This window comes from Anthonomus grandis, chromosome 11 (assembly GCF_022605725.1).
Source record: "Anthonomus grandis grandis chromosome 11, icAntGran1.3, whole genome shotgun sequence".
NCBI lineage: Eukaryota > Metazoa > Arthropoda > Insecta > Coleoptera > Curculionidae > Anthonomus > Anthonomus grandis.
This window is the reverse complement of record NC_065556.1, coordinates 27,340,412-27,612,460: the sequence shown is the minus strand read 5'-3', so window position 1 is coordinate 27,612,460 and position 272,049 is coordinate 27,340,412. Positions and strand designations below refer to the sequence as shown.

At 30.5% G+C, this 272,049-nt stretch overlaps 3 protein-coding genes across 6 annotated transcripts; 2 read left to right on the top strand and 1 right to left on the bottom strand.

Annotated features, from left to right (window-relative positions):
• The first annotated feature begins 31,484 nt into the window (after positions 1-31,484).
• LOC126742177 (5-hydroxytryptamine receptor 1-like) lies at positions 31,485-236,535 on the top strand. 4 transcript variants are annotated; one of them, XM_050448752.1, is made up of 9 exons: positions 31,485-31,803; positions 88,006-88,085; positions 170,587-170,722; positions 181,484-181,774; positions 183,380-183,558; positions 195,084-195,605; positions 232,297-232,612; positions 235,938-236,284; positions 236,346-236,535. In XM_050448752.1, exons 4-8 carry the CDS (start codon positions 181,630-181,632, stop codon positions 236,255-236,257), a joined length of 1,482 nt encoding a protein of 493 aa, XP_050304709.1. In that variant the 5' UTR covers positions 31,485-31,803; positions 88,006-88,085; positions 170,587-170,722; positions 181,484-181,629; the 3' UTR covers positions 236,258-236,284; positions 236,346-236,535. The 4 variants fall into 4 exon arrangements, with proteins under 4 accessions (XP_050304709.1, XP_050304710.1, XP_050304711.1 ...); XM_050448754.1 differs by lacking the exons at positions 31,485-31,803; positions 88,006-88,085; positions 170,587-170,722 and adding exons at positions 178,539-178,602; positions 180,805-180,939; XM_050448753.1 differs by lacking the exons at positions 31,485-31,803; positions 88,006-88,085; positions 170,587-170,722 and adding an exon at positions 178,483-178,602.
• Positions 236,536-241,097: 4,562 nt separating this feature from the next.
• Positions 241,098-242,866, bottom strand: LOC126742087 (vesicular integral-membrane protein VIP36). The gene is made up of 5 exons (XM_050448623.1): positions 242,624-242,866; positions 242,383-242,498; positions 241,855-242,052; positions 241,631-241,793; positions 241,098-241,572 (listed from the first exon to the last, which is right to left on the bottom strand). Exons 1-5 carry the CDS (start codon positions 242,736-242,738, stop codon positions 241,196-241,198), a joined length of 969 nt encoding a protein of 322 aa, XP_050304580.1. The 5' UTR covers positions 242,739-242,866; the 3' UTR covers positions 241,098-241,195.
• A 344-nt stretch (positions 242,867-243,210) lies between these two features.
• On the top strand, positions 243,211-267,962 carry LOC126742206 (G protein-coupled receptor kinase 2). Its single transcript, XM_050448798.1, has 10 exons — positions 243,211-243,591; positions 243,732-243,827; positions 243,887-244,062; positions 248,340-248,630; positions 253,735-254,040; positions 254,190-254,331; positions 261,349-261,511; positions 261,592-261,781; positions 267,464-267,727; positions 267,788-267,962. Exons 1-10 carry the CDS (start codon positions 243,540-243,542, stop codon positions 267,851-267,853), a joined length of 1,746 nt encoding a protein of 581 aa, XP_050304755.1. The 5' UTR covers positions 243,211-243,539; the 3' UTR covers positions 267,854-267,962.
• The last annotated feature ends 4,087 nt before the right edge of the window (positions 267,963-272,049 follow it).

Sequence of the window (272,049 nt, the reverse complement as noted above, 5' to 3'; positions counted from 1 at the left end):
GGAGAGGAAAAATCTAGTGTTTTTTTAAGGATTTATTTGTTTTTGTCCTATAAATTAAATTTTACGTAAGCAAAGTCCTGCCTTTTTAGTTTTAAGAGGTGAAAATCACCTCTGTGGTCTAAGGACGAAAAATATATAATTTTTCCTATTTTTGCAAAATTTTAATATAAAATCAGCAAAACTTAATTGAAGTTGAATTTAATTTAACCCTTTAAATAACCACCTCTAATGGAATTCTTCTTGCGAACTAAAATTTTTAAAGTATAATTTTTCAGCCCCTAAAAATTACCCTTCAAGACAAAAAAAAAATTATGACAAAAAAAGTAACTTATGTGAAAATGGAAGTTTTCGAAGAGCTCCTGGACAAGGCAGGTCACTAGCAAATCCTAACTTGGAAAACGTCTTCAACTATTTCGAAGATAATCCTGGAACAAGCATCAGAACAGTGTCGCAAGCCACACATATCCCCCGCTCAATAGCAATTATTAAAAAAAATTCACAGATCTTGCAACTCGCGCAAGTATCATGGGCGTATTGAAAATAACCAAATCATTTTATGACCTCCGATAAGATAACTCCTAGATACAACCTGACAAACTTTGACAAAAGTAGGCGTACCCATACCCTTTCACAGTAATTCTTTCGGATTTTAACGCTTGGTACACTCCGGCCAACAATTTCTTAATTATTGTACCTGGCACTGTAACGGCCTCTTAAGCTTAATTTTTTACTCGGAATGGACTTACTATAGACTTGTGTCCTTTTTAATTCATATTTTAACAACAGTTACGAGGCATACCGTAACCGTATGATTTGCGGTTGTCAAATAAGTTACAAATAAGTAAAAAGTTTAATAACAATAATCATTAATTTTTAATAGATAGAAAGTGCGATCGGGGTCACAATATTTATTAATTACAATATTAGGCAATAAGTATCTTTTAGATCTGTTAGCCCTATACCTATTTTATTCGCCCAATGTAGGTACCATATTAAGTAAATTACTTGATTGCCATACTGAGTTTGTTTTTATTGGTCCGTTTTTTGGAAATGGGCAATAGGCTGTAAAAGTGATGCCAGTATGCCAGTAATTACCCATAATTTACATTTACACAGCCTATTTCAGAAGGTGATTATATAAAAAAAGGGACACAATTTTTATTACGTTTTCGATAAGCACGGCAACGTTCGGCGTTTAATTTACGTTTTTTAGCTCTTATTTTCTCTTCTCTGGAGGCAGCTATTATTAAAGAAGGATGAACCGTTTTACATTTCCGCCTTTTATTTACAGGTACTTTATTCGCAACATCGCGTGAATTATTTAATTTTTGGTCCTGAACAAGTTGTGTTTTTATTTTTTTTTGCTTGTTTTCCATAATTCTAAAATTAGAACAATAATATAATAAAATATTTACAATAATTTATTGGCCTACCTGCTGGACAAACTGTTGGATACAATTTTAATACATAAATTGGAATGAATATTATTATAGACACTTTTAAACACGCATACACACTTTAAACACTCAAAAAGCTTTGACCCGTAGCCCGTACTTTGCAAAGTTGGTTGGTACATAATATAACAAGCTCAAAGCCCAATAAACAAAACCGGAGCGTTAATGTCACATTGTCGGTTCCGAAGACTAATTACTCATGAATTTTCGAGAACATTAAATTTTTTAGAAAATTCGATATAAAATCAAAGCCCAAACCCAAGCGTTCAAATTAAACTGCGGCCTTAGCCTCTAACTCACGAATGAAAGGGTATGTTTTCTTTTGCTTTAGTTTCAGTCGTCCACTTGTTCTCATAGGTGTCAATATTAACCCCCATGATTATTAACACATGGCATCGTAACGTAGGTATTCATAAAGTGTAATACTAAACTGTCCCGATAACGGGGAAGTCTATCTTAACTAAAATACCTATACTTGAAACTGAGATAAACCTCATTAACACCCCGTTTAACTATCAAAAAAGTCCTTTTTGATTTACATCTGTTCAACCTTTTGCTTTCGTTTCGAAGCGAAAACATGATACTTTTTGCTTAGTTGTAGAAAAATAAAATTAAATAATATTGTAAAAGTGTGTTTTTGTACGACCAGCCTATTTTTTGATAGTTTACCATCGTTTTGATTACATCGGTTTGATACACCAAATGTACATAAATTTTAAAGACTGTTAATTTTTAAGATTGCCGATTTTATGAATGATTTTTAAAATGATCCGGTTCTTATAAAGAGTGTTCCAAAGAACAAGAATACAATAGGTGCGCATAAATTACTTTAGGGATTCGCTATGCTTAAGTTTTTCGATTTTATGGTTGATTCTTCTTATTTATATGTATCTCTGTATATAGGTAAAATCAATTACATACCACTTTTGATAATACGAAAAATTTAATTTGAATATGATCTGTTTCAAAATTAAAATTTTATCAAGGCTCGTGAGCGTAATTATGATAATGATCATTCTTGCCATGTACTAAAATAATAATATGAACAATTATTAGGTACTAAAATAGATATTTTTTAGATATATTACTTCGTGCGTTATGGAAGATTTTACTCTTTTCCTTATTAAGATAACAAGAGATAACAATACTAGGAATACTCATAAATAGTCAAACTTTGTATTTTTTAAGAAGGCCTTGACCCCGTACTTATATTGCCTAATGCAAGCAGCGAACCGACTCGACTCGACTATACGCTGGTCTAGCTCTACGGTGACGGTCGGAGCGGCGCGGCGCACGCCCAATGTCGCTTAGCATGTCGCTCGAATCTGTCGCATCCCGTGGACGATTTCTCGGATTAGGATCCCAATAGTATTTTCAATACTAAAAATACTGCCTACATTAAAAAATATTTTTTTAGATGGGAAGAATGGTAAGAATCCAAGGCTTACTTCCCTATCATTACCAGAGAATTCAAGAGTTGGTACCAGACGATTTTGCGCTGAGGGTCCAATTTTGTAAATGGATAATTAACAACCCAAACTTAGTCCCTTTTATTTTATGGACTGACGAAGCTACCTTCACTAGAAATGGTTCGCATAATATTCATGTTTCGGCAGATGGTAATATAAGAGCGATACGACATACCAACTTTAATCGACATTAATCGGGGACCAACTTATTACACGGCCCGATAGAGTTACCCAACCGTCTTACCTCTGAAAACTATTTAATCATGCTGGAACATAATCTTGGGCAGCTTTTGGAAGACGTTCTTCTTCACATACGACAGAATTTAATATTTCAGCACGACGCGATGGAGCGCCTGCTCATTTTGGACGTAATGCTCGTCAGTGGATGGATATCCATTTTGCTAAAAGTTGAATTGGTCGAGGTGGTCCTATAAATTGGCCTTCTGGATCTCCAGATCTAACTTCAGTAGATTACTATTTTAAAAATATAGCCTTAAATCATAGTTTTACAGGAGTAATTTTTTTTTCAAATTAAATGGAGAATCACAAACAGTTGACTTCTTATAAAAAATATGTTATCACCTCGCAGATTTGTGACAAAAAAGGAGCAAATCCCTCCATATGTTACGCCACTGGCAATTTTTTTTTTAAATTGATAGTTCACTACAATAACCTGCATGCGAAATTTAATTAAAATTGAGCTGGTAGTTTAAAAGTTATGATAAATAAACAATTAGTTATTCTTAACTTTAACATCCTGTACCTTTGTTATTAAATATTTCTGAGAAAAAATTTATAATGAAAGTCTATTTCTTTTTAAATTATCTATCACGTATTAAAATTAATGACGTTTAAAATGGACCACCCTGTATATCATGTTTCATGCATTGATAAAATGATTACCATTTTATAATAATAATAATAAATTCCCGGTGAAATACGAAGAAAAACAAAATATTTCTATTAAAATTAAATTAATGAGAGGCTGAATCGTATCATCAGCAAAAAATCTCTTAAGGTAATTTTGTTCATCACGCAGTTGCCCTCTGTCTACTTTTTTATAAAATTATTTCTTTAGTTGTAATTAATTCACTCCCTCGATAAAGAATCTTAATTGTTTTTTATTTACTTAATGGCTTCTGTTCCAGGCATTTGAGGGAAAATAATCGGATTTCGGTAATTAATAGTTTCAGTAATGAGTGGAATATTATTAAATTTATTATCATTCTTGGCACTGTTTGCTTTTAAGGGTAAAATTAATTAAACCTATTCATGTTGAATAAAAACAGACTTATGAGCAAAATAGTGCGTTAGTAAGAACATTTTATTACCAAGAATGAGAGAACAAAACAGTCAAATTTTAAGCAGGCGGGAGCTTCGAATTTATCCCAAGCAGCTTTAAAAGGAAATTGATAATATTTAAACTTTATATTGGCGATGCAACCCGCGACTTTTGCCTCGAAAACTTTAATTAACTGCTAGACCCAGACGAATACTAGGGAAGTAACTAATAAGCATTATTATAAAGGCATGTTTCTAAGCGATCCCATTTTACTCCTCGCTGATGCTGAATTATTTACAACTCCGAACGGTTCTCTCTTAACTACGAAAACGTTGTTGAAACTTCCGCGGTCATATTAATTTCCAGTTGAATTTCGAGCAAACGTAAATATTTTAACAACTACTCTCGACATGGAAAGTGGGAATATTTCAGAGCCTCATTTCCATTGTAAAGACTCGGATATTGTATTATTCGTTATTATGAGGGGGGGTTCTTTTTTTAAATAAAATTAAATTAAAAATGTCATTTTTATTAAATTTTTTAACATTTACTGGGGACAAATAGGGAAGATAATTTGCGTCCTTATTTAAAATTCAAAGCTTTAGTGTCGAACAGGAAACAATTCCTAATAAGAATTTATATCTGTTTTATAAATATGTTTTAAAACAATTATAAAGCAACTAAATAGCAAATTTTACTGAACACAATATTTTTATGTTGTTAGGTTGTTTATAAGACCGACTTTTTTTAATTGAAGGCGTTAAATAATATTTTAGTTCTCAATACGCTCTTAATATAACTAATGCAAAATAATTTTGTTTCGTAGTAGACTTTGTGTGCTGCTTGGGTATGAACTCTTTCTTAGTAAAATTGATGCCACAAGTGTTAAGATAAAATACATGGTGTGTTCTTGTACGGACACAAGACACAACAAAATTCAAAGGGATCTGAAGCATCAATTTCAAATAAAAACACTAAACTCCGGAAAAGCAGCAGATTGATGAAGTCCATTAAAGCTTGAATACCTCCTGACTAAATCCCCTGTCAGGGTGTATTCCATCCATCGTTAAATTGATTCAAACTTGCTAACTTGGACTGCATAATAAGGAAACCATGAAACATGCATACAGTAGGCATGATTTGACTAGGGAGTTAAACGAAGTTGTTCTGCTTGATCCTCAGATGCCAATTTGGAATTGTTGTATTATTTATTATGTAACCAAAGTCAATCTCATCAGCCGAGCGAAAAAATAAAGAAATTGACATCTTCTTACATTTTTGAAGGTTATGGGAGTCTGTTAATTTCACATCATTTATAATCTCTATCAAGATCTTCTTTTAAAATCCCATATTGATCCTACGTTTCTTCCCAAGAACTTCATCTTAGGAATATGCTTTTGAGTTCACCATGTTTAAAATTCTATAATGGAATTTTATAGAATTTTATTATTATTTGAATATTTTGGGGCAAAGTAAACATTGTTGAAGAACCATTTTTTTACTAATAATTTATTTTCTCTTGCTCTCTTTGCGAAAAATGAATGAGGTTTCTGCATTAGAATGTGTCCATAACCGATTGCATCCCTGTAAAACCTAATGAATGACTTCATAAGAAAAAGTCACATTATATTTTCTCTTCCCCCCCCCTCGACACCCTTAAACCCTCATTTCCATAAAATGTGCTCTTTATATACCGTTATTTGGGTCTCCCTTTACGCAAGTCAACGTCGCGTCGCCCCAATTTCGCCAACCTTTCCTCTTTCAAATTTACGGCCTGAGGGATGATTGAAAAAATACCGGCAGGACTTAAATTAAAAAGTTTTTATTTTTCCAACGTAAAAACGCAAGCGTATATAATAATAAAAAAACGTCAATAAAAAACCGATTAGGGTGTAAAGTGAAAAATACGGATAACGACCCGGTTCACTGAAAAATATTTGTGGTTTTCGGGTGATGATTTTTCTTGTATTGATCCGCTATGCTCTGTTATGTAAGGTGTTTATTATGTCAAACACAAACAAAAGTACCATGTTGTATACAGACATACTTTTCCGTAAAATGTGTATGAAGGGAAGCTAAATGGCATTGTATATAGATTTAGTAATTATTATGCGGTCGTGATGTGAATAGTGTTGGAATGAAGGGCCTCGAATGCAAAATTGTGTATTGGGTGGGTTTGTTGTGGAAAATCAACGTAGGGTTTTCGATAAAAAGCTGGAAAATGGTTAAAATAAGATGAAGTTTTCATCAAGAGGTCGGAGGGTTGTCAATGTCCAAAATAATACATTTTATTCAAATTTTCATCGTAATTTGTATGGCCATCAATCTATTATTAATACGATGATGATACATACAAATGTAACAAAACTTGACGTCTTTAATTAAATTAGATTTAAATTTGGGCTTAATCAATATAAGTTGAAGTTTAATGCATTGCATGTCTCTTTTAATTCTTTAACTTGACTTTTTATTTAATATTTATACTAATGTTACTTTTGTTGTTAAATTGGGCGCTAGCCGATTGACTTATTAAATAAATAAATTATTTTTTCCATATAAACTGGAGCACTGGAGGACTGGAGCACTTGACGTAAAAACACATATGCACAATTTTTCAAAAATTGAAGAATTTGATCCTAAATAAACCTATATAATAATAGGATAAAGTTTTGATAGTCACGTGACCTGAAAACTTAATATTTCGAATATTTGCCAAAAAATTATAATTATACCCTAGGTCAACTCCAAATACCAAATTTCACTCAATTCGGGCAAACAACAAAAAAGTTTGAAAAAAAAATTTCAAATAAAATAATAATACATATTAAATCCCGATTAGATTTTTTATAATAATGACGACCCACTGTGTTGTAATTTTTGTCTAGCATAATGCCTTGTATAGACCTTTGTAAGCATGAATATTATAAAAATACAGGGTAAATTCTAAAACGTCAAAACTTTGCCGAATTATCACGGCTATAAGAACCCGATTTGGTAAAAGATATGCATATATTCGGATTGCCCAGGGTCTCTTGAATAATTCCGTACCAATTTCAGGAACTTCTGAGCTATTTTAAGCATTTTATCAATGAAATTAGGAAGCAAGTCCATCCGAGCCGATTCATCCACGTTGACGCCATGTTGTCAAAATCGACCATTTTCAGACAATGTTTTCGGGTATAAAAAAAGGTTTTTACCTTATGACTTGTACATGGAAAAATAGTATAAAGCCTTAGCAACAGATTAACATCAATTCCGGACCGATTCCAATCGGTTTTAGTAGTTAAATTTCGATTATAAAAAATTTTTCTGATTTTAAGCGATTTTTCTTGCTTTTTTTGAAAACAAATTACTTTTGGGGTACTTGTAAAAATAGTGAAAAAGTGAAATTTTAGTATGTTATAGTAAAATGAATGCAGCATCTGCTTGATTAGTTTTGGTTTATCTATCACATACAGGGTGCGCACAATTAATTTCCAAAGTCAAAAAATGTTAAAAAATTCATAACTCAAAAACGGTTTTAATTAGAATTATGCGTGATACTGCAAAACATTTCCTTGTCAAGCTGAAAAAAAAAAGTGTGAAAAAGGGTATTTTCGACTGAGCACTGCTCACCCTGTATAAATTATAGCGTTAAACTTAATACGTCGTTTTATTCGGAAAGAATGCAGGTTTAATTAATCCAAATGGCATTTTTAAAAATTTTGCACCAGAAAAATTTCACACAAAAAAAACTTTTTTTAAATTTTTATCCCAAAAATAACATTTTTCAAAAAAAGTCCTTTGTAAAATTTGTAGTTCTTGATGAGGTACACATATCTTCTGTAAGTCATTATTTCCGGAAAGATACCGTTAAACCCTCAGAGAAGCTAGAATATCACACATGTCTGAAACTCTAATCGATAAATAGAGTTTTATAATATCCAAAGAACCGTTGCGACCTGTATCGAATCAAAACTGGAAAAATTGGACGAATTTTTTTTTTCATTTTGCAACTATCTTTGTCCTACACAAAAAAATTAATGAAAATTTGCAATCAATCGGGTTGTAGCTTCATATTTCTAGATTATAAAAAGGTAAACATCTTTTCTTTACCCCAAATACAACCAAAGTTACTACTTATAAGCACTTTTGTCCGACCGGTCCGAGAGCGCTTCCATTAGAGCTTCGCTCTAATAATAATGTTATTCCAGTTTTAAACAAAATCATAAAATATTTTTACCGGGTACAATGCCCGTCCGCTAACCAAACCGGTAAAATAGTAACAGTTATCCGGTCCTTTTGTCGGTAATAAAAACACAAAGTTGCACTACCCCGCTTTCGAACATTTTGTGAAACTAAGCAGCTGCTACTGGGTCGGAAATATAAAACACACGGGAAATTTTACCTGCTCCGGACCAAATTAAATTACATTTAATGTTTAAACAAAATACCGCCGATAACTGAAAAGTTTTAACAACGTTTTTGGGGGGGATGTTTCATAATTTAGCAGCCAAAATGATGCGTAAAAGCCTTTCAACTACCTGGAAAATTGTTGAACGAGCGAGTGCTGTCGTATCGGTATGGGCTCCTGGTTATTGTTTATTCATGGGATCCATTCATGTTTTGATTCTTAAAAAAGAAAATTTGTGAATAATTAATATATTTTTTTTGTGAGGGAAAATAGGGAATTATTCTTCTGAGTGTGGTCACGGATAAGTCAATAAGGAAACTCCTTTTCAAAAGAAGAAAACACATCTACAATCCATCATATTTTGACTAAGTTGGGCTTCTAGATAAATAAGCTTAATACATATTTCTTCATAAGCCGCATAGTTTTTGAGATATTTGCAATAATAGCCGAGGAAACCGTAAGATCATTCTCCTGGAAAAAATGATTATTCAACTTTGACGGTCCATATTTCGTGAACGGTTGCTCTAACAAAAAATCTTATTCTAATCATTTTGATGAAAAATCTTCTCGGCTACAAGCAAGCTTATAGTACATTTCTTTATAAACCGCATAGTTTTTGAGATAATTGCAATAATAGCCAAGGAAACCGTAAGATCATTCTCCTGGAAAAAAATTAATATTCAACTTTGACGGTCCATATTTCGTGAACGGTTGCTCTAACAGAAAAATTAATTCTTATCATTCTTATTGAAAATCTTTTGGGCTACAAGTAAGTTTCTGACACATTTCTTTATAAACCGCATAGTTTTTGAGATATTTGCAATAATAGTCGAGGCTATCGTAAAATTATTCTTCAACTTTGACGATCCATACCTTGTGAACGGTTGCTCTAACAGAAAAAGTTATTCTTGTCATTCTTATTGAAAATCTTCTGAGCTACAAGTAGGCTTATGACACGTTTCTATATAAACCGCATAGTTTTTGAAATATTTGCAATAATAGCCGAGGCAACCGTAAGATCATTCCCCTGGAAAAAAATATTATTCAACTTTGACGGTCCATATCTCGTGAACGGTTGCTCTAACGGAAAAATTAATTCTTATCATTCTTATTGAAAATCTTTTGGGCTACAAGTAAGTTTCTGACACATTTCTTTATAAACCGCATAGTTTTTGAGATATTTGCAATAATAGTCGAGGCAATCGTAAGATTAGTCTTCAACTTTGACGGTCTATATCTCGTGAACAATTGCTCTGACAGACAAAGTTATTCTTGCCATTCTTATTGAAAATCTTCTGGGCTATAAGTAGGCTTATGACACATTTCTATATAAACCGCATAGTTTTTGAGATATTTGCAATAATAGCCAAGGAAACCGTAAGATCATTCTCCTGGAAAAAAATTAATATTCAACTTTGACGGTCCATATTTCGTGAACGGTTGCTCAAACAAAAAATTTTATTCTTATCTTTTTGATGGAAAATCTTCTCGGCTACAAGCAAGCTTTATACATACTTCTTCATAAACCGCATAGTTTTTGAGATAATTGCAATAATAGTCGAGGCAATCGTAAAATTATTCTTCAACTTTGACGGTCTATATCTCGTGAACGGTTGCTCTAACAGAAAAATTTATTCTTATTATTCTTATTAAAAATCTTCTTGGCTACAAGCAAGCTTATGACACATTTCTTTATAAACCGCATAGTTTTTGAGATATTTGCAATAATAGCCGAGGAAACCGTAAGATTATTCCCCTGGAAAAAAATTATTATTCAACTTTGACGGTCCATATTTCGTGAACGGTTGCTCTAACAGAAAATTTTATTCTTATCTTTTTAATGAAAAATCTTCTCGGCCACAAGTAAGCTTAATACATACTTCTTCATAACCCGCATAGTTTTTGAGATAATTGCAATAATAGCCGAGGGAATCGTAAAATTATTCTTCACCTTTGACGATCTATATCTCGTGAACGGTTGCTCTAACAGAAAATTTTATTCTTATCATTCCTATTGAAAATCTTTCGGGCTATAAGTAAGCTCATGACACATTTATATGTAAACCGCATAATTTTTGAGATATTTGCAATAATAGCCGAGGAAACCGTAAGATCATTCTCCTGATGAAAAAAAAATTTTTTTGAACTTTGACGGTCCATATTTCGTGAACGGTTGCTCTAACAGAAAAATTTATTCTTCTCATTTTGATGAAACATCTTCTCGGCTACAAGCAAGCTTATAGCACATTTCTTCATAAACCGCATAGTTTTTGAGATAATTTCAATAATAGTCGAGGCAATCGTAAATTTATTCTTCAACTTTGACGGTCTATATCTCGTGAACGGTTGCTCTAATAGAAAAAGTTATTCTTATCATTCCTATTGAAAATCTTCTGGGCCATAAGTAAGCTCATAACACATTTATATGTATACCGCACAGTTTTTGAGATATTTGCAATAATAGCCGAGGAAACCGTAAGATCATTCATTCTCCTAGAAAAAAATTATTTTTCAAATTTGACGGTCCATATTTCGTGAACGGTTGCTCTAACAGAAAATTTTATTCTTATCTTTTTGATGAAAAATCTTCTCGGCTACAAGTAAGCTTAATACATACTTCTTCATAACCCGCATAGTTTTTGAGATAATTGCAATAATAGCCGAGGGAATCGTAAAATTATTCTTCAACTTTGACGGTCTATATCTCGTGAACGGTTGCTCTAACTGAAAAAGTTATTCTTATTATTCTTATTGAAAATCTTCTGAGCTACAAGTAGGCTTATGACACATTTCTTTAGAAACGGCATAGTTTTTGAGATAAGTGCAATAATAGCCGCGGAAGATCATTCTCCTGAAAAAAAAACATTATTCAACTTTGACGGTTCATATTTTGTGAACGGTTGCTCTAACAGAAAATTTTATTCTTATCATTTTGATAAAAAATCTTCTCGGCTACAAACAAGCTTATGATACATTTCTTTATAAACCGCATAATTTTTGAGATATTTGCAATAATAGCCGAGGAAACCGTAAGATCATTCTCCTGGAAAAAAAATTATTATTCAAATTTGACGGTCCATATTTCGTGAACGGTTGCTCTAACAGAAAAATTTATTCTTCTCATTTTGATGAAACATCTTCTCGGCTACAAGCAAGCTTATAGCACATTTCTTTATAAACCGCATAGTTTTTGAGATAATTGCAATAATAGCCGAGGGAATCGTAAAATTATTCTTCAACTTTGACGGTCTATATCTCGTGAACGGTTGCTCTAACAGAAAAATTTATTCTTATCATTCTTATTGAAAATCTTCTGAGCTACAAGTAAGCTTATAACACATTTCTTTATAAACCGCATAGTTTTTGAGATAATTGCAATAATAGCCGGGGAAACCGTAAGATCATTCTCCTGGAAAAAAATTATTATTCAACTTTGACGGTCCATATTTCGTGAACAGTTGCTCTAACAGAAAAATTTATTCTAATCATTTTGATGAAAAATCTTCTCGGCTACAAGTAAGCTTAATACATATTTCTTTATAAACCGCATAGTTTTTAAGAGATTTGCAATAATAGCCAAACATACTTGCAAACGTTTTCTCTTGCGTTTTTACAATATTTGGGACCTTTCGAATTGTTTGGTACCACTGGAACAGGCGTATGTCTTACAGTTTCTAAGCTACGGGCTCTCAAAATTTTTGATCAAATTATGGATATTTTTTTGCAGTCAGAAAATGGCCAATTTTGAAACTTTTTCCTGCAAAAACTAATAACTTTCAAATGGTTTTTTTAACGCCATTAAAGTATTTGAAGCCTTCTGAATCGTTTGGTACTGCTGACACAGTCGTCGCGCTTATATTTTCCAAACTATAGGCTCTCAAAATGTCTTTTAAATTATGCATATTTGTCTTACAGTCCGAAAATTGTCAACTTTGAAATTTTTTCCTGGAAAAACTAATAATTTTCAAACGTTTTCTCTGACGTTTTTAAAATATTTACAATCATCTGAATCGTTTGATATCATCGGAACAATTGTACCTTTTACACTTTCCAACCTAGAGGCTCTCAAAGTTTTTTACCCAATTTATCTTGTCAATATTTATTACAATTGACATTCTAAGTTGCTGTTTCTATTAGTAGAAATGGCGGAATTTTCAACTTTCTTCCAGGCAACTGAAGAAGAAATAACTAATTATCTTAAATGCCTGGAAGTAACTTGACAATTATTCATACATTTTGCTTGTCATTCTTATCAATTGTCATTAGTATTGACACTCAAATGTTGCTGTTTCTTTGGTCGAAATGGCGGGATTTTTGAATTTTTTAAAAGCGCCTGGAAGTAATTTGCTATTTCTCCTTCAATTGCCTGGACCTGATCTTGATAACTGTGCATATATTTTATGTATCATTCTTGTCATTATAATTTTGCTGTTTCTTTGACAGAAATAAGGAATACTTGAATTTCTTTCATGCAATTAAGGGATAAAAGGCGAATTACTATCATTGCCTCAAATAAATTTGATAATAAAAGATGATGATAATATTCAATTTATTCCATAAAACCAATGATATATAAAAAATTTAAATTCCATCATTATATATTTCCAAACTGGTATAACGTTTAAATTTTGATGTTACCATTGTAAAAACAAAATCCGTGTCCATTTTACTCCGTAAGCGTAAATTTTTAAAATAAATGTTTCATGCATAACCCAGTACCTTTATCGATAAAATGTTTATCGTGTCATTATAATCGGATCCAGAAATTTCGAAATTCGGCTAATTTTTTGTTGTAGTTTTATTCAGTTCGGGATAAAACGGAAAAGGTCTCGAGTTAATCCCGGACGCTCGGTTCTTTAAGGGGGTGACATAATGGCGATCCGATGTTACGGAAAGTTAAATCCTTATCCCTATTTATCCCGGTGAAATACGAGGAAAAACAAAATATTTTTAACCGGATTAATTTTCGGAATCCGTAACTTTATAAGTCCCGAGACGAGATTACGACACGTATTTGGTGTCTGTCTTGTGCTGGATGGGAAATTGCGTGTTCCTTTTACGTGCCAAATATTTTCAAATTCCATTATTAATTCATTATATTATCAGCTTGTATTAATTAAAGATTGAATGGGGTATCCAGAAAAACCTCTTTAGACAAATTTTCTTCGCAATCACTCAGCTGTCACTCCCTTGATAAAGAATCTTAATTATTTCTTATTTATTTAATGGCTCCTGTTCAAGGGAATTAAGGGAAAATAATCGGATTTCGGTAATTAATATAATTTCAGTAATGAACGAAATATTAATAAATTTATTATAATTCTTGGTCCTATTTGCCTTTACGAGAATAATTAATATTCATGTTGAATACAGACGGACTTATAAACAGAATGGCGTGTTAGAAAGAGATTAATGAGCTCTCAATGTGATTTTTATTACCAAGAATAAGAGATCAAAAGAGGCAAAGAATGGGGATTTTTGAAAATCTTCCAAGCAGTTTTAAGAAAAAGTGACAATATTTAAACTCTATATTTATCTAATTTATTTTATATTTCTATATTTCTCTATTTTAATTAACTGCTAGACTCAGACGAATACTAGAGAAGTAAATAGGCATTATTAAAGGTATTACTTCCACGTAATTGAAGCTTTCCTAAATTTAATAATTAAAGAGGAAATACCTTCCTTGCCTGGAAGAAATTTAAAAATCCCGCCATTTCTACTAAAAGAAACAGCAACTTAGAATGTCAATTGAAATAAAAATTGACAAAATAAATTTGGTAAAAAACTTTGAGAGCCTCTAACTTGACAACTGTAAAAGGTACAATTGTTCCAGTGGTATCAAACGATTCAGAAGATTCCAAATATTTTAAGAACGTTAGAGAAAACGTTTAAAAATTATTAGTTTTTCCAGGAAAAAATGTCAAAGTTGACAATTTTCGGACTGTAAGACAAATAGGCATAATTTAAAAGAAAGTTTGAGAGCCTGTAGTTTGGAACCTATACGTGGTACGACTGTGTCAGAAGTACCAAACGTTTTAGAAGGTTTCAAATAATTTAATGACGTTAAAGAAACTATTTGAAAATTATTAGTTTTTGTAGGAAAAAGTTTCAAAGTGGACCATTTTTTGACTGTAAAAAATATCCATAATTTGATAAGAAATTATGAGAGCCAATAGCTTGGAAACTATAAGAGATATGACTCTTCCAGTGGTACCTAACGATTGAGAAGATGCCAAATATTTTAAAAACCTTTGAAAGTTCAGGAAAAAAATCAAAATTGACCATTTTTGGCCTATAAAAGTTTGAAAGACCGGAACTCTGAAGGGGTATAGCTTCGGAACTATAAGACGTACGACTGTCCAAAGTGGTCAAGTTTATTCTAGTCAATTGAATTAATCCGCCAACTCTCTTGAATTAAAAATTTAAAATTATTAAAAATTCTACCATCATCTGCTAAGCAAATACCAACATTACATCGTCAAATATATAACAAAAGTAAAAAGAAACATGTACAAATTGACAAGAATGACACTTACACTTGACCTATTTGAGAATTATGACGTTGACTTATTTGACATACGACAGTTGTCAAATTTTAAAATAAGATCTCTCGTTAAATGAGTCCCTAAAACGGAGAAAATGGAGGCGGAATGTCGCATTTTAAAAGTATTTATTTATTTCTACTACTGAAATTCTAATGAAACTATTTTAGCAAATAAAGCCACGCGCCGATAAAAATAAACCCTCGTATTTTGAAATTTATCGATTCGAGTCGTTAGGAAATAGAGCGAAAACTCCCGAATAGATTTGCCGCTATCTAAACACCGAAAATGCCGTTTTCGAGAGAAGCATATTTGACCGAACTGCCCAAATAAAAACTGAGAAAGCAAAACTTTTAACAGCGGAAAAGAACTGAGGGGATAAAGTGACGATTTAGTTCGGTCACGAACTCTATCGCTGACCATGTATAAAACAAAATAGGTTTGTTTATACGTACATTATATTTTTATTGTATTAAGGTGAAGTATCAATTCACTGGTGTCTTTTTATCATAATTTTGTTATAACAAAAATTAAAACCTAAAAGTTTAAAGTTTCGTAAGCAGGACAAATTAAAACATCGCCACAGTCAGCAACTCTCGTATTTGGCAGATTACAAAAGTTTCTAACCGAATTTAAAAACAAGTCATGTTTTATTATGCACCCCACCGAACTTTCCTAAATTTAATAACAAAGTTGCTGGTGTATGCGTCTATTTTATATATGTACCTGAGGCAGGGCGCGGCTTTGTCTTATATGTTTTCTTTACTTTGGCAATGAGTAGAGCTGCTAAATGAAAAATTATAAAAATATGCATAAATCTAATGAACACGAGTGTAGTTTTATTAAATTCATAAGTATTTTCACTAAAAATTGATTTTTTCGATTTCGATCTAACTATACCAGCGTCTTATTCCCATCAGCTACATCACGAAAACATCGGGTTATAATGGGATTCGAGCAGTACTACCTGAATGAGAACACTTTGAAAATTCGGAAAAAGTCACTTTTCGACCTTGTTTTTGAGGCCAAAAATAGGCTCCAAAAATGCGATATCTCGGCTATTATAAAAGCTACGATCTTGCAGATGGTCTCGTTGGATTCAAAAGGACAAAACTAAGACAAAATCGTTGGAATTTTCCCGATAGCTCCTATAGAAGCCGAGATATCAGCCTTCAAAGTTTGGGTTTTTTCGTTTTTCGGGTATATTAGTAATCGATACGGGCCGTATCGATTTTTTTCAGAAATTTTTTTTTTCGAATTCGAACTAACTATACCAGCAGATTGTTCTTATCAAGTAGATCACGAAAATACCGGGTTATAAGGGAATCCTCGTTTTTGAGGCAAAAAATGGGCATCAAAAATGTCATATCTCGGCTATTATAAAAGCTACCACCTTGCGGATAGTCTCGTTAAATTCAAAATGAGGCAACTAAGACAAACCGTTGGAATTTTCCCGATAGCTCCTATAGAAGCCGAGATATCGACTTCTAGAATTTATGATTTTTCATTTTAATTGTACTCATTATTTTTGATTTTAAACTTACTATACGAGGGTTTTATTTCCATCACCATAAACCAATCGGGCTCTAAAACTAAAGAACAATATTTAAATATCTCCTTATATTCACCAAAGAAGTGAAAAGAATGACACTTAGTTTCCCCCAAATGAATTACATTATTGCTTAACCGAAATCTCATACGCGTCTCGCGGAAATGCATCGTTCCATTTCTCTGATCAGAATTTGCAAGGGCACATTAGCACGTTTTACTTATAAAGTGTATTTTGGTGTAGTAGCTCCGGGATAGACATAATTCCCTTTCTTCCCTTTTAACAGTAAATCCGAAATAACTGGAGGGTTCTCTTGTGTATAAAGAGGAGCGTTTACTCACTTAGACATGCTCCGCTAGACCACATTATTCATTGCTAAAAATGTTTATAGAGGAATACGGAACCGTTAATTTACGCAAAAACAAATTAAAATCTCTTCTCCGTGTTTGAAGTTTCTCTCTCCCTTTTTCAAACGTTCAAGGGAGAGATAACGTAAATCTTGTAAAGGTAAAATCTAAGCTAAAGCCTTTATATGTATATAACCGAGAGGGTGGAAGAGAGGGTGCGTACCTTATTTATATAAATATACCGAGGTAGATGAGGTGATTTTGCGACATTAGCGAAAAAGGGAAAATTAATTATAGGGATCTCTAATTACTCCCTGGATATTTTGATCTTGACTAAATCTAGGGTTTGACTGGGGTGTACCGGGGTCTATTTAATGGAAAATGGGTCTGCGAGCCCGTTTAGTTTACCTAAAGGATTTTCTCAAAGGGGTTATGGAAAATCTTGTCGATTTCCATAGGGAGTACGATAATATATTTAAGCATGTTGTTCAGATGGGAATGTTTTATTTAGATAGGATTTGGAAATTGGATAAACATCTCGAGGCCATTAGCATGTTATGGTCTGAAGGTGAGGTTCAAAAAATATTCAGTTTTTTTACGCAATTTTTTCTTAAAGTAAATAAACAACCTACTCCTTTTAAAGTGCCACTAAATTAACCCTTTTATAAATCATTCGCTTTGCATGTTAAAACTCAATTAGTTCACTTCAAATAAAAAACTCAATTTTCTTTCCATTAAATGACAACATCGCCTTGCTTTTATACACGTACAGAGGCAGAAAATATCAAAGAGCTCACGTGCCAAGGCGCACAATACAAATAAACACGTTGAAAAATTTAATTTAAATTTATGAAATTAAAAATACGTTCGTGGAGGAGTAAAAAGTCCCTAAAGTCCATTATCGCGTGCGTGGGTCGATGTAGCCTTTTGTAAATTTAGTCGTTAGGGTAAGTGGTAGCAACCCTATAAGGAAGATAAAGTACCTCCGCGATGTTATTCGGTTTTTCAGTAATAATTTAAATAAGAATTGTAACTTCTGAATTTTCCTTTTTCTCGTCGTTATTACACTTCAGATCCAAAATGGATCATTTAATATCTCTTTATGACTAACTAATGTACTTTTTACATATATCCCTCATATTTTTCCATACCTCAAATAAATCAAAAAGTTTCCACATTCAACTCAATGTCTAATATATTATTTATGTAAACGCGGTAATATGAATAAAACATTAAATTTCTTTCCTATTGACTTTGACCTACTTGAGCTGATGTTTATGCTGCTGGTGCAGTAAACACTGTCGAGCTAAATGGCGCTGGATCTTATGCATTCAAGGACCAAAGTTACGGTTTTTTTTTTTGGAGGAAATTACGAGAAGATACATGAACTTTGGCAAAAGATTTATTAGTTTAAGGATTTTTTAATGTAATTTATATAGAATTTTTATTATTAATATAATGGGTCTAGTTCTGGCGTTCTAAAGCTTTCGTTGTTTTTGCTTTAGCAAGTGTAAAACTCAAAAATAATTAAAACGATTTCTAAATAACACACGGATTTTATTACAATGAAATCAGATTAAGACAGGAGAGAATAAAAGAATAAAAATATTAATATAAACGCAAACGACTAAATTAAGCTAAAATAGGGTTCTGTATCCGACAAGTGCATCCTTTTCAGGCCAAAACCCAAGTCCCTCATTTGGGTTCAAGTTGCCCTAGATCTATTTGTGTAACCCGATACCCAAAGAAATAGTCATCTTATTTATGGGTTCCTAATAGTTTTAAAGATTTTGCCTGGTTCTTGTCGTCAAGTGGTGATAACACAAGAATGTTAGAGAAACTCTATTGACCAGTTTTACTTTTGAAATGAGTTGAAAAATTCTTAAAAAAAGGGAAATGTAAGGAATTTTAAGGAAAAATATTTTTTTGGTTTTTTTTCATTTTTTCCATTATTTCCTGGAAATATATATTGTTTTTCGCCAAATTGCTTCAAATGCCTGGAAACAAGGAGAAATGTTGGTGTTTTTCATTTTTTCGAGGTAGTAAGAATACGAACATTTCTCATTTTTTCCAGGCACTTCGTAAAAAAATATGAATTTCACTATTTTGACTCAAATGCCTGGAATAAAAGAGGGATTGAATTTTTTTTATTACTCACTAAAATAATTAATAATTTATGAATTTTGTCCAGGAATCTATAAACTGGAAGAATTTTTAAAATTATTTTTGGCATTTTCTTCATCAAAAATGTCAAATAATTTTAAATACCTGAAAGAAATAAGAGTTTTTTAAATTTTTTAATCCTTAAATCCTTGATTTTTTTTAAAATTTTCAATTTTCTTATGAATAAAAGTGACTCAAATTCCTTGAAAATACCCTTAGTTAACCCTTAAATGCCTGAAAGAAGAGTATCAATTATAGGATTATTTAGAAGAAAGTTCCAGGCACTGAAACTCCTGGAATTGACTCTCAATAATCTTTAGTACCTAAAAGATATTTACAGGTAGTAAAAATGATTTAAGTGATCATAATTTAAGTGCTTGGAGAAGCTTTAAGGATACTTAGAAGATATTTCCAGGCACTTAAATTTTTAAAAAAACTCTGCGATTACCTTTAATTTGCTAGAAGAGGCTTACAAGCAGAAAAAATGACTTAATTTCCTGAAATAGATTATCAAACTAACACCAAGTACCTGGAAAGGCATTAAAAATACCTATAAGATACTTCCAGGTACTCGAATGCTTAGAACAGACTCTCCAACAACCATTTAGTGTCTGGAAGAGGCTTAAGAATACTTAGGAAATTCTTCCAGGCAGTCAAATTTCTAGAATAGACTCTCCAATAATCTTTATATACCTAGAACAGGCTTAAGAGTATCTAAAAGACACTTATCGGTCGCTGTGACATCAATGTCCTGGCCAGAGACGAGCTGGATTTAAAGAAGTATACTATTGCCATTCATAGTTCCTTTAAGAAGGTAGTATGCCAATTTGAAGGCACTTAAAGGTGATATTTATATTAATCATCTCTATTTATCGATTTTCAGTGTAATTCTAAGAAGTTGGATGGGCTACATGCCATATTTTTGAATAGCCATTTCAGAGATATTGCCTTTATTCTATTGAGTATTTTATCAATCAGTGCTGGTTTTCTAACAACTAGTGTAAATTAATTTTCGTATAAAAAAACATATTTTAGATGTTTTTGGACTGTGCTTATTTTTTATTAGCAAACCTTCTCAATAAGGAAGCATCTTCTTGTTAATGAAGAAAAAACATATTTACGATTCTCTTTAAATTTACTACCTGTTATAAAATGATCTCTCTCTGTAAATATCTAGATTACATTAGAAAATTTAAGTTCAAGACGATCCTAGACGTTAGCGAATAGTGAAAACTTAACTTCATTGAATACCTAGATTTTCAAATTACTATTATTAAGACTAGTAATAATTACTACTATTATTATTATTATTATTTGATTATTTTAGAGTTATTTCCAGGCACGTATAATTATCTTGGTTGTAGCATTTTTTTAAAATATCTGGCAAAAATCATAATTTTTTATTATTTAAATTTTTAATGCTTGATAAAAAAATAAATATTTTGAACTTCTTCCCTAAATGCCTAGAAAAAAAGTCAAAAAAGTTCAATAATTTAATTTTTTTCAAATAGCTTTAGCGTGAAGAATTTCGAATTTTCTCGCAGTTTTTGTGTATAATTACAAATTCTTAATGAAATAATTGATTGTTTTTGATTTTTTTTCAGGTATTTGTATTCTAAAAAAATATAAAACTTTTAATTTTTTTATACTAGTACTCACTAAAATAATTGATAATTTTTGAATTTTATCCAGGAATCTATTATCCGGAAGGAATGTGGAATTTTTTTATTATTTTTGGCATTTTTTTAAGGTATTTAAAAGAAATAAGGGTTTCTTAATTTTTTTAATCCTTGATTTTTTAAAATTTTTCTACCAACTGGAAAAAATTAAAAACTATTCCAGGCATTTGTAGCCTGAAATTTTTTGAATTTTCTCATGTTTTTAGTATATACTTGCTAAAATAATTGATTATTTTAGAATTATTTCCAGGCATCTTTAATCTGGAAAAAATATGAAATTTTTATTGGTTGTAGCATTTTATTTAAGTACCTGGCAAAAATCATAATTTTTTATTATTTAATCTTTAAAAGCTTGACAAAAATTAAATTTTTTGAACCACCCCATATGCTTAGACAAAAAAAGTTCAATAATTTAATTTTTTTCAGATTGTTTTAGCGTGAAGACGTTCGAATTTTCTCGCAGTTTTATGTATAATTACAAATCCTTAATAAAATTATTGATTGTTTTTGAATTTTTTTTCAGGTACAGTGTAATCTCCCATTAGCGGACATTGACGGTACCAAGTTTATTGTCGGCTAATAGGAAGTGTCCGCTAATAAGAAAACTGTAAATATATGTACATAATTTTTATTAACTAACATGTATTGATGAAAATTACAAGTATAAACAAACATAGGTACATTGCTACCTTAAATACCAGAAAAAGAAAACTGAAATTTAAAATCCCTAAAAATTTGTTGCAAATTTCAGATCTTATACCTTAAAAAAGTCAGATATTTTTGCCTGCTTCTTCTTTTTCATTACTTCCTGAAAAAGGCAGGTTTGTGTGCAGGTGTTCAAAAGCGACAAAATCATTTTTTGTAAATTTTTTTAGATCATCAACACATTTTAATGCATCAGCATAAGAATTCACAGTACTCAAAGCTTCTTCCCTTTCTTCCTTTTCTTCACTATCACTTTCCAGCAAACTTGTATTTTGTACCTCATCAGCAATGGTTTCTAGACCTTCTTCAAATGTTTCCTTCGTATGAAGTTCTTGGTCCAATAAATAAAGTCATTATCTAATGCCTTAGAAATTTGGCCAACTTCCTGACAGTTTTTCCAGAATTCCGCTAAAGTTGCTAAAGGTAAGTCATCTTCTGGATCGTAGTCTTCTGCTCGAGTATCTCCTTGAGGTGATTTTTGGAAACCAGCTTTGACAAAACAATTTTGTATAGTGCGTGGGGTAACCTTATTCCGGGCGTTCTTAATGAAATATAATGCCTCCAAATAATGATCTGAAGCAAACGATACATCATCCATTTTTGATAGGATGTGCTTTAAAATCTGACTTCTATAAAATAATTTAAAATTTTTTATTATACCTTGGTCCATGGGCTGACATACAGAAGTTGTGTTGGGAGGTAAAAAAAGTATTTTAATATTTTTAAGGTTAAGTTCTCTTGGGTGTGAACCGGCATTATCAAGAAAAAGTAAAATTTTTCGTTTTTGACAACCCATTCTTTTATCGATATCCAAAAGCTAGTCTGTCATGATAATTCTTGTCATCCAAGCTTTTTTATTTGATGTCCATGTAGCCGGCAAACTTTTAAGTGGTAAATTTTTTAAGGCTCGTGGGTGCGCAGCTTTTCCAATAACCAAAAGCTTTTCTTTGTCACCAGCCATATTGGCGCAAAATAGTATTGTTAATCGTTCTTTTGACATTTTGGCCCCCGTGCACTTTAAACATTAAAGTTTTATCTGGCAAAGCTCTAAAAAATAAACCGCTCTCACCTGCGTTATAGATGTCCTCTGGCCTATATGTCCTAGCAACATTCCTGGTAGCCTCTCTAAGAACTGATTCACATCTTCTTGGTTTACATTTGCCGACTCCCCTGAGATGCACTTTTAAAGCTTATATTATGCCTTCTTCTCCACTTATTCAGCCAACGATCAGATGGGCTGAAATTGCGATGCCCCAAAATTCAATTGCTACTTCTTTCGCCTTCGTTTTTATTAGGGGCCCTGAGATGGGAGTTTTTTGATTTCTTGCGCGGGCAAACCACTCAAAACAAACTCGGTCTATTTGGGCAGCTTCACCTTTCAATTTTGCTGATTTCTGATCTAAATTTTCTCCCGATTGCCATTGTCTTCGAATAATTTCTTTATTTTTTACAATCTCCGCCCCTTGACTTTTACTTATATTAAACCTAGAATAATATGTACATTGTGATCACAAAATTAAAATCCTACACCCATAGCTTTCTTCCAGTTTACGGACATTAAACTTTCCTGCTCTGCAATATTTACAACCTCCATTTTTTGCCTCATGTCACCTGCTTCAATTACAAGACGGTACTAAAACAATACATACGTGGATACTAAAGTGGCGTGATTTTTTTCCTGGAGTAACGTAACGGTCATTTTTGTCCGTGAGATCCGTGTCCGTTGTTGGGAAATTTTGCCCGTTTTGGGGTTGAAAATGTTTGTCCTTGTCCGTCCGACAGAGCGTCCGCTAATAAGAATTTATTTTATAGGAAATTGTTCTTTAAAATCTCGTGACAAAAAAAACATGTCCAGTATTAAGAGCTGTCCGCTAAGAGGAATTTCACTGTATTTGTATTCTAGACAAATGATAATGAAATATGAAACTTTTTTTTTCGCATTTAATTGATTTAATCTGAAAATGCTTGAAAAAAATAATTTTTTATTATTATGAAACTTTCATCCCAAATGCTTAGAAAACATTGAAATTTTATTGACTTTCCAATTTTTCCAAGCATTTAGAGCCTGCGCGTTTTTTAATTTTTTTTAGTAAAAAACCAAATAGGAAAAACATTATTTTTTTATTTTTTTCAGGCATTTCTAATTTGAAAAAAAATATAATTTCTTATTCTTAGTATTTTGTTTAAATATCTAAAAAAAATACTTAATTTTATATTTCCAATCTTCCACCTGGCATATGCCTGGAAAAAATAAAAACATGATCTTAAAAAAATTAAGTTTCTCATGTTTATAATTTTTTTTCCCTTTAAGGCCCTTATAACCTGGAAAAATGCAGTTTCTCCTCTTTTCAGCATTTTTATTTAAATACACGTAAACCACTCTAAGAAAAACCAAAGAAAAGCCCCCCAAAAAATAGAAAGTATGAGTTTAGTTTTTCACTTTTAGGATTTTTGGGTTCGACAAATATTGAACTCAATCTATGAATCATCAACCAAATATAATGAATATAAAAGAAATTGGAAACCTCTATTTAGGGAAAATAAGGTGAAAACTCCCAGTTTTACTAGAAACTTCCCTAAAACCATTCGATTTTCTTGGATTTGATACTTTTTTTACGTGCTATTAAAAAAATAATTTAAAATATAACAACCCAACATAATTTACGGTAAAACCAAAAGACAAAAATAACATTTTTTAAAGATTGTATGGAACAAAATGGAATTATTCCCTATTCTACAAGGGGTAAAATATTAAAGTTCCTTTTGTCCATGATCCAATCATTATAACTTTCATGGTTGCTAACTGTGTGTAACCAAGCCATTTTTCAATTAAAAATTATTTCCATGTAGCATAAGCTAAAAATAACAAACTCCTCGCTAAAATATCCTCACCTTTTTACCTTCAAGGCATATAATATGAAGGTAATTTTTAGAATATTTAGGAAAATATTTTCGAGGCAAAATTTGCATTTACGAAATTTCTTTAAAAACATCGTCACATTGTTTCGTACACTCAACTTGAGAATTAACGATTATTTGTAATAGTAACTAAGTGGTAGGGAATGAATTAAAGGATTCAGAATTTGTGATGAATTCTGGAGGGTCTCCTTTTCTTTCTCACTCTTTTTCTTTCTTTTGATCTCTTATTATCTTTTACAGCTTAGAATCCAAGAATCTAAAAGTTGAAGAATTATCTATAAGGCATCTACATTAACCAGTAGGAAATCTTATGCAATTTTAACTGTCAAAAATTATTCCAGACCCTGGACAGAGATTCCTTGGACGTCAATATTCCTTACATAATACAATTTCTAAACAAAATTCAATTCACATATACTGAAACTGGATAATATGAGTTCCAGCTGTTCCTGACAACCGAATGACAGGCTTACCACTAAAATACGAAATAGAAACCGGACGCAGCTGAATGGAATTTCCAATGGGCAATATGAGAAAATCAAATTTATCCCGTTAACCTTAAGCTGATTTTTGTTTTTCTTTATTTAAGCAATCTCAGTGTTGTTTTAGTTTTAATTGGACACAAAAAGCAACCGAGAGAGCGGGAACACTAACGAAAAAAGCCCACTACTGGAAGGAAAATTTATACAGAGATAATAGAGCCGTTAGGGAAGTTTCCTGTGGGATTGTTAAGGAAGTTGGGGTCGCCCCATTTACCACGTGAACGTAGACGAAACACATTGTTAAAAGGAAAACGGGTTGGGACCGGTCGACCCGGATCCGTCCGAAGATTTAGGCCGAACGTCTGCTCGGAATATTAAAATGGCCAAAACTTTCTTGATCATACCATATGGAGAAATTGCAAACTGGCAGGCACTTGAGCATTTTTTTAGTTGCATTTTTAACTGCCTGACAGAAGTTAAAGGTTGAGTCTTAAAGTAATATCCAATAAAATAAGTAAATAATTTTAAATACATAATTGAATTTTTTTTGGCTGTAAGAGTGAGGTTTTAATAATTATATTATAAATTGCCATATCCAGGCATAATTTTTAGTAGTCATTTGAAATTCAATTAATTTTTTAACCCTCATATCCTCGCATCAGCATAGGCCGGTCCTGAAATATCCTAAATTAATCAAATCGAAAAGTAGTAGTATTAAGTAGAAGAAAAATTCCTGTGAAGTAATTTCCAATAAATAAACCTTGAGGGCACATGAAAAGTACAATGTTTTTACATCTTCTACATTCTTTAAATCTGTAGTGTTTTTTTTAAATAAAACTTTAAGATCCAGATATACAGATCGTGTTTTCGTTCGTTACTTATAGGAAACCGCATAGAGGCGAAATTTCGCAACGTCGCGCGTGTACGAGTGCCTGCGATAGAGCACCGCCTTGGCCGGCCCGAGGACGGGATTAGTAAACATCTGACTTTTGTGGGAGTTGTGTCGTTTGGCGACAAAATGTCCCAAAATATTACGCGAAAATCGAGAGTAGTAAAACCAGTGATTGACTCTTTTTCTTCTATTGCTTCTTCCTCGTGTCTTTCTCTCTTTTGCCTTCCTTTTAATTCCCATATGATTTGTCTTCATTTTATTCTTCTTAGTGTAAAGAATTTAGACTTGAAATCTAACACCTGGAAATTTGTTAATGCTTTTCAATTTTAATAAATAAAATCCCATAAGTACTTGCTATTTTATTTAAGGTGACACATTAGTACTATTATGCATGTATCATAATATAATTTAAGGAACCTGAGAAATACAACAGAAATTGCATTATTGCTAACTCAGAATTTTATAATTATTGAATTAAAATATATTATAACACGGGACTATTTACTACCTATTTAATATACCTAATTTAATAGTGTAATACGTATTAACATCAAGCGAATTTAATAGTGATGCGTTTTCCTAGATAACAAAAAGGTTTTATTCAAAAATTGTACAAAAAACGATTTATGCCTTTGTCTACGCATTACTAAGGATACCTGCAATTATATGACTTAATGACTAAAATGATTTAATTTAAATGTAAAAAATGTGCATACGGGGAGTGGTGATACGTATCCTAGGATTATACGCTTAAGGTCTTTGTAGTACATTTCCCTTTACAAGCCTAGGAATTATTCAAAAATTGTACAATAACCATAAATTTATGACAGGCTAGGTATGTTTTAATACATTTGCCTTTAGACGCGGATTTTTTCTTACACAAATTGACTTATACGTGGCCAGAGATCATGCTTTACCAAGAATTCAGAAAATTAATTAATTTAAATGCAAAAAATGTAAACTTGAGTGCTGTTTCGTAGTCTCTGGCTATTCACAGGGCATCTTTAGTACAATTCGCCTTACAAGCTATACAGGAAGTCCCGAAAGTAATGGGTCAAAATAACGTCAAAATAACGTGATTGAGGTCAACTTGCCTTATTCTAACATTAATAGTAACTGAAATACAGGGTGTCAAAGTATTATTTGATTTATCGTTTTTTTTCTCATAGGTCCCGAACCTGACTATTTTTATATATTTTATACTCGCTTTATTGAAAAATTAATTAAAAGCTCACTCACTAACGTTGAAATTTAAGCATAAATAATATTATGCATACATCATAACACTTTTCTTCCTTTTTTCATCCATCTTCAGAATCTCTCCTAATCTACCATAAAAGAGACCAATTTGAACCATGATAAACAAACATTTAATAAACATCCAAAGCTATAATCCAAAAAAAAAATCCTAAATAATTAAGATTTCAGATATCCTGTCGCCTTCAGTTATCGATAAGGCTACAAGACAAAATCCAAGCCTATTGCGAGATTATCTTTGATCCCAACCTGCTAAGCCAGAAATCGAACCTTTATTTATGGCGACAGGGGCAATAAATGTCAATTTAAAAGCACCTAATAGTAAATTTTCCTCGATTACATCGTAAATATATCATTCTGCTGACCCCGGGTCAACCCAGGGGAAAGAAGAAGCCAACCGGACTAAGCTAACCGTTCTAATATTAAAAAGAGAACGGTCCGTATTTTCTTGTTCGCACCATGGGCGGAAATAATCTTTTTCTTCAAAAAATAATTTTTAAAAAGTGAGTCAAAGTACTCTCTCTCAAGCCTTTAACGATCCATTATCGCGGCCTAAGTATGAGGTAGGTGCACACTTACTGGAAAGCGCAATTTTTCCTTCGGCAGGGTAGTTGGAATCGTTAAATTTATCTTGCGACGGCTTAATAGGATCGGAGTGAGCGTGAGGAGATGTAAATCGGTTTAAGTGAAAAATCGGTTCCAGGCATATTTTTATTTATGAGGCTCCCAGAGACATGTTTGGAAAAAGAGCTTTAAGGTAATCGAATATGAGTTTTCCATTGTATAAGTGAGACTGTCTCACTTATTTATACTGATAAATTGAAAGATTCTATTACGGTGACGTTGTTACCAATTTTTTCTCATAAAAAGCCTGATGAGGTCCTTATATCCGTAATTTTTCAATAACCCTTATAAATTTTTTTAAAGCCAATCAATTCCTTGTTTGACTCTGAAACTGTAAAAAAAATACACATTTGGGATAGCGGTCGAATAAGCACCAACGTCCACATACATTGTGTCTTTATATCACTTTTTTACATTTTGAACCAGAACAAACAAAGATATTTTTTCTGATATTATATTATGAAGTTTTCGAAGATTAATAATTGATTAGTCGCGCTAAAACTATACTAAAAAAATGAATATTCTGATAGTTCTCGTCTGCAATGGTTTAACCACGTAATAAAAATTACATTTCATAGGCGATTCAGGCTATAATAAAATGGAATTTTCACACTCATTTTCACATAAAAACCCATCTGAATCCCAAAAATCTTTGATGATCCTATATAGTATAACCATACATTTAAAAAAGTCATTACTGTTCAGTAATGGTGGAAAGTCATTATTATCATAAAATGGTGGTATGGGTGCTGAGCCCAACCCAACTCAACTGTCTGTAAGAAATTAATAAATCCTTTCAGGCATTTTACGTTCCTGTAAAATTCCTGTAAGAGATCAATTATTTCTTTCAGACATTTCACTTAAAGAAGAAGATAGAGAAAAAAAAAAGAAATATTTGAAACGCTGAAATCAATCATTTCTTTTAGACATTTATTTTTTTTAGAAAAAATAAGAAGAGAAGAAACATTTGCCTCAACTTCCTGTAAGGGATCAATAATAATTTACTTCAGACATTTAACCTCCTTAGGGTTAATTTTATTGCCCTCAGAAATCAATAGTTCCTTTTTGGTATGTGATGGTTTTAAAAAGAAAAAGAAAAAGAAGAAGAAGAAGAAGGAAATAAACGTTTGGATCAATTAATTGCTTATCAGAAATCAATAATTTATTCTAGGTATGTGATATTCTTGGAAAGAAAAAGACAAAGAAGAAGAAGTAAAGAAACGTTTGGCTCAATTGCCTATAAGAAATCAATAATTTTTTCCAGGCATTTATTGTCCTTAGAAAAAATAAGAAGAGAAGAAACATTTGACTCAACTTCCTGTAAGTGATCAATCATTTTCTTCAGACATTTAACATCCTTAGGGTAACCTTTATTGCCTATCAGAAATCAATAATTTCTTCTAGGTATGTGATGTTCTTAGAAAGAAAAAGAAAAAGAAGAAGAAGACCAAGAAAAAGAAGAAGAAGAAAAGAAACGTCTGGCTCAAAGAAGAAGAAAAATAAGAAGAGGAAAAGAAACGTTTGGCTCAATTGCTTATAAAAAATTAATAATTTCTTATAGGCATTTATTGTCCTTAAACAAAAAAGAAGAGATGAAACATTTGACTCAACTTTCTGTAAGTGATCAATAATTTCTTTGAGGTAGGTGATGTGCTTAGAAAGAAAAAAAAAGAAGAAGAAAAAAGAAGAAGAAGAAGAAGAACAAGAAGTTTGCCTTAATTGCCTATAAGAAATCAACAATTTCATTAAAGCATTTATTGTCCTTAAAAAAAAAGAAGAGATGAAACATTTGACTCAACTTCCTGTAAGTGATCAATAATTTCTTCTAGGTAGGTGATGTGCTTAGGAAGAAAAAGAAGAAGAAAAAAGAAGAAGAAGAAAAAAGAAGAAGAAGAAGAAGAAGAAAAAGAAGAACAGAAACGTTTGCCTTAATTGCCTATAAGAAATCAACAATTTTATTAAGGCATTTATTGTCCTTAAAAAAAAAAGAAGAGAAGAAACATTTGGCTCAACTGCCTGTGATAAATCAATAATTTCTTTTCGGTATTTGTGGTTTGTGATTTCATTATATTTCAGCCAGTGCTTACTGAGACAGATTAAAACAGAATTAAGATGTAAACAGCCTTAAACCCTAGAATCTTATTTCGGATACGTTGGACATTTAAATGCATAACTGAAAAAAACATTTCAATATATATGAGTTAACATAGAATCATTATTTGAAAACGATTTATTTTGATTTATGCTAGTGAAATACCTGATAACTATAAAAAACCAAACGAACTTAATGATTACTTTACTCAACTCTCTAAGAATGCTTCTTTACCAAAACAAGAAAGAATTCAGTTTTAGCTTAATAATAAATTAACTTATGATCAATTTTCGTTTAACAATATTACAGAAGAGCAGGTTTCTAATCTAATACTGAAAATTAAATCAAAAGCTTTTAGAATGGATGATCTGAATATAACATTAATTTTGCTTTGCTCTCTTTTTATTATTCCATTCTTGACCCATATCGTGAACTACCAGATCATATTTTCCCAAGACTTGGAAGCTTGCAAATGTGCTTCTTTTCCTCAAGGTAGCTAATCCGACCGAATTTAGTCATTTTCGATCAATTTTAATTTTGCCTGTGCTTTCAAAAATATTAGAAAAAAATAATGGAATTTCAAACCAATTTATTTTTAAACAGAAATAGAATTCAAAACAATCTGGTATTAGATCGGCATTTAGGTGCAATACTGCTCTTTGTGACATAATAGATGATATAGTCAGTGCTCATGATCAAAACCAAGCAACTGCTTTGGTTCTATTACTAAAGCGTTCGATATGATAAATTACAAGTTGATAGTCGCGATTTTAAAATATGTTGGTTTTGAGGAAACCGCTTATAATATTTTTTTCTTATATTTAACTGATGGGTTTCAAAGGGTAGTTGTAGAGAAAGTATCTTCTGATTTAGAGCGGGTAACCATAGGCGTTCCTCAGGGTTCAATATTGGGACCATTGGTTTTATAGTATTTCTAGTTCAAATATAGTAATATCACTGCAATACTGTCAGTATCATCTATACGCTGATGACACGCAAATATATATAAGTCTTTTCCCATAAGTAACTCTATTAATGCAAATGCTGATATGAGTTATGATTTAAACAAATTACTAACTGTGTCAAATGATCATTTACTTAAAATAAATCCCAGCAAAAGCGTGGCTATATTATTTTGTCCTGCGAATTATCGAACGATTCTCATGGATTTACTGAGCATTAAATTAGGAGATCATTATTATATCTTTTCAGGTTTCTGCGAGGAACCTAGGACTCATCTTAAATAATAATAATAATAATAATAATAATAATAATAATAATAATAATAATAATAATAATATAATAATCTTTCTTTATTTAGCAAAGAGTGCTACATACAAAAAAAAATAAAAATATACAGAGATGTTTGATTAATAATTAAAAACTAAAAAAATCAATCTACGTATGTATGCCGAGACTACAAGTCGTCTTTAAGAAGAAGTTCCTTGTATGTCATACGCATTTATTAATAAGGAACTCCATACTGGATGATCTGAAAAATTAATTTCGGCCCCGACTACCTAGACCACCACCCCCCCCGAAATTTCCATCCCTTAGCCGTTTATATTGAATATACACCATATACATTTTGATTCGGGTATATAGAGTGCGCAAGGCGCGGGACCCCGCTAACCGAAACAGTTGACGAACGGAGCTCGCATAGCGAGCATTAATTTCGGGAAAACGCGCTCGCACACCATTTCACACCGTCAAATATCGGATTTTCTTGTTCCGCACATAGGGAAGACAATCCGGGGGAGGGGTGGAAAAGAAACAAAAGTCGTCGTCGATCTTTGTCTCGCTTGCATCGAGAGGGGGTGAAATTTTCAAAAAAAATTCATGAACTATAAAGTTGAGTGACCGTAAAAAAAAAGGGAAAAATATTTGTGGCTTTTTGGATATTAAAAAAAATATATAATTAATTAATTGTTGAAGAGCAACAGGGTGTCATGTAAGTTGTCTATTAAATCGTTTTATTTGTATTTCCTATGTGTGCTTTAGTACTTTATGTAGCGATTATGATGAGTGACACTGTTATTGCCCTGTCGTTAGCCATAATCATATGAGTAAATATTTGGTTATTTGTAATTATATTATGAATTTATCACACCGTTCAGTCGGTCGTTACCTATTGTTGTACTAAGGAAATCCTGCTAAAAGTTCGAGCTATAAATTAGAAATTTGTGTATATGTTAACGTTTCAATAAGGGGTTTTTGAATTTTTGAGACTAAGCAACAAAAACGTTGAATTAAAAAAGAATTTAGTTTTTTTGATCAGGATTTAAAAGTGAATAATTTCGATGTACGTTTTCCTCCATTTATTATTATATCGTTTTTACTAAAAGGGGCTATATAGGATCGCTATGGACAATCCTGACCCAAAATACGAAATTTCAATGGGTTAAATTGAACTCTATAGCTAAACGCACTTGAAATTTTTTCTGGAAGAAGAGTTCTTCTAATTTCAGGCTTTTAAAGGCGTTTCTTCTTTTGTATCAATTATTTAATGACTTCCATAAGTTGAAAAAAAAATCAATAATATTTAGACATTTGAGGTAATAATTTGTTGTCTTATTCCAGGCTTATGGAGTAGTGTGTTCTTCCAAGAATTCAATGTAATTTTTATCTCTTTTCCAGGAATTGGAAATGCTCATTCTTTTTCCTAAAATTCTAAAGTAATTTCCCATTTTATTCCAGGCATCCCTGGAGAATTTTGATTTAAAATTATTATGAGAAAACTTTATTAAACTTTACCTGAATTCAGGCCTGATTTTGACCAAATTGAAATTTATAGCTAAACATAATTCAGACATTTGAAGTTTAATCTGGAAATACACTAATTTTTATTTGAGGCTTTTAGAGAAATTTCTTCTTTCGTTTCAGGCTTCTAATGACTTCCATCAATGAAAAATGATTTTTCATCTCTTTAAGGCATTTAAAGTAATTATTTGCCTTATTCCAGGCCTATGGTGTATTTGTAGTAGTGTTTTTCTTCCAGGAATTCAATGTAATTGTTGTGTCTTTTCTAGGAATTCAGGGAATAATTATTCATTTTCCTGGACTTTTACAGTAATTTCACATTTTATTCCAGTCGTTTGTAAGGTATCCATGGACAATCTTGATCTAAAATACTAAATTACTTTTAAAGTTATCATGGAAAAACTTTCTAAAACGTTACCTGAATTTGGACCTGATTTCCGTCAACTTTAAATTTACAACTAACATAATTGAAGAGTTTATTCCAGGCATTTGAAATTACTTCTGGAAAAACAGTTTCTTTTTTATTCCAGGCATTTAAAAGGTATCCGTGGAGAATTTTGATTTAAAATACTAAATTACTTTTAAAGTTATTACGAGGAAACTTCATTAAACTTTACCTGAATTCAGGCCTGAATTTGACCAAATTGAAATTTATAGCTAAACATAATTCAGGCATTTGAAATTTCATCTAGAAATACACTAATTTTTATTTCAGGCTTTTAGAGACATTTCTTCTTTCGTTTCAGGCTTCTAATGACTTCCATCAATGAAAAATGATTTTTCATCTCTTTAAGGCATTTAAAGTAATTATTTGCCTTATTCCAGGCCTATGGAATATATATTCTGCTTGAAGGAGTGAGGATGGACGTTTTGCTTGATATCTCAGTTGGTGTTAATTAAATGATATTTTTTCTCTTTAGCAAAGTTAAAGACAGTTAAATTTCCTTTAAAAAACTCTTATGCAGCTTTTATATAATATTAACAGTAGTCCAGATATTTAAGATTAAAAACTAAATCCAATGAATTCTGCTTGAAGGAGTCAGGATGGACGTTTTGCTTGATATCTCAGTTGGTGTTAATTTAATGATATTTTTTCTCTTAAGCAAAGTTAAAGACAGTTAAATTTCCTTTAAAAAACTCTTATGCAACTTTTATATAATATTAACAGTAGTCCAGATATTTCAAATTAAAAACTAAATCCAATAAATTCTGCTTGAAGGAGTGAGGCTGGGCGTTTTGCTTGATATCTTAGTTGGTGTTAATTTAATGATATTTTTTCTCTTAAGCAAAGTTAAAGACAGTTAAATTTCCTTTAAAAAACTCTTATACAACTTCTATATAATATTAACAGTAGTCCAGATATTTCAAATTAAAAACTAAATCCAATAAATTCTGCTTGAAGTAGTGAGTATATACGTTTTGCTTGATATCTCAGTTGCTGTTAATTTAATGATATTTTTTCTTTTAAGCAAAGTTAAAGACTGTTAAATTTTCTTTAAAAAACTCCTATAGAACTTTTATATAATATTAACAGTAGTCCAGATATTTCAGATTAAAAACTGAATCCAATGAATTCTGCTTGAAGGAGTGAGGCTGGACGTTTTGCTTGATATCTCAGTTGGTGTTAATTTCATGATTTTTTTCTCTGGAGCAAAGTTCAAGACAGTTAAATTTCCTTTAAAAAACTCTTATACAACTTTTATATAATATTAACAGTAGTCCAGATATTTTAAATAAAAAACTAAATCCAATGAATTCTGCTTTAAGGAGTGAGGCTGGAAGTTTTGCTTGATATCTCAGTTGGTGTTAATTTAATGATATTTTTTCTCTTAAGCAAAGTTCAAGACAGTTAAATTTCCTTTAAAAAACTCTTATGCAACATTTATATAATATTAACAGTGATTAAGATATTTTAGATTAAAAACTAAATCCAATGAATTCTGCTTGAAGGAGTGAGGATGGAAGTTTTGCTTGATATCTCAGTTGGTGTTAATTTAATGATATTTTTTCTCTTATGAAAAGTTAAAGACAGTTAAATTTCCTTTAAAAAGCTCTTATGCAACTTTTATATAATATTAACAGTAGTCCAGATATTTTAGATTAAAAACTAAATCCAATGAATTCTGCTTTAAGGAGTGAAGCTGGACATACTGCTTGATATCTCACTCGCTGTTTCTTATACTATTTTTTCTTATAAGTAAAATTAAAGATAATTAAATTTCCTTTAAAGAACTCATTAGCTATTTACATTTTCCAGGCATTCTGAGTCACTTTTTACGTCTTTAAGGCCTTTTGGGTAATTTTTTACTTTATTCCAGGCATTTGGCATAGTTTTTTATTCCTCTTAAAAATTCCAAATAGCTCTTTAGATTTTCCAGACACTTGGAATAATTTTTCGCATTTTTCCTTTTATTCCAGGCATTTGGAATATTCTTGATTCCTCAGAAATTTCAAGCAATTTTCCAGATTTTTTAGGCTCTCGATGTAATTTTCCATGACTTTTAGGTATAATGTTTTATTCCTCTCATGCACGAATTCCAAATAACTCTTGGAATATTTTTTTCCTCATGAATTCCTAAAAAAATTATTCAGATTTTGGAGTGTTTTTTTACACCTTTTAGGCCTTTTGAGTAATTCTTAATTTATTCTAAGCATTTGGTTTATTCCTCTTAAGAGTTCCATATAACTCTTCGGAATTTTTAGGCTCCTACAGTAATTTTTTACGTTTTCCAAAAGTTTTAATTAAATTTTCATTTTATTCTAAGCATTATTCTTCAAGAATTCCAAATAATTATTCACTTTTTACAGGTTTTCGGAGTCATTTCCACGACTCTATCGTATCTTTGTATTTATAAATTTCTTGTCACTATTGATTTAACTCATAATAGCTCAGAAAATAATCATTTTAAATGATAATTTCCAACAAAATAACCATCTCTTGATTATTCATTTTCCTAGACGCCTTAAGTAATTTCCCATTTTATTCCAGACTTTTAAAAGGTATCAGTATACTAAAAGGCGCAACACGAAATTACGTTATCAAGAACATTACCTGAATTAACATTTTTTTATCAAATTGGTAAATATTTGCTGTAGTCATCTATTTTTTTAGTGCCAGACTATAAATATTGATATGAGCATATTGAAAAATTCAGTAAGCAATAATTAAAAACCACTAGAAATTTTAATGATCTTTTAATTAATCAGCAAAAGAAGGAAGACAAAACCTTTGATAGAGCACTCTCTAACCATAGTGGTAGTTATCAATAGGATCAATTTTGGATTTAAATGTAAAGTATTTCAAGACTCTCTGGCACTTGTTCCCTAAGAATAAAAGTTGCTGTCTGAAATTCTGACTGTAAATTGATAGTCAATTCAATTTGCATAAATTATTAAGGCGGTACTATATCAAAAAAAAACCCCAATGTCAACAAACGCATTGTAAGTAATAACATAATATTTAAAACAGGTATAGCGCCAATTAATATTGTCTCCGAAGGCATCATTAATATATTTGTTTGGGTTTATCACCCTAATAATATATATGTTTATAGTTTGCGTAATTCATGCATGCATTAATTTATTAAGTTACGTCAGTGTCGTGGTGTTAAAAACTAATTCCTTTTTTTAAGTTAAATGGATAAGTGTGTCGCTAAAGTAACTAACTAGGCACAATGAATATTAATGATGTATTCAAAGAAGTTCATTGAGGATCTGTATTAAAGTGTGTTTTACTGTTTTTTTAGGTTAGGTTAAAAAAAGGGTTTTTCTTATAGATAACGATCCTAATACTGCAACATCAATTTGTTGTTTAAACATTGAGTTAACTCTGACCCGACGACCGTCGTTTATCTAATTATCTATTCATGGTCAAGTTAATCATTTGTCGGGATGTTTGGTGTCAAAAAGTGGAATATTTTAAGGTTTTTCAAATTGATGGGATAATTGGCGCCCGTTTGATCATTTAACGATGGTGCCGCCGATCTTCTTTTGGAAAAATACCGAATTGTTTGATAATATTTGGGTAAAAATAGAACATACTTGAAGTAAAAATTATCTTAAATTTTTTTTTGGCTTTTATGACCCGATTAATGTTGACATAATAAAATGATTATGTTTATTAGGTTTAAGAGCCTAGGTGAGGTATACTGTTTTGTTGTATCTATGTTCAAGTTTGGATTTTCACTATATCGCAAAGTTTAATATGTCCAATCAAAGGTAATTCAACGTACAAATGATTCTTGACAAATGAAAACGTTAAATGCTATTAAGTAATTAGCAAAAAAAAAATGGAAAAAATTGTTTTTTTTTCGTAAATATAACAAGTATTCGCACAGCCCTGCAATTTGACATTTAAGCCCTAAGCAAATTTGCGCATGTCGTTGCAAATATATACCTTTCGACTAAGCTAATATTCCCGTTTCATGTTTAAATTACTATCTGGATATTCCGGAAATTGTGCTTTTCTTGTAATGTTTGTCTAATTACATCGAACAAACACCAATTCTGCGCTAAGTCTTTAAGATAAGTTGGACTGAGATGGTGTTAAAAAAAAGAGAATTGATATTTTTATCCCGGTTGTATTGTTAAATTATAGTCTGGATATTCTAGAAATAGTAGTTTTCTGGCAAGGTATATCTTACATAGAAAAAAACACTATTTCATGACCATTATTTTTTTTGATAATTTAGACTTGGATGGCGATATATAAAAAGAATAATTGATTTTTTTACTTTTTCTTTATCTCCGTTTTATTCATGTCCAATTACATAAAAAAAAACACTATTTTATGACCATTCTTTACGATCATTGAAACTGAGATGACTATTCTAAATTACTGTCTGGATTTTTTGGAAATTATGTTTTTCTGGCAAGGTATATTCAGTTCCATAGAAAAGACACTATTTCTTAGCTATTCTTTCTGATAAGTTAACCCTTTACCGCATCATGTGCCATATATGACCCAAACTACAAAAATATTGTCTAAAATTAAGTTATATTCCTTTACTGCATACTGTATCATATTTGGAACGTACCCGCTTACACAGCAAAATGTACACATCGATAGTATTGTTCAATTATGTTTATATGGTTGCTTTTATTTTCTAGTAAAGTATTTTCTAGTAATTGTAGCTAATATAGACTCCGATGAAAGTGATGATCCAGATTCAGAACCCGACTATTCATCTGATGACGATATGCCCCTATCAGAAATTCGAATATCGAAGAATATTGAATGGCACGAAGGTAATCTATTAAAAAACGATAACGAAATTCAATTTAGAGGTTGTCAGGATCTTCCGGATTCGATTCGTACGCTTGCAACTCCAGTAGAATACTTCAAATTCCTTTTCCCAAAAGAGCTCATAAGTTACATTATAGAGCAAAGTAATTTGTATAATATCCAGTGTCAGCCACACAGGCCTGTCCATACAAAAAGTCATGAGATTGAACAGTTCATCGGAATCTGCATTTTGACTTCTCTAATACAGTTGCCTTCTACAAGAAATTATTGGAATGGTTTATTAGGCCATCCTGCTGTTTTTGAGGTTATGTGCTGCAATAGATTCGAGACGATAAAACGCTTTATTCATTTCAATAACAATAGTCAAATGATCCAAAGAGGTCAACCAGGTCACGATAAGTTATTCAAAATTAGACCTTTTCTTACCCAAATAAGAGACTATTGATACCACGTGAGGAACACCTTGCTATAGACGAGCAAATCATTCCTATCAAAGCTAGAAGTCAACTAAAGCAATATAATCCTAAGAAACCTCACAAGTGGGGTTATAAGAACTTCGTTCTTAGCGGAATTTCCGGGTTCAGCTACGATTTCGACCTTTTTGCAGGATCCCAAAGCAACCAAGTTCCTAACGGGCGCCCCAATTTAGGAATGAGTAGTAATGTAATAAGGTTATCCGAGAGTGTTCCAGGGAATAATTTGGATTTCCTCTATTTTTGAATCGATTTTGTGTAAAAAGGACTGTAGAATTTTTTGATTCAGTTTCGACGCTAAAAAACTTTGTCAAGGCGTCTTAAGTTGTGTTAAATGTGCCTGCTTCCATTATCAACCTGGATCTTTCTGAGGTTGCATTCGATTTTAGGGCTTTAACTGCAATATTAGTTGTATAACCCTCTGCTACATTTACTGGTACACCTTCATTTATGTACGCTCTTTTTAAGCTTGTTACTAAAGCTTCTATGTCAGATGCATATTTTGATGTATCGCTGGATCCTTGTTTAAGAGCTAATAATTTTGCCGAAACTAACTGCGAACTTTCACCCTTAATATTGCTTGTTAGTTTTTGAATTATAATTGGTATGGTATCATTATCGCCAATAAGGTCTCTTGCTTTACCAACTAATTTAGTTTTAATAAGAGCCACGGCATATGCTTCGTGCCCTTCGCAATTTTCTTAGATTAAAGTTAGTGCGTCAATAAAAGATCGAAGTTTATCCGCTGAGCCATCAAAATCATTGCACAAAACCCTGCTGTTGAAATTAAAAAAATCCATTTTAGTCATCGCCATTTTGCCAGTTTCAATTTTAATTTCAGTGTTTGTATTTTCTTCGTCTGAACCCTCTGAAGAGTTTTCACTGTCAATAATATCCTCCTCAATCACTTTTGGATCAATTAGTTCAGTGCACGATGTAGGTATTTTATACGAAACATTTAATACTTGATATACCCTGACTACTTTATCTCTTGAGACGGAAAAAAGTTTTTTAATAGCAAAATACTGTTCTTGACTTAAATTTTTGTAATCATGTAATACAAGTTGCACAAAGTTATTATAGTATTTAAGTAAATTATCCCTAACTTCTTTTTTAATTTCCTCTGATTTAGGTATTTTTTTTTAAGACTCTTTTTGATTCGTTAGTAATTAATATTTTTAAATTTGATAACTTGGTATAAAGTTCTTCCCAAGCTGATGACATAAAAATAACTAAATTTAGCCTAAATTACGGTAAAAAAAATCTAACATAATAGTAGTACATGAAAAATGTAAACAAAAATCCAACATAAAAATTATTATTCAATTATATATATGTAATATGTAACTTTATAATATATTATTTAATATATTATAATATTATAACTTTCGATTACTTTATGAACTAATAACAAAAAAAAATAGTTTTACCCCCAAAAATATTTTAAAACTGCTAAATAGCCAAAAAATCTTATTCTAAATATACACAAATAAATAAAATTACATACCAACTATAATATAACATTTGTGTGGTCCATGTCCTGGGACGGATGCAAAATCTCCTTCTTCCATCTTCCAATAAACAGGTGGCGTTTAATCGCTCGTCCTTAATGTCACTGCTTTCAGGTTTTACTAAAATGTTTTTCTACACCAACACATTGTTTCTTCTTTCACTAACACGAACTCACAAACACAAACCACTATGTAATAGTCTTACTTAGACATCACCAACTGGAGCTTTCAGCATAAGACTTCTTGACAAGTCTCTTTTCATGTTTCTGCGGTAAGCCTTCCTAATTTTAAGTAACACCAAGGTTACAACAGCCACAGTGATTATATCCAGCAGAATACGGATATCCATAGGGACATTTATAGCTTGTTCTTCCACTATAAAATTGGAGTTTACAACACCTGTGTCCGTAACTTCAGCATGCTTGGTGTTAGTAGTACCCATATTGACTCACACTGTATGTTACTGTACATTAGCACACTTTACAGCAACTAGCTCCCATACTTTTACCACGGTTTTACTATAAACATTTTTCTTTTTGTACTATATACATATAGAACAATTACTACTCTTACAGAAAAATGCACTAAAAAATGGTGTTTGGCACTGGCAGGATCGCCATGTGAAGGTTCGATTTAGGAATTATAAATAAGAATGCCAAATGCGCTTACACCATTGTATATTACTCTCTTCGATGATATCTGGTATATTAGTAGTTATTTAAAAACAGTGTTCTACATAATTGTCGTGCATACGTGTGCAATAATATTGCATAAATATTTAATAATAATAATAATTCATTGTATAACAAATTAATATACAGTATGATACTTGAAAATAAATAACATATATCACTATTATATTATTGTACCACACAACTATAAACTATTTTTTGACAATTGGTTTACTAGCATACCTTTGATGATTTACTTACATAAAGAAGGGATATTGCCTTTAGGGACAGTGAGAGCCAATCGTATACCATGTACATTACCATCTGAAAAAGATATGAAAAAAACTGGTCGTGGCACAATAAAAGAAAAAATATCTCGCATAATGTGGATATTGCAACAGTGTCATGGTATGATAATAAAGTCGGGACCACCCTTTCTACCTATGTTGGTTTTGAACCTCGTGGTGAGAAAAAAAGATTTTTCAAAAAAGAAAACATAAAATGATTGAATGCCCTTGAAGTGTTTTTGTTTACAATAATTATATGGGAAGCGTCGACCTTCTGCATGCCATGTTGGGATTTTATAGGATTAAAATTCGATCAAAGAAATGGTATTTACGCATATTTTTTTACATGTAGGATTTGTGTTGCGTAAATGCTTGGTTATTGTGGAGACGCAGCAATAAAGAATTTGACCTACCCCTTAAGGACTTCAAGATGGCCATCGCAGATTCTTTATGCAATGCTAATAAAGAATATAAAAGAAGAGTAGGAAGACCTTCAGCAGAGGTTCAGACATTATATTGCTTGCTTTTTTTATAACATTGTTAAATATAAATGTCCTATTTATCTTAATAAGAAAGTAGTATACCGTACGGATATCCATAATCTTAATATACGAAGAAAACATATTTTTACAATCCCAAGACACAATAAAGAGTCTTTCAAAAAGGGATTTTCATATAACATAGCCTCCACCCTTAATAAATTCAAAATTAATACATTTAATTTTTCTGTTGTGTATTTAAAAACTAAAATCAGGCAGCAACTCCTTTAGCAAATTTAGATTTTTATCATTGAGTTTAGCAGATCTAGGGTAGATGTAGATAATAATATTATTATTCGTCCACATTGTTAGTTTGGTTTAATGTAAGTCTTTTTGCCTACTTTATATATAATTGGGTTACTGGCAAAAATTGAGGAATTATTGTGAAGGTTATTTGAGTGCTCTAATGAAAAGTGTATAGCAATGCATGGGCTTTAACAGCCCCTTCCTTGGGAGGAATGCTGAATAAAAAGCCTTTTGTTCCAGTATTATATGTATGTAAATATTATAAACTATGTAAATGTTATGGAACAATAAAATGATTTATTATTATTATTATTATTATTATTATTATTATTATATGCTATAAAAAAGAAGCGTGGACCTACCAAAGAAATTCCTCAACAAGAGGTGCGTCTTGATGGTATTGACCATTTACCAGAATAAAGTGAACAACAAAGATCAAGATGCAAGTTTCCATTGTGTGAATATAAATCTTTTGTGTCTTGTACGAAATGTAAAGTTTTCTTGTGTTTTAATAAAGACCGAAATTGTTTTTTGAGGTTCCACACTGAATAAATGATAATGTTGTTGCATAATGTTCCATATATGTCACTTTCCATTTTTTTATAAATAAATAAAGCAAATATTAAACAAAAATTTTTTTGGTATTTTTTACATAAATAAAGCGTATTCCTCCATCCCTGGGAATTTTTTCGAAAAAAACAAAAAATTCATGCAGTAAAGGGTTAAACGAATTGATTTTTCCACTTTTTTTTAATCCTCTTTTCACTTTTAAATTACCGCCTGGATATTCTGAAAATTGCGTTTTTCTGGCAAGGTATGATCAATTACATAACAAAAACACATTCATTTCATGACCATTTTTTATGATAAATTTGACCGAGATGGGATTATAAAAATGATAAATGATAATTGAAATGTTCCATTTTTTCTTATATATCCGCTTTATTACTGCCTGGATATTTTGGAAATTGTGTCTTTCTGGCATCGTTACATAGAAAAAACACCATTTTATCACTATTCTTTACGTTATCTTAAACTGAGTGAGGCAACACAATATGAATTATAAAAAATAGTTTTTTCCAAAAATATAGAAATTTGAACTCACTGAATTTATTTCATTTTACCATTTTGAAAGAAATATACAGAGTGTTCCAAAAAAGCCGAGTGATACAAAACATAACTGTATCAAAGAATAACGTCAAATAATATTTATAACTCAATTAGGTTTCACCGAATGCGCATTAACACTTTTACACCAAATACGTTCTCCCCTTCTCATTTCTCCGCACGTTTAATTGAATATATGGGAATGTCATGATCACGTGCCCAATTGACTTTAAATTGCAATAAATGGATTAGAAAACCGCGAAAATACGATTAATAGGACGTTCTATCCAGATTCCATATCGTCGAGATAAACGCGGTAATACCCTACTTAACAAACTTAACACATCTTTAATGTCAGAAAGTAAAGGGTCACGGATTGTTATTGAATTTATTACCACTTTATATTTAAATGAATGTTTTTATGGGCCTGCGGCACTTTACCCGGTCGTTTTTCACATCTCGTCGTTAAAATCGTAATAAATCTGTTGCTTAATTTTATATACTCTTCAATGACGAATATACTACAATATTTATTTATTTAAAATATTTAACGGAGAAACTCCAATAATAGAGTTGAAAAAATACATATATATGTCACACTGAACTCGTATAGAGCTGACAGACAAGGAGTGTGTTCAAATAACCCATTAATTAATTAATGTAAAAATTATAAATCTCCTGGATCTCTCCTTTCTTCCAAAAGTCCTAACTGCGGAAATCTTTTAAGCAAACGATCATGTGAAAAGCCGACTTCCATTACACTCTTGAATTCATTCAATATCAATATTGTCAAGTATTGATATTGTCAAAAATTTAACGGATAACTTTTGAACCAATGCAACTAAAAGGGTGATTTAAGTAATTTTAAAGAGTCCTTACAATTTTCTTTTAAAAAGTCTTATACAACTATTTTCTAGCTGTGACAGTTTTGGAGTTATAGCCCTGAGAATTTTGGGTGATGTTACTTGGGACGGCAGGCTGGGAAGTTTAATGCATAACTTTTGAACGGTTTTAGGTAAAATAATTCTCTTAAACCTAATGCTGAAAATTTGCCAGATTTTTCGATAGCCAGTATACAAGAATCTTTACTATTTCCTTAAAAATGGTTCAAATTGGTTTAAAATTACCTCAATTAGTTTGGAAAACTACGGTTTTTATTTTAAAAAAAATATTTAAGTCATTAATCTTAATGAAATATTTTTACAGGCTTTTAAAGGCGATGCTGAAAATTTTTCCAATTTTTTGGACATTCAATATAAAAACCTTCATAATTCCCTCAAAAATGGTTCAAATTTATTGAAAATTGCCGCAATTTATTTAGAAAACTTCAATATCTATTATAAAAAATATACCAAGTCAATATTTTTAATAAGGAGTTTTTTAGAGGCTAACAAAAATGATTGTCAACCCTTTACCAAATTTTATGACACCCAATACAGTAACCTTTACAATTCCGTTATAAATGGTCCAAATTTATTAGAAATTACCTCAATTTGTTTGAAAGATTAAGGTTTTATTTAGAAAAACACTTTAAGTCAGTATTTGTAATTAGGAATTTTTTACAGGCTGTCAAACATGATGGTGAAACTTTTCGCAATTTTTTAGACATCCAATATAAAAACCTTTACAATTCCTTGACCAATATTTTAAATTTGTTTGAAATTAAAATTAAATATTCTTAATAGGAACTTTTTACAGGCAGTCAAACACAGTTACAGTTTTGTCAAAAATGGTTCTTGAACTTCGGGATTCAATTCATTGAGTATGTAATTAAACAGCATAGAAGCAACTTCGTCTGCTCCTTTTTTTGCGGCGGTTTCTGTGTACGTATAAAAAAATGCCTCACCACTGGCTAAAACGTGAATATTAAAAAAATAGAACGATAACTGTCGTTTGTAGTATACGTCATTAGTGCTAATGTTTGGCAGTGGCAAGTTCTTTTGATAATCCATAGCAATAGCTTCAATATGGCGGTGTTGTTGAGCTCTTTTGCGTTCAGATCGTTTTCTTTGATAAAAAGCCTCTGCCTTCTTAAGGTGTTAATTTGTCACATGTAATGTAGCAAGGTTTGAAGCCTGTGAAGGATCTGCAATTTTTGCTTTATATTCATCGCAACTGCTGCATGTGTCACTGCGCGACATCATATAAAATTGATCTAGTCGGATGTAATTCCTTAAACATTTGGAACATTTTCTTAACGTTTAACTCCTCTGGTAGGTAGGTTTTTTTCGACTTGTAAAGGCTATAGTGTGACTGTCTACCTTTAAATGATCGAATATGAGCAAAGACAGCATTAGTAGTTTCTTGGTGTAACTTGTTTGGTCGATTGGAATGTCGACCACGACCATCTTCACCAACATGTCCGTCTTTAACAAGCTTTTGCTGGATGTTTTGAATGCGCTTCGCTGATATTCCATGTAACGACAGCATTGCCTTGTAGCAAACGGGAATCTCTTTGGCTCCATTATCTCGCATTACTCGAACCTTGAAAGAAATTAACTACTGTAAAACAAGTAATGAGCTAGAACAATAATACAACTTACCTTATATTTGTAGGAGAATGAGTGATAAACTACATCTTCATCGTTAGCTTTTCTTTGGCGCCGTCTTTTAACTGGCTTATGCGAAATGAGACCTGCCAAGTATAAGGTCTGCTCATTATAGAATTTTATTTCATTAAAGTTTGCAAGTTAATATTCTTAATTGGGATTTTTTTACACGCTTTCGAACATAATGGTGAACATTTATTTTTATAAAAATATTTTAATAGTACAGGCAATTTCCTTCAAGAAAGTCTTATATAAGTGTTTTGTAACTAATACAGCTTTTGAGTTATAGTACAAAAACCTTTATTATTTCCCTAAAAATGGTTCAAATTGGTTTAAAATTACTTCAATTAGTTTAAAAAAAAAATTCAATTTTTATTAAAAAAAATATATTTAAGTCATTAATCTTAATGAAATTTTTTTACAGGCTTTTAAAGGTGATGCTGAAAATTTTTCTAATTTTTTGGACATCCAATATAAAAACCTTCATAATTCCCTCAAAAATGGTTCAAATTTATTTAAAATTACTGCAATTTATTTAGAAAACTTCAATATTTATTACAAAAAATATACCAAGTCAATATTTTCAATAAGGAATTTTTAAGAGACTATCAAAAATGGTGGTCAACCCTTTCTCAAATTTTAAGACACCCAATACAGTAACCTTTACAATTCCTTTACAAATGGTCCAAATTTATTAGAAATTACCTCAATTTGTTTGAAAGATTAAGGTTTTATTTAGAAAAACACTTTAAGTCAGTATTTGTAATTAGGAATTTTTTACAGGCTGTCAAACATGATGGTGAAACTTTTTGCAATTTTTGAGACATCCAATACAAAAACCTTTACAATTTCTTTACCAATATTTTAAATTTGTTTGAAATTACTTCAAATTATTTATAAGACTCAACTTTCTATTTTAAAGGAGACTGCAAATCAATATTCTTAATAGGACATTTTTTACAGGCAGTCAAAAATAATGGTGGAAATACTCCTAATTTCTTGGACTGAATAACTTTCACACTTTTATCAAAAAAAGGTTAAAATGTATTCAAAATTCTCTTAATTCGTTTAAAAAACTTCAGTTTCTATTATGAATAACTTTGCAAGTTAATATTCTTGATTGGGATTTTTTTTAGAGGCTTTCAAACATAATGGTGTAAATTTCCCCCGATTTTTTGACACCTCAAAAAAAAAACCTTCATAATTTCCTCAAAAATAGTCCAAATTTATTGTTTGTTGCTCCAATTCGTTAAGAAACCATTAGTTTTTACTTAAAAATATATTCCAAGTTAATATTTTGAAAACGAATTTTTCTATAAATTGTCAAAGAATGATGATCCATTTATGTCCAAAAACACCAATTTTTTGTTTTATTTTTATGAAGCAGTCTTCAACAAATATTTTATAATTCCAGGTGTCTTGGTAGTTTTCTTATTCCAGGCAGTTGAGGTCATAAGTATTTTCCAATTTCAGGCAGTGTTTAATCGATTGTGTATTAATTTCTTCCATTTAGTGAGCTATCGCCAGGCAATTTATTCTAGTAATTTAAATTATTATTAGACGTGAACCGTTTACAAAATTCATTTCAAATTACTAATCCGAACTTCGAACTAATTATAAATAATTAGGATTTAAATAAACACGAGTGGCATATTTATTTTTAAACTCAAACACTCCAAAAAAAAATCTAAAAATAGCAGGACTAGAATACGTTCCATATCCACTTATAACTATAATTAATATCCCCATGGAGTTCCCGTTTATCTAATTCCCTTTACAATTACATCAAAATTCGAGAACTAACCACATCAAAAATGTATAAACCCCTTTTGTTTTATTAGGAATGGATAATGCGGGTGCAAACTCTACCTCGGCCAGGATTTATTCGGTCTGGCGGTCGAGGGCTCGCTAAACTTTGTTGGTGAATTTATTGCCGCACGTTCAACCCCCGGGGATACCCCCAATAATGTTTAACACATCCCCAGTTATAATTTGGTCGTGTTATATCAATTTTTCGTCGACGTACGAGACATTATGTGATTGTTTTATGCATAATGAGTATTATTTATATTTTCATGCCAAAAATTAGATTGTTTCTCACTTAAATTGAATTCCCTTTAGGTGGTAGATCATCCTCCATAGTAAATCAATACACGTAGGGAAATTCATTCAATTAGATCAGGCAGGAAATTTCGTTACGGGGCAATCGGTAATTGCCAGAGGGATATTGTTAATAGATCGTTCCATGATCAATGGTCGCACGAATGCACCCTAATCGTCCGGATATTCTTAGCTGGAAATTGTATTATTATTATTAAGCACGTTTCGTCATTAATATAAAAATTCACTTTATTAAAATCATTGTTGCACCGTTTATAATACAATATAAAGGCAATGCAGTGCCGAGTTTCCTTTTTACTTTACCCTGAAGAAAATACCTTAGGGACGTTGGAAGTTATTGGATATTGTATTGGAATAGCACCACTCATATATCGCCGCTATGAAAGTTTTATCAATTTTAAATTGCTTAGGCATGTGAGGATCAAAGTAATGATTTTGGGTTTATAGGAGTGTGTTGTTGCTTATACAGGGTGGTCCAGTTTAAAGGTCATCAATTTTAATACGTGATAGAGAACTTAAAAAGAAATAGAAGACTTTCATTATAACATTTTTCTCAGAAATGTTTAATATCAATTAAGAAAAATTATTTGTTTACTTTATGATAACTTTTAAACTACTAGCTCAATTTTAATTAAATTTCGCTTGCAGGTTATTATAGTAAATTGTCAATTATTGATGAAGCCAATTTAAAAAAAAAATTGCCAGTGGCGTAACATACGGAGGGACTTTGTTGCCTCAAATCTGCGAGGTAATAAAATATTTTTTTTATAATAAGTCAACTGTTAGACTCTACATTTAATTTGGATAAAAAAAGTAACTCCTGCAAAATTATGATTTAAGGCACTGTTTGCAAGTTAAGCACTGACATTTTTTGGCATGAAAAACCACCTGAAACCCAAGAGTTATTTACGATTGCAATGAAATAATATTTCTCGTTTGTAGATAGTTCGACCACATAAGAAGAATAGTTGCCTGGAAGAATACATTTTTTTGTTTCTTACAGGCAGTTGCACCCATTTTTATTGAGAAAATTGGCCTGAAAAATGTCTTCAAATCATTTGAAAGCAATAATTTTTTTATTCCTTCCAGGCACTTAACGAATTTTTGTTTTAAATATTGAAAAATTGACTACAAAAAAGTGGTGAAATATTTGATATGAAAAACTTATTCTTTGGTGGTTGAATTATCTACACACTATTTTCTTTGCAATCGTAAGTGGTTCGTGGATCTCAGGGGTTTTTCAGGCCAAAAAGTGGACAAATTTCCAGTTTTTACCTTATTATCCTTTCCACTTAGGCTCTAAATTATCTTAAATCATACAAACAAAAATACCGCATTTTCTTAAGCAACATAAACATTTCTTCGAGTTTTTTTTTGGAAAAATGACATTTTTTTCCTATATTGTTGACGGTATTTATTGAAAAATGGCTAAAAAAAAAATTATTCTTTCAGGCAGTTGAACGTATTTTAAGCCATGACTGAAGAGTGACATGCGGTAAAAACCCCAAAAATACACTTTTAAAAATCATTGACGATTGCCATGATCCATACTCCTTGTCTGTAGATGATTTAATCACATCATAAAAAATTAATTTTAAGGCAATTCATGCCTTGAATAAAGAGTTAAATGCGATTAAAATAAAATGATACTTCTCAAGTTTGAAAAGCATTCTTTAAAGGTAAAAAAAAGAAGTCAGTATCTTCTTATTATCAAGAAGAGACTGACTTTCTGAAGAACGAAATTCATTCTGTGTCGGCACGTATGCCTTCTTATGCTATTTTACGTATGGCAAATTAAAATCACCAAGAAAGCATTAGGATGCCTATTCTTATTTTTTTTTATTTATTGTATTTATAGCAGGGTAGAATCTTATGTAAGTTTTATAAATTTTGAATTGCTTAGGCATGTGAGAATCAAAGTAATGATTTTGGGCTTATGGGGCTGCGCTATTGCTTATAGAACCTGGTGGTAAATTATTTTTGTAAAAAAGTATGTTTTCAAGTAAAGAATCAAAATCTGTGAGGAATTGGTATAATTGGACCCCATCTCAGACTCAGAAATTATTTTTTTATGAAAGAGTGTATCTCATCTGTGATGAATGTAATTATCTAGGAAAAGTGATAATTGAAGATGACTTATTTTTTAAGTGGAGAGGAAAATGAGGACTTTTTACCCATTTTCTGGCATGAAAACCCATTAATAATTGCCTGGAAGAATAAATTTTTTTGTTTCTTATAGGCAGTTGTACCTATTTTTATTAGGAAAAATGGCCTGGAAAATGTCTTCAAATCATTTAAAAGCAATATTTTTTTAATTCCTTCCAGGCACTTAACGAATTTTTGTTTTAAATATTGAAAAATGGACTACAAAAAAGTGGTGAAATAATGGAAATGAAAAACTTATTCTTAGGTGGTTGAATTATCTACACACTATTTCCTTTTGCAATCGTAAGTGGTTCGTGGACCTCAGGGGGATTTTCAGGCCAAAAAGTGGGCAAAAGTCAGGATTTATCCAGTTTTTACTTTATTACCCTTTCCACTTAGGCTCTAAATTATCTTGAATCATACATACAAAAATACCATATTTTCTTAAATAACATAAACATTTCTTCGAGTTTTTTTTTGGAAAAATGACATTTTTTTCCTATATTGTTGACGGTATTTATTGAAAAATGGCTAAAAAAAAAAATTATTCTTTCAGGCAGTTGAACGTATTTTAAGCCATGACTGAAGAGTGACATGCGGTAAAAACTCCAAAAATACACTTTTAAAAATCATTGACGATTGCCATGATCCATACTCCTTGTCTGTAGATGATTTAATCACATCATAAAAAATTAATTTTAAGGCAATTCATGCCTTGAATAAAGAGTTAAATGCGATTAAAATAAAATGATACTTCTCAAGTTTGAAAAGCATTCTTTAAAGGTAAAAAGAAGAAGTCAGTATCTTCTTATTATCAAGAAGAGACTGACTTTCTGAAGAACGAAATTCATTCTGTGTCGGCACGTCCGCCTTCTTATGCTATTTTACGTATGGCAAATTAAAATCACCAAGAAAGCATTAGGATGCCTATTCTTATTTTTTTTAATTTATTGTATTTACAGAGGGTAGAATCTTATGAAAGTCTTATAAATTTTAAATTGCTTAGGCATGTGAGGATCAAAGTAATGATTTTGGGCTTATAAGGCTGCGCTGTTGCTTATAAAACCTGGTTGTAAATTATTTATGTAAAAAAAGTATGTTTTCAAGTAAAGAATCAAAATCTGTGAGGAATTGGTATAATTGGACCCCATCTCAGACTGAGGAATTATTTTTTTATGAAAGAGTGCATCTCATCTGTGGCGAATTTATTTATCTAAGAAAAGTGCTAATTGAAGATAATTTATTACTTAAGTGAAAAGGGAAATGAGGACTTTTTACCCATTTTTTGGCATGAAAACCCACTTGAAACCCAAGAATTATTTACGATTGCAATGAAATAATATTTCTCGTTTGTAGATAGTTCGACCACCTAAGAAAAATATATTTTTTTGTTTCTTACAGGTAGTTGCACCAATTTTTATTGGAAAACTTGGCCTGGAAAATGTCTTCAAATTATTTAAAAGCAATATTTTTTTAATTCCTTCCAGGCACTTAACGTATTTCTGTTTTAAATATTGAAAAATGGACTACAAAAAAGTGGTGAAATAATGGAAATGAAAAACTTATTCTTAGGTGGTTGAATTATCTACACACTATTTCCTTCGCAATCGTAAGTGGTTATCAGGTGGATTTTCAGGCCAAAAATTGGGCAAAAGTCAGGATTTTTTCCAGTTTTTACCTTATTACCCTTTCCACTTAGGCTCTAAATTATCTTGAATCATACATACAAAATAACCACATTTTCTTAAACAACATAAACATTTCTTCGAGTTTTTTTTTTTAAAAAGGACATTTTTTTCCTATATTGTTGAAGGTATTTATTGAAAAATGGCTAAAAAAAATAAATAATTCTTCCAGGCAGTTGAACGTATTCTAAGCCATGACTGAGCCAAGAGTGACATGCGGTAAAAACTCCAAAAATACACTTTTAAGGATCATTGACGATTGCGATACTCCTTGTCTGTAGACGATTTAATCACATAATAAAAAATACATTTTAAGGCAAATCATGCCTTGAATAAAAAGTGAAATGCGATCAAAATAAAATGATACTTCACAAGTTTAAAAAGCATTCTTTAAAGGTAAAAAGAAGAAGTCAGTATGTTCTTATTATATTAAGAAAAGACTGACTTTCTGAACAATGAAATTCACCATGAAAACATTAAGATGTCCATTCTTATTATTTTTTTAATTTATTGTATCTACAACAGGGAAGGGCTTTATTATGGCTTAAAATTACAGTATTCCTGTTGCATTTATTCTAAAGAAAAAGGTTTGTATTTGTCATTAATTAAAATATAATAAATTGTTTTGTTGTTACATAATAGTCGCAATTTCAGAGTATAAAGAAACCAACAGAACCTAATATTATTAGAAACTTTTTATTTAAAGTAATCCTGGGTTATAACTTTCTTTAGTTGATATACTCGAACTTGAAACTACTATAAGAATACTAGAGAATAGTTCAAGCTGATTTATCTTATATTTTAATATTTTACTCATTTTGTGTAGTAAATCAGTGTCCGATGTCTGGCTAATAATCCTATGGTAATTTATTTCCTGCTGCTTCTATTTCCTTTTATTTTAGTTCCTATTCACAGCTATAATTTGTTTTTCAGACCAGTATTTTCTTAGGGAGTCTACAGTTTCATTGTTCGTTAATTCAAGGTACCTCGGCCTTTGTTTTTATTAAGAAGTTTTATAATAATCTTGAGGTAATTTTTATAAATGTTAGAGCTTATATTATGGATATCTGATGAAAAAGTCTAGTCACTTCTCCTATGTGTTGCTTACGCCCTAAATAAATGTAATTTTTAGGTAAAGACCACATTCGTAGTCCATATGTAGTGTGCAAACAAAAAATGCCATAAAAAAATCAACTTTTCACCCATTTTCCGACAAGAAAGAACCGCGATAAAATTAAATTGACATCAATAAAATATTCGACTGTTTGCTCAGGCCGGACCCTCCGATGTTATTCAAATACGACGTGTCGACATTGTTTAATGTGTGTCGTAACAGAAATTCCAATTAAAGCAGGTGTTGAACATTGTAGGCATTTATCCCCGTAATATATTACACGACGTCTTTGCGCTTCAGAAATTTTGGGGGAGACTTTTAAGGGCTCTCCTCATCCATTTCCTAATTGGGGATGTACATTTACGCGTTTATAAGTTGGCTGATTGGGGCTTTGTTATACGAACAATAATAAGAGGGAATAACAATCGTCGTAGAAAAGTAATAGGATTACGAGGATTTTATAAAAAAATACATGCATTATGATATAATATTGATTATTTAATGATTTGCTTCTCTCAATCTCCAGAGTCTGTTGCCTGTATATGTTGTCTTTTTCTTATGCCAAATATAAGGCTTAAACAGGAATTTTGAACCTTTGAATGCTATATGATTCCAAATTATCAAGATAAGGTACGTAAATCGTATCACAAAAGTTAAAGGTTATAACAAGCTGTCGTATAGCATTTTTTTAATATTCCAGTTAAAAAATGTCTGCCTAAGAAAATTGTTCTTAGCTCAGAATAGTCCTATGGTTGGAACCTTTGGTGTTCTACATTTCACCATTAACCACAATTCTTTATTTTACTTTCGACACTTGTGATGTGATTCACTAATGATGTTAGCATCTTCGTTAAAAATGAAGAACCTCTGTACAAAATTTCATGATCCTGACTGCCTTGGTTCTTTAGTTATAGACATTCTGAATTTTTTTTAGAAAAAAATTCCACCACCCTTAATTTTTTTAATTTCTAGTATATTTTCTAAAAAAATCCTGACACAGGTGTCTAATGAAATTAAATGAAGAACCTCTATACAAAATCTCATGATCTTAATTGCCTTGGTTCTCGAGTTACAGCCACTATGCAATTTTTTTAGAAAAAAAATAGCCACCCATAAATTTTTTTTTTAACTTCCAGTATATTTTCCAGAAAAATCCTGAAATACGTATCCAATAAAATTAAATGAAGAACCTCTGTACAAAATTTCATGATCCTGACTGCCTTGGTTCTCGAGTTATAGACACTTTGCAATTTTTTTTTTTAAATTAGCCACCTTTAAATTTTTTTTTCTAACTTTCAGTACATTTTCCAAAAAAATCATGAAATACGTGTCCAATAAAATTAAATGGAGAACCGCTGTACAAAATTTCATGATCCTGACTGCCTTGGTTCTCGAGTTATAGGCACCTTGCATTTTTTTTTTTAAATTAGCCACCCTTAATTTTTTTTTCTAACTTTCAGTATATTTTCCAGAAAAATCCTAAAATACGTGTTCAATAAAATTAAATGAAGAACCGCTGTGCAAAATTTTATAATCCTGACTGCCCTAGTTCTCAAGTTATAGCCACTAGGCAATTTAAAAAAAAAATAGCCACCCTTAAATTTTTGTCAACTTCCAGTATATTTTTTTTTTAAATCCTATAATTTGTATCTAATGAAATTAAATGAAGATTTAGAGAAATTAAGCTCTGTACAAAATCTGATGATCTTAACTGCCTTGGTTCTCGAGTTACAGCCACTATTCAATTTTTGTAGAAAAAAAAATAGCCACCCTTAAATTTTTTTTTTCAACTTTCAGTATATTTTCCAGAAAAATCCTGAAATACGTGTTCAATAAAATTAAATGGAGAACCGCTGTACAAAATTTCATGATCCTGACTGCCTTGGTTCTCGAGTTATAGACACTTTGCATTTTTTTTTTAAATTAGCTAACTTTAAATTTTTTTTCTAACTTTCAGTATATTTTCCAGAAAAATCCTGAAATACGTGTCCAATAAAATTAATTGAAGAACCGCTGTGCAAAATTTTATAATCCTGACTGCCCTAGTTCTCAAGTTATAGCCACTAGGCAATTAAAAAAAAAAATAGCCACCCTTAAATTTTTTTCAACTTCCAGTATATTTTTTTTAAAAATCCTATAATTTGTATCTAATGAAATTAAATGAAGATTTAGAGAAATTAAGCTCTGTACAAAATCTGATGATCTTAACTGCCTTGGTTCTCGAGTTATAGCTACTATTCAATTTTTGTAGAAAAAATAATAGCCACCCTTAAATTTTTTTTTCAACTTTCAGTATATTTTCCAGAAAAATTCTGAAATACGTGTCCAATAAAATTAAATGAAGAACCTCTGTACAAAATTTTATAATCCTGACTGCCTTGGTTCTCGAGTTATAGACACTTTGCATTTTTTTTTTAAATTAGCCACCCTTAAATTTTTTTTTCAACTTTCAGAATATTTTTCAGAAAAATCTTAAAATACGTATCCAATAAAATTAAATGAAGAACCGCTGTACAAAATTTCATGATCCTGACTGCCTTGGTTCTCGAGTTATAGACACTTTGCATTTTTTTTTTAAATTAGCCACCCTTAAATTTTTTTTTCTAACTTTCAGTATATTTTCCAGAAAAATCCTGAAATACGTGTCCAATTAAATTAAATGAAGAACCGCTGTGCAAAATTTTATGATCCTGACTGCCTGGTTTTCGAGTTATAGACACTGCAATTTTTTTTTGAAAAAAAATTAGCCACCTTTAAATTTTTTTTTTAACTTTCAGTATATTTTCTATATAAATCCTGAAACAGGTGTCCAATAAAATTAAATGAAGAACCTCTGTACAAAATTTCATGATTCTGACTGCCTTGGTTCTTTAGTTATAGACATATGAAATTTTTTTAGAAAAAAATTCCGCCACCCTTAAATTTTTTTTAAACTCTTAATTGTACTGTTAACTGTAAATAATAGATCTATTAAGGATATTGTTGCATTTGAGACTCTAGTTGGCTCAATAGTAATTTGTTGCAACCACCTTTACCTTGTCAATCCTGTCTTAAAAGTACACAGTTCAAGTGTATAGTTCCTTGTTACCATCTTGGTTCTATTTTCTTGTTGTGATAAAATCGCTTCTTCATTAGGTTTCCTTTTTCTTAATTCTCTAAGGCATAAATTCCTCCTTCTATAAATTAATGGGTTTTTGCTTCTGATCTAATTTTTTTAAAATTTGCATTAATTTTCATATTAAGTAATAAATCAAGTAACTCCTGACCGCTTGTCACTTGTCAGCGATAACAAATCACCGGACCAATCAGCGGGCGGAATAAATTTCCAGGCTTTGAAATGCATGGAAATGGAAATGGATGGGGCTCGCGTGATTTATACGGGGTGCGAGGCACCCTCCCCGCAGCAGCCTCCACTTTTGACAAAAATTTTCCCACTTTACCACGGTTTTATCACGCGTTCCTTTCTATGTTTAGGACCGAGAGCGGCATGTGTTACTCTTAAAATGAATTAGGAGCTTTTAAGCGTTTAGCGCTCTTAAAATGGAGGTAACGGCGAAATTAATTAAAAAAAAAAAGAGAGAGAGAAAGTCGCTGTTGAGTTGAACACGCTTTCATGAGAAAAGTCGGTTTAAGTACGTTAGAACAATAAGTTTTCCAGTAGATTTAAACTTGAACAATGGAGGAATAGGTCGGATGGAGGGCTGAACGTACTAAATTTATTTATATAAGAAAAACCTCATTATCATATTATATGTTCTACGACCCAAAGGAAAGCGAATAAATCACAGTTTTTAACAAATAATTCCCTCATTATCAGACTTTCAAGGACCGAGTTATAAATCGAGGCAACACGAGTTAACTAAAAATTATGACCGATCACAAAGTATATTAGCGAGGCGGGTTTTTTAAAAGTTGCAATCAATCCTTCAAAAGTGGCACCTAACCGGGGAGGGCTTCGATAATAAAAATTCCAAATAGCGAACCGCCGCTTCCCTTCTGTCGGTCGTACAAAAAAAAAAACCAGCGGAATTTTTGCGCTTTTGCCGCTGTTTTCGAAACCTTTCCATCATTTTCCATTAGGCGGGCTTCGTAATTTGTTCGACGGTTCTGATTTATACTTTGTTTACTTTTATAATCGATCAAGCATTTCAGAGACAACATCGGGGATGCCAAAAACTACCTAATAATATCCCACCCTCTTTTAGAAGGGAAGGAAAGAGACGCCGAACTTTGGTGAACGCGGAGAAAACTTAAATTATTTTCACCCCGAGTTGCACCCTTGTTCCATTCAAAACAAATACAAGAATTTCCTTCCTCCTTCCCCCCTCCTCGGTTTGCACAAGTAGTTTGCCGACACTCTCGGGGGAAGAAAACCGAATAAAGAGGGCGAATTTTGTTCCCGATTTCTGGAACACAATTAAATGGATTTGGTTTAGGGAGTAGTCGATTGGGTTTATGTTTCTTTAATTCTTGTACACTGGAAGAAAGGAAATTACGCTGAGCCTCTTAAAAAATTAACCATTTATTCCAGACAGTGAGTCAGAATTTTAATTTGGAATTTTAGGCACCTAAGTAATAGATTTCTATCACTTTCAACCAGTTAACTGGTTCTACAATGCGAGTCAGTTGAATAAGTTGAATAAGTCTTAAACAACAGATCACATCCCTGAAATAATAAATTTATTTAGAATTTTAATTCAAAATTCTAGGCAACTAAGTGATAAATTCTTCACTTTTAAGCAGTTGAGTGGTCTTAATATGTCCGTCAATGAAAATAGGTCTCGGACAAGAGATCAACTGCCTGGAATAATAAATTTATTTTAATTGAGTTTCCTGAAATAATTTGGAATAAATTCATGTGTAGGGGAAACTGGGTAACAGTGAGACACTTTTTTTTCTTTTTACTATAAGATCATTACTATTAAATGTAGAAACAATTTTTTTTAATGACTGTATTTTTACATCCTTTTATTAACACAATATGTATAGAATTTAGCAGTACCTGTTTTAAGATATTTAAATTTGACACATAAAATTCAATTGTCATTTGTCTCAGTAAGACACTATATGTAATTGCCCAAATATTAGTGATTAAAACAAAATAAAAACTCCAACTTAATTTACGAGTAATTACGAGTAATTTACTCGTATTTCAATTTTGATTTTAAACAGAACATCAAAGGAAGTTGTGGCTTTAAGCTTACTTTAATTTTTAAACCAAGAAAACATGTTTTAAAAGAAGATTAACGCATATTCATTAAATTAAAGTTTAATTCAAACGAAAAAAATGAATTTTGTCGCTTAGTCTGACCGTAATTAAGGGGTCTTGGTAAAATCATTTTAACGTCCTTAACTTATATTGTGGCAATGTCTGGGATAACGGGAAAGTAAAATTTTGAATCAGTCTTTTGGCTTTTCTATTTGTCTCAGTAACACAAAAAAGCACCTTTCCTATATAGTAAACAGGCTTTGATTTTGTGTTTTCTAGTTTAAATTCAACCAGAACATAATCCTCAACCTCTGGAAATTTTGACAGATCTTCAAATGCTGTGGGATCCACTTCAGGTTCAAGATATTCAGATGATGCATCAGAATGCCATTCTTCATCATCTTCATCACTGTCCTGAATCTTTCGCTTTACACTTTTCTTTTTCTGTACATCTATTGAGCTTGAAGGTATTGTTTTTTTAGCCTGCCTTTCTTCCAGCTCAAGTTTTTCGGGAGTATCGGTGGGTATCGTGCTTTTTCCCTTTCGTCTACCTTTGGAGGTCTCTTTTCTCGGCTCAGCTTTAGGAAACTGGTGAATTTCTTCCGGGGTTATAAATCTATTTGCGTTTAGTTTAGTTTGATCATCAATTGGTTTTTGAGGAGGAGTTTGATTACCCAGTTCTAGTTGAGGTCTATCATGGCAAAAAGTCAATATCTGTAAATATTTCTCTCTCAAAGGGAAATATTCTGCATTTTTTAAAAGTGGAAGTAATATTTGCTGAAGTCATTTCTTTTTGATATGCTTCCCCATACAACCTGTAACTTGATAAATGATAACTGGCTTTCCAGGATGATGCATCAGCCAGCTATCTATAGCAGCGTTATAAGCACGACTGAAAGGCTTAAAAATGCGAATGTCTAAAGGTTGCATCTTAATGGTCGAGTGTGGTGGAAATGTCACAATAGTGACGCAATTTTCTTTAGCAAGATTGATAACCTGGATGGATAGATGACTATCATGATTGTCATAAAGTAAAAGACTTTAATTTTCTTTCGAACTAGAGGTGTGCTTAACAAAGTGCTCCATTACTTTTAAAAACAAGTCGGAATTTATCCGCCAGAGCTAAAGTACCAGGCGGAGCACCAACAATCATGTGTTCTTTGAAGTGAACCCGTGGAAAAACCATAGCAGGAGGGAGATGATTTTCTGCAGCACTTACTATTGCACATGTTGTTACAAGAACGCCCTTTTCTACACTTGTAACTTTATTGACTTTACCGTTTTTTAGCCGTTTCATCAAGATTAAAAATACGCGTCCCATCACTAAATATTTCATTGCGTTTCATTGCTTTGCATAAGTTATTAAAAAACATATTAACGTTATGCCTATTAAAGGGTGTGGCCCGTAACAGACTACTTCTTTCTGGAGTTCTTAAAGAAACATTTGGATTTCTTCTTATGAAATTTCTCATCCACTCCTCTCCTGCCATTTTATTAACGGACCATTTCGGAGGCATCTTAAAATGGTTTGTGAATGCTAGCTCATAAGCCAATTTACGGCAATCACGAAGAGGGAGCTTATAAAACATCTGAGAGCATTTAATAATATAATCAGGCCAGCATTTTTTCTTGCTCGGTATTAAATTATTTACTGCATAATTAGGTGTATACCGAATCAATTCATCCTTACTGGATTTTCTCTTTTGCACATATCTAAAAATAGATATTGTATGTATTTAGTAAGTATGATTAAACTAACTTTTTTTACCTAGATAAGGTCTGGAAATTTAAATTTTCTTGTTTTGCAACAGATCTAGTGCCACGTCCGCTAAGCACAGCTTCAACTGCCCTTTTCATAGTTTCCTCGAAAAATGTTCCATAGTTTGTTTTTCTTGGTGGATTGCTCGGCATTCTGAATACTTTTTTTATAAAATTCTAAAAAAAGAAGCGAGTTCTATTTTTTTTAATAATATTTGGGTAACAATGAGACATGTCTCAATGTACCCCGTCTCACTGTTACCCATTGTCGCTAAAGCTAAAAAAAACATCATAACCCTAACCTCAAATTTCTTTTGCTCTATTAAACTGCCTCATTCTGTTAGCTTATCTACACATAACTTTATGGTAATACTAACAAACTGCTAAATATTCAACTTAATTTTACAAAAAAGTCTCAACTTACCTGTGGATATTTACTTTTTGCACACGAAAGGCACGTGAACGCAACAGAATTTAATTCAAACACGAATGAAAATCAAACAGATAGGAAATCGGTAACTGTCAATGTAGCTAAGATACACAAGTAGTAACATCTTTTGACTGGACAAAGAACCAGAGCAATTTCGAATGTCTTACTGTTCCCCAGGTTCCCCTACACTCTAATAAATCAATGATTTAACTGTCTGAAATTAAAAAAAATAGTCAAATATTACATTTGAGGCGATTGACAGTGATTGACCCTTATCACATTCAAGCAGCTGGCTAGTTTTGCTATTCCAGTTTGTTGAAATAGGGCTTAAAAAAGTGATCAACTGCCTGGAATGTTAAATTCATTTTGAATGAATTGCCTGAAATTACTTGGAATAAATTTCTTGTCTACACTCTTTGAAAAGTAGTGAATTAATGGTTTATTTATGTTGAAATGTTGAATTACTGATTGTTAGTTGTACTGTTCTAACTTCAGGCGAGAAATGGGTGGAACGGAGGACTGAACGGTAAGTCTTTAGTAGTTGATTATCTATATCGAGTAGACGGACGGAAAACTGAATGGAATGACCGAAAGATGACACATAAAATTCTGACTAAAAAAAGATGACCTTCGAACTGTTTTAATCAAGCTTGTACTGATTGTTCTGGCTCAACTTATTTGTTTGTATTGTTTTTTTACTTTTTATTTGTCTTTTTTACTTTTTGTGTTTCGTGAAGAGGTGAGGGGGGAAAATATTTTTTTTTTGTTAGGGAGAAAGAGATGTTGTCGCTACATTAAGGTTTTACGTTACTTCTTTATTTTGTTCACCTGAATAGGGATTTATAAAAGCCTACTACGCGCCGCATACTGAGGAAACATTTTTGCTTATTATATTAAATATCTTCTAATATTATTTTAAATTTTGCTTCTTAATTTCTTATTAATTGAGCTGAGGCAAGATCGTTATAGACATCTAATATTCTTAAAAACCAAGGATCATTTATAATTATTTTTAATACTTGTTTTATTTGCTTTTGCTAATAGAGTTGATACATTTAAGGATTTAGGTCTAAATACTTGTTTGTTTATAACCAGTTGGTTTTTTTGTTGATAGTTTACTTTTCCTTGATATAAAGAAATAGAGTGATGCCATTAACCTGTTAAATTGCTTAACTTGTTGCTTGGTATGAAGTAAAACATTGTTTTTGTTATCGAAATAAATACCGTATTTAAGTATTTAACTTTGCTCTTTCATGAAATTATGTCATTATTAATGTCCAAACTTTGCAGACTTTGCAAATCTCTGTTCCTTTTAGTATAATGGCCTGGCTTTTGATTTTTTCTTTTTGGAACGGAGGACTGAACGGCGGGCATACTTGGTCATATTTAATGGATCGGAGAGAGTACTGATCGGTATGGCTTTATTGAGAAAAATTGAAGTTTGACTTCTCTTAAAATAAATAAACTTACACTGTTGCGGCCCAAATCAATTACCTTAATATATATAAGCACTGTAATTGATTTAATCGGTCCTTTCAGACTTATATTTCGTTTTTCCGTTTAAAAGAAATACAAGAATTTATGCCTTCAGTTTGGACAACTAACGAATAAATATTATGACGATAATTAGTTGAAATTTTCTCATCATAAGGAAAAAAACTGTAATAAAATATTTAATCTAAAAAGTCAGCTCTAACATTTAAAATTTACTACTTTCTTCTCTTGATATTTTAATGAAAGAATATTTACAAATATCAAATTTTGGAGGTTTCAAATTTTTTATAAGAACATTCCTGAAACGTTTTTTCAGGAAAAAAAGACTTCCCCTACTAACTTTTCAATAAGTTATAATCTTTTCCCGAAGACGCTAACATCGTTAGCGAAACACGCGTCGAGAGTAAAAATAAAGAGTTTTGGTTAGTGGTAAAACCGTCTCATTGGACCAACTTTTCAATGTTACATTCAAAGTTCTCCACTTCAAAATGGACTTTTCGGATTTTTTTTCTTAATTCTTTGAGGCGATTGTATGTTGTACGTCGGGAGTGAAGAAAATTCGTTGGCATTCAGGACATTAGTTGTAGTGTCTTACGTTCATGAAGTAGATCGAACGGAGGACTGAACGGCAGGTTTTTACTACTTGATTATCTATATTGAGTGGACGGACGGAGAACTGAACGGCGGATATTTGCGACTTGTGCATATTTAATTGTCAGATGAAGGATTGAATAATATTCCTTTATTAAGGTTGAGGTTTGATTTCTCTTAAAATAAATGAACTGACACAATTACGACCCAGATCAATTAATAAGCACAGAATTAGGTTATCACCTCAAACACAGCCTTTAGAAATTGCATCCAGATATTTTAATTTCATTTTGGATATTTTTCACCCAATAGAAAAATATTCAAAAATTTTTTTTAATCATCCGACGTTTTCCAATTCGTTCCAATTGAAAATGCATTTTTAGTTTTCAATACTCGGATCTCCCTTTAGAAATCTTTCGCTGAAAGAATGCGTTTCAATAGAAGCGATTCGTAGAGAGGCACAAATTAAAATGCGATAGATCGTCAAGAAAGATTCTTTGGCGTATTTACTTGGTTCGAAGTAGTCTTGAGGAGGCAATCGCTTCACTGGGGGCTTACTTCCTTTTTAGTTGCTTCGAAGAAAAACTTTTCTCCCCTTTCAGTTCTATAAAACATTCATTAATAAACTTCAAACTTCAAAAGTCCGATATAGCGTTTCTGTTTAAATCGTTTTCAGTTCTTAATTCCGTAACTCAAATTATTAATAATTCAACTGGCACTTCGCCCTCCCCCCTTTTGTTCCGGGGCATCGTCTTATTACTCGGCTTTTTCACTCTTTTCTTGCCAGTTTCGCGAAATATCATGAACTCCGTATAGCAACAAGTCAGATTCAATTACGGGTCGGATTTAGGAAATCTGTTTTCGGATTTAATTTTCTGCCCGGGGCTGATTCTTGTTGAGATTTTTCACATTCAGGGGATTAAAGTATTATATTTGGAATTTTAAACGTGATTAATTCTGTTCTTTGGTTCTTCAAGGGCCAAAGTAATTTTTTTTAGATTTGGGCTTAAGTGCATTTTTGAAATCGGCACAGACCAGATTATTATGTGTAATAAGAACCAAAGTCTATCTTTCACAGGAAAAAAAATTACAAATCCGCTAAAGGCCAATGTCAACATTTCAAATTTATATTCTTTTTTTAATAAAAGGGCCAATGTGAACATAGGCCCCAGGAATCCAATATTATATAACTTCTTATAAGGCCAATATCGATATAAATAATGATGTACAGTGATTGTTGTCCTGGACAAAACAAAAACATTTTAATTTCTGCTATGCTGCTAACGATTATTGAAGAATATTTTAAACGAGAAGGAAGGCATGTCAGCATATATCACAAATTTCTTATTCCGGGACATACTCATATGGAAGCCGACCAAATTCATGCAGCCATTGAAAAGGCTAGAAAAAATACCACAGTAAAAATAGAAATTCCTAGAGACTGGGCCAATTTAATTCGTTTAGTGCCTAGGAAACCCCTAATTTTTGTGAATGAGATGGCTCAGGAAGAATTCTTGAATTTTAAGTCACTCCTTTCGGGAAAGTTTCAGCACAAAAAAGTTAATACTTTGGGAAACCCTGTTGTTTGGGCTAAAATAAGAGTCATTCACTATTCTACCGAAAATCTTGGTCTGCTGAAATACAAAACCACTTTTGCTGAAGACGAGCCATATCAAACTTTAAATTTATTAACAAAATCAACCCGTAATTCCGAAAATGCAATAAAACTTTTCCCTATTAATAAAAAACCGTTAGGCATTCCAAAAAATAAAGTACAACATTTGAGGGACTTATTACCATTTATTGATAAAAACAGTTAGCCATACTATCTGCAGTTTCTTAATGGACTAACTTCTTCTGAGACTGCAATTGATAATCTTGGTGAAAGTGAAGATGATGAAGATTCGCTTTAGGTGCCTATATTTTTATCAAAATGTATGTGCAACGACTTTTACGAAGTTTTTTCTTGTGTTTTTAGTTTCATTTTGATTTTTTTAAGTTAGGCCAAAGTGTTGTTAGTTTAATTTATTATTTATTAAAAAAGGCCAATGTCAATTTTTTTTGAAAAATAAATTTATTTTATACATTTTAAAAATTTTTTTTTAAAAACCAATATCCCCTATACCCAAATCAAGCTTAAGAAAAATATAGAAACCCATCTATGTTGTAAAAACCAAACCTAATGCGACCTCATTACCTTTAAAGTCAATTTGTCAAAAATTGCGATTTATGACTTTGGCCCTTTTAAAACCAAGCCCCAGAATTGTTTAAGGAAAAAAAATTTATGAATTATGAAATGTGATAGTTTAGAAACAATTTTATTGTTATGCGGAAAATCTCGATGAAAAGACTACATCGGACCAGATTGAGAAGCATGTGATGGATCATGGTATAAAAGTATTGTGATGTGAAAAGCTCACTTCATGCAATAAACTTGTAGCATCATTTAAGATGGAATAATAAGAAAATTTTCTGCAATACTAAATACTGAAATAATAATCCATAACATCCAATGCATGAATACCTAGAGGTCCCTCCATTGAAAACATCCTAAGCATCACATCATATATTATTATCGTTAAATATATATTTATTCAATGAGTTTTTAGTAAATTTTTGGTTTTGGTATATTTATTAAGCATATACAGTTTGGCCCAAATTGGGTGTACATGTATGGGTATCTTGGAATAAGAGATAGAAAATTGGTTAAATGGGGAAAGTTGTAGGGCATTTAGTTACCAATTTAGTGCCGCTTTCAGAACGATTTTATCTTTTTCCGATTTTGAAATATTTGGAAAAAATCAAAAAGTTGCATTATGGAAAAATTGCTGTATTTTTTTTATTTCAACGTATTTTTAAAATCTGTAAAAACATTATTAGGACAACTTTTTAAGGACAATGCATACCTGAATTCAGTTTTTGTTTTCGACGTTTCGGTTCTGAGTTTCCATCCTCAACCTTTTTTTTTCTTATGCTGGCCATTTTGTTTTTTTGCTGAATTAAAAAGATCTGAATTTAAAAGATGTATAACACTTATTTTGTCAAAAAAATTAGATAGTTTATTTTTCGCTGAGTTGGCCATGACTTTTATGGGCATTTTGTCATACACACAATTTTTATTAACTTACTAACTTGCTAACTTATACTTTTACGTAATTTCTAACTAAAACAATTAACTACTTGTAACAATAATAATAAATTAAACTATTCAAAATGACGGCTATTTTTGTTAAAACATTTTCACATTTCTTTAAAACACTTCTAACTACCTTGCGCAGGGTGTTTCTATTTATATTATTTAAGACATTCCGAACCCTATCCTCTAGTTGTTCGAGTGTCGCAGGAGGTTCAAATTCGTAAACTTCATTTTTAACATATCCCCAAAGATAAAAATTCAGGGGTGTAATATCTGAAGACCTAGCTGGCCAATTTACAGCACCGCGGTTCGCGATAAGTTTAATATTAAATGCTTGCGTTAACAAGTTTTGAAATTCCCGAGTATTATGTGCGGGACACCCGTCCTGTTGCACACATCACTCCGTATTTGCTAGTATAGCTCTCACGGCAGATAATATCTGCTCTTCCAAAAGATTTAAATATCTTTGACCCGTCAGTGTTTGGTTATAAATAAAGGGCCCAATAAGGTGATTATCTAAAAACAGTTATAACATTTTACTTGAAAATTATTTTGTGAAGTGGGTAATTAACTTACCATACTATACATTAAATCCAAATCTTACTTGTAGTCTACGTTCAGCTACTTCATGAGGATTCTCAGTAGCCCAAAAGTGACGATTATGCCTGTTAAATACTCCGCAGTTGCTAAAAAACGTTTCGTCGGTCCAAATAATTTTCCTGTTGAAATTAGGTATTTCTTGACATTGCCTTACAAACCAGTTTGAAAATTCTAATCGTCTTGGGTAGTCTGTATCCCTTAAACCTTGCACAATAGTAGGCTTATATGGATGATATTTATTTTTTTTAATGACTCTTTGAATGGTAGTCCTTGGTATGTTCGTATCAGTTGCAGCTTTTCGGGTTGGCATTAAAATGATCTAAAATGTTTTCATCGCGAGCTTAATTGTCCCTTTGATAATTTTCTGGCGTCGGTATTTCAAAACTTCCATGAGTTCTAAGGTTCATGACAAGCCTAGCGAATAGTCTTGGACCTGGCTGTTGTCTCTCAGGATACAGTTCCGAATATCTAGCGATTGCAAGATTTGCATTTCTATTACATGTAATATAACATTCCAATATGTCAAATTTTTCTTCACTGGTATATCGCATGGCTATTTTCGGAAATTAAAAATTTAAACAAAACTCACTAAAGACAAACGAAAACAACTAGATACGAAAAACCTATTTAACACTAATAAGAACAAGAACAAAAAATTAACAAGATAAGAACTACTAAACAAGATAAAGAGTTAAATCAAATAAATAATATTTTGCAAAACTGTCAGTAAATGACGCTAAATCATTAAGCAATAATAATTGTTTATACGACAAATAGCCTCCGTAGTCATGGCCTCTTTTTAAAAATACGTTGAAATAAAAAAAATACAGCCGTTTTTCAAAAATGCAACTTTTTGATTTTTTCCAAATATTTCAAAATCGGAAAAAGATAAAATTGTTCTGAAAGCGGCACTTAATTGGTAACTAAATGCCCTACAACTTTCCCCATTTAACCAATTTTCTATCTTTTATAGTTTCCAAGATACCCATACATGTACACCCAATTTGGGCCACACTGTATATGGCCAAGGAATATTTATTGAACTATAGTATATACGTATATCATAAACGATTCTGTTTACAAAAGAGAGAAAATTTCGGCATTTAAAAAAATTGATCCGGGATTTACATATCTAGTTTTTAAACTTGATTAATACACCTCAAATATTTTATGAGATTCTTCTGAAAAAATCACTGTTTTTCGTCCATGTTATCCAATCTAATCTACGCTGTTTTTATACTAAATATTAATATAGAAAATTGTTGCAAATTTAAATAAATAGCGTTATTAAATTAAATATTGAATATATATTTTCTGGAAAAATATTATTTTTTATTAACAAAACCCTTACACCCACCACCCACCCCAATTATTTAGCCAGTAAGAAATTCTTTTGAAAAATCACCGTTTTTCGTCAATAATATCCAATCTAATAGCACTGTTTTTTATGAAATATTTATTAATATACGTATATATAATTATATTAAATTTAAATAAACAAACTGTGTTATTAACAACAAAACCAGCTGTTATTCATGCATGTTATTTTGGAAAACAATGATTTTTGAAAATAATTTCTTACTGGTCAGTTAAGAGGGTGGGTGGGGGGTTAATAGTAGGGTTAATGAAAAACGTGTTTTTTGCACAAAATAATTGCCTGAGAGAAAAATACTTTTTATGAAAATTATAGATTATAAAAAAATGTATAGTTTTTATATCTATACTTTTCTCACATAACCTTAAGGTTTTCGAGTAAAACATGAAAAAACTCTGTTTTATTACTCGAAAGCTAGATTTATCGCTATGAAAATTGCAGTAGTTGAACTGCAAAATTGCAGTAGTAACTCAAATATTTTATGAAGTTCTTCTAAAATTTTATGAAATTTAAAAATTTTAAAAACATTTTATGAAAATCTTTGTTTTTCGTCTATGTTATCTAATCTAATAAGGCTGTTTTTATACTAAATATTTATATATAATTTTTTTTGTCATTTAAATAAACAGTGTTATTAAATTAAATATTGAATATATATTTTCTACAAAAATATCATTATTTATTAACAAAACCCTTACACCCACCACCCACCCTAATCATTTAACCAGTAAGAAATTCTTTTGAAAAAACACCGTTTTTCGTCAATATTAACCAATCTAATAGCACTGGTTTTGTATTAAATATTTATTAATATACGTATATATAATTATATTAAATTTAAATAAACAAACTGTGTTATTAGATTTGATATTAACAACAAAACGAGCTGTGTCTTATTTTGGAAAACAATGATTTTTGAAAATAATTTCTTACTGGTCAGTTATTAGGGGTGGGTGGGGGGTTAATAGTAGGGTTAATGAAAAACGTTTTTTTTTGCACAAAATAATTGCCTGAGAGAAAAACACTTTTTATGAAAATTATAGATTATAAAAAAATGTATAGTTTTTATATCTATACTTTTCTCACATAACCTTAAGGTTTTCTAGTAAAACGTGAAAAAACTCTATTTTATTACTCGAAAGCTAGATTTATCGCTATGAAAATTGCAGTAGTAACTCAAATATCTTATGAAATTCTTCTGAATTTTTATGAAATTTAAAAATTTTTAAAATATTTTATGAAAATCTTTGTTTTTCGTCTATGTTATCTAATCTAATAACGCTGTTTTTATACTAAATATTTATATATAAATTTTTTTTTTCATTTAAATAAACAGTGTTATTAAATTAAATATTGAATATATATTTTCTGCAAAAATATAATTTTTTAATAACAAAACCCTTACACCCACCACCCACCCTAATCATTTAGCCAGTAAGAAATTCTTTTGAAAAATCACCGTTTTTCGTCAATAATATCCAATCTAATAGCACTGTTTTTTATGAAATATTTATTAATATACGTATATATAATTATATTAAATTTAAATAAACAAACTGTGTTATTAACAACAAAACCAGCTGTTATTCATGCATGTTATTTTGGAAAACAATGATTTTTGAAAATAATTTCTTACTGGTCAGTTAAGAGTGTGGGTGGGGGGTTAATAGTAGGGTTAATGAAAAACATGTTTTTTGCACAAAATAATTGCCTGAGAGAAAAATACTTTTTATGAAAATTATAGATTATAAAAAAATGTATAGTTTTTATATCTATACTTTTCTCACATAACCTTAAGGTTTTCGAGTAAAACATGAAAAAACTCTGTTTTATTACTCGAAAGCTAGATTTATCGCTATGAAAATTGCAGTAGTTGAACTGCAAAATTGCAGTAGTAACTCAAATATTTTATGAAATTCTTCTGAATTTTTATGAAATTTAAAAAAAAATATTTTAAGAAAATCTTTGTTTTTCGTCTATGTTATCTAATCTAATAAGGCTGTTTTTATACTAAATATTTATATATAAATTTTTTTTTCATTTAAATAAACAGTGTTATTAAATTAAATATTGAATATATATTTTCTACAAAAATATCATTATTTATTAACAAAACCCTTACACCCACCACCCACCCTAATCATTTAACCAGTAAGAAATTCTTTTGAAAAATCACCGTTTTTCGTCAATATTATCCAATCTAATAGCACTGTTTTTGTATTAAATATTTATTAATATACGTATATATAATTATATTAAATTTAAATAAACAAACTGTGTTATTAGATTAAATATTAACAACAAAACGAGCTGTTATTCATGCGTCTTATTTTGGAAAACAATGATTTTTGAAAATAATTTCTTACTGGTCAGTTAAGAGGGTGGGTGGGGGGTTAATAGTAGGGTTAATGAAAAACGTGTTTTTTGCACAAAATAATTGCCTGAGAGAAAAATACTTTTTATGAAAATTATAGATTATAAAAAAATGTATAGTTTTTATATCTATACTTTTCTCACATAACCTTAAGGTTTTCGAGTAAAACATGAAAAAACTCTGTTTTATTACTCGAAAGCTAGATTTATCGCTATGAAAATTGCAGTAGTAACTCAAATATCTTATGAAATTCTTCTGAATTTTTATGAAATTTAAAAAAAAATATTTTAAGAAAATCTTTGTTTTTCGTCTATGTTATCTAATCTAATAAGGCTGTTTTTATACTAAATATTTATATATAAATTTTTTTTTTCATTTAAATAAACAGTGTTATTAAATTAAATATTGAATATATATTTTCTACAAAAATATCATTATTTATTAACAAAACCCTTACACCCACCACCCACCCTAATCATTTAACCAGTAAGAAATTCTTTTGAAAAATCACCGTTTTTCGTCAATATTATCCAATCTAATAGCACTGTTTTTGTATTAAATATTTATTAATATACGTATATATAATTATATTATATTTAAATAAACAAACTGTGTTATTAGATTTGATATTAACAACAAAACAAGCTGTTATTCATGTGTCTTATTTTGGAAAACAATGATTTGTGAAAATAATTTCTTACCGGTCAGTTAAGAGGGGTGGGTGGGGGGTTAATAGTAGGGTTAATGAAAAACGTTTTTTTTTGCACAAAATAATTGCCCGAGAGAAAAATACTTTTTATGAAAATTATAGATTATAAAAAAATTTATAGTTTTTATATCTATACTTTTCTCACATAACCTTAAGGTTTTCGAGTAAAACGTGAAACAACTCTATTTTATTTCTCGAAAGCAAGGCTTATTACTATAAAAATTTCAGTAGTTGGGCCATTTTTTATCCTAAATAAGTGGAAATTTACTTTTTTAAGATAAGTTATTAAGTTTTGAAAAAATTTAATTTAATTTTTGGTTCTAGCCAACTTTTCATTGTCTAGGTTCAAAAATACAGTTTTTAAGTTTAAATTTTTGGTATATTTATCAACCATATTATGTGATTTCAGAAAAACTTTCGATAGTGTTAATCTTGAGGTATTCGTTTCTTGAGGGATAAGGGGTATCGCACATATTTAAAAAATCGCAGACAGACAATAAAATTGTGCAATAAGAATGCTAAATCTGTTTTTTCAGAATAAAAGGGTACTACAAGTGTCAATCCTAGGACCGACTCTATTCCTCCTGTATATATTTATATTTATTCATGGGAGCTGCAGATGTCATTATGTTTGTAGATGACACATTTTTCCCTGTAAAACAAAATAGCAAACAAACACAGTGGATTCAGACATTAAGGGATTGTGTGTATATAATGAAATACAAATAAAGAGTCAGAAAATCTACTAAATATTAGAGCCCTACAGGAGTAAAAAATAATATAAAACTGTTACCAAAGGGCTAATTTTAGACAAGAAGCTAAACTGCAAAAATTATTGAGTAATAAAAAACTAGTTGGAGTATGTTACTGCTTTAGATTTCTTCGAATGAGATAAATACAAGCTGATATATTGAAAACTATGTACTATGCTTAAATATAGCATTCTGTTTTGGGGTACCTCAGCTGATTGGTAGAAAATATGCTATGCGACTCTTAGCAGAAGTACAAAGACAGGTATCTGCAAAGCTACTTTTTAAGCAGTTCAGACTTTTAATTGTAGTTTCATTATAATTAGATATACTAGAAAGTTTTATGTTCGTTTATAAAAACAGAGTCCAGAGTACATTTAATTTTATATCCTAGGCATCAATTTAAAAAAATAAAATGAAGACCCTGTTGATAGAAAAGGTTCCTGGATGATACATTAAATTAATATGGTAATTTTAATTGTTTTTAAAATTCCTAAATTTTTGTAACATAAATACTGATATTCCTCGTTTATAATTTTGTGTAAAGTATATTTAAATTAATGTTTATTTATGAGAAGATTCCATACAGCTTCTGTATCTTTTTTTTTAATTGTAACAAAATTGTGGAAATAAAAATAAATTGAAAAATCAAATAGTTAGTCTATATTATCATGGGTCCAATGGAGGACTTTTATTAATCGATCATATCGACTTAGTTTGACAAAGAACTGAACGAAAGATTCAATTATCCAAGTGAATTATATGCAGAATAAATTAATTTGGCAAATGCCTCATCAGATCGAATCGATGCGCGGTGGTGCGCTTTTGACAAAATTTAATCGTGGACACGTTATGGCAAATTACGAATTAATTTACCGGAACCGCTTTAATAGACCTGTAGCAAATTATAGTATAGAGATATTTCCGATAAGCATCGCTGTCTCTCACTGTTTCGCCTATTTGCACTGTTTCGACATCGTTTGACCATTATTACTAAGCTGTGACTGATATTTATCGACTCTGGTTATATGCTCGGGGTTAATTTCACATGCGGCACGTGTCTAGTGTAGAATTCTAGTATATTAATAATTATTATTACCGCAAAATTATTCGCCTTCGTTTGTTTTGAATGCCTAGTTTCGCGTTTCAATCATCCTTTGACATGTAAGCAAAATAGAAAATGGAGGAAATTGCGATCGACCTCGCTCTCCATTAGCGACGATTGTGCTCGACGTCTGTTGTTGCCTTGATGGAGAAATTGTTTCTTTGAAGTTTGATTTGCGGCCGTTTGTTCTGGGCAGTTGCGGATTATTTGCCGGATTACGGTCTTACCTTCGGGACACCGCAACCGTTTAATGGTAACATATTGAGAGTGGTGGGTTTCGGTTTCGTTATACTAGATTATAACACATTGAATACAACTGTTCAATAAAGGAATTATTTTGGTTTATATAGTGGTAATTAATTATCTCACTCATTCGATAGATGCTTTTAAGACGACTAAAGAAAAATTAACTTTCCTGCTGTAGCATCTTCACTTTTGCATCGTGAACTGAATAAAACACGAAAGACCATAAAAGATCAAAAGACCCTTTTCTCCCTCTGGTTATTTTCCATCATTTCCCATTATGGCTTAAGGTAATTCGATAGAGTTTTGATTTCCTTCGCTTTGCCCTTTTCGTACAATGAATTGATTTTATGCCCCGGACTTTTTAAGATATTGGGTTTATTCGATGTCGGCCAGGAAACTTTGTTAACTCTTTTTGATTATTGCCCTTATATTGACAAGGAAATGTTAATTTTATATTAGTCGTACTGTAAATTATTTACTTTACGTCCATTTGATTAACACATATCACCAACAAAAAAAATCAATTTTAAAATTTCTAGTTGCATAGATTTAGCATGGCAAGTGGGGCGTTGGCAAATAAGCCAGGATGAATATGCAAATTTGACCGTTAAAATCTGGGGCGATATTTAAGTTCATGTAAAGCTACGAATAATTGGAGCGAAATTGCTTTTTTTTTTAACCATTCGTGAATCGGTCTACTTTCATAAATAGTCAATAGAAGTCTGGTGTCATGATTAGTCAAGCAATATCTGCCTTTACTATTAGTCAAAACCGATTTGGTTTCATAAATTGTGATTCCAGTTCTAGGAGCGCTAACTAAACAATTTTGATTTTCTTTTATGTACTTTTATGGAACTTTAAAAATGCCAAAAAAATATGAAATTCGAGGATTTTTAAGTGTTATACTGACTAGTTTCATTATTAGTCACCCATCGATTAATAATCAATAAATAGTCAAAATAAGTTTGGTTTCATAAGGCCATGGTTTTTTATTATACAAGGTATCTAAATAGGGTATCATCACTTTATTTGTGCATCTAATCTTAAGTTAGATGTGAGTCAAAATGTAAACTAGTTCAAGGAATTTCAGTTGCAATGGAGCCGTTTACCGTAGAGCAACGCGCTTTTTGTGTACCTGCATTTTACCAAAACAATAATTCAATCGTGACAGCACGCCGTCTATATCGCGCTCATTACCAATTACATGATATTCAATTATCACCTAGCCCTGATGTTATTAGAAAATGGATCAGAAAGTTTGAAGCTACTGGATCCATAGTGAAAATTCATAATCCAGGCCGCCCACGAATCGTAAGAAGTCCAGAAAACATAGAACGAGTACGTCAATCAGTCAGAGAGAATCCATCCTTATCTGTACCGAAATGAAGTCAGACGACTACTCTCAAAAGATCATCTTTACATAACATTTTGACCAAAGACTTGCATCTGTATGCATATAAGGTACAGTTAGCGCAGGAATTAAAATCGAGGGATTACAATACACGGTTAGAATTTATCAATAAAATGATGGAACGATTCGTCGATTTCAATAACATTTTATTCAGTGATGAGGCTAATTTTCATGTAAATGGCCACGTAAATAAGCAAAATTGCAGGTCTGACGTTAAACCTCGCAGAAAACACGAACGTCCACTGCATAGCCCCAAAGTGGTCGTATGGGCTGCTATGTCTGCTGATGGCATAATTGGGCCGTATTTTTTTGAAAATCAAAATGGACGGGCACTTACGTACTGCGACATGCCATACGTTAAATCGGGCAATTGAAGCTATTCAACAATTATTCCCCAATAAAGTGATTTCAAGAAGAGGCAATATTAACTGTCCTCCTAGCAGCCCGGACCTGTCGCCACTTGACTATTTCTTATGGGGTTAGCTCAAAAGTAAGGTCTACGAGAATAATCCAGCTGATACAAATCAAATAAAGCAAAATATCTAGCAGCAAATAAGATTAATATCAAGGAAAATGTGTGGACTATTTATCAATAATCTTCGTTCTCGATTTGAAGAGTGCATACAGAGCAACGGACACCGTTTAGACAACATTGTTTTTGGTTCATAAATTTCCATTGACTGTACATTAAGTTGCCATAAATAAATGATCATAGAAATATGGTGTATTTGGTTTATGCAAACATCACATTGCCGATACCCTTTTTGGACACCTTGTATTACGTTCAAGGTTTTCGGTTTTAGGCACACCAACTATTATTCAACTAAATTGATTTAACTTTTACTAAATTTACACTAAAAGCCTTAACCTAAAATCTATAATATATGGAGAACATTTCATGGAATATTACAAAATATAACAAATTTTTGACTTTAAAGTGTGCGGTCACCTTGAGGGTCAACTATATTCATAGACATCACCCCAATAATATACAAATAACTCTGAAATGTTTGCTTGGACCTCTGGAAGCTTTATATAAAACTTCTAAAAAATACTTTACAGAATCATGTGCTTTTCATTTGAAGGGAATATTATAACCAGTTTTTGAGATACAAAGCGTTGAAGTGAGTAGTCTTTGAAAGTAAATTTGTTCACTTCACACCAACACCATTTTCCAGCATTTGAATCCTGTTTATCCAGACTTGGATAAGAATATTTAAATAAACTCTGCTTCTACCATAATGTCAAGCTTTAGAAACTTTCGATTTACCTCGTTTAGATATTTTTTTAATGAGAGTTTTATTATTCTATTGGTTCAAATAGAGGATATAATGCACTGATTTCCTTTATTAATAAGTCAGAGATCTATATCCATAATAAGCCAAAGAATGTTTGGTTTCATTATAATTAAATGAGGAGTTTTAATTTTAGGCATCATAATCAATTTTTTTAATAAAAGTCGGTTCACTGAAGTGTATTTGTATGAGGAATTTCAAATTTGCTAAATTTATACCGAAAACTTAGAATGAAAATTCTTTATGAGGGAACAGTTTGCACACGTCAACGGTCCATGCAGCGCATCTGTTTTTGTTTTTTATAGCGAGTGGGACAAGGATGGGTAGACTCGGTGGTATGCTAAAATATTGGGACGTCCGAACTGGTCTGCATTTTTTTGTGTTTCGGGAGTTAAGCAAAACTCAAATTTTATTAATTTTTTTTCTTAATTAAACTGGAAACATCGTAGTCTTAAGGATTAATATTTTTTTTCCTTACACCGAATTGCCTACAAACTGCCTTTACTTTAAACTCTTCTAAGTGTCTAAATTTTTTAATCAATTGGTGATCTACTCTCATAAATAGTCAAAAGTAGTCTGGTTTCAGAAATTGTGTTTTCAATTCCAGGCACACCAACTAAACATTTTTTTTTCTTATAGAACTTTACGAAAAATTCGAAATTTGTATGGTATTTTTGTGCAAAAATAGACTGGCTTCATTATTTATAAACCAGTGATCTGTTTTTATAATAAATCAAAAAAAGTATGGTTTCATTCAAACATGGTTCCATTATATTTAAATCAAGGGGTTTCAATTTTAGGCAACCCAATTAAAATTTAAAAAAAAAAACATTAATTTGAGTTATTTTCTTTAATTTCTTGGAATCAAAATTTAAATTTTCAATTCACTTCAAATTCCAAAGAAGGTTCATTTAACGTCAAAATTCTTTATGCGGGAACAGTTTGTACACGTCAACCGTCCATAGGTAACTATGCAGCGCATCTAATCTTCCTTTTTTATAGCGAGTGGGACAAGGATGGGTGGACTTAGTGGTATGTTAAAATATTGGGACGTCCGAACTAGTCTGCATTTCTTTGCATCTCGAGAGTTAAGCAAAACTCAAAATTTAATAATTTTTTTAATAACTGTATTTGACTAATGACATCGTAATCTTAAGGATCAATCTTCCTTTTCCTTACACCGAATTGCCTACAAACTGCCTTTACTTTAAACTCTTCTAAGTGTCTGGATTTTTTAATCAATTGGTGATCTACTCTCATAAATGGTCAAAAGTAGTCTGGTTTCATAAATAATGTTTCCAATTCCAGGCACACCAACTAAACAATTTTTTTTCTTACAGAACTTTACGGAAAATTCGAAATTTGTATTGTATTTTTGTGCAAAACTGGCCTGGCTTTATTATTTATAAACCAGTAATTTGGAATAAAAATTTAAATTTTCAATAAACACTCGAAATTCCAAAGAGGGTTCATTTAACATCAAAATTGTTTATGCAGGAACAGTTTGCACACGTCAACCGTCCATAGGTGCATCTGTTCTTGTTTTTTTTAGCGAGTGGGACAAGGATGGGTGGAATGCTAAAATATTGGGATGTCCGAACTGGTCTGCATTTCTTTGTATTTCGGGAATTAAGCAAAACTCAAAATTTAATAGTTTTTTTTTCTTTTTTTAATTACACTAGATTTTTTGACACTCCAAATCTCTTGGGTTCCTAATACAACATTACTTCAACTGCCTGGAAGAAATAAAGATATATTATTTTTAAAAAAAAACCCTTGCATAATACTGTAAAAAAAGTCAGGTTATGTGAAAATACATTATATAGCTGTATATAGCGAAGGGTTTCATTAGTAATCAATTAGCCATATAATTTCATAAATAGTCAAAATAATTCTGTTTTCATGATTAGTCAAGCAATATTTACTTTCATTATTAGTCAAAAAGGATCTGGTTTTATAAATTGACTACATAATTTTTCAACTTATGTACTTTTATTGAACTTATACGAAAAGTTAAATCAACAGCCTGGTTTCATAATAATAGAAACTTTTTTTTTAAATAAAACCTAATTTCATGTAATAAACATGCATTTTCAAGCTTACTACATACATATTGATTTTCATTGCGTATGGGGCATTATATACAACTTATTAAAATTAATTACATTATCTCCTACTAAATATTGTTTATATTATATTATATTAAATATTTTGTGTCCATAGGCAATCATTATAATTATGTTTTTGTAACGGGTGTCTCTTCACTCGATTATTTATTGTTCGCTTTATTAATTGGTTATCTGTTGGCCTAATATAAATTAACATATATAGCAGGGTGCATTTTCGTTATTATATTTTTTATGTACCTGCCTCAAAAAAATAATATTTTAACTCATTAAGTTTGAATACGCATATTCATGGAAACTGTAAAACCACCAAACGTGTACCGATCGAAATTTAATAAAAAGGCTTCTGTTTATTTTCCACAATCTGTTTGAAAAGGGATAAAGCGATTATCGTTTAATTTAACACAAAACGTGCTTATTATTGCAAAATTCGTTTTAAAAAAAGAGTTTCCCATTACTGGGTTCGATTGGGGCAATATCACTAATATAAAAATTACATTAAAAAGCTCAAGGAATAATGAAACAACTAAAACTCTATACATGTTTTAATACGAATAAATGCCACCCAATTGAATAATTGCTGTAAAAAAGGGTATATGCCAGAACACACAAACATGCTATTTATATTACTCAACCCTCCGGAATATAAATTTGAAAATTGAAATGACTTTCCGTTTATATTTGTAATAAAACATCCATGAAGTCCAATTTGCATTCGGACCGCAAATATTTCGATATAAATTTAGTTGGAAAAGAAGAAAATTTGATCACGTATATTTAATTTAAATTATTTATTTAATCGTGCAACCTAAAAAAACACTCTTTATTTACTTATTTGTTTTTTTAATTTGACCAAATACTTTTCTAAGTTCTATTGAATCAAGTAAATATTTATTTATTTTTTATGTGAAGGAAATTTGACTTTTGATTACGATGATCCAATAGATAATATAACATCATAAATTTAATTAATTCATTGAAATATTGTACTGAAATAGTAATATGACGCAGTGTATTATTACCGTTATATCAGAATAATTGAATAATAATTCAGAATAATTTAATAATTCACTGCATAATTAATAAAATCGTCGCAGCGGTCATAATATATTGATCTAGTAATAACTAACTGATCCTAAAGGGCTTAATACATTTTTATTATCTCACTTTATTCTAATTAAAAAGCCCTTTTTAAATAACTCATAATATGGTAAATGACATGAAAACCTGCGGTGCTAAGCTCACATTTTCTTTCACGTATATAGTCAAAGGGGTTTTACGTAAATCGAGAAAAACTTTTAAATGCATAATGGTAAAAGTTAAAACCCAGCAAGAGATAAAACAATAGAAATGTAAATTTCTCTTGTTTTCGGTTTAACTGGAAGCTGGTTCATTTGCCCTGCGGCGTTTCGCAATTGTTTTTTTTTTGATTTATATTCTTAGAGAAAAAATGCGAGGCAAAAAAACAGTAATTTCATTTAAAGCCCTGTTTGCCCTTAAATACGTCATAAAATAAAAGACAAAACCCTTTTTTAGCATCACAATGAAAACGAACGCCGTCGCAATATTTAAAAATAATTTGACGCTTTAAGTGAATTTTCAGTAAAAATTGAGAGAAACCTTTGAGGAAATTTATACCTTAATATTCTACACTAGAGCGGCATAATTATACTCTATTGAGAAGACCACCAAGGTCACTTAGGTACAAAATTATAAAAAAACCCTTACAAAGCTTCTTTTAGAGGGGGTTGGATATTAAATGAAAAAATAATTAGTGAACTGATTTATCGTATGTTTAATGTGCACATTTCAGCTCTAAACGGATCGCTGAATGTGACAAGCAAAACCGATTGTGATGAAAAACTGCCATCGTCGCGGTATAATGGCATTTGCATTATACGCCTATTTTTGGAATTTATGAGCGAAATTCGAGTTGAATTTTTTGAAATTAATAGGTCTAAAGCGTAACTGTTATAGTTGTTTAAGTGTGAGTTAGGTATGAGATGGGTGTTTAAAGTAGTTAAACCATCAACGTTTTACTTAGTTTTCCAGTTGGAAAATTCCAGGTGCCATAAGGATTTATCATACTTTCGTTGGTAGTGAGGTTTATTGCGTGAAAAATAGTTCTAAAGTTTTTAAATAAATAGTTTGCTTTATTGTTCAAAAAATTTAAATTAAATACCCTGTCCATTAATCCAACTTTCATTAAAATCGGTGGGAAATTAAGGGAATTATACCTGTTTTTCTACTTGGGAGTTTTACACATTTTTTCATATTTAATTTTTTACTCTGAAAATATCCAGTTTTTTAATTTTTTTATAGATACCCTTTTTATTTTAAATTAAATACCCTGTTCAATAATCGAACTTTCATAAAAATCGGTGGAAAATTAAGGGAATTATACCTGTTTTTCTACTTGGGTGTTTTAATAATTTTACACATTTTTTCATAATTAATTTTTTTTACTCTAAAAATATCTAGTTTATCAAATTTTTTATAGATATACTTTTTGTTTTGAATTAATACCTCATTTATCAATCTAATTTTCATGAAAATCAGTGGGAAATTAAGGGAATTATACCTGTTTTTCTACTTGGGTGTTTTAATAATTTTACACATTTTTTAATATTTAATTTTTTACTGTGAAAATATCTAGTTTTTCAAATTTTTTATAAATACACTTACTGACGTAAAGTAAATCCGAAGAGAAATATTTTATGAAACTGACGATACTAAAATACTTGCATGATGTAAAGTAAAAAGTAGTTGCTCTGCTCGTAAATAGGTTTGCGTTAGCTGACCTAGAGGAATTTTAATCAAAATTAACTCAAACCATATAAAACTGTCAAGGCTGACGTAAAGTGATTTAAAAAAAATGTGCAGATTATGAATTTAGAAAAATTGTCGACGTAAAGAAAAAAAAATTACATGCATTCCTCAAAATTATGGAGTAAATGAATGCGTTGGATGACGTAGAGAAAAACTATTTCTATGTCCATAAATGCCATGAGTTACCCTAACTGACGTAGAGAGGTTTTAATTATAATGAGCTGAAGAAGCAAAAAATAAAGACTTTAATACGATTTTTTTTTTGATTGAGTGTTGTGCGAGAAACGTTTAATTGTGTTATAATTGTCGCACTTTCATCGATAATTTAATACTTATTTAATAAAAATACACTTTAAAGGCCTCTTTGCCTTTAATAAATAGAGTCAATTTTTTCCGCCCTCGTTGGTCTCCTATATAGAGCAAATGTAAAGCGTACTGCCTAGATTAAGCTTCGGAGGACCTGTGACGTGACTATCGAGGGCTAAAAGCAAAGACTTTTTATTGTTTTATTATTTTAAAATTACTATTTCTCTCGAAAAACCTAAAAGTACGATTCGACATATAGAAGTGAGAAGCCCTATGCGTCAGCTGACGTAAAGGAAATAAAGAGAGAAATATTCAATAAAAATTAACTGAAATGCATTAAAACCACATGAAACGGTCAGGACAGTAAATTGACGTAAAGTAAATTAAAAAAAAAAGTTAAAATAGAAAAGTTGCTGACGTAAAGTAAATCCGAAGAGAAATATTTTATGAAACTGACGATACTGAAATTACTTGCATGACGTAAAGTAAAAAATAGTTGCTCTGCTCGTAAATAGGTTTGCGTTAGCTGACCTAGAGGAATTTTAATCAAAATTAACTCAAACCCAATAAAACCATATAAAACTGTCAAGGCTGACGTAAAGTGATTTAAAAAAAATATGCAGATTATGAATTTAGAAAAATTGTCGACGTAAAGAAAAAAAAATTACATGCATTCCTCAAAATTATGGAGTAAATGAATGCGTTGGTTGACGTAGAGAAAAACTATTTCTATGTCCATAAATGCAATGAGTTACCCTAACTGACGTAGAGAGGTTTTAATTATAATGAGCTGAAACGCATTAAATCCGTATAAAACTGACGTCAAGTAAAAATTAAAAATTAATATTTTGTGACGAGGATGCGACTAGAATACTGGCTTACGTGAAGAAACATTTTTTCTAATTACATTTCCCAAAATAATAAAATTGTCGACGTGAAGAAAAATATTTACATAGACATTCCCCTATAGAGTGAGTAAATGAGGACCTATGACGTGACTATTGAGGGCTAAAAGCAAAGACCTTGTTGTTTCATTATTTTAAAATGACTATGTCGCTTGAAAAACTTAATTTTAAAAGTCATATTAGATTGCCTCGTTTCATATTTTTTTGCATGCAGTTTTGAAATCAGGGGTTAAAATAAAATGTATTAGGCGTTTGTGATTGATTCAATCTATATAGACTTTACAAACGCTTTTGACAAACTGCACCCCCAGTACCTGGGTAAAATAATAGTTTATAGATTAGTACTTTTTGACCTAAAAATCCATCATAAATATTTCCAATAAAATTATGCTTCTATACATATATAAAAAAAAAACAATCAACATTTCAAGGCAACTCAGACAAATTTCCTATAAGTTAATTTAGTAAAATTAATCATCTTTTATAATTTATAGCTAAAAATTTTAATAAAAGTTCAAGGTTTTGTCAACGACACGATGTATGTATGTATACACACGATTATAATTTAACCGAAAACGATAATATCGCCCTGTTTAATCTTATGCATGTTTAAAATGACGCCAATTGGATTTGACAGAATAATCGGACTCATTCCCATTCAATTCAAACCGCAACAACGTAATTAACGCGCTAAATAATTAATTAAACCGGGAAAGATGTTTTTGGTCGATAATAATTATTACGGGACCCGTTATGTTACGATGTATTTTCAATTAAAACGCTTGCTCATGCCCGTTGTCGCTCGCCTCGCCATTAAAAATTCATATAATGGAGCGCATTTATAAATAATGGTCGTTCTTATTTATTAACTATTCCATTAATTTGTGTTTTTGACTGCCTAATGGATGTAAATTGTTATTTTCTATTTTTAAATTAGGCATTGATGTGCCTTTACTATATAATATATTAATACGTAATTAGGTTGGACGAGCAACATCAGCATAATATGGATATTTTTACTGTTTCAGTGATACTATTAAAACAAACTCAGTCCCTCTCAAATTAAAGGACTTCAGTCGTATGCATTTAATTAAAATTTTAATGCGGCGTACATAAGAACTTTTGACATAATTAAAAATGCACATAAAAGGATGCATTTCATTAAAACTTATCTGTTTGTATGGGTTATAAAAGTGGAATAATTCACAAAATAAAAAACATGAATCTGGTTAGTCGTATCCAATTAAGTTATGCCATATAAGCTATGCAAGCGGTTAAAATTATACAATATGACAAAATCAATCCTGGACGTAATGAAAAATCGCTTTTCTATATTTCCCAGTGCGATTTGCGGCATCGGTTCTGTCATTTTTTATATGCGGGTTTTTTAATTTATTTTTTTTTATGGATATTGACTTATGAACGGGTTTTATTGCGATTTTTTATAGACGTAAATATTTTTTCAATTTTTTTTTTTGAGAGATAAAAAGGGATTTTTTGAAGTTTAATTTAGCGTTCGCCATATAACAGTTTGCGAGCGGATATACTTTATTTTTTAAATTTAGAGATATTTATTTAAAGGTGAGTTTTTAATTAAAAATTTTTATTGTATGTGTTTTGCGCGTGTATATTTTTTTTAATGGTTTAAAATGTTTATTGTTAGATTTTACTCTATTCCGCCCTCGAGCGTTTCAAACTATAAAAATTAAAAAAAAAATAGAAATGATTATTTTTTAACAATTGAAAGAATATTGTAATAATCTCAACATAAGAATTCACCAGTAAGAATTTCTTTATTAATCTTGCATCGCGAATATTCTTTGATGCAAATTTGTAGGAAAAATTATTTTAAATATTCCTATATTATCCAATGTACATACATCTTATATTAGTAAAGGCATTTTTAACCAATACATATTCAGTATTTAAATAAATATCATATTTACTTAAATGATATTCTATAATATGAATAATATTTTGCCTAAATATACTTATTACTAAATCTACTTCAACGCCATCATGTTCTTTTAATTGTGTGTCTTACATTATTTCAAAGAATAATAATTTGTTTGAAAGAGACGCGTTAGGTCAATAATAATATACGAGTTAAAAAAGGATGTATGCTAACAATTTTACGTACCCACATATTCAATACATACCGTAGGATTTTATTTATATAAGGCGTATTGGCAACCTCGCCGATTTCATCTCCCGCGATCCCTGGAATGTTGGTATTTATTAGAATGATAAATGTGTATTAATTGTTATAGCTATTTTAAAAGATTTATACGTAAATGAGTGTAATAATAAGCAATAATATTGTGCGAAAAAGCAGATAATTTAAAGCCAGGTTTGCCATCTTTCCTTCCAGCACTGTAAGTAAATTAATGGTTCGATTTCGTTTAAAAAACGCCCTAAAACATTTTTTAATTAAAAATTGCTTTAAGCTATTATACACTTTTTTTATCATCAACCTTCTGTTTTTTTTTTAATTTAACACATAAGCCTTAAAAGCCGTATTTTGGTATAAAACATTTTTTCAGTGGTTTTTCAACAGGAGTGGCTTTTCTTTAAATAAAAAGAAAATCTTAAAAAGTTTCAGTGATGAGCAGTATTAGATATTTTATTGGAAAATTAATTTTCTATTTCCACCAGCGATGTGAGTATGCCACTAATTTTTTTATTTTATTTTTTTTGGGCATTCTTGTACAACATCGCGTTTTCTTAAGTTGCATTAAAGTTCACTTGATTTTTTTGTTTTTTTTTCCGAAGAGGCTTTTTTGTTCTTAAATCCCAAATACTTTATTAAACTAAAAAAAAAATCAGGAAAAGTAGAAATTTAATTTATATGCATATACAAATATTCTATTTTCCAGAAATTGTACGAAAACTTTTTGGAATCTCTGGAAAAATTAAAAATTAGATAAAATCCCTGGAATAAAGTGCAATTCCCTAAAAGCATGGAAATTCAACAAATTACTGGAAGACACAGAAAACTACTCCAGAAGCCTCAAAACAATTGGAAAATAAAAAAAAATAATTTTCTACTTCCAACATTAGGGTGAATAAATGGTATGCCACTGATTTTTTTATTTATTTTTTTTTGTGCTTTTTTTAAAACGTCGTACTAAAATATAAATCAGTGGCATACCAGTTTTTGCAGATATATTTTCTTTATTTAAATTCTGGATTTTTATTGTTTTAAATTAAAGAAAAGGCCTCTACACTCAATAAATAAACAACAACATCAACATGTTTTTCTCATGGATTTCTTGAGATGTATTGGCGAGGAATTAATTTTTCTGATCAATATAAACAAAAAAATCACAATGTTTCAAATTTCTCCAGAGGCAAATCAAAAAATGATTTTCCAAATGAAAATTCTAGGAGGAAATAAAATTTTTGTTAATTTTCTTAACATTTCTTTGGTTTTTTTAGACTACTGAACCGAACTACTAGAACCACTGTTTCTTTTTGATTTTTATAACATGGATTTTCCTTAAATTTTTAAAATTATATTTATTAAAAGACGCCATAAGTAGTAACTCACAGACGCTCCAGAAAAATGCAGACCAAGTAGAAAATTAATTTTAATACCAAAAGAAGAATTACTTCAGAGCTGTATACATCACTTATTATAATTAAGTCATAAGAAGTCATTTTGTTTAACTCTATGAAATTTTTCAATCCTAGATCCATTTACCAAAAATTTCACTAAAAGTGGCTTATAACTTCTACAAAAATTACTTAAAATCCCAGGAATTAAATTAAAATTTATTCCAATTAAAAAAATCATAGAAGACACAGAAAATTTGACTTTAGTGTGGCTCAATTCCACTTGAAGTGACTATTTTAGGCATTGACTACCTCAAAATTCATTATTCCAAATCATTCGCTTTGACCTATACTATAGAATTTTATTCTAGGAATTTGGATGGCTCTAAAAAGTTACTTCTAAATCATTTAAAGTCCTACAGCGATTCCACGCCATTTTCTATCAGTAGTGTGGGTAAAAATTGGTATTTTATTAGTAGTTTTTTAATTAGATTAAGACGGTATTTAAAAAAAAATTATACCTGAATAAAAAAAATAATAATTACAAAGCAAATTAGTGGCGCACCATTTGTAACACCGATTTCTTTTTATTATAATTTACTATTTCATTTTGTTGTTAATTATTATACCAAAGAATATCGTTTTAAATAAAAGTACACCGCTTTGTTTTTTTTTCTATTTATTTATTTCTATTAAATAATTTTTTTTAATTATTAAAGTTTACTTGATTTTTTTTTCGAAGTGACTTTTTGTTCTTAAATCCCAAGTACTTTATTAAACTAAACTCAAAAAAAAATCAGGTGAAGTAGAAAATTAATTTATATGCATATCAAAATATTCTATTTTCCAGAAATTGTACAAACACTTTTTGGAATCTCTGAAAAAATTAAAAATTAGATAAAATTCTTGGAATAAGTTTAAAAGTGTAGTTTTTAAAGTAAGGAAATTCAAGAAATTAATGGAAGACACAGAAAATTACTCCAAAAGCCTCAAAACAATTAGAAAATAAAAAAAATAATTTTCTACTTCCACCATTAGGGTGAATAAATGGCGTTGTACTAAAATATAAATCAGTGGCATACCAGTTTTTGCAGATGTATTTTCTTGCGATATTTTTTATTTAAGCTTTGGATTTTTATTGTTTTTAATTAAAAAAAAGGCCTCTACACTCAATAAATGAACAACAATATTTAGAAATGATAAAAAAAAGAATATTCTGCAATTGTTTAGTTTTTCTCAAAATATTATGTTCTTGTCATCGATTTATTGAGATGTATTGGCGAGGAATTAATTTTTCTGATTGATATAAACAAAAAAATTACAATGTTTCAAATGTCTCCAGAGGAAAATACAAAAAAAATAATTTTTCAAAGAAAAATCCTAAGAACAAATAATATTTTCGTTAATTTTTTTGAAATTTCAGTTTCTTCAGATTTTTGTAACATTTTTGGATTATGTTGAGTATCTTAAATATTATATCTTTATCTATTCATTTATTTACATTTATTAAAAAACACCAAGTAACTCACAGACGCTCCAGAAAAATGCAGACCAGGTACAAAATAATTTTTATCCCAAAAGAAGAATTACTTCAGAGCTTAATTAATAAGAAGTCATTTTATATAACTTACATTTTTTCAATCCAATATCCATTTGCCAAAATTACTTAAAATCCCAGAAATTAAATTAAAATTTATTCCAATTAAAAAAATCATAGAAGACTCACAAAACTACTCCGAAATTTGACTTTAGTATGGCTCAATTGCACTTAAAGTGACTCAAGTAGCTCAAAAATCAATGAAAGTTGTTGAGCTATTCTTCTCTTTGAACTATTCCAGGCATTGACTATCTCAAAATTCATTATTTCAAATTATTCGCTTTAGCATATAATATAGAATTTTATTCCAAGAATTTGGGTGGCTCTAAAAAGTTACTTTAAAGTCCTACAGAGATTCCACGAGTCACTGTCCACCAGTGATTTGGGTAAAAATTGGTATTTTATTAGTATTTTTTAATTAGATTAGGTCGGTATTTTTTAAAATTTATACCTGAGACTGTATCACTGATTTCTTTTTATTATAATTTACTATTTCTTTTTTTTAATAGTTATACCAAACAAAAATGTTTTAAATAAAGGTACGCCGCTTTAAGGTTAAGGCTTAAAGGTAAGACTAGTTTTTAAAGGTTATTTTCAAAGAGCTCTGGCTCCCTGAGGAAGCTTTTCCGGATCCATGTTTATAACTTTTGTTTTTCTTTTGACGTTTTCTATCTGACCTAGAAGTTTGTAACATGATCAACGCAACACCCTGTATAAATAAAAAATTAGTAAACTTATAAGATTTCCTGGATACACTTCTTTGAAATTTGTGCAGTTTTTTTTTAAACCAAAACAGGGGCCAAAGATCCTCTCAAAGAAATGCTTAAAAAAATTCAAAAACCCAGTTTTATAAAACTATAGTGTTTCTCTGGATTCAGTTATTTTAATTTAAAAATTAGATTTTTAGAGCAGTCTGTAGGTGATTCTGTAATCCTTTAAATATTTAATGAAAAATCCTAAATTCCTAGGAAATACAAATTATGACAACATTGTTGGCACACATAAAAATGACCAAACTTAAAAAAAAATTACGATAAATGCCTGGAAACCATGGCCCTTACTACAGTAACTTAAAGAGTCATTCCAGGCATTTGAGATATCTGGAATAGTACAGATTATAATATAACAAACTTCTTGGAATAAAATTTTTCCTTTTTGACTAATATAAACATTTGACTATAAACTTTATTTCAATTCCTATTATTAATTTTAAATGTAAATTCTTTTTTCATTATTTTCTATTTAAAGTTAACTAAATTAACATAAAACTATTATACCGGACCGGTGTTGGCAATTATAAGGCACAACCGCAAAATGCAAATTCATTTCTTTAATGGTCGGCTTCCTTTCTTTTCCTAATTGAACCCCCTTCCCGACCTTTCTGTAATTCCAACGATTTTTGCTCATTTCTATTTTTAGTCTGATTTATAACCCGATTCTTGCTGATAAATGCGGAATTATTAGCGATTTTTTTTTTGTACCAATTAGGCTTAGTTTTAGCAGTATGTGATGCAAATTAATAAGGATGGCGTGAATGAAACTTGGGTCACGCATATTAATTGAATAATTATTGTGATTTGGATCAAGAGTTGTGAAGAAGGGTTAAATTATTATTTAAAAAAGGAATAAGGCATAAATTATCCCTAAACGGGTTGGGGAAGACTAAAAAATGAAAAATTGCTTTATCAATATTTAAGGGATTTTTGTGTGCGTGTTTATTATTTTTTTAATGGAAAAAAGGTCTTTTTTTGTTGACCAGTTGCGCTATATTGGATTTTTTGTTTGTTCGAACTCTCGGCTGGAACAAGGAAAATTAGCAAAAAAAAATATTGTTTTTAAATTGTCCGCACTAAGGGAGAGAAACATTTGCAAAAAATAATGTGTATTTATTTTATTACAGGGGATAATTGAACCTGGATGGTAACTCTTACAACTGCGAGTGAACCAACAGAAACACGCGGTGGGCTAAACAAGTGAGGGGTAAGTTTTGAAAATTCTTACTAAAAAAAGATTTTGTTCCTCCAAAGTTAACTTAACCAAATCCAAACATTAGGTGTTAATTTATTAATCAAATTCTATCCTAATCTTGCATATAAAAAACACAGTTGTAACTATTATAATAGCAGCATTATTAACAAATGATCAAGCCTCTAAAATATAAACAAACACTTTTTTTGGGGTAAATTGCGTATAATTCCCTTCTTATTGAACCTCCTAATAAAACAATGTTCTCCTTCTACTTACTACCCTGAGCATCGTTGAAATAAGAGAACACTAACACCCAAAAACCAACACAAACAGTAATTCATCCCGGAAATCAATAGGGCCCTTGCCCGATTCCCTACTGCCTACCCATCTTTCCCGAATTCCCATGGATCGGCAAAGCATTTCTAAACAGACCCTCGGATTTTGCATCCCGTTTTAAATTTGTTGTTGCTGTTGCTGCTTTCGTCTGATGAAGATGCTTTCTTGCTTTTATTGTTTCCCTCGCATAGTTTATGTAGGATACATTTGCATTATTTGACCCAATTGCATTGCATCTATCGTTCTCTGGATGTAATAGATATATGGGTCAAGACCGTGGTTAAAAAAGTGGATAGTTATGAGTTTAATATCGAGCCCCAAAGTTTGGATTTTTTGGTTATCTACCAAACATCTCACTTTTTCAGACATATCCCTGTCTCAGTTCTTTAATATCATCGGTATCATTCTAAAATTGTGTTTTTCTAGTTAAGTTATTCTAATTACGTCCGAATACACTCATTTTATATCAATTCTTTTCTTATTTTTAAGCTGTGTCTAGGATATAATATGTCTTAGGAGAGCCAAAACCTCGACTTTTTTGGACATATCCCAATTATCCCTGTCTCAGTTCTTTATTATCCTCGGTATTATTTTAAAATTGTGTTTTTCTAGTTTAGTTATTCTAATTACGTCCGAATACACTCATTTTATAATAATTCTTTTCTTATTTTTAAGCTGTGTCTAGGATACATGTCTTAGGAGAGCCAAAACCTCGACTTTTTCGAACATATCCCAATTATCCCTGTCTCAATTCTTTAATATCCTCGGTATCATTTTAAAATTGTGTTTTTCTAGTTTAGTTATTCTAATTACGTCCGAATACACTCATTTTATAATAATTCTTTTCTTATTTTTAAGCTGTGTCTAGGATATATGTCTTAGGAGAGCCAAAACCTCGACTTTTTCGGACATATCCCAATTATCCCTGTCTCAGTTCTTTAATATCCTCGGTATCATTTTAAAATTGTGTTTTTCTAGTTTAGTTATTCTAATTACGTCCGAATACACTCATTTTATAATAATTCTTTTCTTATTTTTAAGCTGTGTCTAGGATACATGTCTTAGGAGAGCCAAAACCTCGACTTTTTCGAACATATCCCAATTATCCCTGTCTCAATTCTTTAATATCCTCGGTATCATTTTAAAATTGTGTTTTTCTAGTTTAGTTATTCTAATTACGTCCGAATACACTCATTTTATAATAATTCTTTTCTTATTTTTAAGCTGTGTCTAGGATATATGTCTTAGGAGAGCCAAAACCTCGACTTTTTCGGACATATCCCAATTATCCCTGTCTCAGTTCTTTAATATCCTCGGTATCATTTTAAAATTGTGTTTTTCTACTTTAGTTATTCTAATTACGTCCGAATACACTCATTTTATAATAATTCTTTTCTTATTTTTAAGCTGTGTCTAGGATATATGTCTTAGGAGAGCCAAAACCTCGACTTTTTCGGACATATCCCAATTATCCCTGTCTCAGTTCTTTAATATCCTCGGTATCATTTTAAAATTGTGTTTTTCTACTTTAGTTATTCTAATTACGTCCGAATAAACTCATTTTATAATAATTCTTTTCTTATTTTTAAGCTGTGTCTAGGATATATGTCTTAGGAGAGCCAAAACCTGGACTTTTTCGGACATATCCCAATTATCCCTGTCTCAGTTCTTTAATATCCTCGGTATCATTTTAAAATTGTGTTTTTCTACTTTAGTTATTCTAATTACGTCCGAATACACTCATTTTATAATAATTCTTTTCTTATTTTTAAGCTGTGTCTAGGATATATGTCTTAGGAGAGCCAAAACCTCGACTTTTTCGGACATATCCCAATTATCCCTGTCTCAGTTCTTTAATATCCTCGGTATCATTTTAAAATTGTGTTTTTCTACTTTAGTTATTCTAATTACGTCCGAATAAACTCATTTTATAATAATTCTTTTCTTATTTTTAAGCTGTGTCTAGGATATATGTCTTAGGAGAGCCAAAACCTGGACTTTTTCGGACATATCCCAATTATCCCTGTCTCAGTTCTTTAATATCCTCGGTATCATTTTAAAATTGTGTTTTTCTACTTTAGTTATTCTAATTACGTCCGAATACACTCATTTTATAATAATTCTTTTCTTATTTTTAAGCTGTGTCTAGGATATATGTCTTAGGAGAGCCAAAACCTGGACTTTTTCGGACATATCCCAATTATCCCTGTCTCAGTTCTTTAATATCCTCGGTATCATTTTAAAATTGTGTTTTTCTACTTTAGTTATTCTAATTACGTCCGAATACACTCATTTTATAATAATTCTTTTCTTATTTTTAAGCTGTGTCTAGGATATATGTCTTAGGAGAGCCAAAACCTGGACTTTTTCGGACATATCCCAATTATCCCTGTCTCAGTTCTTTAATATCCTCGGTATCATTTTAAAATTGTGTTTTTCTACTTTAGTTATTCTAATTACGTCCGAATACACTCATTTTATAATAATTCTTTTCTTATTTTTAAGCTGTGTCTAGGATATATGTCTTAGGAGAGCCAAAACCTCGACTTTTTCGGACATATCCCAATTATCCCTGTCTCAGTTCTTTAATATCCTCGGTATCATTTTAAAATTGTGTTTTTCTACTTTAGTTATTCTAATTACGTCCGAATAAACTCATTTTATAATAATTCTTTTCTTATTTTTAAGCTGTGTCTAGGATATATGTCTTAGGAGAGCCAAAACCTGGACTTTTTCGGACATATCCCAATTATCCCTGTCTCAGTTCTTTAATATCCTCGGTATCATTTTAAAATTGTGTTTTTCTACTTTAGTTATTCTAATTACGTCCGAATACACTCATTTTATAATAATTCTTTTCTTATTTTTAAGCTGTGTCTAGGATATATGTCTTAGGAGAGCCAAAACCTGGACTTTTTCGGACATATCCCAATTATCCCTGTCTCAGTTCTTTAATATCCTCGGTATCATTTTAAAATTGTGTTTTTCTACTTTAGTTATTCTAATTACGTCCGAATACACTCATTTTATAATAATTCTTTTCTTATTTTTAAGCTGTGTCTAGGATATATGTCTTAGGAGAGCCAAAACCTGGACTTTTTCGGACATATCCCAATTATCCCTGTCTCAGTTCTTTAATATCCTCGGTATCATTTTAAAATTGTGTTTTTCTAGTTTAGTTATTCTAATTACGTCCGAATACACTCATTTTATAATAATTCTTTTCTTATTTTTAAGCTGTGTCTAGGATACATGTCTTAGGAGAGCCAAAACCTCGACTTTTTCGAACATATCCCAATTATCCCTGTCTCAATTCTTTAATATCCTTGGTATCATTTTAAAATTGTGTTTTTCTAGTTTAGTTATTCTAATTACGTCCGAATACACTTATTTTATAATAATTCTTTTCTTATTTTTAAGCTGTGTCTAGGATATATGTCTTAGGAGAGCCAAAACCTCGACTTTTTCGGACATATCCCAATTATCCCTGTCTCAGTTCTTTAATATCCTCGGTATTATTTTAAAATTGTGTTTTTCTAGTTTAGTTATACTAATTACGTCTGAATACACTCATTTTATAACAATTCTTTTCTTGTTTTTAAGCTGTGTCTAGGATATAATATGTCTTAGGAGAGCCAAAACCTCGACTTTTTCGGACATATCCCAATTATCCCTGTCTCAGTTCTTTAATATCCTCGGTATCATTTTAAAATTGTGTTTTTCTAGTTTAGTTATACTAATTACGTCCGAATACACTCATTTTATAATAATTCTTTTCTTATTTTTGGGCTGTGTCTAGGATATATGTCTTAGGAGAGCCAAAACCTCGACTTTTTCGGACATATCCCAATTATCCCTGTCTCAGTTCTTTAATATCCTCGGTATCATTTTAAAATTGTGTTTTTCTACTTTAGTTATTCTAACTACGTCCGAATACACTCATTTTATAATAATTCTTTTCTTATTTTTAAGCTGTGTCTAGGATATATGTCTTAGGAGAGCCAAAACCTCGAATTTTTCGGACATATCCCAATTATCCCTGTCTCAGTTCTTTAATATCCTCGGTATCATTTTAAAATTGTGTTTTTCTAGTTTAGTTATTCTAATTACGTCCGAATACACTCATTTTATAATAATTCTTTTCTTATTTTTAAGCTGTGTCTAGGATATATGACTTAGGAGAGCCAAAACCTCGAATTTTTCGGACATATCTCAATTATCCCTGTCTCAGTTCTTTAATATCCTCGGTATCATTTTAAAATTGTATTTTTCTACTTTAGTTATTCTAATTACGTCCGAATACACTCATTTTATAATAATTCTTTTCTTACTTTTAAGCTGTGTCTAGGATATATGTCTTAGGAGAGCCAAAACCTCGACTTTTTCGGACATATCCCAATTATCCCTGTCTCAGTTCTTTAATATCCTCGGTATCATTTTAAAATTGTGTTTTTCTAGTTTACTTATTCTAATTACGTCCGAATACACTCATTTTATAATAATTCTTTTCTTATTTTTAAGCTGTGTCTAGGATATATGTCTTAGGAGAGCCAAAACCTCGACTTTTTCGGACATATCCCAATTATCCCTGTCTCAGTTCTTTAATATCCTCGGTATCATTTTAAAATTGTGTTTTTCTAGTTTAGTTATTCTAATTACGTCCGAATACACTCATTTTATAATAATTCTTTTCTTATTTTTAAGCTGTGTCTAGGATACATGTCTTAGGAGAGCCAAAACCTCGACTTTTTCGAACATATCCCAATTATCCCTGTCTCAATTCTTTAATATCCTCGGTATCATTTTAAAATTGTGTTTTTCTAGTTTAGTTATTCTAATTACGTCCGAATACACTCATTTTATAATAATTCTTTTCTTATTTTTAAGCTGTGTCTAGGATATATGTCTTAGGAGAGCCAAAACCTCGACTTTTTCGGACATATCCCAATTATCCCTGTCTCAGTTCTTTAATATCCTCGGTATCATTTTAAAATTGTGTTTTTCTAGTTTAGTTATTCTAATTACGTCCGAATACACTCATTTTATAATAATTCTTTTCTTATTTTTAAGCTGTGTCTAGGATATATGTCTTAGGAGAGCCAAAACCTCGACTTTTTCGGACATATCCCAATTATCCCTGTCTCAGTTCTTTATTATCCTCGGTATCATTTTAAAATTGTGTTTTTCTAGTTTAGTTATTCTAATTTCGTCCGAATACACTCATTTTATAATAATTCTTTTCTTATTTTTAAGCTGTGTCTAGGATATATGTCTTAGGAGAGCCAAAACCTCGACTTTTTCGGACATATCCCAATTATCCCTGTCTCAGTTCTTTATTATCCTCGGTATTATTTTAAAATTGTGTTTTTCTACTTTAGTTATTCTAATTACGTCCGAATACACCCATTTTATAATAATTCTTTTCTTATTTTTAAGCTGGGTCTAGGATATATGTCTTAGGAGAGCCAAAACCTCGACTTTTTCGGACATATCCCAATTATCCCTGTCTCAGTTCTTTAATATCCTCGGTATCATTTCAAAATTGTGTTTTTCTAGTTTAGTTATTCTAATTACGTCCGATTACACTCATTTTATAATAATTCTTTTCTTATTTTTAAGCTGTGTCTAGGATATATGTCTTAGGAGAGCCAAAACCTTGACTTTTTCGGACATATCCCAATTATCTCTGTCTCAGTTCTTTAATATCCTCGGTATCATTTTAAAATTGTGTTTTTCTGGTTTAGTTATTCTAATTACGTCCGAATACACTCATTTTATAATAATGCTCTTCTTATTTTTAAGCTGTGTCTAGGATATATGTCCTAGGAGAGCCAAAACCTCGACTTTTTCGGACATATCCCAATTATCCCTGTCTCAGTTCTTTAATATTCTCGGTATCATTTTAAAATTATGTTTTTCTAGTTTAGTTATTCTAATTACGTCCGAATACACTCATTTCATAATAATTCTTTTTTTATTTTTAAGCTGTGTCTAGGATATATGTCTTAGGAGAGCCAAAACCTCGACTTTTTCTGACATATCCCAATTATCCCTGTCTCAGTTCTTTATTATCCTCGGTATCATTTTAAAATTGTGTTTTTCTAGTTTAGTTATTCTAATTACGTCCGAATACACTCATTTTATAATAATTCTTTTCTTATTTTTAAGCTGTGTCTAGGATATATGTCTTAGGAGAGCCAAAACCTCGACTTTTTCGGACATATCCCAATTATCCCTGTCTCAGTTCTTTATTATCCTCGGTATTATTTTAAAATTGCGTTTTTCTAGTTTAGTTATTCTAATTACGTCCGAATACACTCATTTTATAATAATTCTTTTCTTATTTTTAAGCTGTGTCTAGGATATATGTCTTAGGAGAGCCAAAACCTCGACTTTTTCGGACATATCCCAATTATCCCTGTCTCAGTTCTTTATTATCCTCGGTATCATTTTAAAATTGTGTTTTTCTAGTTTAGTTATTCTAATTACGTCCGAATACACTCATTTTATAATAATTCTTTTCTTATTTTTAAGCTGTGTCTAGGATATATGTCTTAGGAGAGCCAAAACCTCGACTTTTTCGGACATATCCCAATTATCCTTGTCTCAGTTCTTTATTATCCTCGGTATCATTTTAAAATTGTGTTTTTCTAGTTTAGTTATTCTAATTACGTCCGAATACACTCATTTTATAATAATTCTTTTCTTATTTTTAAGCTGTGTCTAGGATATATGTCTTAGGAGAGCCAAAACCTCGACTTTTTCGGACATATCCCAATTATCCTTGTCTCAGTTCTTTATTATCCTCGGTATCATTTTAAAATTGTGTTTTTCTAGTTTAGTTATTCTAATTACGTCCGAATACACTCATTTTATAATAATTCTTTTCTTATTTTTAAGCTGTGTCTAGGATATATGTCTTAGGAGAGCCAAAACCTCGACTTTTTCGGACATATCCCAATTATCCTTGTCTCAGTTCTTTATTATCCTCGGTATCATTTTAAAATTGTGTTTTTCTAGTTTAGTTATTCTAATTACGTCCGAATACACTCATTTTATAATAATTCTTTTCTTATTTTTAAGCTGTGTCTAGGATATATGTCTTAGGAGAGCCAAAACCTCGACTTTTTCGGACATATCCCAATTATCCCTGTCTCAGTTCTTTATTATCCTCGGTATTATTTTAAAATTGTTGTTTTCTAGTTTAGTTATACTAATTACGTCCGAATACACTCATTTTATAATAATTCTTTTCTTATTTTTAAGCTGTGTCTAGGATATATGTCTTAGGAGAGCCAAAACCTCGACTTTTTTGGACATATCCCAATTATCCCTGTCTCAGTTCTTTAATATCCTCGGTATCATTTTAAAATTGTGTTTTTCTAGTTTACTTATTCTAATTACGTCCGAATACACTCATTTTATAATAATTCTTTTCTTATTTTTAAGCTGTGTCTAGGATATATGTCTTAGGAGAGCCAAAACCTCGACTTTTTTGGACATATCCCAATTATCCCTGTCTCAGTTCTTTAATATCCTCGGTATCATTTTAAAATTGTGTTTTTCTAGTTTACTTATTCTAATTACGTCCGAATACACTCATTTTATAATAATTCTTTTCTTATTTTTAAGCTGTGTCTAGGATATATGTCTTAGGAGAGCCAAAACCTCGACTTTTTCGGACATATCCCAATTATCCCTGTCTCAGTTCTTTAATATCCTCGGTATCATTCTAAAATTGTGTTTTTTTAGTTTAGTTATTCTAATTACGTCCGAATACACTCATTTTATAATAATTCTTTTCTTATTTTTAAGCTGTGTCTAGGATATATGTCTTAGGAGAGCCAAAACCTCGACTTTTTCGGACATATCCCAATTATCCCTGTCTCAGTTCTTTAATATCCTCGGTATCATTTTAAAATTGTGTTTTTCTACTTTAGTTATTCTAATTACGTCCGAATACACTCATTTTATAATAATTCTTTCCTTATTTTTAAGCTGTGTCTAGGATATATGTCTTAGGAGAGCCAAAACCTCGACTTTTTCGGACATATCCCAATTATCCCTGTCTCAGTTCTTTAATATCCTCGGTATCATTTTAAAATTGTGTTTTTCTAGTTAAGTTATTCTAATTACGTCCGAATACACTCATTTTATAATAATTCTTTTCTTATTTTTAAGCTGGGTCTAGGATATATGTCTTAGGAGAGCCAAAACCTCGACTTTTTCGGACATATCCCAATTATCCCTGTCTCAGTTCTTTAATATCCTCGGTATCATTTTAAAATTGTGTTTTTCTAGTTAAGTTATTCTAATTACGTCCGAATACACTCATTTTATAATAATTCTTTTCTTATTTTTAAGCTGGGTCTAGGATATATGTCTTAGGAGAGCCAAAACCTCGACTTTTTTGGACATATCCCAATTATCCCTGTCTCAGTTCTTTAATATCCTCGGTATCATTTTAAAATTGTATTTTTTTAGTTTAGTTATTCTAATTACGTCCGAATACACTCATTTTATAATAATTCTTTTCTTATTTTTAAGCTGGGTCTAGGATATATGTCTTAGGAGAGCCAAAACCTCGACTTTTTCGGACATATCCCAATTATCCCTGTCTCAGTTCTTTAATATCCTCGGTATCATTTTAAAATTGTATTTTTTTAGTTTAGTTATTCTAATTACGTCCGAATACACTCATTTTATAATAATTCTTTTCTTATTTTTAAGCTGGGTCCAGGATATATGTCTTAGGAGAGCCAAAACCTCGACTTTTTCGGACATATCCCAATTATTCCTGTCTCAGTTCTTTAATATCCTCGGTATTATTTTAAAATTGTGTTTTTCTAGTTTATTTATTCTAATTACGTCCGAATACACTCATTTTATAATAATTCTTTTCTTATTTTTAAGCTGGGTCCAGGATATATGTCTTAGGAGAGCCAAAACCTCGACTTTTTCGGACATATCCCAATTATCCCTGTCTCAGTTCTTAATTATCCTCGGTATCATTTTAAAATTGTGTTTTTCTAGTTTAGTTATTCTAATTACGTCAGAATACACTCATTTTATAATAATTCTTTTCTTATTTTTAAGCTGTGTCTAGGATATATGTCTTAGGAGAGCCAAAACCTCGACTTTTTCGGACATATCCCAATTATCCTTGTCTCAGTTCTTTAATATCCTCGGTATCATTTTAAAATTGTGTTTTTCTAGGTTAGTTATTCTAATTACGTCCGAATACACTCATTTTATAATAATTCTTTTCTTATTTTTAAGCTGTGTCTAGGATATATGTCTTAGGAGAGCCAAAACCTCGACTTTTTCGGACATATCCCAATTATCCCTGTCTCAGTTCTTTATTATCCTCGGTATTATTTTAAAATTGTTGTTTTCTAGTTTAGTTATACTAATTACGGTCCGAATACACTCATTTTATAATAATTCTTTTCTTATTTTTAAGCTGTGTCTAGGATATATGTCTTAGGAGAGCCAAAACCTCGACTTTTTTGGACATATCCCAATTATCCCTGTCTCAGTTCTTTAATATCCTCGGTATCATTTTAAAATTGTGTTTTTCTAGTTTACTTATTCTAATTACGTCCGAATACACTCATTTTATAATAATTCTTTTCTTATTTTTAAGCTGTGTCTAGGATATATGTCTTAGGAGAGCCAAAACCTCGACTTTTTTGGACATATCCCAATTATCCCTATCTCAGTTCTTTAATATCATCGCTATCAAAGAAAGAAATAACTAAGGGAGACAAACATCGACTTTTTTTATAAAAAATATCGAAAAAGCTTTAAATACTATTTGGTATCCAAGATTTCCCGAATGAAATATTAATTTTCAATACTAAAGGTGAATTCTAATTAAACAGATGATTTGAAAGGGATTGCACAGGAGAACAGCACATAAAGCATCCAGGACGACATTCTAACGTTTATCACCTGGAAGCCCGATAAAATTTTTACGGTTTTCCGCACTCCGCACTGACAGGTTGTTCTTTATTAATACTAAAAGCGCCCTTAAGCCGAACGCTCCCGAATAAAAGAAGATCAATATGGCTCCGGTCCAATTTCTTAACATCTGGAGGTTTTTGAGACGTACTCAAGAGACGACGGCTGAGTTGATAAATAGAAGCCACTGAGGGGAATTTTCCTTGACTGATTTGAAAAAAAAAAACTTCAAACTATTCCATCAAGTTAAATTAAATTCCACTTTGTACCCTAAGACAAAAACAACTTGTAATTCCGGCTCCATAAAACCGTGTCCCGGCTGCTCCATTATTCAAACGGTGATTTACCTAATTCGCAAAAGGGCGAAATGATTCATTTGTTTCTCGACACTAGAGAAAACGTATCCGGGCAATCATCCGGAAGCCTTTCTCCCGGAATCGTTCGGGATTACGTGGGGCGCAATAAGAAGGGCACGAAACGTAATATCGGGAAACGCTTTAAAATTCAACAGACTGAACGGTGTTAAATCTCGGGACTGTTTTCTGAGGATCGCTTATAAATTTACGAAGAAAACGTAGAGGATAACTGAATCCATATTGATTCTCCCGGTAAATTACGTTTTCATTTTCCGACCGTTACGTGATCGGTCTGTCTCTTCTCGTCCATTATCGCGTTACGAAAAAGCCACGGAACATATTAAGTGAATATGAAACATTCACTTTAAAAGTTTAGAATTTGAAGAATTGCTTACCATTGTCTATTGACTTACAGTTTTTTTAAATTAAAATTCTATTAAAAACGCTTTATGCCTTTTAATTGCCCTTTGCCCCCTTCTTGTAACTAGACCACGCAAATCTACAGAGCTGAACCTTCTTACTCAAGTGGACTTTTTATTGGATGCCTTAGAGAAGGGATATTAAGTGGATACAATATACACAGATGGCTCCAAGGCATTCGAGAAGGTACCTCACAATATTTTGTTGCATTCACTAAAAATGATTGATGAACCTTTATTATCCTGGTTCAAGAGCTATTTATCTGATTGTTAAAATTGGTAATTTTCTTTCTAAAACTGTTCAGGTTCTCTTATCTCGGGCCACTTCTTTTTATTATTTTTATCAATGATGTAGATGAATGTTTCACTAGCTGCCTATTTTTGTTGTTTGCCGATGATCTGAAATTGAGTTGTATAATCGAGTCCCTTGATGATTGTGACAAATTACAATATGATCTAAATAATTTGGTAGTCTGGAGTGAAGGAAATGGTATGAGACTTAATGCAGCTAAATGTAAAATAAGGATCTTTTGAGGTTCTAGAAATACTATTAATTTTGACTACAAGATCGGTCGCTATACCCTTGAAAGAGCTCTTCTTTTTAAGGATTTGGAAGTCACTTTCGATACAAGCTTACAATGTTTTCATCACTTAGATAGTGTTATCAATAAAGTTTTCCGAATGCTTGGTTTTGTTAGGAAATGTACTCAAGACTTCACAAGTAATGCTTCCTGTATGTGGTCTTCTTTTTATGGGGTACATATTGATGCTTCAACTAGTTGAACACAAATTTTTAAAACAAATTGCATATAAATTGAATATCTTGGATAATTACAATGATGCAGATATACATATGGCTCCCATCACTATCCGCCATAAGAGAAGGGATCTTTTTACTTTTTACAATATCCTACATGGGAAATCTGGAGCTTAAGAGCTACTTCAAAAAATCAATATTCATGCTCCCCTAAGAACAGATTTAGATTAGAGAGACAGAAGAGATTAGCAACATTATTTAATGATTTTCTGTATTTCTATATATTACCTATACAAGGTGGCCCATCAAAAACGTACCGCAAGGCATTACAGGGTGGGAAATAGCTTTTCGGCAAAATCCAAAAATACATCAAGTATGTTTGTCAGGGGGACAACTTTTGACATAAAAACCATTTAAGAAAAACTCAACCCCCTAAGCGGGGGGTGACATCCCCTAATTTTTGTCAAATAGGACGGGGGGTCAAATAATACCTCCTAGAAAAGGTCTTGCCATTCCCTATACAACGCTGCTTAATTTTTAAAAATCGAGTAACTCGTTCAAGAAATATGGGCCCTTGAAAGTTGATCAATAATGTGTGACGATATCATTAAAATTTATTGAGAGAGTGAGACTGAACTCAGCACTCTGAGTTGAGTAGGACGCATAGAACACATTTTTAAGTCAAAACACTAATTTAATCATTTCAGGAGTAAGAATAGGAGAAACAATTTTTTGCCGTTTAAATGAACTTGTCGATTCAAATTCTTAAGGCACATTTAGTGAATAAAAATATCCGGTTTCTTTCTTCACAATTAAATTAGGTCAAGTAGTTTTGCTAGATACCTGTTTTGTGGCTAAAGTATTTAAAAATTGCAGAAAGACTAGAGATTATTGAGCTTATTTTTAAGAACAATGATTTTGGAAATCGGGTCACGGATTTATTTAATCAACGGCATCCTGAGAAACATCTTTCTGAGAAAATTATTTGGAAATTGGTTGCAAAGTTCTGCGAAACAGGTTCAGTTCATAACATAAAGAGGAATATTGAAAATGCAGGGTTTCATGAAGCTCTGGAGATTACAGTATTAGTAGTTGTTGCAATGGATAGTACGCTAAATACAAGATAATTGGTCATTGCAACGAGTGTGTCTCGAATAAGTGTTCAAAGGGTATTGAAGAAATACAAGTTCCATCCCTCTAAAATTTGCTTAGTGCAAGAGAATTGAATGAAAGCGACTTTGATCGTCGCTTGAAGTTTTGCAAAGTTATGAGTGAGCGAGCGTTAAACAATGATAATTTCATATTTAATGTGTGTTTTTCGGACGAGTGTTCTTTCCTCCTAAATGGTTTAGTGAATCGCCACAACTGCCGTTATTGGGCTGACAGCAATCCAAGGATTTTCCACGAAACACACACACAACACCCCCAGAAGTTAAATGTATGGGCTGGTATTTTTGGAGATTCCATTGTGGGCCCTTTTTTTCTCCCTGGAAATTTAACAGGCGATATATACTTAGATTTGTTACAAAATGCCATCGACCCAGCTCTCACAAATATCATAGAAGAGGACCGCGCATACAATGAACAGAAATTGATTTTCCAACAATCCACATCTCTCACTAAATGTACGCAATTATTTAATTAACAGATCTCCAGGACGCTGGATAGGACGAAGGGGCGCAATTGAATGGCCACCTCGGTCACCCGACTTAAGTCCTTTAGATTTTTTCTTGTGGGGACAGATAAAATCCGTAGTTTACAAAACTCCACCTGCTACATTAGAAGAGTTGCGAAGAAGAATTATTAACGTATGTCGCGAAGTGACACCGCAAATGCTTCTAAACGTTCGGCAACGGTTTGAAGATAATTTGTATCACTTTATGAACGTTGGCGGATAGCACTTGGAGTATTTACTTGATTAACATGATAAGCATTAAATCGCTTTTTGCATTTTTCGTCACACATTATTGTTTAACTTTCAAGGGCCCATATTTCTTGAACGAGTGACTCGATTTTTAAAAACTGAGCAGCATTGTATAGGGAATGACAAGGCCCTTTTAAAGAGGTACCATTTGACTCCCTGTCCCATCTGAAAAAAATTAGATGTCACCTCCGCTTAGGAGGTTGAGTTTTTTTAAATGGTTTTTATGTCAAAAGTTGTCCTCCTGACAAACATACTTGACGTATTTTTGGATTTTGCCGAAAAGTTTTTTCCCACCCTGTAATGCCTTACGGTACGTTTTCAATGGGCCACCCTGTATTATGTATTACTGTTATGAATCTAAATGTTTAACAGAATTGTAGTCCGTGTATAAATAAATAAATAAATAAATAAATAAATAAATAAATAAATAATTGCAATATTTGCAGAAACTGCGAGGTAATAGGTTGTTGTTGGTTTACTCAAAGTAAGTTACAATTGCCAATAGAGTTAAGTGATCAAAATGGTCACTTTAGGCCTGTTATTTTCGCTTTTATTACGTTTCTCGATTTTGTTCTCATCTTCTTTATCCTCAAAGCAACCTTGAAGTCAGATCTTCAGGTCTTCTTCAGATAAATAAATCCTACCTATGGCTAAGAAAGATTCCCATGCAAATAAAACCTTAATTAATTACAAAAAATAAATCATTACAAATAATAATCTACTACATATGTTCCTTTAACATATATAAGAAAGTAATGAATTTAGGTTAATAAAAAATGTTTAAAATCGAGTCGATAATAAATATACAGCGGGTTCCATTTAAAAAAATATAACTATCATTTTTGAAAACTTTGTGGGCGACTCTGTATATTTTTATTTATCACCGATAAATAGATTTTTAACAGCCCTATATTTTATATGAGAAATTTCTTGGGAACCCTTATATATTTTGAAATAATCGACCATGCTGCTAATTTTTTTTAACCCTATAAAAGTTTTATTAATTATAATATTTTATTTAAAATAAATTGGGTTTTATTTATAAAATACTGAATTTACTGTATTAAGGTAAAGAATTAGAGATAGTAAACACCTGAACAAATTGACTTTTTGTCACAGTCAAACCTCCATGAAAACTCCAAATCATTGGTCGATTCAACGAGGTTTACCCTTTTTTTCGATGTATTAAATTACTGTTTCATATAATAATAAAATTTTGACCAATACCATCACACATTTTTACAACACACATTATTTGACACTCAACTCAACTTTATAAATGGGGGTAATTTACGGCTTAAAAGCGTCGACTTTAGTAGGAATATTTTTGGCATAATTTAAATGGATACGATCAGCATTCTTTTATTTTATTAATAATGCGGCATTAAATAAATTATTTGGAAAACCACTTTGTTGATTTGCTTTCTAAATTTGGTGAACGTCGAGAGGCGTTTTAGACTTATTGCCTTAGGGATTGGGTTTAGATAAGATATTAATATATAACTGAAAAGCCATAAGAAACTTTTTTTTGGATGCCCTAATTATTTTCTTTATTTACAAGTATCATATTAATAAAATTATATTTTGATAAATATTAGCTAACATCCTTATTGTTCATATTTGAGATATCTTTCTTAATAAAAATGTTTAACTGGAACCTAAATTATAATTATTTTCAAAAATTTGTTATTTTTTTTTAGCTCTAGTTCCGTTTCTCTTTATTTGTTTGTCTCTTTTTTCAATTTATTTTTTCTATTTATAATAACCAAAAAATACTTGTAATGTTTTGAATCACATCCTAAAAAAATATGTTTAAGATCTCCGCATTCACAAAATTCGTAATATCTAATATCTATTTCCTTCGTATGTACTGGATATAAATCAGTTTCAGTGTGTACACCCATGTTTTAGAATATCGACCGAATATTATATTTAGAATTTTTGAAAAACTTTAATGCTAATAAAAAATCGGTAAAATACATATACCACAAAAGTAAAGACTATATTAAAAAAATCAAACTACCAGACTGCACCTCCACATATTCAGACTATGCATTATAGAACTATGTGCTATTCAACAGCCACTTGATTACTGTGAAAATTATGAAATTAATAATAAATTTGTAATATATTCTGAGTGCAGAATTTACAGACAACATATCTATAAGTGAAGAAATAGTCCATACTTGCAAAAAAAAACAATATCAATAAATAGAGGGTTTTTTTGACATGGAATCAAACCCTGGTTACCTAAACCTTTTATCTCCTGATGATGAACACCACTGTGTCCGAAACATGTGGGGAATTTTAAACTAACTGAATGTTTAATAAATAAGTGGAGGGAGACTGCAGGATTTTCATTTTACCATATCTATAAGTAATTACTTTAAATATTAAAATCAAAAAGCTTATTAAATTATGTGGGAAAACTAACAGAAAATTTGTTGTGGCCTTTTCTCGGCTAAGATCCTTTCACGCTATTCAATTTATTACTATATAAGTTAATAAAGCATGGACGATTTAAAAACTATTGAGGTATACTAACTATTGTAAAAAAAAATCTTTGATACCATGCAATTTAAAAGATTGTCTGGCATTCTCATAAAAAACCCTCGACTATCTTTCTCCCTTAATTGTTTCCTTCTTAAACGGTCGTTTTTTCGCGTTTTCCATTTCCAAGTTGACCGGGGGATTCTTTTCAATTTTCTTTTAATTTGTGGGTTAGAGTTTATACGATCTCTTAGTTTGCGCATGTAACTTTTTTTGCACTTAAAAGCTCCCCGAACTTTGTCGGGAGTTTAGGGGACGAACTTGTTTATTTCAGTCTATATCCGGATTTATTTCGAGAGAGGGTTTTTATCGTGTTTCGTTCATCAATTAAGCTCTTGCAATTTTACTTTAAAGATAAGTTAAAATCAGAAAAAAATTGTGGCATTTACTGCTGTAGTACTGCCTGAAAGAAATTTATAATTTTTTATTGATTGAACAATTTTCACAGTAAAAGAAACTTAAAACTAGAGATCAAGGAGTGGATGGCAATCAAAACTCACTAAAATCGTCTTCTTACGCTCTTTATTTTCATTTTTATCAGCATTTTCCTGAACAACTGTTAGTTCTCTTCTGTGTCCTATTTAATTCTTTTACTCTTGTTTATTATTAATTTTTATTGTCCCCCTATTTATTTATTTAATTAATTTCATGTCATCAATGGAAAAACTCGTTTTTTTTTGGTTTATTCTTTAATTAAAGTACGCAAATGCAGTACAGTGCAGCGTGATTATTATCAATCTGTGTAGGATAAGTAACTTTTAATAGCACCTGTAGAAACATTTAAATCTCTCAAAATTGTTCAATTTTTTTTAAGTCTTCGTTAATAAAATTAATTTGGAGACAGACGTTTTTTTATTTGTAATAGCAGTTGTTGCATAATTCCTCAATTATATGACGATAATATTCCCACAGGACAGCCGACTTTTTTCTTTTATAATTTTACAATGCCTTACCACGGAGTTTCATTACATACTTAAAATTTGGCGTTTAATAGGGTGCTAATTTTTTATAGATGCGTGCAAATTAAATAAATTATTAGTAAGCATGTTAAACGGGTTTACCTTTTTACCTGTAGTATGTATATGGAGTACTAAGAAGACTTTGATAGAATACATCATTGTCATAAGTTTCGAAGTCTCTATATAAGTGATTTCGACTTTTAAATAAATAAATTGAGCTTGCACCAAATCAAAGAACAATCGGCAACCATAATCGAAGAATCTACTCCACTATTTGCCAAAATATCCAAGTTAGAACCAATGACAACGTCGAAAAGTGCTTGTTTTCTAGTAGGTTCGTTAATATTTTGATGAAAATTATATATCTGAAAAAAAACAGTTAAATCTTTCCTGAAAAAGTGGAATCGAGTTTAAGGAGGCATATCAAACAATCACATGAAACTAAAAACATAAATACGTGCAACTTAAATTCACTTAGAAATTAAGTATAAGCAGCAAAGCCTGGTGCCTTATAAAAGACTCCAATAATTATCTTTACAGTGCCAATTTTAAATTTAATATAAAGTTCCTATTCATATCATGAATTATTTAATCACTGGATTACGTATGTAAAGTAGGATGCACTGAAGGTATGATCTAACCACCTTATATCCATCTATATTTATTACCTCATCACTAATTACATCAGACAATTATGACAATTAAAACTTACTAAAATCGTCTTCGTACGCTCGTTATTTTCATTTTTAGCAGCGTTTTTCTGAATATTTTTTAGTTTTCTCTTGTGTCTTATTTAATTCTTTTACTCTTTTTTATCATTAATTTATTTTGTTTTTTTTTCATTTATTTTATCAATTTGGTCATCAATGGAAAAACTCTTTTTTTTAGGTAATTCTCTTAAAACAATATTAAAGAATACTCCAATTTCCTGGAAGAAATAAATAATTTTTCATATTAAGTACAATATATCCAATAATCAATTTTTTTTTCTAGCAAATTGCATTAAAAAAGCCTTTAGCGTTTAAATAGTTGTATTTGGAAAAATTGCGAGGTGATAAGTTATTGCTGAATTACTCCCTCAACTGCCCGGAAAAAAATTAAAATTATCCCAAATGCCTGGAAGAAATAAATAATTATTTATTAAACAACCACTTTCAATGGAGTATAGTATTCGAAAAAGGCCGAAATTGTCCCCATTAGGTCTTGGAATTTCTTTAAGGAAAAATATGACAATCAAAGTTCACTAAAGTTGTCTCTTTACGCTTTTTATTTTCATCTTTATCAGCGTTTTTCTGAATATTTTTTAGTTTTCTCTTGTGTCCTATTTAATTCTTTTACTCTTTTTTATCATTAACTTTAATTGTTTTTTTTTCATTTATTTTACCAATTTGGTCATCAATCAAAAAACTCGTATTTTGGTTAATTCTCTTAAAAAAAATATTAAAGAATACTCCAATTTCCTGAAAGAAATAAATAATTTTTCATATTAAGTACAATATATCCAATAATAAAATGTTTTTTCTAGCAAATTGCATTAAAAAAGCCTTTAGCGTTTAAAAAGTTGTATTTGGAAAAACTGCGAGGTGATAAGCTATTATTGAATTACTCTCTTAATTGCCTGGAAAAAATTAAAATTATCCCAAATGCCTGGAAGAAATAAATAATTATTTTTAAACGACCACTTTCAATGGAGTATAGTATTCGAAAAAGGCCAAAATTGTCCCCATTAGGTCTTGGAATTTCCTTAAAGAAAAATATGACAATCAAAGTCTACTAAAGTTGTCTCTTTACGCTTTTTATTTTTATTTTTATCATCGTTTTCTTAATCATTTTTTAGTTTTCTCTTGTATCTTATTTAATTCTTTTACTCTTTTTTATCATTAATTTTTATTGTCTTTTTTTTTTCATTTATTTTATCAATTTGGACATCAATCGAAAAGCTCATTTTTTTTAGTTAATTCTCTTAGAAAAAATATTGAAGAATACTCCAATTTCCTGGAAGAAAGAAATAATTTTTCATATTAAGTACAATATATCCAGTAATCAATTTTTTTTTCTAGCAAATTGCATTAAAAAAGCCTTTAGCGTTTAAATAGTTGTATTTGGAAAAACTGTGAGGTGATAAGCTATTGTTGAATTACTCTCTCAATTGCCTGGAAAAAATTAAAATTATCCCAAATGCCTGGAAGAAATAAATAATTATTTATTAAACGACTACTTTCAATGGAGTATAGTATTCGAAAAAGGCCGAAATTATCCCCATTAGGTCTTGGAATTTCCTTAAGGAAAAATATGACAATCAAAGTCCACTAAAGTTGTCTCTTTATGCTTTTTATTTAAATTTTTATCAGCGTTTTCCTGAATATTTTTTAGTTTTCTTCTGTGTCTTATTTAATTCTTTTACTCTTTTTTATCATTAATTTTTATTGTCTTTTTTTTCATTTATTTTATCAATTTGGTCATCAATGGAAAAACTCATTTTTTTAGTTAATTCTCTTAAAAAAATATTAAAGAATACTCAAATTTCCTGAAAGAAATAAATAATTTTTCATATTAAGTACAATATATCCCATAATCAATTTTTTTTTCTAGCAAATTGCATTAAAAAAGTTCTTAGCGTTTAAATAGTTGTATTTGGAAAAATTGCGAGGTGATAAGCTATTGCTGATTTACTCCCTCAACTGCCTGGAAAAAAATTAAAATTATCCCAAATGCCTGGAAGAAATAAATAATTATTTATTAAACAATCACTTTCAATGGAGTATAGTATTCGAAAAAGGCCGAAATTGTCTCCATTAGGTCTTGGAATTTCCTTAAGGAAAAATATGACAATCGAAGTCCACTAAAGTTGTCCCTTTACGCTTTTTATTCTCATTTTTATCATGGTTTTCTTAAGCATTTTTTAGTTTTCTGTTGTGTCTTGTTTAATTCTTTTACTCTTTTTTATCATTAATTTTTATTGTCTTTTTTTTCATTTATTTTATCAATTTGGACATCAATCGAAAAGCTCATTTTTTTTAGTGAATTCTCTTAGAAAAAATATTAAATAATACTCCAATTTCCTGAAAGAAATAAATAATTTTTCATATTAAGTACAATATATCCAATAATCAAATTTTTTTCTGGCAAATTGCATTAAAAAAGCTTTTAGCGTTTAAATAGTTGTATTTGGAAAAACTGTGAGGTGATAAGCTATTGTTGAATTACTCTCTCAATTGCCTGGAAAAAATTAAAATTATCCCAAATGCCTGGAAGAAATAAATAATTATTTATTAAACGACTACTTTCAATGGAGTATAATATTCGAAAAAGGCCGAAATTATCCCCATTAGGTCTTGGAATTTCCTTAAGGAAAAATATGACAATCAAAGTCCACTAAAGTTGTCTCTTTATGCTTTTTATTTACATTTTTATCAGCGTTTTCCTGAATATTTTTTAGTTTTCTTCTGTGTCTTATTTAATTCTTTTACTCTTTTTTATCATTAATTTTTATTGTCTTTTTTTTCATTTATTTTATCAATTTGGTCATCAATGGAAAAACTCATTTTTTTAGTTAATTCTCTTAAAAAAATATTAAAGAATACTCAAATTTCCTGAAAGAAATAAATAATTTTTCATATTAAGTACAATATATCCCATAATCAATTTTTTTTTCTAGCAAATTGCATTAAAAAAGTTCTTAGCGTTTAAATAGTTGTATTTGGAAAAATTGCGAGGTGATAAGCTATTGCTGATTTACTCCCTCAACTGCCTGGAAAAAAATTAAAATTATCCCAAATGCCTGGAAGAAATAAATAATTATTTATTAAACAATCACTTTCAATGGAGTATAGTATTCGAAAAAGGCCGAAATTGTCTCCATTAGGTCTTGGAATTTCCTTAAGGAAAAATATGACAATCGAAGTCCACTAAAGTTGTCCCTTTACGCTTTTTATTCTCATTTTTATCATGGTTTTCTTAAGCATTTTTTAGTTTTCTGTTGTGTCTTGTTTAATTCTTTTACTCTTTTTTATCATTAATTTTTATTGTCTTTTTTTTCATTTATTTTATCAATTTGGACATCAATCGAAAAGCTCATTTTTTTTAGTGAATTCTCTTAGAAAAAATATTAAAGAATACTCCAATTTCCTGAAAGAAATAAATAATTTTTCATATTAAGTACAATATATCCAATAATCAAAAAATTTTTCTAGCAAATTGCATTAAAAAAGCCTTTAGAGTTTAAATAGTTGTATTTGTAAAAATTGCGAGGCGATAAGCTATTGTTGAATTACTCCCTCAGCTGCCTGGAAAAAATTAAAATTATCTCAAATGCCTGGAAGAAATAAGTAATTCTTTATTAAACAACCACTTTCAATGGAGTATAGTATTCGAAAAAGGCCAAAATTGTCCCCATTAGGTCTTGGAATTTCCTTAAGGAAAAATATGGCAATCAAAGTCCACTAAAGTTGTCTCTTTGCGCTTTTTATTTTCATTTTTATCATCGTTTTCTTAATCATTTTTTAGTTTTCTCTTGTGTCTTATTTAATTCTTTTACTCTTTTTATCATTAATATTTATTTTTTTTTCATTTATTTCATCAATTTGGTCATCAATCGAAAAACTGGTTTTTTTTAGTTAATTTTCTTAGAAAAAATATTGAAGAATACTCCAATTTCCTGAAAGAAATAAAGAATTTTTCATATTAAGTACAATATATTCAATAATCAAATTTTTTTTCTAGCAAATTGCATTAAAAAAACCTTTAGCGTTTAAATAGTTGTATTTGTAAAAATTGCGAGGTGATAAGCTATTATTGAATTACTCCCTCAACTGCCTGGAAAAAATTAAAATTATCCCAAATGCCTGGAAGAAATAAATAATTATTTATTAAACGACTACTTTCAATGGAGTTTAGTATTCGAAAAAGGCCGAAATTGTTTCCATTAGGTCTTGGAATTTCCTTAAGGAAAAATATGACAATCAAAGTCTACTAAAGTTGTCTCTTTACGCTTTTTATTTTCATCTTTATCAGCGTTTTTCTGAATATTTTTTAGTTTTCTCTTGTGTCCTATTTAATTCTTTTACTCTTTTTTATCATTAACTTTAATTGTTTTTTTTTCATTTATTTTACCAATTTGGTAATCAATCAAAAAACTCGTTTTTTGGTTAATTCTCTTAAAAAAAATATTAAAGAATACTCCAATTTCCTGAAAGAAATAAAGAATTTTTCATATTAAGTACAATATATCCAATAATCAAACATTTTTTCTACCAAATTGCATTAAAAATGCCTTATGCGTTTATATAGTTGTATTTGTAAAAATTGCGAGGTGATAAGCTATTGTTGAATTACTCCCTTAACTGCCTGGAAAAAAATTAAAATTATCCCAAATGCCTGGAAGAAATAAATAATTATTTATTTGACCACTTTCAATGGAGTATAGTATTCGAAAAAGGCCGAAATTGTCCCTTTAGGTCTTGGAATTTCCTTAAGGAAAAATATGACAATCAAAGTCCACTAAAGTTGTCTCTTTACGCTTTTTATTTTCATTTTTATCATCGTTTTCTTAATCATTTTTTAGTTTTCTCTTGTGTCTTATTTAATTCTTTTACCCCTTTTTAGTAATTAATTTTTCTTATTTTTCCTATTTAGTCAGTTAATAAAAAAACTCGTATTTTTGGCTTCCTTTCTCTGGAAAAAATTGAAAAATAATCAAACTTCCTGGAAGATATAAATAATTTTTCAACTTTAGTGTAATGTATTCAATGATATGAAGTTTTTACCTTTTTGTATTGACTTAAAGTGTTTTAATTGTACCTGGAAAAAAATGAAGAATACCCCAATTGCCTGGAATAAATAAATAATTTTTCATTAATTGAACAATTCCCCTGGAGCATAGTAATCAAAAAATACCAGCAAAACTGTCCCTTTAGGCCCCTTATTGTCTCTTTTAACACCTTTCTCGATTTTCCTCATTAAATTTTTTTCCTTCTAAATCAAACCAACATAAGGTAAATTAAGTGAGATCTGTAAATAAATTTGTAAAGATTAAACAAAAATCTCATGCACATAAAACGTTAATTGATTATTACAATTAATAATCCACTATATGCCCATTATATAGATATACACAAACACACAGATATCCTTCTTTCTAATCCCCATTTTCTGGAAAAGTCGCTTTTTCATTTGTCTTCTTTGCGTTGGCGTTGAGTGAATTCCTGAAAAGAACCGTCCGGAGAGGAGAGTGAAAAGAAAAAAAAGGTTAGAACAGTTTCCAGTTGTTTAATAGGGTTTTCCAACTTTCCAATCCAGGCTTAAACAAGCATTTTCTCTTGTGTGTTATTTTTTTTTGCGTTCGTGTGAGCGGAATATTACTCGGAGCCAGTTTTCATCGTCGTGCCTTGTGGCATCTGTTATAGTTTTTAAATGGTTAATTCACTTTTTGTAGTAATAACTTTAATATCTCGATTTTTTACTTTTATATTTATCAATTTAATTTAAGCATATTTTTTGGTTTTCGACAAATAACATTTCAGTTGAGAAATTATCAGAGTAACCAAAAAAACTCAATTATTTATGACTTTTCAGTCATATTTTAATATTTTATCCTAATATAATCCCTAAGGCAATAAGTCTAAGGCGCACCTCGACGTTCACCAAATTTAGAGGCAATATGTTAAAAAGCAAATCAACAAAGTGGTTTTTCAAATAATTTATTTAATGCCGCATAAATAACAAAAAATAAAAGAATAGGCGTCGTATCCATTTAAATTATGCCAAAAATTGTGTACTTTCCTACTGAAGCCGACGCATTTAAGCCATAAATTACCAACGCTACAGCTTTTCAGCATAACAATCCCATTTCTAAACTACATATTGAGTATCAAATAATGTGGCTCCAGTGAATTTAATGTAAATTTCCAGACTAGAAGCAGATAATGTTGTTCATATTGTCAAAACTAATGTGTAACAAAGTGTCAAATGTAATGTAACAAAGGTCTACTGTCTTAAATTCTTTACATCAATGCAGTAAATTCAAATTTCAACTAAATAAAACCTATTCATTAAAAAACTTTACAGTTCTCGTTTTACGTTCGTATCGGATTAATTTATAAAAATCCGCAATTTCGTGAACATTTTATTTTCAATGGAGTTTCCGGACAGTTTTATTGCGAGCCGTTGTACTTAAAACTTTCCAACTTCTAATAAGTCATAAAAAAGGCATTAAAGGCTTTCAACTCTTTTGCCTTTTTTACGGCGTGTAATACAATCCGATGGATTAATTAAGTTTTTTTAGTTTATATAATATCTACAAAACAAAAAGTGAATTTATTTATCTTATACATTCTCATTAACCGATTTGTTATGGTTAGTCATGCCCGGAACTAGTCTAAACTGGTCACGTTATTGTTGATTTACCGCATTTGATAACGGAATCGTTTCGGGGGATCCTCGGCAAATTATAATTAAATATTTCAATTAGTTTGTTCCGATTAAAGCGTAAACATGTAGTAATTTGTTCTCTTTTAATGATAAAAATAACGTTTTAGTATTTTCGTATATATTTTTGCCCTTAGAACACGATTTGTCCCTTAAAATAAACCAATTGCCTAATAATAATAAATAAATAAATTTTTCCAGGCAGTCATTTCCAGGTATATTCATACCCTTAGATTTTCTTAATTTACATTTTACCTGTAATTTTTTTAATATTGCGACATATATCAGAAGCATGTATGTTTGAAAATGATTATATATAAAAATAAACATATATCCTGAACGTCTCGGTTGTTGAATTACAGGGTATTAAATTTCTAAAATAAAAAGAAAAAAAAAATTATATTCCAGACACATTTGGGTCGTTAGAATATAATTTCTACACATTTCTTCCCTTAAAGTTCAAACCTCAAACGCCTGGAATAAGAAAATTATTTATTCCAGGCATATTTGTGCTTCATTGCCTGGAATAAATTATTTCAGGCCTACTTGTATCCTTAAAACGTAATTTCTGAACATTTCTTCCTTATAAAGTAGAATTCAAACGCCAATTACCTAAAATATAATAATCGGGTTTATTGTCAAAAATTTTTTATAAATTTCATAGACAAAACTAATAAAAGATTACAAAACAGAAAACAAAATATAAACACTTATAAATCTTTGTAGAATAAAATGAAAATTGTAAATGGTCACAATATATAAGTTTAGTACAGTAGAAGAAAATAACTTATTCCAGGCAGTCATTAACAGGCATATTTTTGCCCCTAGAACATGATTTCTAGACATTTCTTCCCTATAAATTAGAGTTCATGCCTCAAATACCTGAAATAAGGAAATGATTTATTCCAGGCATATTTGTGCATTTAGAACATGATTCCCTTCAATCGCCTGGAATAAGGAAATTATTTATTCCAAGCACATTTGTGTGCCTAGAATAAGATTTATAAACATGTCTTCTCTATAAAATAGAATTTAACCATCAATTGGCTGGAATAAAGAATTCATTTATTTCAGGCACTAATTTTTAGGCATATTTTTGTCCTTAGCTTTAATATAATTCACTATTTATTTTTTTAATTAAAGCAGATTTGACAGTCGTTAATTATTATTGCAAGAAACATAATTTTTCCAGGCAGTCATTACCAGGCATATTTTTACCCTTAAAACATGATTTCTGGATATTTCTTCCTTATAAATTAGAGTTAAATCCTCAATCGCCTGGAATATGGAAATAATTTATTCCAAGCACATTTTTGTCCTTAGAATAAGATTTCTGAACATTTCTTTTCTATAAAATAGAGTTTTATTACCAATTGCCTGGAATAAAGAAACAATTTATTCCGGGCATATGTATTTGTGCCTCTAGAACATGATTTCTAGACATTTCTTCTATATAAATTAGAGTTAAATCCTCAATCGCCTGGAATAAGGAAATTATTTATTCCAAGCATATTTGTGTGCTTAGAATAAGATTCCTAAATATTTCTTTTCTATAAAATAGAGTTTTATCACCAATTGCCTGGAATAAAGAAACAATTTATTCCGGGCATATGTATTTGAGCCTCTAGAATATGATTTCTAGACATTATTTCCATATAAATTAGAGTTCAACCCTCAATTGCCTGAAATAAGGAAATCATTTATTCCAAGCACATTTGTGTCCTTGGAATAAGATTTCTGAACATTTCTTCTCTATAAAATAGAGTTTTATCACCAATTGCCTGGAATAAAGAAACAATTTATTCCGGGCATATGTATTTGTGCCTCTAGAACATGATTTCTAGACATTTCTTCTATATAAATTAGAGTTAAATCCTCAATCGCCTGGAATAAGGAAATAATTTATTCCAGGCATATGTATTTGTGCCTTTAGAACATGATTTCTAGACATTTCTTCTATATAAATTAGAGTTAAGTTCTCAATCGCCTGGAATAAGGAAATCATTTATTCCAAGTACATTTATGTCCGTAGAATAAGATTTCTGAACATTTCTTCTCTATAAAATAGAGTTTTATCACCAATTGCCTGGAATAAAGAAACAATTTATTCCGGGCATATGTATTTGAGCCTCTAGAATATGATTTCTAGACATTATTTCCATATAAATTAGAGTTCAACCCTCAATTGCCTGAAATAAGGAAATCATTTATTCCAAGCACATTTGTGTCCTTGGAATAAGATTTCTGAACATTTCTTCTCTATAAAATAGAGTTTTATCACCAATTGCCTGGAATAAAGAAACAATTTATTCCGGGCATATGTATTTGTGCCTTTAGAACATGATTTCTAGACATTTCTTCTATATAAATTAGAGTTAAGTTCTCAATCGCCTGGAATAAGAAAATCATTTATTCCAAGTACATTTATGTCCGTAGAATAAGATTCCTAAACATTTCTTCTCTATAAAATAGAGTTTTATCACCAATTGCCTGGAATAAAGAAACAATTTATTCCGGGCATATGTATTTGTGCCTCTAGAACATGATTTCTAGACATTTCTTCTATATAAATTAGAGTTAATTCCTCAATCGCCTGGAATAAGGAAATTATTTATTCCAAGCATATTTGTGTGCTTAGAATAAGATTCCTAAATATTTCTTTTCTATAAAATAGAGTTTTATCACCAATTGCCTGGAATAAAGAAACAATTTATTCCGGGCATATGTATTTGTGCCTCTAGAACATGATTTCTAGACATTTCTTCTATATAAATTAGAGTTAAATCCTCAATCGCCTGGAATAAGGAAATTATTTATTCCAAGCATATTTGTGTGCTTAGAATAAGATTCCTAAATATTTCTTTTCTATAAAATAGAGTTTTATCACCAATTGCCTGGAATAAAGAAACAATTTATTCCGGGCATATGTATTTGTGCCTCTAGAACATGATTTCTAGACATTTCTTCTATATAAATTAGAGTTAAATCCTCAATCGCCTGGAATAAGGAAATTATTTATTCCAAGCATATTTGTGTGCTTAGAATAAGATTCCTAAATATTTCTTATCTATAAAATAGAGTTTTACCACCAATTGCCTGGAATAAGGAAATAATTTATTCCAGGCATATGTATTTGTGCCTCTAGAATATGATTTCTAGACATTTCTTCTATATAAATTAGAGTTAAATCCTGAATCACCTGGAATAAGGAAATCATTTATTCCAAGTACATTTATGTCCTTAGAATAGGATTCCTAAACATTTCTTCTCTATAAAATAGAGTTTTATCACCAATTGCCTGGAATAAAGAAATAATTTATTCCGGACATATGTATTTATGCCTCTAGAACAAGATTTCTAGACATTTCTTCTAATATTTATTATAAATTAGAATTAAATCCTCAATCGCCTGGAATAAGGAAATCATTTATTCCAAGCAAATTTGTGTCCTTAGAATAAGATTTCTAAACATTTATTCTCTATAAAATAGAGTTTTATCACCAATTGCCTGGAATAAAGAAATAATTTATTCCGGGCACTAATTTCTAGGCACATTCTTACCTTTTCCAAAAACGCTGAAATATGTGTCAAATCATTTTAATTGAGCAATATTTATGCAAAATTTAAAGACTGTCCTTTTTTTTTGTTTTTTGACTTACAGACATTTTTTCAAAAATGCTACAATACATGAGTATCAAATTATTTTTATTGAGCATTATTTGTGTAAATAATGAGCCTCCCTATTTGATTTGTCAAAAGTGTAAAATCCTGTGTAAGAGTATCTAATCTATTTATTGCTAAAAAAATTACCTTAAATATATCACGCCCTGCCTGATTATACAGAGTGGAAATTGATTTTGTTAACTCATAATCTAGTCTTGAAAAACACAATTTTCTAATTACGATCAATAGGCCTCCCGTATTCAAAGTGTACTACGGTGGGAAAAGTGAAAAGATTCATACGGTCAGCTCTGAACAAAAATTAAAAAAAAACCTGAAAACAAAGCGGCGAAAACTGGAAACAATCGAAAAACAGAACCGGCCTGGATAATCCGGCTTTTGTGCCGAACCGTATACCGCGAACAATTTTTAAAAATGCTTTCAAAGCGATATCAATCCCCCAAAATGGCTTTTGTTTAACGCTCTATTTTTATCACCGATTTGATGTTAAATCCCCACATTTTATTGTAAATATAATAACGCCACATGCAACTTTTCACTCTCATTAAAGTTTCCAATTAAAATAACGCGAAGCCTTAAAACTTTTAGTCAAAAGATTTCAAAAAGTTTAATACCGCGAGTTTTACCGTTCATTTAACCCTCCTCCCCCTGGTAAAGTGAACTTTAATCTAAGACTAAATCTAAATTGCTTTTCTTGTAAGGTTACTCCTCACTGTGGTTCCTCATTTGTTAGGCTAAAGTGAGACGTCCCTTCAGGTTCTTTTTTATATGTAAAATAAGACTAGGAAAACGAAATAAAAAAAAAGAAGTTTTTCCTTCCCCCCAACTGAACGAAAAACATTGGATATGCCTGTGTCTACTCGAAGTTGAATTGCTTTTGCAAACTTTCCCATTTCGCTTTTAACTTAAAACAAGCGTATTCGTCGAACTTCAAGATTACTCAATCTTTTACTTATGCGGTTTTGTCGAGTTTTCCATTTCGAAAAAGCAGATTTATATCCGCTTGACGTGGTTAAAAGGGAATAGACGTGTAACGCATAACTTAAATGCATTCGAAACCGGTTTTTTTTATTATTTTATTTTAAGTGCGGGATTGTATAAAACGTATGCACCCTCTGAGTGCAAATATAAATCATTCGAACAAATTGGCTTAAATTTAGCGCATAAATTTTGATCGAGAAACCGATGGGGTCCGCTCAATCTCGAACCGATCTCGGCTATTTAACTTCACTGGAGCGTAGGAGATAAAGCGGAATTTCCGATAGACAGAAGGACCCTGAACTGAAATCATGTGCTCAAATTACAGCTTTTTTTAATGCTGTGTACCATCTCCGTGTCACTAGAACGATATAGTTTCTCGTAAGAGTCATATATATGGACACAAACATGATAAACTATAAATAATTTTTTAGGCGCGTTAGTTTAAATTGACAACAAAAATTTGAGCTTAATGTTGCTATTCTTTATGCACCAATTTCGACGTGACCCATATTAGCGTCGCAAGCCGCGTGTACCATATATGCACCACAAAAATTTACTTTATATTATATCACGTATATTTTTATATGACCGTAATCAAACTCTTTATTTTGCTTTTTCACGAACAGGGAGGGTGGTGGTCAAACGCCCTATTATTATTATTATTACGGGATTTTGGGTAGCTGAATAACCGTTATTACGTGTGCACAGGTTTACGGTAACGTGTATGGGCGGGAAAAGGGAGGGTTAAGTAATAAATAATAAGGGTTGCCTGAACGGGTGCTTGACGAGGAAACAGACTTATTAACTATTTAACGGGGGCGTTAATTAGTTAGGGAAGATCACAGGGCTTTAACTGGGGTCGTACTTATCGTGCTTGTTTGTTTGTTTTCAGACCATGCGAAAAAAGTGTGATTTTAAGGCATTTCAGGTTAGGACATAAAAAATTCTATTTGTGGAAATTTAAAAAAAAAAAAAAAATTTAGTGTCATAGTTATGTATAATTTCTGTTGTTTTCTCAGTTTTACACAACTTGAAAATGTAAATTGCTTCCATTATTTGCTAACGAAACACCCAATATAGAAAAATATTTTTCTAGTTTTAATTTGCAAAAATTATTACATAATTTATTGATTAAAAAAAAATGAGCCATACCCATTTAAGTTATGCCTAAATTTATCGACTAATGTATAACTTGTGGGTATAAAAATTTGATTTTACTAGTTACAAGATACAGAAAACTCATGGGTTATTGTCACAAATTTTTTAAAAGCCTTCAACCCCCTTAATCCTGAAATTCCTTAAAAAGCACCCTTCGTTTATTCCATTGTTTGTGATATAATTGGATCTACACTATACACCATAAGGTTGACTGTCAGAAATTCTGATTTTCAGAGAACTGAAGAATTTTTCAGTGAAAAATTCAGAATGAAGCAGTACAAGTTCCATTCTTCCACTTTTGACTACAAAAACTTGAAAAGTCCAGTTCGAAAGTATTTGAGTCGCGTTGCAAGTAATAAAAGTAATTCAACTGTTATATGTTTTATTTGGTAAATAAATAAAAAGCCTTTAATTAAACGTAAAATATTTATTTAAAAAAATGCACAAATGGTTAGGTACTGGCTAAGTTCAGTATATTTTTATATAAAAAATTGTACAAGAATTGTTGCCAGAGGTCTCGCACCACTAAGAAATGACTTACAGGCTCTTTAATAAACTATAAGATATTTATTAAAAAAAAATGTACAATGGTCAGACACTTAGTACATTTTTATTTAAATTGGTACTAAAATGTGTATAGGCAAATATTCAAATAAAAGAGTTATGTGTGGCCAAAGTCCTTGCAAAGCCATTTAAGAGCCTCTTAATTAAAAGCAAAATATTTATTAAAAAAATGTACAGTAGTGCCTGGCCTTTGACCACGCACAGATTAAATTTAGTACATTTTAATATAAATTTATACTAAAAATCTATAAAAGAAAATGTTCAAAAAAAAAGGAATTATGCATTGTCAGAGGCCTCGCATCAATAAGTAATGATTTACGAATTAGTACAAAATATTTATTTAATAAAAAAAAACATTAATCAGATACTGGTATTATACATTTTATTAAATAAATATTACAATTATCCTGACACAATAAATGTATAAATTTATTTAAAATTGTACAAAAATACTTTCCTTATTACAGGCGATTGAGGGTTGAACTCTAATTTATATAGAAGAAATGTCTAGAAATCATGTTCTAGAAGCACAAATACATATGCCCGGAATAAATTATTTCTTTATTCCAAGCAATTGTTGATAAAACTCTATTTTATAGAGAAAAAATGAATAAAAAAGAATATTTAAATAAATTTATACTAGATATCTCTAAGAATTAATTCAATGCAATTCATCAAGGTTTATTTTCAATGGATAATTTTTATTTAAAAAAAATGTACAATGGTCACACACAGGTTGAATTCAGTACATTTCTTATTTAAAATCGTTATAAAAATATATAAATAATGACTAAATTCTTTAATAAAAAAATGTACAATGGTACCGTACAATTGGGCAACGCACATGTTTGGTACATCTAGAAAAATCTTTGAAATATTTATCCAATTTTGTTTTGCAAAAATTATTATATAATTTACTGATTAAAAAACCATTGAGCCATACCCATTTAAGTTATGCCTAAATTTATCGACCAATTTATAACTTGTGTGCATAAAAATTTGATTTTACGAGTTACAAAATAAAGAGAACTCATGGGTTATTGTCACACATTTTTTAAATGTCTTCAACTCTCTTAATCCTAATATTCCTTAGAAAACGCCCTTCGTTTATTCCATTATTTGTGAAATGATTGGATCTACACTATAAAGCATAAGGTTGACTGTCAGAAATTCTGATCTTCAGAAAACTGAAGAAATTTTTAGTGAGAAGTTCAGAATGAAGCAGTACAAGTTCCATTCTTCCACTTTTGACTACAAAAACTTGAAAAGTCCAGTTCGAAAGTATTTGAGTCGCGTTGCAAGTAATAAAAGTAATTCAACTGTTATATGTTTTATTTGGTAAATAAATAAAAAGCCTTTAATTAAACGTAAAATATTTATTTAAAAAAATGCACAAATGGTCAGGTACTGGCTAAATTCAGTATATTTTTATATAAAAAATTGTACAAGAATTGTTGCCAGAGGTCTCGCACCACTAAGAAGTGACTTACAGGCTCTTTAATAAACTATAAAATATTTATTAAAAAAATGTACAATGGCCATATACTCAGTACATTTTTATTTAAATTGGTACTAAAATGTGTATAGGCAAATGTTCAAATAAAAGAGTTATGTGTGGCCAAAGTCCTTGCAAAGCCACTTAAGAGCCTCTTAATTAAAAGCAAAATATTTATTAAAAAAATGTACAGTAGTGCCTGGCCTTTGACCACGCACAGATTAAATTTAGTACATTTTAATATAAATTTATACTAAAAATCTATAAAAGAAAATGTTCAAAAAAAAAGGAATTATGCATTGTCAGAGGCCTCGCATCAATAAGTAATGATTTACGAATTAGTACAAAATATTTATTTAATAAAAAAAAACATTAATCAGATACTGGTATTATACATTTTATTAAATAAATATTACAATTATCCTGACATAATAAATGTATAAATTTATTTAAAATTGTACAAAAATACTTTCCTTATTACAGGCGATTGAGGGTTGAACTCTAATTTATAGGGAAGAAATGTTCAGAAATCTTATTCTAAGGACACAAATGTGCTTGGAATAAATTATTTCTTTATTCCAGGCGATTGAGGATTTAACTCTAATTTATATGATAGAAATGTCTAGAAATCATGTTTTAGAGGCACAAATACATATGCCCGGAATAAATTGTTTCTTATTTCGGGCAATTGGTGATAAAACTCTATTTTATAGAGAAGAAATGTTTAGGAATCTTATTCTATGGACACAAATATGCTTGGAATAAATGATTTCCTTATTCCAGGCGATTGAGAATTTAACTCTAATTTATATGATAGAAATGTCTAGAAATCATGTTTTAGAGGCACAAATACATATGCCTGGAATAAATTATATCTTTATTCCAGGCAATTGGTGATAAAACTCTATTTTATAGAGAAAAAATGAATAAAAAAGAATATTTTAATAAATTTATACTAGATATCTCTAAGAATTCATTCAATGCAATTCATCAAGGTTCATTTTCAATGGAAAATTTTTATTTAAAAAAAATGTACAATGGTCACACACAGGTTGAATTCAGTACATTTCTTATTTAAAATCCTTTTAAAAATATATAAATAACGACTAGATTCTTTAATAAAAAAATGTACAATGGTACCGTACAATTGGGCAACGCACATGTTTGGTACATCTAGAAAAATCTTTGAAATATTTATCCAATTTTGTTTTGTAAAAATTATTATATAATTTACTGATTAAAAAAGCATTGAGCCATACCCATTTAAGTTATGCCTAAATTTATCGACCAATTTATAACTTGTGTGCATAAAAATTTGATTTTACGAGTTACAAAATAAAGAGAACTCATGGGTTATTGTCACACATTTTTTAAATGTTTTCAACTCTCTTAATCCTAAAATTCCTTAGAAAACGCCCTTCGTTTATTCCATTATTTGTGAAATGATTGGATCTACACTATACACCATTAGGTTGACTGTCAGAAATTCTGATTTTCAGAGAACTAAAGAAATTTTCAGTGAAAAATTCAGAATGAAGCAGTACAAGTTCTATTCTTCCACTTTTGACTACAACAACTTGAAATATCTAGTTCCAAAGTATTTGAGTCGCGTTGCAAGTAATAAATGTAATTCAACTGTTATATGTTTTATTTGGTAAATAAATAAAAATCCTTTAATTAAACGTAAAATATTTATTTAAAAAAATGCACAAATGGTCAGGTACTGGCTAAATTCAGTATATTTTTATATAAAAAATTGTACAAAAATTGTGGCCAGAGGTCTCGCACCACTAAGAAGTGACTTACAGGCTCTTTAATAAACTATAAGATATTTATTAAAAAAATGTACAATGGCCATATATTCAGTACATTTTTATTTAAATTGGTACTAAAATGTGTATAGGCAAATGTTCAAATAAAAGAGTTATGCGTGGCCAAAGTCCTCGCAAAGCCATTTAAGAGCCTCTTAATTAAAAGCAAAATATTTATTTAAAAAAATGTACAGTAGTGCCTGGCCTTTGACCACGCACAGATTAAATTTAGTACATTTTAATATAAATTTATACTAAAAATCTATAAAAGAAAATGTTCAAAAAAAAGGGAATTATGCATTGTCAGAGGCCTCGCATCAATAAGTAATGATTTACGGATTAGTACAAAATATTTATTTAATAAAAAAAAACATTAATCAGATACTGGTATTATACATTTTATTAAATAAATATTACAATTATCCTGACACAATAAATGTATAAATTTATTTAAAATTGTACAAAAATAATTTCCTTATTACAGGCGATTGAGGGTTGAACTCTAATTTATAGGGAAGAAATGTCTATAAATCATGTTCTAGAGGCACAAATACATATGCCCGGAATAATATATTTCTTTATTCCAAGCAATTGGTGGTAAAACTCTATTTTATAGAGAAGAAATGTTCAGAAATCGTATTCTAAGGACACAAATGTGCTTGGAATAAATTATTTCCTTATTCCAGGCGATTAAGGATTTAACTCTAATTTATACAAAAAATTTTTAGAAATCATGTTCTAGAGGCACAAATACATATGCCCGGAATAAATTGTTTCTTATTTCGGGCAATTGGTGATAAAACTCTATTTTATAGAGAAGAAATGTTCAGAATCTCATTCTAAGAACACAAATGTGCTTGGAATAAATGATTTCCTTATTCCAGGCGATTGAGAATTTAACTCTAATTTATATGATAGAAATGTCTAGAAATCATGTTTTAGAGGCACAAATACATATGCCTGGAATAAATTATTTCTTTATTCCAAGCAATTGGTGGTAAAACTCTATTTTATAGAGAAGAAATGTTCAGAAATCTTATTCTAAGGACACAAATGTGCTTGGAATAAATGATTTCCTTATTCCAGGCGATTGAGGGTTGACCTCTAATTTATAGGGAAGAAATGTCTAGAAATCATGTTCTTGAGGCTCAAATATATATGCCCGGAATAAATTGTTTCTTTATTCTAGGCAATTGGTAATAAAACTCTATTATAAAATAGAGTGGGCAATTGGTAATAAAACTCTATTATTTTATAGAGAAGAAATGTTTAGGAATCTTATTCTAAGAACACAAATGTACTTGGAATAAATTATTTTTTTATTCCAGGCAATTGGTGATAAAACTCTATTTTATAGAGAAGAAATGTTTAGGAATCTTATTCTAAGGACACAAATGTACTTGGAATAAATGATTTCCTTATTCCAGAAGATTGAGGGCTGAACTCTAATTTATATAGAAGAAATGTCTAGAAATCATGTTCCAGAGGCACAAATACATATGCCTGGAATAAATTATTTCTTTATTCCAGGCAATTGTTGATAAAACTCTATTTTATAGAGAAAAAATGAATAAAAAAGAATATTTTAATAAATTTATACTACATATCTCTAAGAATTCATTCAATGCAATTCATCAAGGTTCATTTTCAATGGAAAATTTTTATTTAAAAAAAATGTACAATGGTCACACACAGGTTGAATTCAGTACATTTCTTATTTAAAATCCTTATAAAAATATATAAATAATGACTAAATTCTTTAATAAAAAAATGTACAATGGTACCGTACAATTGGGCAACGCACATGTTTGGTACATCTAGAAAAATCTTTTAAATATTTATCCAATTTTGTTTTGCAACAATTATTACATACTTTACTGATTAAAAAAGAATTGAGCCATACCCATTTAAGTTATGCCTAAATTTGTCGACCAATTTATAACTTGTGTGCATAAAAATGTGATTTTACGAGTTACAAAATAAAGATCATGGGTTATTGTCACAAATTTTTTAAACGTCTTCAACCCTTTTAATCCTAAAATTCCTTAGAAAATGCCCTTCGTTTATTCCATTATTTGTGAAATGATTGGATCTACACTATAAAGCATAAGGTTGACTGTCAGAAATTCTGATCTTCAGAGAACTGGAGAAATGCAATGGTGCCTACTATACAAATGGGCAACATACATCTTTACATAAATTTATATTAGAAATTGTACAAAAAAATATTTATGAGTGAGCACAGTCATCGCACAACTAAGAAGTCATTTAAGGGTTTTTTAATAAAATATGAGATTTCTATTAAAAAAAAATGTACAACGGTTACAGGTCAGTATATTTTTATATGAATTTGTAGTAGAGATTTCTATAGGAAAATGTACAAAAGAAATCGTATATATGACCAGAGGCCTCGCATCCCTAAGCCAACTTATACAAATCAATTAATTATAAGTAAAATATTTATTACAAAAATAGTACATTTTAATAACAACATTTGAATATAATTTTATTTCTATACTGCTAATTTAATCTGTACATTAAATGTACAAATCTGAGCGTAACTACTCTAAGAAATAATTGAGAACTTTGTGCCAATTTAAACGAGAAATTACTTGCATTAACCCCATTAAACCCTTAGAAAGCAACAAGGGCCGTACTATGAAATAATTAGGTAAAACCGTGCTTAACCCACTTTCCATACGGAACCCCCCTCGTGCAAATCACGTCACATTTAACCCAAATAAACGACTCACTTACCTTCGCGAGTCGTTCTCATATTAAATTGTTTATTGCCGACTTTAGTTTAAACTGGCCGCAAGAACTTCCCATTAATAGGGTGTGCCCCTCCTTTTCCTCCTCCTCCCTAAGGAAACTTCTCATTCTGTAAGGGAGGGCTTTAATTAAACATTAAACTCCGGATCCCATGTGGGAGTTCGTGTTAATTATTAAATGTCCCGATGCGACGTAAACGAGATCTACTTGTCCGGAACACTTTAACTGGGCCGCTGTAAATTCCCGGCAAGTTTTAAATCGATTACGGCGGTTGGGTGTCAAAGGACATTCGGGTCAGGGGAGGATAAATAAAAGTAAACATTTTACCCGGACCCCCTCACCCCCCATTTCCCGTGGGGTTGGCACGTAGCGTGTTTATGTTGTAAGTGTTATGCCGGTCTAGTAAGCAATACGCTCTAGGGATTGATATATGGAGAAACTTTTGTAAGGTTGACAAGTGAGTATAGATCATCTGAAAATTTTATTGATAATCTAGAACAAAAAGTAAGAAAAATGAATGCAAGATATGTATGAAAAGTAACAGTTTCAATATTCAGTACAAATTCAGACAAATCTTCAATACTTAAACTTGAATTTCATAAGCCTTTAACCCACTAGATCCCACGGTACCTTTTAGTCAAAAAAATAAAAAAAATACACGTCATTGTGATAATATCTATATTCTTAACAAAACGATATATAAAACCTGTATTCTAATTTTAAAGATAACTTAGATATAGATATATACCCAAATGAGTACAATGGTATCTTGGCGGGCAAAACAACTTTTTTATTTTACAAAAGAAAACTTATTTTAATGAGAGTGATACATTATAAAACAGGTTCGTTCCAAACAAAGTGTTACTTGACATTTTATGCAAGCCCATCTAGCTCTTTGATTTAAGTAAAATCTGTATTGTTGTGACGAATTCATAATGAGTTACTTATTTTTTTTGCTATAAGTGACGTAATACCCAATATAATAAGTAACTCATTATGAATTCGTCACAACAATACAGATTTTACTTAAATCAAAGGTATGGGCCTAATTGTTTAGATATTTTTAGACGTTTAGAAAAAATGTATATTAAACTATCTCACAGTGAAAATAGTATAACATTTTTAAATAAATGCAAAATTAATAATTTAATACCAAAATGCTTAAGATTACACACATCATACAAAAATAATAAAACATATAAAATCTTAGAAAGAGCAAGTAAAGCGTTATTAAGAGAAAGAATTCAATTTCATAGATATAATAAAATTAATTTAAATAATGAAATACAAAAATTAAAAAATAACTTATTTAATTTAGTTAATCAAAATGATTTCAATCATATATGTTTCTGTATAAATAATAGTTATTTAAATAATTTTCAAAAACAAAAACAAATTCACATAAATAAAATAAATCTACTTTATAATGAAAATATAAATCAAGAACTTTTAAACACAAATAATAATGATTTTATAAATAAAACTGTTATTAATTTGTCAGATAGAGTTTTATCTGATACAGAAAAACTTGTTCTTTCTAAAGGTCTTAATTACTCAATTACTCCAAAAATTCTGCCAAAATTAAATATCATTTCAGCTATAGAAAACGCAACGAAAGACTTACCAAGGGATCAACAAGATGAATTTAGAATTAGGGCAAAGATATAAATTGAAAAACCAATTAAAATTAAACAAAATCTAAACTCTTTAGAATTAAAAGCTTTAAAGACACTTAAAACTTCCAGCAGATAAAGGTAATGATACTGTTCTTTTAAATATTAACACTTATGAAAATAAATTAAATTTAATAATTAATGATGGCAATTATTCTAAATTATCTAAAGATCCTACAGAAAAAATTGAAAGACAAATTTATAATTTACCTAAAAAGCATAAAAACCAATTTTAATATTGATAGATTAAAATTAACTCTAAAAATTATGATAATTTCTATCCAAACTTCATCCAAAAATTTAGAACCTGCAGCTACAATAAATCCAAAAGGAATAAAGATATATTTTAAACCTATATGCTGTAATTGAGAAAAAATGCAACAAAAAAGCAATAAACCAGCCTGGAACGAATTAAGAAATATGTCACTCCCTTGAAAAAAAGTTTTCCAGCTCTCTGAAAGAAACAGGAATTACTTCAACTGCCTGAAAGAAATAAAATACGATTTTATTTTCTGTAATTAAATAAAATACGAAACGAACAAAAAAAAGGAATAAAACAATATGAAAATTAAACAAGAAAATCGAGACACATGGCAACTTCTTAGTAAAATATTAAATAAAACTCGGAAGGAATGCGCGTAAAGGCACACTTTTGATGTTTCAGGATCATTATAAGGACCAGCAAGATATTTTTAAGATATATATAAAAAAAGTTACATTTTCGATTAGTATTTTTGATAAAATATTAGAAAAATTTAACTTTTTCCTATAATAAAAGAAAGAAATCAGAAAGATTTAAAGACTTTTTCCAAGAATTTAGATACTTTCTTACTCTCTTATGCAGTAGCAGAAATGTTTCGCAATTCAGATATTTTTTCACCTCATCCAAAAATTTTGAGCCTACCAACGGTAACAATGACTAGGAACCTCAGGAAAAGTGACTCCCTCTCAAACATCATTATCATTAACTCTAATTGATGACACATTTATATATAAATTAAGAGACTTATTCCAGGCATTTAGAGACTTTTTTTTCTCTTTTTACGAAAATCTATTCCTTGAAAAATTTAGCTAATTTCCATCCGAACTTCATCCAAAAATTTAGAACCTTCAGCTATAATAAATCCAGGAGGAATAGACATATTTTAAACCCATATGCTGTAATTTGGGAAAAATGCAACAAAAAAGCAATAAACCAGCCTGGAACGAATTAAGAAATATGTCACTCCCTTGAAAAAAAGTATTCCAACTCTCTGAAAGAAACAGGAATTACTTCAACTGCCTGGAAGAAATAAAATACGATTTTATTTTCTGTAATTAAAAAAAACAGGAAACGAACAAAAAAAGAAATAAAACGATACGAAAATTAAACAAGAAAATCGAGACACATGGCAACTCCTTAGTAAAATATTAAATAAAACTCGGAAGGAAGGCGCGTAAAGGCACGCTTTTGATGTTTCAGGATTATTATAAGAACCAGCAAGATATTTTTAAGATATATATAAAAAAAGTTACATTTTCGATTAGTATTTTTGATGAAATATTAGAAAAATTTAACTTTTTCCTATAATAAAAGAAAGAAATCAGAAAGGTTTAACGACTTTTTCCAAGAATTTAGATACTTTCTTACTCTCTTATGCAGTAGCAGAAATGTTTCGCAATTCAGATATTTTTTCACCTCATCCAAAAATTTTGAGCCTACCAACGGTAACAATGACTAGGAACCTCAGGAAAGTGACTCCTTCTCAAATATCATTATCATTAACTTTAATTGATGACACATTTATATATAAATTAAGAGACTTATTCCAGGCATTTAGAGATTTTTTTTTCTCTTTTTACGAGAATCGATTCCTTTAAAAATTATGATAATTTCTATCCAAACTTCATCCAAAAATTTAGAACCTGCAGCTACAATAAATCTAAAAGGAATAAAGATATATTTTAAACCTATATGCTGTAATTGAGAAAAAATGCAACAAAAAAGAACGAATTAAGAAATATGTCACTCCCTTGAAAAAAAGTTTTCCAACTCTCTGAAAGAAACAGGAATTACTTCAACTGCCTGGAAGAAATAAAATACGATTTTATTTTCTGTAATTAAAAAAAATAGGAAACGAACAAAAAAAAGGAATAAAACAATATGAAAATTAAACAAGAAAATCGAGACACATGGCAACTTCTTAGTAAAATATTAAATAAAACTCGGAAGGAATGCGCGTAAAGGCACGCTTTTGATGTTTCAGGATCATTATAAGGACCAGCAAGATATTTTAAAGATATAAAATTATATTTTCGATTAGTATTTTTAATAAAATATTAGAAAAATTTAACTTTTTCCTTTACAAGAAAGATATCAGAAATATTTAAAGACTTTTTCCAGGAGTTTAAATACTATCTTACTCTCTTATGCAGTAGCAGAAATGTTTTCGCAAATCAGATAATTTTTCACCTCGTCGAAGAAGTTTTAGCCTACCAACGGTAACAATGACTGGCAGCCTCAGGAAAAGTGACTCCTTCTCAAATATCATTTTTATTAACTTTAATTGATAACACTTCCAGGAGCAGAATAGTCGATAGATAAAAGTCTGAAGTACCTTGGAAAACTGCTTGAAACTTGAAAGGATTAACTATAAAAATGACGTGCTAATCTAGGCAGTTGAATACAGAGGAAAATTATGAAAATTGCAAACAAGTGATAGTATCTAAAAATTTTCCGATTTTCAGACTATTTTTGTTGTAGAGCCTTGTAGCTTTGCATTATTTTAAATAATTTATGAATTTATTTATATGTAAATTTAGAGACTTATTCCAGGCATTTAGAGACTTTTTTTTTCTCTTTTTTACAAGAATCTATTCCTTGAAAACTTGAGCTAATTTCCATCCAAAAATTTAGAACCTGTAGCTATAATAAATCCAGAAGAAATAAAGACATGTTTTAAACCCATATGCTGTAATTTGGGAAAAATGCAACAAAAAACAATAAACGAATTAAGAAATATGTCACTCCCTTGAAAAAAAGTATTCCAACTTTCTAAAAGAAACAAGAATTACTTCAACTGCCTGGAAGAAATAAAATACGACTTCTGTAATTAAAACAAAAATTGGAAACAAACAAAAAAAAAGGAATAAAACAATACGAAAATTAAACAAGAAAATCGAGACACATGGCAACTCCTTAGTAAAATATTAAATAAAACTTTGAAGGCAGGTGCGTAAAGGCACGCTTTTTATATTTCAGGTTTATTATACTGGTCCTTAAAGATATATATAAAAAAGTTATATTTTCGATTAGTATTTTTGATGAAATATCAGAAAAATGTAACTTTTTTCTTTAAAAAAAAGAATTCAGAAATATTTAAAGACTTTTTCCAGGAGTTTAGATACTATCTTACTCTCTTATGCAGTAGCAGAAATGTTTTCGCAAATCAGTGAAATCAGTCAAATGAGCCTACCAACAGTAACAATGACTAGGAACCTCAGGAAAAATGACTCCTCCTCAAATATGTATTTCTATAGAATTAGCAACAACTTGTATTTTATTACTTTTTTCACTTCAGGTTTCAGATTCAAAATTCAATCAATCAATAGGTAAAAAGTTCAATTGCAGAATTTTACCTTCAACTACCTGAACTTAATTTCAAACGATTGGAACTAATTGAGGACGAAATAACTATTTTTCGTTAACTCTAACTGATAAGACTTTGGAAATTCTTCAGAGTCAAACAACACATCAAGTGTAAAATGGCATTTGAAATTTTGAAAATTATCATTATTGCCTAAACTGTTATGGCGGCAATGGAAATTAAACAGTACAACTTTTTTAAGCTTATCAGTGTTTGAATCTTCTGGAAATAGTGTTTTTCTAATTTAATTAACATGCTACGTGATGGTACGTAAAAGGCCCTTTGAGCTATTTTCTTAGGCCACAGTGGGTATTAGTTCTATAGTTTTAGGTCAAAGGTTTATTTTCACTTAATAACCGCCAGAGGTAATGCCTCAAAAGATTAAAAATATGAAAATCGCGTATCCCCCATATCATGCAAAAGTGCTGTTCGAGTTTTCCAAACCATATCAGATTCCGTCTTTTTCTAGGTTAACGTATTAGGGTTGCGATCGATTTTCGCTCTTTTTCCTTCTTTTTGCGACATTAAGCTCCACTTTATGCGGGCACACGGTATTATTTTGTCGGTCCACTTTTGTAAAACCCTCGAGAACGTATACTCCGTTAACCAATATTGCGGTTACCATTTTCTCCTTGTCCGGGACAGACCAGACCCTCTACGGACATCATCTCTATTTTATCAACCAAATTGGGGGGGCACTTAAGTAGGTCCTTTTTTTTCCCTTTACGGTCAGGTCAGTTTGGTTTAATTATCTATTGATTAAAAGCAGTAAAAAAAAAGCAAAAAACAGGCTTGTTATATACGTTACCTTAATTTGAGCCGCCCTTTTGACACATTCCGCCCCCCCCCCCTTTTTGACCGTCATAACTGGGACACATTACTCACGTGCTGTCATATTCATTATTCGAGGGCGTGTTTTGGTGCCTGTCAGTTTCTGTTAATGACATTCCTGATTTTATACTGTTGGGACCCCAGAGAAATTAATTTTGTCATCCTTTTTAAACATGTGTAATAAAATAAGAGGGCAATTGATTATATTTAGAAAATATTGCTTATTGGTCATGTTTCTTAAATTAAATTTCTTTTGATTGACGAGAAAGTTATATGCCAAGAAGTCTCGTTAATCCGCGTAAATATTTATTGGTGCCCATAATGTGGTAGAGCACGCAAGCATCCCACATAATTATGAAGGAAAATCAATTATACCCACTCAAAAGTGTTTAATAATTGAATAGCTACATCAATTTGTTACTTTGGAAAGAGTAAAGTGGGTGGGCATTTTTTCACTTATTTTTTACACTGAATTAAACGGACTGACCCTTATTTAACGTAAACCAGCGTGCAGCTCCATCAAAGGGTGCACTTAATCGAAATAAAGTAATTCAGATGGAGCAATCCTCCTCGACAAAGGTTTTCATTTAAACTTTAAAACCGGCGGTACAATAAAAGCACGAAGTTCAATAATATGAGAAAGCGGCAGAACCGAATTGAAGACGGCGACGATGCAGAATCCAATGGTGATGCTGGTCTGTATATAACGTGAACCTCTTTTGCGAATTCCTCCCTTCTGGCCGATGGGAGTTTGCCAGTTAGAAATTTCGAATAAATACGAGCGGGAGCGTTTTATTGATCAAGTGAGAGGTGTTTTTTATTGGGGGTTTTTAGAAAGAAAAAATTTCCTTAGAGGTTACTTATAGTACAATCTAAAAAAAAATCAGATTGAAAAAAGTCGTCCATATTCTCAAAGAGACCTTCTCGGTCTCAAAAAATTCTTTTATTTGTTAAAGTGGTGACGCGTGTTTCGTTCCTAAGAGCATCATCAGACCTTAAGAAGGTTAAAAACACGCCCAACCGGGTCAAATATACATATATTATACAGATATATATTCCAGGACTTTGTGTTGTTCTCTTTTGATTAAACTAAAAAATCAGGTTCAAACCTTTAAAATCTTTTTTTTTTTCGTTTTTTGGCCTTGGCACATTTAGCCACCCTTTAAAATCTAATATCTGGAAAACTACCTAAGGGGGAATATTCCTATGAAACAAAAAGTAAAATATTCAGGGAAGGATTTCCTGTAAATGTTTTAAGGAGTGTAGATCAGCAGTAATTTTAGAAACCATAGACATTTTATGAAGTGCTGCCAAAAAAATAGGTTGGCTCTTTAAAGTGATCACACCCTTCAAAGTCCAAAATCTGGAAAACTACTGAGAAAATTCCTAGGAAATTAATAGCATAATATTCAAAAAAGATTTCTTTGCAAATATTGTAAATTAGTTGAAGCAACAATTTTGAAAATATTATGTTTTTTATGAAGTGCTCCCAAAAAATCAGGTGTGCCCTTTAAAGTGATAACACACTTCAACGTCTCATATCTGGAAAACTACTGGGAATATTCCCAGGAAATAAAAAGCAAAAGATTCAGGGAAGGACTTCTTGCAAATATTGTGAAAGTCTAAGCAATAATTTTGTTACATTCGAAGTCTTCAAGTCTTTAAAAAATAAAAACACTAAAGTTTAAAAAATAAATAAGAAAAAAGGCCGTCCCAGCATCACTACATCTAATATCGCATCGTTAGACCACTAAGCTACATTGACTATGTTGTAGATCATCAACTAAACTGATAAATGTAGGTTGTTGAACATTACATATCGTTAAGTTAAAAGCGTTATTAATACAAGAAACAATAGGGCTTTTCTTGACTTTAGTAATTTCTATCGTTCCCAATTAATCAAACTTTATCCATTATATTGGTGGAATGTTGGTAGCAATGAGTAAGCCCCTGATGTTGTAACAGGTTTTTTTTTCATCTTTACTAATGAAAAAGATTTATTCCAAGGCAACTGTTAAGAGTGACACTAAATGTTATGTCATATTTTCTGAAAAGTGTAACACAGAATTTAGTGTGTAGCTAAATAAATACATTAATATTAATATTGTTTAAAAACTATTGAAATAAACAATTTGGCTTGTGTAACATAGACAATCCTAGAATTTTCCTGGGTATTTCCGTTCCTGCTTACTTACTGTTTTACTAATTTTTAAAAGTCCAGGAGTACAAAAATATGCCTCTTTGGAAAATCAATTTGTTTCTTCCAGGCAGTTGAAGTCAGTTTTGAAAAAGCGAAACTCACCTTCTTTAACTACCTGGAAGAGGAAAGGTGCACGAGAATATCCAGGAAAATTCAGTAAGCAGTAGATTTATTAGGTTACAGAAGCCAAATTGTTTATTACAATAGTTTTTCATTTCCCACATGTTGGGCGCCAATTTGTTGTTATTAGTTAGCATAAATTAATATTTTCTATTTGAAGTAGAGTTTTATAAGAGCCTTTTTTTGGTTTTCGACAGAAAATGCGGGAATTTCAAATATCTTGAAATATTGCAAAAAAAATATTTTTTTCAATGAAATTATGGATATTTTATTCTTTTTTTAGTCACTTGTTCAATGGAAAATGACTTCATTTAATGGAATTGTGAGAATTTTGGATTTTTAGTTTCCTTCTCTTTTATTAATTAAATTTGATTTTTTTCTCATTTTCTATTCCGATTTTGAAGTCATATCAAAAGAAATTAAATAAATATTTGAATTATTCTAGGATTTTCTACTTATGCGCATTACAATTTTTTATTTTTGAAAAATTTCAAAAATTTTTTTGAAAAATTTGACTGGATTGCCCGAGCTGAATGATTCTGATGAGTACAGGAGCTCCTGTAACAAAAAATGCCAATATTTCAACTTCTACTGCAAGAAATTCAATGATTCCTTTAATCATAGTTGAAAAAGCCGTTAGGGCATGTTAAGGTTTACAAATTACGTCATTTTGATCAATAGGTACTGAAATATTGACTGATTTGCCTGAGGTAAATGATTTTGTTGAGTACAGGAACTAAAACTTCCAATATCTCAACTTCTACTGCAAGGATTTTAATGAATCATTTAAGGATCATTATTGAAGCAAACATTGGGGAATCCCAAGGTTTAATAGCGACTTTATTTTCAGTACTAGGTACCAATATATTGATGAGATTGCTAGAGAAGAATGATTCTTCCACAGAAGCTACTGTGATAAAAATTTATATATCTCATTTTCTACTCCAAAGATTTCAATGATTTCTTCGATTATAGTTAAAGCAAACTTTAAGGAATTTTAAAATTTAAGAATGATCTAATTTGCATCATTAGGTGCTAAGATATTGACTGATTTGCCTGAGGTGAAAAATTTTGCCTAGTACAGGAGCTCCTGCAATAAAACTTCTTATATTACATCTTTTACTGCAAGAATTTCAATAATATTTTCAATTATTGTGAATATATAATTTTTATTGAAGTTTCTTGTTTTGAGTTAATGCTATTAATATTCCTGGTCGTTGTTATCTATATATGTGCAAGCCTTGATAAAGACGAAAAAAATATATCGTCGAAACGTCGGCCAATTAAAAAATTGAGGTTTGATTTGTTGTCTCTAATCCTGCTACCTACATTTTCACAATAATAATTGAGGGACACTATACTCTGTCAACATGCAATTTTCAATTATAGTTAAAGCAGACATCATGCGATCTTAAGGATCAATAATAATTTTCACCATCAAGTTCCCACATGACGGATTTGCATTATCGATTAATAAATGCATTGGTGGGATGCTTGGAAAAAGGTTTTTAACATCTAAAGAAATTAATAATGCATTATCTGTAAGAAGATTAGCAAATAGTATGGAGTTTTTAACTGAGTAGAAACTAATAAAATCAGTATTGTATTTTAAAACATAGTTGAGCCATGAAAAAGATCTATGGCAATGGGAACTGAAGAAAACAATGGGTCTGAGAGGATATCCACTCTTATGTACTTTTGGGAGACCATAAATATATATAGATTGCACTTCGTAGTGTTAAAGAATTCTAAAGTGATTAAATAATGATAGAGGACTTTCGTATTTTAAAAGATAAATTAATGGGTATTATAGGGTCCCTCTTTAGGAATTGAAAATCAACTGAAAAGCTTTTGTCACCTCTGGTCAATATTAATTTAATTCTTAGTTTCAGTGATTTAATGTGAGCAGCCTTATAGTTATGTTTATTTGAATATGTGTTGGTGTTAGGAAAATAAGAAGAGAAATATCTCTAGATCTAATTATTTTCTTATTTGCTATATTAGTGCATTAACTATATTTTGAAAAATCTATTATACCTTAACTCTAATGTTTTTTTATCTCTTAAGTCACTTAAAGAACATGAACTACCTTAGCGAATTCTCTATACTTGATTGATTTGCAGATGACAGTACTCTGACATATCCTTCCACGCGATCCTAAAATCCTATTTTATCCCTTAAAGGTCCCAATAAATTTATTTATCAGGAGAACATAATTCTGGTCCGAAAAAATAACGAGAGCACTTTGAGACCATTTAGGCCCGCTCGCATTAAGAATAGAAACGGTCGTAATGCCGGCAACATTTTCTCTAAATTGCATTATCCGTCTTCCGGTGAAAATAAGAGAGGAGGCTCCTCTCTCGGTATGCAACACCAAACGGAGACCCTTCCCGGTTTCCATTTTAGGGATGATTTTCGGGGGATTACCGGCCTGACAACTATTGCAAGGAAGAGGGTCAGAGGGGGAGGTAATATCGATTTTTTATGCCCCCCATGGAAAGTACGTCGGGGAGGTCTGTCTAATGGACTTTTCGTTAAAGTTATGAAAACGAAAAAGGGATGAGCAGCGAGCGCGTCAAGGGATGCCCTATATTTGCCTTCAGGCAGTTAAGTTACTTGCTCCCTTGACGGTCGTTTCATAAATCTCGGGTCGTTTTCTTTGCGGATGTGATGTCTTTAAGAGGTAAAAAGTGACAAATGAATGAGCTCTTCAAGGTGTATAGAAGTGTAGCTTAAGGAAAAACAGTTTGAGGGAGAGGAGGAGGGTGGTTTTTCTATGGGGAAATATTTTAATAGAAATTAAAGGAGCTTCTGATTTTAGTATTTTTCGTACCATATAAGCAGTTGAAAATTAGGTTAATTGACTGCTTTGTATTGAATTTTTTTAAATAATAAACAACAGATGACAGATAATAAATTTAAAAAAATAAATTAATGGCCCAGGGCCAATTTACTGATTTATGTGATATTTAGTTGAAACAGACAGAAATCGAATGATCCCTTGGTAAAATTCCTGTGCATCTCGTGTATTAATGATGAACAAAGATAAATGACGGCATGATGTTTCGGACATAATGACATAGCTTTCGCGGTTCAATAATTGAAATGGCGATCAGTCGACTGCGGGGTAAATGTCCCCCGATAAACTGCCGGCATTTAAAATACATTTCGTCAAACATCCGTGGACCGAACGCAATTTGATTCATACAAATATGTGTATTTGCGGACGATTTGTATGAAGTGGAAGGGCTTAATAGTAGGCTTGCTTTAATTATTTATGTTTATTTTCCAATAGATTTAGATAAGAGAAAAATTGGCAATAGTAAATTATAACACATAAGGTACTAAAAACTAATAAATAATTTCTAAACTATGGAATAAATTATTCAATAGAGCCTCGGCTGAAAGTAAATTATAAGATGTAGTTCAAAATTCAAAAAAATTCGGACCTATATTTAAAAAAAGATACATACAAAATAGCAAGAGAAAAAGTCAACCTATTTTTAAAATCACTTGTGAAAATATCGAGGAAAATTCAATAAGTAGTAGATATATTGGGTTACACAAGTCAAATTGTTTATTGCAGTAGTTTTTATATTTTCCACATGTTGGGCGCCAATTTGTTGTTCGTTAGCATAAATTAATATTTTCTCATAAAATTCTGAGGCAAGTGGAGCCTCTCTTTTCATTTTGGATAAAAGATACGGCAATTTTTTAAACATGTATTCTTTTCAAAGGCATGATATTAAATGTGCGTAAGTAAGAAATCTTGGAATATTGCAAAAAATTGATTTTCTTCAATGAAATTAAGGATTTTTTTTCTCATTTTTTATCCTTTTTTTTAGTCACTTGTTCAATAGAAAATAACTTTGTTCAATGGAAATGCGAGAATTTTGGATTTCGTTTTTTAATTTCCCTCTACTTTATTAATTAAAAAATATTACAAATTATGGTAGGATCAAGAGCAAAAATAGCATTTGTTCCGAAGGTAGGGCGCGGCATCCATAAGGATAGAGTTGGAGAATCTATGTGACCATTAAATGTTACTCCTGCTGACGAAGTTAGGTTATAATGTACTGGGTTGATAAAAGTATTATAATTTTATTGAATTTTGTAAAGTGTATTGTATTTTGTATAGCTTTATTTATACTAAATAGAAAAGATTATTAAGATTATTATGTTTATTATTATTATTATTATTATTATTATTATTATTATTATTATTATTATTATTATTATTATTATTATTATTGAACGATTTCCACAAGAGCGAGTCTCTCTCCTTAAAACAAGAGATTCTAACTTAAACCGGGATAACAGATGATTGTGATTATAACCTTTAACTGAATAGGCAGCATCCTCCCTAAATATAAGATATTTCAAATAGCGCCTTTGGATGTATTTGATGGATAAGATGGATACCAAACCAGAGACCCATATTCGAGCTTGAATCGAACCAAAGAGAAATAAAGTTATATCATAGAAACTTAATTGCTAAAAAGCCTGGCAATTTCAAACAATAAACACAATCACATTTTGACCACGCCAAATCTAATCTCCCCTAAAAACTGCATCGTGTGATACAAAACAAAACTTATTCAAGTGACGAAAAATATAAAGTAAAGAGCAAATTTTAAATATTTATACACCTTATTTTTAAAAATAATTAAAAAATCGCGTCAATTGTCTGGAAAATATGACAAATGGATCCATAACCATAGAAAACGTGATAAATGCAAAAGAAAATTATGCCAAATCCCTAAAAAGTAGAAAAAATTATTATTCCTTAAACCTGGATAAAATGAAAAGTATCATATAAGAAATTCAGGCATGGACATTTTTTAATTTAAAATTTGATCCAAAAGCCTGAAAAAGTTTATATTAAATGTTTGAAAAATTACCCCCAAAAACCTGGAAAATTAATCGAAATCTTAAAAAAAAAAAGAATTGACTCCCAAAGCCTGGAGTCTTTTTTTGGAAACTAAGAATTAATTAAAATAATGTTTCCAATTTTTTAGAATGGAAATTATTCCTTGAAAATTGTAAAAAATCCCTGACAATCTGCTAATTAAAAAGTTGATCTAAATGCCTGGCAAAATATAAATTAATTTCCTGAAAAATTACCCTTAAAACGTAAGAAATAATTTCAAAAGCTCGATTTTTTAAATCTAAAATATATAAAAATATTATTCTAAATTCTTGGAATAATAAGAATACACGTTCCTGGTTTAATTTTTATATTTTCCAGGCACTGAAAATAATTTTTTATGTTTTTCTAAACCATTGGAGTAATTTCTTATATCTTCTAAGTATTTTAAGTAAATTTACGAAATTGATGGTAGTAATTTTTTATGTCTTATAGGGATTTGAACTAATTCTTATGTGATTTAATCATTAATTCTTTTCCAGTTTTAGACTTAATTTATTAAGGTTTCCAGGCTTTTGGAGTAATTTCATGTATAAGAAAGATGTATTCCGGAGATTTCGAGTGGTTTTTCACATCTGTCTAGCCTTGGAATTTTTTTTTCATATTTTTTTTGCATAATAAAAAAATTGATTGACTAATGTGTTTTTTTGTCTAAACGTTGATGCCTTATGGTAATTTGAAATATATTTTTATGTTTTTTAGGATTTCTACAAATTTGTATTTGTCAGTCATTGAAAGAAAAATAAGCAACCGGGAAGATGATTTTTTATTTTCTTTTATTCTTTTTTTTATAGTAATTTTTATGTACATCACTACTTGGTAAAAAATTTTAAATAGTGTCAACTGTATAACTGGAAAATATGATAAATAAGAAATAACACTCCGAAGGCATGGAAAACATGAAAAATCTGAATGCAATAGAAAAAAAACTCCCTAAAAATTGCCAAAAAGTCCCTGAATGAAATAAGGCTTAAAAACCTATTAATTTAAAATTTATTCATAGTCTTTAAATAAAATAAAATATATTCATAAAATTTATTCATTTTATTTTATTTACTTAAATATTGCATTGCATATTGCATGCTCTCAGTACAAGAATAAAATACTTACAACATAATCTTAGGTAATCAGTATTTTTTTGAATAATAGGTCAGCATCCCTAACAACTTGCAAATTACTCCACATCACGTACATTCAATCGTTTGTCGACAAAACCAACTAACTAATCTCTCGCGTTTTGTTTGCGGTTACGCTCGTTTTTCCGTTCGCACGTGTGATCGATGAATAGGACGTTTAACTAAATGTAAAATGGTTTTGGGGAGGATTTCCAACTTACGTCCCGAGATATCGACTGCGGATCGCGGTTTAGCCCGGGAATCCCTTGAAAATTTATTTCGTTCATAGTTGAAAGTACGAATTATTGTTTAGGTCTCAATTAGTTATCGCACTGTTTCGGCATTTGTAGATAGATTATTGTTTCTTGCACATTATGATCACAAAATGGATTTTCTGGGCGTTTTGAAAATCCTAAGAAACGGAAAAAGAATGAGTTAAATCACTTGAAAATGAGCAAGATTACTTTGTTTGAAATTTTCTGCCACCAGGTCACAATTTATAATACCTGCAATATACAGTAGAAAAGTTCCTATATCTCCATCTTAGACTCAGGTATGCATGCTTATGTAATAAGGTAAACCAAGCCAGAAAACATAACTTATCTTAACAAATCCAGAGATTCCAAAGTATTTCTCTCTGATCGCTTTAAAATAACATAAATTGCGATATGGCTTTAAAACCCAATAAAAATTAAAAATGCAAATACCCTTAGGTCATACCGCTCCTACTCGATTTAAATGGCCACTCGTGGCTACTCTTTGATGTGTTGCCCGAGTGCACGTTTATTGCCATTTTATTTATGCCACTCCACTCGTCCAGGCGAGTCTCGATTTTTTTGAAATGGAATTTTTCGCAATTATCACTAGTAGTGCTTTCAGCAGTGTGAAGTAGCGAAACGTAGTCACAGTTATTTTTCAAGTAATATGTGTGTCATGTCCGTTTAAGTTATGCCTGAATTAAGTCTGAAAATCAATTAAAAATTAACGGTTTAAGGATTAAGCCATCCAAAGTGCCGTATATAAAATTGGAAAAATTTTTGTGCATAATTTAGGAAAAGTACGTATAACGAGCTCGGAATAATTCAGCTCCGCAAGTTGACTTTGGTAATTGGATCTTTATTATTATGGACAGAAGATTAAAGGGGAAGGAAGTAATTTGAATTGCCTAATTAATTTAGTATGGGTCTGAATATGGATAGATGTGATTTTCTGATTATTTGGGTTTTAGATTACGTTTTTAAGAGGTTCTCTAAAGGCACGGAAGCAGTTACTTACTTATAAAGAAAAAGTGCAAGCTCGGTGCTTAATTAAGCTCTCGTCTTTAAAATAAGATAATCGATCATTAAATGTGGTTGATTTTATTAAGGTACAATCAGTAGTTAAAAAAAATTATTTAAATTACAGTGTCATTTATTCGTCCTACAAGTGATTTATGGCCCTGACTAGCAAAAGCGTATATACCTCAAGAATCATCTCACTATTTTGTCGTGAAAAAATTATGTAAAGATATTCAGTGGTTCTCAAGTTATGAACAAAAATGCCCGTTAAAAAATATAAATCAAAAAAATACAATTTGGTTTTAAAAATCCCCTCTAACTCAAAAAGCTTTTGAGGCACAAAAAATATTTTTATATAAAATTACTCAAAAATAATTAGAGATTTTTTTGTGTAATTTATTTAAAAATGACCGAATTATTTCATAGAAATATTTGCAATACAAATTAAAAATTTGGAAAAAAATTAGCAAAAAAAGTGATCCAATCAAAAATGCTCCTTCTATTCAAATCTTGGATGCGGAGTATCGTTTTTACACTCGAAAGCATCCTCAGGAATGTCACTATTTTGTCGTGAATAACTCATGAAAATTTTTCCAGTAGTTCCCAAATTATGACCAGAAGTATCTGTTAAAAAATAATAAAATTACAATTGAGTTTTAAAGTGTTCAAATTTGGTGGCTTTCGAACCTTGGATGACAAAATCGCCTTTAACTCAAAAAGTTTTTGAGGTACTTAAAATATTCGTATATGAAATTATTTGAAAATAGATGCTCTCTTTTGTGTTAAACCTTTTTAAAAATGCTCTAGATATTTTAAAGAAATATTTGCAATAAAAGTCTAAAATTGGTAAAAAAATCGCAAAAAATGGCCCAACCAAAAATATTCTAAAACTATTTAAAATATTCAAAATTTTAATTTTAAATAATGTTCCTACGTCAATGAAGAACTTCATTATTTTGTTGTGAAAAAATTATAAAAATATGTATAGTGGTTCGCAAGTTATGATCAAAAATGTCCGTTAAAAAATGAAAATCAGGAAATTACGATTGTTTTACAACCCTAAAATTTGGTGGATTTTAGATCTTGGATGACAAAACCGCCTTTAACTCAAAAAGTTTTTAAAGTAGAAAAAATGTTTACACATGAAATTGTTCGAAAATAATTGGACTTTTTTTACATGTAATTCTTTTAAATATATTCTAACAATTGCATAAAAATATTTTCAGTAAAAGAGAGAAATAGATAGAAAAAAATTTCAAAAAAAGTGGCCTAACCAAAAATACTCTAACGATTCAAATTTTTAATAAGGTACGACGTTTTTAATCTTAAATTTATCCTCAGGAATCCTACTATTTTGTGGTGAAAAAAATGTGAAAATATTTCTAGTGGTTCTCAAGTTATGACCAAGAATGTCCTCCAAGTAATAAAACTCATAAAATTACAAATGAAACAAATAATTTGACTTATTTATGTGTAATTCATTTAAAAATGTTCCAGTTTTTTCAAGACCCTTGTATGGAAATGTTATATGTAGAGTTCAAATTCATTATCAACTTTAAAAAATTAATTCAACTTCGTAGAAGCCCATCAGTTAAAATTAAAATTGATTTTTTTCGAAATGAATCTAAGTATACCAGCGTCTTATTTGGGTCACCTAGATTACGGAAACACCGGGTTATAACAGGATCCGAGCAGAACTAAGGGAATGAGAGCACTTTGAAAATCCTGAAAAAGTCGTTTTCGACGTCCGTTTTTGAGGCCAAAAATGGGCATCAAAAATGTCATATCTCGGCTATCGTAAAAGCTACGACCTTGTGGATGGTCTCGTTGGATTCAGAATGACGAAACTAAGACAAAACCGTTGGAATTTTCCCGATAGCTCCCATAGAAGCCAAGATATCGACCTTCAAAGTTTGGGTTTTTTCATTTTTCGGGTATACCCCCCGTATCGAATTTTTTCACCAAAAATTGATTTTTTTCGAAATTAAACTAAGTATACCAGCGTCTTATTTGGGTCACCTAGATTACGAAAACACCCGGTTATAACAGGATCCGAGCAGAACTAAGGGAATGAGAGCACTTTGAAAATCCTGAAAAAGTCGTTTTCGACGTCCGTTTTTGAGGCCAAAAATGGGCATCAAAAATGCCATATCTCGGCTATCGTAAAAGCTACGACCTTGCGGATGGTCTCGTTGGATTCAGAATGACGAAACTAAAACAAAACCGTTAGAATTTTCCCGATAGCTCCTATAGAAGCCGGGATATCGGTCTTCAAAGTTTAGGTTTTTTCATTTTTCGGGTATACCCCCCCGTATCGAATTTTTTCACCAAAAATTGATTTTTTTCGAAATCAATCTAAGTATACCAGCGTCTTATTTGGGTCACCTAGATTACGAAAAAACCGGGTTATAACAGGATCCGAGCAGAACTAAGGGAATGAGAGCACTTTGAAAATCCTGAAAAAGTTGTTTTCGACGTCCGTTTTTGAGGCCAAAAATGGGCATCAAAAATGCCATATCTCGGCTATCGTAAAAGTTACGACCTTGCGGATGGTCTCGTTGGATTCACAATGACGAATCTAAGACAACACCGTTGGAATTTTCTCGATAGCTCCTATAGAAGCTGATATATCGACCTTCAAAGTTTGGGTTTTTTCATTTTTCGGGTATACCCCCCCGTATCGAATTTTTTCACCAAAAATTGATTTTTTTCGAAATCAATCTAAGTATACCAGCGTCTTATTTGGGTCACCTAGATTACGAAAACACCGGGTTATAACAGGATCCGAGCAGAACTAAGGGAATGAGAGCACTTTGAAAATCCTGAAAAAGTCGTTTTCGACGTCCGTTTTTGAGGCCAAAAATGGGCATCAAAAATGCCATATCTCGGCTATCGTAAAAGCTACGACCTTGCGGATGGTCTCGTTGGATTCAGAATGACGAAACTAAGACAAAACCGTTGGAATATACAAAATTGGTAAATACGTTCCAGAGAATTTCATTCTTGTGTCCTGAAAGTAAGAAAGGTAGTTTTTGGGGTTTTGTGAAGAAACTCAGGTTAATTTCGTCCCTCTTTAGGGGGGTTTTTTAGTTATTTTGCCCAAGCAGTTGACGTCCTATATACACTCTCAAGGGTATAAAAATAACCTCAATTGCTTGGAATATGTTGTTTTGAGCAAGTTAGTTGGTAGTGCTGTCGAAGTCTTTTTTTTTAATTTAAATTTTTTTAGACGGTTTAAAACTTGTGCCAGAATCCTCCAAACTAATTACCTTATCGTAACTCATCTGGAGAATCAAACTGTTCCCTCTGTATCTTTATCATGTAATGGCATGTCATTCGAAAAACATTTTTTTTCATCGATTTTAATCAATTTAAAAATCACTGCTGGGGTAAATACGGTAATTCGTATGTCTCTAAGAAGGTTGAATGTCAATAAGTCTTTTTACTGGAATAAACAGATAATATATTAATCTTAAAATCACTGTCATGATAAATAAATTAAATTATAAGAGTCAATAACAAAACATATAATTTTACAAGTCAATTTTCTGAAAATTTCACGGTCGATGATCGTCTAACATCACTGCTATTATAATTAATTTTAGAATCCAAGTTGGATAAGAAAAAAGTAAATTTTTCTCCTAGGTAGAAGTGAAGAAGAAATCACTGCCGAGTGAATAATTATCATTTTTAACGATATTAAAAGAAACAATAAATGAAATTATTGATTCACTGCATTTTAATTCATTGTTGCAATAAAGCAAAACCTGCATTCTTCTTTTGTTGATCCAGGTGAATACACTTTAGGAATCACTGCTGAGTAATAAAGATGGTTTTTAATAGACTTATAGAGGGACAACTAGTTTTTAAACAATAAATATTTAAAATCACTAATGATATTAACCAATATTAAGCTGAGAAAGTTACTAATATAATACTAATCACAATTAGGAGGAAAAAATATTTACGTTTGTTAACTGGTTGCATCTTCATGATGAGATTAAACTTATTTTTCAATTTTATTTACTCTAGGATCTAAATCTAAGAATTTGTTTTTATAGAGGCCATAATTTTCTATTGCGGCTACAATATTACACGATCAAGTACAATAACGCCATAATTTCTATTATGGGAAAAATCTACAATTTTCCCTTTGTCTAGTAGTTTACGCGGGTCGTAAAAAGTCAAATTAAAACTTTATTATGTTGGCCTCAGTGCGAGTTATTTACAATGCAAACATTGGATGAACAAAAATTTAAAAAATCCTTAAAAATTGTTCTCATCTTAAGCTAATAATGAAATCTTTACTTACGGAACTTTCTTTTAATTTACTCGGACAACATGGAAGTAAGCAAACGGAATCAGCAGAGTCAACTCGAGGGAATGTTTTAAATATGCACCGTTCAGTGGCGGTTTTCGGTGTTTTAATTATGCAAAAGGGAGACAGGAGAAGGAGGGTTTCTTGAAGACGCTTTTGTAAGGCCCTTAATTATTGTTGCCGAAAACATCGTTAACGTAAATAAGTTGAATGTTTGCACTTTAATATGCATGAGAAAAGTTTGAAAAAGTCGTTAATTTTGGAGAATAAGGTCGGTAAATATTGAGAGTTCTGAAAAAAAATTTTAATTTGGTTGTAACGAATTCAAGTTTAAAGTGTGGTACCATATTAACTATTAAAGCTGATAAAGATTGTCAATACACCGATATTGAGGATGTGCACTAGTGAAAATAATAGTTTAAGGCGAATATCCTAGAAAATCTTGCAAAAACCTGCTAAATCCATCGTTAATTAGAATTGGAACATTGAAATCTACAGTAATTGGACATTTTTTTTATATTTATTCAACTATTCCAGTATGTACTATATCATGATTTATTTTTAATAATAGTATTTGGATTGCTTGGAAATAGTGTTTTTTTCTCGTAATATGTCTAATTATACCCGAAAAATGTCATTTTATTTCCATCCTCTTCTAATGCTAAGACTGAGATAGGGATATTTAAATGAGAATTCGATTTTTTATCTATTTTCTATATCATCGTTTCATTTTCTAAATAGTGTTTGGTTCGCTTGGAAATAGTGTTTTTCTTCCGTAAAGTGTCTAATTATACCTGAAAACTATCATTTTATTTCCATCCTCTTCTACTTTTGAGACTGAGATAAGGATAAATAAATGATAATTCGATTTTTCCACCTATTTCTACATCATCGTTTTATTTTCTAAATAGTGTTTGGATCGCTTTGAAATAGTGTTTTTTTCCAGTAATGTGTCTAATTATACCCGAAAAACGTCACTTTATTTCCATCCTCTTCTAATGCTAAGACTAAGATAGGGATATTTAAATGAGAATTCGATTTTTCACCTATTTTCTATATCATCGTTTTATTTTCTAAATAGTGTTTGGATCGCCTTGAAATAGTGTTTTTCTTCAGTAATGTGTCTAATTATACCCGAAAACTATCATTTTATTTCCATCCTATTCTACTTTTGAGACTGAGATAAGGATAAATAAATGATAATTCGATTTTTTCCAACTATTTATACATCATCGTTTCATTTTTTAAATAGTGTTTGGATCGCCTGGAAATAGCGTTTTTCTTCCATAAAGTGTCTAATTATACCCAAAAAATATCATTTTATTTCCATCCTCTTCTAATTTTGAGACTGAGATAAGGATAAATAAATGATAATTCGATTTTTCCATCTATTTCTACATCATCGTTTCATTTTTTAAATAGTGTTTGGTTCGCCTGGAAATAGTGTTTTTCTTCCGTAATGTATCTAATTATACTCGAAAAATAACATTTTACTTTCATCCTCTTCTAATTTTGAGACTGAGATAAGGATAAATAAATGATAATTCGATTTTTCCATCTATTTCTACATCATCGTTTCATTTTTTAAATAGTGTTTGGTTCGCCTGGAAATAGTGTTTTTCTTCCGTAATGTATCTAATTATACTCGAAAAATAACATTTTACTTTCATCCTCTTCTAATTTTGAGACTGAGATAAGGATAAATAAATGATAATTCGATTTTTCCACCTATTTCTACATCATCGTTTTATTTTCTAAATAGTGTTTGGATCGCTTTGAAATAGTGTTTTTTTCCAGTAATGTGTCTAATTATACCCGAAAAATATCATTCTATTTCCATCCTCTTCTAATTTTGAGACTGAGATAAGGATAAATAAATGATAATTCGATTTTTCCATCTATTTCTACATCATCGTTTCATTTTCTAAATAGTGTTTGGATCGCCTGGAAATAGTGTTTTTTTCTCGTAATGTGTCTAATTATACCTGAAAAATATCATTTTATTTCCATCCTCTTCTAATTTTGAGACTGAGACAGAGATATTTAAATGAGAATTCTATTTTCCCACCTACTTCTACATCATCGTTTCATTTTCTAAATAGTGTTTAGATCGTCTGGAAATAGAGTTTTTTTCTCGTAATGTGTCTAATTAAACCCGAAAAATATCATTTTATTTCCATCCTCTTCTAATTTTGAGACTGAGATAAGGATAAATAAATGATAATTCGATTTTTCCACCTATTTCTACATCATCGTTTCATTTTTTAAATAGTGTTTGCATCGCCTGGAAATAGTGATTTTTTCTCGTAATGTATCTAATTATACACGAAAAACATCATTTTATTTCCATCATCGTCTAATTTTCAGACTGAAAGAGGGATATATAAATGATAATTCGATTTTTCACCTATTTTCTATATCATCGTTTTATTTTCTAAATAGTGTTTGGATCGCCTCGAAATACTGTTTTTCTCCCGTAATATGTCTAATTATACCCGAAAAGTAACATGTTATTTCCATCCTCTTCTAATTTTGAGACTGAGATAAGGATAAATAAATGATAATTCGATTTTTCCACCTACGTCTACATCATCGTTTCATTTTCTAAACAGTGTTTGGATCGCCTGGGAATAGTGTTTTTTTCTCGTAATGTGTCTAATTATACCCGACAAATATCATTTTATTTCCATCCTCTTCTAAATTTGAGACTGAGATAGGGATATATAAATAGGAATTTACCTTTTCCACTATTTACTATATCATCGTTTCATTTCGTTAATAGTCTCTTGGTTGCCTGGAAATAGTGTTTTTCTGTTATAAATTATTGAATTTTAAAAAAAATATTTCGTTTTATTATTATTTTATTAGATTTAAAAAAAATATATTTTAATCAATTTAACCACTAATCTTATTTCCCAAAAAAATTGTTCTTTGTTCTACGATTTTAGACACAGTGTTCCTTTAATTTCAGTTAAATAATACTTCAACATTTTAAAGCAAATCAGGCCTTGACACGAAATCAAATGCAGTAGAAACTCTAAAAATTAAGTTTCCATCTCGATTTCACTATAAAAACCGCCTTAAAACATACCTACGTAATGCGATGAAAAAGGCAAAAACTCAATTAATTTTCCCCAACGATTGATTGAACCACTCAAAACCGATAATTTCTCATTAAAAAAAAAAATTCACGACATCCTATAAGTTTCCTTTCACCTAAAACAAACAAAAAAATTATTTAAAAACTTGCTTATATTGCCAAAACGGAATCCTCCCGCGTAACACTAATTGCTGCCCACACACGCTTTATTGCTGCAAATTCATTTTTAAAAGCAAAAAATTGTTTTTAGCGTGTTTAGCCGAACATCAGTCAACTTTAATTTTGATTCAGTGATCGCACCCCGTGCGTGTAAAAACGAATAGGAAGCGAAAGGGATGAACACAACAGGGTGGTTTTTTTTGTTTAATCATTAACTGGTTATTCAAATAGCACTTACCCTATTTACTTAGTAATAAATTGATATTGAATTACACACGTGACGACCACTCTAGAGCATATAAACCAGAGTGTATCTGAACCTATTTAGGTTGAAAATTAATAATTTACTCCACGTATACCGCCATTAGCGCCTTAATGGTTTAAAGTAATATCTAGCGTTGGGAACATGCGGGTCATAACGAAGTTAAGATGTTTGTGTTCACAAGAAGTGTGTGAGAGAAAGAGAGAGGCCATAATCTCATTAGGCTAACAGACTCTCTTCACGCCGGCAACGTCTAATAAAAACATTAGTTCTCCTGCTTACGACAGTTAAATTATCATAACATTGAATTATTTTTAGGGTTTCAAGCCTGATAATGGCCTTCTTATGGAAAATCATGGTAAAATTGGAAATTTCGTTCAGGGTTTTATAGGGCGATGATATTTCGTTTGGGTTTAAAGTTTATGGAAATTGTATTTTTCTGGCATAGTTTATTCAATGTGAGTAAAACAACATTATTTTATGACTATTATTTCTCTTCATTTTATGACCATTATTCTACAAGACTGAGAAACTTTTTTTTAATTTATTTAAAGATCACGTCAGCATTTTTTTATAGTCGGGATCTACTAGAAAATATACTTTCTCTGTATAATTTATTTAATGTGAGTGAGACAATATTACTTTATTACCATTTAACATTTGAAAAAATGTTTTTTTTTCATATTTTTTGGGTTTTGTTTTTTAAAAACGCTAAATTAGGTCTTGATTAAATAAATTTAAATAAAGAAGAGAAAAATTAAATTTTTCTTTTATATGTCGTAAAGTTGTTAAGTCATGGGCATTTTGTAATTTTTTAGAAAATAATGATTTTTTATTTAATTTTTTGTATTAAAAAAAAACGCTCAAATATGTTCAAAGAATCTTGCACCTTGTTTTTTGAGTTACGGGCATTTGCTCAATTTTTAATTCTATTTCTTGTATTTTTTTTAAGAAACGCTGAAATAGGTGTTTAATTAAATTAATTAAAGAATTTTTATAGGAATTCTCATATCTCTATGTTTTATGGCTGTTAAGTTAAAGGCATTTTGTCAACTTTTAAAAATAATTTTTTTTTAAATTATTTATTTATTTTCTGAATTGTTTTCACAAAACACTAAAACAGGTATTTAATAAAATTGATCCAAGAAGTATAGTACGAATTTTCAAGTCTCTTTGTAACCTGGTTTTTGAGTTACGGAATTTTTATAAATTATTATTTTCTTTTTAAAAGTATTTAATTTTTCATATATATTTTTCTTTTAAAACGCTGAAATAGGTATTTAATAAAATTTATTAAAAAATCATTATATGAATTTCCAAGTCTCTACGTAGTTTCGTCTTTGAATTATGGACATTTTGTGAATTTTCAAATAATTATATATATTTTTTTGAAGAATGTTTTTTTCTTTTTTTAAAGAGTGATGAAATAAATGTTGAACAAAATAAGCTAGAGAATCATTATGCCAAATTTCAAGTCTTTATGTATTTTGGTTGTTGAGTTATGGACATTTTTTCAATTTTCAGAAATTAATTTCTTTTTGAAAAATATAATTTTCTAAACTTTTTTTTAAAAAACTCAAAAATAGGTGTCCAATGAAATTAAATAGAGAATCTTTGTACAAATTTTCAAGTCTCTATATTCCTTGGTTTCTGAGTTATGGGCATTTTGTCAATTTTCTAAAATCAATTTCAAAACCTTTTGAGTTTAGATATTTCGTGAATTTTCAAAAAAAAAAATTTTTATAAAAAACACTAAAACAAGTATTAAATAAAATTAATTGAAGAATCTCTATACAAATTTCTTGATTTTTTATTTATTTTCTAAGTTGTTTTCACAAAACGCTAAAACAGATATTCAATAAAATTGATCCAAGAGGTATTGTACGAATTTTCAAGTCTCTTTGTGACTTGGTTTTTGAGTTACGGAATTTCATTAATTTGAAGAAAAATTATTATTTTCTTTTTAAAAGTATTTAATTTTTCATATATTTTTTTTAAAACGCTGAAGTAGGTATGCGATGAAATTAAATAGAGAATTTTTGTACGAGTTTTCAAGTCTCTATGTTTTATGGTTGTTGAGTTAGGGGCATTTGGTCAATTTTCAAAAATTAATCTTTTTTTTGAAAATATTTTTTATTTATTTTACTAAAAAACGCTAAAATAGATGAATGAAATTTATTAAAGAATTATTATATGAATTTTCAAGTCTCTACGTAGTTTCGTCTTTGAATTATGGACATTTTGTGATTTGTCAAATATACAAGTGCCTCGGTCTTCCATAAAGCCTAAAAAAATTAGGTTAAAATTTTCTAACCTCTTAAAAAATTTTTGGGACCTGATAGCGCATATCTGGAAAATATTTTGAAGTATACAGGGTGCTTCAAAAAAGTAGGGCGATATAAGCAGCATTTTTTTAAAATGGAATGCCATTTTTTTAATTTTATTTTTAAGACCGCCTTAGGCTACCTAGTATACGTGCTAAATATGGCTGCTTTGTCATGCGCAGTTTGACTGCAATAATTTTTTTTTATAAAAAAAATCTAAAAATCATTACATCATTTAATTTCATCTTGATACTAGAAATGTTAATTCAATGTCAATATTGGACTTAATTGGGATTCTAGAAGAATTCAGAATTACTTTAACTGTTTTGTTGTTAATTGTTTCCTTCTGTCATATACAGGGTGTTCGTAGTTAGCAATCATATTTTACGAATTTCAAAGCTCCATTTCTCGTTTTTTTTTAATGGAACACCCTGTATATTTTTTATCCATTTAATGAAGATTTAAAACATGAACATTTTTTATTATGTAAACATAATATTAGCTATCTTTAGTCTTCTTCCTGTCTTATGTTTAAATAAGAACCAGGAAATCTGCATTTTTAACAAAATAGGTATTTTAATACCTTTTTTGTTGCCAAGCAAAATATTTCACCTATTTCTCTAAATAAATTTTTGACATTTTGGTGAGAATATCATTTTTGTATGTGTTATCAGCTTAAGTATTCAGTTATTTGAATTATCGTAACTTTGTTTGTTAAAGAAATTTTAAGTTTTGTTTCAGAAATCTAATCTGAACGAAAATTGCATACTTATAAAATGCATTTTAGCAAAGACGAACTTGTTGATATGATATTTCTGTTAAGGGAATCTGAAAAGAATTGCCTCTTAGCCTCTCGAATGTATGGGGCGCGCTATCCTGATAGAAGATGTCCAGAAGAAAAATCTTTTAGAAGGTTACTAGCAAGATTTGTGGAGACAGGGAGTGTTTGTTACCACAAGCAAGATAGAATGAGGCCTGTTACTAATCAGGAGCAAGAGTTAGATGTGTTATTAACGGTAACCGAAGATCCTCACCTAAGTCAGTCAAATATCGGAGCAGCAGTTGGAATAAGTGAAAGATCAGTGCAACGAATTTTAAAAAGAAATAATTTTCATCCATACCACATCCATGAATATCAAGCACTTTTTGATAGGGATATACAAAACCGACGTGTATTTTGTACTTGGAGCAGAAATAAATTACAAAACGACCCCACGTTTTTTAATAATGTCCTATTTACGGATGAGGCAACATTTGATAAAAACCGATCAGTAAATAGACTTTAATTAATATATATTTTATAATATATTAATATATTTTTATAATAATCACTTTCATTATTATTCATCCGAAAACCCCCATTTTATGCGGCAGATCGACCACTAGCATAGGTGGTCATTAAATGTGTAGGGTGGAATTATTGGAAGCACCATTATCGGTCCCTATTTTTTTAATGGTCATCTCAATGGAGAAATGTATCTTCAATTTTTACAAATGAACTGCCTAGATTACTTGCAAATGTTCCATTAATTACTAGAAACCGAATGTGGTTTCAACAGTACGGAGCTCCTCCATATTTTTCTCAAAATGTCACTGAATATTTAAATGTAACCTTTGAAGAAAAATGGATTGGAAGGAATGGACCTATTAATTGGCCCGCCGGATCACCTGACCTAATCAAATTAGATTTTTTTTATGGGGCTTTGTAAAAGAAATTGTTTATAGTAGAAATCCACCTACAACGGCAGTAGATATGGAGCAGAGAATACGGGATGCGTTTGCTCATGTAACACCACAAATGCTACATGAAGTAGAAAGAAGTGTTCAGGAAGGTAAGTGAACCAAACGGAGGACATATTAAACACTTAATGTAATAATAATAAAATGATAAATATTTTTAATATGCTTGATTAATTATTATCGTGAATATTTTAAAAACAACTAAAGATAGCTAATATTATGTTTACATAATAAAAAATGTTCATGTATTAAATCTTCATTAAATGGATAAAAAATATACAGGGTGTTCCTTTTAAAAAAAGCGAGAAATGGAGCTTTGAAATTCGTAAAATACGATTGCTAACTACGAACACCCTGTATATGACAGAAGGAAACAATTTAAGTTAAAGTAATTCTCCATTTTTCTAGAATCCCAATTAAGTCCAATATTGACATTGAATTAACATTTCTAGTATCAAGATGAAATTAAATGATGTAATGATTTTTAGATTTTTTTAATAAAAAAAATTATTGCAGTCAAACTGCGCATAACAAAGCAGTTATATTTAGCTAGCCTTAGGCGGTCTTAAAAATAAAATAAAAAGAATGGCATTCCATTTAAAAAAAATGCTGCTTTTATCGCCCTACTTTTTTGAAGCACCCTGTATACTTCAAAATATTTTCCAGATATGCGCTATCAGGTCCCAAAAATTTTTTAAGAGGTTAGAAAATTTTAACTTAATTTTTTTAGGCTTTATGGAAGACCGACGCACTGTTGCAGGACCCTGTATATATTTTCTTGAAGAATGTTTTTTTTTTAAATTTTTTTTTGTACTTTTTTTAAAGAATGCTAAAACAGGTGCTAAATAAAATTCATTATAGAATCATTATGTGGATTTTCAAGACTTTATGTATCCCGGTTGTTGAGTTATGGACATTTTGTCAATTTTCAGAAATTATTATTTTTTTTAAATATTATTCGTTTAATTTTTTAAACTTTTTCCTAAAAACTCTAAAAAAGAAATTAAATAAAGAATCTTTGTACACATTTTCAAGTCTCTATATTCCTTGGTTTCTGAGTTACGGGCAGTTTGTCAATTTTGTAAAATCAATATCTTTTGTGTTTAAATATTTCGTTTTTCTGGAAAATATTTTTCTTCTGGAAAACGCTAAAACAAATATCCAATAAAATTAATTGAAGAATCTCTATACAAATTTTCAAGCCTTTCCGTACATTGGTTTTTGAGTTATGGGCATTTTATTAATTTTCCGTAATAGTAGTAATTATTTCTTTTTTCTAATTTAAAAAAAAAAACGCTTAAATAGGTGCCCAGTGAAATTGAACAAAGAATGCTTATGCGAATTTTTAAGCCTCTATGCCTAATGGTTGGTGAGTTATGGGCATTTCATGTCAGCATTTTTTACCATCTGGGTCCACTGGGAATGAAATTTCCCCGGCATTGTGTCCTAAATATTATAGAGAAAACATCATTTCATTACTATCTTCAGAAATATATTTGATTGAGATGAAAATTTTGCTACTATTCAAGCCTTAATTATTATTATTATTAGTTAATATAATAAATTGAACGTACCATCCGGGAAATATGAGACAATTTCAAAACCCAGTACTGATTATACTTATCCAACTCCTTCAATACATTTTGAAAAAAGACCGAATTCAATCAAAAGCTACAATAAAATTACGTGATGCTGGACAGATATTAAATGAGTATACTGGTCAATGTAAGCTCATAGCTACGTCATGTCCAAGAATTCTCACTCAGAGGTCTTGTGACTTAGGATAAAAATTCAATAGCATTACTGGTCAATATACAAGAGAAAGCATTTTAAGACCTATAGGATTCACTTAAAAAAATTATGGATACTTAATACCTTTGCTGGCGAATATGAATCTGTAGCGACACCACTGACCAACTGCAACTCCAAAAGTATGCAGTACTAAACAAAAATTGAATCAATTATTTTACTGATTTAACGTCAATTTACGTGCTATGTAAACCATAATTATTTCAAAAGTAACTCCCAACATTATCCCGATAATTATTCAACTTAATAAGACTGAGGTAAAGTTATTCAAACTCGAACAAATCCCAGTAATCCTTTGCCTATCATATTAGTTCGATGCCTAAGGGGAGATCCCGAATTTGAATAGGAGCACAATTACCACGTCTCTATATATTTCCATTAGAAATGAGGTAAATACAAAATCCCGGAATCCACGACATGAGCAAGCAAATTTACTATAAAAACCTTACAGTGGGACCAATTGTAAGGTTTTCCAGACCAAAAAATCTTTAAATAATTAAGACTTAGTCGGGGAGATATGAAATGCTTATATTTCTATTATCTTGGACTTGTTTGTAATGGCTTAAGAAAATTATCTGCGCTAATATAGGAAATTCTTAACAAAGGTGTTTGCCAGTGCACGTGACGGCGGTTTCCGATAATCGCGGTTTTCATGCCGAAAATAATTTACGTACGCCCTATAGAAAAGCCAACAATGAAAACGTAATCAATATTTACGGCCATCCATTGGCAAATAATATCCCGAATAAATGGGATTATAAAGGGATTATGAGGAGGTTTCTATCGCTTTCAACGGATGGTCTTTTATCTTCTGTTATCTTCTTTGGGGCATACCTAGTTCTCACATAGGTACAAAGCGATTTAACATGTGAATAACAATTATTTTATATATATATATATTTTTGCATAAATCCTTTGGAAATAATGGTTAAAATTGACAGAGAACCTTTTCATTTTATGACATTCTCTTATAATCCTAAGATGAGATACTAAGAATAATTGTTGCCGCTAATTTCTAATTAATTTAATACTAACACATGAACTGAAATAATAGTACACTTTTATTGGGCTTAATTAATGCATAATTTGAAAGGATACGAAGCACATTTCATATATATATAAAATATCCTCACTGACATTGTCATAATTTTCAGCTACTTTTTCGACACGAATCGACCTGTAAACCAAAATATGAATATCATAAGTCCTTCTCCCAATATCAAGTAATCGTACTTGAAAAAAATGAATGGTTCCATACCCTCCGTCAAATTAAGACTCTTTTTCCTGTTTACTGTTTACCAAAAGCTTAACTTTTGATTAACGCGTGAGCGAACAAAGTCGAAAATCCAAATTAGAAGTTAATCTACGCATTTTACGCACACTCGCTCAAATTACTGCACGAGTCGGTGGCTTTTCAGCCGTTCTCTTGTCAGTTTTCGTTAAAAGCAAATTACGAATTTCTGGATTAGGGATAATTTAGTAAATGAAAAGAACTTATAGCGGATTCAGTATTACTTAATCTCTTACAAGGTAATTGTCTGTTCGTAACTATTGAATAAACAAACGAACGTGTCTGTTAGTGATAATCAGGGTATTTTTAAAATTAACGTGACGGTTGCTTCAATTTTCCCGGGCCGCTTTTGATGTTAAATGCAATTATTGCAAAAAAAAACATAAGAGCAATAATTAAATTTAACACTCGAAACACGCTGATTGTTGAGCAAATAAATTAGGAAGAACAGTCGCTAATTGAAGTTAAAATCGTGACAGTTTTGTGTGGGATCTCGTCTTTTTATTTTAATAAAAAGTGTTTTTCTGGCATTATAATCACTTATATGATAGTACCACGCTTATGTTTTATGACTAACAAAAATCATTAGGCTCATCAGGTGGCCATATCCGTAAGAATTTAGTGAAAAATACAAATAGTTAGATCTTAAGATGTCAAGGTTCCAATTACCAAACACTATAGAAAAGTCATAACTAAGTAACATCTCTTTGTCCTAATTTGTTACTTAGCGTCATTAATTAATTAGTCCAGGCAAAAGAAGCATAATTTTAATTACAATGATTAACATCATAAAAAGATCTATAGCTCAAATACCTAAAACTGTGAAATAATCCCGATTTAAATGGCGTTAATAAATTAATTAATTAGACTAGGCAGTTGAGGCACAATTTTAATTAAATAGATAATTTTTTTTTAAACTTTGGAATTGTTATTAAAAAATAAATGCCTGGAAATGTAAAATTGTTCTAAATTAAATGTCATTAATCAATTAGTCCAGGCAATTAAAGCATAATTATATTTAAAATGCTTTTCATAAAAAATGTATGGCTCAGCTATCTAAAATCTTAACATAAATGCGATTTAAAGATCATAAGAAATTCATTAACTAGACTAGGCAGTTGAGGTACAATTTTAATTAAATAGTTAATTTTTTTTTAACTTTGGAATTGTAATTAAAAAATAAATGCCTGGAATTGTAAAGTAATTCTAAATTAAATGTCATTACTTGATGTAATTACAATTGAAGCATAATTTTATTTAAAATGCCTTTCATAAGAAATTTATAGCTCAGCTATCTGAAATTTTAATAAAATTGCGATGTAAACATCATTAATACATTAATTAATTAGTCCAGGCAGTTGAGGTACAATTTTAATTAAATAGTTAATTTTTTTTTAACTTTGGAATTGTAATTAAAAAATAAATGCCTGGAATTGTAAAGTAATTCTAAATTAAAGTCATTACTTAATGTAATTACAATTGAAGCATAATTTTATTTAAAATGTTGACAGGCAGTTGAGGTGCAATTTTAATTAAAGAGATAATTTTTTTTAACTTTGGAATTGTAATTAAAAAATAAATGTCTGGAATTGTAAAACAGTTCTAATATAAACGTCATTAATCAATTAGGCTAGGCAATTGAAGCATAATTTTATTTAAAATCCTAATATAAGAAATGTATGGCTCAGCTATCTGAAATTTTAACATAAATGCGATTTAAAGATCATAAGAAATTCATTAACTAGACTAGGCAGTTGAGGTACAATTTTAATTAAATAGTTAATTTTTTTTTAACTTTGGAATTGTAATTAAAAAATAAATGCCTGGAATTGTAAAGTAATTCTAAATTAAATGTCATTACTTGATGTAATTACAATTGAAGCATAATTTTATTTAAAATGCCTTTCATAAGAAATTTATGGCTCAGCTTTCTGAAATTTTAATATAATTGCGATGTAAACATCATTAATACATTAATTAATTATTCCAGGCAGTTGAGGTGCAATTTTAATTAAAGAGATAATTTTTTTTTAACTTTGGAATTGTAATTAAAAAATAAATGCCTGGAATTGCATAATAGTTCTAATATAAATGTCATTAATTAATTAGCCTGGGCAATTGAAGCATAATTTTATTTAAAATTCTTTACATTAAAAATTTATGCCTTAGCTAATTAATATTTTAGAATAATTTCCATTTAAACATCATTAAGGCATTAATTAATTAGTCCAAGCAGTACAATTTTAATTAAAGTACATAGCATTTTTTTTTAATCTATAGCTCAATTTCCTGGAATTGTAAAATAATTTTAAATTAAATTTCATTAATCAATAAATCCAGGCAATGGAAGCATAATCTTAATTGCAATGCATGACATTGTAAAAACACACTTATAAATGTTAGTCTGAAATCCAGAAATCATGGACGATCGCTATAAAATGTTGTCTCTCGTCTGTAGTTAGACTAGTCACGTTCAAGAATTTTTTTTTCCAGAAGATCCGCAATGAGTCTCTAAGGTGAGATACGGTAGAATGTCAATAAAGGCACTTTTGACCCTTAAATTGGGATAAAAGTGGGACTGAGTTCCAGAAATCATAGATGATCGCTATGAAATGATGTCTCCAGTCTAAAATTGTTTAAGTGATGCCTGAACAATACATTTCCCAAAAGCTAACATTGTGCTATTTCTTATTACATTAAACACAACCCCTAGTTCACCATAAATAGCCAAAAAAAAAAAAAAACAACCCCCCAAACCTAATATCAAACAAATGCGTCGCTTTCCTCGCATTCATATTTGTTTTCCTTTTTACTCTTCAGTCGGTCTTATGTAAACAATCGTAATGCCGTAAACAAACCCTCCCGGACAAATATTTTTCGACGTCAGCAGTAAAATAATCTTTTGCACGGGATTGTCGTCGGACGTCTGCTGCCGGTTCCCTAAGGGGCGATACTTTCTATTCCCGACAAAACGCTTTTTTAAAATGAAACGATTCGGTTTGCCGGTGACACCCCGGGACGCCATGCGCCGGAACTGAACGGGGTACAGGAGAGCTCCCCCTTTTTTTTTTTTATTACATTTTGTTAAAAAACCCCCGTTACGTTTTTATCGACTTAGGGCGGCTGCGACAGTCCCGGAGTGAAATATGGGTTATTAATTTGTTGGAAAAAGGACCACGGCGTTTGGTTTTCTTTTTGTCATTTTAAAGGGTGGCAAGATATGACGAGTCAGTATATAGTTTTTTAGAAAAATTTAGCGTACGAATGATCTAAAATAAATTAGTTTAGTTCCATTAAATAAATTAGCTCCATTGTAATAATGGAGCTGATAGTTCCTCCCATGATAAAATTGAGTTTTACAGGCAAAATATATATGACAAAGTGACCAATAATTTTTTCAATCATAAATAAGTCTGTTAAAAATTGTAAATTCTATAAAAACAAATCCCAGTCGGTGAAGATGGAATTTCTATACGTGATATTAAACTTTGTTTTCTATTTTATAAAAAGCCTCTTTTAAGCATAATTAATATATCCAGATATATGGAAACAAGCAAATATTATACCGTTACCTAAGATATCCAATCCTGTAAAATTTAAGGATCTGAGACTAATTAGTATTTTACCTGCAGTTTCAAAAATATTAGAAAAACACATATCTAATCAATTAACCATTTTTTTTAATCAATAAGCGTAATTCCTTATTGTCAGTCTGGTTTTCGAAAAAAATTCAGTACTACCACATCTCTAGTAAAAATTCATCAATGATATTAGAACTAATCTGGATGAAAAAGAAATAACATCCGTTGGACTTTTAGATTTTAGTAAGGCTCTTGATACTGTTAATCATGAAATGCTTTTAGCCATACTAACATATTTTGTATCTAAGTATCTTAAAAACCATGCGCACTGTTTTTGTTTAAAAACAGAATTTGGCAATACCATCAAATCCAACTTTTTAATTTGGATTTAATTTATTATTGATTGAGATTGATTATAATTACCCTAAAAATTGCGGAAATCAGAGTGCCTGTAAGAAATACAATAATTTTTCACTTTTATTGGTTCATATTTTGCAATTTCTGATATCTTAATCTCTTAAAGAATTTTCCAGTCGTTCCTGAAAAAGTCGTTTCTTTCCTTGTTTTTTAATATAACAAGTTCTTTTACTCAATAACTGAAAAATAAAAGGCAATATTAGAAACCTAAACAGGGATGAAAAAGCATTAGTTTTATGATAAAAGTTGCCATTTAAGAAAAACAAATATGATTATTGACATTTAGGTTGGAATTATTTCACAATTCCAGGCATTTATTTTTTAATTACAATTCCAAAGTTTAAAAAAATTTTCTCTTTAATTAAAATTGCACCTCAACTGCCTAGTCTAATTAATTAATTTACTAATGATGTTTAAATCGCATTTATGTTAAAATTTCAGATAGCTGAGCCATACAATTTTTATGAAAAGCATTTTAAATATAATTATGCTTTAATTGCCTGGACTAATTAATTAATGACATTTAATTTAAAATAATTTTACAATTGCATTTATTTTTTAATTACAATTCCAAAGTTAAAAAAAAATTATCTCTTTAATTAATATTGTACCTCAACTGCCTAGTCTAATTAATTAATTTATTAATCTCGTTTAAATCGAAATTACTTTTAGAGTTTTAGGTATTTGAGCAATAGATTTTTTTATGATATTAACTATTGCAATTAAAATTATGCTTCTATTGCCTGGACTAATTAATTATTGACGTTAAGTAACAAATTAGGACAGAGATATGTTATACACGCACTTTGATTTGAATTATTCTGTTAATAACTTAAATTTTATTATTATTTTTATTAAAGGTCGTTGATTATGATTGATTGTGCGACCTTCTACTACTGTAATAAAAACTCTTTGTAATTTAAAATTATTTTCTACTTTTTAGTTCAATTAGCAATAAAAGCGTGTTTTTTTAAATCATTATTTATTAATCCTAGCAGTTCTAATAAGGATAATGGAAAATTGTTATTAAATTATTATATTGTCATCGGTCCTTGATACGTATGCAAAGTTTCAAGTTGATCAGACTTTTAGAAAGCAGTGGAAATTAAGCTCAAACATTCCGTTATACATATATACAACCTGAGGTAATATAAGCGTGTTAAAAAGAGTAAAAGCTGATCTTTTAAACCCAAAAGTTCGGTAGAATTCTTATTACAGGCCTGTCTCATTTTTAGTGGTAAAAATTTGGCAATTTTTGATTGTTAAATTCCTTGAAAGATTTTTCAATTTTTCCTGAACAAAATACCAACTAACCTTTACCAGGTAGTTGAAAAATGCAATTTGACAAAATGATCCCTAATAATTATCCCTTTCCTCGTTTTTCAATTATTTAGACAGTTGAAGCAAATTTCTTCCAGATTGTTAGATCAACTTTTCATAACTTCCAGGCTTTCCAAATGATTTTATATTTTTTCCTGGAAGGTTACCAATTTGGTTAACTAAGAAAATTAATTGAAAATTTGAAAAACAGGAGTAAACTGAATTTTTTTTCGGTTTTTCTAAAAGAAATTGCGGAAATCTTAGTGCTTGTAAGAAATAAAATAATTTGTCACTTTTATTGGTTCATATTTTGCAATTTCTGATATCTTAACCTCTTAAAGGATTTTCCAGTCGTTCCTAAAAAAGTCGTTCTTTTCCTTGTTTTTTAATATAACAAGTTCTATTACTCAATAACTGAAAAATAAAAGGCAATATTAGAAACCTAAACAGGGGTGAAAAAGCATTAGTTTTATGATAAAAGTTGCCATTTAATTAAAACAAATATGATTATTGACATTTAGGTTGGAATTATTTCAAAATTCCAGGCATTTATTTTTCAATTACAATTCCAAAGTTAAAAAAAATTATCTCTTTAATTAAAATTGCACCTCAACTGCCTAGTCTAATTAATTAATTTATTAATGCCGTTTAAATCGAAATTACTTTTAGAGTTTTAGGTATTTGAGCAATCATTGCAATTAAAATTATGCATCTATTGCATGGACTAATTAATTATTGACGTTAAGTAACAAATTAGGACAGAGATATGTTACACACGCACTTTGATTTGAATTATTCTGTTAATAACTTAAATTTTATTATTATTTTTATTTAAGGTAGTTGATTATGATTGATTGTGCGACCTTCTACTACTGTAATAAAAACTCTTTGTAATTTAAAATTATTTTCTACTTTTTAGTTCAATTAGCAATAAAAGCGTGTTTTTTTAAATCATTATTTATTAATCCTAGCAGTTCTAATAAGGATAATGGAGAATTGTTATTAAATTATTATATTGTCATCGGTCCTTGATACGTATGCAAAGTTTCAAGTTGATCAGACTTTTAGAAAGCAGTGAAAATTAAGCTCAAACATTCCATTATACATATATACAACCTGAGGTAATATAAGCGTGTTAAAAAGAGTAAAAGCTGATCTTCAAACCCAAAAATTCGATAGAATTCTTATTACAGGCCTGTCTCATTTTCAGTGGTAAAAATGTGGCAATTTTTGATTGTTAAATTCCTTGAAAGATTTTCCAATTTTTCCTGAAAAAAATATCAACTAACCTTTACCAGGCAGTTGAAAAATGCAATTTGACAAAATGATCCCTAATAATTATCCCTTTCCTCGTTTTTCAATTATTTAGAGAGTTGAAGCAAATTTCTTCCAGATTGTTAGATCAACTTTTGATAACTTCCAGGCTTTCCAAATGATCTTATATTTTTTCCTGAAAGGTTACCAATTTGGTTAACTAAGAAAATTAATTGAAAATTTGAAAAACAGGAGTAAACTGAATATTTTTTTCGGTTTTCCTAAAAGAAATTGCGGAAATCTGAGTGTCTGTAAGAAATACAATAATTTTTCACTTTTATTGGTTCATATTTTGCAATTTCTGATATCTTAATCTCTTAAAGGATTTTCCAGTCGTTCCTAAAAAAGTCGTTCCTTTCCTTGTTTTTTAATATAACAAGTTCTTTTACTCAATAACTGAAAAATAAAAGACAATATTAGAAACCTAAACAGTAATGAAAAAGCATTAGTTTTATGATAAAAGTTGGCATTTAAGTAAAACAAATATGATTATTGACATTTAGGTTGGAATTATTTCATAATTCCAGGCATTTATTTTTTAATTACAATTCCAAAATTTTAAAAAATTATCTCTTTAATTAATATTGTACCTCAACTGCCTAGTCTAATTAATTAATTTATTAATGCCCTTTAAATCGGAATTACTTTTAGAGTTTTAGGTATTTGAGCAAAAGATTTTTTTATGATATTAACCATTGCAATTAAAATTATGCTTCTATTGCATGGACTAATTAATTATTGACGTTAAGTAACAAATTAGGACAGAGATATGTTACACACGCACTTTGATTTGAATTATTTTGTTAATAATTTAAATTTTATTATTATTTTTATTTAAGGTAGTTGATTTTGATTGACTGTGCGACCTTCTATTACTGTAATAAAAACTCTTTAAAATTTAAAATTATTTTCTAGTTTTTAGTTCAATTAGCAATAAAAGCGTGTTTTTTTAAACCATTATTTATTAGTTCTGGCAGTTCTAATAAGGATAATGAGAAATTGTTATTAAATTATTGCATTGTCCTCGGTCCTTGATACGTATGCAAAGTTTCAAATTCATCAGACTTTTAGAAAGGAGTGAAAATTAAGCTCAAACACTCCGTTATACATATATACAACCTGAGGTAATATAAGCGTGTTAAAAAGAGTAATGAGCTGATCTTTTAAACCCAAAAATTCAGTAGAATTCTTATTACAGGCCTGTCTTATTTTTAGTGGTAAAAATTTAGCAATTTTTGATTGTTAAATTCCTTGAAAGATTTTCCAGTTTTTCCTGAAAAAAATATCAACTAACCTTTACCAGGCAGTTGAAAAATGCAATTTGACAAAATGATCCCTAATAATTATCCCTTTCCTCGTTTTTCAATTATTTAGACAGTTGAATCAAATTTCTTCCAGATTGTTAGATCAACTTTTTATAACTTCCAGGCTTTCCAAATGATTTTATATTTTTTCCTGGAAGGTTACCAATTTGGTTAACTAAGAAAATTAATTGAAAATTTGAAAAACAAGAGTAAACTGAATTTTTTTTCCGGTTTTTCTAAAAAAAATTGCGGAAATCTGAGTGCCTGTAAGAAATAAAATAATTTTTCACTTTTATTGGTTCATATTTTGCAATTTCTGATATCTTAATCTCTTAAAAGATTTTCCAGTCGTTCCTGAAAAAGTCGTTCCTTTCCTTGTTTTTTAATATAACAAGTTCTTTTACTCAATAACTGAAAAATAAAGGGCAATATTAGAAACCTAAACAGGGATGAAAAAGCATTAGTTTTATGATAAAAGTTGCCATTTAAGTAAAACAAATATGATTATTGACATTTAGGTTGGAATTATTTCACAATTCCAGGCATTTATTTTTTAATTACAATTTCAAAGTTTAAAAAAATTTTCTCTTTAATTAAAATTGCACCTCAACTGCCTAGTCTAATTAATTAATTTACTAATGATGTTTAAATCGCATTTATCTAAAAATTTCAGATAGCTGAGCCATACAATTTTTATGAAAAGCATTTTAAATATAATTATGCTTTAATTGCCTGGACTAATTAATTAATGACATTTAATTTAAAATAATTTTACAATTGCATTTATTTTTTAATTACAATTCCAAAGTTAAAAAAAATTATCTCTTTAATTAATATTGTACCTCAACTGCCTAGTCTAATTAATTAATTGATTAATGCCGTTTAAATCGAAATTACTTTTAAAGTTTTAGGTATTTGAGCAATAGATTTTTTTATGATATTAACCATTGCAATTAAAATTATGCTTCTATTGCCTGGACTAATTAATTATTGACGTTAAGTAACAAATTAGGACAGAGATATATTACACACGCACTTTGATTTGAATTATTCTGTTAATAACTTAAATTTTATTATTATTTTTATTAAAGGTAGTTGATTATGATTGATTGTGCGACCTTCTACTACTGTAATAAAAACTCGTTGTAATTTAAAATTATTTTCTACTTTTTAGCTCCATTAGTAATAAAAGCGTGTTTTTTTAAATCATTATTTATTAATCCTGGCAGTTCTAATAAGGATAATGGGAAATTGTTATTGAATTATTGTATTGTCATCAGTCCTTGATACCTATGCAAAGTTTCAAGTTGATCAGACTTTTAGAAAGGAGTGAAAATTAAGCTCAAACACTCCGTTATACATATATACAACCTGAGGTAATATAAGCGTGTTAAAAAGAGTAAAGAGCTGATTTTTTAAACCCAAAAATTCAGTAGAATTCTTATTACAGGCCTGTCTCATTTTCAGTGGTAAAAATTTGGCAATTTTTGATTGTTAAATTCCTTGAAAGATTTTCCAGTTTTTCCTGAAAAAAATATCAACTAAATTACCAGGCAGTTGAAAAATGCAATTTGACAAAATGATCCCTAATAATTATCCCTTTCCTCGTTTTTCAATTATTTAGACAGTTGAAGCAAATTTCTTCCAGATTGTTAGATCAACTTTTCATAACTTCCAGGCTTTCCAAATGATTTTATATTTTTTCCTGGAAGGTTACCAATTTGGTTAACTAAGAAAATTAATTGAAAATTTGAAAAACAGGAGTAAACTGAATTTTTTTTCGGTTTTCCTAAAAGAAATTGCGGAAATCAGAGTGCCTGTAAGAAATAAAATACTTTTTCACTTTTATTGGTTCATATTTTGCAATTTCTGATATCTTAATCTCTTAAAAGATTTTTCAGTCGTTCCTGAAAAAGTTCGTTCCTTTCCTTGTTTTTTAATATAACAAGTTCTTTTACTCAATAATTGAAAAATAAAAGGCAATATTAGAAACCCAAACAGGGGTGAAAAAGCATTCGTTTTATGATAAAAATTGCCATTTAAGTAAAACAAATATGATTATTGATATTTAGGTTGGAATTATTTCACAATTCCAGGCATTTATTTATTAATTACAATTCTAAAGTTACTAAAATTATCTCTTGATTCGTATGCAAAGTTTTAAGTTGATTAGACTTTTAAAAATCAGCGAAAATTAGGCTCAAACATTCGGTTATATACATACATACATATATACAACCTGAGGTAATATAAGCGTGTTAAAGAGAGTAAAAAGCTGATCTTTTAAACCCAAAAATTCAGTAGAATTCTTATTACATGCCTGTCTCATTTTTAGTAGTAAAAATTTGGCAATTTTTGATTGTTAAATTCCTTAAAAAATTTTCCAATTTTTTCTGAAAAAAATATCAACTTATTTTTACCAGGCAGTTGAAAAATGCAGTTTGACAAAATGATCCCTAATAATTATCCCTTTCCTCGTTTTTCAATTATTTAGACAGTTGAAGCAAATTTCTTCCAGATTGTTAGATCAACTTTTCATAACTTCCAGGCTTTCCAAATGATCTTATATTTTTTCCTGGAAGGTTACCAATTTGGTTAACTAAGAAAATTAATTGAAAATTTAAAAAACAGGAGTAAACTGAATATTTTTTTCGGTTTTCCTAAAAGAAATTGCGGAAATCAGAGTGCCTGTAAGTAATAAAATAATTTTTCACTTTTATTGGTTCACATTTTGCAATTTCTGATATCTTAAGCTCTTAAAGGATTTTCCAGTCGTTCCTTTCCTTGTTTTTTAATATAACAAGTTCTTTTACTCAATAACTGAAAAATAAAAGGCAATATTAGAAACCTAAACTAACAGGGGTGAAAAAGCATTAGTTTTATGATAAAAGTTGCCAATTAATTAAAACAAATAAATATAAAATAGATAAATAAATAGAAAACAAATAAATAATTAAAAAAATGCAGATATTTCATCATTTTTTATTACTATTTTTATTCTTACAAGAATTTTCCCTACTTTCTTTTGGTTTTCTAGGATTTTTGCTTTTAAAATAAATTTTGTATGCTTATAGATTAAATATTTTTTTAACAATTTGTCTAATGATTATTTACGATTCCTAGGTCCAAGATAGATTGCCGTATTTTAAAAGAGGCAATGCGTAAATTTTTTACAGTGTTTTTGGTTCCGTTTTTCTATAATTTCAAGAGAATGCTGTTCAAAAATGTGGATTTCTAGCAACTCCCTTGTAATCGATTAGATTCATTTGACTAAAAAAAAAGAAACTTCATTTTTAGCGGAAAAATAAATAAAAACCTTCTTGTTATAATACTATTATAACAAGACTATAGACAATACTGTAGACAATACTATATTTAATAAAAAAAAACGTTTATCCTACGTTTTTTTTATTAATCAAGCCCCTGTTGAAGCTTTAAAATAAACATTAAGCTGCGTAATAATAATAAAAGTCTTATGACTGATGACCTGCTTAATTATTCACCCTTTAAAGGCGCGATAAAATGCTTAAAAGCATTTTATGGGCTGTTGTTCATTTATTTTTAGAAAACCAAATGGATGTGGTCTATTCTGCACTCATTTTTTAAATAATAACAGAGAAGCTTTAACAAGATCTAGTTTTTTTGGCCAAAATCCAACAAATTTCCTGTCCGCTTAAAAACATTAAAAAATCAATTATCAACCATTACAACACGAATCAAAGTGATAATCCGCTGAAAAAAAAATCGTTTGTATATTCCCGAATATCGCGGCATTAAAGTGGATTTGGAAAATGGCTTTCGTTTCGATTTCTTTGATCGTTATTTTTAAATTGATCGACGGCTTTTGTAAATATTATTTATTGGTAGGGCGATGGTTTATAAGAAAAATACCGTTGACATGCACGGAATTGAAAGCAGTTTCGAAAAATGGAGAAAAAGGACAGTGTTCGGTTCGTTCGATGACGACGAGTACACATTTATGCCATAACAGTCTTTTCGTTTATAAGTGAATTTGCGTTGGGTTTATATGTTTTAAATTGATTCGGAGTTTGAATGAATTCTAGGAGCTTATTTTGACAGATATTTTAAGGTCTTTTTTGGAGGTTTTATAGTGGTTGAATATATAAAATATCGAAAAAATAGGACCAAGAATTTATATCTTATATATTTCATAACGAATTTGGCTCATGAAACGTTCTTTATTAGTGAGAGTAACGAGGAAATGTTGCTTTCTATAACTTAAAATTTGAAAATGTTTCATCCATTTATATAGGAAAACTTAGGAGACTTATAGGTCGAGGTACCATTTGAGCTCTGATTTATTGGTAATTTTGCAAAAACTCATTTTTTTTTAAAAGAGATCAGCCACCTGGAATTTTCAACAATGATTATCCAGATATCAAAACCCCGACTGCAATCCTTAAAATTAATACTGGGATTTTTTAGAAAATTCTTCCAGTCCTACTTCCAAAAACTCTTAACTCATAATAATAATGGGCTTCTATGACATTTGACAAGATCCGTAGGTATGTTGCAGCACTTTGAAAATTTGCATTCGAACGACTTTTTAAATCTTGAAATTGACCTTTAAATGTACTAGATCTCGGAAATTAGAAGAAATACAATCTTCTGGATAGCTTTAGTTCATTTAGAATGCCAAGAACGTTAAAGAATCATTAGAGTTATAAAGAATGTGTCTTGAAGTATCAAAGGATGTCCAGATTTGGTTTGTTTCTTGAAAAATTATTTGTATTCTTCCAGGCAGTTGAGGTCCAAGATAGGAATATAAAGTTCCACAAATAACAGGATTTAATAAAATCTTCCAGTTGCTAGTGCCTGGACTAAGTGATATTAAAATATTCTCTTTATTTAACTGTTCATGAATTACCATGCAAGAGAGGATTACTTTTTAATTGCTTGGAAAATTCGTTGGTATTCCTTCGAGTAGTTGAGTCATATTTTTGACATAAAAAAAATTATTGAAAAACTGTTTCCAAAAAATTAAAAATTAATGACTCCGGTTACCTGGAAAAATATTTTTTAAATTCCAGGCAGTTGAAAACAAAAATAATAATAATAATAATAATAATAATAATAATAATAATAATAATAATAATAATAATAATATTAATAATAATAATATTAATAATAATTTTTTGTTATTAGCATAATAGCTACATAGAAAATCAAAAATAAGAATAATGTAATAATTTTAGAGATTTTAATAAATCTAATACTAAAAAATTAATAAAATAAATAATTATAATACCCTGTATAAAAATTTTCATTTCATCATTTTTTTATGACACACTACCGAATACCACATACTAGGTCAAAAAAGCCTTTTTTGACTTTCTACCGCATCTCACCTTCCAGGAAAATTCTGGATCTTCTAAAAAAATTATTTTTTAGACGAGACTAAACCAATGGCAGACGATACATATCATTTCACAGTGATCGTGTATGATTTCTGGATCTCTGAGTGACATTTTTACCGATTTGTGGGGCAAAAGTGCCTTTTTTGACTTTCTACCGCATCTCACCTTTTAGGAAAATTCTGGATCTTCTGGAAAAATTATTTTTTAGACGAGACTAAACCAATTACAGATGATACAAATCATTTCACAGCGATCGTGTATGATTTCTGGATCTCTGAGTGACATTTCTACCGATTTGAGAGTCAAAAGTGCCTTTTTTGACTTTCTACACCATCTCACCTTCCAGAAACATTCTGGATTTTCCAAACAATGTATTTTTTAGACGAGACTAAACCAATGACAGACGATACATATTATTTCACAGCGATCGTGCATGATTTCTGGATCTCTGAGTGACATTTGCACAGATTTGAGGGTCAAAAGTGCCTTTTTTGACTTTCTACCGTATCTCACCTTTCAGAAACATTCTGGAATTTCTGAAAAATTCATTTTTAGGACAAGACTAAACCAATTACAGACGATACATATCATTTCATAGCGATCGTGTGTAATTTCTGGATCTCTGAGTGACATTTACACAGATTTGAGGGTCAAAAGTGCCTTTTTTAACTTTTTACCGCATCTCACTTTATAGAAACATTCTAAATCTTCTAGAAAAATTATTTTTTAAACGTGACTGAATCAAGTACAGACCGGAGACATAATTTCATAGCGATCGTTTACGATTTCTGGATCTCTGAGTGACTTTAACATCGATTTGAGGGTTAAAAGTGTCTTTTTTCAGTTTTTTGTTGTTAATTTCAGGTACGTGGCTAAGTTATATTAGAAATTTTAAAAAATGTATTTCTTATAAAAACCCACTCTCAAAAACTGGAAAATTTAACTTTAACTGCTTGGAAGAGACTATTCATGGGTCTATATTTTTTTTTTAATTCCAGGCAGTTGGGTTCTATTTAAACCAAAAAAGCTCATACTGCTAAGCAAAGACTTTATTATCAAGTAACTTCAACTGCCTGGAAGAAGCTCTAATGACTGAAAAACGTTGACATTTCACCCAGAAATACCTTGAAATTTTGCATAATTTAACTTACGTCCAAAAATGTGTAATAAGTTTTTATTTTTATGAAATTTAAAAAAATGTATGCCAAAAGAATTATCTGTTTAAAAAAAATATCCTCATTACGTCATTTTTCTCACACATTAATGCTTCTTACAGAAATCCCGATCAAGCATAAGAACCTATAGGCTACAAGTACTAAAATGCTCATCAATAACCACGGGATATCCTAAAAAAGGACAAAATGCTCTCCTAGACCGTCTCTACAGGATGCAGTTGGATTTTTGGAATAAAGGTAACAATAATTAATTTTATAATCATATAAATGAGAGTGGCCTAATAAGAATAAGCTCCTTATGTCTCAAACATGTTTTATATGTTATTCTTAAGATCCCATCAATATACACAAAACAAGACGTACTTCCAAGACACAAAAATGTCACAAGTAACATTACGGTTTATTTATTTTAGACAAAACACATTTGTCATCCTCTAGAGCCAACGTTCTATAAATAACGCCCGCGTATTTTTTTTCTATATGGCCATACATCATGTCCGTAACTCTATTACGGAGAACGATGCTTTTAACTAGATGTATGTTCTATTTTTCACGTACAGTGGATAACCGTTAACGCATAAATGATGTTTGAATTTATGGTGGGTTTATGAAGGAAAAGCCGCTTATTTAAAAGTGAGTTTCCTGAATGTTCGGCATAATAAACTGGATAATTGTTTTCTGGGTTAGTTCTTAAACTATTCCAATAATCAAGGGGTGATTAAAGCTCTAAGGGTGGAAAATTAAAAATTCCAGTATAAATTTGATGTGCAACTAATTCGAGTCAAGTGATGCACATTCTATGTTTCATTTAATTTTATTTTAACGAATTAATTATTTTGGAAAATTTTATCCGTAATTTAATTTAACTTGCAACCGCGGTCTATCAGATTGATAAAATAAATTGGTTTTCAAGTGCTGGGGAAAAAACAAAAAAAAAACAGTTAAACGTAAATAAAATTCGATATTTATATATTTCGGGGTGTTTTTCAATAATAATATATGCCATTTGATTTGTTGATTTTTCGAGGAAGAAAAATTAATAGAGAGATTTAATGGGAATTGGTATGTATATATAAACCTTTCAATCAATTTAATTTGAAAAATTAAATCAACTATTTAAAAATTCAATTATGCAATAAGGCATCAATTCAGTCGAGATTTGTTTGAAAAGCTGTCCGGGGAAAGCTTAATGCAATCAATGAAATTTAGTTGTTTGAAAAGTCTCAAGTACTTAAAATAATAATCAAAAATGTTGATTTTCGTGACGTTAATTTGATTTTGCATATAACATAAGTTAGAACCTGTATTTTGACAGAACACAGGTGAAAACCAATAAAATTATTGATTTTCTTAAGGTTGGCAAGAGCTCTTTGAATTATTTGAGAACAATGTGCTATCCACAAGCCTTTGAAAGACATGACTAAATATATGTATTTTTGGAATGTTCCAGATCTATGGAATATTCTTTATCCTTAAAGTATTTGATTTTTTTTCTGAGAATACTCCTTGAACTAGAAATTAAAAGTCAATGAATATATCAAATCAGCAATTTTGCTGACAAAACACTAGTTCTTTGCAGATAAAACTTGCTCTATCTCAGAAAGTTTTAGATTAAAACAAATGGCCACTATATGAAATTGTTCTTCAGAAAACGAGTTTTTTTATACGAGAAGTCCATTATTTGGAAACAAAATAAAAAAATTAGTACTAATTTAGCCTCAAAGCAAAATTATTGTAGTAAAGCCAATTTTTAATTAAAAATTATATTTGTTACACATAATTAATCTATAAGGTTTTCTTCAAAATCTTGTAAAAAAATTACAAAGATATCTTATATAGTTTGGAAATTATCTAGAGAAATGTCCAAGAGTTATTGAAAAATTTAAACTTTTAACTTAATTCCAAAACCCATAAGTTTGATCAACATTGGGACTTTGCTGACAAAACTGACTATAGCTTGGAGAGTATTAGACTCCCAAAAATGGATAATATATGAAAGTCTTCCACAGAAAATGCCCTCTCTTGGAAGAGAAACTTTATTTAATTATCTGGAATAGTTATCAAGTTACCCTTAAAGGAAATTTCGTACAAAACTACCTTCTATCAAAATCGTTGCAGCCATGCGAATTTTCAACTTAGAATCAAAATTTTTTCACATAATTAATCTACGTATACCTTTGTATAACACTCTAAAGCAATAACAAGATTATCTTTAATAACTCGAGAGTTATAAGGAAAAACGACTTTCCCAAAAATACGAAAATAGGTTGGCCTTACATGTAGTAAATATTAAAAATAGACCGATTAAACGCATTAAATATTCATTTATTCGATGCGAGTTCTTTAACGTTTCCAGGTAGTGCGCCCCCCTTTGTGTGCCGGGGCGTATAAAATAGATGAGGAAAAAGCTGCACCGGCAGCAGCATCTCTCCTTCCTATTGGAAATGGAAAAGACGAGCTGCATACGTTCAGGATTTCATTAAAAATTTATTTCTCCATAGAGAGACTGTAATAAGATACCAAAGAAATTTAATTAATAAGGACACATTTTTTTACAGTTTGATGCATAACATAATGTGAGATGAGTGATATTTTGCTATAGGAAAAATGTCTTTCTACTTCCAGGATACTCTCAGGTGATGGCTATATTTTGCTAGGTCATGGTCTAACGTTCTTCGAATCCAGAAAAACTCCATGACATAAAATGTAAATACCTTTGATAGAGAAAATCTCAAAAGAAATGCCTGGATTTGTTTTCCTGTTTCAGGCAGTGGTTGTACGTAAAAAGGGAAGCAAATTAATGCGTTTCATTCTCCAATATCCAATAGTACTCGTATAGTACTCCAATAGTAAGAATACTACTTCGACCCGATATGTGGCAGGAAAATAAGACCTGGAAAATGATTATGATTCATTGAAAAAGTCTAAATTTTTTCCAGGCAGTTGAAACAATAGTCAACTTCTAGTACCTAGAAAAGGCCAAAAAGGCCTGGGAGAAGTAAAAAGTAGACCTTAAACGCCTGGAAAAAATACTTTTTTACCTTTTATCCAAATAGGCGTCACTGCTTTGGTATTTTTTCCAGGCAACTCATGTCATAAGAAATGTCTTGAAAGGTCTGGCAGAAGGTCAAATAAATCCTTAAATGTCTGGAAAAAAGTTTAGCAGTGACAGTCTTTGAGTGCTTGGAAGAAGCTAAAAAGTTATCTATAGCCTGGAAAAATTATATATCAGGCAATGGAAGTAATTATTCTTTCCTTAAACAATAATATTTAAATCGATCAAGGTTGCGAATTCTTAAATAAAACAATGGAAAAGACGAGCTACATACGTTCAGGATTTCATTAAAAATTTATTTCTCCATAGAGAGACTGTAATAAGAATACCAAAGAAATTTAATTAATAAGGACACATTTTTTACAGTTTCATGCATAACTTAATGTGAGATGAGTGATACTTTGCTATACTACTTCCAGGACACTCTCAGGTGATGGCTATACTTTGCTAGGTTATGGTCTAACGTTCTTCGAATCCAGAAAAACTCCATGACATAAAATGTCAATACCTTTAATAGAGAAAACCTCAAAAGACCTGGATTTGTTTTCCTATTTTAGGCAGTGGTTGTACGTAAAAAAGGAAGCAAATTAGTGTGTTTTTAATACTTCGACCCGATATGTGGCAGGAGACTAAGACCTGGAAAATGATTGTGATTCATTGAAAAAGTCTAAATTTTTTCCAGGCAGTTGAAACAATAGTGAACTTCTAGTACCTAGAAAAGGCCAAAGAGGCCTGGGAGAAGTAAAAATAGATCTTAAATACCTGGAAAAAATATTGTTTTACCTTTTATCCAAATAGGCGTCACTGCTTTGCTATTTTTTCCAGGCAACTCATGTCATAAGAAATGTCCTGAAAGGTCTGGCAAAAGATCAAATAAATCCTCAAACGTCTGGAAAAAAGTTTAGCAGTGACTGTCTTTGAATGCTTGGAAGAAGTAAAAAGTGCCTTAAAATGCCTGGAAGAAGCTAAAAAGTTATATATAGCCTGGAAGAATTATATATCAGGCAATGGAAGTTATTATTCTTTCCTTAAACAATAATATTTAAATCGATCAAGGCTGCGAATTCTCAAATGAAACAAAGGAAAAGACGAGCTACATACGTTCAGGATTTCATTAAAAATTTATTTCTTCATAGAGAGACTGTAATAAGATACCAAAGAAATTTATTTAATAAGGACACATTTTTTACACTTTGATGCATAACTTAATGTGAGATGAGTGATATTTTGCTATAGGAAAAATGCCTTTCTACTTCCAGGATACTCTCAGGTGATGGCTATATTTTGCTAGGTTATGGTCTAACGTTTTTCGAATCCAGAAAAGCTCCATGACATAAAATGTAGATAACTTTGATAGAGAAAACCTCAAAAGAAATGCCTGGATTTGTTTTCCTATTTTAGGCAGTGGTTGTACGTAAAAAAGGAAGCAAATTAATGTGTTTCATTCAATCTCTTCAATATCTTCTTAATACTTCGACCCGATATGTGGTAGGAGACTAAGACCTGGAAAATGATTGTGATTCATTGAAAAAGTCTAAATTTTTTCCAGGCAGTTGAAACAATAGTGAACTTCTAGTACCTAGAAAAGGCCAAAGCGGCCTGGGAGAAGTAAAAATAGATCTTAAATGCCTGGAAAAAATATTGTTTTACCTTTTATCCAAATAGGCGTCACTGCTTTGCTATTTTTTCCAGGCAACTCATGTTATAAGAAATGTCCTGAAAGGTCTGGCAAAAGATCAAATAAATCCTCAAACGTCTGGAAAAAAATTTAGCAGTGACAGTCTTTGAATGCCTGGAAGAAGCTAAAAAGTTATATAGAGCCTGGAAAAATTATATATCAGGCAATGGAAGTAATTATTCTTTCCTTAAACAATAATATTTAAATCGATCAAGGCTGAGAATTCTCAAATGAAACAAAGGAAAGGACGGGCTACATACGTTCAGGATTTCATTAAAAATTTATTTCCTTATAGAGAGACTGTAATAAGAATACCAAAGAAATTTAATTAATAAGGACACATTTTTTACAGTTTGATGCATAACTTAATGTGAGATGAGTGATATTTTGCTATAAGAAAAATGTCTTTCTACTTCCAGGACGCTATCAGGTGATAACTATACTTTGCTAGGTCATGGTCTAACGTTCTTTGAATCCAGAAAAACTCCATGACATAAAATGTAAATATCTTTGATAGAGAAAACCTCAAAAGAAATGCCTGGATCTGTTTTCCTATTTTAAGCAGTGGTTGTACGTAAAAAAGGAAGCAAATTAATGTGTTTCATTCTCCAATATCTTCTTAATACTTCGACCCGATATGTGGTAGGAGACCAAAACCTGGAAAATGATGGTGGTTCATTTAAAAAGTCTAAATTTTGTCCAGGCAGTTGAAACAATAGTGAACTTCTAATATCTAGAAAAGGCAAAAGAGGCCTGGGAGAAGTAAAAAGTAGACCTTAAATGCCTAGAAAAAATACTTTTTTTACCTTTTAATAGGAGTCACTGCTTTGGTATTTTTTCCAGGCAACTCATGTCATAAGAAATGACCTAAAAGGTGTGGCAAAAGATCAAATAAATCCTCAAAAGTCTGGAAAAAAGTTTAGCAATGACTGTCTTTGAATGCTTGGAAGAAGTGAGAGGGCCTTAAAATGCCTGGAAGAGGCTAAAAAGTTATATATAGCCTGGAAAAACTATTATCTATCAGGCAATAGAAGTAATTATTCTTTCCTTTAACAATAATATTTAAACCGATGAAGGTTGCGAATTCTTAAATAAAAAATTTTGCAGCAACCGTGTTCACTGCTTAGCAAAAAATCGTGAAATTTGACTTTAGTGGTTAAATAATACTTGAACGTATAATATTTTAAAAACTATAATAACTACGACTTTATGGGTAGTCTCATGTTGTTCAGAAGTATAATAGTATAAAAATACCACTGGAACTTTGAAGATGGATTCTATACTTGTTGAGAAATCTGCCTTTAAAAAGAGCTAGACTTCAATAAAGGCTAAATATAGCGTACAATTTTATTTAAAAAATTACTACTCGATCAGTCTGATTTTGAGAAAACTGTATCTAAAAGCACGAAAAAACAACGAGAAGTATTTGAAAAAAATTATAAATTACGTCAAGTATCGAGAAAAACATTACGTCAACCTGGACAACAAAAAAATGCTGCTAAATCCCAAAATTACGTCAAATTCATGGAAAAATCAAAAATCACGTCAAATGCCTGTGAAATTACCTAGAATAGTTATTTAAAAAATAATTAAAATTTCTGGAAAGCATAAAAAATAATATATATAAAATAATAAATACTCCTGATTCCTAAACAAAAAATTACGTGAAATCCTTGAAAACGTATAAAAAATTACGTTAGGACATAAGAAATTACGCCGATAACGTCATACGTTTACATTAATAATATCACGACTGTGAATGTATGAACAAATTGATGTTATAATATAAATCTATGTATATATAAGGCAGAACTTTACCGTAAAAACCTATCGATTTATTGAACACACCACCAACATAGGAATCTTATATAATGTGGTTTTTAAAATACACTTATGAATAATTTTTATATAAAAATTGCATTATTATATAATCAATCTCACAATTGACGCAGTTAAGGATTTATAAATGGTAACGAGTTCTTTTAAATTTGAAAATATGCGTATATTGTAAAATTTGTTAATTAACTTTTTACCGTACAAAAAGCCTTAGCCAAGTCAATAAAAATACCAGTACCTGTTCTGTTTCATCTATAGTACTATGACCTGGTAAAAAACCTATATGGTATATCTAATATAATATTAGGCGTATTTAGGATTATAGAGACAAAACACTTAAAAAAGAAAATTAAAAAAATATAACAAAACATATTTTTTTAATAAATTATAAATAAATATTCAAACCGATGAGGAGCGTGAATTTTCAAACAAAAATTTAAACCTAAAAAGGATCCTTCTCTACACGTATTTAATTATACAGTGTACGGTTTTATACAATAAATCTTTGATAAATAATTAAGCAGTTAAATAGAATAAAGCTTTGACAAAACAAAATTTCCATTTAGATTCGTCGGACGTCCGTAGTTTCCGAACGAGAAAACGTCTTTTCTTATAAAAAGCGAGCGACAAAGGGAAATCACAAAAGAATTATTGTCGTCCCTAGTGAACGACCGAAATTGAAAGTGCAATTTCCCGTTTCGCAGGACCTACATTCAATACGACGGTTTATCGTGGTTTTCCCTTGTTTGCATAAGCGAGCACTCGTAAGGTCAACAGAGATTAGCTTTCCTCGTTAATGTTATGCATTTATTCGAGTGAAATGCTTTGATGTGCCGAGAAAAGACGGTTTTCCTCAACTAAGTCTTCCCTGAAGGGGAAATTGTAAAAGTGAATCGACACAAGAAAATTTAATTATAGCATTATGTTGATAAAACTTTAAAAATAAATAGGGGTTCGTTTCATTCGTTTATGTCATTCGGCACTCTGACCGGCTTACCTTTCAAGAAAACACAGACGAAAAAACTTCATAAAAGTGTCACGTACATCCCAGACGTCCAGATAAATAGCTTTGTTACTTACTTTTACGTGAGACCGTTGACATTCTCTCTCTGGGGAAGTCACCTCCAGTAAAATATATTGTTTTACGACTTACCCTTAAGTTAGATCTTATTGGACTAGATTTTTTCAGGTTAACCTAACTCCTACCTTTTTTGATCTAGAGCCAAATCGAAAAAAAAACATAATACGCTGATACGGGCTCGGGATGGATTTCTATTGGCGCACTTCCAACTATTCAGACACCGAATCCATATTTGTGGAAATTACGCTAATAAAAAAGCATTGCATTGAATTCCTGCAGCTACTGTTTATAAACATTGATAAAACCTCTCAAGTGGCTAATTTTTATTATTAGATAAATTGATTAAATAACACTTAAAGCACACTAATCTGTTAAGATAATTATTGAATTTTGATTAATAACGCTCCATATAGTGCGGATTTTTATTCGTGGGTGTTTCAGTGGTGAGGAAAAAAACCCTTAAAAAGGTAATTTTCTTTTAGTTAAACAGCTTTTATCCTTCAGCATAACAGACTTTTCTCTCTCTACCACTTCATGGCCAATTTTAACTAAAACCTAATAATAAAGTCAAGGTTTTACGTTATGACGTAATTCAATTTTTATTATAAGTAATAAGTTTTATGTGTGTGCTTTATTAAGGTTTACTTGGCTGGGACAAACCTGGGTAATAAAACTCCCTAATGCAAAGGATACTGTTTTATTAAAAGTTTTTTGAGCTGTATTTTTTTTCCATTAATTTACAATTTTTTAATAAGCTTTCATGGTTGCCCTTGACCAGTTTTATAGCACCGGACAGTGCAAATGAATGCAATAAATACTCTCAAGCTTAAATTAACTAAATTAGAATAAGCTAAACAGCTTTTCCAGACAATTTGGAATACAAAACTGTCTGGAAATGTCTAGTAATATTAAATTTTGAGGATAAATCCAGTAAAGGAGTTTGGGGTGCATATGTCCATACTCACCTAGGTCTATTCCAGAAAGGAATTAGGATAGAAAATAGTAACTCTTGTGTATGAATTTGTAATATATTGAGTAATTTATCTGAAAATGGCTAGATTGAAAAAGGGAGAATCAGATTAAATTAAGGAAGAATCCCGTTATCTAAGGTTAGTTAGTCTTAATTTAAGAATTTGCATTTAACAAAAAAATCAGCATTTCTGAAAGGTTAAACTAATTCACAGGAATCAGAAAGGAAAAATGTCAAAGATATTTATAATTCGACGTAATAGGGAGAGTATTTAACAAAAATGTAATTTTCTAAAAAAAAAGAAAAGCTAATTATCCTCCCAGGATTAGAAAAGAATAATGGGAAAATAAAAAATTATACTTTTAGCTTAAATTGACTAAATCAAATGATTCTAGTAAGGATTTCCAGAGAACTCTGAATACAAATTTATCTGGAAACGTAGATAAACATTAAATTTTTAAGAATAATTTAACAAGAGATTTTATGATTCAGATATCCAAGTTGATCTAGCATCATTCAGAAAAGACTTCTAATTCAACTGCTTGGAAAAATTAAGTTTTTCTTTTAGTATCGAACCTACACCGGCTTTGGTTAATTAAGAATAAGAAAAAATATTAAAATTAGAGTCTTGGCTTAAATAGATTAAATTAGATGACTATGAATACGGTTTCCAGAGAATTTTGAATACAAATTTGTCTGGAAACATTGATAAACATTAACATCTTGAGAACAATTTAACGAAAGGTTCTATGGTTTACATCTCCAAGCCGACCTAGCATCATTTAAAAAGAAACTCAATACAAAAGCTTGAAAATTTAATTGATTTATTGTTCGAAGTAATAATTCTCCCTTAAAATGATAAATTCTGGGTTTTCCTCACACTTGCATGCCATTCCTGGACTGTCTCTAGTTTGACTTATGGGAGATCGTTCTTTCCTTCCAGATTGTTAAAACTGGACCAAAGTACTTATCCAAGAGGGTAAATAGATTCTGGAATTTCTTGTCCTTTAGCAAGTCTGGGAAGGTGATCTCTCAATAGTTTATAAGTCGACGTTCCAATTAAACTTAATAGTGTTGCAATTTGAATTTTCTCGTCAGAGCCGTGAAAAATTACTCCAATATCTCACAATACATGATCCAATCCCTACTTAATAAAATTCTGCGATTAAACCAAATAAGCAGGTTATTTTGGAAGATCAATGCTTTGCTCCCTTTTTCCAATAGCCACCTTTGCCATTGTTTTCACTAATTAATTATCTATCAGTGACTAGGAAAGAATAATGGAAAAACAAAAAAATATCACTCTCAATTTAAATTGATTGAATCAGATGTTTCTTAATAGGGTTTCCAGAGAATTCTGAATACAAATTAATCTGGAAACGTACATAAACGTTAAATTTTTAAGAGTAATTTAACGAGAGGTTTCATAATTCAGATGTTCAAGCTGACCTAGCATCATTGATAATTGAAACTGAGTAGGAAAATTGAGTTTTTATGGCATCAAACCTAAAAAATTTAATTATTTAGGGTAATAGAGACAGCAATTTCATTTAAAAATACTAATTGTCCGAAAAAGGTACTTTATTGCATCCTTTGTTAACTAATAATTTAATGTATTTTTATTTATTAGTGTATTCTTCTTAAAAAAATAATATTTTTTCTAAATTCCAAGCATTTTTAATAATTATTTGTGTTTTAGGGACTTCGTTTATTATTTCTACATTATTGGGACACTTCTGGGCTCTTCAAGTAATTATTTACATATACCAGAAATTTATAATAATTTATTTATGGCTGCTAAGGAATTGAAATAATTTTTTATGAGGGATTTCAAGTAAGTTTTACTGTCCTCCAGGCAATTAAGGCTACTTCTTCCTAACCTCTAACTGACGTCACGGATTAAATGAAATAACTTTAAACAGGCTTTCCAGAGAATTTTGAATACAAATTTGTCTGGAAACCTAGCTTAAAGTTAAATATTCATCAATTATTCAACGAGTTCTTTTATAGTTTACATTTCCAAACTGACCTAGCATCATCCAAGGAAAAAAAATTGTTTTGCCTAGATAAGCCAATTAAAGAAAACTTAACTGACCTTAACAGACGAGCTAATTAACCCGGGAAAATCCACAAAGCGAACCGAGCACAAAGATTTAATTGTTAGTGCTTAAATCCTCATCTTTCTTGGGAGGGAACGTTTGCTCTCCTAAAAGTTAAGGAAAACAAACAAAGGGGGCGGTAAGCAAACGAAAACCCATGGAGGGAATAAGCCGGAAAACCACCAGAGGTGCAGGAAATCTACGATTATCTTTCTTAAAAAGTTTTAGGCATTACGATTTACTCGATTAATATATTAAATAAATTTTTTCCTATTTCAGATACACCATGGAATAGATCCAAGCACTCGTTCAACCAGCGGCAAATGAATCAAAAGGACAAATTTTATTGATGATATTTTTTTTTACACAATGAGAGTCATCAGCACCACCTGAAAGCACCCTCAAGGGAACAGCAGACTCGTCGTATGGAGACCAACATTTCTCGAATAGTGCTTGCAAATGATTCTTCTTACAATGCTACTATAGTTACTAACGCCTCTCGTTATAATTTGGTTGAAAGTATTGCCATGTGCCTTATTTTGGGTGGAATTATTATTACAACGATCATAGGTAAGTGTGTGAAATTATATGCCAAATAAAATAATTTTTATTGACCAAGTTGGGTGGTTCTAATAAGGTTTTCCAGTAAAATCTGAATACAAATTTGTCTGGAAACGTTCATAAACATTGATTTTTTATGATTAATTTATTGGGAGGTTTTATGGTTTAGATTTCTTAACTGACCTAGCACTAACCAAAAAAGAAATTTTTAGTACAATTGTTTGAAATTTTTTTTTTTTTAAACTGAACATAAAGTTAATTAAGAAGCAAAAAGAAACTAAAAATAAGCTTAAATAGACCAAATCAGATGCTACTAATGAGGTTTTCCAGTGAAATCTAAATACAAATTTGTCTGGAAACATAGATAAACGTTGAATTTTTATGATTAATTTATTGGGAGGTTTTGTAGTTTAGATTTCTTAACTGACCTAGCTATCATAGGTAAGTGTATGAATTTATGTTTCAAATAAAATAATTTTTATAGACCAAGTTGAGTGGTTCTAATGGAGTTTTCCAGTGAAATCTGATTACAAATTTGTCTGGAAACGTTGATGAACATTGATTTTTTATGATTAATTTAATGTAAGGTTTTATGGTTTACATTTCTTAACCGACCTATCTATAACCAAAAAACTAATTTTTCATACAATTGCTTGAAAAATTTGTTTTTTTTTTTAATTATGAAAAACTGAACATTAAGTTAATTAAGATGCAAAAAAACACTAAAAATAAGCTTAAATAGACCAAATCAGATGCTACTAATGAGGTTTTCCAGTGAAATCTGACTACAAATTTGGCTGGAAACATAGATAAACGTTGAATTTTTATGATTAATTTATTAGGAGGTTTTATGGTTTAGATTTCTTAACTGACCCAACTATAACCAGAAAAGGAACTTTTAATACAACTGCTTGGAAAAATTGTTCATATCGAACTTACAGCAGATTTTCCAGACCAGTTCTCTATAAATATATTTTCTTCTCTCTCGGGTAATACAGAACCAAGTAAACTTTTCCATGGAAGAATATGGAAAACACTATTATAAAATAAATGCGAAAAGTTTCTCGCTCCCTTAAATCGGTTGAACCTAACGGAGACGTTACGTAATAACGTTTTGTGAGTTATTTTTCTGATATAGGGCTGCTACAAGGCCGAGGAATTGCATTTAGTTTATTAAAAATTTAACTTTAAGGGAAGCTTTAGTTTATTATATGTAAGGCGTGTCTTTGTTTGCGTTCCAAGACTGTGATAAATATCAATTTTTATGTTTCCATTTACAGTCCAAAAAAGTATCTGAGAGCATAATTTGCATCCCTTAGAACCTCCTATTCGCCCTTAAGCCTTTAGCATAATAAAACCGGAAAATTACACTTTTTCCTGTTTTACCTCAGATAGTAACTCTGTGGTTTAACGCAGTGCTTTTTGTTACCAAACAAAGGAACTTAATGGAATTTTAATCAATCGGTTTAAAAGTTTTTTAACAAATCCGCTCCTCACTCTTCCCTTTAAAACAAAAGAGCTTGATTATAATCGGTTTAACAATAGTGAGCGAATGTTCGTTCCGTGTTCAATTGACTCTGCTTTAAAGGATTTTTTTTTAATTAATTGTTTCAGGTAACATTCTAGTCTGCGTCTGTATATTTCTCGTGAGGAAACTTCGTCGTCCTTGCAACTATCTCTTAGTTAGTTTAGCCGTCAGTGATCTATGTGTAGCCATTTTAGTGATGCCTATGGCGTTAATTTACGAAATCAAAGGGAAATGGATATTTGGAGAGATCGCTTGTAACCTTTGGGTAAGTGTTATGTATTAACTATATAAGCTATAGCCCTTGGTAGTAAATCTAAGTCGCCCCCTCCCTTTTTATAGTTTTAATTATTTTTGACCTGGAAAATTAATTAAACGGGGAAATTTCCCGATTAATTAAGTGGGAAATCGACTATTACGTCGTCTAATTTATATTTTTATTTTTAATCATCCGGCTGTAAAACTTGTACAGGAAAAAAAATAAATTAACTACCCGCTCCGTGCCAATAACCGTCTAAAAGTTGGTTCAGTGCGGATTAATAAAACCGAGATTAATCGGGGATTATTATTTTACCGACGGACTTTTGAAAAAGTTGAAATTAAAATCCGCGTTTGAGTGGTTTTCTTCTTATTATTTTCTGCGTACAAATGAATTTTAATTAGCCTTTGCCAGTGAATACTAAATTGTTGAAGTACCGGGATATGAGCAAAACTAAGACAATCGTTTTTGAGGCCAAAAAAAGGCCCTAAAAATGCGAGATCTCGGCTAATATAAAGGCTACGACTTTGCATATAGTCTCGTTGGATTTAGAACGACGAAACTAAGATAAAACCGTTAAAATTTTCCCGATAGGACTTATAGAAGCGGAGATATCGACCTCCAAAGTTTGGGATTTTTCATTTCTTGTATCGAATTTTTTCATCAAAAATTGATTTTTTTCGAAATCAAACTAAGTATACCAGCGTCTTATTCTGATCATCTAGATTACGAAAACACCGGGTTATAAGAGGATTCGAGCAGAACTAAGGGAATGAGAGCACTTTGAAAATCCTGAAAAAGTCATTTTTCGGCGTCCGTTTTTGAGGCCAAAAATGGGCTCCAAAAATGCAAGATCTCAGCTAATGTGAGAGCTACGACTTTACAAATGATCTCGTTGTAATCAGAATGATAAAACTAAAATAAAACCGTTGGAATTTTTTGGATAGGACCTATAGAAGCCGAGATATCGACCTTCAAAGTTTGGGATTTTCCATTTCTTGTATCGAATTTTTTCACCAAAAATTGATTTTTTTTTTTTTTTTTTTTTTTTTTTTTTTTTTGATCGCCGGCCCCGGCAGCGGGGTGGGTATATACCTGCCTAGCAGTCGTGTGGCCCTGGGTTTGAGTCCCAGACTTGGCATGGTCGTTTGATATGTCCGATTTAGTTTAAGTACTTAAAAATTATATATAGAGGTTTTTCGTGACTAAATGTGCTCAGCACGAGGTCAATAAATAAATAAAAAAAAAAAAAAAAAGATTTTTTTCGAAATCAAACTTAGTATACCAGCGTCTTGTTCTGATCACCTAGATCACGAAAATTCCGGGTTATAAGAGGATTCAAGCAAAACTAATGGAATGAGAGCACTTTGAAAGGCCTGAAAAAGTCATTTTTCGACCTGGTTTTTGATGCCAAAAATTGGCTCCAAAAATGCAAGATCTCAGCTAATAGAAGAGCTACGACTTTGCAGATGGTCTTGTTGTATTTAGAATGACGAAACTAACATAAAACCGTTGAAATTTTCCCGATAGAACCCATAGAAGCCAAAATATCGACCTACAAAGTTTGGAATTTTTCATTTTTTGGGGTATACCCCCCCCGTATCGAATTTTTTCACCAAAAATTGATTTTTTTCCGAAATCAAACTAAGTATACCAGCGTCTTATTCTGATCACCTAGATTGCGAAAACACCGGGTTATAGCAGGATTCGAGCAGAACTAAGGGAATGAGACCACTTTGAAAATCCTGAAAAAGTCATTTTTCGACGTCCGTTTTTGAGGCCAAAAATGGGATCCAAAAATGCAAGATCTCAGCTAGTAGAAGAGCTGCGACCTTGCAAATGATCTCGTTGTATTCAGAACGATGAAACTAAGATAAGACCGTTGGAATTTTCCCGATAGGACTCATAGAAGCCGAGATATCGACCTCCAAAGTTTGGGATTTTTCATTTCTTGGGTATACCCTCCCGTATCGAAGTTTTTCACCAAAAATTGATTTTTTTCGAAATCAAACTTAGTATACCAGCGTCTTATTCTGATCACCTAGATCACGAAAACACCGGGTATAAGAGGATTCAAGCAGAACTAGTGGAATGAGAGCACTTTGAAAATCCTGAAAAAATCATTTTTTGACGTCCGTTTTTGAGGCCAAAAATGAACTCCAAAAATGCAAGATCTTAGCTAATAGAAGAACTAGGACTTTGCGGATGATCTCGTTGTATTCAGAACGACAGAACTAATATAAAACTGTTAAAATGTTCCCAATAGGACCCATAGAAGCCGAGATATCGACCTCCAAAGTTTAAGATTTTTAATTTTTCCAATAAAACCAATACCAACCATCCCATCTGAAAAATATATTCCACCACAATTTGTGTAAGCATGAAGTAAAGACATAACTTGACATAAAAGGGAAAAAGGTATTTTTTTAATTTCAGACATTGGTCATAAATTTCCATTCTTTCAATGCCTGGAAGCAGTACTAAATTACCTCACTTGATTGGAAAAAAATAATATTTTTAATTTTTCTGTTTGTTGACATTTGCAATCGTTCCATGAATCTTTAACAAAAAAAGTTAATCTTTATTAAAGTTAATCTTTAATAAAGAAAGTTAGGATAATGGCCTCAAGTTAATGGTGCGAATAATTGTTTTTAATAATTTGGCAGACACTTGTAACCACTATTTTTCCTTTGAATACATGAAAAAGAAACTTCAAATATTACCCAAAAGAAAATCACCAATTTCAGACAACGCTAATCGTTTTTGTCTTGCTTTAAATATATTAAAGAATAATTTAAGTTTTTTAGTGTATCTATAGAAATATTGAAAAATTCAAATGTCGCAAAAAAAATTAAATATAAAAAAAGTGACAAAGTGATAAGTTTCCCACGTAGAGAAAATAGAACGAACCTCCTAATATTTCCCATTATTTAATATGTTATTTTAGTGTCCCGGTTTAGTTGTTTTCAGTTTTCAGGGTTAAGTTGGATGTGGGGTCAAGTAAAGTCCAATTCTTTTTCTCTTTATTGCCAACGTTTCGGCCTTTATTGAGCCAAGGCGAACAAAAAAAATCAAGACTTTTTTTTTATAGTATTTGCGAGGATATATTTTACTTTATTCATCTAAGAAAATGAGATACAGATATTTTTCTAGCCTGAAACAAGCAAGAACGAAATAAAGGAATCTCTATTTTTTTCTCGAAACTTTTACTTATACAGCTCGTTCAATTTTTCACCTCTCAATAATAAATTCCAATTTCTAATTTAAATGATTCAGTTCAAAACTCCCTCCAGCAAAATAAAACGAACGGGGGAAAAATAGCAAAAAAACCAGCACAATATTAGCAATCATGCCGCACTCTGAATTTCAAACCTAAAACTAAATATAATAATAATTATTCCGAAAGAGGTGCCTCCGACTGAAAATGCCTGGTTTTTCATGACGCGGCAATCAAAAGTTATTCAAATCGCATTTTAATGCCGCTAGTAAATAGAGCTCTTACGTGACTCTGGAAACTTTATAATTCAGGTTTGGATTTTCGAACTTTCGCCCCCTCATTCTCCAACCTTGTTTTGTGAGGTTTCGCTTTATATTAGCGGGAGAAAACATTAATGTAAAATCCCTTATAAACCCCAGAAATAAGTCGTGTATCCTTTAAAAAGTCCCAAAATCTTAATTAACTTCATAAACCCCGTGAGGGAATACGAAAGTTCAATTTGACTGCCGTTGCAGTGTGACCCAAGGGAAAAATAACAAATCTTTTAAGTTCCATTTCCATTATAAAAAAAAATTAATTAAATGTAAAGGGCGGTTTAATTAATCGGAAAAGTTTTCTTTCCATTATGTTCTCCTTAAGTTCGGAACGATATCAGGGGGTTACTGAAATGAAAAAATAACACTCCCGGCTACTTGGGCTTATATTTCACATATTTTTAAGCCCTAATCCTTATAGGGTGTTTATTTACGGTAGATTAACCAATTTCAGGTTGGAAATGTTACATATATAAAGAAGTTTTTGCTTAGATTAAGGCCTCATAAAAACTCAATATGGTTAACTGGTCACAAATCTCCAATTTCCTTTCTTATTAATTTAATTAAATTACACGTAAACATCTAATGTAATGAACATTGCGAACGCTAATGCGAATTAGCACATAGAGATAATCCAGGTATGCAAATAAGGTTTAGGCCATTGACTGGCTTAACCCTACTTGTTTTACATTAGCAAGAGCATACGAGAGTCCTAGATGCGATTAATGCCAATTTGTGAAGGTTAATTAAGTTTTAATATAGGTATATTTGGGATTAATAATGAAAAAAAGATCCAATCATTTTTTTTTGGATATTTGAGATTATCGTTCCCAGGCATTCCAGACAGGTTCAACTATTTAATAAATGAATTAAAAAATATATAGTTTTTTTCGGGAATTAGAGGTTATTTTTCACGTAAAAACTATTGAAATGATTATAATTGTCTGAAATAAGTGAAAAATTATTTTTCTTTCAGACACTTGAGGTCATTTCTAACTTTTTGCAGGCATCCAAAGAATGGAAATTTATGGCCACTGCCTTGATTTATTAAAATTATTTTTTCCCTCTTTGTTTATTTTCCTACTACAAAAACTAAAAGTGCCTGAAATAATAAATTGCAAGAATTTTTGTTGGCATTTAAGATAACTTTTCACCTCTTCCAGGCATTCAAAGAAAAACAATTAGTAAATTACTGAAACTGCCTGGAATAAGTGAGGGCAATTTTTTTTCAAGGCTTTTGAAGTAATTTCCTATTTTTGCCAATTATTCTAGAGGTAGAAATTTATTGCAAGTGCTTAGGAAGTAAAAATTCTTAATTAAAGTCAGTTTTTTATTTCTTGACTAAAAAGCTAAAGAGTGCCCAAAATAATAGTTATTTTTAGGCTTTTTACGTATTTTTTTTACTATTTCCAGGCATTCAAAGAAAAACATTACTATTGCCTGAAATAAACGAACAATTATTTCATTTCTTACTTATTCCAGGCACTCAAAAATTGAAAATTTATGACCACTGTCTCAAATAGGTAAAAATATTTTTTTTTAGGCCTTTAAGGTAATTGTGACCTTTTCCAAGCCTTTTATCTAGGCACTTGAGTTTTTTTCAGGCATTTAAAGGCAAAATAATTGCTGCCATTGTTTGAAATCAATAAATATAAATATATTTCCAGTAATAACTTTCTCCGGTAAAAATTAATAAAACAACCGCAACTACCTGAAATAAGTGAAAAATTATTTTTCTTTCTTCCAGGTATATGAGGTAATTTTTTACTTTTTTATAGTCTACGAGTGCCTGAAAGAAGGAAAAAATGAATTTTCTTTCACGCATTTAAAAAGTTGAAATTGATGGTCACTGCGTTGAATTAATCGAAATATTTCTGGTTCATGTCATTTTCTATTTCTCGACCATAAAACCTCAAAGTTCCTGAAATAATAGAAAAAAAACTCCAAACGTTTTTTATAAATTTGAGGCAATTTTCTATCTCTTCCAGGCATTCAAAAAATTTTTAATAAAACGACTTCAACTGCCTGGAATAATTAAAAAAATATTTTTCTTTCAGATATTTGAGGTCATTTCTAACTTTTTGCAGGCATCCAAAGAATTGAAATTTATGGCCACTACCTTGATTTATTAAAAATCTTTTTTCCCTCTTTTTTTTATTTTCCTACTATAAAAACTAAAAGTGCCTGAAATAATGGATTGCAAGAATTTTTGTTGGCATTTAAGGTAACTTCACCTCTACCAGGCATTCAGAGAAAAACAATTAGTAAATTACTGAAATTGCCTGGAATAAGTGAGGGCAATTTTTTTTTCAAGGCTTTTAAAGTAATTTCCTATTTTTTTCAATTATTCTAGAGGTAGAAATTTATTGCAAGTGCTTAGGAAGTAAAAATTCTCAATTAAAGTCGGTTTTTTATTTCTTAACTATAAAGGCTAAGAGTGCCTAAAATAATATTTATTTTTAGGCATTTTATGTAATTTTTTACTCTTTCTAGGCATTCAAAGAAAAAACATTACTACTGCCTAAAATAAATGAACAATTATTTCATTTCTTACTTTTTCCAGGCACTCAAAGAATACAAATTTATGGCCACTGTCTCAAATTGGTAAAATATTTTTTTCCAGGCCTTTAAGGTCATTTCGACCTTTTCCAAGCCTTTTATCTAGGCACTTGAGTTTTTTTCAGGCATTTAAAGGCAAAATAATTGCTGCCATTGTTTGAAATAAATAAATATAAATATATTTCCAGTCATAACTTTCTCCGGTAAAATTTAATAAAACAATCGCAACTGCCTGGAATAAGTGAAAAATTATTTTTCTTCCAGGTATATAAGGTAATTTTTTACTTCTTTATAGTCTACAAATGCCTGAAAGAAGGAAAAACCTAATTTTCTTTCACGCATTTAAAAAGTTGAAATTGATGGTCAATGTTTTGAATTAATCGAAATATTTCTCCCTCATGTTATTTTTTATTTCTCGACCATAAAACCTCAAAGTGCCTGAAATAATAGAAAAAAAACTCCAAACGTTTTTTATAAATTTGAGGCAATTTTCTATCTCTTCCAGGCATTCAAAAAATTTTTAATAAAACGACTTCAACTGCCTGGAATAATTAAAAAAATATTTTTCTTTCAGATATTTGAGGTCATTTCTAACTTTTTGCAGGCATCCAAAGAATTGAAATTTATGGCCACTACCTTGATTTATTAAAAATCTTTTTTCCCTCTTTTTTTTATTTTCCTACTATAAAAACTAAAAGTGCCTGAAATAATGGATTGCAAGAATTTTTGTTGGCATTTAAGGTAACTTCACCTCTACCAGGCATTCAAAGAAAAACAATTAGTAAATTACCGAAACTGCCTGGAATAAGTGAAGGCAATTTTTTTTTCAAGGCTTTTAAAGTAATGTCCTATTTTTTCCAAATATTCTAGAGGTAGAAATTTATTTCAAGTGCCTAGGAAGTAAAAAAAATTCTCAATTAAGGTCGTTTTTTTATTTCTTGACTACAAAGGCTAAGAGTGCCTAAAATAATAGTTATTTTTAAGCATTTTACGTAATTGTTTACTACTGCCTGAAATAAATAAAAAATCATTTCATTTCTTACTTTTTCAAGGCACTCAAAAAATGAAATTATATGGCCACTGTCTTAAATTGGTAAAAATAATTTTTTCTAGGCGTTTAAGGTAATTGTGACCTTTTCCAAGCCTTTTATCTATGCACTTGAGTTTTTTTTCAGGCATTTAAAGAAAAAATAATAGCTACCATTGTTTGAAATAAATAAATATAAATATTTTTCCAGTAATAACTTTCTTTGGTAAAAATTAATAAAACAACCGCAACTGCCTGAAATAAGTGAAAAATTACTTTTCTTTCAGACACTTGAAGTCATTTCTAACTTTTTGCAGGCATCCAAAGAATTGAAATATATGGCCACTGCTTTGAGTTATTAAAAATCTTTTTTCCCTCTTTTTTTATTTTCCTACTACAAAAACTAAAAGTGCCTGAAATAATGGATTGCAACAATTTTTGTTGGCATTTAAGGTAACTTCACCTCTTCCTCTTCAAAGAAAAACATTTAGTAAATTACTGAAACTGCCTGGAATAAGTGAAGGCAATTTTTTTTTCAAGGCTTTTAAAGTAATGTCCTATTTTTTCCAAATATTCTAGAGGTAGAAATTTATTTCAAGTGCCTAGGAAGTAAAAAAAATTCTCAATTAAGGTCGTTTTTTTATTTCTTGACTATAAAGCCTAAGAGTGCCTAAAATAATAGTAGTTTTTAGGCACTTTATGTAATTTTTTACTTTTTGCAGGCATTCAAAGAAAAACATTACTACTGCCTGAAATAAAGGAACAATTATTTCATATCTTACTTTTTCCAGGCACTCAAAGAATGAAAATTTATGACCACTGTCTCAAATAGGTAAAAATATTTTTTTTTAGGCCTTTAAGGTCATTTTGCCTTTTCCAAGCCTTTTATCTAGGCACTTGACTTTTTTTCAGGCATTTAAAGGCAAAATAATTGCTGCCATTGTTTGAAATAAATAAATATAAATATTTTTGCAGTAATAACTTTCTTTGGTAAAAATTAATAAAACAACCGCAACTGCCTGAAATAAGTGAAAAATTATTTTTCTTCCAGATATGAGGTAATTTTTTACATCTTTATAGTCTACAAGTGCCTGAAAGAAGAAAAAATGCATTTTTTTCCACGCATTTAAAAAGTTGAAATTGATGGTCACTGCTTTGAATTAATCGAAATATTTCTGCTTTATGTCATTTTCTATTTCTCGACCATAAAACCTCAAAGTGCCTGAAATAATAGAAAAAAACTCCAAACGTTTTTTATTTATTTGAGGTAAGTTTCTACCTCTATCAAGCATTTAAAATTTTTTTAATAAAACGTTTACAACTGCCTAGAATAATTAAAAAAATTTTTTTCTTTTCAACATTACTTCTTATTTGTTTCAGACATTTAAGGAATATGAATTTATGGTCACTCCCTAAAATTATTAAAATATTTTTTTTCCTCAGGTTATTTTTTATTTTTTGACTACAAAACTCAAAGATGACTGGATTAAAAAAAAATTTCCAGGCATTTGAGTTCACTCTTTACTCCTTCCAATTATCTGAAGAAAAATTAATAATAAGACATTATTATAATAATTAAAAATATTATTTTTCTTCCAGGCATATGAGGTAATTTCTTATTTTTTTCCCTCTACTTTCAGGTCATTTTTTACTTCTTGACTACAAAATCTTAAAGTGCCTGATGTGGAAAAAAAAATCCAAACACTTTTTTAGGCATAAATGTCAAAAAAATAGAGACAAATTATTTTATTTCTTACTATAATAGTAATAATAATAATGTATTTATTTAGCTTCAGCTACAAAGTTAATGCATAATATAATACATATTTAAATCAATAAAAATTAAAAAAATGCAAATAAATTGAAAAAAGTGTGTGCTTGTAGGTGCTCGCACAAAATGTAATAAACAAGTAAATGTAACAACGACTATGGCATACATATACAAAAACACAAAAAATCTCACATACAGAAAAAGTATAAATAAAATATAAGCCTAAAATAAAATAGCCAAAAAAAAAACAAAATACCAATTAAAATTGTCAAACAAAAATAAAATAAATACACATACAAACTACAGGAACTCCCGGAATAAAAATTCCAATATATTGACTTTCAGTGAATGGATTTTGGTTATTTTTTAAAGGGCTAAAAAAATCAATAATAAAAAAGTTATAAATCAATAATTGTAAAAGGTAAGACTTTCTTAAGATTCCTACTAGAACCTAATATATGCACTTGCTAAGAAGTGACAAAATAGTTTGTTTCTTACAGGCATTCTTGAAATGAAAATTCCAATATCTCGACTTTTAGTAAATGGATTATTTATTTGTCAATCAGAGACAAAATTTCTTGTTTCGTACAGGCACTCCTGAAATAATAATTCCAATATCTTCACTTTTACTGAATGGATTTTAGTCATTTCTTTTAAGGAGACTAAAAGGGTCTTCGGAGTATTCCATAAATCAATAATTATACAATTTTGTCTACTAGAACCCAAGATATTTACTTGCTAATAAGAGAAAAACTATTTTGTTTTTACATTAATTGAAATCTTTTGAAAAAGTAAATAATAATTCAAGTTTAATTAAGTTGTCAGAAAAGTAACAAAATTAGCTTCAAATATTTAGAAAAAAATAAAAATGGTAGATAAAATATTGAAGATGACCTAAAAAGGGCCGAAATCGTAAGAAAAAATCAAATCATTGTGGGATATTTGAAACCAAAAAATAAAAATATCCAATTCAATAAAAAATTCTAAAATAGGATCGATGTAATGGTAGAATTCAATGAAAAAGGGACAAATTACTTTAAATCCCTGGACAAAGGCAAAAATTACCTGAAAATTTTTAAAAATATTGACACAAAGTTATTTCTGATTTGTCAGACAAAGAAAAAAATACATCAAATGACTAAAATAAAAGTAAATAATTTTATGAAATTTAGTTGAAAAGGGAAGCAATTACTTCAATTTAAACAAACGATTAAAAAATCGAAAACTAAGAAATTGCTGAGCCTTAATTTCTTGAAAAAAATCACGAGTTCTTCATTACTTCAAGGGAAAAATACCTTTAAAGGCCTGAAATGAGAAAAAAATAGTTTTAAATTTAATAAAAAAGGCACAGTATTAAAAATTCAAAATTACGAAAAATAGGAGGAAAAACACCTAAACCGTGTCAAAGAAGACAAAATTAATTTCCATTTTATTATGATAGAACTGATATAAAAAAAATTACTTCAAATATTTTTTGATAACACGTATTTCACATACTTAATTTTGAGAACAACGTCATAGTTGTTAACAATCTCATTTTTCTACTTAGGATAAATCAGGAAAAAGTAGCTGAAAAAGAAGACCATGTGGATTTTTATTGAAAATTTGTGACTGTATACATGTTTGATAGTATCAAAAATCTGATTTTTCCATTCCGTTAATTAGAAAAAATTAAATTTTCACTATGTATTTAATATACGTTTGAATTTTTCGTATATAGGGAAATAAAATAGGAAAGCAAGTTATCAAAGTGGTCTATGCAATTTATTTAAATTATTTTTGATGGCTCGTTGAACATATTTATTTTTAAGTCTTAATAGATTGGATAATCTTAATCGATTAACTCAAGAAAAATTATTTATAAGGATTTTTTGTTGCTATTTTAATGCTTGAACTCCCAGTAATTTTTTTTGAATTTTCGTTTTAAAACTGGCCTGATTTTAAGAAAAATATTGATAACTCCTTTATCAAGCAATTTGAAAGAAAAAAGTATTCTGGCTTTATTTTGGGCATTTAGTCATAGAAGCAAATACAAAAATAAGAGCATTGATTTTCCCCAGAGATCTCGAGAAAAGTGGGAAAATAAAAAAACATTTTTCACGGATTGTCTTGGAAAACGGTTTATATAAAAACCTAAAATATTTTTCAAATGACAGTCCTTCTTAGACCCGACCACTTTTATTAAATCCTTTTCTCTGGTAGAACAATAGTTTTGCCAAGAAAAAATAAAAACAATTTTTAAAAGAAATTATTAATCATTTTAATTCTTCCAGGCACTCCATTGAAAAAAATATCAATATCTAAATTTGTAGTGTATGGATTTTAATAATTTTTTCAGTAGTTACTTAAAAAGCCCTTAAACTATCCTAGAAATCAAGATAATCACTTGCCAATAAGAGATAAATGACTTATGTTTTCATAATATGATATATTTTACCTTTGAATTCCTTTACTATGAAACAACAACAAAGAACAAGTATTTGAGTCAAGCAACTTCGTCAAATTCAATGATAGAAGAGTCAAAAAAATATCACGCAGAGACACTAGTTCGTCTTCATTCTTCAATACCCTCTTTTTCACCATTAAATTTTGTCAATATAAAAGAACTTATTACAACTACATTAAGAGCCTTAATGTCTTTTCTAGGTGAGCTTAGACGTCTTAAGCTGCACCTCCTCAATCCTCAACCTGTGCATGATCTCCGTAGACCGTTACTACGCCATCACCAAACCACTCGAGTACGGCGTAAAAAGAACTCCCCGTAGAATGACATTGTGGATAGTGTTAGTGTGGTGTTTGGCGGCGATGATCTCGTTGCCGCCCCTTCTAATAATCGGAAACGAACACACCCTCCAAGAAGAGGGCGGCGAGATCGTAAACGACGTGTGTTTAGTGTCGCAGGACATCGTCTATCAGATCTACGCGACCATGTTCAGTTTCTACATTCCGTTGACGGTGATGATCACGGTTTATTATAAAATATTTAGGGCGGCCAGGAGGATAGTGAACGAGGAGAGGAGGGCGCAAAGTCACCTGGAGCCCCACTGTTACTTGGAGATTAGCGTGAAGAATGGCGAGGGACCGCCCCAGAATAAGATTTCCAGTCAGTCGCCCGCGAACTCGTCCAAGGTGAATCATAGGTCCAGTTCGGCCAGTACCAATACTGTGGTAAGTTTATTTTTGATGAGCTGTTTCCAGGTTGAGTTTGAGGTTATTAAAATAATAAATCTGCTGGAAATTTGGTATCACTACCTGAATTTGGTAAAAATTATTATTTTTTTCCAGAAGTTTGAGATTTCTTTTTTATGTTGAAATTTTTTACTTTACTTTAAGGAAAGAAATTAATACTTAATTTTTTACTTTAAGGAAAGAAAAATGAAATACCACTGCTTGATATTAATGAAAAGAAAATTTTTTCCTGGTATGTTCTTGGCCTTTTTTAAGGTAATTTTTACTTGTTCCAGGCATAATTTTTGGCTTTTTAATAAAACATTTCGTAACTCTCCTAGGGATTTAAGAAAAGAAGAATTACGGCTACTGCCTGATATAATATAATTTTTCCAGGCATTTTTATTTGTTGTTTTCTAGGAGTTTAAATTAAATGTATAAAAGGTAAAAATATAATTTTTTTCAGGCATTTGAGGTCATTCCTGAGTGCGTGAGCCAGGAATTTTTTTTCGACTTTTTTCCAGACGTTTAAGATTTTTTTGTATTTCTTTTAGGCAAAAAAAAAAAACAAACCGAATTACTACTAGTCCCTGAAATTTAAAAAAAAAACTTATTTTGATCCAGCTAATTCAGGCCATTTTTAAGCTCTTCTTGGCTGTTTTATTATATTTATTGAACTCATTTTTGATTTTTATATATTTTTTCAAATCTTTTCCAGACGTCTGAGATCATTTCTTAGTTCTTCCAGGCACTCAAGGCAAGATTAGGAAAATTCGTCTTATTTTTTTCCTTTGACTGCTTGAAAGTATAAAATATATCTTAAAGGATAAGAGATACAAGGAGGATAAAAATTGTTTTCCAGGCACTTAATGTCAACCTATAAAACAAACAAATTTTATTCCAAGTAGTTGAAACCCACTTTATTTCCTTTTTAATTAAAATGTTTCTTTTTGGGAGCTTAAAAGAATTTTTTCCAGGCAGTTAAACAGAGGAAAAAAATATGCTTTTCCAGATACTTATTGTCTGCCTATAAATACAAACAAATTTGAAAAAAAGTTTAACCATGACCTGAGTGTCCTGGAAAGAGTGTAAAAATTAGAGAAAACCTGGCAGAAAGAAATTCTTTATAATAAATGATTTTTAGAGACATTGTCTTTTAACAAAATGTCAGTTATGTACCATTAAGTTATGCCTCAAATTACAACCAATGTTTAAAGAATGACTTCAAAGCCGAAAAAAGACTGATATGAACTTTTAATAGCAAAATGTAAACCAGGTACAGTTAAGTTATGCATGATATTTCAATAAGTAGTAGACTAATATAGTTTCTAAGGTAATTTAGGACACTTGATTCTTTTATACATTATTTATTCTTTTATTCATTATTTATTATATTTTATGTATAATGAGTTTTATGTATATATTTATCATCCTTAACTATGTATATTTAAATAGCTAACAATAATGTGCTAAGTTCCGTTATGGTGCTCCTGAATTTGGTAAAAAATATTATTTTTTCCAGGAGTTTGAGATTTTTTATTTATGTTGAAATTTCTTACTATTTTCTTATTTTACTTTCAAGGAAAGAAAAATTAAATACCACTGCTTGATACTGATAAAAAGATAATTTTTTCCTGGCATTTGCAGTAATTATAATTTTTTTTCCAGGCATTTTTATTTGCCTTTTTCTAGGAGCTTAAAATCATTTATTACTTTTTCCATTAAAAATTCAAGGCATACGACTATCTAAAATTGGTAAAAATATAATTTTTTTCAGGCATTTGAGGTCATTCTTACTTGAGCCAGAAATTTTTTACAGACGTTTAAGGTCTTTCCGTATTTCTTTTAGACATAAAAAAATTACTACTAGTTCCTTGGATTAATAAAAACTATTTTTTTCCAGCCTTTTTATCATATTTATTGAGGTCATTTTTAATTCTTCTAGATCTTTCTTCGTTTCTTTTTACTTTTTTCTAGACTATGGATGAGAAATAAACATGAGTTTTCTAGGGTTTAATCTCTTGTCAGACATAGGAAACTACAGGTTTAACTGACTGATAACACTTAAACCTTTAGTTGCCTGGAAGAAGAGCTAAAATCAAAATCAAAAGTCTTAAGACAATAATTTAATTTTGCAAAACAATCCTCAACTTTTTTATTACTGGAGCCACGTAAGTTGGTAAAAAAATATTTTTTTTCAAGTCAGTTTTTACTTTTTCCAGGTATTCTCTAGGTACTAGAAGTTTTGAGAAAGACAAAATTTACTATGAATTTCCTAAAAAAATGACTTTTCTGGACTTCTTTTAAATATAATTTTTATGAACCACAAACATTTTCCAGGCTTAAATTTTCTGGCAAATTTCTGAAAAAGGTTCTGAAATATTAAAATGCCTGGAAGAAAACATTAATTTGCTTCTTCTTTTTTGGTACTACCACTGCCTAAAACTAGAAAACAAATCCAGGCATTTTTTTTAGGAATTTTCCCTATCAAAGGTATTTACGTTAAAAGTCATGACATTTTTTGTGAGACGTTTTTTTTAATTTCTAATGACGACCTGGCAAAGTTTCAAAGTCATCAGTGATATAAATTTTTAATAGCAAAATGTCAACTAGATGCATTTAAGTTATGCATGATGTTTCAATAAATATTAGACTTTTTTATTAGAATTTTTCTAAGATTATTTAAAACATAAAAATTCTTTAACTAATGCAATATATGTAATGAGTTTCTTATATACAGGGTGTTTCATTAATATTACAAAAAAATTAGGGGGAGTTTCCTTGCTTAAAAATAATAAAAAAAGTCCCTATAAATCTATATCCGCAAATGCGAAATATAAATATTAAATAAAAATATTTATATATAAATCTATATATGAAAATTGGCCTCTGAGGGTTTTTTGATATGGTCAACTCAAATTTAATGTTACGAGGGTTTTCACTTGTAGAGGACGCTACATACACGGTTTTTTATACTTTAAAGCGTGATAATTTTCTTATGGTTGCTTAAATATTTTTTTTTACAAAAAAAAATTTATCTATCATTTTCGCGTAAAAAAGATATTTTGGTCAAAATTGCTACAAGCCAGCGTTTTCGAGATTTTTGGAATTAATGCATTACATTTTAACGGTTTAGATTCGAGATATCATATTCAATGCTTTTTTGAAACTTTAAAATAAATGTCAATATTTTATTTTATATTTTTTTGTTATAAAATATTTTTTATTTAGTGAAAAAAAATGTTTAAGGTGGCCCTAAAGGAAAAAGTCCAAGAAATTAAGGTCTAGAGATCTGGGAGGCCAAGGTTCAATTCCTCCTCGTTTTTTTTAATATAAATCCACTTTTTTACTACTTAAAAATAATTTAGGCCACCATAAAAAAGATATGACACTTTTTAAGTATAAAAAACCGTGTATGTAGCGCCCTCTATAAATGCGAACCCTCGTAGCATTGAAGTTGAATTTTCCAGATCAAAAATTCGCCAGATGAATTATATAAGAAAAATAATATTCCAATATCTGCAAACTACCAAAATTCTTAAGAAAAAACAAAAATAAAAAAAAAATTGTAACACCCTGTATCTTAGAAATTAAGTATTTGCGGACATAGGTTAATAAGGACTTTTTTTATTTTGTTTAAGCAAGGAAACTCCTCCTGAATTTTTTTGCAATATTAATGAAACCTTAGCTATGTATATTTAAATCATTAACGCTCCACATAATTACCCAAAACTTACCCCATGTCTATTAGTTTTTGAGATCTCATTTATCACCAATTTTAGACACTTTGCATGAAAAGATTCTTAGATGTGAGGGCGGAGATGATTAATGCATTATTAATTATATGGTAAAAGATAGTTTTAAAAACAACCCCTTTCCCAATTAAAACATAAACATTTCATGCATATTGCATGAGCGGAATGAATATGAAGGCCCATTATACATTCCGGATAACGTAATTGCAGTTAAATCCCGTGCGGCTTATTCCCCGGCGCAACTCGCAAGTCAAAACAATTCCGTAATGTAAGCAAAATGCAACGGGCAACTATAACTAACACAATATCTCACTCCTGCGTTATTTGTTTTCACGGCGAACTATAATAATAATTAGTATGACTGATTTATGGCTTTTATTAAACTTCCTCGGGGCCAACTGGAAATTTCAGAAACAATCAACACTTTTGAGGAAATTGTTGGGAAACAAATTGAAATCTTAAGTTTTAGGTTGATGATCGATAAGGGCATATTATACCAAAAGTCAAGTGTAAATTATATTTAGTACATACTTTCCTGACAGCAATTTTGCTCTAATATGAAAATATATTTTTTTTTCCTAGCGTTTGTAGTCATTTTTATTTTTTATTAGGGTATTTTCTTTTGTTATTTTTCTTTTTTTTGAGATACTTGAAGATATTTTCAGCTCTTTCAGCTCTATTTTAGTCATTTCTTCCAGATATTTGTGGTCTTTTTTATCCTGAAATTATTTTAGCTTTTTTTTTAAGGTTTTTGAGGTTATTTTTAGCTCTTCCAGGATTTTTTTAAAAAATGTATCAGGTCAATTATTATATTTTCCAAGCATTTAAGGAATGAAAATTTATTACCACTGTCCGAAAACATTATTTTTTCCAGGCGTTTTAAGTCATTTCTTACTATTTCCAGACTTTCAAGAAAAAAAATTATATTACCTGATAATAATGAAAATATATTTTTTTCTATGCATTTACAGAAATGTTTATTTTTTTGGGCCTTTTTTAAGTCATTAGACAAACGTAATATGATGCCGACACCCAATTTAGTTATTAATGAGATGTATAGGTTTTTTCTTGAATTTTTGTGTTAATAATAAAGAAGTTTATTTAGCATAATAGCTACATACATTACAATAATTATAATTATAATATAAAGCAGTCCTAAAGTCTACAAAGAAAATAAACTACAATAATAGTAATAAACCAATAAAAGTTCATTACATACAGGGCTACATTAGGTTTATACCTATTAGAGTGGTGATCAGCGTAATAAAAGAAAACGTACACAACAACTATTGGTATAAATAAAACCTAACCTAGGACAACACAAATGGTATAATAAAACTTATAACTAAAATCATAAAAAGAATATAATGTACAACACAAAAAAAAATAGAAATACTCTTAGCTATCCCTATTTAAAAGATGTTTTCTCAATAGCCTCCTAAACTGGTTTACATTATCACAGGTCTTAATTATCACAGGCAATTTATTAAATTCTATTGAGCCTCTAAATAAAATCAAATTAAGTAACTGAACAGTGTTACACCTATCCACTATGGCGAAATCTTGACGATGTCTAGTATTGTATGTGTGTACATCCTCAAACGATTTTAACTTATCACAGATATAGCTGGGTAACAAACGATGTTTCAATTTAAATATAAACAAATAGACATTAAACTTTATACGTTCAGTCACAGACATCATATTTAGGGCACTTAACATACATTTAATTGGTGTATATCGATCACATTTTAAAATCAGTCTCCTAGCTCTATTCTGTATTACTTGCAACTGGAGTATTTTATATTGTGGCAGATTAAACAACAACGTGGAGCAATACTGCAAATGCGGAAGTGCAATGCTATTAAACAAAAGCAACTTTGTGCTCATGGAGAGGTTTCTTCCCGCTCTGGTGATAAATCCAACTTTTTTGGAGAATTTTTGCATGACGTAGTCTGCATGTGCACAAAAGTTTAAATTGGCATCTAGAATAGTACCCAAATACTTAATTTCCCTCTCATGAAGAATGCTTCCCCATTTACAGTAATGCTCACACTATCCATGTCTATTTGATTAAGTTGTGACTTTTTGCCAAATATGCAAAACTTCGATTTAGCTGTATTTAAACACAATTTGTTAGTGCAAAGCCAGACAAATAAACTATTCAATTCATTTTTTAGGTCGATTTGCATTTGCTGTAAGTTTTTGCCTATAATATACACCATTGTATCATCTGCAAATAATACTACCCTACACTTTTCAAAAACTTTTACCATATCATTAATGTACAGTAGAAATAACAATGGTCCTAAAACAGTTCCTTGAGGCACACCATAATTAACAGAAACACACTGAGAAATACTATTTTTAAATATTTCTGTTGGACACATACGATTTAAACCAACTCAAAGCATTATCCCTAATTCCTAATCGCTGTAGTTTGGTAAATAAAATTTGTCTATCTATTGTTTCGAAGGCTCTCTTAAAATCTAAAAATACCGCTTAAACAAGATTATCTTAGTCGATAGCTTTGAGAAAATCATCACAAATACTAACGACTAATGGATTCACAAGAATGATGCTCACGAAATCCCGACTGTTCAGGAACAATTATTTTGCCTTTATCACAAAACTCAACAAGTTGTTCCTTAACACAATTCTCAAGGAGCTTTTCATAGACATGTCCCGTGTTAATGGGTCTAAATTCATTACGCAAATTTGTGTTTTGTACTTTGGGAACAGGAATAACAGTAGACAGTTTCCAATCATCTGGGAAAACACCGTTAGACAAAGATGTATTAATAATATCTAACAATCTATTACCAACCACAAGAGAGACATCACAGAGGACATGTTTTGGCAAATAAATTTATTTTCCAAATTTTACAGGCAACAAATAATTTTTTAAGTTTCAAAAAAAAATCGAAAAAGGCGTGCAGTCGCCTGAAAGAAACAAAAAAAAAATCCAGAAAATGCCTTTAATTGCCGAAAAAAAAAACAAGAAAAAATTAATTTTCAAGAAATTTTTGTATTCGTCCAGGCATCTGAACTGCCTCGACACTTTTAACTTTTCAATTTATTCGAGATAATTAAATTTATTTTGCTGGTTTTCCAGGCAATTAAAACCAATTTTCAAGTTTAGAAAAAAAAATTAAAGGCGTTCAATTACCTGGGAAAAAAATTTGGATTTTTTTTTATTTTTTGAGTATAATTAGCTCTATAAATACCTCTAGCTGCCTCAAAGAAATCATTTTAAAGAAATTTTTGTATTTATTCAAGGAATTTGAGGCATTTTTTCCAGAGTTTCCAAAAAAATATATCCTAAAGCCTGGAAGAATCCAATAATCTTTTAATTCGACCAGGAAGTTAAAGTCATTTTTCACAAAATACATTTAGCAAGAATTTTTTTTTACAATTCATGATTTTTTTTTCATTTTTTCCAGTCAATTAAGTTCATTTAATAGTATACCATTGCATTTACCTGCCTGGAAAAAAACAAAAAAAAAATATTTTAAGGCATTTTTATTTTTTTTTAGGTAATTCAGGCGCTTTTCCATGTTTTGCCTGAAAGAATAATTTTTTTTATTTCTTCCAGGCAGTTGCAGCATTTTCCACATAATGCTTTTAACTAGGCCTGAAATAAATTAACTGTTTGCAAACATTTTGAAAAATGCTCAAACAAGTGTTTAGTCTAATTTAATAATTAATCTGTGTGTAAACTTTCATGTCTCTTTGTTAAAACGTTTTTCACTTTTTTTGAAAACAAATTTGAATACCTCAAGTTTTCGCGAACATTTTGAGCAACGCTGAAATAGGTGTCAATTAAAATCAATTAGAGAATTTTCAATGGGATTTTTCTTTGGGAAAAAATGAAAAATAACCGAACTTTTTGTAAAAAGATATCTAATATAAAATAAATTTTATATAATTTTGAAAAATGTATCGCTTGGAATTTGATAGTTTTAAAAAATTAAAGAGGTTTTTTCATCGAAAACTGTAGTAAAAGTTAAAAACAACTATTGTATCCTATTAAAATATTAACTGCCTGAAAAAAGAATTGAAAAATCGCATTTTTAAATTTTTATATTTTTTTTTCAGGCGAATAAATTTATTTTTCAGATTTTATAGGCAACGAAAATTTTTTTTAAGTTTAAAAAAAATTAAAAAAGCTTGCAGTCGCCTGAAAGAAACAGAAAAAATTGAATAGTTAAAACTGCTTGAAAACGCAATTTTTCTGTTTCTTTGAGGCAGTTCAGATGCCTGGACAAATACAAAAATTTCTTAAAATTGTTTAGATTTTTCTTGTTTTTTTTCTGGGCAATTAAAGGCATTTTTTGGAAAATCTTTTTTCAAATCTTTTTGGAAAAAAAGATTTTCCAAAAAATGCATTTAATTGCCCAGAAAAAAAAACAAGAAAAATCTAAACAATTTTAAGAAATTTTTTTATTCGTGCAGGCATCTGAACTGCCTTGAAGAAACAGAAAAATGACGTTTTTAAGCAGTTTTTATTATTCAATTTTTTCTAGATGATTAAATTTGTTTTCCAGGCGATTAAAGCCAATTTTTAAGTTTAGAAAAAAAATTAAATGCGTTCAATTGCCGGGAAAAAAAATTTGGAATTTTTTTAAATTTTTTGAGGCACTTGATGCCATTTTCAAAAAATCCCTCTAGCTGCCTAAAAAAAAACATTTTAAGGAAATTTTCGTAATTTTTCAGGGAATTAAGGCATTTTTCCAGATTTTCCTAAAAATTATATCCTAATGCCTAGAAGAACCCAATGATCTTTTAATTTTGATTCGTCCAGAAAGTAATTTTACACAAAATACATTTAGCAAAATTTTGTTTTTTACAATTCATAATTTAATAATAATAAAGCATTTATTTAGCATAAAAAAGCTACATATAAGTACAAGTTTGCCTTATTAGTCTTATTACAATAGTAGAAATAGAAAAAAAAACAACATTTGTAAATATGTGAAAATTAAATAAAAATAAAAAGTGTAATGTATGTACAGGACACAAACAAAAAGAAACAAGAATAAACCTACAGTACCTAATTTAACAAAAACATTACTAATACAAATAACAGGGGGCAGCAATAAAATTAAACAAAGATAAAACTTAACTTATTAACAAATAATAAATAAAATAATTAAAAACGGGCTAAAATGTGTAAAATTAAAAATAAATATGTAAAATATTTATATACAGGACGAGAAACAGAAGAAACGAGAATAAACCTACAGTGCTAAATTTATTAAAATTTTTTCAGGCAATTAAGTTCATCCATTGCATTAACATTTACATATTTCCAGGCAATTAAAACCAATTTTCAAGTTTAGAAAAAAAAATTAAAGGCGTTTAATTGCCTGGAAAAAATTTGAATTTTTTTTATTTTTGAGGCAATTGATGCCATTTTTAACAAAGAGAGCTGCCTCAAAGAAATCATTTTTAAGAAATTTTCGTATTTATTCAAGGAATTTGAGGCATTTTTTCCAGAGTTTCCAAAAAAATATACCCTAATGTCTGGAAGATCTTTTTATTCGTCCAGGAAGTTGAAGTCATTTTTCACAAAATACATTTAGCAAGATTTTTTTTTTACAATTCATGATTTTTTCAAATTTTTTTCAGTCAATTAAATTCATTTAACAGTGTGCCATAGCATTTACCTGCCTGGAAAAAAACAAAAAAAAATATTTTTTTAAGACATTTTAATTTTTTAGGTAGTTGAGGCCATTTTCCATGTTTTGCCTGAAAAAATGTTTTTTTTATTTCTTCCAGGCAGTTGCAGCATTTTTCACATAATGCTTTTAACTACCTGGAAGAACAAAAATTTTGTTTTTTTTCCAGGTAGTTGACTGCCTAAAGAAAATAATAATAATATCGTTTATTTAGCATAATAGCTACATACAAAAAACTGGTATCAAAAAAGAATATAAAATATACAAACTTCAAAATACATAACATGGAGAAAAAAAATACAAAAACCTTAAGAAGCATGAAAAACTAAACATTAAAAAGTTATAAAAACTAACTTAGATTAAAAATGGTAAAGATAAAAAAAAATTAAAATTATAAATACAATTCTATAATTAAAATTAAAATTAAATGCTAATATAAAACGGTAAAGATAAAATGGTACATATACAATGGTTACAAAATATTACAACAACACTGACGAAGACAAGAATAAAATAAATATCAATATTTTACCATTTATTCAAAACAAATCCTCTCGGATGCCGCTTGAAGTGGTTCAAATTATCACAACTTTTGACGTCATTAGTTAGCTTATTAAACTCAATTAAGCCCTTGAATACAACAGTATTGAGCATTCGACTGATTGGACATCTATCTACCAGAATAAAATCTGTATGATTTTTTGTATTGTATTCATGTACATCTGCGAATACTCTTAATTTTCGACAAATATATTCGGGCAGAAGACGTTTCTTTATTTTAAAAATAAACAAGTACACATTAAACATAATTCTCTGTTTTACAAATAACATATTTAGGACATTTAACATAGATTTAACAGGAATATAACGATCACATTTCAATACTAATCTTATAGCTCTGTTTTGTATTATGTCCACTTTATTCTGAGGCAAACCAAACAGCAGTGCAAAACAGAATTATAATTTTTTTAATGGTGAAATGTTTCTATTTTTCGAGGTAATTTAAGCCACTTTCTGGAAAATGCCATCAACTGTCTGTAAAATCTACAAAACAGCTTTAGTTTCTTGAAAGAAAAAAAAATCAAGAATTTTTTTGTTTTTTTAAGACAAACGAGGCAATTGTTCAGGTTTTCCAAAAAAATGCGTTCAACTGCTTGAAAGAACATGAAAATACTTTGAAATTTTTGTTATTTCCAGGCAAGTTGAAGATATTTTGGAAAATGCCTTCAACGAACTAGAAGAAAAGAAAGCATTCAACTGCATAGAAAAAACAAATAAAATTGCCTTTCTCTTTTCCAGAAAATGCCTTCTAGTTAAAAAATCTAAAAAATAGACTCAATTGCCTAAAAAAAACTACTTTTTTTATTTCTTCTAAGCAAATGAACGCATTTTTTATTGAAGAACCAGACAATAGACTTCATTCTTGAATTTTTTTATATTTTCCAGGCATCCTTAGGCTCTGTTTACTCTGTTATATATATATTTATTACGTTATATTAAAATGCCTGGAATAGAAATTTTAGACCTAAAAGTGACCTAAAATTTCTACAAAAACCAAGTATCATTTCAAATTCCTGGCAAAACCGCATTCGTTAAATGCTAACAATCTGAAAAATAAATTAAATTTTATTAAAGAGTAAATCGTATTCATTTAAGTTATGCTTCTTTTAGAAATTTCAAGATATTGTGTACCTGAAAAAAAGAATCCATAGGCCTGGAGGATATTGAAAATGATTGCATATATTTTTTTATCCTAACCTTATTATAAAACAAAAAAAAGTTAACCATATATGTTTAAATTATGATTTAATTTCATGTTTCGTAATACTTTTTAAGGACTTCTTATGGCTATACACGAGAAAGAGAAAAGAGGTTAAGGATACTATATAGATACCAAAAAAACCTCACAAAGTCTTCTTATTTAAAATGATGGCCTGACCCAAGCCCGGCAGCCATCCAACTAAAGATTCCCATTTATTTTTATTAGAATGTATCCAATAGCAATAAGATAGAAATCTAAATGGAAGGAATCGGTTTAGTTTTGGGAAGATAAGTGATATAGGGTTGTTATTGGAAATAATATGTTTTACTTGAACAAGATATACAGGATCCTTTTTAGTGGTCCAAAAAAACCTCCTCCCTTATTGGTCTGACACATATAAAATGAACTCGTTATTCCTTTTGTTATGTCCTCAATGCACCCGTTCAGATAAACCGGCATTATTCGCTATAAAACGAACTTATATGACTTTGAGGGGGGTTTATTAGATGTACTTAAACAAGAAGAAATATTTATTATCAATCCGAGTGTTTAAAATGCCAAAAATTCTTTAAAGAGCTAAAAGGTCACAGGGCCCATATAAATCGAATGATCCAACATATATTTCCAAGGTAGAGAGCATAATGGCACACTCAAGATTACTTACACTCCTCGCGCTACATCGGCTTGCTTTCAGGATGAAGAATAACCGTCGTAATCTATTACAAGATAAAAGTCGAATAGTTCGGAAATATGTGGAAGTTTTTACCTTTATTTTTGCGAAAATGTTTTACCAGAAAATTACGTTTAATGTGTTTTAATTAATATCTTTTGACTTTATTATTGTTTACAATGTATTTCCGAATAGTCGAGTGGAAATAAAAAATTCCTATCCAAAAGAAAACGGTAAAAAGTACATAAAATGCTCCAGAGAATGGACTTTATAGAACGTTATCTTAAAGGAAATACGTTTAAAAAGTTACAAGCGGGATAAGACTCGTAAACAATGTGTAAAGCCACGCATAACTTTAATGGATACCACTTACGATTTAAATATAGATTATTGACTCCTAATTTATTTTTTCGGAAAATTGGAACTAGTGGTCCAGGCGACATTTGAAGGGGTATTTTTGGGAAAAAAATTATATATATAGACAGATATATAGATATTTTGAGGAAATTTTTATTTCAGGCATTTATTAATAACATATTTATTATAATATAAATATTTTAATAAAAAAACAGTATGCCACTGCATTTTTCTGAAGCAAATTTTATTTTTAAAATCCCTGTTATGTTTTGAGCAAATTTGTAGTCTCGATTTTTTTTTTTTTTGAATTGATTCACTGTTTTTGAGTATATAAATAAAAACCATTTTTGTAATGGTCAAATTGGTAATATTAACTCAATAATTATTAAAATTATTTTTCTTAAGTTTATTATGTTAAAATGAATTAACTTTATCTTCTTGGAAAATCAATGCAATTTTTCAGCATTTTTTACGATAACTAGGAGAAAAAGTAAACCGATTTTGAGTTGTACATTTCTAATAAATAAAAAATTTCTGGGCACTAAATTCTAGTGTTAAATAATTTAATTTTTTAGAAACTTTAAGCTAAATAGAAGATCTTTCTTTATAAAAAAATATACTAAAAACAATAGCAACAATAACAAAACAAAATATTTACATTCAGTGTTCTACATGACGTCCATCCGATTTAATACATGATCTTGCTCTTTTTTAAGGAACAGCGAATTCTTTAATTTAATTAAATCAAAATCATACATACTAAAATAAATGAAGAAAGGGGTGGTTCGATTGTTTGGCCTTCTAGATCCCCCGATTTAAATCCCTGTGATTTTTGCATTTAAAGATATTTAAAATCGGAAATTTATGCCGTTCCCATAGAAACTTGAGAGCAGATTTGGGAAAAAGTTGAGCAAACTTGCAATATATTCCGAAATAAAGTAGGCATCTTTTAAAGAATAAACGCTAGAATTTAGTGCCCAGAGATTTTTAATTTATTCGGAGTTTACAATTAAAAATCACTTTCGGTTTTCTTTTTCTTCTAGTTATCTTATAAAATACTAAAAAATTGCATTGATTTTCCAAATTTAATTTATTTTACAATAATAAACTTCATTAAAAATAATAATAATAACTGTTGAGTAAACAAAGCGTAAATAAACAAGGATTTAAAAAATAAAATTTATTTTAGAAAAATGCAATGGTGTACTGGTTTTTTATTAAAAAATATTTACGATAAGCCCCTTATGGATGCCACTGGTAAAAAATATTTTTTTCATGTACGTCAAAAAATGCCCTCTGATGCATAAAATACATCTGCAAGTTTTAAAAAAATATTAAGAATACCTGGAAGATTGAAACAAACGTCATCAAATGCCTGGAATGTTTTAGGTTGTCCAGTAATTTTAAGCCTGCTCTTACTCTACTGGGACACATGTTTCACCCCTCATATTTCCATCTTCAGGAGGAAAATACCGACAACTCTAATTACTATAAAACTAAGAAAATTGTTATAATATATATTTAAATTATGCATGACAAAATATATTCCCGAACGACCTCCTTCATCTCACCCATTACAATATCAGACGAACCATTTTCCCATTTTATATTTAAAAATACATTTTGGGCGTGGCATACGTCGCAAGTAAATATCAGTTTTGCATGTGAATAAACGAGATTCTACGCTTTCAAAGTCGTTTTATACATTAGCGGGGTGCGTACGTATAAGGAATACATTCAAAGAAATCCGATTATAAAGAGACGCCAGATGTAAGCAAGTTGCACTCTGTTATTTGCTTTTTAAGGAGTCAGGAGGGAATAATAAATTATAGTGACAGCTTCTAAGTCTTAGAAAGTTGAATGTAAAAGGGTTTGTTAGGCCTTTTTAGAACCACGAAATCGATCCAGGATGACTTGGAGTTACCTTTCCAGAATATTTAGTATTCCGCATTTTCTGGAAAGGTTGTTTAGAATTATCTGATTAGGTTCATTCCGATTAGTAATTTTATTTAATTATTCATCTTTTTGCCATACTAGTTTCTTGACAGCTTATATAACATGTACAGAAGAAATAAAATTTAAAAATTCCTAAGGAAAAAGGAATTAAAAATGGCTTCGAATATTTGATCAGAAAATTGCGGTACAAGGAGCTCTCACAAATCGCAAAAAATCAGATTAAATTTTTATTCCAGGTATCCAGAGCCTGGATGGCATTCCAAAAATCACCTTGAAAAAATTCAACTTTTTAAAATTGTTCTTAAATTTCCTCAAATCAATTGGAGTGTTCCTGGAAGCTCTTCCAGGTAATCGAAAAATATACATAAAATGGAAATCACGGAATATTGAATTTTAGTGAAGCTCCATAAAACGTTTTTCGTAATTTTTCTTTTAGCAGTAACTTCCTTGCAGGAATCCTCAATTTTCATATGGTAAGGTCCCAACTGTGTGCCAGAAAAAAAAACTAGACAGAAAAAATTATTATTAAAAAAAAAACAAAAAGAAAATTAAATAAGAAAATCAAGAAACCTGTAAACAATTCAGGAAAACCCTAATAAAGATGAAAATAATGGGCGTAAAAAGACGATTTTACAATTTCTGATATGCTATACTCCTGACTGAAGTTTTCCCGGCTATATTTTCCTAAAAGTAGTAACTACAGTAGTTTTGAAGTTATTGAGGAATTTTTCCGTGAAGTAAAAAATTTTGGATGTTGCTAAGGCTTTACAAAGTTCCAAATATCGCAAAAACTCCTGAGGTTTTTATTGATTTTAAATTCATATAAAAGGCCATGAGTTCTTTTACCAGAAAGTACTGACAAGTTTCCTTAGAGTTGCAGTGGTTTTGAAGTTATTGATAAGTTTTTTCGAGAATTGAAAAAAATTTGAATATTGTCAAAGGCTTTTGAAATATTCACATTTTTTTCAAAGGATTTTAGTTTCATTTGAAAGTGAACGAGTTCCTTCACAAGAAATGACTATACAAGTTTTCTTGCAACTGCACTAGTTTTAAAGTAATTGAGGAGTTTTTCAATGAACCGGAGATAATGTTGACACAGTCAAAGGCTTTATAAAAATTGAAATATCTCAAAAACTCTTGCACCGATTTTATTAGTTTTAATTTCGTATGAAAGCTGATGAATTTCTTTATCAAAAAAGCTAATACAAGTTTACTTGTAGGTGCAGTAGTTTTAGAGTTATTAACTAGTTTTTCCTTAAATTAAAAAAAATATATGCTGTCAAAGGTTTTAAAAAAATCCATGTATTTGAATGGTATCAAATGCCTGGAAGAGGTAAAAAATTACAATAGAAGCCTGGACGAAAAATTAAAATTAATTAATTAGTTACATTCGAAAGCAAAAAAAAAATATTTTAAATGCCTGGAAGACACAAAATATTAGATTAAACTTTTATTCGGAAACCTGGATAGCAGTCCAAAGATTGCTTTGAAAAAATTCAATTATAAAAATAATAAAAAGCTAGACAGAAAAAAAAATTAATAAAAAAAGAATTAAATAGGAAAATTTTGAAAAGTGTAAACAATCCAGGAAAATCCTAATAAAATTGAAAATAATGGCCTTCAAAAGACGATTTTAGGGTATTCGGTATGGCATACTCATTTTGAAGCTTTTCAGGCTGTGTTTCCCTGAAAACGTTATTTTTTATTTGGCGCATTAGGGACTTAAAAGGCAGTCTAGAAACTACTTTAAAGCAATGGTCTTATATGGCAGGAATTAGCTCAAAAAGGTATCAAATGCCTGGAAGAGGTAAAAATTACGAAAACATTAGAAGCCTAGAATAAAAAATTAAATTAACTAGTTAATTTCGCCAAAAAAACAGAGTCAAGTCATTCAAAATATCATTGTGAATGGATGAATGATCAACTATACAATCTGCACTTGTGATCCATAATTAAAAAAAATTAAATTATCTTTGTATTGGTGTTTTTGTAAAACTTTAAATAAATAATTTGACTAGTTTTTGTTTTAATTAGGTTAATCATCATATTTGTCATAGTTTTTCTTTAACGGCAAATCAGTTTGGAAAACGGAGTAAAGGAAATGTAAAAAAATTTACAATTTTACTAATTTTTAAAAACTCTTTGAATCGCTATAATAGCACTATGTAAATGTTATTACTGCATCTCCCAAAGTGTAGCAAAAGCAGTGCAATAAACCTCGACATGTATAGAATATACTAACGCATTAATGACAGCCTTAAAATTCATGAAATCCGGATCAAAGCAAAGCGAAACTTTCCGGAAACTTCCCTTAACTCCGTCCGGCCTGTTTGGTGATTATGATGGAAATCCGTGTTAGTTAGTTAGTATATGTGTCTGAAGTTATAATATATTTTCAATGAAATTCAATGTAAAACTTTCTTTTTAATGTAATAAAAACAAGCAAAAAATCCGCTAATAACTGTAATCTGTAATTTACGTATGTAAATTACACTCCGCGGATTGGAAATTAAATTTATTTTTTATTCCAGGCTTCTAATGTCTTTTTAATTTTCACCTCTTCCAGGCATTTGATACCATTTTAAATTAATTCCTGCCATATAAGATCATTGCTTTAAAGTAGTTCCTAGACTGCCTTCCAAGTTCCTAATGCGCCAAATAAAAAATAACGTTTTCAGGGAAACACAGCCTGAAAAGCTTCAAAATGAGTATGCCATATTAAATACCCTAAAATCGTCTTTTTATGACTATAATTTTAAATTTTATTAGGAATTTTCTGAATTGTTTTCACTTTTCGAGATTTTCCTATTTAATTCTCTTCTTAATATTTATTTTTTTTGTCTAGCTTTTTATTATTTTTATAATTGAATTTTTAAAGCAATCTTTGGAATACAATCCAGGTTCCCAAATAAAAGTTTAATCTAATATTTTGTCTTCCAGGCATTTGGAATGAATTTTTTTTTTGCTTTCGAGTGAAACTAGTTAATTGATTTGTCCAGGCATCTATTGTAATTTTTTATCTCTTCCAGGCATTTGATACCATTCAAATAAATGGATTGTTGTAAAACCTTTGACAGTATTTTTTTTATAAATGGAAAAACTAGTTAATAACTCCAAAACTACTGCACCTACAAGGAAACTTGTAATAGCTTTTTTGATAAAAAAATTCATCAGCTTTCATATGAAATTAAAATTAATAAAATTGGTGCAAGAGTTTTTGAGATATTTGAATTTTTGTAAGGCCTTATCGACTGTGTCAACATTATCTTCAGTTCATTGAAAAGCTCCTCAATTACTTTAAAACTACTGCAGTTGCAAGAAAACTTGTATGGTCCTTTATTGTCAAGAAAAAAAATTGGATATTTCAAAAGCCTTTGACAATATCCAAATTTTAATCAATTCTCGAAAGAACTTATCAATAACTTCAAAACTACTGCAACTCTAAGAAAATTTGCCAGTACTTTCTGGTAAAGGAACTCATGGCCTTTTATATGAAATTAAAATCAATAAATACCTTACAGGAGTTTTTACGATATTTGGATCTTTGTAAAGTCTTTGACAATATCCAAATTTTTTTACACTTCACGGAAAAATTCCTTCATAGCTCCAAAACTACTGCAGTTACTACTTTGAGGAAAATAGAGCCGGGAAAACTTCAGTCGGAGTATAGCATTTCAGAAACTGTAAAATCGTCTTTTTACGCCCATTATTTTAAAGTTTATTAGGGTTTTCCTGAATTGTTTACAGGTTTCTTGATTTTCTTATTTAATTTTCTTTTTGCTTTTTTTTAATAATAATTTTTTCTGTTTTGTCTTTTTTTTTCTGGCACACAGTTGGGACCTTACCATATGAGAATTGAGGATTCCTGCAAGGAAGTTACTGCTAATAAAACAAATACAAAAAAACGTTTAATGGAGTTTCACTAAAATTCAATATTCCGTGATTTCCAGTTTATGTTTATTTTTCGATTGCCTGGAAGAGCTTCCAAGAACATTCCAATTGATTTGAGGAAATTTAGGAACAATATTAAAAGTTTAAAAAATTTTTTCGAGGTAATTTTTGGAATGCCATCTAGGTTCTGGATGCCTGGAATAAAAATTTAATCTGATTTTTTGCGTTTTGTGAGAAGTCCATGTACCGCAATTTTCCGATTAAGAAATTACGTAATTTTTCATGTCCACCAGATATTGGAAGCCATTTTTAGTTCCTTTTTTCTTAGGAGTTTTTAATTCTATTTCTTCTGTACATGTTATATAACCTATCAAGAAACTAGTATGGCAAAAGGAGGAATAAATAAATAAAATTACGGGTCAGAATGAACCTTATCAGATAATTCTACAGAGCCTTTCTAGAGTATTCGGAAAACTATAGTTTTTAATTATTTTTATAATTGAATTATTTCAAACCAATCTTTGGACTGCAATCCAGGTTTCCAAATAAAAGTTTAATCTAATATTTTGTGTCTTCCAGGTATTTAAAATATTTTTTTTTTGCTTTCGAATGTAACTAATTAATTAATTAAAATTTTTCGTCCAGGCTTCTATTGTAATTTTTTATCTCTTCCAGGCATTTGATACCATTCAAATAAATGGATTGTTGTAAAACCTTTGACAGTATAATTTTTTTTTAATTTATGGAAAAAATAGTTAATAACTCCAAAACTACTGCACCTACAAGGAAACTTGTAATAGCTTTTTTGATAAAGATATTCATCAGCTTTCATATGAAATTAAAACTAATAAAATTGGTGCAAGAGTTTTTGAGATATTTGAATTTTTGTAAAGCCTTTGACTGTGTCAACATTATCTTCAGTTCATTGAAAAGCTCCTCAATTACTTTAAAACTACTGCAGTTGCAAGAAAACTTGTATGGTCCTTTATTGTCAAGAAAAAAAATTGGATATTTCAAAAGCCTTTGACAATATCCAAATTTTTTTCAATTATCGAAAACACTTATCAATAACTCCAAAACTACTGCAGCTCTAAGGAAACTTGTCAGTACTTTCTGATAAAAAAACTCATGGCCTTTTATATGAAACTAAAATCAATAAAAACCTTACAGGAGTTTTTACGATATTTGGATCTTTGTGAAGCCTTTGACAATATCCAAATTTTTTTACACTTCACGAAAAAATTCCTTCATAGCTCCAAAACTACTGCAGTTACTACTTTGAGGAAAATAGAGCCGGGAAAACTTCAGTCGGAGTATAGCATTTCAGAAACTGTAAAATCGTCTTTTTACGCCCATTATTTTAAAGTTTATTAGGGTTTTCCTGAATTGTTTACAGATTTCTTGATTTTCTTATTTAATTTTCTTTTTGCTTTTTTTTTAATAATAATTTTTTCTGTCTTGTCTTTTTTTTTCTGGCACACAGTTGGGACCTTACCATATGAGAATTGAGGATTCCTGCAAGGAAGTTACTGCTAATAAAACAAATACAAAAAAACGTTTAATGGAGTTTCACTAAAATTCAATATTCCGTGATTTCCAGTTTATGTTTATTTTTCGATTGCCTGGAAGAGCTTCCAAGAACATTCCAATTGATTTGAGGAAATTTAGGAACAATATTAAAAGTTTAAAAAATTTTTTCGAGGTAATTTTTGGAATGCCATCTAGGTTCTGGATGCCTGGAATAAAAATTTAATCTGATTTTTTGCGTTTTGTGAGAAGTCCATGTACCGCAATTTTCCGATTAAGAAATTACGTAATTTTTCATGTCCACCAGATATTGGAAGCCATTTTTAGTTCCTTTTTTCTTAGGAGTTTTTAATTCTATTTCTTCTGTACATGTTATATAACCTATCAAGAAACTAGTATGGCAAAAGGAGGAATAAATAAATAAAATTACGGGTCAGAATGAACCTTATCAGATAATTCTACAGAGCCTTTCTAGAGTATTCGGAAAACTATAGTTTTTAATTATTTTTATAATTGAATTATTTCAAACCAATCTTTGGACTGCAATCCAGGTTTCCAAATAAAAGTTTAATCTAATATTTTGTGTCTTCCAGGCATTTAAAATATTTTTTTTTTGCTTTCGAATGTAACTAATTAATTAATTAAAATTTTTCGTCCAGGCTTCTATTGTAATTTTTTATCTCTTCCAGGCATTTGATACCATTCAAATAAATGGATTGTTGTAAAACCTTTGACAGTATAATTTTTTTTTAATTTATGGAAAAAATAGTTAATAACTCCAAAACTACTGCACCTACAAGGAAACTTGTAATAGCTTTTTTGATAAAGATATTCATCAGCTTTCATATGAAATTAAAACTAATAAAATTGGTGCAAGAGTTTTTGAGATATTTGAATTTTTGTAAAGCCTTTGACTGTGTCAACATTATCTTCAGTTCATTGAAAAGCTCCTCAATTACTTTAAAACTACTGCAGTTGCAAGAAAACTTGTATGGTCCTTTATTGTCAAGAAAAAAAATTGGATATTTCAAAAGCCTTTGACAATATCCAAATTTTTTTCAATTATCGAAAACACTTATCAATAACTCCAAAACTACTGCAGCTCTAAGGAAACTTGTCAGTACTTTCTGGTAAAAAAACTCATGGCCTTTTATATGAAACTAAAATCAATAAAAACCTTACAGGAGTTTTTACGATATTTGGATCTTTGTGAAGCCTTTGACAATATCCAAATTTTTTTACACTTCACGAAAAAATTCCTCCATAGCTCCAAAACTACTGCAGTTACTACTTTAAGGAAAATAGAGCCGGGAAAACTTCAGTCGGAGTATAGCATTTCAGAAACTGTAAAATCGTCTTTTTACGCCCATTATTTTAAAGTTTATTAGGGTTTTCCTGAATTGTTTACAGGTTTTTTGATTTTCTTATTTAATTTTCTTTTTGCTTTTTATTAATAATAATTTTTTCTGTTTTGTCTTTTTTTTTCTGGCACACAGTTGGGACGTTACCATATGAGAATTGAGGATTCCTGTAAGGAAGTTACTGCTAATAAAACAAATACAAAAAAACGTTTAATGGAGTTTCACAAAAATTCATTCATTCATTCATATTCCGTGATTTTCATTTTATGTTTATTTTTTGATTGCCTGGAAGAGTTTCCAAAAACACTTCAATGGATTTGAGGAAATTTAAGAACAATTTTAAAAAGTAAAATTTTTTCAAGGTGATTTTTGGAATGCCATCTATGTTCTGGATGCCTGTAATAAAAATTTAATCTGATTTTTTGCATTTTATGAGAAGTCCATATACCGCAATTTTCTGATTAAGAAATTACGTTATTTTTCCATTTAGTCTTCCAGACACTCGAAGCCATTTTAAATTCCTTCTTCCTTAGGAGTTTTTAATTCTATTTCCTCTATACATGTTATATAATTTATCAAGAAACTAGTATGACAAAAGTAGGAATAATCAAATAAAATTACTGCTTGGAATGAACCTAATTAGATAATTCTAAAGAGCCTTTCCAGAGAATTCGGAATACTAAATATTCTGGAAAGGTAACTCAAAGTCATCCTGGATCGATTTCGTGGTTCTAAAAGGGCCTAACAAACACTTTCACATTCAACTTTCTAAGACTTAGAAGCTGTCACTATAATTTATTATTCCCTCCTGACTCCTTAAAGAGCAAATAACAGAATGCAACTTGCTTACATCTGCCATCTCTTTATAATCGGATTTTTTTGTATGTCTTCCTTATACGTACGCACCCCGCTAATGTATAAAACGACTTTGAAAGCGTAGAATCTCGCTAATAACTGTCCAATCCGCGGAGTGTAATTTACGTACGTAAATTTCCCAGTGAAAACGAAGATAATTTGGCCGAGTTTCTCAGAAATTACGGGTGCTAATTAAAAATAAGACGAGTTCGTTAGCGTTTTCAATTTGGGGGAGTTTCGTCGCGCTTTTTTCAATTTCTTTGACAAAGTGCTCCGGAGGGGATTAGTAATGATGAAACGAAGCGGTGGCTTTAGTTTTTTTTTCCTTTTTGAACTTATTATCCTACATCTTCTTTACTGTCTGATCTCATTTTTTTTCCTTTAAATTTAACTAAAAATTAATTTCGAGACTGTAATTGAATTCTCTTCCGTCAATTTAATTAAGTTAATTTTTTTATTCTAGACTCCAAATGTCGTTTTTTACTTCTTCCAGAAATCATTGATTCCTGGTGTTTTAATCATTGGTTCGAGGCAGTTATTAAAATAAAAAATCTATATAACTTAATGTTTTTATGCCTCATGAATAAGAGATTAAAGTAATTTCTTAACTTTTTAAACTCTTTCCAAAAATCAATTTTTAACCAAAATTCTTTAAAATCGCGCTATATTAGTCCACAGCTAAAGCAAAAATGATGATAAAGAACCTAAAATAAAAACCAACTAAATGAAATCCAATCAGGAATGTTTGTTCACCCCCTAAGTGATTTCCGGAACAAAAGCTGATGGGGAAAAAGCGTCGGTTGTCAGACCTGCCCGATGTGTTCAGCAGTATCAGGACAGTTTTACTTATGAGAATAATGAATAGTTTGTTATACGCTAGTACATTTTATGAAGCAAAAATTAAATTCCAAATAAAAATGTACTCAAGAAACTTCCAAAAGTGAAACAAACAACGATTGTACCAATAAGCCGAAACAACAATCATTACCTTCTATTGCCTCCCCTTTGAAATTTCATTAGTAATTTCAATTAAAGAAAACTCAAGTTCAACTCGGATTAATGTTTGAATCGGAAAAAGTTCTCAGAGGCTACGATACAAACTTTCTTTACCCAAACTCCAATAATGATACTTTCAAGTTAAATAATTGATTGCCTTTACGCGAGCGTAGGGTGGAAGTTACATAAATAAGAGTTTTCTTTTTAAAGTGATGTAAGTTTTTTTTTATTAGTGATTTATCGAGTAGTTTTTCTATGCCCGCACGACACTGAAGTTTAAAAAGGAAACTTGGAAAATTACGAAGAAGTTTTCGAAGAAGGAATTACGGTAAACTTAAGCAGTTTGCCGAAATTTATCGCAATCGGTGAAATAAGATGTTTTAAATTAGCATCAAACTTGCGGGAAGTTGAGATTCAATGAAAACTTCGGTGTGGCCGGTGCAGTTTCCCATTCGGGGTGAAAACTTTTATTGCTAAAAATATTTCACCGTCATTTTCAATGGGCAAATCTAGTTTCAATTAGACAGGGAGCAAATGGAAATTTCTAATTAATGACTGAAACAATAATTTAAGAAATCTGCATATTAATTAATGGTCGAAAGAGTTTCAGCTGAAAATTGAAATTGCTTTTGGGGATTAAATAAAAAAATTATTTCCCGGGGGGGTAAATGCTGAACGTGATTTTTTTTCTTGGAAAATAGCTGGAAAACCTTCGAAATAGAGTCAATCGCGTGGAAAAACCCCTAAATTTCTCAAAATTGTTCGGTAACTTCTTATTTTTCCTGGCCTAATGCAAAACCTGGAAAATAGATTCAGTGGTCCAAAAGCTTCTTGAAATTTTTTTGTTTCGTCCAGGCACTTTAATATATTTTTATAAAACCTGACAAATTAATTCCATTGCTCGGAAAAACAAAAAAGTTCGTAGAATTATTAATTTTAGCGCTTATCACACTTTCATTTCATGAAATCGTTGAAAGGAATTTTTTTTGGTATAATGTCACACCGGGGGTTGGCCCGGTCTAGGACAAGGCCGTGTGACGGTTACATACATTGTATGTAACTGGGACCTTAAGGTACGCTTTAGCATTGAAACAAAATATAGTTTACTAAATACCTTGTATTGACAGCAAAATATAATTATAACGATTTAAGTAGAGTTACCCAAATAAAAGAGCTAATTTGACAAGAGATAAACTAAGATCGACATAACAGGATTAATAATTTAAGTACATGGGAATATGTAGCGAATTCTATAATTAAAGTGAAAGTAATGTTACGTAACTTAATAAAGTGACAATAATTGTGATCTTCTTCGATATGATAAAATGTTGTACTTACATTATTATTATTCTTGGAGCAAACATTTCACAAAGCTTTTCCGCACTGCTTTCGGTTACCTCTTCTTGCCCGAGACCCGGTCGTAACTCTGCCAAATTTCGTTCGTCGTACCCTGGTGTTAATTTTCTTTGTCAGCAGAATTTCCGGTTTTTTCCAAACCATCGTTCTGTCGACAAAGTACTTTTGCAATCTTTTTACGATGGAAATGACTTGGTTATTTCATCATGCAATCAGGAAATTGTTACTTACACAATTTGTGGGTAAATGACCTGGTATACCGAACGAATATTTTTAAGTGATTTTTATATTAATAAAATAAAATTTAAAATGTTTTTTAATGAATTATCTTCGTTTGACATATCCCCCGGGCATAGAAAAGCTGGCCTCCAGCTTTATTGTTAACAATCGAAATCATGATCGAAGAAGACCCAGAAGAAAAAAAAATTTACAATTAGTAAGATCAGAACAACGATGTACCTAAATAACGTATAATTAATTAGAGCTGAACCCTTATTATTCATTAAATTTTAACTACAATTAATGTAACTATCGCTTTTGATGTCCACATTTTTTAATACTACGTAGTCTCTGAACACAAAATGTCTTCAGCATCCGGGTCCGGTCGCCGGGTAAGGTGGCGACGTTCATAGCGTTGTCGCCTGCCCCTCGTCTGGGACGCCTACAGGTTTGACGCCTCCATGTGTCGTCCTAGGACACCTTCACCCATGTATGTCTGACTCCTCTTCTGGAACGCCTACGGGTTTGACGCCTCCATTCGTCCGTTGGCAACCCTTGCGACATCACATGACACCCCCTTGTATGCCTGACTTCTCCCTTGTTTTGTACCAGTCCTTCAACGCCGTCGGTTTCCTGGAACCTGTAGACAGAGACTCCTTCATTGCAACTGCTGTGGCGTGACAAAACTTTTGGTTTTTGTTTTGTCCCTTCTTGACCATTTCCAGTGAGCTATCCCATAAGCTTACTGTGTTTTATGGATGGCCCCTGCCGTATCTTCAGCTGAATCCATGATTCGTAATGTTGGCATCCCCTACTGGAGATCATAGGTTGAACACTTCAACCCGCTGCTGGTAGCGTCGTGAGTTCGGGCAAGTTTGGACTTTGACCATTGGCGCAGTGGTAACTTAGCTTGTCCTGGGATGGCCATGGCTCTGGCATCACCCTGTCTGCGATTGGGATGGTCAGGACTGACAACAAGGCAGTGCGCGGATGTGAGGTGTTCCTGTTTGGCTCTGGTTCTGGTTCCATCGGCTACTTTCTGTGGTTCTAGTAGGAGCGTACCCTTATTTTCTGTTCAGGTCGAATTTGTACGTGTGGCATCTCATGGTATGTTTATATGTAAAGAAAGAACAAAGTGTAAGTATGTGCTATTATATGGTGCTTAATGGTTTTATATTTAATCATTTTGATTTCATGTTAAATCTTTATATCATATCTTGAGAAATTGTTGACTTCCTCGCAATTTTTGTATTATATATTTTAGGATAATTTGACTCATAATCAAATTTTATTAATTTTCCTTTGTCTCAGATCTTTTGAAGTTTCTTGTATTTCGAGTTTAGATAACAAAGTGTTTTATTTATAGAAAACCCAAAAAAAATATATTTTTTATTCATTAATTGTTTATCCCCTCTCTTCTAAATAACTTTTATTTATGTATGTCTTTTTAACTTTTATAGATTATTAATTAGACCCCTTCTTTTACATTATTTTTAATAATATGTTTTCTTTTTAGCTTCTACTTAAATATTTATGTGCCTTAGGCTCGCTGTCCCCCTATATATTTATAATATTTCCCCATTATCATCTCATTTTAATATATTATTATTTCAATAAATTTCATTTCGAATATGTATATACGCGCGTAAATCAAAATTATTTATACGTTTTCTGATGTGATTTGCAAATTACTATGATATTTATCCTTAAATTGTTTAGATTGTCATGACTACAATTAAGGCTTAAATAACATGGTGAAATGTATCATCTTCAGAGGGCCCCCCCATCTTCGTTTGACAATAATATTTTTTTTGCTTAGGTTTCCTGCAAAAATACAAAATTTTCTTTAAAATGTTTGAAAATTTCTTCCAGGCCGATAAACGCATATTTTATAGAAAACCTGGAAAATTCTTTCTGCTGTCTAGCAAAATACAGAAATTTCTTATAATATAAATAAATAATAAATAGCTATCTTAAAATATAAGTTCTGTAAAAGATTTATTAAGTGCCTGTAATAACAAGTCCAATACTTTTGAATGCATTTCTTCCAGGCTCATTTATTGCAAGTATTTCAATTCTCATCCTTTACATACTCCAGGCTTTTGGAATAATTTTATTCAAGGCATTTTTTTAAAGCAACTTAAAATTGTGGTTACATTGTCCAGAAATTAAGGGTAATTTTTGATTTTATTCTCGACTAATGACATAAAATAAAATTAAAATTTTCTTTCAAATATTGAAGAATGTAACTAAAATTTCAACTGCCTTTAAAAGAATCACTTTAAACGCCTGGAACATGGAAAATATGACTCTTTAAATATCCAGAAAAAATTGTCATGATTACAACTGCCAGGAATTTCTTATTTCTTTTTGAATCTAAAGGAACAAAAACTCCAGGCAGCATTTTCTGTTTTTTCCAGGCATATGGATTTTTTTGTGCTTCCTTTCATTAATATATAGTATCTTGAATCCTCTTTCAATCATAAAAATCTATTTTAAAAACCAGCAAATAATGCATAATTTAAATGGATATGAATAACCTGTAAATATAATAATTTAAAAAAATTCCAAGCATTTAACGTCATTTTTAGAAGGAGAGTTTTATATACCTGGACTAAAATATTTAGGCACCTAATGTAATTTTTAGTATTTTACAAGCATATGAATTACCAGGAATTGTCGTACTACAATCAATTTAATTTAATTCCAGGCATTTAATTTAATTCTTTCTTTGTCTTTCAGGCATTGGAAGTCAATTTAAATAAATTTCTGATACCTAAAAACCACTGGCAGTTCCTGGAATGAGAACTTTAGATCCCTGTAATTTCAATCACTAATTTGTCTATATCAAAACCTGGAAAATAGCTTCAATAATCCAAAATGGCCCAAAAGCTTCTTCAATTTTTTTTGTTTCGTCCAGGCACTTTAATATATTTTTATAAAACTTGGAAAATGGATTCAGATGCTCGAAAAAACAAAAAAAGTTCGTAAAATTATTAATTTTTTTTAACTGGAAAAGCGCTTATTACACTTTCATTTCATGAAATGGTTTAAAAGGAATTTTTTTTTTGGTATATTATTTTTTTTGGAACATTTCTTAGGTTGCCTGGAAAAATTCGTTTTATTTCTTCCAGGCAGATAAACGCATATTTTATAGAAAATTTGGAAAATTCTTTCTGCTGTCTGGCAAAATACAGAAACTTCTTATAATATAAATAAATAATAAATAGCTATCTTGAAATATCTGTAAAAATTTTAAGTAATTCAGGTATATACATTTTTTTGAGTTACCTTCCATTATTATATAGTATCTTCGAATCCTCTTTCAGTCATAAAAAGCTATTTCAAAGCGGCAAAACCAGCAAATAACGCATAATTTAAATGGATATGAATAACCTATTAATATAATAATTAAAAAAAAATCCAAGCATTTAACGCCATTTCTGGAAGCAGAGTTTTATATACCTGGACTAAAGGCTCTAGGCACTTTTTTTCAGTATCTTACAAGAATATGAACTTCCAGGAATTCTCGCACTACAATCAATTTAATTAATTAATTTAATTTAGTTGCAGGCATTTCATTTAATTGTTCCTTTGTCTTTCAGGCATTTGAAATCAATTTAAATAAATTTCTGATTCCTAAAAACCACTCACAGATCCTGGAATGAGAGCTTTGGATTCCTGTAATTTTTATTTCAGACAGTTGCCAAGGAAAGTGCTGAAACAAGCTTACCCTTAGTAAAAAATGAGTTCGATCAAATGTCTAACAATAAATTTAAACATGGCCAAATTTAGCACTTTAAAGTTAAGTACTACATAAGGCAACGTTTTAGAATTTGTGAACAGCATAAGGTATTAACACCAATAATGCCTTAAAAAATTAGAAGTTTGCTATACATTTTTAGACAATTATTAATTATTAAATTAAATAATAAATAATAAATTAATATTAAATTTATTAATGCAGTGTAACAAGACATAAAGATGGAATGAAATAATAATGAAGAATTTTTATTCCAGGCAGTTGACATAATTTTGTCTATCTAAGGATTTTGTTCTTCTAGCCCGATATACAGTATCTTCTTTTAGCTATCGAAACCCCTTTAAAAGTAACCAAACCTGCATAACTTAAATGGATCTTATGATCGACTTTTTACTGCAAATTACAACTACGTTCCGGACTCCACTTTTCAAAACTCATTAATTCTGTAATTTATGAAGTGATTAATCAAATGCCCCCCTTGACCCTAACTCGAAACGATAATTAACATGCCAACTGTATCCAGAATGTAACAAACATGCAAATCGCATTATATGGTCGCCACCACCCCTAAAACAACCAAACTGGATAATAGTTTAGTCTTCATTCCATCATCGTCGTCGCATTCCAATTAACGACGCGGCATCTGCCCGGGAGTTTATCGCTCGTCTTAAGTTTCCTGGCATGTCCTTAATATTAATAAGAAGCTTTCGGATCGTACATGAGAAACGAGCTGGATTATGAAAGTATTTAATTGGAAAAGGGAGAGTTTTACTTAGAGGTGATCCGAAATAATCTGGGTGGTATTTAGAGCAAGTATTTTTAAAGGCAATTGCCAGTTATGATCTGAGTCTGAGATGAATCTAAGGGGCGTTTCCAGAGATTTGGGAATACAAAATTATCTGGAAAGGTTGGTGAGAGTGAGATTTTTAGGGAAGTGAGGACACTTCTAGGTTCTCCTATGGATCCTCGATTAATTTGGAAGGTTTTTAGAAGGCTTTCTTCATGCATGATATTAATATGATGCATTAAACATTATTTATTTAAGGTACCTCAGTAATAATTCTTGAAATGAGGAGCTAATTTTTTTTTTTAAGCAATTTGTTATATAACTGAAATTTTGCAGTGGTTGGAGTAGAGTTAATCAGTTTTTATTAAGTAAATGTATTTGGGAATGTCATAACCAATAAGTTCATTGCACTTAAATAATTATCTTAGTGAGTTCAAAAGTACTTATAGGCGTTCCTCGTTTTTAAAAAATTCTTAGTTAAGTAATCTTCCTGAGGATGCCTTTCTGGAAGAATAAAAAGTAATTGCAATACATTTTTTAATTTTTTAGGACTACTGGTCAAAAACTTAAGATTTAATATATTTTTTTTTTTAAAAACGTAATAAAGGAAGTAAACAATACGAAAATTAAACAGGAAAATTTGGAAGGAATTAAAAATTAATATAAAAAAACTTAATTAATTGTTGAAAAAATTGTCGTAAAAAGACGCTTTTGGTACTTTTGACCCAATTTTATAATTGTTTGATAAAAAACCCTTAAAGGATTTTTTAATGGAAAGACAACGTAATAGCAATAAGTTTTTTGATTTTTTAGGACTATATGCGAACAACTCATAATTTAATTTAAAATTTTTAGGAAAAAAACGCGATAAAGGAAGTAAACAATACAAAAATAAAACAGAAAAATTTAGAAGAAATGCAAAATTAACACAAAAGATACATTAAATGTTATAAGAAATTGTCGTAAAAAGACGCTTTTGTTATTTTTGGCTCAAGTTTTCAATGTTTGAGGCATGAAAAATGAGGAGGTAAATTAATTTTTCATCTTCTCGTTGGATAGTCTATCCAACTATTATCCGAAAAAAATAATTATATTTTCCTAAAAGTATCTGCAACTATATACATATTGACTTTCAAATATGAAATTTCAAAGGTATTTGAAGGTCATTTTTTACTAAGCACTCCTATTTTTTGTATCGAAGGAGTCAAAAATTTAGATCTAACCTTGACAAGGTCAAATCTAGAACAAACGTTTTAAAAGGTATGTCAAATTTGATCCTCCTCCTCAGTGATCACATATTTTATCCAATTTATATTTTAAAAAATCATTAATTAACTTCACTTTAACATCAAGCCCTTCATTCTTTAATTAAGATAAATGAGGAGGTAAACAGGTTAAAATTAGTTTAACCTTTACCTTGTCATTCCTATTGGAAATTCTCTTGTTAGATATTTGGCCCAATGAAGATCTAAAATATGAGGAGCTAATTTCTTATTAGCAAGCTTTTATTCATTAACTTCTCATTGAATAATCTCTCAAATTATTATTGGAGAAAATCGTAAATTAAATTCACTTTAACATTAAGCTCCTCATTTTTTTCATTTGTGGAGGTAAATAGGTTGGAACTGTATCTCTTTTAATCTTATTGAAAATTGGCTTTTTAGATATTTGACCCATTTAAAATGTAAGAAGCGAGTTTTTTAATAATTTTTTTTTTATGTTCACTAGGCAAGAAAAATGAGGTAAATTAATTTTGCACTTTCCACCTCATTCAATGGTTTATCCAATTCATTTATATTCAAATAGTTTTGAAGATGATAAACTTCACTTTCACATTAAGCTCCTCATATTTTTATTAGGATTAATGAGGAGCCAAACTGTTAGCGACTTAAATTAGTTGAATCCGAATTACAAGCAGACTCCTCATTATTTTTTCTTATTTATAAGAGTCATAAGATATAAGGAGCAACTTTCAGAAGATTTATTTTTATTTCATTAAAATAAAAACCTTTTTCTAATAAAAGTAAATTAATTAATCCTGTATATTTAATCGGATAATAATTAAACAAAAAAAAAATTCAGGTAAAATTGTGAAAAAATTAATGGAGCTTCAAAGTAGCGAAAACCGATGTTGATCCTCTTAATCTACATAGAAATGTCATGCGAAATAAGGAGCAACTTTTACAAATTAAGAAAAAATGAGGAGCTCTCTTGTAATTAAGTCTATTCTCTTGTTAGTAATCTTTCAATGTAAGTTAAAAGAGAAAAGTTAAAACAATTTTCCAAATTTTAATTATCTGATAAGAAGTTTAAATTAAAAAAAAGACCCTAATTTGCCATTTGAACTCAAGACGATAAGTGGCCACTAGAAAGTTTAAAAAGGCGACAAAGTCACCCTTAGCATCCAAGAAATAAGAGCATCACCCTTGAAATTTATAAGGGCGCTCTCAGCTGAAACTTTTTATCTCTTTTGGAAGTTTTTAACTGCTTAAGACCCGTTATTGTTAAATTACCATAGTCGGGTTATTAAATTATTCCTTTTTTTTAATTGTAGCTCTGCAGCTTTTACTCTGATTAAGAAATTACATCACCACTGCATGTAATCAACTTAAAACACACAAACAAAAACAAAAGGGAAATTCATTATACTAAAACTGGCTGACTCGGGTTATTGGAACCCTGAACTGGCACACACATTTCACGTTTGACGTTCGCGAAAAAAAAAACCTCCCTGACCATTCCAACTGAATTACCCTCATATATCAACTCCGAAACAGATCAATTGATTTGGATCGTAAAAATTGCTATTTAGGGCAGGCCCGTATTAGGCTATTAATCTGATAGAGCAAACATTTCTCTCGCTGTAAAGGTTGCCACTATTTGCTCCGCATTAATTTTCTCGTTAGGTGGATTTGTTGCGATTTTTCTTCAAAGAATCTCAATGAAATGTTACTGTGTTATTTAATACACCCTTCTGTAATATATCGGGCTTTTAGGATAAAAGGGGGCAATAAAGAGATCGTATACAAAGGGAAGCAAATATAAAATCAAAAGGCAAAAGGGAATGATTAGCGTAATGAAGGTCTGTTATGAGGTTTTTTATTTTTTTTGTTGTGATGGGAAAACTTCTGTCATGTCGGCGAGCTTTATTATTCTATTATGGAAAATTGGGGAGCTTTTATTCGTGTACACATGTTTGATGTGAGTTTTTTTTCGTGTTTTATTAATTTCTCATTTTTTCCAAATAAAATACTCTTTTTAATTTAATAAACAGACTAAAAATCATAATTTTTTTAATGAAGAATTCAAAAACTGTACAAAATATTATTTTCAAGTAGAATTTCTTTAGAACCTAATAAGTTTTATTTAAATAGGCAGCCACCAGCTTATCGCTCCCTATTTTAATTTTGACGAGGAATTCAGTTTTAGTTTAACAAAAAATGCCAAAAATTAATTCGTCTCCTCATTTTTCTTAATGAAAATATGAGAAGCTTGATGTTCAGTAAGTAATTCTTAGGAAGTTTTCTTCTGCTATTGAGGAGATCGAAAGTTTAGTCAGCTCCTCATATTTTAAATATTAAATGGAAAAAATTTCTTATAAATAAATTTATAATACAGATCAACGTAGCTCCTCATTTCGAGGAATATGTAGATGCCTTAAATACGTAATAATACCATATATTAAGAAATTTGTAAGAGCTTTTGAACCTCGCCTGTACTTTCTCCTAAATTGACGAGGATTACTTGTAATGTCTGGAAATTTCCTCAGTATCCTCGAAATAAGACTCCTTACAAATTTTGCAAATCTCTGAAATTGCTCCTAATTTTTAGACCATTTTTTGAATGTGAAAAATGGGGATCATCTTTTTTTTCATGAGGAGCTAAGTAATTTAAATTGGGCTCCTCATATTTTCAATATAAATAATGAGGAGCTGCATTCTTTTCATTACCTAAACTAAAAATAATGAATTCCTAATTACAAGCAAGCTTCTATTTTTTTTTAATTGCTCCTCATTTCTCAACCATTTTCTATATGGAAAATGAGGAGCTAATTAATCTAAATGGAGTTCTTAATATTTTCAATCAAAATAATGAGCCACGTCATGCTTTACTACCATCTAAGCTAAAATCAATTATACCTTCATTACAAGCAAGCTCGTTATTTTTATTAATCTGCTTCTAAAAATTGCTCCTCATTTCTCAAGGCTTTTTTGTTTCAATGAAGAGCTAAGTAATTTAAATTAAGCTCCTCGTATCCAAAAATTTAAAAATTGTACAAAATATAATTTTCAAGCAGAACTTCTTTAAAACCTAATAAGTTTTATTTAGATAGGCAGCCACCAGCTTATCGCTCCCTATTTTGATTTTTGACGAGGAATTCAGTTTTAGTTTAACAAAAAATGCTAAAAATTAATTCGTCTCCTCATTTTTCTTAATGAAAATATGAGGAGCTCGATGTTCAGTTAGTAATATTGAGGAAGTTTTCTTCTGCTATTGAGGAGATCGAAAGTTTAGTCAGCTCCTCATATTTTAAATATTAAATGGAAAAAATTTCTTATAAGTAAATTTATAATGTAGATCAACGTAGCTCCTCATTTCGAGGATTATGCAGATGCCTTAAATACGTAATAATACCATACATGAAGAAATTTGCAAGAGCTTTTGAACCTCACCTGTACTTTCTCCTAAATTGACGAGGATTAATTGTAATATCTGGAAATTTCCACAGTATCCTCGAAATAAGACTCCTTACAAATTTTCCAAATCTCTGAAATTGCTCTCAATTTTTAGACCATTTTTCAATGTGAAAAATGAGGATGATCTTTTTTTTTATGAGGAGCTAAGTAATTTGAATTGGGCTCCTCATAATTTCAAAATAAATAATGAGGAGCTGCATTCTTTTCCATTATCTAAACTATAAATAATTTAGGTAATGGAAGTTAAGAAGAAGTAAGGTAATTTAGGTAAGTTAATTCCTATTACAAGCAAGCTTCTATTTTTTTTTAAATTGCTCTTCATTTCTCAACCATTTTCTATCTGGAAAATGAGGAGCTAATTAATTTAAATGTTGTTTTTAACATTTGCATTCAAAATAATAAGGAGCCACATTCTTTCCCACCATATAAGCTAAAATTAATTAAATCTGCATTACAAGCAAGCTCTTAATTTTTTATTAATTTATTTCTAAAAATTGCTCCTCATTTCTCAAGCCTCTTTTCTATGTGGAAAATGAGGAGCATTTTTTTTTAATGAAGACTCAAATATTTTAAATTGAGCTCCTTATACTTTCATTATAAATAATGAGGAGACACTTTGTTTCAAACCACCTAAGCTAGAATTTATTGAATCGTAACTGGGTGCAAGTCATTGATTTTTTTAAAATTTACTTCTAAAAGTTGCTCCTCATTTTTTAGGTATGTTTTATGTAAAAAATGAAAAAGAATTTTTTTTAATGAGCTTCTCACATTTGCATACTACAATTAATTGAATTTTTATTACAAGCAAGCTCCTCCTTTTTTTAATTTGCTTTTTAAAGTTGTTTTTTCTGTAACATTTTATACGTGCAAAATGAGAAATATTTTCTTATTGAGGAGCTACATTGTTGCACCACCTAAACCCGAATTAGCTAATTGGAAGTTTTTTCAATAAATGTCTAAAAAACTGAAACATTTCTAAAAAATTTATTTCTAGTTTTATCCTAAAAAATTTGTTGAATCTTAATTCCAAGCAAGCTCCTAATTTTTTTAAAATTTATTTCTAGAGCATTTTCTATTGAAAAATAAGAAGCATCTTTTTTTAATGAGGAGCTAAGCATTACAAAATATAAGGAGCTACATTGTTTGTTATTATCCAAACCCAAATTAGCTTATTGGATGCGTTTTTCCCAATAAATATCTGCAAAAATGAAAAGGTTCTAAAAAATTAACTTTACAATTGGAAAATGCCTTTTGTCTGAACAAATCAGTTGAATTTTAATTATAAGCAAGCGCCTCATATTTTTTTATGTTTATTTTAAAAAAATTGGTTCTCATCTCTCATGCATTTCCTTTATAGAAAATTAGGAGATTGACTCAATTAATATTTGAAAAAATGCAAAAATTGATTTCACCTAATTAGGCGCTTCATATTTTTATTTTTATAACTGAAACCAAAACTTTCAAAAGTCCAAAAAAATTTTTTTTTATATTTTCTTAATTTAATATCCAAAGAATGAGGAGCTAGGTTGCCTAAAAATTTGAGCATTAGTTTTATTGTCGCTTAGGAAAGAACATTTTTTAAAAGCTGCTCCTCATATCTTAGGCATTTTCTAAATAGAAAATGAGGAGCTAAGTAGTAAGCTCCTCATTTTACACTAAACGTTTTTGTATGAGAAAAAGAGGTTCTATTCTCAATAAATAATATTAATATTGAGGGCCTCTTTTAAAGCAATTGCAATTACAGTCTACGTTTAGTAATTTGTCATTTTAAACCGAGCTTCTTATATTTATATTAAACAAAAAATGAGGAGCAAAATGTTGATGCCTATATTTTAAGCATGATTTTTTTAAATGAGGAGCTTTTTTGCTACTAACTGATTTGACGATAAAACCAAGCGCACAGTGGTCCAAATCTTTATTGAAAAATAAGGGGGCTGAACATACGATCGTGAACTTTAAGCCAGTCCAAAAAAAAAATGAGGAGCACATTGTTTCAAACCACCTAAGCTAGAATTAATTGAATCGTAATTGAGTGCAAGCTCATTGTTTTATTAAATTTACTTCTAAAAGTTGCTCCTCATGTTTTAAGTATTTTCTTTGTGCAAAATGAGGAACATTTTTTTATTGATGAGCTACATTGTTTACCTGAATTAGCTTATTAGAAGTTTTTTTTTTAAGAAATGTCTGAAAAAATTAAACATTTCTAAAAAATTTATTTATAGTTTTATCCTAAAAAATTAGTTGAATCTTAATTCTAAGCAACCTCCTAATTTTTGTTAAATTTATTTCTAAAGAGTTGCTCCTAATTTCACAAGCATTTTCTATTTTAAAAATGAGGAGCATCTTGTTTTTAATGAGGAGCTAAGTAATTTAAATGGAGCTTTTGTCTTAACGAATTAGTTGAATTTTAATTATAAGCAAGCGCCTCATATTGATTATGTTTATTTCTAAAAAATTGATCCTCATATCTCATGCATTTTCTTTATAGAAAATTAGGAGATTGACTCTATTAATATTCGGAAAAAATTTTTCATCTAATTAGGCCCTTTATATTTTCATTTGTATAATTAAAACTAAAACTTAAAAGTTCGAAAACCTTTGTTTGAATTAAATTTTTTTTTCATATTTTTCTAATTTAATATCAAAAAAATGAGGAGCTAAGTTGCCTAAAAATTTGAGCATTAGCTTTATTGTTGCCTAAAACAGAAAAGCTCTTCATTTTATACTAAATATTTATATAAAAAAAGAAGAGGTTCTATTCTCAATAAATAATATTAATATTAAGGGCCTCTTTTAAAGCAATTAATTACAATCTACGTTTAGTAATTTGTCATTTCAAAGCGAGCTTCTTATATTTATATTAAAAAAAAAATGAGGAGCAAAAAGGTTGATGCCTATTTACTTTAAGCATGATCTTTTTTTAATAAGGAGCTCTTTTGCTACTAACTCATTTGATGATAAAACTAAGCGCAGAATGGACCAAATCTTTATTGAATTGAAGATTGAATTATTTGATGAGGAGCAAGTATAACCATCTAACCAAAAATTTCTATTGCAGTGTAGCCTCGATCCGACGGTGAACTTCAAGTCTCGGCACAGTAACGAGTCCCAGTGCCCCATGCTCTCTTCGATCAGCAAGCAAACGTCAAAGCTGAAACACCCCAAAGCCAGCATCCTTTCGGCTGTGGTGAAAGCTTCACCATCCACCAACTCCCATCAGAAGAAGCTGCGCTTTCAACTAGCTAAAGAACGAAAAGCCAGCACCACCTTGGGCATTATTATGAGCGCCTTCATTTTCTGTTGGCTTCCTTTCTTCGTTCTTGCTCTCGTTAGACCGTTTTTAGATGAGACCACTAGTGTTCTGAATACTTTAAGTAAGTGTCTATTTATTTATATAATAGCAAAATAAACATTAGATAGAGTCTCACCAAACACCTAAATGTTTTGTATTATTTTACGAAGCTACTTTTACATTTTTATTTGCCTTTGGACCGCTATAATTATTATTGTACTCAAAATTCAAATAATTATTACTGAGGGAAAGAGGACTCTATTTATCATGTGTTATGATTGTCAAATATTTGGTATGTGCTGCTCCTTTGATGTTACGTGGTACAATATCAATGGAGTTATATAGAGATTATTAACACTGATCAGCTAGTTCAGATGTTTAGATCCAAAACTAGGTTTAAAGTACTTAGTTTAGGTATTTTAACAAAGGGAGGGACAAACTTAATTAGATAAAAATATACAAGGTGTTCCATTTGAAAAATTTGAGATATTGCGTATTTAATTTCAGCAAGTTTGAAAGTTCTTTAAAAGCACCCTGTATTAAAAAATTACAAATTATCATAGTCAGCCTATAGGAGGTACCCTAGACTAACTGTGGTACAAGTTTCAAAGGCGCAGAATAAATTTTAAGTTAATTATGATTTTTTAAACGAACCCTCTAAAAGGCAAAAAATAACATAAAAAAATTAATTACGTTGCAACGCTGCACGGAAATTTTGCCTCACATTTTAGTACCATAATATACAGGGCGTACCATTAAAAAAAATCATATTTTATAGTAACTTTTTTGTGACACACCCAGTATACATAAAAATATTTTTAGTTCGTAGGTTTTTGTCAACCCTACTACAACTTTGCTGTAGAACTTTTTGCTCTCTATCTTTTTGCTATCTACCTCTAAGGAAAAATGCGAGGAATGGGTAAAAACTGAATGCGAACCGTAGGCCACTTTAATTGTCAATTTGTCGACTAATACTGAAGTGGATTCGTCAAATGAGAAACGTGTTGTGATCGTTACAGTGTAAACAATCATTAATTAGAAATTCGAATCTGGATGCCACTTGTGAACGGACGTTCGATTGGGAAACGCGATAAAAAGATTGGCGGGTAACCATTATCAAGTATCGGATTAAATTGAAATAAATTTCATGGACATGTGGTGAAACTAGCGGCAAATAGAGACAAATCAGGAAATAAATTTGGAAATGGAAATTGCTCCTCATTTACACCGCAAATATGTAAAACAGTTCCTTATATTGGGTAAAAGGTCCAAAAAAACCCGACAAAAAGCATAACAAGAATTTTGTAATAAAACGTTAACTTATTGCAACACAAAACCTCGTTTTAAATCTTGTTATACTGGTACACCTAAAACGAGTCTTCATCTTCCTTTACTATGGCCTTTGCTATGGTATAAAGAGAGAAAGAGAAATAGCGTAATATAATAATGGATAATATTGGAGCTATCTATCGAGCTAAAGTGCACTAGTGCTTTTAGATTACCGTAAAGCGTTTGATAGAATAAATCATGAGTTACCTATTTTATGCCATTTTAGGTTATGTTGGTTTCAACTTTGATGCAATCTCTTATAAACTCCATGACAAACTAGCCGTGGTGTATCATCTGTGGAATCACTGACATGTGTACCACAAGGCTCTATTTTATTCAGCTGTAATTTTACAACATGCCTTAGACACTGGAATGCTCATTTATACCCATATGACAGACAGAAAATAGTGATGCCGTGAATATCAATAATGAGCGTAATCAGTTAATTGTTTTTTTATAAACATTAATTGCTCATAGCTGCATATTCACGTCAAATTTCCCGATTTTCGGAAAACACCTTTAAAGGCTAATTCAGAGCGATTACCCCATTTTAATTATACTCGAAATATGTAGGGCTCAACATTTAAGATTTAAACATCGCGTAAATAAATGTATTCAAATGGCATATGCAAAAAATGAGTAAAAAACAGTGGTCCTAAACTAAAAATGCCCTTTCCAATCAAGAAATTTTATTCAGAGTGACGTTTTTACATTTAAATGCATCCTCCGCTTTTGTCGTGAAATAAATATTACCAGTAACCAAAAATGTCCGTTAAAAAATAAAAATTATAAATATTCATTTTGGTTTTGGATTTGATGGTTTTTGTACCTTGGATGACAAAATCGCCTTTAACTCAAAACGTTTTTAAGGTACAAAGAACGTTTATATATGAAACTTTCTTAAAAATAATTGAACTTTCTTACATGTAATTCTTTTAGTAATGTTTTAACAATTTCATAAAAGTATTTTCAATAAAAGTGAAAAGTTGATAGAAAAATTAGAAAAAACGTGCCCCCAATCAAAAATGCCCTAACTATACAAATTTTTTATTCAGAGTGTCGTTTCTACCCTCGAATTTATCCTCAGGAATCCTAATATTTTTTCGTGAAAAAAATATGAAAATATTTTTAGTGGTTTTTATGTTATGACCAAAATTATTTATCACGTAATAAAATTCATAAAATTAAAATTTGGTTTCAAAATCTTTAATATTTGGTGACTTCTGGACATTGAATGGTAAAATTTATTTATGAAATTGTTGGAAAATAATTGGACTCCTTTATGTATAATTCTTTTTAAAATATTCCAATTTTTTATTTTTTTATTAAAATAAAGGCCCTTGTATGAATTTTATTTTTTATACACGAAAACCCTGCATGCGAGCGCAAAAATTCACCTGAGACCTTTTTTTGTCAAAAATTAATAAAATCTTGTAAAAAAAACTTTTTCCAATAAAACAGGGGCGTATCCATTTTTTTTCAAAAAATATAACACACATGTGCTGCAAGTCGATCCCTGAAAAGTCAAACCACCTGTAATTCTTTGAAAAGTGGCCTCACTACTCATTATTTAAACCCTATTTTTTTGATAAATATTGACGCACTTTCGACCATCTCAAAGTACTTCTCTATGGTTTCTGTGTATACTCTAACATTTTCCACCATTTCAACTGGGATCCCTAATATTTGACGAACAAAAAACGATATAGAACCGACATCATGCATTTATTTCTTTACTCCCTTAAATTATTATGAAATCGACTGCCTGAAATAAGCAAAAACTTAAAGATGGTAAAAAAATGCAGAATTTTGAATCCAAAAAAAATCACTTTTTTCAATAAAAATTACTTTTGAAAATTAAAAAAAAACTTACAAATACCGCCTATAAATCAAATATCTTGATGATTACCCAAATTATGAATAATAGCCCCAGCACATATAAATAAAAGAGCCTTAAATAAAGCATGAATTACTAAATGAAAAATAGCCAATTTAGAAAAAAAGAAAAAACAAAAATTAAACATGGAAAGGTCTCTCCAAAACACCAAAAGAATAATAAACCGTTTTCCTTGTTCCAGGTAGTCTTTTCCTCTGGCTAGGTTACGCGAACAGCTTATTCAATCCGATAATATACGCGACCTTGAACCGGGACTTCCGTAAACCGTTCAAGGCCATCCTGTACTTCCGGTGCGGTAGCCTGAACCACATGATGCGCGAAGACTTCTACCATAGCCAATACGGTGATCCGGATCAGGGAGGAGGTGGTGGTGGAGGTGGAGGTATGCTGCACTCCGCTAGATACCAAATGGACTATGAGGAGGGAGTCGAGTATATTGAGGCGGAGGGCGACCTCAAAGTATCGGAGACTGAGGCGACTGCCCACGAATCATTTTTGTGATTGGAGAGAATTTCTGGAGTTGACGAGGTCAGTTTTGTTTTGCTTTAATTGAGGATTTAGAAGTAATTTGTTGTTGTTGTTGTTGCAGGTTCCTCCTACTAGGCCGCCTATTAGGGACTAAATAATTTCCTACATTAATTTTTTTTGTAAACCTTACAACAAAATCCTATAAATATTTTAAAAAGTTTTATACTTCTAAGGGTAAGACAATCGACTTTTTTAGTGCTAAATATTGTATATAATTCCTCAAAATAAACACTTCTAGTCAGATTATAGTATTTACTCGTTTTATTCCCTTCCAGAAGCAGAGACTCCTTTCCCGAGGAAAAAAAATGGAAAAAAGCAATCTGATACCGTTAAATATTAGCTTTACGTAAAATCATAATGAAATGTTCACTCGCCCTTTTAAAAATATCACATTTCAACCGAAATCGTTCTTGTTTTCCTTATTCCAGCGCGTTCACTTAATTTTCTTTAGAATATTGAATTTCATTGTTCTTGTCATGGAAAAGGGGATATTTTATCCTGGTCTCGAGTTCTTAAAAGAAATCAATAAACACGCAGTATTCAGTATCATTAGAACCCAAAATATCTCGTATTATATTGGACAATCGGTAGTGGTTCAATAGTGTCTCATCAGTTCATTGTGAACTGTTCTATAATGGGGTTCACTAAGTATACCATTACCATTAGGCAAAGCCAACATAGTTGAATGAAATAAATGACTTTTTCCATTTGAATTTATTTTTATATGAATGAATGAATTTATGTTATGTAAAAATTAACTCAAACAGTATAATAGGGAAATAGTTAAATTACCATTAGTTAATTAACTAATGCAAACTTTATTTTCGGAAATATATACGAGATATGCCTAATTAATTTACTAAAGGGTCTGAATCGTAACTACATGCTTGTAATACAACATGTATTCGATTAATAAAACCAGTATTTGATATGATTTTTACATTATTTTCATTGTTTTACTAATAACGCTAGTGGGAGCTGGTCATACTGATACGCACTATTGACGAGAATCAGTTCCAATATACCAGAAAAATACCATTACTATATACGAGTATACAGGCTGTTTGGGATCTGTATCCTTCAAGAAGAACTCTATAAGAGATATAGAGATGCCCCTTCAGCTTACCATATAAAAAGCTGTTAGCTTTAGAGAGATCAAAGAAAACTACATTTAGGTTGGTATCTATTATAAAAGCAAGTGTCTTAAATATTGCTAGCTCAATGGACAGATTTGGTCTAAAGCCAAATTGTTGTATATTATGATGATTAAAAAAGATTAATTTGAAACCATTAATTTTGAAGCCTGGTGACAACACTTTTAATCATGAATTAAAAATCACCAAAAGTATAGTACCTTAGTTCTATCCCAAAGGTTTTTGAGAGAATTGTGCTAATCTTCTCGCTTTTGCTAATTTTGTTATCCATAGTCTTTTATGGAGGGTTGTCACGTACATGCAGTGTATACAGACTTCCAGTAAGCTTTTGACCGCGTCAATCATGCAAGTAAATTAAGCAAGTACGGTTCCCTATATATATGTTGGTAAAAACCTACTTATCTAAACATCAAGGAAGGTTGTTATACTGCGCGCAATGTTGAATTAATTAAAGTTTAAGCTCCATCTGATATTCCCTAAGTATCCCACTTAGGATCGTTACTTTATAACATATTCATCAAAGATATTGGGAGTTGTTTCATGAATAGCTACTATCTGAAATTTCCAGATGATCTCAGGTTTTCTTTGCAAGTTTATCGTAGTCTCAAATTTGGATGATTGCCTCAAATTTCAACTTGACTATATAGAATAATATTGTCTTAAATACCATACTTTTTACTTATGGTACTGGTCAGCTTAATCATGTGTATACTATTAATAGCACTCCTCTGGAAGTGGTAAAGTGTAAAATAACTTTAAAATCATATTAAAATGTTTCTCCTCATGTCACAATAACTGTAGTAAAGGCAATGTATGCAAATGCTGGGTTTCATTAAGAGTTGCACCAGAGATTTCCAGGACATTACATTTATTAAGTTTCTTTACTGTGCACTAGTTCGTCTTCATTTGGTCACCTTATTATAATAATTACATTCAGATGACTGAACAAGTTAAGCGCAAATTTTGAAGATACATTTCCTTCAAAAAGAATGTTCGACTTTTTACTATCTGTGAACTTAAGAATTGCGATGATCGTGTAGAAAGATGAACTTGCTAAAAATTTCGAACATGTGGCCTGTGGATTTCCTATACTTTCACCATTATTCCCTTTCAAGTTGAAATTGGCACTATCATCCCTTTTATTTGTATCGGTATTTAAAATTGTCCAAGCAGGTTTAATTTGATTTTTAGAAGTACTTTAGGTCTTTTTTCCATTTTTATACTTCTGTTATATTATTGGGCTTTTATGTATTGACCAGCCATAAAGACCTTTTATATATTGTGAATAGTTTTTAATATCAGTACAAGCAGGAAATGTCATGTCAAAAAATTTAAGCAGTGTGTGGTAGAAGCGTTCATATATCTCATCTACGCCTCTTATTGTGGATTTGGGAAGGATTCCTTCACCAGTTTATGTAAGTTTATTATTTTGGAACCATAGAAATCAGCAGATTTGTTCTTAAAGGCACTTATCCAATTTTAAAGACTTATACTAACTAAAGCTTAAAGGATCAAAATTTTTGCCTTTTGACTCATCATAACTGCTGTTTTACAGTAGGAAAATGTGCTTGTGCAATAGAATATAACTTAGTATACTGAACACTAATACATACCAGTATATTCTTTGTTCTATATCTCAACTGCTACTGTATACATTTTATTAATAAAACGTAGAGAGGGTAACTCAAATAACACACTGCAAAATGTTGAACCTTACACCTATAACTGCTATTTTTTAAGGAAGAAATTAACTTATTCTTACAGGCACTCCTGCAATCAAAATCTTAATTACTTGTCTAATAATCCCCTAAAACCTATAGTCTCCCTGCCAAAATCCTGGGTGTAAAAAGGGATAGACGGTTTTAAAAAGTGATATTTTTTAAATAAAGAGCATTTTTAGGAAGATCCTATATTGAAATTATAATATTCAGTGAATGAGTATCCAAAATATTAAGTAGCCTATAAAGGAGAATTGATTTTGTCCTGAAATTACATCTATTGTGGATTTTGGAAAAAATTCTTACTTAAAAATTAAAACTACCCATATAAATCAACGGATTTATTCTTACTTATATGATGCTTAATAAACATAAATTTATTCCTTCCCTTCAATAGAAATTAACAACATATCAACGACTATAACATTATTGAAATTGATCTTTACAAGGGTGGCGATCGCGACTGTCCTTCTAACTTTAGACCTATAGCGTTATTGCCTACTTTAGCCAAGATATAGTGGAACGGCTCGTTAAGATGAGGATGGTTTCATTTTTAAATAGGTTTGGCCTATTGAGTCTTCAGCAGTTTGGCTTTCGTGAGTCTGTGAGCACAAATGATGCTATCTTTAGCTTTCTAGAGCACCTGTACAACCGACTGAATGTTGGTGAAGTTGCAGCAGCGGTATTATGTGACTTGTCCAAGGCATTTGACTGCGTGAGTCACTGAGTGCTGCTGATGAAACTGGAGCTCTATGGTTTCAGAGGAACTGCCCTTGAGTGGTTTCGTTCCTACTTATCAAATCGTGTCCAGGCTGTCAAATTTAATGGTGGTATCTCTAAGGAACTTAATATAAATGTGGGTGTTCCGCAAGGATCAGTACTTGGTCCTTTACTTTTTCTCATTTATGTGAACGATCTGCCACAACTGCAGGTAACTGGCAAATTTACATTGTTTGCCGATGATACCACCATCCTCTGGCACGACTCTAATGTTTCTCAAATGGAGGCCAATATACGTGCAGATTTGTTAAAAATAAAAGACTGGTGTGATGCAAATTTTTTGACATTTAATGTTTCCAAAAAGTAATGTTTGAAGACAATATTGTGAATATATGTAGAAAAGTCTCATCAGGCTGCTACGCCCTAAGGGTTATTGCCACCAGTCTTAATTTCTCCATCGCCAGATCTGCATACTTCGCAATTATCGAGTCGCACCTTCGATATGGAATTTGCTTTTGGGGTTCATGTTCAAATTCACTTTTTAGTTCAGTGTTTGTACTCCAGAAAAGGGCCATTAGATATCTATGTGGGGCCAAGCCTCGTGACTCATGTTGTCCGCTTTTTGTAAGTCATAATATTTTAACAGTTTGCTTTGTTTTTAGAAAATATAAACAGGAACTCCACTTAGGAAGCCGCTATAATATGCGACAAAATTATTTGTTGAGGCTACCCATTCCTCATTTTGAACTTGTCCATAGCTCTATCATATATAGAGGTAGAAAGCTGTTTAATAAACTTCCACTAGAAATAAGACAACTTAAGACTGAAAAAAGGCTACGTACAAGTACGAAAATATTTCTTGCTAGTAAAGCGTACTATAGTTTAAGTGATTTTTTTAATGATTAGCATTTAAGTATTTTTCAAAGTTTTATTTTATTTTAAATTAGTTTCTCGTTTTTATTCAGTTAATGTACTGTCTATTGGCTTTGTCTACAACTTTTATGTTTATATTGACAATAAAGAATTTTTGAGTTTGAGTATACTGTACAGATTTTATGAACTTACTTAATGAAGCTTAGAGAGAAAAAACCAAATAAAAAACTGTAAAACGTCGACTTTTGATGCTATTTTTTAGAGGAATTGATTTATTCTTACAGGCACTCCTGCAATTTTTAATTACTTCCCTAATTATCCCCTAACCCAATGAAAAACGCCAACACATAAACAAACATCCATTTATTTACACCTAATAGAGTTTTGCATTACTATACAGTCTTATAAAAATTGTACACCATAAAATAGAAAATTACAATAATTACTTAATAAAAACGCTTCTTATTTGACACCTTTTCCTTGCACTGGTCATAACATACAACTGCACAAACGACCGTTATGGAGCACACCAAAAAAACCAAAATGGCAATGGTGATCTTTGACATTGAAGGTTTTTCATCCTCCACATGGTCCCTTACCGGTTCTGACTTACTAGCTGATGGTATAATGTGAGTTCTGTCTTCTGAGACCCTCGGATCTCCTGGCATGTCTAGATCAAACAGCCTGACAGACAATACGTCGTGATTATCAGATAAATCTCCAGTTTTGGCTGATAATCCTAAGTAATACCCGGTGGGTAAGTGAACACCTTCGATCTTGAAACATTCATTCCATGCTTTTTTGTTTTCGATATCAGTTGATACTAAAAAAGAGACAATATGTATGAAATTGTTCTCCTAATTACCACCTATTTAAATTACCTGTAAGCACATCATTTTCATATCGAATAGCAATATGAGTGTCATGTTTTACATTCCTAAACTTAGCAGTACAACCAGCTAATTGAGTATGGGTGCCGTCACGATCATGATCATAATGTATTGACCCATTGTTTACCATGGCTGATATGTATGGATGCCCATGCTGTTAAATATGAAAAAAAAATTACTAAAAAACCAACTTATTATAACACTATATTACATACACTATGTGGACCATTGTGGTTAGAGTAAGTATCTAACATAACAGCTAGACCATTAAAGTAGTCAATGCTGCCAAACACAGGTCCTTCTTTCAATCTATCTTTTGTATACCATATGGCCATGCCATCACCATATAATTCTTTGTCTGTTCCGTGCACTTTGAACTGTATTTGGAGCTCCCAGTTTGCATTAAAAACTGGCTAAAAACAAATATCCTATAGCATGTTTTGTGCCCTATTTGAATTCCACAAGAATATATTATGAGTGTGAGTTAACATGGTGCCAACAACTTTTAAAAGCAAAAAAAGCACCCCTATAACCACTACAATTGAAAACTAAGAAGCCATGAGAAATGCAAAATAAATATGTAGTTGGCACATTAAAATAGTATGACCTCAAACTGTACAATGGAATGGTACTTTAATAGAGTTTTATTGATTTATTAATGTTGTGAAACAAAGTGGTTATAGCTTAAGGTTTCCGAACTATATCTGCCATAATGGCAACAAATGTATAGATTAAAAGCTTACCATAGTGTTCCATATAGCACCAGACTTGCTTGGCAGGTCTGCAGTTAACCTGATATAGTTTGGGGTAACTATAGTGCTCCCGGTAAACTGCCAATAAGGAATATCTATTCCTGAACCTACAAAGTAATTGTACTGGTACTAAGTAGCATGAATTTAACTAATTGAGCCAAAAAATGTGGTAATAGTAAATAAGTGTTTGCTTGCTACTTACTAGCCGCATAATAATTTAAATATTACTCACCATAATAGGGCCTAATGAGGGTATGCTCCCTTTTCAAGAAATCTTGGGTGTTCCACTCTGCTTGTGCAGCTTGGAATATAAAAATAAATACTAAGGAAATATTTAGGTAATTCATGATGCAATTGCCTAATAAATGAAGACCAGGGATCGGTTTAATAGTTATTTACTATTTTTGAACCTTTGCTTTGACTTGAGCTGGAAAATTCAAGTGAAAAACAGATTATGATGACCACTGACAGAACATTGACAATTATGTCAGTGACAATAACAGCTTGTCAAACAACTTCCCTCAGATAGTCCAAAATCCCCTAGATCTGACATAAGATATCCCTAGGCATATGGGAATGTCTGCAGTTTCTCTGACGTAAAATATGGCAATTATGTAGATATAACTTATAAACGTAAAATTATTTGCTTAAAAACGGTTTTTTTTTTTGCTCTATTATGCTGTTAATTTTTTACACATTTAAACCAGTTTTACTATTAAATTGCACACAATACTAATGGAAATTGCTTAAGATTGCTCCTGTCATCGTCACTTGTCACCTGTCAATCTCCGTAATCTCTAATCAAATTTTATAATCACGACAATGCCGATTTGACCGTGTTTTAGGGTCCGTGTTTTAGGCACGCCCTTTTTATGTTTTTATTTACAAACAGAAAAAATATCCGATTTAAAGGCTTTCCCGAACGTTAAATTGGGAAATATCATTGGGGAACGGTAGTCTAATGTCCCCGGTCCTAATTTATCAACTTTGTACAACGCTGGTGTCAGTCCAGATATGAGTATCGGTAAAACCAACCAAACTCGTTGTGTAAGGATGTTACAGTCGGAGACTCCCATGTAATCCCGGGGATTTGAGTCTATAGTTTCACCCGACCGTTTAAATTCACCAATTTAATCACGCTGGAACTCATGGAATTGGAAAATATTGTGGCCAACACAGTTTACCTTAAGGCTAGGGAAGGTAAGTCCTAACTATATCAATAGGTTAATGCAAGTAGCTCTAGATAACTAGAATAGAGCCCTACTGTTTTTAAGTCTTTACTGTTCACATCAAACCCCTCCCCATGAAGCCTTTAATTATGACTTCAATAAAATTTTCAGGTGGATCTGATAATAATAAGGGAAAGAGCAAAAAATGGAAGAAAATCCTCCAGTTTCCCCATATATCCCAATGCCTTGAGCTAGTTAATAAAATAGGTTTGTCCAACCTGTTACATAACTAATCCTATAATGTTTATTATAACATTTTTTAATAGATGTTCGGTACGAATTCATAGTAGAACAGCAACCGATAGGCAAACTCCTATTCGGGCAATGGTGTGAGCTGCAAGCTTTACAGTACCACCGTTGCTTCCTTCTGCTTGACGTTGCCAAACAATATGAAGTCGAGACTGATGATCAAAGACATGAACTGGTGGCCATAATTAAACAGGTAACAAAAACTCCTTTTAGTATGATTGTTTTTGATTAACAAGCTTAATTTTAATTGAATAGTTACTGATAAAAGGTGGTTTACATACTTTGTACTTGAGCGTCTAGTGTGTGACAAATAAACAAGTAATTGACTTAAGATTATTAAGTAAATCATCATTAAAATCTTGATTGTTGAACAAGTGTAAAATTAATAGATTAATTGGCTTTTGGTAAACAAATGGTGTTTGAACACATGTTAGTTTAAAATAATTTACGTTTACAGGAAAAGATGCCAAATGATTAATGGATTTTTGCATATTGAATGAGATTATGTAATCATTCAAATTGAACTCCTATAATGTGCTTAGAGTTCCTTTTAAAATGTATGTTATTCAGGCTAAAAAGATGGTTTAAAGTGCCTCAAAGTAATCTTCTTTTTTCTTACCAATAGTCACTAAGGTCATTTTTTGCTTTTTAGGCAGTTTTTAGATTTACAGTGTCTTTAACTGCTCCAATTTTAAATTTTTTTAATCAGGTATAACACAAAAACTCAGTTTTAATCAGTTGGAAAAGACTTAAAGGATGGTTTCAAGTGTCAGGGACAAAAAGATTTTGTCTTTTTCCAAAATTCTAAAGTCACTGTTGAGGCACAGTCAGATGTGAATAGATGGTTTTTGATAAATAAACTTGTGTCTTAATACAGCAAACTCTCAATTTAAATATTGCCAACAGTATCTGATTCCTGGGTGTTAAGGAAACACCTTGATGTTTCCTGGATTTGGGACCAACATGTCTCAGAACTAAGTAACAAGTTGCCAAAATCAATTCATTTTATTTGGAATTTGTTATATTGTGTCCCTTTAAAGTCCCTATTATAATTAATTTGCCTTTAAAATAGTCTATGCCATAAAAAAGTGCCTTAAACAAAACTCCTGTAACTTCTAAAATATTAGTCCAGCATCATGTTTTTACCCTTAAATCTTTCCTAAGGAATCACTTTACCTTGACATAAAAAAAATATTCCAATAAGTTATACCTCAAATTCAGTGGCTCTTGGATATTAGTTGGCAAAATTGTCTCTAGTTCAGCCAGTTTTTAAGATACAAGAAACCTTCATATATGAAATTATTTGATAAGAAATGTATCTGAAACCTTTTTAAGAATATTCTTGATATTTCTGTAAAATATTCTCAAAAATAGTGACAATTTGCTAAGAAAATTTAAAAAAAAATATCCTAACCAAAATTTCTATAACCACCAACAGAGTTAACTCAGAGTCATGTTTCACCCTTAAATCCTTCATAAGGAATTACTTTACCTTGATGTATAAAAATTATTAAAATATTCCAAGTAGTTCCTGAGTTATACCCAAAAATGTCAGCCAATGAATGAAAAAATCTGGATGTTGAATTATGTGATTGGAAACCTCAAATTTTGTGATTCTTGGACATTGGTCCGGAAAATTGCCTCTAACTCGGGCAGTTTTTGAGATATAAGAAACGTTTGTATATAAAATGATTCTGTAAGAAACTGAAATGATTCTGTATTCTTGATATTTCATGAAAATATTCTTGGAAATAGTGAAAAGTTGGTAATAAGAAAAAAAGTTACTTAACCAAAATTGCTGTCACTACCAAGATAGTTAACTCAGAGTCATGTTTTTACTCTTATTTCTTTCCTAAGGAATTATTTTACCTTGACATAAACAAATTATGAAAATATTCTAATTATACATGCATCCATTATTTATACTTTACCCAAGTGTTAGAACTTTCCGCTACAGCAGTTTCAAAGAATAAATTTAAATCTTCTTAAGAAATAGCTTTTATAACGTTGAAGAATTTGTACATTATAATAAGGATATCAACTGGTAACATCTTTTATCTATCTTGGTTATTATGTTTTAAAAGTTCATTTAAAAAAAAGGATTTTATTAGTATAGTAGTGTCCAATTTTAACCCTCCGTTAAGCGCGCCTAAGTTTGTTACGTGGATAGTCCCGCGGGTGACATGTGTCACCCAGCTCCTAATTATTAAATATTTGCAAAAAAAATATTTCTTTCTTTATTCTAAATAATTCCTAAATTAAATAAATAAAAATACAGAGATGGTAGTGAAAAATTTTTATTTACTGATAAAGTGAGTATTACTAATTTTCAAAACAATTCGTACATATTTCACGCAGATGCTCTCCACAGGTCCACTGTTGGCATTTGAAGCACCATTTTCTTGTACTTTTATCTCTTTGACGTCCACACTGATAACAGCGCCCGCACGATCCATTTCGGCGAGCAATAATTGGTTCAGCTTCCTCTCCATCCAATAACAGCTTCGCCCGCCTTCGTTATTCTCTGGGAATAGACACAATATTTGATCGTCGTTCTATTTGTGGCTTTATCAATTGCCAACTTACATTTTGTAAAAATTCGGTTTTTCTCACTGTTTTGTTAAAATTATAAGAATTATAAATGCAGGCTGCGTTAATTCCTATTATATTAAGCAGGTCAAAAAAGAGTACCATAGGCCAGCGTCTCGTAGTTCTTGACACATCATAATTTCCACAAAGCTGATCGACCAAATCCACACCAATTTTTGTCGAATTATAAAATGTTATAATTTCAGGTTTGTTTTTACCGTTAGATGACTGGTCAATCGAAGGACTATGATGCATACTTGACAGTAATAATACTGTTTTATTTTTTTTTGGACAATATGAAACTAAAGTTACGTCTTCTTGAAATCCAAAAATGGAAGACGCTGGCATTTTAAATTTATCTGGTAGAAATTCCTTGGGTATTTCACGTTTATTTTTCCTTATCGTGCCAACATATGTTAGTTTTTTATTATTCAGAAGTTTTTTAGCCAGAGGAAGGCTTGTGAACCAGTTGTCGCCCGTAATGTTTCTGTTACTATCTTGAACGGGCTCTATCAAACGTAAAACAATATCTTCGGCTGAGTTACTCATTTGGTATGGGCCATCAGGTTGCTTTCCAACATAGGTTTCTAAATTAATAGTGTAAGCAGTCTTAGAACCAGCCAAAGCAAAAACCTTTACCCTATACTTCGCTGGCTTACTAGGTATATACTGCTTGAAACTGCATCTACCTCTGAATGCCAACAGTTGCTCATCGACCGTAAGATACTCACTGGGAGAATAATACTTGGTTATTAGCTCAAAAACTTCCCTGATTGGTGCAAGTTTGTCAATAGTTTTGCGACTTTCTCGATCTCGTATATCATCGAACCGTAAACATCGCAAAATAAATCTAAATCTTTTTTCGCTCATGGTCAAATAACAAGATTCTAAGCCATTGCCTTTTGAGTAATCCCACAAAAATCGTACATTCTCCCTTGAATTTCCCAGAGACCCTGTTAGATATAGCAATCCAATAAATGCCTTGATTTCAATTATGTCCGTAGGCCTAGCATCACGATCACGTTGAAATTTACTGCGGATCTTTTCGATGTAAATATTAGTAGAATGACAAATTATACGTAAAATGTTATCATCCAAAAATAAACTTATAATGTCAATATCTGTTTTTGTTTCACGAGCATTATTTTTTGGACCTGGAAGGTGGGTAATGATATTGTGGGCTCTAGTACGAACATTTGTAATAGGATGTGACTGACGCCATTTTGTCTAAGAATCTTTCCCCATGTAAACATTTTGTGACAAATCCTCTTGTATCACACTTCCTCTGTATCACTAACTTCTTGCTCAGAGTCCGTCATGTAATCACTTTCTGAAATATGGTCAACCTCGTCTAGATCACTTTCATCCTCAGCTTCAGAAATTGCGTCATCACTTGGCTCTTCAAACCACTTTAGCCACATCTGAGGATCCCTACTTGGCTCCATTTTCAGTTTTTTATTCTTTGGCTCAGACATTTTTCTAAAACAAACATATTCATGAATATAATAGTTTGGATATAAAAAATAAGACAAAATAATAAAAAATTCGAATGTTTTCCTAAAACATACATATTTATGTCCATTTGTGGAGTGAAATATTTAAAACAAATAATAAAAAATGATTGTCTACATAAATAAAATAATGTTAAATACCACAACGTTGCCGATCACGAAGATGCTTTCTTAAACAGAGTTGGGAAGGTACTAAAAGCGTCGTCTGCGTAAAGGTATCGGATATAATTTTGCGTATTGAATTGTACACGTGGGTGACAATGGTCACCGGCGCGCCTAACGGAGGGTTAATCTCTTTTTTGTTATGACTTTACTTTTGACCTGTAAAAATGCTTTGCATAATTCTTCTCTTCTATCTTCTCTTAATCAGTTCCTAGATAATCCAGAACAAAAGAAAACGATCCAAATCCCCGAAACTGATCAGTTGTTTACCGAGGGGGATCACTTAGACAACGGCCGAAACATGGATCTGTTTTATAGATTCGTACAGTCGGTCAGGTCCTACTTATCAGGCGAACCGTTTGTGGAGTTCACGAAATCGATGTACTTCCATCGCTACCTGCAATGGAAATGGCTGGAATCTCAACCCGTTACCCATAAAACTTTTAGGATGTATCGCGTATTGGGCAAGGGCGGTTTTGGGGAGGTGTGTGCATGTCAGGTGAGTACTTATTTATTTATTAATTCAAGTCATATATATTTCATCTAAAATTCTAAAAAGGACATGTGGGAATCTAGTAATAAAAAATATATCTCGGTTTGATAAAATAAGATTTATTAAGACAAAGAAAACGACAAATTACAGCTCATTATTTTAAAACCGGACGACTGACAGACAGACACATAACCTAACAGCAAACATGTGTATATTAAATAAAACAAAATTCAACACAACTAGTGCCCTCTTTTAGTCATACTGCTCTAAATCTCTACCCACAATATTACTGAATTCAAGCTTAACAAACCTAGACGTAGATGGCATCCTTTGTATAAAACTGGATTACAATGTACATATTTCTAACAGCAGGTATATTTATATTAAAACTATTTCTGAGTGAATACAGCCACAAAAGAATTTACATTTTTTCTACTGTACACTAATAACAACCTCTATCTAGTTATAACCCATAAATATTTACTGGGGAGTATTGTAAAGCCAAAAGGGTAATAAATTAATGAATTGCAGAGAAGTATTATGGTGCAGAAAGTATAGTGATCCTATGCTAATATGTATATAGTCATAATATAGGGCAATGAGTGAAAGTTAAGGGTTGGTTGGTGCATATGAATGTCAATGATAAATTATTGCAATTAGATCTTAAGAATATGACAAAGTTGCTTCATTGTTCTTGTTTCCACCACAGTCGTCACTATATTAGAAGGGAAATGTTTGTAATGTAACAGAGTCATTATTCATAAAGTAATTGTTGGATGATTATAGTAGTTCTTCACTCGTGATATATTTAAATTAGTTTAGGTTTTTATTGTTGATCAAAGAAATAAACTTCTAAAAGTGTTTCTAGAGTCCCTATTTTGGTTGCATTGTACACTTCTTCATTAGACATCACATCACTTCACATAATGAACAGTCACCGAATTGCAATTACTTTCTTTAAAAGTGCTTTTTATATCCTCAATAAACAAGCTTGCACCACCACTTCTAGAGTCTGTACAATGATGTACAGCGGTTAAAATGTCCAGGTTCATTGTGGATATCTTGTTTACTTTTATCAATAATTTCTATAAGGTCCTCAGATTTATTTCGTAAACTCATATTTAGGTACAATATATTAGGTTATTATTCTATTAAAAAATTTTAATGCACTTTAAAAAATAAATCTTGCAATTTTTACAATATATTGCCGTTAACATATGGTCCTGTTTAGAGTCACAAGTAATTTTAAGAAGTTTCTGGTTGACACTAGTAAGATCTATATTGAAGAATAGATTTCCATCCTCTCCACTTAATGTACACTCAATCCTCTTTATTTTTTTAAATACCTGCAATGTTAAGTTTTGGTCTGGAACGAATCCATGATTTTATTTTCAGGGATAGTTAACTGAAACACTGTATTTAATACATTTGTTGTTTTTTATTTTCTTGACTTGGTATAAAAATGATATATTGTTTTGTGGTTTCTTTTTGTTCTTGGTTATTTGCTTTTTGTTCCAAGGCTTGTTATAATGTTATCCATAAAGGTCGTACTACGCGATGTTTGGTCACCCAAGTAACATGTTCTCAAGCAGTTGGTTTTTAAAGTTGCCTTTTAGCCGCACCAAGGTTCTGCAATAGTCATTGGCTTGCTTGATGGAACTATTTAGGTTAAATTTTGTGCTAATAGGAACTAGGAACCTTAGGTAAATTAAAAATCTAATTAGTTCTAGTCAAGTGTCAACAATAACGTTGTTATGGCCATAAACGAGGGCGTGATGGTTTTGAGATAATAAGGTTTTGGAGAGGTTATATTTCAGCATTAATTTGGCAATCAAAATTCCAATATAGAACGATTTTAGCATTAAAATTACCTATTCAGAACCATATGGTCTTGAATCAATTGCCTAACTATTTGGCACTTTATACGGCCTATTCCGGAAAATATAGCATTTTTTAACACCTAAAGGACTTGCTAAAAGTCATATGGATAATAAGATAACTTTATGGGTTAAAGTTTTAACCAACTAGTCACAATAAAACACAGTTTGCGGACGGTCGCGACTATTAAATCCTACGTCATTTATTCTTAGAATACAGGGATGTCTTGGCACAAAATTGTAAGAAGTGTTAATTTTAAAAAAAAGTAAAGCGAAATTTCCAACGAATTACAACTGGTCAGGTAAATATGACAAATAAAATATTGACATTTTTGGTAGATTATAACGTAAAAAAAAAATTTAGTTTGCAATAGATACACCGGAAGAAGATAATTCTGGTAATTTAACTGATAGCGGTCTTGGCATTGAACCTGATCCTCTAGAATCAGATATTCACGATGCCAGTACCAGTGGCTTAACAAAAAAACTGGCTTCAGAACAATCAAGTTCATCGATGGATTGGAATGAAGATGTTAAAATTGACGACTTTAAGAAATTTGATTTTAGTCAAGATTTAAAAGATTGGGCACTGAAATATAACATTAGACACGTTGCCATTAAAGATCTTTTAAAAATTTTAAATAAAAATACAGAGGTCAAGTTTCCGAAGGACCCTAGAACTTTTTTGGTTACTCCATGTAAAATAAATTTACGGAATATTGCGGGAGGTCAATATTGGCATAATGGATTAAGTAAGTGCTTGCAAGAAATATATCATAACATAGAAAGAAACCAAAATATTTTTTTTAAATATGGTTAAGCTATCTCCATGCTTTCTAGTATCTTGTTCTTCTTGCTCTGTGTCCGTTTCCGCTTCCATATTTTCTGCTTCCTCTGATGCCTCTTTGTACGTCTTGAACTGTTTTTTTACTATACAGGAGAATGATTTCCATTTATCTTTTGAAGCGGAGCTTTCATCCAATACGGCACCTATTTGTGACTTTGGAGGCCACCATAATGTTCCATCTTTCTCCCACCCGTTTGGGACTGCTGATATACATGTCATTCCCCGTTCTATAGTTTGGCCCACTTTAAATGGCATTTTCTAAAAAAAATATTGCTTAGGTTAAAGTTTGATCCAATAGGTTTTCCAGTACCTAATCAACTTAATTCAATCTAAAATACTATTACAAAGACAAAAATGTAGTGTTAATACAAGGATTAAAGTAGGTATGATTGCTCACAGTAACCAAAAACATACCAAAATATGAAGTCCAATATTATACAATTTTTAAGTTTGAAATATTTAAAAACCTGCTATATGTATTATATTTATGTATTTATTAAATTTACTAATAAAAAAATCCAAAATTTATAAAGAATATAAATCTAAACATAAATTACCTTTATTGTTGAAGCTTTTTTTTTAACTTTAACAAGTCAAAACCCATTAAAAAAGAGTAAAATTAAATAAAAAATGTAATTTGTTATGACTAGTGTTGTGAACGTCACGACTTATTCGTGACGTTTATCCTCAACAGCACGAATAAGCATGAATCCGAACGTTACTCAAAAATTTAAACGATCCCATAGCGTTAGCGTTAATATTAAGTATAAACGGTCCTTTAGCAATAAGACATGGCAACACCGGATCGCCAATAGGTTGGTTGTCGTCGATTGTTGGCAGCAAATAACATCTGACAGTGTTGATTTTCTCTTCCAATCATTATATTTCTTCAATTTTTTTGTGGTGCTAATATACTTTGAATTAAAATATTGCATGGGTGTGTTAAGAGAAAAATGATTTGGTACTCATAACCTCTAAACTTGCAACAATCTGTATGGAACCACCAAAACCAAACGCAAACTGAATTGCAATAAAGAAGACTCAAGAAATCCCGCGTAGTAATAAATAATGACTAATCCTACTAAATGCCTAAAAGCCATTTATTGAAATTCGCCCAGACTTTGCCAGCTAATTGGTTATTAAAAGTGGCCTATAAGTCCTGGAAGATGCTAGTTAGCCCTGTTTTAGCTTTTTTTAAAACCCACTGGCATTTTTTTAAGCCTTTTGTCCTACGACATAGCTTTTGATACTTACTTAAGTTATTATAGCAGCTTAAAAGCATACCCTGCTAGGCGTCCATTTTGAAGAAAATGTAAATGTAATTCTTCCATTTTTATAAGCTATTCAAATACAGGCAAAAATAATGTAATATGTAAACAATTTAGATAATATATAAAGACACTGGAGAATTTAAGTACATATTATCACTAAAGCATCTCAGAAATAAAAATATATAAATTTTTTATTTTTTTATTGGCACTGAATAATGTTTAATTTGTAAGATATCAAAGTCGCGCGTGTTTTACAGTTAAATTACACCCAACTTTTTCAAGAAACTGGTGTGCGCAATGAAAATCGGTCATCTATATGGATAATAACTAGTATAATACCCAGTATAATATAGTTTTTTCTAAATTAAAGTCATACTTACTGAAATTGTCGCCATTGCTTTTTATTTTGGCGTTGTCTTGTTTTTACCCTGGCTGTATCATATTTAAAAACTAAAAGGTCAGATTTTTATACTTTGGTATCTCTGAAATACCATTTTAAAACTAAATGGCAAAATTTTAATACTTCAATATGTATCTGAAATGCCAAAAGCCGGCCAACAGGCCAAACTATATAACCACCTAAAAGTCTAAAAGGACTTTGCTAAAGGGTTGTAAACAGGTAGGCATAAAAGCTTTCAGGTTCTATACAGGTTACTCTTAGGCATCTTCGGGTTCGATAAAGGTTATTTCTATTAGCTATATAGGTTCTGTGATATGCGATCTGGTTTCAAATTGGCCAGGGCCTATTGGCAACGACAACCTCTTTAGGGCTGGGCCTTTTTTTACTATAGGAGGTTATGCGGGCTAATAAATAACGTTGTTTGTGCTTAATGGCATAATCAATAGTTTTTATTAAACAGGTTCTAGGAGTTATTTATAACCTTTTTAGAACCTAAATTGTTACTTGGGCACTTTTTGCACTAACTGCACTTTTGTCATGCATTTCACAACATAACAGTTTAGTTTCTTTATTTGCGACTTTTACTTTAATCGCACAGTTGGGTTGGGTAACTGAGACGTTTTTCGCAATTTTTTTTAAAATTTAAAAAAGTTTTCCCTGACGTAATATATTACTTTGTACTTAAATAAAAACTAAAATTTGGGGTTGGTTCTAGGTTCGAGCTACCGGTAAGATGTACGCGTGCAAAAAATTAGAAAAGAAACGAATCAAGAAGCGTAAAGGCGAGGCCATGGTACTTATCGAGAAACAAATCCTGGAGAAAATCAATTCACGTTTCGTCGTCAATTTAACGTACGCCTACGAGACGAAAGACGCATTATGTTTGGTATTGACCATCATGAGCGGAGGCGACTTAAAATTCCACATTTACAACATGGGCGGCGATCCCGGTCTGGATATTAATCGGACGCGGTTTTATGCTGCCGAAGTCGTTTGCGGAATCGAACATTTACATAAACAGGTAAAAAAAAAACGAACGAGATTCAATATGGAGTTTTTCTTAGAATTCAATTTCAAAACCATTTATTTATCAAAAGAAGATATTGCGATAGAAATGCTCCTTATATTAAGAAAAACATATAATAATTCTTGCTTTTTTTTGTCCTTTAGGGTATAGTCTATAGGGATTGTAAACCGGAGAACATTTTACTGGACGATAACGGACACGTGAGGATTTCCGATCTCGGATTGGCCATTGTTTTGCCCGAGGGGGAATCGGTGCGGGGTAGAGTCGGCACTGTAGGCTATATGGGTAATTTCGCTAGTTGTAGTCGTTAAAAATCTTTTATAGTTTAGGTTTGTAGCACTTTTTAGGCCTTAAAATCAAATATCTAAACTCTTTCCAGTTAGCTGATAACATGTTGGGTTTGTTTAGGCAGTGAACATCAAGAAAATTCACAAAAAAAAATTAGTAATAATATACATAAAAAAATAAAAGTAGAGTAAATGCAATTCTCTCTAGTCGTATACTTCATGACTGAAGTGTCGTGATTTCATGGTTTCCATTTAAGTTGTGGTTTAGAAAATCTTCTTTTATTTATCCCTGTCTAATGCATTCCTGGTGTTTTTTTGAAATGGAGCACTGGTGATGATCCTTCCATCGACATTGACTATTCCTGTGCTATGGTCATATAACCGTATCAATAGTATGACCAACTTAGCTTTTTTTGTTAAACATTACTCAGCCGAAATAGAACTGCATATAGAAGCAATAAAACATTGGCTTTAGCAGCTATTCTAATACCACTAGCGCTACGTACAAAAAGAAAAAAAATAATATCATAAATAAAAAAAATAAAAGAGGATAATATGCATGAAATACTACTACTAGATTTACTACTGTATTGAACTAGTACTAGCTAGACTACTGTATTTATTTTGTTTTGTAATGAAAGAAATAATTTATTGGTTATCATTATTCGTAGTAGGACGAAAATTAAACTCTCATGTGTTTCACATTTCTTTCCTAATGCAGTATAGGTATCAATCTAATACCCGCAAAAATTAAATATTTGTACCTTGTATCTTTGGCGATAATTATAGTCGACCCATTTATCTTATCTAGTAATCTGACAGGTGGAATCTACATAGAGCTGCTTTGAAATCACGACTGCAGTATTGCAAAATGTGTGGCAACGTTTTGAGCAAAATCTGTATTATTGTATGGTGGCCATTTCCGGCATTTATTAAGCTAATACGTAAGCAAATTTTTTTTAGGCTAGAATCCTCTTAGAAATCATTACAATTTTTTAGAAAATATAGGAGGATGGTTTCAAATTTGTCACCTGTGAAACTTAAGTATAATAGGACATTATACAAGTGTCCCAAAATTACTGCCAACATTAACCCTGTATTTATTGGTTAAAGATAACCTCACTTTTCCTAGAGACATATACCGGCCTCCTAAAAAAGCAACGTCCCATTGAGAAGTCGGCACCTGAAGATGGTTTTTTCTACCTATGGCTTAAAATAAAATTTTAAAACTTTCAGACCCACTACAGCCGACTGTTGAGAAACTGGTTAGACTATAATTTTACAGGTCGAGGTGGTCTAATAAACTGGCCAGCACGATCGCCCGACCTGAATCCTCTGGATTATTACCTTTAGGGTAATATGCGTAATATTATTTATGCCACAGAAATTGATACCCGTGAAGAGTTCATAGGCGAATTATCGCAGATTCAGATCAAATAAAAGACCGATTTGAAATTCTTAAAATATTCAAAAAAAATCCAGGTTGTGCATTCAAGAAAATGGAAAGTTGTTTGAACATTTACCTGCGATAAAGTAGTATTGTTATTGGTTTGCCTGCTAACAAGTTTTTATAAAAATTGTTATTGTAAATAATACTATGCAGCGTAGTTTTGATGCAGGCTCCTAATGATACCAACCAAGAGGTACTTTATGACGCAAAAAATCTGAACATCTTAAAATTTGACAAAAAAAAGTGCTTTTTTGAAGCTCACCCCCTAAATGATACGTGCCTAAGTAATGTACAAATCCATATCCGAATTCAGCATATAAGAATTACGAGAGCCTTTCAAAGTCTTATTTTAAACCGTTTCGAAAATAAGTAGAAAAAACCATCTTCTGGTGCCCCTTTTTAAATAGTACGCTCTCTTAGGGGGTCAGTACAGGGTGTTTCAGAACTATGGGATCAAACTTCTGGGGGGTTGTTCAGTGCAACAGAAGAATCCGCTTGAGTATAGGAACCCATGTCCGGAAATGCGTCACTACGGCCCTAAGACGCGTTAAAATTTATAAAAAACATTAATTACCTAAATAGGATCTGCTGCATTTATTTTTACCTTTTGTACATGAGACCATAACAACAATTGTTTAAAATCAACGCTTATCAATGTCATGTTTAAAAATTTTATAGCTTACAATTTTTAAACATTTATTGCTAATGGAAAACTTTACCAATCAAGAATTGGCGGATATGCATGTGGCATACGGAGCAACAAACTGCAATGCACGAGCAGGATCGCGGTTGTATCATGAACGTTATCCCGAACGACAGCATCCTGGATACAAAAAGTTTATTGCGGTTCATTTCAAGAAATTTCAAGAAAATCCTTATGCAATTTTTCCAAGAAAACATCAGAATCGTTGGTCTGTCAACGTATGGGCAGGCATTGTTGATGATTATTTAATTGGGCCATACCTTCTACCGGAACAGTTAACAGCGGACCTATTTATCTACGTTTCTTGGAGGAAGTTCTCCCAGAACTCCTTGGAAATGTTCCACTAAACGTTAGACAGCAAATGTGGTTTCAGCATGATGGAGCGCCGGCTCACTTTGCTGTACAAGTACGCGAGTATTTGGCTCAGCGGTTTGGGCACCGTTGGATTGCCAGAGGTGGAGCAGTTTCTTGGCCTCCTAGGTCACCCGATTTAACGTCGCTCGATTTTTTCTTGTGGGAACATGTAAAGTCTTTAGTCTACGAAACTCCAGTAGAATCAGAGCTAGACTTAATTGAACGAATAACAGCAACATTTGAAATCATTCAAAACGAGGATCAAATTTTTAGTGTAGTCCGCCGAAATCATGTGCGGCGTTTAAATCGGTGTATTGAGGTTGGAGGAAGACATTTTGAACAATTGTTGTGATGGTATCATATACAAAAGGTAAAAATAACTGTATCAGATCCTATTTAGGTAATTCATTATTTTTCTAAATTTAAACGCGTCTTAGGGCCGTAGTGGCTTAGTGACACATTTCCGGACATGGGTTCCTATACTCAAATGGGTTTTACTGTTGCACTGAACAACCCCTAGAAGTTTGATCCCATAGTCCTGAAACACCCTGTATAAGCTTATAGAAAAAAGTGAGGTTATTTGTTCTAATAAATACGGGGTTGATGTTTAGTTCATAAATTATTCGTTTTTAATTTTTAAAAGAATGTTTTTAATTTTCGTTTTTATTTTTTAAAAAGATTTGCAGATGGTTAAATTAGAGAAAAGTTGCGCATTTTCAAACCTAACAATATGCCGTTTAGAGAGTTTTAAAATTCCGAATATATGCCTAAAAAATCGAAATTTGCTCATTTTCCTTATAATTTTTTCTTGATGTTCACCATAGATTTCTGCCATGGTTTTTTTTTTTTTTTTAAATTTGGTCACCAACAAATCAAATCCCAAATTAATCTAATACAGAAAAAACGCGAATCAATTTCTGTGACCTCGATAAAGTGGTCTCAAATAAACCGCGTTCGGACCTAAAAAAGCGGATGCAACCACGTGCTAAAATATGGAATACTCTGGTACTTAATATTATGATTAAGGCAACTGAGTTACAAGAGAACATTGAATTTTATTTCCATGTAGAACCATCGGATACATTTCTGAGGCGAAACCTTGGTCTCCTCACCGTTATTTACAACATATTATGTTTTCCTCTTCCGATCTTAATATCTCTTTCCTTAATCTTTATTACATTGGTTCGTAGAAGTAGAAAAGTCGTCGGATTCTCTATGTAACGTTTTATAAAATTAAAATGGAAATTGGGAAGAGAATCTAATTTAAATTATACAAGTAATAAATTTGTTTTTCTGAATATTGTTTAAGCCACATCTGATTTAGGCACTATTTCATTTTGAAATTAAGGTTCAGCAGCCCTAGCTTTTCTTGAAGATGATGCAGGTGATATGGTTCTAAATAAATAATATAACATACAATAGAACCATGATCGCATAGTAAATAATATATAAGATGTAAACGAATAATTAAAGGTATCTAATTGTCAACAATTCCTCCCCAAAACAAAAAAAAATATGTACTTTTAAAGCTATAAAACACTTGTTAGTTAAGAACCAGCAATAAAAGATGATCCTTGTGAACTTTTTTCAGCTATTGGTTCATGTGTTGATATAGGTTCATTAAAATAAATGACAAAACTGATTGAGGTCATAAACTAAAAATAATAAGTTGATATTGACAAAAACATTGAAAAGTTTATGGCATTTTGGTACCCCAAAAGTTTTGAGGCAAAATATTGATGAATAAAAGTGGCCAAATGGAATAATGTATCAAGTCAAGAAAAAATATATATTCATTCATTATGTTTCATTATATATACAATTTCAATTAATGCCTATTTTTTGATATTCAATAACGACTATTCTAGATGCTTAACACAATAACTAAGTAAAATAATCATTGGCTCTAATACTATGGTTGAATATGAAATTTCAATCAGGGACCTCAAAATGTATTTACGTTCCGACATGTAAGACCTCCAAGAATGATTTCCTGCTTATCAGACAATATATTAGACATTTTCAAAAGTTAAAGAATTTAAAGATCAGGGCTTCTTAGGAAATTTTAAAAACGGTCATGTTGCAGATCCAGGAGGAGTACCCACTGAACTAATCAACTGTGCGTTAGAAAAACTGTTACAACAACTCACTTGAGGCAGCACCCAATACCTAAATAGGGATTCTGTCTCTACAGAATGAAAAGAGGCATATACATTGCTTTCATTTTAAAACGACATATTTTTTACTGATAAATCACTTCAACTTGCATTAATTTTTTGGTGAAGGAAGATGGAAAATTTAGTGCCATTTAAAATTACAGGATTTCGAACAGAAAAAGCGTATACGGATAATATTTTCTCCTTAAGAGCCGCCAATTAAAAAACCCATCTTATGTTCATAGATCTTCATAAACCCTATAATACAGTCTCTATCAAGAAAATGTGGGTAGTTTAACAGGAAACCGATCTTAGTCACACTATAATAGAAGCTCTAGAAAACCTGTATGATCGAACATCGTCTAAAGTAAAAAATCGTTAATAAGTTATTAAAAAAGTTCCCGCTAGATAAAGGTTTAGGCCAAGGCTGCTGTGCATCACCTACGTTGTTTAAAATCTATGTACTAGTGGAAAAAAGTGTATCGAGATAAATCTACATCGTACACATTTGCTTTTATAATCTACACAATTTGCTGACGACCAAGTTATCACAGCGAACGATAAAGACGACTTACAATATATAGCGCGAAGATTGCAGGAAGAGTATAATACCTGGGAACTGGAAATCAATACACAGAAAACAAAATATTTCCCTATAGGAGTTGAATAATCTAACATCCAATTAGATCTAGTTGAAGTAACTAGTTGCAATGTTTACACGTATCTAACAAAATCTAAGAAAACTTGAAGCGATTGAAATGGATATATTTGGGAGATCACTGGTTATAACAAGAAGAGATAGATTCAGAAATGACGACGTACGACAACAAATGAAAATAAATGGTTCAATAATGACAGATATAGAGCAAAAACCGATGTTATGGTACTTACCTTGGACATAAGGATGGAAGCAAAAAATCAGCCCAAAATTGCTATAAAATGTATACCACTAAATCGTAAAAAACAAGGAAGACCGCAGAAAATTAGGACTAAAGGCATAAGTACTAGAAATATATAAGAGAGAATATTTTTCTATTTAAGAGATAATACTAAGAAATACGACATGAGTACCAAAGATGTGAGAGAAGCACAGTGGAACAAGTGAAAGGACAAATGACAAATAAATTTATAGTTTTATTATTGTCAATTCCTTTACATTTGAACATGCTTCTTATTTTCAGGTACTTGCTCCTAAAAAAGACACTAAAATATATGGCAAAATATTAAGAACAACCAATGAGTTTTATTACTCAGAGACCGCTACACTATAATAAGTTTGTATTTCTCTATATATTGATATATATACATATAGAGAGAGATATATAGAGTATAACTTGCAACTTAAAAGATTAATATTGCCTTTAGCTGTACATTAGTCAAAGATGGTGTATTATGGAATCAATTGGATTATAGTAATTTTTGTGTTTATGAAAATCTTCTGCATTAATTAACAGTAAACAAATAACAAGTCAATTACTTAAATTTTCAAACTTATTTTTTTTTTTAAATAGTACAGAACTGTTTTTCTTCTTGACATAGGATAGAAATTTAAAGAAATATATAATAGCAAAGTACATTTATTATCCTCAATCCTAATTAGGTACTTATATACATTTATTATAGATCTTAGAAATGTTATTATTAAAGAAATTACTGAGGTATTTCATTCTAAAAAAAATAGTTTAAAATGTAAAGGCTCATGGAAGCCTTATATTAATTTTTTTTAAATTATTTTATTTAAATTTCTATTCATTTTTTATAAGCTTTCGTGTGACAGTTATAGAGCAATTAAGATCTAAAGTTAAAAAATAACAAAAGTGCTTTAAATAAAATCCAATGATTATTAGAATTATTATATATAATTTATAGATCTTTTCAACTTTTTTTTTTCATCTTAATAATTGTATTTATATTTAAGAAAATAGAAATTGGATCGTCGGACCATGCCACTGTATTCTAAGTACTCTGTTTTTTGACAATCATACTTCCTTACCTGTGAAAAGAAACATTTTCGTTCGAAATGCTGCTCTTTTGGCACACAGAACACTTAACAATCATATTAGAGTTTTCGAAAAATACAAAAATCACTGGAAAAAGCCACGCTTTGCACTAATGGCTCGGTGCAACATCGCAGTCAAGCAATGAATTAAGAATTTTCCTTGTTGGGTCATAGAATCTTATTGCGAATTTTTTGTGCATAGCGGCCAAATATTATATATCTACACGTGTAACATATGTAGTATTTCTATATATTTTTTCTATTTACGGATATTATAAGCATATTGGGTCTATCATTGGTTATAAGTGTATAGAGAGAACCTTTATAAAATCATAATTATCTTCATGATTTAGCGCCAGAAGTGATCGATAACGAGCGGTACAGCTTCAGCCCGGACTGGTTCAGTTTCGGGTGTCTCGTTTACGAAATGATCGAGGGCCAGGCGCCCTTTAGGGCCCGTAGGGAGAAAGTGAAAAGGGAGGAGGTGGATCGGCGCGTTAAATCCGAGCCAGAACGGTAAGTTAAGACTTTCCTCAACTGTGGGGATGTTCACTGTCTCGATTGCTTTCTAACGATTTTCTCTCGGTGCTTCCCAGATACTCAAATAAATTTAGTGAAGACTCGAAATCCTTTTGCCAGCAGTTGCTTACCAAAAGCCCAGTGGATCGGTTAGGGGGTAAAGCGGACCGTCACGGCGCTCTACTCGTCAAACAGCATCCGTTTTTCCAGAGTATTAATTGGAGAAGATTGGAGGCCGGTATGGTCGATCCGCCGTTTATTCCTGACGTAAGTTGTATTGGGTTTTCTTTGCGGTCAAAGTGTCTTTAAAACCGGAAAATCCGATAATAAAGTAACGAGTTATCATTAGATTTAAAAAAATATTTATTTCCAAAAGATGAGCAAAAATACATGATATAAGAAAATGTCATTCGTTGCAGTTATGAATCTTTATACACAGGGTGTTCCCAAATGCATAGTCTTTACAAAATCTCACCACCTAATCCTGAGATCAAAATAGACTGATTTAAAGCAACTTACCTTAGTACGAAATTGCTCCGAATCTGACCTACAGGATGGTAAAGTTAAAAATGAAAATCGATTTTTTTTTTTCAAATTTGTAATAATTTTTTTACGTATTACTTTAAAAATGTGTATTCAGGGGTTTTTGGAATGCCAAACTAGAATATGCGCACCCTTTCACTGTGGCCATCAGCTGGCGCTTCACACTGCATTTCTAATGGTTTAAAAAGTCTATAACTTTTTTCTCGATATATTTTTTTGTTTTTCCTTGAAAAAAAAGACAATTTCCTCATCAATTTTAAGCAAAAAAAGGTTCTTTTTTTGTTAAAAGCCGCTAAAGTTATGCGTTTTCGCGATAATTTAGCTTTTAGATGTTCTATGTAGTAACGGTATATTCAAATATTTTAAATAAAGAAAATTAGGCCTTTTATTTAAGCACGAGATTAATTTATTACACGCTTAAAAAAATTAAAATTAGTTCTCTGCATAACTTCTGCTGGAAGATTATTTGTTGCGTCTTGAATGCGTTGCCATAGTTCGTGTTGATTATTCACCGTTATCGTACGGCCTTAATACGTCCACAGAAAAAAAAATCCAGAGAAGCTAAATCTGGAGAACTTGGGGGCCAATTTACGAGGGCATCATTACTTCTACTTATACATTTATTTGGGTACACTGCCATTCAAATATTGTCTGTCATTTAATGAAAAATGTGGGGGTGCGCCATCATGCATAAACCACATAATAATATTTTGTAGATGTTTAATTTTTAGCCTGGAAGAGACAAGAAATTAATTCAAGTGCCTTGCAAAGTATTGTAAGATGAAATCCTTGTATTGAGATAGCTTGATTGTAATAAATTATTTTCTATAATTGCAACCAATTATAGTAATAAGACAATTATATTATTGAGCCTCATCTACTTGTAAAACGTACAATATGGTTATACCAACTGTTCAATAAATACGTTTTATTATCTTCTGGACTTTCTTCTTTAGTGATAATGCACGTAGGGTTACCAGACGCACAGGTTCGGGTTTTTGCTACGTCCGGGCGGATTTTTCTTAAACGTCCGGGTTTTTCTTTAAGACAAGAAAGAACATAAAACATGCAAAATAGTCAATTATTTTGAAAACATTTAGATATTTCAAATCGCCGATAAATTTAGTAGTGTAAATTCACCTTTAGTCTTTAGCGGAATAAATAAAGTGGCGTCGCATCGGTATGTCAATCGCTCGTCTATAACGGCATGCGCGGCAAGAGGTTTTTACTTTCGGGGAATCTCCAATGCATTTATTTACATTATTTTCACAGTGTTTACGGTAACGTTAAGCAGTTCACGACTTTTTAGGTTTTATTAGTGAAGATTTTTAATTATATCTTGTTAAAATTCTGAAATTGGTTTTTGGTGATACCAAAACGAAAATGTACTTATTCAGATGAAATTTTTCGGTTATACCCTTCCTTTAAGAAAGGAAAAACCACCAGTGAGGTAATTTGCAATGTGTGCAATTCTTCAATATCAATTGCTCATAAAGGCAAGCTTGATATTGAGACCCATATAAATAAAGAGAAGCACAAACAAATGTTAAGAGCTCAAGCGGGAACTTCTGGCCTTCAAAATTTTATGGTTACTTCTGGAGAAACCAAATCAATAAAAGCTGCTGAAGCAACATTAGCTTTCCATACAGTTTGCCATCACCAATCTTATAAGTCCATGGATTGTACACCCAAGGTACATTTTTAATTATTATTTTATGTGTGTAGTTTATAATAATTTTATGTTTTTATTCTTAGTTAAATAAAGCAATTTACCATGATTCGGCAACAGCCAAGAAGGTTACCTGTGGACGAACTAAGGTCGAGGCTATTATAAATAGTGTAATTGGACCATATACTCTTGAAATGACTCTCCACGAAATAAACAAAAACAAGATTTCATATATTGGTGTAGCTACAGATGCAAGCAATCATAACGCACTAAAAATGTTTCCAATGCTGATACAGTATTTTGTTTATAAAAATGAAGGAAATCAAACTAAATTATTAGACATTAGGAGTGCTCCAAACGAAACAGCAGAAACGATTTGTGATTTAATTTTAGATACGCTTAAAAAAATAATTTAGAAAAAAAATTTGTCGCATTCTCAGGGGATAATTGCAATACAAATTTTGGTGGCATAGGCAGAAAAGGTCAAAATAATGTTATTAAGAAATTAAAATCTAAAGTTAATCAAAATTTGGTTGGTGTAGGTTGTCCCTCTCATGTAATCAATAATACAGTGCACCATAGTTGTGACAAATTAAAAGTTGATATAGAAACCATCATACTTAAAATGTTCAACTAACTTTAGTATTTACACTGTACGAGTTGAATCACTAAAAGAATTTTGTGAATTTGCGGGCACAGAACATGAGACTCTTTTATATCACTCTAAAACTAGATGGCTATCTTTGTTTCCCGCTATTGAAAGGGTTTTAAAAATGTTTTACGCTCTCAAGGCATATTTCTTGTCTCAAGATGATGTTCCTCATATTTTGAAAACGATTTTTCAGAGGCCTATCTTTTTCTTGTCCATTCTTTGATGTCTGTTTTTCATACAAATATAGAAAAGATTGAACGTCAGAACAATTCTGTATTGGAAACAATGGCAATTTTAGAAAATGTTATTTTTACTTTAGAAGAAAGAGCAGCTAACAAATTCATTCCTTTAAAAGTTCGAGAAATTTTTATTAAGTGCATTGAAAATGGTTTAGAACCCGAATGTGACCAAATAAAATTAGAGTTATTTGATTTGTATAATAATTCAATTCAATATTTAAAAAACTGGCTCAAACCATTTGAAGAATTCCTGTTTCAAATGGATGAGCTTAAATGATATTACTAATTATGATTGGGACAGGGACGTTATGCCCTCATTAGTATATTTAACATCAAAAGGAGTCGAAATCGATGACACTAAATTTTTTGATGAATTTTGTAACTTAAAAAAATATATAATGGAAAAGTTTGTCTCTAATGACCACAATTTGCCTACTAACGAAAAATGGGCAAAATACTTTAATGAGAGTATTTCCGAAGAAATATTTTCACAATTACTAAAAGCAGCCCATCCCATCTCACAATGCCAATGTGGAAAGAATATTTTCACTTATCACCGCTCAGTGGACCAAAGAAAGAAATAGACTGCTTTTATCTTCTGTGAAAGGAATAGTTATGACTACCTATAATTTCAAACATATGAGTTGTTTAGAGTTTTATGATTTTATGCTTTTGCCAGAAAATTTAACTCTTTTAAACAAAATACAAAGCAGTGAAAAGTATCTTTAAAGTGATTGAATTATTTTTGTTTTGTTATTGATATATATGTATACTTTGTAACTCAGTTTCTAATCAAGTTCAAGTTTCTAATCAAAAAATATGATTTTGGTTTTGTTTTATTAGTAAAAATCAAAGTTCATCTGGGCAAAATGTTTTTCGTCGAGCAAGCGTAAAAAAAAAATTTTTAGTAAAAAATAATTTTTTTTCCGGATTTTCGTTAGGGCTTGTCCTGGATAGGCAAGTTTTGATCTGGTAACCCTAAATGCACGCGCTTGAAAACAAAGACAGCCATTAGGCTTCAAATTGACCAAGTACTCGATGCTTAAAGTTTGTCTACATACTTTATTAACACCTTGTATCGGTTTAAAATGTATGACGACGTTGTCCGATATCTAGACTGCATTTCTTTCTATTCTTCCGCTGTCCATCGGCTACGTTTCTTACACCCTCTTTCCCGGTTCTTTTTAACACATAAATGTTTGAACGAAATGAACACTGATTTCAACTTCCTGTAAGAGACCAATAATGATTTTAAGTACTTGGAAGTAACGAAAATTGAATTGGAATGCCTGAAAGAATGGATAACTGACCTTTCCATTTTTTTTATTTCCAAAAAAATTTTTTATTCTAAATCTTGTACATATTTTTGAAAGTACTGAAATAGGTGTTAAATTAAATTGTTCAAAGAATATGTGTACGAATTTTCATATTTATATCTAGTAAAATTTTGGAGTTATGAACACTTTTTTTCGATTTCTTTTTAATTTATTAATATTTTTTTTTTGAAAATTTGTACATGTTTTAAAAAACGTTGAAATGGGTGTCCAGTCAAATTATCCGAAAAAAATGTGTATACATTTTCATAAATTTCTCTAGTCAGGTTTTTCAATTATGAACATTTTGTGAAATTTTTTTTTCCAAATTCCTGTACCTATTTTTGAAAATCCTGAAACAGGTGTTAAATTGAATTGAAAAAAAAATATATGTACACATTTTAATAATTTTATCTAATAAAGTTTTTGAGTTATGAACACTTGAGTGAATTTTTTTTGTAATTTGTTTTTTTCAAATCCTGTATGTATATAATTTAAAAAATGCTGAAATAGGTGTTCAATGAAATTTTTCGAGGAAAATTTATACAAAATTGTATTTACTCAAGTTTTTGCGATATAGACATTTGTTCAAATTAAAGAAAAAAATTAAAATCCTTACATTCCTCATACCTTTTACAAGTGCTTTTTATAATAAATCTATAAGGTGTTTTACACAAAATATAAAAAAATTAGTGAGACACCTTATATTTTGATTTCTAAGTAAAATAAACATTACACAATATTTCGTAAGAACCCTTTAAAAAATATTCTTCTAAATGTTCGTTAATTTTCTGAGACACCCTGTATCCTGGAGACTTCATTCCCTCATCTAGAGAATTCATGCTGCAATACCGTGAAGAATTTTCACCAATCTGTTAAATAGCTTGGACGTTATATGAAAGCAGATCCAAGAATAATGAAAAAAAAAATCTAATTTGTGATTTAAAAATTGAAGATTTGTGGTTAAAACTGGTTCTAGCTCAGAAAGTGTTAGACCCAAAAAATTATTATTCCTAAGAAAATACTCAAAAAAGTATCGAGTGATCCTCTAAAAAAGTAGAAAATTTACTGAAATGGATCTTCGAATAATATATTATTCTATATATCTATAAAAATCGATTAATCTGATAAAAAAAAAATAGAATGAGATAAAAAGTAGTTAAACTGAAAACGGTCGATAGCTCAATGGGTGAAAATTTGGGGCGAGGTACCGAGTCTAGTTTTCCCGAACAAAACAATATGAGAGTTGATCAAAGAGTCGTTATTGGAAACGCGGGACTTTGTGGCAGTGAAAAACCGCAATAACAAATCATATCTTAGCTTCTACTAACAGTCTGTGTAATGCTAAACATTCTCAAGATAAAACTGGTATAATTACTTTCAGGAAGTTGAAGTCAGTTTTCTTCCGCTTCCCGTCAGTCAAAGTTATATGATTTGATTCAAAAAGATTAGAAGCTCTAGGTATTCTGCTTTTATTGAAATTTGAATTGATTTGATTGAGACCTCTCTGTCAAGTGTTTCCAATTTTTCTAGCCGCACGCCGTCTACGCCAAAGACGTCCTGGACATCGAGCAATTCTCGACCGTAAAGGGCGTCAACATCGACGAGAACGACGCCACATTTTACTCGAAATTCAACACGGGATGCGTCTCGATCCCGTGGCAGTGCGAAATCATCGAGACCGACTGTTACCATCAGCTGAACCAGTTCGGACCGAACAACACCAGATCCCCGGATCTCGTGTTGGAACCCGCACCGCAGGCCAAAAGCGGCGATTGTTTCCCGTTTCGACGGAAGGTACCAACTGTTATAATATCCCGTTTTTTCAGGTTCTCTATATAAGTCGTTTGGTTCCAGAAGAAGCAAATTCCACGCAACCAGCCAGTACCTATCAACTCGTCACTACTATCGTCGGTGTCATAGAACTCTTTTCTCATATTGTGTAACTATTCATAGCTTTTGATTTGTGTAGTTCCTTTGTTTGTCATTGTCTTTCTATTTAAACATCCAATAAATTTGTATATAAACTTAAGTACAGTTAGTTCGTTATTCTCGCACCGTATGCTCTGTTTTGATTCATTCGCCATAAAATGATTCCTGAGGATGGATTTGACAGACGAAACTTTATAGTGTTGTGTCCAGTTGTATTTTATAGTCCACAGAAGCCACCAGTACATGACTTTCAAAAAAAAAAAGAAACCCTCTTCATTATCCGAAAATTCCTCGATTTATCTATCGTTCGTCTTATTAAGGTTTTAGTAGCAGCGATCGGTTGTCATTTGTTAAATTGATGACCGACCGGCGGATCACTTACGATGACATCAGCGCTCTTTTGTTTCGACTATCAATTATCTTACCAGATGACTCCGGTATTTTAATTTAATTGAGTAGTTGTTTTGTCAATAAAATCTGTTTTCGGGTCGTTGCGACCGATCCGAGCCGACAGATAACAAACGGCCTCTGCTTTGCATAAAACATTTCGTTTTTTGTCATTAGGACCGATCGGACATGTGTAATTGGCTAGTAATAATAGTATAGAGGCGTAAAGGTTCTTGGACCTTAAGTCGATTTGGTAATTGCTATAAAAAATATTGCAGGAATTTTTGAGTAAAATAAGGTAGAAGTCACAAAAGTCCAAGTTCCTGTCCACTCAGACTCCTGTAAGTAAAACAGTATTTACTACAGCTGAGCTACAGCTATGCAATGAATTTCTTCCTATAGGAGATTAATAGGATTCCAATTAATATAAAAGACTTAAGCAAAATGAGGTAGAAAACCCAAAAACTCCTATAAGTAAAACTGTATACTATATCTAAGTAACAACTACAGACATGAGATAAACAGAATTGTATAAGGGATTCAATAAATTCAAGTTGATATAAGGCAGTTTCAAATATATTAAAAACTCTTAGAGTAATAGTAACACTTTATTAGAAATGTCTACTTTAAATTCTGCCTTCGAAATAACCATTTGAAACGTCGTTATTTAAAATGACAAGAAGAAAAAAAAAACATTTGTTCCATTTCCATTCACAATTCGATGGCTATTTTATGCTTATTTCAATAATTACAGTACGTTTCAATCTCAAGAAAAACTCGAGTATGAAATTGTTTGGTAAGAAACGGTCTTTCTTAAACTGACTGAAACTCTTAAGATTATTCTTGAAAAATGAAAAAAAATTGCCATAACCAAATCTGCTCTAACCACCCAAATTTTTAACTCAGGATCACGTTTTTAGCCTTAAATCCATTCGTAGGAACTCCTATATTTATTAGTGCGAAAGAATTATGGAATTATCTTTAGCGGTTATGCCTGAAAATGTGTGACAATAGATGAAATTTTGATGGGTTTAAAAACTTCTGGTGATGCTTAAACCTTGACTCACAAAATTGCCTCTAACTCAAAGAGCTATTGAGGTACAAGAAATGTTAATATATCAAATTGTTGAGTAAGAAGCGCTCTTTCCTGGACTAGAACTGTTAAGAATATTCTTATTTTTTTCTGAAAAAGTTGTCAATAAATTTTTAACAAAGTGTAAATAGCTGTCAGTACCTAATAAACAAAACTCATACAAAAACTTCCTTAAAAAACTGGTTAACATACAAATTTGCTTAAAATACACAGAAGGAACATATTACAAGAAAAGAAATTATTATTATTATTATTATTATTATTATTATTATTATTATTATTATTATTATAGAAAATACAACAACTATAAACCATTTTCACTTAAGTTTTCTCTCAGAATTTTTTCGTTAAATTGTTGAAATTACGAAATCAATCATTATGGTACTTTGTAAAAAAAAAGTCATGTCAATGAAAATGACTGCTTCTTTATGAAAAAAAAAGTAATTTTCTTATAATCCAATACTAAATTAAAACTCAAACTACCACGAAATAGGCCCAAAAAATTAATTTCACTTATTTTTTTTTTTATAGCAAAACAAAACCACTTTTATATTTAATAGCGCTTAAAATTTACTTCTCTATTTAAATTGAATTGAACTAGAATATACATTAATTTTGTGACTATAGATTATTTGGACCTTGGTTGACAAATTTGCCTCTAATTCAAAGAGTTATTCTTGAGTCAGAAGCAAGGAGTTCAAGAAACGTTCTAGTATTAAATAGTTGGATAAGAAACGACCTTTCTTGAATTGAAACTCCTTTGAGAATATTCTTATTATTTTGTAAAAAAAATTGAGAAAAAATTAAAACAAAAATTTTAATAACGGCTATAACCACCCAAATTTTTAACTCAGGATCACGTTTTTACCTTCAACTCTTACAGGACCTTGAATATAATGCTCATTTTTCCAGGGTTTTTTTCATATTTTTTCACGTTTGCCAGTTCTTTGTTTAGGTATTATATTATTAAATAGTATTTGAAGCAATTAATTATTCTATCCCAGGCATCTGACATCATTTTTTTATGTTTTTAAAGCTCTTGGAGTAATTTTCTACGTGTTCAACCCATTTATATAAAACTGTTATTTTTCTGGGTTTTGCAATTTTTTCTTTCCGTTTTCCAAAAGTTTTCCGAAATTTTATTTTTTTTATTCATTTAATAGGAGTTAAACTAAGTAAAACTTTAGGGTTAATATTAATTGATAAATGTGACTTAAAGTATTTTTTTATTTGGAGAGAGTTACTAGAGTACTTTCTTATCTCTTCCAGGTATTTGACGTTCGTTTTGGTTTTCCATTATTCCAATATCCATTTATACATTATTCCAAAGAATTTGACGCAATTTTTTTTTGTTTTCCAGGAATTAGAAAAATTTTTTTTACGTAGTCCAGGTTTTTGAAGTAATTTTTGACTGCAAGACATATCTTACGTAAGTTTTGGTACTACGCTTATTCCAAGCATTTAAAAAAGTTGTCCGCGGTCCAGATAAACGTGTCCACGAATTTAACAATTTCTTTCAAATTTTCAGGCACCTAACATGATTTTTTAAGTGTTCTTCCCTTCATATTTGTAAACGAGGAGACAACCCTAATTGCGAAGCAATTTCTTCTTTTGCTCCATATAACTCATTAAAAAAATTGCGTAGATCCTCTTTAAGCAACCACATGCTTTAAACAAATCCAAAAACATTTCAACCGCTACTTACTCCATATATTGCAGCATTTCTTTGTTGAGTTGATCTTCCATTCACAAATCCATATTGCCAATTATCAAATAAATTATTACAGGCAAGTTTCAAGAATAGAGTCATCATGAATAGAATCTATCATGAATAAAGACTTAACTGCGTGATAAAGAGATGAATTTGAAGAAGTGAGATGAAAAGAGTGGAATGTAATGCCTAAAATGAAAAATTACTGTCTGCAATCAAAGCAATAATTTTAAACATTCAAGTGTCCTATTGGATGTCCATGGATTAATGAGTTAAAAATACGTACGTAAAGAAATAAATTCAACTGATTAATAAAACTTAGAATTAATGACTTAACTACTTCAAACTGAATAGGTTTAACTGCCTGGAGATATAGAATTATTGTTGTAAGGGCCAGAATATGCCTGGAAATGATTGCCTGGAATAAATTCCATTGCAAAACAGCCAGAATCTTTAATATAAAAAAAGGAACTAAATAACCTCGACGAAACTTTTTCATACAATTGCCAAAATAAGAAGGCAAAGGCTGTTTATTAGCACTTACCAATAACCGTGTATATATATATACACACACGTAATACAAGAGTGTATTTTGCAAATTTTCAATTTGCCGATACCCACCGGTCCCCGTTCAGGTCGAATTCCACCGAGGGGATTAAAAGTAATTGCGGCCAATCAATTACCCGGTACGTATATACGTCTGATCGTCTCCCTCTCGCCTTCTTGCGCGTCAGCATATTCAAACATCACGAATCGCTGATGATAGGCATTAGCTGTTCGTTCGATCGGCCGCTAATACGTACTTTAGTTACAAATTCGGCCCCCGAGGGGGGTAATTTGCGAAATAACCCGCCATAACACTTTAAAATAAACAAGAAAATAAGCGGCGATCCGATCGTCGTGCACTCTTTATTCAAATAAGTACCATTAGTTGCCACATTGATTCCAGCTACAAGAACTACGTTTCTCTCGGATCAATTAAGGGGGGGGCTATTA

Coding starts and splice junctions, on each gene's coding strand:
- LOC126742206 (XM_050448798.1), top strand. CDS start 243,540: ATGGAATTGGAAAATATTGTGGCCAACACAGTTTACCTTAAGGCTAGG. Junction 261,512..261,591: donor GTTAAATCCGAGCCAGAACG/GTAAGTTAAGAC, acceptor GGTGCTTCCCAG/ATACTCAAATAAATTTAGTG. Junction 261,782..267,463: donor ATCCGCCGTTTATTCCTGAC/GTAAGTTGTATT, acceptor CAATTTTTCTAG/CCGCACGCCGTCTACGCCAA.
- LOC126742087 (XM_050448623.1), bottom strand. CDS start 242,738: ATGAATTACCTAAATATTTCCTTAGTATTTATTTTTATATTCCAAGCT. Junction 242,499..242,623: donor CCTCATTAGGCCCTATTATG/GTGAGTAATATT, acceptor ATTACTTTGTAG/GTTCAGGAATAGATATTCCT. Junction 241,794..241,854: donor ACCACAATGGTCCACATAGT/GTATGTAATATA, acceptor CATATTTAACAG/CATGGGCATCCATACATATC.
- LOC126742177 (XM_050448752.1), top strand. CDS start 181,630: ATGGAGACCAACATTTCTCGAATAGTGCTTGCAAATGATTCTTCTTAC. Junction 183,559..195,083: donor AGATCGCTTGTAACCTTTGG/GTAAGTGTTATG, acceptor TGTCTTTTCTAG/GTGAGCTTAGACGTCTTAAG. Junction 195,606..232,296: donor CGGCCAGTACCAATACTGTG/GTAAGTTTATTT, acceptor TTTCTATTGCAG/TGTAGCCTCGATCCGACGGT.